At 41.2% G+C, this 249131-nt stretch overlaps 3 protein-coding genes and 1 non-coding gene across 8 annotated transcripts; 3 read left to right on the top strand and 1 right to left on the bottom strand.

Annotated features, from left to right (window-relative positions):
• The first annotated feature begins 30701 nt into the window (after positions 1-30701).
• FOXJ3 (forkhead box J3) lies at positions 30702-155105 on the top strand. 5 transcript variants are annotated; one of them, XM_069479803.1, is made up of 13 exons: positions 30702-30938; positions 51322-51382; positions 74877-75201; positions 88245-88319; positions 110313-110396; positions 125646-125747; positions 132579-132707; positions 135797-135971; positions 139539-139955; positions 143556-143657; positions 144848-145039; positions 149678-149708; positions 152107-155105. In XM_069479803.1, exons 2-13 carry the CDS (start codon positions 51339-51341, stop codon positions 152183-152185), a joined length of 1755 nt encoding a protein of 584 aa, XP_069335904.1. In that variant the 5' UTR covers positions 30702-30938; positions 51322-51338; the 3' UTR covers positions 152186-155105. The 5 variants fall into 5 exon arrangements, with proteins under 5 accessions (XP_069335904.1, XP_069335900.1, XP_069335902.1 ...); XM_069479799.1 differs by having other exon boundaries at positions 149601-149708; XM_069479800.1 differs by lacking the exon at positions 30702-30938 and adding an exon at positions 31399-31518 and having other exon boundaries at positions 149601-149708.
• An 11154-nt stretch (positions 155106-166259) lies between these two features.
• GUCA2A (guanylate cyclase activator 2A) lies at positions 166260-168061 on the top strand. Its single transcript, XM_069477788.1, has 3 exons — positions 166260-166368; positions 167342-167549; positions 167997-168061. Exons 1-3 carry the CDS (start codon positions 166294-166296, stop codon positions 168059-168061), a joined length of 348 nt encoding a protein of 115 aa, XP_069333889.1. The 5' UTR covers positions 166260-166293.
• A 6162-nt stretch (positions 168062-174223) lies between these two features.
• GUCA2B (guanylate cyclase activator 2B) lies at positions 174224-176440 on the bottom strand. The gene is made up of 3 exons (XM_069477787.1): positions 176340-176440; positions 175066-175252; positions 174224-174335 (listed from the first exon to the last, which is right to left on the bottom strand). Exons 1-3 carry the CDS (start codon positions 176427-176429, stop codon positions 174274-174276), a joined length of 339 nt encoding a protein of 112 aa, XP_069333888.1. The 5' UTR covers positions 176430-176440; the 3' UTR covers positions 174224-174273.
• Positions 176441-204359: 27919 nt separating this feature from the next.
• TRNAA-CGC (transfer RNA alanine (anticodon CGC)) lies at positions 204360-204431 on the top strand. The gene has a single exon. It is a non-coding gene; the product is annotated as a tRNA-Ala (tRNA).
• The last annotated feature ends 44700 nt before the right edge of the window (positions 204432-249131 follow it).

Genomic DNA, 249131 nt, shown 5'->3' with positions numbered 1-249131 from the left:
AAACCAGGTATGATAGGCTGGGCCTTGTAAAGTGCTGTGGTATAATTAGCAGCCTCACCAGACTCTCATGATTTGAGAGGGTCTGGGCAGACAAAACAGGAGATATCCTCCTTTCTAATGCCTGAGACTCCCCAGTAAACATCTCATATGTTCCCACCAGACAGCCCAGGCTTCACTTCATATTTCTGCTTGTTTCTACTCTTAATGTTCCATACTGACTACTCCTTGCTTTCTGCACAGAGCCCTGCTTGGTGGTTCCCTTACACTGCCACTTAACACTAAAATCACTTAGCTGGACCCCTGTTGGCCACTTTGCTGCTCAGGGCGCTGCTTGTGCTGACTTTCTTTCCTGGGTCTTCTCCCAGTGGTCTATTTGGAAAAGTGCCTGTGAGCTTCCCAGATACTCTGACAGGGACTAGTGCGTATGGTTGTATAATTATGAGCAGTTGTATAGCTTGTTCAGTGCATACGGGCCTCCCATGAGAGCACACATGGAGATTGAGGTCTGGTATGAAATCCAGCTCACTAAACTATACACCCGCCCTCATGTGTTCTCCAGGAAGAAGACGTGCATTTTCTATTAGCACAAGGGTACCAAACCATGTGCCAGGAGCTGTAACTGCCTCCAGGAGATGACTTTTAAAAATTCAGACAGAGGTTCCCTGTGGGCTGGCAGCAACACAGGTCTTGCTGTTTCCTCTGGAAGAATAGGGACAGCTCTCTCTCTTCTGCATGCCATTGTATCGCGGGGGGATGCTACCACCACAAACACTGGGAGAGCAGCTGGGGGCACAAGGCCACCCCACCTGTCTTAGTTTGGTCAGGCCACTATAATAAAATATCATAACCTGAATGGCTTATGAACAGCAGAAATTTATTTATCACAGTTCTGGAGGCTGAAAAGCCCATATTTGGTGTCTTATGAGGGTCTATTTCCTGGTTCATGTTTGACACCCTTTCACTGTGCCCTCACAAGCTGGAAGGCACAGTCTCTTTTATAAAGGCACTAATCCCATTCATGAGGGCTCTGATCTAATCACTTCTCAAAGGCCAGGCTTCCTAATACTATCACATTGGTGATTAGTGTCAGCATATGAATTCTGGGAAGACATAAACATTCAGACCATAGGAACAGCCCAGCATCCAAGTACAGCATCTTCCTAAGCCCTTCCAATATGTCAGACCAAAAATAAGCAAACTGTCACAAATGCAACAGAACTGTTCAAAGCCCACAAAATTCAGCCATGCAGATTGTAAAGCAAGTTGGGCTTTACGTTTTCCAAAATTGGCAACTCTTTAATGAAGACAGAAAGTAAACGCTAAGAAAAATGATGAGAACTATCTCATGGAGATGCCACCCATTACCACATCCAAGTATCCTACGTTCACATGTAATCACACAGTTGGGCTGTGATGGCTCTCAGGTATATCAAAGGTGGGCCTTTCAGTATTGCATGCAGCCTAAACCTGCTCCTCTCTCCTCCCCCAAACAGGTACAAGGCACCCACAGGGAGCAGCTGAGTCTGGGCAGGTTTAGGTAATAAGCTACCATGTTGGCCCCAGGGTCACCAGTCCTCCAGCCCTGGTGCTGGGTTTGGCACCACACCCCTTCCTTTGTGACGAACACTGTCATAGAATCTGGAGTCCTGCCCTGCAATTTGCCTCTGTCAGCCCTCCCTCTGCCTACTTATCCCCAGGTCCTCAGATATACCTATCTATGAATTGCGGATATGGTTTGAGTTCTTTTCCCAGAAGGCTCCTCAACAGTCAGACAAAACAGAGGGTGCAACAGAAATATGGAAGAGGTGCCATCTCACTATGCCCCAGCAATCTCCAAACCCCACTTTCATCCCAGTGGGGATTCCCTTCTACAGGAATAGAAGAGAATGTGGTCACTATTGTCACCTGATGTGTCCTCTAGAATGGTGACTCAGAGAAGTCAAAGGTGCCCAAGCACATGTGCACATTTCTCAGTCTGTGTCTCTTATATTGCTGCCCTATGACTTTATTTTTCTGTGAAACTGAAGAAGTAGGAGGGCTTCATAATCTGCCGTTGAGAGACATTCCCTTGTTTTCCTCTTATGTCACCCTCAGTAAGACTGGATCAGATAGGGTTCTAGCCAAAGACTGGACAAGGATAAGAAGGTGTGGAGGGGAGGTGCCCAGAGGTGGTCACTGAATATGTCAAAGAGGATTCACAGAACCTAATCCACAGACAGTGTGAGGACAGTGAGGGAGATGGCCCTAACCACAGGAGCTTAGATCTGACCGCTCAGATGAAAGAAAATAGAAAATTGTAAAGAAAAGATAATTATAAGCTGGGCGTGGTGGCAAGCACTGATAGTCCTACCTGCTTGGGAGGCTGAGGCAGGAGGGTTGCTTGAGCCTAGGAGTGTGAAGCTGTAGTATGCTATGATCACACCTGTGATGACACCATTGAACATCAGCCTGGGTAACTCCAGCCTGAGACCCTGTCCCTAAAATGTGTGTGTGTGTGTGTGTGTGTGCGTGTGTGTATATACACACACGCACACATACACATAGTTTCAACAATGTAAAACTACTTTGAATAATGGACTTTCACACTGATCTGCCAACTAAGAGTCAGTCCTGTACCTACTGATCTAAACCCTTGGTAAAAAGCAAAAGTTAGATGACTCACACCTATTGCTTGGAAAAATTATTAGTAATTGGCTCTGTCCTTTCTTGCCTTGGAAGCTGACAACATACAATCAGTATCTGGTATGTATTTTGTCATGTCTTGCTGAAGACTTCAGATTTTATTTTTTTAATCCTGAAGCCAGCTGAAGGCTCCTAGGAATGGTTGCTATTCAACCACATCAGATAATTTAGTTACATTCAGTAGAACAGAGTGTACTGTATAGACAATAGATTAAGTGTAATATATAAGAGGCAGCATGGGTAGTAGGGAAAAAAAACCACTGAACTAGGAGACCTCATTAGCCTTATCTGCAAAATGAAATATTTTAAATTAGATAAACCTCTAAGGCCAGCTCTAAAATTCCATAGTCTCGTTGGAAGTGTCACTAGGCTGTTCAAGAAACTCATAGACAAACGCCAGGAGCCAAGGGCAAATTAGCTGAATAAAGCCAAATACCAAGATGAAACAAGCCCAAGCTGGTGAAAGCCAGAGGTGTGTGCACTCGTTTTGTGGGAAGGTGTGTGGTGGCTGGGCACAGGGGCAATGACAGAGAGTGCTGGGAAGATAATTTAGACATAGGTTCACTAAATGTTCCTTTCAATCTGGGGTTGAGATACATCTAAACATTCCCTGTGACTTCTTTTTTTTGGGGGGGGTAGGAATGCTTGTTATCATATCTTTAGGGAAATATATCCTATCCCAAAAGACCTACTTACACAGTAAAGTTCTCTGCGGTGCTAGAGGCTGTGCACAACATAACAGACCAGTGGTAACACTAGCATGAAGGATTATGTTGTTGTAGCTATTCTGGATAGTTCTAAAATGTGGCCCAAAAGTTACTGGCTACCTCCTGCCCTTGTTTGATCTATGGTATTGTTCATTTTCATAAGATATGATCTGCATTTTGTTGATGGCATAGCTTAGATTCCAGATGCCCCATTAGTCTTCAAGGTAGGAGAGAGAGCCCTGGCTTATAGGAGATAAGGCTCAGTGTAGGTCTGAGCAATATACATCACATTTCCAGAGATTTCAGATAAGTCATATGAGACACTTAGGAAGTCTTTCCAAATGCCACCATTTCCAAGACATAGTCTCTGTCTATGTACCAAGATTTATGTCCCAATAAAAGAGTCTGGGAGTTGAGGCATCCTATTGTAATCGTTTACTTTCAGTTAAGATGAATATATCATGGTCTTGGCTTCCTTGGGGAAAATTTACCCCAAAGCTTAAGCATTCTGGGGTGATTGATAACACTTCTCTTTTCCATTCAAGTTCTGAACCAATTGATAAACAAGATAAAAGCTGTCATTTGGGTGATCATGGTCAACATCAGTAGTGGTAAGTCACATTGATAGTATATACCCTTGATATGATGCAATGAAAATGGCTCTTTATCTCTGTGGTCTTCCTTCCAAAGGCCCTAACCCCACTCTAATGATGAGTAAAACATTAGACAAATCTAGTTGAGGCATATCCTACAAAATACCTGACATTTTTCCTCAAAACTAACAAAGTCACTGTTAGGGTCAGGGGCTCATGATGCAGATGGAGAAAGAATTCTCAACACAAAGGTTAGCATAGAAAGAAGTAGGAAGTTTATTTTACTTTTCCCAAGAGAAAAAGAGGAAAGGACACAGCACGCAAGTGCAAGAAAGAACTGCTGGCTCCAAGGCCAAGCAGTTGGAGCTTTTTACTGGGAGCTTGTAAAGGGGTATAGAAAAATTTATTGCTGTAGACTGATTAGCAGGGGACAGCTGCGAGATATTAGAGTGTTCATTTTTTCCCTTTTTTTCTTCTCCTGGAGACTGGCTTATCAGTTTTCCCTGGAATGTGGTCTGGCTGGACTGGTCTGGTGAAGGTAAAGGAGGAGGATTCACACTTCCTTTCTGTCTGGTCAGCTCTTTTCAAATGCTGTAAAAACAGTCTCCACACGCAGTTAATTTTCAAAGATAGTGAGTTAAGACTCATGTGATTAATCTTAAAGGGAGAGAATGAAGGTCCCTACAGTTAAATCTTAGAGATAGTGAGTTTATTTCTCTCTGTTAGATAGTTTATTAACAAGGTCATCCTATCAGTCACCAAAAACAAGGTAAGTCTGAGAAAGTGTCACAGCTAAGAGGACTCCAAAATGACATATTCATTTCCATTATATTAGAGAACATGGCTTAGATGTGAGATTCAAATTGTTTTCTTAATTCTGAACCTCAGAGTTAGATGGACTTACCACTTGGTCAGAGAAAGCATGGAATTTCTGTAGGGTGCCTTCATAAGGGAAGGAAGGACGGTTATAAAACGCGCCACAAGGAGTATCAGAGCAGAGCGCCTGCTGACTGTGGGCAGACCCACTCCCCAAAGGAAGGAGATAGGAAGGGGCTCTGCTGTGCGTGCCCTGTTTCTCTTTCCAAACCTACCAGTCATATAAGTTATTGCACATCCCCAGCACTGTGTTAATAACGCTGCTCTGCCAAACCGAAGGGAGCTTTTGAACGAGAGGACACATTGCCCCACCCAGGCACCCTTCCCCATTAACAAAGTGCTAGACCTTTTCCTAGGCTCATAAAGAGGCCTAAAGTTTTAGCAATGAAGCAGCACATTTCTCCTTTTTCTAACCCACTCCTTGGGAGCAAACCAATTAAGCACTTATAATTCTAGGCAGAAACCTGTCTGTTAGAAGTGCAGTGGACAAAGAAGGAAATAGTGTGCTCATCTTGACTTCTTCCAACTCTGAGTCCCAGGGTACCTTCCTCCTTTGGGATGACCAGGACTGGCAAAGGGTATGGTGATGGTGACCCTTATTGAACAGTTATTTGGCTGCTGCTGGATTGCTGGATTCATATCCTAGGGATTTTTTTTTTTTTTTTTTTTTTTGAGACAAAGTTTCACTGTGTTGCCCTGGCTAGATTACAGTGGTGTCATCATAGCTCACTGCAGCTTCAAACTCCTGGGTTCAAGCGATCCTCCTGCCTCAGCCTCCCAAGTAGCTGGGACTACAGGTGTCAGCCACCATGACTACCTGATTTTTCTACTTTTTTTTTTTTTTTTTTTTTGTAGAGATAGGTCTTGCTCTTGCTCAGGCTAGTCTCAAACTCCTGGCCTCAAGAAATCCTCTCACCTTAGCCTCCCAGAGTGCTCATATCCTAGGAATTTTGTTCTAAGGAAAAACAGAGAGTAGAGTGGCTTCTTAGGACACCATCCAAAAATAAGGGATCAAAGGAAAACTGGGATATAAAATTAAGGACTCGCTTATTGTTCGTCCATTCTCCCCATGAATGCTACATCAGAAACCAGATTCATTTTTTTTGTTTTGTTTTGTTTTGTTTTGTTTTTTGAGACAGGGTCTCACTCTGTTGCTCAGCTGGAGGAATGCAGTGGTCTGATCAAGGCTCACTGTAACCTCAAACTCCTGGGCTCAGGGGATCTTCCTGCCTCAGCCTCCAAGTAGCTGGAACTACAGGCATGTGTCACCACACCTGGCTAATTTTTTTAAATTTTTTGTGGAGATGGGGTTTCGCTACGTTGCCTAAGCTGGTCTCCAACTCCTGGTCTCCTGCCTTGGCCTCCCAAAGTGCTAGGATTATAGGTATGAGCGACTGCACCCAGCCAATTCATTTTTTTAAAAAAAATTATATTTTGGAACAGTTTTAGATTTAGAAAAATTTAGGTTTTGCAAAGATAGTGAAGAAAGTTCCCAAACACCCCACACCCAGTTTTCTCTATTACCATCTTACATTAGTAAGGTACATTTGTTATAATTAATGAGCTAATATTGATACATTTTGATTAACTAAAGCCTATATCTTATTTAGATTTCCTTAGTTTTACCAAATGTATTTTTGCTGTTCCAGGATCTCATCCAGGATACCGCATTACGTATATTTGCCATGTTTTATTAGGCTCCTTTCGGCTGTGACACTTTTTCAGATTTACCTTGGTTTTGATGACTTTGATAGTTTTGAGGCAAATTGTCAGGTATTTTGTAGGATATTCCTTAATTGGATTTGTCTGATCTTTTTCTCATGATTAGGCTGGGGTTAGGGCCTTGGGAAGGAAGACCACAGAGGTAAAGAGCAATTTTCATCATATCATGTCTAGGGTATATGCTATCAACATGACTTATCACTACTAATGTTGACCTTGATCACCTAAGAGAGCACCTGTCAGGTTTCTTCATTCTAAAGTTACTCTTTTTCCTGCTTTCCATATTGTACTCTTTGGAAGAAAGTCTCTATATGCACAGCCCACACTAAGTAGTGAGGAGTTATTCCTACCTGCTTCAGGGGAGAGTATCTACATAAATTATTTTGAATTATTTTGCATAGTAGATTTCTCTCTTTCCCCCTATTTACCTATTATTTAATCACTTATTTATTTCACTCTGCAACTTCTGCTTCCATCCAATTGCCTGCTCCTATCTGCCAGAGAAGTGGGAAATGTAGTTTTTTATCTGGACATATCATTTTGAATTTGGAAGGAGAGAATCACACTGGGATTCTCATGGATATTTATTTTATACATTGGGTTGTAATATCAATGGATAATCCAACTTGCTTACTTTGTTGCTCAAATTGTTCCAGCTTTGGCCATTGGGAGCTCTGTTAGTTGGTCCCTGTTTCCCTTTGACATATCCCCATCATTAAGCTATTATGGTTTTTATTTTATTTTATTTATTTTGTTTTTTAGCATGTCCTTACTTTCTGGCACTGTAAGATGCTTCAGATTCATCTTGTATATTTCCTATCCTAATTCTAGGACCAGCCATTTCTCCAAGGACCAGAATCAGTCCTTGATTTGCATATTTACATCTAAAGCAAACTAATTAGAAAGCTGTAGGGGAAGTTGGGAATAGAATGGATGGAATATCCCCCCCACCCCACCCCACCACACTTCTTATTGATTCAATTATTTTACCTTGCTTGACTAAATAAAAGTTTGAAACTTGTATTCATTTCCTATTGTTGCTATAACAAATGACCACAAACTTCATGGCTTATAACAACACAAATTTATTATCTTATAATTCTGCAGGTCAGAAGCCTGGAAGTGGGTCTTTTGGGGCTAAAATCAAGTGTTGGCTGTTTCTTCTGGAGGCTGGAGGGCAGAATCTGTTCCTTGCCCTTTTCAACTTCTAAAGGCTATCTGCATTCCTTGGTTCCTGCTCTGCTTCCAGCAATGACATCACTCTGATCTCTGTTTTTATAGTCACATCTCCTTTCTCTCTCTCTCCAGCTTCCCTTTTCTATCTTTTAAGGACCCTTATTATCACATTGGGACTACTCAGATTATCCAAAATAATATCCCCATTTTAAGACCTTTAACTTAATGACATCTGCAAAATGCCCTTTGCCATGTAAGGTAACATATTCACAGGTTCTGGGGATTTGAATGTGTACATCTTGCGAGGGGCTAGGGGAAGAGTGATCATTCTATAACATCTACCACAGAACCCTAAAACCAGAAAGTGGCATCTGCTGATAAATCTCAGTCTTATTTACTTCCTTTATGTCACAGGACATTCTAAACCTAAGCATGTTCAATAGCCTCAAACAGTCATTTCTCCTTTTCCCAAAAGGAGGTAATAATAACAGTCTTATGTATTAATAATAAACCCTCCTCAAAAACTTACATTGCATTTTGATATTTTGACAAAAAAGTATCACAATTTTCCTCACTTATTCTAGTGATATTTTTCCCAGTAGCAATTTAGAACATGTAGGTTAAATAGTATATGTTGTTGATTTCCTACTCTAGTCAGCTGATTTCTAAACTTGAAAGGCTAAAACCTTTATCCAGGCTCATAGGATCATGATGGCTCTCAAAGCCTATTACTGTCTTCTAAGTCTTTTCCATCCTAAGAGTATTAGGCGTCATCAGGCAATCATGTAGATTAGAGAACTCGAGCTACGTGTCCCTTAGGCAGACTCAAAATATTAGACGTAAAGTTAAGTAATTGTAGATTTTTTTCCAAATGGAAAAAAAGTTACATTAATGAATAGAATGTTTTAAATTTCAAAAATATTCCCCATGAATTTTTCTCAACATTGGTACTTCCTTCTGCTTTTCTGTCAGTGCATGCTAGCTGACAACAAAAGAACTAAACAAGAAGCCCATTAATATTAATAGAAAATGTCAGAGACAGGAAATAACAAATCATGCCTAGCTTAATACCTCATGGTGTTTTCTATAATTTTATGTTGCATACATCTAATAGGGAAATATTTTGCTGGCCAAAATGCTTTATCACTTAAAGAATTCTAGATGTAACAAATAAATATCTTTCCCTAAATATGGTGGAGCCAGTTACTATTTCTTCATTGTATTGGAGATATTTTACAAAAAGATACTATCTCCACCTCATAAAAGACAAATTTACTCCTGGAAGTGCAAGAGTATGGGCTTTGGAGGTAGGTAAATCTGAGTATGAACATCTTACTAGTTGTGTATATCACTTAATTGAATAATTTGTAAGGAATTATATTTAGTTGTTTGTAAAAGATCAGAATTAAAGCAATTTAAATGTGAAAAAGGCTTATTTCTCCCTCCAAATAAAGAAGGGCAGAGGCAAGCAGTTCAGGATTGGTACGGTGGCGCCTTGATCATTAAGCATCCGGGTTCCTCCTTTCTGTGTGCTCCACCATCTGTGGCACACACCTCGGTGTTCGAGGTCACTTGTGGTCTGATATGGCTTTTGAAGTTGTAGCCGCCTCATCTGCCTTCCAAGCAGCAGGAAGGATGAAGGGAAGAAGGGCCCCTAAAGCTTTCCTGGAAGCCGTACTCACTTCCGGCTTTCCAAGAAGTGACTTCCGCTTACATGTAATTGGCTGCTCTTATCTGCAAGGGAAATGGGAAATGCAGATTTTTTATCCGGGCACATTGCTCAGAATTTGGGAGGAGAGAAAGACATTGGATTCTGTGGCAGAAATGCTTAAACCATCCCCGATATCCACAATTTCCTTCTTTTAGTAATACAATCACCACCGCATTCCACCACCAGTCTTAACCTTGACACATGGCAATTGAGACAGACGCTGCATTTTTCAGCCTCCCTTGCAGTTAGGTGTGGCCACGTGACTATGTTCTTTCTGGACAATAGCATGGGAACCGAAGCATTTGTGTGCAATTTCTTTAAAAAAGAAACTGCCTGTCCTCCATCCTCTCCTTCCTTCCCACAGGCTGGGACATGGATGTGTGGTGGTGAGTCAGCCTTTTCTGCATAGATGAGACCAACACCTTGGACGATGGTGGAGTGACCAGACAGAAGGTACTGTGTCCCTGGATAACTATGTGAGGTAGAACCACCTGCCACCCTGGATTTCTGCCTGCCTCTTCTGTATTCTGTAAGAGAGAAATACATGTCCACCTTGTTCAAGTCACTGTATTTTGGTATCCCTTTGTTATAGCAACTTAGCCTGTATGTGAATACAGCCAATTTCTGTGCCTCAATTTATTTTTCTGTAAAATGACAATGGAATTATGCACTCAGCTGGGCTGTTGCAAGAATTAGGCATGTAGGCCTTGGCTAGTATATGTAAAAGTTATTAGTAAAGGTTTCAAACCTATACTAACCACTTGGAGGAAATAGGTAACATCCTTCTTAACCAATATAATAGAGAAATATTATATGTGATTGGATCCTTGATTTAGTAGCAAAAGCATAAGAACAATAAACGTCTTGGATTTAAATTTAAGTTAGCTAGTTAAAGTGTTTGTATTATAGAAAATACCTCCTGATGCATTTTCTCCTAGGACTTTGGATTATTTCTTTGCACTGTTATTGACTCAAAGTAGGGGAGAGAAAATGCCATCTAGGAAGGAAAAGGGTGTGTGGGAGAGGAATTCCTGAGAGACAGGAAGGGAAAGTAGAAAGTTACTCTGATAACGTGGGAGGAGAGAGAGTGTCTGTGAGGCAGAAGAGTAGGAGGCAAGGAGCAAGTGATTTGGGGGAATAGATTTAGTGAAATCCCGAAACATGGCTGGTGCCCACTTCCCAGATTTTGTTTGGGAAGATGCAGATCTCTTAGAACATCCCTGTATTGTGTTTGGTGCCATGTTCATTATGAGCGAGTTAGCCGTGGCTGAGGGAGAGGTCTGAGAGGAGCCTCCTAGAATCCCACTACCACACCATGTTGAGGAGAAAGCAGTCAAGACTTCCTTGGATTCCTCTGGGGACAGATGTGCTAAGTGCTAAGGGGAACCACTTGGCTGCAGATGGTCTTGGGTTGCATGAGGAGCGTACAGAACGCAGGGACGGTACATCTCAGCAGTGGGCATCAGAATGATACCCAGAGATAAGGTAGAGCCAGCCTTCCCTCAGCCGACTTCAACAGTGGGACAAGGGACACCTCAGGGAAGGCCAGGAAACAGTGTATGTTCTTCCTCCTGCTTTCATGAGGGAGGAAAACATCCAGCAGGGAGTGTGAATGCTGAATTGACTAAATTCAATTTAAACTCATAGAGACTTAGACACAATTTAAAAATCTCCCCCTGCTATTAGCATGAATAGAGGTTTGAGTCTAAGATAGAATTCGCTACAGAAGGTAACAAATGTTACATCCTTTTGCACATCTGAGTCATAGTGTGCAAATTTCTATCCAGCTACATGACACTTAGAAGGTCTGTACGCAAAAAACCCACATGTATAGGTCAGTTTCATTTATGAACATAGATTCCAAGATATTAAATAAAACATTAGTGAATTTAATCCGTTAGAATAGTAAAAGAACAATACATCACGTCCAAGTATCATTTAGCCCACAAATGCAAATGTAATAGGATTTCAAATGGGAAATCTCAGCCAGAAACCCTAAGGCAGTAGATATTAGATAACAATGTTATCAGCAGACTATTCTGTAGGAATTTCAAAGTAGATAATCAAAAACCAGATTGCCCAATTCTCAACTCCCTCATCCTCAGGGCTGTGAAGGGTAGTTTGTGAAGAGGGCTTTTTTGGAGACAGCTATGCTGTGAGTGCTACTTCTCTTCCAATAAGCGGGGGTGGGAGGTGCTATCCCATTCTCCTCAAGTCAAGAGGGAACCGTTTCAAAGGGACCATCTGGACACCTTGACATGTAACTCCTCCAGGTACGGGGACACAGTGGACCATTGTCTGACTCATGCCTGGAATATGTGAAAGGCAGAGATGGACTGGCTAGTTGCTCCAGCTGCAGGAGTGAAGGTGGAATGATTAAACCAAGTGGCCTGCACTCCAAGAGCTTGTCAGGGTGGAAGTTTCTTTGGAAAGAGAGCTGGCTTGAACTCTTTTAAATCTTGCCCAAGAAGACTGCCTGGAACAGGGCTCCCAACAGAGTGCCCAGTTTAGAATGGACCACCAAAAACCAGAGGTTGAGATGAGAGCAGCCAATGAAAGGGAAATGGTATCGCCTGCATTATAGAAGGTACAAGAGAATGGTGCTACTAGGGGCTTCTGCAGAACCCACAAACGTGCCCCAAGAGAGAAATAGTCAGCTTTGAATATCTGCCAATCCCACAGAGCTTGAAATTATTTAACAAGAGTGTTTCCCAAACCTGAGAAAAATTTCTTACTTCACTCCTTCCCAAACCTGAGAGAGCCAGTATGTAAAAATTGAGATTAAACTAAATTCAAGGACCTCTTTTTTTTCAGTCTTACCATAACCTATCTTCTCAATCTTATCTCTCCCCTCTTCCTGTACCCTCCAGTAGAATAAATTTTCTGCTCTGTTCCCTGTCCATGTTTTGTTGCCTTTGCTTGCATTTTTTCCTCTGCCCAGGACGCTAACACCCCACCTCTTTGGTTCACTCAGTCCTTCAGAGAACCATCTGCACCTAGTCCAATGCATAGCAAGGAGGCCTTTAATATGTGTTAAGGGATCTTGGAATGACTACAGCAGAAGCCTTCTGATCCAATGTGATCAGGACCAGAAGTGAAATAATTCCATTAAAGCAGGGAATCATAAAATGTGATCTATACTTATTTTAAATATTGTATTTTAACTTCAAACATATTTATAGACATCCATTCACAGATCTTTTGATGTAAGGCAAGGTTGTTTCTTTGAGAATGATCCACTGATTGGAACGCCACATTGTCTTTCTTGATCAAGCCGCACTCACTATATGCATTTTTATGATTCTCCAATTTGATTTTCTTTAAAGTGGAGCAAGAACTTAAACACACCTGCAGAGAAATCTGTGTGTAGGACTTTAAATTACTTAAAATAATTTACCCACATTTTTACAGTTGTTTTGCCCACATTTATTTCAACAGTAGTTTTTGTTCTTGGTTTTATGTTTTGTTTTGTTTTTTAGTAATTCAGCCTTCATTGAGTCTTTCCAAAGCATTCCACTTAGTTAAAAAAAATAAATGTTGCAAACATGCAAAGAGAAAAACAGAATGGACACCTCTTCCCACACTCAGCTATATAGATGCTGACATTTTGCCACACTTGCTTCAGATTTTTCAAAAAGAAGTAAACATTACAGACAGAGGTGAAATCTCCTGCACACTCCATGCTGATTTCATTTTGATTTCTCTCTCCCATCCATAACAATTATCCAGTGTTTAGTTTTCCCAGATGTATTTTTATACTTATTACTTACGTGTGTCATAAATATATGGCTTTGTTTTATATATTTTAAATCTCTATATAAATGGTATCATGCTGTATGCCTTACTCTGCAACTATTTTTTTCTCTCATCATTATGTGTTTGAGATTTATCCTTGTTGATATATGTAGCTCTAGTTAATTCATTTAAATTGCTTGCAGAGTATTCTATTTCGTGAATATACTAAAACTTTTTTTATATAATTTTTCTCGTTGAACATCTGATTGTTTCCATTTTTTTCTATTACAAACAACACTGCAGTGATTATTCTTGTCTTTGTCTCCTTATATGCAATATGTGAGGGCTTCTCTAGCCTAGGAAATATAACAAGAAATGGAATTTCTGAGTCAAAGGGCAAGCACACCTTTACCCTCACAAGTATACCACCAAATTATTTTCTAATATGGTTGTAACAATCTACATTTGCACCAGAAGTGTTTGAAAGTTTATTGCTCCATATCTAACAGTCATGTTAGCATTCTTCAAAAATTTTTTCCAGTTAGATGGGTGTGAAATGGTATCCCAAGTGGTTGTATTTTGATTTGCCTAATCAATAGTGAGGTTCACCATCTCTTGATATGTTTATTGGTCATCTAGAAGTCCTTTTCTGGGAATTGCCTATTTCAGTCCTTTGCCCATGTTTCTGCTGTTTATCTTGTATTCTTGATTTGAAGTGTAATCCCAGGGCAGCAAGAGTGAGGGAAAAAGGGAAGTGAGGCATGGAAGAAAAGAAAGAAAATACAGGATACTCTGTTACCAAGCTGGCCACAGCTTCCCAAGGAAATCCAACCTGTGGCTTGGTCACCCAGGATATCTTCTGGACAGGTTTTGTGGAAGCACCACACCTCATAATAGTCCATCAGACAGAAGAGGAAGGGCAAATTTATCTGCAGACTCCCTTTCTCTCTGTTCTTGGTTGGAGTTTTCCCTGTGGGGAGTTAATTCACTTCTGGGTTGTGTTCACGGCTTCTCTGGGTAGCCAGTTGGCAAACTAGTCTCCAGAGCTGTTACATGGTACTTGATGCTTTATCTGAGCCTGACAGTGATGGGAAGAGCCTCTGCAAGTCCGCTAGGGTGGGACCTGGGAACCAGAGTCATGGTCTCTTGCTATACTGAGAGCAATGGAGCTCATGCCAAAGCCAGGCTCTTACTCTATGGGGAGATTGGGAAGTGTTAGGAGATGAAAGAATGTCAGTAGCCACTGGGGATCTCCAGGAGGCAGGTGTATTATTTGGATCCTTTACAACAACCAATTTGCTCAGTTATTGATTAGTTTGTTCTTTCCCTCTACACTTTTTTTGGGGGGGGTGACAGGGTCTCACCGTGTGAGCCAGGCTGGAGTGCAGTGGCCAGATCATAGATCACTGCATCCTTGAGCTCCTGGGCTCAAGTGGTCCTCCTGCCTCAGCCTTTTGAGTAGCTGGGACTACAGACATGTGCCACCACACCCAGTTAATTTTTTTATTTTTATTTTTTTAGAGATGGGGATCTCACTATGTTGCCCAGGCTGGTCTTTAACTCCTGGCCTCAAGTGATCCTCCTGCCTCAGCCTCCCGAGTTGCTGGGATTATAGGCGTGAGTAACTGCACCTGGCTATTTCTCTCTACATTTGTAATGCCACCTTTGAAATTATTGAGTCTGCATATACTCACGGGTCTCTTTCTATACTGCTCACCAATTTATCTGGGTACTCTTTTCTGTACTGTTCACCAATTTATCTATTCCTAAGCTAATGTCATACCATCTTAAATCCTATAACTTTCACATCAGCTGATATCTGGTGGGAGAGTCTTTCTATTTTGTTCTACATCTTCAAAATTGTCTTGTCCCTTTCTACTTCCAAATGAATTCTAAGATCAGATTGTTCAGTTCCATAAAAAGTCATACGTGGATTTTATTTAGAATTATATTGAACTTATGGAAAAATTTGGAAAGAATTTACATTTTATGATATTGAACATTCCAACTCATGAACCTGACAGATCTCTACATTTATTCAAGTATGTATATCTGTTCTTCAGTTTTGTAATTTTCCTCACAATGATCTTACACACTTTTTGTTGGATTGATTCCTAGTAATCTTATTATTTTCATCACTATTGTGAATGGGATCTTCATTCCTGTTATAGATTCCAATTATTTACTGATATTGAAAGGCTATTGATCTCTTCATATTGGTCTTGAATATGGCAAATTTGCTTAACTTCCCTATTAGCTTTTTTTTTTTTTTTTTTTTTTTTTTTTTTGAGACAGAATCTCACTCTGTTGCCCAGGCTAGAGTGAGTGCCGTGGCGTCAGCCTAGCTCACAGCAACCTCAAACTCCTGAGCTCAAGCGATCCTCCTGTCTCAGCCTCCCGAGTAGCTGGGACTACAGGCATGCGCCACTATGCCTGGCTAATTTTTTCTATATATATTTTTAGCTGTCCATATAATTTCTTTCTATTTTTAGTAGAGATGGGGTCTCGCTCTTGCTCAGGCTGGTCTCGAACTCCTGAGCTCAAATGATCCGCCCACCTCGGCCTCCCAGAGTGCTAGGATTACAGGCGTGAGCCACCGCGCCCGGCCCCTATTAGCTTTAATAGCAGAGAAAATAGATCTGTAGATTATTTTGGGATTTTGTATGTAATCAGTCATCTTATCTATATATAAGGACAATTATATGGCCTTCTAATCCAAGTTTTAAAGATTTTTAAAAATCATGAATGAGTGTTAAATTTTGTTGTTACCTTTTCTATATTTATTGAAATGATCATAGTTTTTCTCCTTTAATCTGTTAAAATGATATACTACCTCAGTAGATTCTAGGATGTCGTACTTCCTTGCATTTTTAGGATAATCAACTCAGTCTTTGTAGAAACAACTTTCATTCTTTTGATATTTACATTACGTTGATTTATATAGCTAAATTAAATTAGATGGTTTTAACTTCAACTACACATGGCATCAATAGGTTATAAGATAAAATACAACTGACTCTGGATAAGCATAAAACGCAAGTACACAAAAGCCCATTACCTATAAGGCTTCACCCTGACAGTTCTTTTAAGAGAGAAAGGAAAGTACCAGTTAAGTGGAAGTCAACTAAGAAAGTGTCCACTGTTTAAAGAAATTAGGGGTTGTCACAACAAGCACACTCTCTCTCTCAACATGAGTTGCCTCCATTTCTACTAAATTCAAGAAATAGTTATTGAGAAATTATTATACTATATGTTAAGTATCATGTTAGGCATCATGGCTAAACACTAAGGTGAAGCAAACAATTTTTATCTACAAAATATTTTCCATCCTAGTAGAGAGGTTAAGACCGAGTGCTTAAATATCTAATCATAACACAAAACAGAGTAAGACGGAGGTCCAAGGAAATACAAAAGTTACTATAGATTATGGAGGGAGAGTATAACTCAGGGAGAAGGGTGGTCAGGAAAGGAGTCTTAGAGAAGGTAGATTTTGCAGTGAACTATGAAGAAGTTTAGACCAATGATGTTCACACCAGCCAGCTCTTCTGACTGCTCCCTGTCTGTCAGCAATCCACTTTGAAAGCAATGAGAGCTACCCTCTAATCTGCTGTGACTATCATTTCTTTTCTTGTTGGCCTTGCGTATAGATTCTTCCTCTCTGCCCAGCCCTTCCAGAGGAGATGTCCATACTCTAATCCCTGGAATCTGTGACTATGTTATGTTACATGGCAAGGGAGAATTAAAATTAGAGATGAAGTTAGGGTTGTTGATCTTGAGATGGGGAGATGACCCTGGATCATCTGGATGGGCCAGTGCAATCACAGTCGTCCTTAGAATTGAAAGGAGGCAGGAGAGGCAGTGTCAGAGTGATGCAGCATGAGAAAGATGAGACTTTTGCTGGCTTTGAAGATAGAAGGGGGCCATGAGCCAAAGAATTCTGGCAGCCTCCAGAAGTTGGAAAAGTCAAGGAAACAGATTGTCTCCTAGAACCGCCAGAGGAATGCAGCCCTGCAACACCTTGTTTTTAGCCCAGTGGGACTCATTTCAGACTTCTGACCTCCAGAACTATAAGATAATATATTTGTGTTATTTTAAGCCATGAATTTTGTGGTCATTTGTTACAGCAGCAATAAGAACTAATATAGAGGTTTAAATAAAGCCGATCAGGATTGAAAAACAGGTTTTGGTCCCAGTGCAGTGGCTCACACCTGTAGTTTCAGCTACTCAGAAGGCTGAGGTGGGAGGATCTCTTGGGCCCAGGAGTTCAAGGCTGCAGTGAGCTATGATTGCACCATTGCAACCCATCCTAGGCAACAGAACAAGACCCTAAATCTAAAACAAAACAAAACAGAACAGGTTTTGAGGGAAAGCTCATAGTTTTGCTCACGTTGAGCTGAAGAGCTGATGGTTATCTGTGAAAGGCCAGTAGGCCATTGGAAATGTGGGTTTGAATCTCAGAAAAGAAGCTGGGATTTGGGACCTTAGAATCATTTCATAGAGGGTGTACTTGACATGTATAACATGGGTGAAATGGCTTTGGGGAAAACAATTAGAGTAGTGCTGTACAATAAAAACATAACACAAGCCATGAATGCAAGCCACGTATGCAATTTAAAATTTTCAGCAAACCTTAAAAACATAAGAAAAGAAACAGGTGAAATTAAATTTTAATTATATATTTTATCATACCAAACATGTAAATTATTATTACAACATGTAATCGATATAAAATTATTAAGATATTTTACATTTTTTATACAAAGTCTTTAAAATCCAGTATGCCTTTTACACTTACAACACATCTCAGTTCAGCACATCTATAATTAATTTCCAGGGCTCAATAGCTATCATGTGGCTAGTGGCTACTGTATTGGACAGTACAGTTTAGAGAAAGAGCAGACGCAAAGGGTACAGCCTTGAGAGACACCTGCATTTAGGAGACAGGAAGACGAAAATGAGCCAGTGAAGGTATAGACAGAGGTAGGATTATGCAATCAGGATAGTGCAATGTCTCAAAATCCAAAGGAATTTTACTTAGGGAAATGAAGGGGGGAATATCAAAGGTTCTCTTTCTTCTTTGCTCTGGCTCATTCAACTCCTACATTTGAGAGGTTTTCCCCTTGTCTGCCACGCAGCTCTACTCTACAAAGTCACTTTCATTTGTTCTGGCTTTAACAGTCTCCTATGTCTATCTGAACATAAATTTAGGGGCTCCAACATAGGTGGCTGGGGATAACATAGGGTGACTAAAGGAAAGAAGAAAGGAGCATTGAGGTGGTACGAGGTTGTTGGAGGATGTGATGATTTAGAACAGGTGCCTGGTGGGAGTAAGATGGAGATCATGTTACCATGACAACTGATTATTTCATTGGTCCAATGACCAGTTGCCATGGTGACAAAATCTTTCTGTCAGTGTGACATGGATCCCAAGGGAGAGAATGCTTGTGCAAAGGACCCTTTGCTCATGGTAAAGGTTTTATATTTGCAATGATTTCTTCATTTCTTGATGAAGCCTCCCCCAATCCACAGGAACTTCAATCAACATTAATGCCTCCCCTCCTCCTTACTGTTCATTTCTAGCAGTCATCACATGCAAAATGCACACATTTTCATTGTTCATGTTCTACATAAGTGTTTTCTTACCTGATATTCTTTAATTGTTTTAGTAATTTTTCTTTTTTTCCTGAACAGTTGTAATCCCATTGAAGGCAGGGATTATTCTTGTAATTCAGCTGTGTTTGCAAAGGACTGGGAGTTAGTGGAAAAAGGCAGACCCTTGGGAGCCAGACAAATCTGGATTACATACCACCTCTGCTTCTGTCATTTGCCAATTGTGTGGCTTTAGGTAAATCATTTCATCTTCTTGAAATTTAGTTTTCATCAGTAAAAAAGAGGGTAATGACACTTGTACTGTTGGGTTGTTCTAATGATTAGGGGTAACCTAGATAAAGTAGCTGACATATAGTAGGAACTCAATAAATGGTTCCAGTTATTAAAACATGATTCCCAGCCTAGTCCTGGATGCCATGATTAGTACTTAGTAATGACTGATGAACAATAAGATAATGATGAGAAATGATACCATGATAATAGTAGGACTAGAATTAATTTTAGTATTCCTTAAAGATAAGTTGTCCTATAGTGGCCCAACTATACAATTCTTATTTATTTTTTATTTTTTTAGGAAGTAACAAGTCTGGCAGCCAGAGATGACTTTTAATTTGTCCTAAAGCTGCTGAAGCAAAAACCATGATAAAACATTCTGCTTTTCTTTACAACCCCCAATGCAAAAAACAAAAACAAACTGTAGGAAAAAATGGTTTTGTACATGGGATGAAACAATATAAATTCAAAACTTACAGATAAGGGTTAGCTCTGTCACTCATCTCTTTAAAAAGATTATATGATTATTCAGTCAAAATCAACAGGGTATTGCTCTTGAAATGTTATCTATATGGATTTCTAAGTAGACTACAGGACTGTATACTGTCTTGGAATGTCCTCGGAAGGCTCTGTCATTAATCAGGTAACGGAGTAAACAACTATACAATTCTTAACTTGCAAACCAAGCTATGCTAATTGCAACTTCTTGGGAGGAAAAAAATTTATGCATTTAATTAAGAAAATGACAGGAGAGACAAGATTTTTCATGCCTCCTTGATGGAAGAGCATACTACCAATGAAGTAGTTATGCCAAAAAAAAATCATATATGAACCTGATCCAGCCTCTGTATCCAATTACTTATTTACAGAAAACACAGAGGGCAGAGGCACACATTAAACACCACCACAGGAATGCAATCAGCAAACTCCACTGTGGAAATACTACAGAAAAAATAGTATGGTTTCTTCACCAAACACATTACAAGAAAAAAAGAGGGAAAAGGATATTATAAAGTAAAAAAATATTTAAGGTACTTATCAACTTTTATTTTATCTTATTTGAGTTTTGATTAAAACAAACAAAATTTTTAAAAATTCATAAAGTAACTGGAAATTTAAACATGGACAGGATGGATCAAAGACATATCTTAATATATGACTTCAGAAATTCTCACTAATTTTTAGATAAGATAATAGTTTCATGATTATGTTTTCTTAAAATAAGAGTTCTTCTCTTTTGGAAGTATATTTTTAAAATATGTATGTTTTGATATAGTATGATGTCTGGAATTTGCTTCAAAGTAGCAGAAGGGGCAATGTGAGAGTGAGGGTAGGGATCTAGATGAAACAAATTGGCTGCTACTGAATAATTGTTGAAGCTGGATGATGGGTATATGAGGGCTCATTATATGACCTGTAATTTGCATATGTTTGAAGTTCTTCATAATGAAAAAATTGAAAAAGATTAAGGAATCACATATATGTATGTATGTATATATGGATTTATTGATTGTAGAAACAGGGTCTTGCTGTGTTGCCCAGGCTGGTCTCAAATTCCTGGCCTCAAACAGTCCTCCTGCCTTGGCTTCCCAAAGTGTCAGGATTACAGGGATGAGCCACTGCACCCAGCTGAGGAATCATATACTTAAAACATTAAGTGTATCTACTCAAGATCATATGCACAATAAAGACTTAGATGTAAGGAAGTACAGAATATTCCTTAGTATATTGTTGGAAAAATACCTTGTGATGGTTTAATGAATAAATTAATGTATATTCCCCCAGCTAGTTCTTCATAGTGAGGTTTCTACATTGTATGCACAAATGATATTTTTCTATTTCAAATTATAATTAGCATCATTCATAATGTCTTAGATTCCTTGAAAAACAGACTCTGAGAGGGAGTTTTGTGAACAAGAGGGTTTCTTTTTGGGGGTGCGCTTTTGTGATCAGCTCTATTCGGGGAGTGAAGTAAAGGAATGTACAGAGGAAGGAGTTGAATTGTAACACAGCTGCCATACATATCTCATCTGATCCCACCCCACCCAACCCCCAGGGATCTTGGGAGATGGAAGGTACTCTCTAAATATGCCCCACCTTGAAGAATGGAGCCAGGAATTTATAGTTGGGATCACCCTCCTTCCTATCTTACCTTGAACTCATTTTTCAAGGCTGAGTTCAAATGTTTCTGTACCTGCAAACTCTTCCTTCAAACACCCATCTCCAGTCAGATCAAATTCCTTCCTCCACTATCCTTCTTACATGGGGAATAGGAAGAGCTAACATTTATAGCATTTCTTATGTGCTAAGCACTGTACACATGCATGGTTTTAGTTAACTCAAAACACTCCTATGTAGTAGGGTCAGATGCTCTTCAACTTAGAATGGAGTTATGTCCCAATAAACCCATCATAAGCTGGAAAATATCGTTAAGTCAAAAATGTATTTAATACATCCAACCTACTGAATATCATAGGTTAGCCTAGCCTACCTTTAATGCAGTGGTCCTCAACCTTTTTAACATCAGGGAATGGTTTCATTGAAGACAATTTTTCCACAGACTGGGGGTGGGGGGATGGTTTTGGGATGATTTAAGTGCATTACATTTATTGTGCAGTCAAACCTCTCTGCTACTGATAATCTGTATTTGCAGCCGCTCCCCAGCGCTAGCATCACCGCCTCAGCTCCACCTCAGATCATCAGTCATTAGATTCTCATAAGAAGCACCCAACATAGATCCCTTGCATGCACAGTTTACAGTAGGGTTTGAACTCCTGTGACAATCTAAGGCTGCAGCTGATCTGACAGGAGTCTGACAGGAGGTGGAGCTTATGTGGTGATGCAAATGATGGGGAGTAGGTGTAAATACAGATGAATCTTCCCTGGCTGTCCTGCCAGCTGCTCACCTCCTGCTGTGTGGCCCGGTTCTTAACAGGCCAGGGACCAGTACCAGTCCATAGATGAGGGAGGTTGGGGACTGCAGCTTTAACATGCTCAGAGCGATTACATTAGCCTACAATTGGGCAAAATCATCTAACACAAAGCCTATTTCATAATTAAGTGTTGAATATCTCATGTAAGAGTATTGTACCACATATTGTTAGCCTGGGAAAAGATCAAAATTCAAAATTCAAAGTACGATTTGTACTTAATATGTATCATTTTTGCACCACCATAAAGTTTCAAAATTGTAGATTGAACCATCTTAAGTTGGGGACTGTCTTTGTCATTATTATCCCCATTTACAGATGAGGAAACTGAGGCTCAAAGAGATTAAGCAATTTGCCCAACTAAAGTCCTTGAGCTGGTGAGTGGCAGGGCTGGGATTTAAACCCAGGCTAGGGAACCCATACTCTCCAATCATTTTTATGCTATACTGCCCCCTAGCTACTGCTTTTATCTTTGTACTTCCAACCCTTAGCACAGTACCTAGCCCAGAGTTAGCATTTCATAAATGTTTACTCAATCAATGGATATTCATTTCAACAGCATTTCTAGAAAGTTTCATTTTAGAAACAGATCAAACCCAGATGCAATTTATAGACACAAAGGTGGCATATTTCATGGTAGCAAGGAAGAAGCCCCACTAAAAGAGTTCAACCTGAATATACTTAACATGGCAGAAAAAAAATTGGATGGGAACAGCAGGCATAGTTGGCCATAAATTATTAATAACTGCTAAATGGTTAAAAAGGGAAATATTGTACTTAGGTACTTAAACAGAAGCTTTGTGTTTGTGTGCACACATGCCTTTTGGCATCTCTTGCTTTGAGAGTCATTACAAAAAGAAACATCCACATTCATTCTACCATGCTAAATAATGGGAGCAAGCCATAGGTGAATCATGAATTCAGATTAAATGCAATGAAAAAGACTTCATGAGTCAGTAAGTATTCAAAATTATTGCTAAAAGGTGGAAGTAAGAAACTTTAAGGAAAGGTGAAAAATACAGGAATTACAAATAAGTTTCCATTATGTAGGAAAACAACTCTTCTCTATTTCTACTAAAACATCAGAATATGAGAAGACATATTTAGGTAGTCTGTGTGGGCTATTAGAAAGAGGAAGGATTTCAAAGTCATGAATTGAGGCTCAAGTCTTTATATTGTCATCCACTGGCAAAGTGACCTCAGTACCCTTTGCCTGTAAAATGGGGAAGATAACCTCCTACTTCTAGAATCATTATGGGGATTTATTAAGGTAAACTATTACTTCACTTTCCCACTCCTTGTTCCTGACAGAAGCCGTTGTTCCCTCCTCTGAACTTCTATAGACATTAACGTTTTACCAATTTTGTTTCATCTATCTCTCACACATTTTTTTCTGGGGTATTTCGAAGCAAATCCAAGATGTCATTGTGGTTCATCTTAAATACTCCAGTTGCAAGGGTTTCTGTTATTTATTTATTTATTTATTTTTGAGACAGAGTCTTGCTCTGTCTCCTAGGCGAGAGTGCAGTGGCGTCATCATAGCTCACTGCAACCTCAAACTCCTGGGCTCGAGACATCCTCCTGCCTCTCTGTTATTTATTTATTTATTTTTTACCAAAAGAAATCCTGATGTAATCTCCTGACCAAAAAATAAAGAATATTTTGTGCATATTATTTAGTTTAATGATTAGGGTTAACCTTAATTCACTGGGTAATTCTTAATTTTTCTGCTTTGCTTTAGCCTTTCAAATATTCTAATTATGTCCAACACTATTATACTTCAGAATTAAATGGATGTTATATTTGTAGTATCTTGACTTTTTTTGTTGTTGTTTTTGTTTTTTTTGTTTTGAGACAAGATCTCATTCTGTCACCCAAGCTGGTCTTGAACCCTTGACCTCAAGAGATCTTCTCCCTGGCCCTCCCCAAGTGCTAGGATTACAGGGATGAATCACCATGCCCAGCCTGCAGTATGTTAACTTTTTCGGTGAATGGTAGTAATACCAGGTTGAATATCTTCCTGGTTTTGAAGGACCGATCCACAAATTTGGAAAGTCCTAATACCCTTGCATCAAGGATATTCCATGGAAGGTTTTTCAATTACTATACTGTACTCTTTGGAAACGCTTGAAAAATGTTAAGCCCTATGGCCCTGCACCTATGTTTGTCTGCGTTCAACCTTCACCTACATGCTATCTTAACTTGGCCCCATTAAAAACGTGATACACTGTGCACTTCAAACTAGATTTCTCATTGCCAAGTCCTCTAGGCTCCCTGATGTTTTCCACTCTTTGTGATTCCTTCAGGGAGGTTTGTGTACCTTTATTGAAGGCCCTGCAGATTCTGATGTTCCAGATATTTTTCATTTATGTGGCATTTCATGTAAATGAGATCCACGTAAATCATAAAGCATTATATAAAAATTAGCTAATAATAATCCGTTAACCCAAGTTGGCAACACACCACAACATAGGAAGAGCTTTGGTGGGGAGTTAGAAGACTTGAGTTCTAGATTATTCTATAGCATTAGTTTGACAAAAAGTTATTAAAACTGGAGTCCCTGGTGGGTACCAGGTACAGAGATGGGTTGCTAGGTTTGGAAATAAATGAGCATGGTCCTCATCTCAAGACCAGGCACTGTTCTTTGTAAGTAAGGTAAATCTTAACATTCTTTTGTAAATTCTCTAGTTCCTGGGTATGACGTGGCCCATGGCACCTACCTTATAAAGGCTTGTTTGAGCCCACAGATCAAGACTGAGTTTCAAATCCTGCATTTTAAAGCCTTTCACTACATTACACCAATCAGCCCATTCCCTTATATCTTCTCATATGCCCCAGGCAACCTCTACCTGAGGATGACATCAGCAATCTGGATCACCAAAGAGAAAGATTCAGAAAGTGTCTGCATTAGTCAGTATAGAGTCTGTTATGCTACAGCAGCAACCCCCAGATCTCAGTGGCCCAATCAGCAAAGCCTGTTTTTCTCACTTATGCTGTGTCCTTCCCAGTCAGCTGTGGCTTTGCTGCACATTGTCTTCACTCTGGGACTGAGGCTGATGGATTAGCCTCTATCCCTGAATATTGCTGGTCATCAGGGCAGCGGGAAAGGAAAACATGGTGCAGCACATTGACTGAAAGCTTCCAGCTGGAAGTGGCTCATACTGCTGCTCACATTTCATTAGCTGATGCAAGTCACACAGCCAAGCCTGCTGTCAATGGGAAAGTACAATCCAATTCTGGAAGGCAAAGTAAATGTTTGGGAACAATTATATAGTCTTCCACAGAGTCCCTTTATTTGTGGTACTTGGATGTAAATACACCCTCTTGAAGTGGCTAGCACCCAGGAGATTACAATTCTAAAATCAATGTAATCAACCCCTGCTGGTTTAGAGAGTCTTTGAAGGTAGGCAGAACAGAGAGGGATTAGAATTAGACAGTTCTGGGTTCAGATCCTGGCTCTGTGACTCTCAAACTACTAAGCCTCTATTTCCTCAATCTCTCTCTCTCTCTCTCTTTGAGACATGGTCTTGCTTTGTCACCCAGGCTGGAGTTCAGTGGCATGATCATAGCTCACCTTGAACACCTGGCTCATGTGATCCTCCTACCTCAGCCTCCAGAGTAGCCGGGACTGCAGGTGCATGCCATCACACCTGGCTAAATTTTTTGTAGAGATGGTATCTCACTCTGTTGCCCAGGCTGGTCTTGAACTCCTGGCCTCAAGTGATCCTTCCGTCCCAGTCTCCCAAAGTACTGGTATTACAGATGTGAGCCACGGTGCCCAGTCTCTGTTTCCTCTTCTTTAAAATGGAGATGACTACGTTGTAGTTTTACTGTAAGGATTAAATGAAAACAGATGCAAAGGGTATCATGTTGCCTGGTACACAAGGAACATTCAATAAATATTAGCTATTCCTCCACAAATCTTCCTTCAGCATTGGGGTTTCTTGATGGTTCTTATTTAGCTCATTAGGCACGAAGGAAGCCAATAACTTCACAACTTGAAATTAAACAATTGTTTCTTAACTACTAAGTTTGCACCCAGAGTTTTAGGCTCCTTTGGGCTGCAAATCTTAGCTGCTTTTTCCTGCTAACCAGGTTCCTTTCATTCTATCATTTCAAAAGATACTGCTAACTAACTGGTAGAGAGATTTCCCCTGATCCCACTCTATTTGAACATCCTCTGACTCACTATTCCAAGCACCACCCAAGTTTCATTTGCACCATTGCTTACACATAATGTAAATACTTTATTTGCTCTACCCATTGGTTAATGTTTGCTCAGCTGTCTTGGTGCCTTTTTGTCTTTCATTATGGTTTTAATTAGCTCAGTTGATTCTGAGAGTGGAGGGAAGCCAAGGTTTGAGCCAGGTGGTTTCAAGAACATGGATGAGTTGAAGAAAAAAATATTTTAGGTTAATACCTTCTGCTGGGGGAAAATATTCTAAGCTACTCCTTTCTCCTGAGAATGTTAAGTAGTAGAGACTTTGGGAAGGATCACATGTTGCCAACTTGGAGTTGAAGTTAACACCAAGCTCCCAGAGGGCAGGAACAAAATTTAAGGATGATTTACATAGAGTGATGCAGTCTAGCACCATGAGTTAGTTAGTCCCATCAGCCGCGAGTATTTAACGACCACTTAGAAGGCTACAACTTCCATGGCCTCTACTTTTCTCATACTCACCCAACATCTTTGATTTTGCATAAGGTGTTCTCCTCTGCTCCAGATCTTCTTCTCCTATTCCCAGCCTTGTTCTGTCTCTACATGGTAAATTCCTATTAATTTATTAAGACTTAGGCTTAACCTCACCTTTTAAGGGTGAAGTTTTCCTTGGTTCCTGTGCCTGCACTCCCTCCCTGCCCCATCCAACCTGACAGAATTAAGCTTTGCTTCTTCTCTGTTTCCATGAAACAAGTACAAATTTCTACCAAATTGCACTGGGATTAGTTGTCTACATGTCTGCTTCTCTTTTATTCTCTTTTGACTTCTTGGTATTTAGCAGAGCACCTGGCATAGAGTAGGTGCTTGATAAATGATTATTGAATGTTGTTTATGTATGCATAGTGACAAACACTCAAATGTTGCCATTAAATAGCAGTCAGTGGTGCTGGCGCTGACAGCTTTCCAATGGCCTATGTGTAGCCTTTTTTCCCCATCTATACATGAATTATAAAGTATTATATAATACCCATGGTATCTGGAAGGCTCTTCAGAGTGGGAATGACAAGAGGGGTTCTCTCATGTTTTTCTCTCTCCCTCTTGCAGGTCTTGGCTCATTTTAAATTCATTTCTCATTTTCTGCTTTCCTCTTACAATAAGTACAGAGGGAGAAAAGGATCAGGTAAAGCTTTATTTGTCTAAGTGGCTGTGGATCATGTGAAGTGTTAAATACCCTGCTGTTGAAGCACTGCCAGTGCCAAATCAGGGTTTTTGTAGAGCTATTGCAGCCCAGCTCTGGGCTGTGTTTCTGTCAGGGAATTTATAATCCAGATGAACCTGGCAAAAGATTGCAAATGATACAGAACAATAAAACCTCTATCTTATTGCTATGATCAATTTGTATCTTTTAAGGATCTGTCCCCTGACTTTGATGCTATTTCCTCTTTGAGGGTTCTCTTGCCCTGCACCCTCAAGGCCTCCCAGCCCACTCCATCTCCCAAGTTAGTGAACTACTACTGTACTCTTTTCTGTGCCGACACTGGACCTGGTAAATAATAACAACAGCCGTCTTTGGGGGCCTTTATTTTTGGCAGTCTGTGCATAATCTCTTTTGCTAGGTAGCTATGAATTATTGTTTCCATGTTATAGGCATGGAAACAGAGACTAAGAGAAACTAAATAACTTGATGTAGGTACAAAAGAAGCAAGCTATGGAATATTAGATTTGAACGCAGCTCTGCCTTCCCATTCTGGGCTTTAAGCTCTTCTTCTTCATAACGTCCCAGAATCCCCCCTGCTGCTATGGCCATTATAGCTTCTTTATTTATTTATTTATTTATTTTTTGAAGGAGGATGCTCTTCCACCTTTTTTTTTTTTTTTAATTAAAAAATTTTTAGGCCAGGTGTGGTGGCTCACACCTGTAATCCTAGCACTTTGGGAGGCTGAGGTGGGAGGATCGCTTGATGCCAGGAGTTTGAGGCCAGCCTGAGCAAGAGTGAGACCCCATCTCCACAAAAAAATAGAAAAATTAGCCAGGTGTTGTGGCGAGAGCCTGTGGTCAAAGCTACTCTGGAGGCTGAGGCAGCAGGATTGCTTGAGCCCAGGAGTTTGAGGTTGCAGTCAGCTAGATGACACCACTGCACTCCAGCCTGGGTGACAAAGTGAGACCCTGTCTCAAAAAAAATTTTTTTTTAAATAAATTTTATCATGTATATTTAAGGTATACAACATGTTATGGGATATATATATATAGGTAGTAAAAAGGTTACCATAGTTAAGCAAATTAATATACCCATCATCTTACATAGTTACCCATTTTTGTTTGTTTTTGTGTTAAGAGCACCTAAAATCTACTCACTTAGCATGACTCCCATATGCAATACAATTTTATTGCTCCTCCACCTTTTGACACCCTGGGGCTTGTGCTTCTTTCCTTCTCAAAGGCTGCTGATACCCACCTCCCCACCCCATTCTGGCAGCTCTCCATCCCTGTGCTCTCTCCATCTCTATCCCCAACTAGCACAGAACAAGCACTTTTGGGAAGCACCTCAGAATGCCAGACAAGTGAAAGGTTAGGAGCTGCCTAAGACTTGTAGGAGGTGATGATGAATGGGAGCCGAAAATCTCCAGACTTGGAGCTAAGTCCACAGTCTTTCTACTCTTTTACTATACCATCTGGCTGACTCCACTCAAGTGCCTCTGAGAGATTCCTGGTTTGGGACTTTTATGACCTTGATTCCAGTCTCAAGTTAAAACCTGGTGGCTATTGGCCTCGATTTCTTCCTCTCACAAATGGGGATAATATCAGCTTTGCCCATCTCCTTAAATGCATGACCCAGACTGCTCTTTACTACCCTTCTGCCTATAGCTGCCCTCAGATGATAGTGGGTTTTGAGCCCTGAAAGCCTGGGGAAAAGGGTGTTAGTTATGTTATCGGGGATCTACCCAGTGGCCCAACAAAGAACTAGGAACTTCCAATTCCCCTGGCAACTTGGAGCTCTGGGAACTTCTACCCTCTCTAAGGAAAGCTGGCAAGTTTGCCCTCCTCTTCAGGATACTATCTTCCTTATCACAGTATATTGTAATTATCTAATCTATTTGCTTCCCTGTAGACTAGACTATAAGTTCTTAAAGTATAGAGACTGGGTCTTTTTTTATTTTTTTAGAGATGGTGAGCAGGGGATGGATGGGGTGTGCATCTTGCTATGTTGCCTAGTCTGGCCTTGAACTCCTGGGCTCAAGTGATTCTCTCGCCCCAGCCTCCCCTGTAGCTGGGAATCACAGGTGCATGCCACCATGCCCAGCTGAGCCTGTCCTATTTATCCTACTCACTGCTACCATCCTGGTTCAAGCCATCATCATGTACTTGGATAATGGAGCCTCTGACTTCCATTGTCCTCTCACCATCTGCTCTTAGCACAGCCCCAGGGTGATGTTTTGAAGGCATGAATAAGATCTTATCACTCCTCTGTTCAAAGCCCTGTAGTGGTTCTGTTTCAGCCAAGATCCTTACAGTTCCCGGCAAGATTACACTCTCTTAACCTCATCTCCCTATTCCACTGCCATTTGCTCACTCTGTTTTAACATTCTGGATTCCTCATTATTTCTAACACTTCCAGGAATGCTTTCACCTCAGGGCCTTGCCACTAGCTGTTCCCTCTGCCTGGGTTACTCTTCTCCAGACAACTGCATGGCTCACCCTCTCTCCTCTTTCAAGTCTTTGATTAAAGTCATTGTCTGAACTGGACTCACTCGCCCTGATGGCTCTATTTAAAATGGCAAGCCTCTTTCCTCCACTCTTCCTCACACCCCTTGCCCTGGTCTATTTTTTCCCACAGCACTCGATACTTTCTAACATACAACATAATTCTCTATGTTTATCATCTTTCGCCCCATACTAAAATAAAAGCTTCAAGAAAGAAAATTATTTTTTTCTCTTTCTTTTGTTCACTGAACTACTTTTTATTTTTTTAGAGATCTCAAGCACTAAAACAGTGTCTGGCAACCTTAGTAGTCATTGGCAAATATTTATTGAATGAATCTTCAGAGCCTTATCTAGATACAAAACATTTGATACTTTGAATCCCCAGTGCCTAGAAATACTTGACAAATAGTAGGTATTCAATGTTTGTTGAAAGAATTGGGTGCTAAGATCTTTAACGACCAGAGGATGTGGCTGCGTCAAAATACGTCTCAGGGCCATTCACTCATGCCACTCCTTTTCCTTTAATCCAGTCGACCTAGTATTCATCTAACAGACATCCGAGTATCCAAATATTGAGCACCTAATATGAATTCAAAAGCGTGTTTGGTGCTGTAGGGGAATGTATGAATACCGCGAATGAAACAATAGCAAATAGTACGCTGGAATGGAATTAAGTGTGAAATTACAGGGCAGATTATCAGTGCTAATAGGTTAGAGAAAAAAAATCAGTGAAGACTGACGTAGAAGTAAATTCCAAAGTTCACTAGTCCACCAAACTACCATTCTAAACGCTCCACCTACTGATAGCAGGACCATAACCTGGGCAGCTACCCTGAGAATCAGTGGGCTTGTAGAGTTCCAACTCCTTTGTTTTAAGGAGAAGGAAAGACTAGGCACGGAAAGGCCTCAGCAGAGATGGGTCTAGAATCCGGGACTCGTGAAGTTCTGAAAGGGTGTCCTGAAGGTCCAAGGCGCCTTTGTCGAGGCCTCTAGAATCTGCAGTGTGCCAGGTGGAAAAGGGGGTCCGGTTTCCTGGAGAGGCTAAAGTGCCTGTCACTACGGTGAGGTGGCAGAGGTTGGGGGGCGGGGAGGTCACGGGGCACCACTCCTCCGGAGCATGGGGGCCCTGGTATCCGTGGGCAGGGTCCAAGGCCATCGATCCCTGCCGTCCTCAACTTCGGGGCTGTCTCCGCCGCCCTCGCTCCCCAGAAGCCAGTCTGAGGCGCAAGGACCTCAAGTCGCTCGGAACCGCCGGCCGCTAGTTGACACGAGCTGCGCTCAGGCAGATCCCCGGGAGTCCCGGGGCACTACTTGTCCCAGCGGAGGGATCCCGCGCGCGTTGAAACGGACGTGACCGCGGAAGGCCGCGACGGCGCAGACGCCGGGCCGGTGGCGCAGCGACGTCGCAGGAGGCGGGGGCGGCGGCCGTGGGGGCGAGGGCGGGAGGGGGAGCGGGTCGGGAAGTAGTTCCGGGTGCACGGCCCCGGATGTTGGCTGCTCTCGCTGCCGCCGCCGCCGCTGTCGGCGCTGCTCGGGGCCTCGGCCGCTCGCACCAGGCGCCGTTGGGATCTTTCCCGGGGGGTGGAGACGCACGCAGCGGCCGGGGGCTCGGCCGGGCCGTCCCGGCCTGCGCAGCCTGAGGTAAGTGCCCGCGCTGAGGCGGTCCGGCCGGGGCGGCGGGCGGGGAGGCGGGGCTGGGGCATCTCCCGGGACAGAGGCAAGGGCTGTCCTCCGCGAGACGCCCTCTCCCTTCTCTCAGCCGCGGCTGCGCTGCGGGGTGGGTGGCGGGCGGGGCAGGGGGCCCCGGCCCAGCCTGGGGCCGGGCGGGTGGCGAGCGCTGGGTCCCTCCCTCCCCCGCGGCGCTTCTCCTCAGCTGCTGCTGCCCCTCAGCCGGGAAGCAGCGGCTCCGCGCCTCCGCGCGTCCCGCCCCTCCCCCAGGCGGGGCCCCGGGGAACCAGACGTGGACCCCGGGGGCTCCGAGTCCGAGGACAGCGACAGTCTCTTTCCCTCCGTGACCTGCCCCCTGGCCTGGGCTAGCCCCCTGGCACGATGCAGCTTCTTCCATTCAAGCTTGGGGGCGCTGTTCGGCTGGCAAGGCAGGCTGTAGCTCATGCCTCGGGGGTGCCCTTCGGGGTGAGGAGGCCCGTGCGAGGGGGCCTGCGTTCCCGCCCATCCTGTCGCTGTGTCCTTTGCTGGCATTAGGGCAAAGGCAGCCGTTCTATGCGTACGTGTTGCTGTCCTGTGTGTGTGTTGCATCCTGCCCACGTGGTAGGGTGTCCCCCCCCCACCTCCATTTTTGCAGCTAGTGAGGAGGGAGGTTAACGGGATGGTTGTTCCTCTGTGATTTCTTCCTAGTGGCGTGGAAGGTGTTATGGTCAGTTGTTTTGCCGAGGCTGACTGTTGGTTAGGTGGAAGAATCAAGAGTTGTACTCTGAAATTGAGACCAGCAGGGGACATAACAGGGCTTAGTTTCATTGACATCTTTTCTCCTTTCCCATTAGCTTCTCTTGCTCTTTTCTCTACTGCTTAATCCTAAAGAGAGAATAAGCACTTGCTACTGAGGCGTTCAGGTGTACAGTTTTCATTTCTCTGTTCTACTATTTGTGGTGTGATTGGCAAAGGTTTTTCTGTTCTGTGTTGGCACAGTCCACGTCTATGTTGTTCCTAGTTGGCTTCCTGAATGAGTTAGAGCCAGGGAATTAGAGATTGGTGGGCATCTTTTTTTTTTTTTTTTTTGTCTTTTCCCGACATTTATTTGTCTTTATTTTTTTCCCTTTTATTTTGTGAAAAAACATCCACGTCCTAGGAGTGTTAAATGCATAGCTGTTTTCTTGCAAGGCAGTGCTAGATAGTTTCACTTAGTAAGGTACTCAGTTTGTGGAAGCTCTTTTATTTCACTTTTCCTCTCTTTCTATGGAATACATTTGCACTGTCTGTTTCTTGAAACTAGCTTTGAAACATGTGTTTTGAGTATTTCTTTCTTTCCCTAATGTCTCTTCCAGGTCAGGGTTTCCATCTTCCTGTGTTTTGCTCTTTTGAGACCACAGATTGCTCCCTTGCAGGGAATAGGCTACAGTAAGCAGTGAGAGAAGCCTTTTATTCCTCCTAGTCTTAGCAAATATTTATAGAAACGCAGTAACTCCTGTCTGTTTTTCTGTCTGGTGGCATATATAGATGTATTTGAATTTTTTAGTTTTTTAGGTAAATATGAGGATTACCTTTTTTGGTTTTGTATCTCGGAGTTGAGGTGAATCTTCTTGGTTTTGTGCTACTGAAGTTGTTGAGGAGTTTCTCATATCTTAATGAGATATTTTTTGGGTGAGGCCAGGACACGTTTATTTTGGCCCTTTTTGGTTTATTAGTTTGGGTGAAATAAAAAATTTTACTGTCTTGAAGTCACTTTTTAGATTCCCAAATGGCCAGCATTGTAACTTTGTTTTCCACAGTTGTGCATTTTTTTGAGTATATTTTTGAAATTGTGTTTTTCCTTTTTGTCTGGTACAATTGTTAGTATATTCTTCTTTTCCTTCTTTGTAGAGTAAAAATACTTAAATTCATATTCTATCTGCTTTCATTATGCTAAGTATAGATGGTCCAGTGGAAAATAGAGAATGTCGTTCTGATACATTCTGAGGCATGTTTTCTTAGTAAGTCAGTCAGCATTTGTGTACTTCTGCAAAGTTCTGTGCTGTGTGTGAAGTAGTCTGTGTGAAGAGACACAAGGAATAAAATATGTGGTCTCTTTGAAAGCTTTAACTTCTGTTGAAAGAAGGAGAAACAACAAGTTCATCATTCATAATTACCAAACAACATCAGACTCCTGGTTGGGATAACAGTGCAACCAAGTTCAAAGGTATAGTGACATTTGAGAAAGATAGGAATTTCCAAAGGAGAAGAAGTGTATTCCAGAAGAGTGAAGGGGCATGTGCAAAGGCAGAGAAGTGGCAATGTACAAAAGATAGCAAGTTGTTTGAATCTGTACTGGTGAATAATAAATGAGCTTAAGATTGGTGAGGGGGTATTGGTGGAGGATCTTTCAAGGATAGAGAGTTTAGTTTGATAGGGTCACACAATGGGTTCTACAGAATGAGATGCATATTGTTCCTGAGGAAGGTTTTTCTATTAGCTGACTGTGCTGGGTGTGGGGAGACTGACTAGAATGCTTGTTGAAGAATTTTAGGACTAAGATGATGAGGGTCTGACATAAGATAGTGGCTAAAATAATAGCTGATATTTATTGAGTACTTACTGTACACCATTGTTCTAAGCTCTTTACATGTGTTTAACTCATTAAATCTTCATAAGAAGGTCTTAAAATCATGAAGGGACTTTGGCAAGTTACTTAACCTTATGCATTTTCGTATATAATGAGTAGTCAGACAAAATGTAGATTTTGCACTGATCAGAGCTATAGATGGTAGTAAAACACATATTAGTACATGTATTTTGGGAGGGAAGTAGTGTAATGGGGAAAGAACTTTGAGAGTTGGAACTTTGGGTCACAAAATAGGCCAATAGGTCATTCTGAGAACCAGGAAGTGCATTGGTGCCACAGAAACCAAGGACAGGAAGATTTTTTTGCAAGGTAGGATTGTTGACAGTATCAAATATGGTCTCCAAGTTCAGAAACAAGGACCATGATGAAAAGACTGTTGAACTAGATCAAAGAAGGTAATTTGTAGCCTTAGAATTTTGAAAGGGAGAATAAGAACAGATGCCAGATTTGTTTTTCACAGGATTTGTAGAGACATTCTGGTCTGGTGTGGTGATTCTTAATATTTTCTCTTAGTGCTTCCTTCAGTCTCATTCCCATGTCAGATCTACTCAAATATCAGAAAATTCACTATTTTTTCTTTGAAAAAGAAACAGACTTGTGTTCTAAAGCCAGTGATTTTATACTTTTAACAGTTCTCTCCTTAAACTTTTCTTCTTATTCTTTTAAAAAACATCTTTATTGAGATATAATTCACATACCATACAATGCACTCATTTAAAGTATACAATTCAGTGGTTTTTAGTGTATTCAGAGTTTTGCAAACATCACCACAATCATTTTTAGAACAGCATTTCAAAAAGAAACCTAGTACTCATTAGTAGCCACTCCCCATTTCCCGCTCTCACCCAGTCCTAGGCAACCACTTGTGTACCTCCTTTCTCTATAGATTTGCCTATTTTGGACATTTCATACAACATATAGTCTTTTTAGTCTGATTTCTTTCACTTAGTTTATGTTTCAAGGCTCGTCCATGTTGTAGCATGTGTCAGTGTTTCATTCCTTTTTATTGCCTAATAGTATTCCACTGTATGGATATACTATATTTTTATCCATTCATCAGTTGATGGACAATTTGAGTTTCTTACTCTTTTAAACCCTTCCCCATCTTTACACCCCCCGCCCCACACTGTGGCTTTTCCTTTATATTATAACCTCTGTTGTGCATTTTGCCAGGCATTAGGGATATAAAGATGAGTAAGACATCTTGAACATTCATATAATGTTTTAATGGTTTATGTACGTTTTCTCATATGTTATCTAATTTGATCTCACAATAACCCTGTGATGTAGGCAAAACATCTTTTAAGATGAACAATTTGAAGTTTAGGTGACTTGCCCACGATTGCACACTTAGGTCAGTGGTAGAGCAGATAGGTCTTCTTAGTTTGTGTTTGTGCTAGTGCCACTAATCTGTGCTGTTATTCTAACTTAAAGGATTTCTGTGTACATTCCTGGAGACTTAAAGAGACTGGGAAATCCACTTACTTGGGGAATCACTGATTTTTAATGGTTAACCTTTGAGACTTAAAATGAAGACTTTTCTCCCCAGATTCTGGTACTTGTTTGCTGTTTTAGACAAGTCAGTTGATATTTCTGCTTTTTCTTTTAGAACTTCAGTGGCATTAATAGGATGATAATAATGGTAGTGATAATAAAAATAGCTAACAATTTTTGAGGCCTTACTGTGGGCCTAAAAGTGTTCTAAATAAGTACTTTATGTTTTTTATTCAAATCTTCACAACAACATCTAAGATTTTATTATTTTATTATCATAGTTTTACAGATTTTATTGTTATCATAATTTTACAGATGAGGAAATAGGCACAGAGAGGCTAAGTAACTTGCCTAAGAATACATTGCTGGGAATGAAAAGAGCCAGGATTTGAACCCCTGCAGTCTGTTTTCAGAACTTACTAGCTCTTAATCACGACAGTGTTGTTTACTGTGTTATGAATTAATAAAGGGTAATATTTCAAGTAAGGGCATGACTAGAATATGAAGATTAGATTTTGAATATAGTTAAACAGCAAAGTTAACTTGACATCGCATCCGCATTTTTTTTAAAAATGGACCTGTCACTACACTGTACAAAGATACATGTTGTTTAGACATTCAGGTACATTTTTTTGTTTGTCACTGCTAATAGCCTCTCAATTCAGAAATTACATCATTTTCACTTCTTTTCATTGTTGGCTTTGTAGTCACTTAGCTTTCCACATTGCCAACATTCAGAAACCTTGGCCTGGAACAGATAAAGCCCAGTTTTACCTCTCTCTTCAGCCTTCCTTTAACCGTGACTTTTTGTTTTCCATTTTGAACAGTTAGCCTTTCAGTCTTGGAGATAATCTTTACCTCCTCCATCCCAAAACTCAGAAAACACCACAGTGGCATTTTATAACAACTGTCAAAAAATTTGACCATCTTAATTGACATAACTGGATTTTAGTGCACAAATAAGAACCAAAGCACAGTGTTTTGGTTAAAGAGATTGATTTATACTGAAATTGGAAGAGGCATCTGCTGTACACGATTTTTGATTTAATAGAATTTGTTATAACCAGATCAGCAGAGCATTATTATTGTGGGCCATCTGTTGGGATATGGAAATAGCTTTGTTATATGGAACCTGATGTTGTACTTATATGTATAACAGTGACATTCTACTTAAGTAACCTTTTGTAGTTAGGTACCTTTGGTTGCTATTCTATTTGACATATATATCAACTGATAACCTGAGAATGTGGTGTTTTTCAAAGTGGTTATTACTCTTCTATGGGATCAGGACAAAATAAAAGAAAGAAAAAGGAAATGAGACTCATGGTGTCAAACTTTAGTACTAACAAGATAAAATCGAGGGTAAATATGAATATATGATACAAGATAGTTAGTACCCTATTTAGTAAGAACTCTTAATTTGACGCCATTACTAGAGGCCTAGTTTCTAATAATAACTAAGCCACTTTGGTTGCTCCAAGAATTTTACCATAAATCTAAAGTGATTTCATTTTGGTATAATCAGACCTGTGTTACCATTCACTCTCTGACTTGTATCCTATCATCAATGGATGAAGTAGTCTGTAACAGACTCAGACTTACAGAGTGGGACTCAAACTTACAGAGTGCAATAAGAAGAACTGTTGTTAGAACAAAATCTTATGGAACTCTCTTCTTCTGAGTTGAATGCTAACAATTTGGGGATAAGGGAGTCCTTCATTGGGAATTTTTAGAGAGAATCTCCAGAAATTGCACATTGGCTATTTTTCATTATCTTCAAATCAATATAGAGAGGGTCATTGAAGAATTGACCACCTACTCCAGGATGACCCTGTGTCTGAAAGAGACTTTACCTAATAGACTGATTTCAGCTAAAATTTTCACCTGGAGTACAAAGCACAAAGCTGTCGTGAATTCTCCTGCTTAGATAGAGCCCTGCTCAGTGGTTATCAAGGAAATCAGATTGACCTTCTGATTGATTGGTAGACCATGGAGCTAATGTGACCTTGTTAAAAACCTTGGAAGTTGGAATCATATTTTCCTTAGGTTGAGACCTGATCTTAATTTGATACTATTAACAGGCCTTGTTTCTAATAATTACTGTGTGTTGAAACATAGATTTGTGAGAGGAATGGGGAGAGGGTGCAGAAAGACTGCATGAACTCACTAGTAACAGTTTCAAATTATTTGCTTATGAGAGATGGTATAATATGATGAAAGTAGGTTATTGTTAAGATTCTAGATTTTGTTTGGCGGGTACATGTGTGCTTATTAAATTATTAAAAATAACTTTAAAACGTTTCTATGGCTTGGCTGTAGAACATTGGGAAATTCATTATAGGCATAGCAGTCAAATATCCAGCAATCAGGAGCAGGTGTTTCATCTAAATGAAGATGGAGCAGACCGTGAAGGCAGGAGGTGAAGGATATATATGGCACTGGTTTCTGCTATTGTGGTTGGATCTGTGAGTCTATGGCACACTTTACCTGTCTACCCTGTGTAAGGAGCTATTGATGGTTTAGTCCCACCATGTATGTATACATGGGTAGCAATCACCGTCAGAAATGGCACCTTTGGATATCAGTGGAAGTCATGTTTTATGGTGTTTATTATAGGGGATGTGTATTTTCAAAAGACATTTGAATACTATGTTTTTCAAAAGCATTTTCTCTGATCTGTTGGATTTTGGAGCCTCACAACGGCCCATGATACAGGTAGGGAAAGTCATATTCCTATTGACAAATGGGGAGAATGAGATAAAAGCCAAGACAGTGTCACTCAGTTATTTAGTAGTGGAGTAGACACTAAAACCCAGACCTTGCATTCTCCTTCTTGTCTTGTACTCTTTTTAATAGAGGACTGACAATGTTTTGATGAGGAGCATACTTTGGATTTTTGAGGTAAAAATGCAAGATTATAGACCTCAAGGGACCTGGGCTACTTGGAACAGAACATATCATATGATAATATTGACTTAGGGGATACAAAACTAGTGGAAGCAACTTCTTCCTTTGTTAAATTTAGGTCCATTTCTAGTCATTGGAAACATTTTTAGTTGAATCTGCATTTTTGTCTTTGTAGAATTCTGGAGGTATGGAGGGGAGGGAAAGTAAAGGATTACTAAATAGCAGTTTTAGTCTTATTTTATGGGAGTACACATCTATAAAATTTAGACATTGAGAAATTATATCTGGAACCAGGAGGGTGCTTAGGTTACTACCACAGTGGGAAATCTATTGTTCCTTGCCTGGTAGGTAGGAAGAGTGATAGTATATAAAGAAGTTATAACTGCATAGAAAAAATGACTGGGAGAGAATGCATCACCATGGGTAATTTTAATTTTCTGCTTTGAACCTGTCTGTATTTTCTAAGTTCTCTACAGTGAGCATATATCATTTTTACAGCCAGAAAAAGAAACATACAATATATGATTTTTATGGTTCAAATGAAAATTTGGAAAAATGTAAATCTTAAAGACTTTTGAAGAGCAGTTTAAACACTTGATGCTATCAAAGTGTTTTGCTTTCAGTTATGTTAAATCAGTTTGATAAGTTATTTGATTATAATCTTATGGGTCAAGTTGTGAGTGTGTTAAGTGGTTTGAATTTTTCTTTGCATTAGAATTTGGTCATTTAGCTCTCCTTATCAAGAAATTAATTTTGGTCCTTCAGAATCATCCAAGGCCTTGAGTTTACTTACAGTAATTATTTATCAATAAATAAATAAATCTAGAAATAGCACTTTAATGTATCCTGCAGATTGATTTAAGTATCTCCTCATATGCTCCCATTCCCTGACAGGTTCCTGATAAAAACCACATTGTTAACACTTCTTTAAGGTACTGTTTTTCATCCAGGGACATTGGACTTACTCATTTCTCTCACTCATTTGCTTGCTCATTTATTCACCATCTGCTATGTCTTGGGCACTGTACTAAATACTTGGGACACATGTAAAAGGCAGGGTCCCTGCCAGTAAAGACTACAGTTTTTAGTTTGGGAGAGACATAAGAGAGATATCCTTAGCATCTGGAAGTATCCTGTCATTTCTTTTTTCTAGTTTTTAACTAGAAAGGCAAAATGATTAGCTTGTTTGTTTGAAGAACTTAATGTATTTAGGGGTGTGGATAGATGGCTTTAATAAGAGCTGATGGCTTCATAGTTATTTCTCTGACTGCAAAATATTGAAAATCATTGCTGTCTAAGATAATTTTATCTAAGGAGCATTGAGGTAGATGAACTAAGCATTCATATTTATATCAGGTTTGTTTTGGGAACATAATTTAAAAACGGTATATTGACTGTTATAGAATGAAGACAGTGTCTTTTATTTTCTATACTTAACAGTGTATATGAGACATAATAGACATCATTATATATTCATTATACAGTCATGTGCCTCATAACAACGTTTAAGTCAACTATGGGCCACATAATTATAAAGGGTAGTCCCACAGGATTATAATGGAGCTGGAAAATTCCTCTTGCCTAGTGACCATAGTTATAATGTTGTAGCACAATTACTTTATTTATTTATTTTTTTATCAATTTAGTGTAGCATAAGGGTAGAGTGTTTATAAAGTCTACAGTAGTGTACAGCAATGTCCTCCGTACATGCTTCCATTCCCTGACAGGTTTCTTATAGGAAAAACCAAATTGCTAACACTTCTTTAAGGTACTGTTTTTCATGTTCACTCACCACTGACTCGCCAAGAGTAGCTTCCAGTCCTATAAGCCCCATTCATGGTAAGTGCCCTATACAGGTATACTATTTTTATCTTTTATATAGTATTTTTACTATACCTTTTCTTTTTTTTTTTTTTTTTGAGACAGAGTCTCGCCCTGCTGCCCGGGCTAGAGTGAGTGCCGTGGCATCAGGCTAGCTCACAGCTACCTCAGACTCCTGGGCTTAAGCAATCCTCCTGCCTCAACCTCCCGAGTAGCTGGGACTACAGGCATGCACCACCATGCCTGGCTAATTTTTTCTGTATATAGTTTTAGTTGGCCAGATAATTTCTTTCTATTTTTAGTAAAGACGGGGTCTCGCTCTTGCTCAGGCTGGTCTTGAACTCCTGAGCTCCAGCGATCCGCCCGCCTCGGCTTCCCAGAGTGCTAGGATTACAGGCGTGAGCCACCACGCCCGGCCCTGTACCTTTTCTATGTTTACACATACAAATAGTTATCATTGTTTAGAACAGCCTACAGTATTCAGTACAGTAACATGCCTTACAGATTAGTAGCCTAGGAGCAATAGGCTGTACTATATAGCCTAGGTGTGTAGTAGGCTATACCTTTTAGGTTTGTGGAAGTACACTCCATGATGAAATTGCCTAATAATGCATTTCTCAGAAAGTATCTCCATTGTTAAGCGATGTGTGACTAGTAATAAATGAAAGGACATTTCATATTTAAATGTAATTTTAAGAATTTAAATATTGCTATACATAGATTGTATAAAAAATTACCTTTTGTCTAATATAATGAGATAAATAGTATTTCCTAGAATATTAAGAGTTAATCATTCAGGTCAGTGAAGTATCCCACTAAAACACTTGATACATAGTCATTTGGCTACTTTTAGAACATCTTTAGTCACTGATAGCTGTAAGGTAGCCTGTTTATTGTTAGCTGTAATTGAGGCAAAATTTGCTTCTAACTTCTCTTCGTAATTCTTCCCTGTGGAACATTAGAGAACTAGTCTTCCTTCTTTCACAAGATAACCCTTCAAATATTTGAAGGTGATTATTCAGCAAATATGTCTTGAGTACCAGCACATGCAGGACATTGTTTTGGGCATTGTGAAAGATCTACGGGTAATTAATAGGCATAGTCTGTTCATAAGAAATGGGTAAAGATAAAGAGCCATGGGTTTGCTGAGAAGAAAGAGTGTTTTTGCTTATGATCAAGAAAGCTTCATGGAGGAGAATAGTGTTTGAATTAAGATAGAGATGGGGCATTCTAGGCTGAGAGCATAATCAAAGAGATCAGGAAGCACAATGTAAGTTAGAGGAATAGAAAGAGACCCAGGTTAGTTGTTTCCTAAACTATCCTCCAAAGTCCAGAATATTAAGAGCATTCATTATTCTATCTTCATGTATTCCCAGCACCTGGAGGAGAGTTTGGCAAATATTTGGAGTTCAGTAAATACTTGTTGAATGAATGAATGAATGGTCACATTTGGGAGATACTGGACATCCTTTTCTTGGACATTTACAAAGCAGTTTAGAATATTGAATACTTTGATAAGTCCATCTCAAACTTCTTTGACTATGGAATGACCATTAACTTTTGAAATCTTCTGGGAGACATTTCTCTGGGTCTATATGGTAGAGGTGAGATGGAAGGCTGGGAAGTATTTTCTTCTCCAAGTGAAACACAGCAAGTTTCTTCAGTCATTCTACACTTGATAATTTGGTTTTTGTACTCCTCACCAGTCTGATAACCCTCCCTGTAAGCATTCTAGCTTGTGAGTGTTCTTAAAATGTGGTGCTCAAAACAGGACACAGTACTCCAGTTGTGAACTAATCAGTGAAGAGTACATGGTACTGTTACTGTCCTTTTCTGGATATTATTCTTCTAATGAAGACTAAGATTGTATTTTGTTTCTTTTTAGCAGCTGAGTCACTCTCTTGGCTCATATTCAGTTCTCATATTAATTTACAAGAAGTTCTTTGAGTAGATTCAGAGAGATTTCCTATTAGAGCTAACAAATGAATGCCCATTTTCTTCTGATTGAGTCTAGGCTGTTTTCTCAGAAGTACTAGTCATTCTTAGCTTCCTGAAATCTGAGAAAGAAAAGAAAAAGAATTAATTGTACATTTCTAGAGTTGAGCAACTAACACCAAAAGACTTTAGTCCAACTGCCCTTCTGAGTATACTCAAAAGTATGTAAAATATAATGAACCCTCCTTTACCCATCATTGAAATTCAGCAAATTAAGATAGTTGCCACATTGCCTCAATATATTTTAAAGAAAAAACCACATGCCATCATTGTATCTAACAAAATTGACAATATTTCTTAGGTATCAACTAATGTTAAGTTCATGATCAAATGTCCTAATTGTTTAAAAATGGCTTTTTATAGTTGATTTTTAATTGAATCAAGATCCAGACCAGGTACATACATTGCATTTGGTTATGTTTCTTAAATCTCTTAGCACAGCCCCATCACCCCCTGCCCCCCTTGTTGGCATAATTTGACTCTTTCTACTCCTTTGGCTCTTCATGTCTCTTTCTGTACCAAATTCTGTTACTGTTCCTTTTGAAATATCTAACAGATTTTTTTCTTCCTTCACAACAATTCAACAGGCATTTTGGAATATTATGTACAAAACATGTGCTAGGCATTGTGGGAGATACAGAGGTTAATTTGACATGTATCTGGTTCACTAGGAGCCAGCATTCCAGGGGTAGAGGCAGATGTTACAGAAACAATATGAAGTGGATTATTTGCCCTCCAGTGGGTCATGCCTTGATTATAATAGCCTTCCATTCCCCCCCCCCCCCCCCCCCGGAAAATGCTGTCAGTGGAATCTTCTTAATACATCACTTTAAACATGTACAGATCAGGAACCCACAGTTGATTCCCTCTTCAGTCAATCCAAACAACATAATGTTTTTGGCCTGTCACTCAGTTCTTCCACTGGCTCCCACCATTACCCAAAGTGAAACTCTTCCTCAAGGCAGAAAAATCTTTTTTTTTTTTTTTTAATAAGCTTATATTATGTAGAATTTTTATTTCTCCAACAAGATTATAAACATCTGGAGAGCAGAAATCATGTTTTCTTTTTCTGTATAATACTGAGAGCTTAATAAGTACTTTTGGAGAGTCCAGGCCTGTTCTTCCTGTCTACTACCCTCCTAGAATCAGCTGGAGCTTCTGCCAGTTAAATAGTCCAGATCTGAGTCTCTTACCTCAGAAGTCTCCTTAAAAATAGTCCGTTCACTGTGTCCATGGCAGACTGATTTTTGGTTGTATTTAGACTTGACTATCTCACTGTAGCACTTCAGGCAGCCATTACCTATTGAGCACGATTGGCAGTTGGTAGGTAAGCTTTCTGCTGTCCTTGTCCTAAACCAGTAGTTCCAGAATTAAACTGTGTATCAGAATCACCTGAGAGAATTTCTGATGAATAGATTTCCCGAGTTTCACTCTAGACTTCTAAATCAGGATTTCCAGGAGTAGGTGGTTTGTAGACTGACTTTGGGGACCAGGCAGATAATTTTTATTTGTTTAACACCTCTGGCAATGGAGACTTTATAGCTTCCTCTCTTTTCAGTTGTAGTACAGTATTTCATTCCTCTGACAACCAGTAAGTTCTGATAGGTTCAATTTACTTTTCAGCAGTGTGGTAAGATCTCTTGCTTTGAATTACACCAGGCAAAGCACATGAATCAAATGCCCAAGATAAAGATACAGGATCCAGTGAGGTGGCATCTTGGTTTTCTAAATATAACTGAACTAAAATTTAAAGCCTCAAAACCCGTCAGCCCTCCAAAAGCTTATTCCATCTTTGTTCAGTGAACACTTTAAAAGTTGTTTAAAATTAAAGAGTTCAACATTTTTGCAATGGATAATCTTTTGGATTTTTCATATTTCATGTGTATTCAATAAAGGTTAAACATGTGATTTAATTTCATATACCTCTGATTTTCTGTGAAAATAAATCTATACATTGGAAAAAAGTTCTTTATTAGACTATATGATATGATTTTGGGACCGAATATTGTGGTTAAGTTATTGAGCAAATTAGAGAGACTGAAGCTTCAGGATTATCCAGTGAGTTAATGACAGACCCAGAAATAGAATCTTGTGCTATTTGCTTGGGTTATGATTTAGTTTGAAGAGGGTGGCCTGTGATCTGTTTACATAAATTGCAGGAAGTAAGGTTTGGGGTTTGGAAGAAGTTAGAACTCTGTGATGTTTGGCCAGGAAGCACCCCTCCCGCATATTCACCACCTGTTTTATCAGCAGTAGTCCTAAAATATGGAGGGAAAAGAGGCAGTTCAGACTTAAACTTCCTACCCTTAAAACAGTCTTAAAAAGTTGAAGCTGATTGTTGATTAGCATGCCTATTTCATCTTCTTTTAGTCTTTTCCTGGCCCTGATCTTGTTTTAGGTGGCCATACTATAGCCTAAGTAGTTGATTTGTAGAAAGTGGTAGAGTGGTTTCCTTTAGGGTTTTTTTTTTTTTTTTTCAGGTGTATGAAACTTTTTAATGAGCCATACATGTATCTTCATTAAACATGTTTAATGAATAAACAGTATGGTTTGAAAATAGTGTAGGTCACCAGAAAATAAACTTGGCTGAATAGTTCAAGGGGTTATAGATTTGGAAATAATAGCTGTTACTAGCGTTGTTTTCTGGTGAAGTCATTACTTTTACCCTCCCTTTCCTGTTCCAGCTTTGGGGGTTGGGGATGGATCCTGTGGTACTAGTGGAGAAAGAAGCAGGAACATGATAGAATAAGAACATTTGTGTGTGGTGGTTCTGAACTTGCTTTCTTTTTCCCTAACAACTTTGTTAAGGTATAATTTGTATACCATACAATTCACCAATTTAAAGTGTAAAATTCAGTGTTTTTTAATAAATTCAGAGAGTTGTGCAACCATTGCTACAATCTAATTTTAGAACATTTCCCTCCCCGTCTAAAGGAAACTCCATACCCACTAGCAGTCAATCCCTGCCCCCCTCTTTTTTTTTTTTTTTTTTACCTCTCCTCCTCCGACTGCAAGCCCTTAGAAAACTACTAATCTAATTGTTCGTCTACAGTGTAATTACTAATATAAATTTTCCTATTTTGGATGTTTGATGTAAATGGAATCATACAATATGTAGTCTTTTGTGACTGGTTTCTTTCTCTTAGCATAATGTTTTCAAGGGTTGTACGTGTTGTAACATATATCATTCCTTTTTATTGTTGAACAGTATTCCATTGTGTGGATATAACACATTTATCCATTCATCAGTTGATGGGCATTTGGATTATTTCCACTTTCTTGTGATTATGATTTAATGCTGCTATGAACATCTTGTACAGATTTTTCTGTGGATGAGTGTTTTCCTTTCTTGGGTATTATACCCTAGGAGGGGAATTATTGGGCCATATGGTAACTCTTATGTTTAACTTTTTGACGAACTGCCAGACTGTTTCCCAAAGTAGCTGCATTATTTTACATTTCTGCTAGCAATGTATGAGAGTTTCAGTTTCTCCACATCTTTGCAACATTTGTTGTTATCTATCTTTTTGATTATAGCTCTCCTAGTGGGTGTGAAGTGGTATCTCATTTCAATTTGCATTTCCGTAGTAACTGATGATGCCAGACATTTTTTCATTGTTTATTGCACATTCATATATCTTCTTTGTAGAAATGTCTGTTCAAATCCTTGCCCATTTTTTAATTGGGTTGTCTTTTGGTTATTGAGTTATAAGAGTTCTGTATATGTTCTGAATACCTACATTACTCTTCTAACTGTGGATTGGTCCTAAATTGCTTGAGGTGGAGAGAAGTGATGGATACAAAGACTATATTAAGTAAAGATCTGGTGCGTTTTCAGTCAGATCTTATTTTAAGTTTTTTTTTTTTCTTTTTCCAGCTCTTAAAGAGTCTGGTTTATTCATTCATTGAATAAATGTGAGTGCTGGCTATATACCGGGTTTTGAGACTATAACAGAGAATGAAATGTAAAAATTCCTGCTTTCAGGGAGCTTACATTCTAGTGGGGGAGAAACAGACAGTAAATAAAAATCATGTCAGATAGTGACAAGAGTTATAAAGAATAGAGTATGATGAAAGTTCTTACATATTCTTCATCTTTCCTGAATTCTTAATCTATACCTCTTCGCCCTGACTTTATTGCACTTTCTACTTAATTTTACTTTATACAATTTTGGCTAAACATTTATTTTTCTCTTACTCCTGATTTTTAACCCCCTTGCACTCTAATTTTTGCCCTCACTATTCCACAGAACCACCCTATGTAGTATTAGTAATTATCTTCTATTAAAAGCCAATATTCTCTTTTCAGTTTATGTCCATTTTGATCTACAGTTAACACTGTTGTGTTTTTCCCCCTTAAGTGCTGCTATCTGCAGTACAATTTTCTCAAGTTTTTTTTTTTTTTTTTTTTAAAACTAGTTTCCCTTAATTATCTATTTGGACTCTCTTGTAATACTCCGTGGTGAATTGAGGATCCTCATGATTTTAATCACTTTCTGAAAGCAGGTGACTTCTTAGTTCAAGCTGCACTGCTGCCTTCAGGTTTATCTAGAGGAACTGGGATGAACAGCTGATTGCTACTCACTCAGCAAGATTCTTTTCCCTTTGCTCCTTCCATTTCTCCTATTCAGGCTGATTAAGACAAGGCTATTTCCATGACTGCTTTAATAACTACTGGTGACTAATAGTATAACAATTCACACTGCTTAGGTAAGTAACCTGAATCAAAGAAATTGTTCCTTCATAGATGTTAGTGAATTTTATACTTTCAAGTCTTTTTGAAAGATAGGGCTGAATTCAGATGTAAAAAAAGAAAAAAAAAAAAAGAAGGAATAGCCTCTTGACGTTTAGAGCTATAACATTTAAGAACACATTTTTAATTCTTACCTTTATCTGGTGTTGTGTTATGCCTTCATTCAAGCTATTGTCCTGGCACCTGAGGCATGAATTTTTCTTTTTTTAATGAAGGAGGAAATTAAGCCTCAGAGAACTTAATATATCCAGGGTGACGTAGTAACCATCAGAGTTGGGATTCCAGTCTAGGTCTGCAGACTCAAGGTCATGAATGTTGTAAGCATTCTTCCTCTGTGTAGGTGGGAGAGGAGAGAGGGCTCATGGGAATTACTTGGGAGCTTTTTCAAAATACTTGGTCCCATTTCACCCCCTGCCCCCAAATAATGCATTACTATATATATGTGTTAACTTGTTATAACAGCTGCTTCCTAAATGTGAATAATTTTTAACTGAGTTAATCTACACTTGAACACTGCTTATATTAAAATGAATTCCACCTTTTTCAGTTGGTAATGGAATGTAATACAGTAAACAGCTTATATTGGAGCATTCTCATTAGTGAATGAGTGGCTTTTATTAATACTAACCATATTCTGGTTGTATTATTCTACTCAAACTTTCTTGATGCATGTTGGTTTTCAAAGGATTTGGAGAAGATGCTTCTAGATGCTGTTGGCAACAAATTAAACCATATAAATTATGGACGTAATTGAATGAGTTAATATAATTGTTCAGTTATAGTTTGCACCACAGAGAGTGTGAGTTTGTAACTTGGTGGACACATTGAGATTTCCTGACTTCAGTGTGACCCTTAGCCTTCTTTTGTGAGATTCCCATGTTGCTGGTCAGTTGGCCTGGGTAGGGAGAAGATTGACATGTGTGTTCTTTCAGTCAGCGAGCCTGGGGTTCAGGATATCATTTAGGAGCAGTAGTTTAGATGAAAAATTGAGAAAACTGGAACTAAGGCATTGAGGCTAGCACCAATTTGAAAGATAACTAGGAGCTAAAATTGATAGTGAATGGTAACTGATAGGGGGTCCAATAAAGGTGTTGATACTTGGGCAACTCAATAGTATGAGATCATTTTCCGTTGTCTGAGTTCTGAACTGACCGAGAAATAAAATAAGAACCAACATTTGAAGAAACAAGATAGTACCTTTTTAAAAATTGCCTTTTTATTAAGATAAAATTCACATAGCATAAAGTTTACCGTTTTAAAGTGTACAATTCAGTTGTTTTTAATATATTCACAAGGTTGTGCGACCATCACCACTATCAGAACATTTTGATCACTCCAAAAAGAAACCTCTTAGCAGTTACTCCCCATCTGCCATCTTTCCCTTCCCCCATCTCCTGGCAACAACCAGTCTGCTTTCTAGATTTTCTGCTCTATAGATTTTCCTCTTCTGGACATTTTGTATAAATGGAATCATACAATATATGACTTTCTTTGTCTGACTTTTTCACTTAGTGTAAAGCTTTCAAGGTTCATCCATGTTTTATAGCACATAACAATACTTCATTCCTTTTTATGGCTGAATAATACCACATTGGATACTATATAGATATAACCACATTTTGTTTATCCATTCATCAGTTGATGGACATTTGGATTATTTCCACTTTTGGCTATTATGAATAATACTGCTGTGAACATTTGTGTGCAAGTTTTTGTAGGAACGTATAAATTCTCTTGGAGGTATATATGCCTATAAGTCAAATTGCTGGGTTTTTTGGTAACTCTGTTTAACTTTTGAAGTAGTTGCCTTTGTTTTTGATAAAACTGATATTGTAGAATGTGGCTTAGGTTTAAGAGCCAAATGAGTTGGCTAACTTCTCACAGCCCCTCATCCCCACCTGCCAATGGGACAGTTCATCCTAGAAGATGTTTGGATTAGCAGAGCAGACACACTCAGATTATTGTATTATAGAATCCTGGATGGAGAAGGAAGAAAAAGAGACTAAATCCCTGGTGCTCAGTCTTTTGTTAAGTTAGCCTTACCCACTAACCAAGTTAACTCTTTGGAGAGGAGTAGGCTAAGAGGCCAGGAGTGTTTAGAGAAGTCATTCTTCATAGAGACCAAGGGTTGGAAAGAAATGTTCTGCTCTAACACAAGGTAAGAGATAAATTAGAAACCTGAAAGCCATTCTTAGATGAAAAGGCTGTACCATTTTATCAAGATAGGATATATGTTAAGGAAAGATGATGAATTCAGTTTTAGACATGGCAGATTTGGGATTTCTAGAAGGAATATTTGGAGATCAGGAGATTGGTTCCTGATAGAGATGAAGATTTGAGGTTCATCTGCTTACAGGCAATTAAAGGACCAGGTAAATCATCCATAAGATAAGACAATAGAGAAAGATGGCTAGTGATCCTATGTCTGAACTCTGTGGTTTTGAATATGCTAACTGATGTTTATGCTGTATCTTGCTATGGGTGGCTGATTTCCTTCTGGGTTTTATGATTTTTAAAATTGTGAATTCATTTATTTTGGAAACTTAACCTGTGGAAATTTTTCAAGATCTAGATCAAAGGTAAGTTCCCCTAGAGAGAATTTGCATTTGCCTCTGTCAAGATTGAGTGGGGGACACTAGCATCCTAGGGTTGGTTACTCTAAAAAAAATTCTAGGCTTTTAAAATCATAATCTAGGGGAGGGTCAGCTTGTGGTTGTGAAGTGTCAGGGGAGACACTGCTGTCATATCCCTCCATCTCCTCACCAGCACTAAGTGCCCAGGTTCAAAAGCAGTTTTCCTGGCAGTTCTCTTGGTTAAGACCTGAACTTTGCCTCTTGTATCTTGGGTCACAAGAGATCTTAGAATTGCAAGCTAAATTCAAAGGATTTGGCAAAATGCCCTGAAAATGAAGGAAAGCTGATTTTAGTTTCGCGTACCTCTCTAGCCTCCCTCTTTCACTTAGTTTTTGGTCTCTGATCATACCTGATTTTCTGTCAGGTTTTTTTATTTATTTATAAAGATTTTAAAACATTTTGCTCAGCATTTTAGTTATTTTCAGTGGGCATAGTGATCAAGCCATCCATCCTGTTATTCTGGCAGAAATGGAAGTATCTGTCTTTTTTTTCAGTGTATATAGGGACAGTTAGATGCAGGGACTTTAGTCAGCCTCTAAATCAGTGGTTACAAACTTGGAGCAAAATCCAGTGTTTTGTTTAGCTCACATAGTAGTTAGAAAATAAAAAGAGATTTCAAATAAGATTTTGGATTTTTTGGTTCTTTTGAAAAAGTGGAAGTTCTTATAATACTGGGCCTGCAATACTCCTGCCTAGCAACAGTTGGCTAGAACTGGGAATAACCCTGATCCTTTTAGGCTAAACATGCTTTCTTTAGTTGCTCACAGTTTCCACCACTTGTGCAATGTATGCGTATGTATACTCTTATACCTATTTTAACTTATTTATTTTACCCCTAGGCATTTGTGGATCATCCTTGTGCCTAATGAAACTATTGGCACTCTCCCATGTGCCAGGTGGTAGTGCTAATAGACACTTTCACATTTGTTGGTTTATTTATTTAATTCTAACAACAAACCTGCAGTTTATCTCTGCTGAATAAATAAAGTTATATAGGTGGTATTATTCTCAAGTTACAGATGAAGAAACTGAGGTTCAGTGAGGTCATATAAATTCTTCACGGTCTCAATGGTGTCACAATTAGTATTTGAACCTAAAACCTAGAATTTGAATTCAAAGCTCCTTCTGTTTCATTGCTACTCTTAATTTTTTTTTTAAAGTTAAGAACTGTTTCTTTAGATGAAGTCTTAGTGAAGTCCAGTATGTAAAACCAATAAAGGTAGCGCTGCTTTGATTGAAGAGTAAATTGGTGGTGTGGGGGAGAATTATGTGGGAGTGGGAACCTGCGTGCTCAACTCTGTGGTAACTTATAAAGTCTCAGTTTCTTGGGATGTTTTTATAGTGCACCTATTTCTCTTATGCTTTCTGGTACGTATCTGTCTTCCTCAGGGTAATCCCTCTTATCACTCAGTAGCATTTTTCATTCATGTGGGTTTGTGTTCTGAAATGGTGATTCTTTTAGCATTCTATTTCTGTTTTTAGAGTGTTTTAATTAGAACTGCAGTGGGATTTATAATTTAATTTACTTTGGAGCATCTGATAACTAGGTCGTCTTTACTTTTCAGATTCTCTTTGTGGCCAGATGGGTTTGTATGGACAGGCTTGTCCATCTGTAACTTCCTTAAGGTGAGTGCTCTGTTTTTTTCTTTATTGGAACATGTAACGTTTTAAAAGTTAGGCTGGCCATGCCATGCCACTGTAAAATGAATTTCATTTTACAGTGAAATTCACTGTAAAAGTGAATTTCAAAGTGAGGTTCAGAATAAAATATTGTAGCTTGTTTTGTCAAGTAGTGCAGTTTGGTGGAGTAGAGTGTTATTTTTGCTTACTGAGATTTTTGTGGTAATGGGATCCAAAGATCTACTCTTAATCTCCATTTAGTGAACTAAGTGAATATAGTGAGATGATAATTTGTACATGAGAAAACATTATTTAAACTTCTTTGTTCTTGTTTTAAAAAAAACTAATCTGCTTTTTTGTTTTAATTGGAAAATAATAAATTTTGATTGCCTTTGTAGCAGATTATTAAATAAGACTAAAGATACCAATTTTAATTTCTTTCTAAAGGATGATATAAACATAATATCTAGATTACTCTCATTTACAATAGATAAAATGAGTGAAATGTAAAAAGTAGGAACTGAATTGTGTACAACCCAGTGGTTTCAGATTTTTGAAGTCATCAAATCTTTTTTACAAATCAAATCTTACATGAAGTCAAATAAATGAAGCAGATAAATGTGGGACTTTGTGCTTGCTTAGGCTTCTACCCTCAACACTGGCCCCTGAGGGATTATTGTGGTTCCGGGAGTGCAGGTTGAAAAATAACTTAAACCTGATCTGTTAATTGAAATCTTTCATATTAGAATATGTTGATGGCAGGACCTCCTAGTTACAAGTAGAGTTGTAGTAAACTGTATCATTTATTCATTCAGCATATTGAGCACCTAAACTGTTGTCAGATGCTATTCTAAATGCTAGGGCTATAGCACTGAACGTAACAGGTAAAAATCCTATAATCATGGAGTTTGCATTCTGGTGGAGGGACAATAAACAAGATAAGTAGAAGTATTTGTTAGATAGTGACAGTGATAAGGGCTAAGGAAAAAATAGAGAAGGGGAATAGGAAATACAATGGTATGTGTTACTTTAGACAGGCTAGACAGGTAAAGCTTCACTGAAAAGATGACATTTAAATGAAGTCCTGAAAGAGTGATGAAATGAGCCATGTATTGGGTATGTGGAAGTTGAGCATTCTAGGCAGAGGGAATACAGGAAGTGCTAAGGCAGAAGGCTGCCTCGTACTTTTGAGGAACAAGGAGGAGGTCACTGTGGCTAGAGCAGCGTAAATGATGAAGAGAGTCATAATTGCCCAGCTTTGGAGGGCAGGAGAGAGGAGGGATACAGAATTGCTAGAGCCATGAATGTGAAGTCAAGGAATCCTTAGGCTTGAGAGAAATTCTGGTTGTTTGGAATGCCACAAATGAACAATGAAGTTACCTTTTTAGTTTTTATGTACTTGAATTCTCACAGGTCAAGGCTGGCTATCCTCCTCCTCAGTAGAAAAGCTTTGCTCTGTGCCATCATGGCATTTCTTTCCACGAGAACGCATCATCTTATAATGGAAGTAGATGGAGAGATTGGTTTTCTACTTTGCTAGAGTCTCTCCCTACCCCCAAACAAGGGGGATACCTGTATAGGTCTGAAAAGAACTTTTTTTTTTTTTTTTTGAAAGACAGTCATTATTTCTTTAATCTCCAAACTTGCTCTGGAACAAATTTGACTTAATAGTGATTTCTGGTTAATATGATGGGAGGAGTCATTTTATCCTTTTTTTGAGTATTTAAAACTTTGTGTGTGGTCACATCAGGATATTTTTGCAGACTTTAATCTTTCTACTGATTAGACTTAAAGGTATTTTAGTTATGGGATATGCTGAAGCGATCATATATTAAGGTAATTGAAATTTTAAATCCCTTTATTTGAATATTTATGTTTAGGTTAACCCTGTATATGACATTGGGTTAGTAATAATATATGCCTAACTCCTTTGCTTGATAAAATTATAGAACTAATGATGAAAGAGAAGAGGTACCGTATTATGAATTATTTTATAATTTACTCACTGTGTTATAATTCCCTGTGCACAGTATTCTAGAATCAGAATTTATTGTGGATATAGCTACAAATCTAGCATTTAAGTCATAAACTAAGAAGCTCTGTGACATCTGAGTCATGATATTTATGCCTCTATAAACAAGGGACACCTTATATATGTCTTTTATTTGTGTAATATTCTCTGTGGCCCATCTCTGAAGCAGAGAATTCCTATTCTCAGTTGTATGTGTAAAAGACCATAGTCTGTCATTGATTTTTCTAAGTGGAAGCCAGTATTAATTTGCGACAAGGAAGGCAAGAAAAGAATGACTTTTTGGGGAGAGGGAGTGAGAGTAAAACTGGATTACTTAAAACCATGGCAAAGATTAGTTTACTTTCCCATAGGGTCTTCCCTAAACCAGAAATGGCCTCCTCCCATCTATACTACCCAGATATGAATAGAGCCAGAACTGTTTTTTTTTTTTTTTTTTTTTGAGATAGAGTCTCGCTCTGTTGCCCAGGCTAGAGTGCCGTGGCGTCAGCCTAGCTCACAGCAAACTCAAACTCCTGGGCTTAAGCGATCCTCCTGCCTCAGCCTCCCGAGTAGCTGGGACTACAGGCATGTGCCACCATGCCCAGCTAATTTTTTTTTTTTTTTTTTTTTTTTTTTTTTTTTTGAGACAGAGTCTCACTTTGTTGCCCAGGTTAGAGTGAGTGCCATGGCGTCAGCCTAGCTCACAGCAACCTCAAACTCCTGGGCTCAAGTGATCCTACTGCCTCAGCCTCCCGAGTAGCTAGGACTACAGGCATGCACCACCATGCCCGGCTAATTTTTTCTATATATATTTTAGTTGTCCATATAATTTCTTTCTATTTTTAGTAGAGACGGGGTCTCACTCTTGCTCAGGCTGGTCTCGAACTCCTGACCTTGAGCGATCCACCCGCCTCGGCCTCCCAGAGTGCTAGGATTACAGGCGTGAGCCACCACGCCCGGCCTAATTTTTTTTTTTTATATATATTTTTAGTTGGCCAGATAATTTCTTTCTATTTTTAGTAGAGACGAGGTCTCGCTCTTGCTCAGGCTGGTCTCGAACTCCTGACCTCGAGCGATCCACCCACGTTGGCCTCCCAGAGTGCTAGGATTACAGGCATGAGCCACGGCGCCCGGAAATCCACTGACAAACACTTCTTGTTTGTCCTACCTCTCTTGTATATGCTGCCTTGTATATACTTGTATGTACCACCTGTATATCTAGAAAGTGGCTAGCTTCAAGACAGGAACCATATGAGTTGGTGGAGAAGAACTGGACATATGGATGGGAAAGAGAAAATAGGTAAGCAGGTGGGAGTTTGTAGGCACAGTTATGAGTGGGAGTAGACAATCTACGTGTAAGTAAAGGTAGGGAGTAGGGTGAAAGTATGTGAAATATTTAAAATCTGTTGGGTAGGAGAGGGTAGTTAGTAAATGGATTAAAACTATCCCCCCCAATTCCCTTAAATATTTAGGGCAAACAAGTTAAGTATTATTTTCTATGGATGATATTGGGTCCTTGTTTAATCTGAATGTGTTAGGATTGTTTTTAAAATTATACCTACCATATTTTTATGATTAAAAAGTAATATATGTTTATTGCAGAAAATTTGGAAAGACAGAGATAGCCTTTGTTATAACTTCATATCACATACTTTAATAGCAGTAGATTATATGTGAATTAGAAAAAGGACATTTTTCGTAAAAGAATGGTTGCAAAAGATTTTGTAGTGATAGCTAAGTATACTGTTTAATTTTAACCAAACTGCTTTTGCTGACACTTTGCTCTTCTTTACTTGCTAGGATAGGTAGAATTGCATTTTAACAAAAGTTACTGTAACAACATCGTAATCTATATAATGAGATCGTTTTCTTTTATCAGTCAGGGTTCTTTCAGGAGAAACCATACCAGTTATTTGAGCAGATTTAGTACTTTAGACTTTAGTAGAGAGAATTGTTAACTAGATGTAAAGTTAACTAGGTAACAGAAAGGATAAAAATAAAACTTTAAGGTGTCATGATGGTAGATACAACAGGAATCAACTACCACGCATAGGGCTCAGGGACCAAAGGGAACAAGGGAAAAACTTAGAAACTTAAGAAGAGCAGCCCTGTTTATGAAACTTAGACCTCTGAGGAGAAGCTGCTGCATGGCCGGTGTCTGAACTTGGAAGAGCGTTCAACCTATGAGGCTGGAACCCAGACCTCTCAGGAGGCGTTACTGGTTGGTGCTAGCATCTCTGAATGGGGTATAATGAAGCTGGTTCTGCAAGTGTTGGAAACACTGGAATCACTTGCTGCTGTGGGAAGGACTTGCTCCTGTAAGGATGAAGAAGCCCTTCCTGGGGACATGCTGGTAGAAGGCCAAAGAATAGATAGAAAGATACTGGTGTCGTTTTCTTCTTCAGCCTTGCACTCAGTCCATCTTTAGAGCTCCCTCTTGTCAGAGCTTTATAGGAAGCCAGCTGGCAAGGCAGGAATGTGGTTTTGCAGAGTCCTAGCTCCAGCATCATAATGCAGAATAGGTGTGGGAATGCTGTAGTTTGGAGCTGAGGGGCAATAATTTAATAACAGACACACTTGTTCCAGCAGACTGCTGAGAAACATGGTATATAAAAATATGTTTTCTAAGATCTGTTTTATAGTCAGTGTTTATGTGATTTTAGTAGAGTACCTGCATATTGCTTAAAGAAAAACCCAATAAGTCTTATAAACAATGTGAAATTATATTAAAAATGTATATTAAGAGACACAAGTATTCTTTGCAGTCTGAATCTAATGCATTCATATCCTGAGTTTAGATAGTGAGAGTCTGGATAGTGAGGGATACCAGGCCATCCACATCTGTTCAATTCCTGAGTTTTGGATAGCAAGAGTAAGAGTTGAAATAGTGATGGCTACAGTTTCAGTCAAACAATAGAATCTTAAAAATTTAGCAGAATCTTTTTGATTCCTGAGTTTGGATAAAATGGATTTGAATCCTGAGGTGTACCCGTATTTTATTTCCAAGTACAGATTGGAGCAAAAGCTTACTGAAAAAGCAAAAGCTTTCCTTGAGTATTATGCTTTATGTAGACAAGTAAGTACATATGTATCATATGACATACTTCTTTTACATATTGTAGCAGTAGCCTTTTTGTAATTTGGTTTGGTGGAAGCAAAATAAAGTTGATATTCTTTGGGCTTGTTCAAATGGGACCTTTTCTGCATTTCTAAATTACCTGACATTTATTAAAGGATTGATTTTAGGATTCACATATGTATATAGCCTGGGATGCTGGGTTACAGTAGCACTTGAAGCAGTTTCTGGTGACAATACCACTTTCTACCTGAGATTGCTTCCTGTGACCTCTGACCTTTTTCAAAATTTATCCCATTTTCTTACTTGTTTTCCTTTTTGTTATGCTTCTTCTTTAAAGATGCCTTTTTATTATTGATCTAATCTGTCTGTTTAGGAAATGCTAGGGAACACATAGGGATATTTTAGTGCCAGAGAAACTCATGTGTTAGTGCCCCAGAGGAATTTCCTGTCCATCTGTTTCCCCTTTTCCCTTCTCTTGATATTGATGACCTTGTTGTTTAGAACTACCAGAAGAGGGTAGATTTATTTTAAGCCTTGTCGACTTGTTTCTAGTAGCAGGCTTGGTATTGATAAGGCAGCTCTCTTAGATAGTGTTAAAATCAGGTAAATGCAGGTTCAGATCTCCATTTGCCGCGTACTGGCCGTGTATTCTTGGGCAAGTTTGCTTTAATAGTCTTGTTAATGCTTAACTTCTCTGTTTTGTTAGGGTTCATGGGATTAAATATATACATAAGGTATCTGGTACATTTTCTCCTCTTTTCCATTTTCTAATAGTATAAAGCAAAGGGATTTATCATTTTTAGAATAAAAGAGGGAATGGGACAAATTTGTATCCTTTGCTGTCAGCTCAAGAACATGGGGTAGAAGAGGATTTCTTTTTCTCCTTTCTCTTTCCCCTTTGTCCTAAATTTTTAGATTTTATAGTATCTACCAATAGTATTCAGGTTTGCAGCTGGCCTTCAGGCTAAGGATGTTGCTGACATTTAATGTTATACATTTATTATATTTATAATTAACATAGTTAAGTTGTTATGCTTTTAGGTTTGCCCCACACAGTGGCAGAAATGGCTTTTGCATTATCATGTCATATGTATCATTATTATAATTTTTATTGAACTTTTTAAGAATTAGTAAAATCTTTATTAATTTACTTGTTTAGAAATGGCATGTTCTAATTATGAGTTATAAGAAAACCCTTAATTTGGCCATTACAAAAATGTTTTTAATAAATGTATTTTGAACTGTCTGATATGGTAGCTAGTACCCTCATGTGGCTATTTAAATTTAATCAAAATAGGTAAAATTAATTCAGTTCATTAGTCTCAGTGGTCACATTTTAAGTGCTCCCTAGCCACACATGGCTAGTGGCTGTCATATTGGACAGCACACAAACATTTCTATTGTTGGAGAAAGTTCTGTTGGATAGCATGGGTCCTAGATCATTCTAAATATAATTTAACCTTTGATGTAAGAACCTCCATTTCCAAACATCAGGTTTTGAGGAGTACCATTGACTATTTTTTGACTTAAGGACATATTATAGAAGTTACTTTGGTGATGGCATGTTGACTTTAGTAGCTAATATTTATAGTGTTCGTACTACTAGACTAGGCATTATTTAAGCACTTTAACTGTATTAAGTTCCCCCAGCAACTCTTACATCAGTACCAGTATTATCCTCATTTTACAAATGAGGAAACTGAGGAAGCTGAGGTAAAGTTAAGTAACTCAGGGACATGCAGCTAATTAGGGATAGAGTTGAGATTTATATATAGGCACTGCTCCAGTGCTGATAATCTTAACCATTAAACTGTACTGCCTCTTGGCTATCAGTATTTATTGTAATTTGAGCCTTTTCTTCAATGAAGGCTGCCAAACAAATATTCCATTTAATTGAAGTACTATTAAAAAATAAGCACAGGCCAGGCGTGGTGGCTCACACCTGTAATCCTAGCACTCTGGGAGGCCGAGGTGGGCGGATCGTTTGAGCTCAGGAGTTCGAGACCAGCCTGAGCAAGAGTGAGACTCCGTCTCTGCTAAAAATAGAAAGAAATTATATGGACAACTTAAAATATATATATAGGAAAAATTAGCCAGGCATGGTGGCGCATGCCTGTAGTCCTAGCTACTTGGGAGGCTGAGGCAGAAGGATTGCTTGAGCCAGGAGTCTGAGGTTGCTGTGAGCTAGGCTGATGCCACGGCACTCTAATCTGGGCAACAGAGTGAGACTCTGTCTCAAAAAAAACAAAACAAAACAAAAAAACGACCACAAAAGGGAAATATCAATGCAGGAGACTGGGCAAAAAAAAGTAAGAGAAAACCAGTGATTTAATTTTGAAATACTAAAATTGAAAAAAAATTTAAAAATCTTGTCTAAAACTGAAAAAAAATCTTGTTACAAAAGGTAGGTTTTTTTTTTTTTTTTTTTTTTTTTACATGAAGGTAGAGAAATTTGAGTTGTTAGGAATTCATACATGTGGGAAAAATCATATCACAGGTAATAGGGAATAAAAAGCATCACTGAATATACTGATGAGGTAAAAGAGGAGTTATATATAAAACCTGTGCCTACTGACAGTGCATATAGTACAAAATGATAACACTGAAATAAGAAGAAATTATATGATTTGATTCAGTAAGCTTATCTTAGTCAAGCTTTGCTTGGTTGTAAGCAAAGGAAACTAGCGCTGGATATTTCACACAAAAAAGAAAAGGAATTTACTGTATTTGGAGAACACTGGGGTATTTTACAGAACCCAAGGATAGCTGAGTCTCTTGAGGAAATGGAACTAGGAACTGATGAAGAGCTGTTAGAAACCTAGGCAGTGTTCTCTTTTCTGTTGCTTTTCTCTGAATCTGATTTATTTCTTCATTTCTACAGACAGCTTTCTTTGCCTTTCTCTTTTCTTTGTCTCTCAAGTTTATGGCTGCTTCATTCGGGACACCTGACCAGATGGTTTCAGTCCTAATTCTAGATTCCTGGGGAAGAAAATTGAGGTGAACAACTTGGGTCAGATATGAACCCTTGTTCAAATTCTTTAATTTGTTGTATTACTGGTACAGACAAGGTATTAGTACAACTTTGAGGGTCCTGGGGATGGAGGCAACTCTGAGAAAGGGAATTGTTGTGAGCTTGGCAAAACACTACAGACAGTGTCTGATATAAAGCAGCATGTGTCCAGTATTGGGTGAGAAGAGTTAGGATTTTAAGAGAGGATATTTTAGGATTCATACCCTTTCCTTATAGTCATGTGGGTAGTGAATGGGAGACTTGATTCCCACCTTCATAGCAGAACATTCAGAGTATCCTTACAATTATGGGCTTGAAATTGGACTACAGCTTCAATTCTATTCAAGCTGACAAATATATATTCAATATTTATTATTTGCTTACTAGCATTCAAGAGTCTCATAAGCAAAAAAGAAAAGGAAAACAAAAGGATTATTGTGTCCCATACTAGTGCTTACTTGAGAACCTAAGGGGGGTAGGTGCTTTGTGTGCGTCTCTGTTAAAGGTTAAGGATCTGAATGTGGATTTTAAGTACAGGAACCCATTTCTTCACAATTATATTAACACCCTCCCCATCCCTCACATATATTTTGAGTTTGCAGGATATATCTGCTGTGTTAAAAAGTACAGAGTGGGGGGAGGTATGGAAAGATGAGACTATATGAGCAAATAGAACCTGAGAAAAAAATAGTGCTTCTTACTATACTAGGTTATTAAGTATGAAATGTCCGATTTCCTTAAGTACAAAGTTTGACAGTTGATATCTCTTGATATTTCACTGTGATACTTCTTTTTTAATGTTTATTGTGAAGGTATATCCTCATTCTTTAAAACGCACAGTTTGGCTTGTGATTATCTTTCAAATTTTTTTTTTAGAGAAATTTTTGTGAAACCATGGATAAATCAAAAATTCATGTTATTTTCGAGTATGAGTTCTGTTATGGAACCAATGTAGTGCAGACAGCTTGAAAATCAGTGAAGTGTTTGGGAAGGATGTGGCTAACGAACGCACAGTATGTTGATGGTTTGAGAAGTTCTGTTCTGGTGATTTTAATCTTGAAAAGGAGCTACGTGGGTGACCTGAGACCAAGGTGGATAATGTAGTGGAAGTGAATCCATCTCAACCTATGCACAAATTAGCAAGGTTTGACGTTACTATTCCAACAATATTGGACCATTTGAAACAAATGGGCATGGTAAAAAGCTGGATAGATGGGCACCACATGAATTAAGTGAGTGTCAGAAGAGAAATCGTCTGGAAGCTTGCCTTTCTTTGCTGTCACAACATAAAAGTGAATGATTTCTACACCGTATTGTTACATGTGATGAAAAATGGATTCTTTTTGACAATCCCAAGTGTTTGGCACAATGTTGGGCAAAGATGAAGTACTGAAACACAGTCCAAAACCAAATATTCATCAGAAAAAGCTAATAGTGTCTGTTTGTTGGTCCAGTGCTGGTATTATCCACTACAGCTTCATGACACCTGGTTAGTCAATTACAGCAGATGTCTACTGCAACCAGTTGGACAAAATGATGAGAATGCTTGTGATTAAGCCTGAGATTGTTTGATAGAGATAGGCCAATCCTCTTGGAAGACAGTGCTTGACCACATATTGCACAAACAACACTGCTCAAACTACAGCAGCTGGACTTGGAAACTCTGTCATCACCATATTCACCAGGCCTTGCACCAGCTGACTACCACTTCTTCCAGGCTTTGGATCACTTCTTGGCAAGGAAAAATACTTCATTCTTAACAAGCTGTGGAAAACGCCTTTCGTGATTTCATTGCCACTTGCTCTCCAGGCTTCTTCGCTGCTGGTATAAGCACACTACTGTTAAGATGGCAAAACTGTGTGAATAGTTTAGGCACATACTTTGGCTAATTGTACTGCGTCTTGTTTGAAATATAATAAACTAAACTTTTGATTTGAATTGGACATTTCATATTTGATGACCTAATAGTATGGATAGGTCTACAGATGATTCAAGAAATAGAAAACCAAAAGTGGAAGCCCATTTAGTGTAATGAGAGGAGACTGGATTGGAAGCCATATTAAATGGAGATAATCATTCATGCTTTATCTTACAGCACAAATGTCATTATTTTTGGTATTGATATCAAGAAGAAAGCCACGGGGCTTAAAATAAATTCATGAAGGAGAATTATTACTGCTTTTCAAGTTGATTTTAGACATTTTAGTAGGTGTACAGTAGTGTTGATTGTGGTATTAATTTGTATTTACTGGGTGACTAATGATGTTGAGCACCTTTCATGCGCTTATTGGCGTTTGCATGTCTTTGTCTAAATCTGTTGTGCATTCTACAACTGGGTGTTTTGTCTTCTAATGATTTAGTTGTGTGAGTTCTCTAAATATCCTGGGTACAAGTTTTTTCTTAGAGCAAAAATGTTTTAAATTTTGTTAACATCCAACTTAACCAATTTTTTCTTTTATGGTTTTCTTTATGTCCTAAGAAATCCTAACCTACTTCAAGTTCCAAATATTTTTTTTTTTTTTATGTAGCTTTACTGAGATATAATTGACACAGTACAATTTGATAAGTCTGACAAATATATACACACATAAATCATTACCACATCAATACAGTGAGCATATCCATCATTCCCAAAAGTTACCTAGTATGCCTGTGTAATTCTTTCCTCCTGTCCCTCTTTTTGCAAGGTATCTACTGATCTGCTTTTCTGTCCTTTATATATTTGTTTGCATTTTGTAGAGTTTTATATAAATGAAATCATACAGTATGTATTCTTTTTTTGGTCTGGCTTCTTTTGCTCAGCATAATTATTTTGAGATTCATCAGTGTTGCTACATGCACCAGTAGTTCATTTTTATTCCATTGGATATATACACAACAATGTTTATCCATTCACCTGTTGATTAATATTTGGATTGTTTCCAGTTTTGGCTATTACAATAAAAATGCTGTGAACATTTGTGTATATATCTTTGCATAGATACATGGTTTATTTTGAGCAAATATCTAGGAGTGAAATGACTGGATCATAGGTAGTTGTATATTTAACTTTTTAAGAAACTGCCAAACTTTTCTAAAGCAGTTGTACCATTTTACATTCCCACCAGCAGTGTATGAGAGTTCCAGGTGCTCTATATTCTCATTAACACTTGGTATAGTCATTCGCTTAGTTTTAGCCATTCTGGTAGGTGTGTAGTGATATTTTGGAGTAGTTTTAATTTGCGTTTCCCTAATGACTAATGATGTGTTAAGCATCTTGTCTTGTGATTCTTTTTTTTTTCTTAATAACTTTTTTTTTTTGAGACAGAGTCTCACTCTTCTGACCTGGCTAGAGTGCCGTGGCATCAGCCTAGCTCACAGCAACCTCAAACTCCTGGGCTTAAGCAATCCTTCTGCCTCAGCCTCCCAAGTAGCTGGGACTACAAGCATGCGCCACCATGCCCGGCTAATTTTTTTTATATATATTTTTAGTTGTCCAGATAATTTCTTTCTATTTTTCAGTAGAGATGGGGGTCTCGCTCTTGCTCAGGCTGGTCTCGAACTCCTGATCTCGAGCGATCCTCCTGCCTCAACCTCCCTGGGTGCTAGGATGATAGGCGTGAGCCACCGCGCCCGGCCTGTGATTCTTTACTATTGTATGTTTTCTTTGTTGATGTATCTGTTCAGATCTTTTGCCCATTTAAAAAAATTTGGTTTGTTTTCTCATTGAGGTTTTTTTTTGTTTGTTTGTTTTTTGAGACAGAGTCTCACTCTGTTGCCCTGGCTAGAATGCCGTGTTGTCAGCCTAGCTCACAGCAACGTCAAACTTGGGCTTAAGAAATCCTTCTGCCTTGGCCGCCTGCGTAGTTGGGACTACAGGCATGCACCACCATGCCTGGCTAATTTTTTCTATATATTTTTTTAGTTGTCCAGTTAATTGCTTTCTATTTTTAGTAGAGATGGATCTCTCTCTTGCTCAGGCTGATCTCGAACTGATCTCGAGTGATCCTCCCACCTCGGCTTCCCAGAGTGCTAGGATTACAGGCGTGAGCCACCGCGCCTGGCCTAAAGTAAAATATTTTTAAGGCAGGAATTATACATATAGCATAAAAATAACTTTTTACCATCTTTATGATCCCTAAGTTTGTGTTCTGTTAATAAATGGAGTTCTCACTAAGACTATGGATTCTATGAATTCAGAACACAGTTTTATGAATCTAAGATTGAATATTTGTGGAGTGATTTTTGAGAGAATCTAGAGAAGAGCAATAAATGCATTGTGGTTCTTAAAACAGATCCTGTGAGAATTGTTGGAAAGGTTCTGGACTTTCAACTTAGACAAGAAGGGACCCAAATGGTGTTACTGTTGTAAAATATGTAAAGAGTCATTATGAAGAGAACCCCTTGTCTCATTTTCCAAGATAGAATTTAAGGAAATTTTCTTCTTTATAGCAAGGGAGCTTTAGATTAGCCTGTTAAAACTTTTTTTTTTTTTTAAACCACAATGAATTGTATGCCCTAGAACAGATTGAATATGTTGTGAACTTTTCTTCCCTTGAAGATCTTAAAGAGTATAAAATAATTAATAGTGGGACTTTACAAAATGACCTCATGAGGTTCTTTTTTCAGCTTTCATTTTATGATAGGTAGCTGTGAAATCACAGTTGTCTTTACCAGTGGCAGATTTCTCACTGAATCCCCAGAGTTTTAAGATAAGCCGTATTGTGAAAATGCTTAGAATTTTAGTGGTGAAAGAAAAGTGAAAGTTAAGAGTTTCCAAGAGGGACCTTCTGCTATTTGTGTGTTGAATTGTCTGTCCTAAACTATGATTCTTCCATCCCATATTTTTACTTCAAACCAATGAGGATTTATTTGGTTTATCTTTTAAAAAGGTCAGTGCTCATAAGAAGTTTAAAGGCTCAGTTATTCATACCTTGTTGGAAAGTAGTGTAATGCTGTCCATTTTTTTCCTAAATGGAGCAGAGATCAACTATTTGAAAAGGTGGGAGTTTTTATTGGAAGGGGAGAGCAAGTAATTTTAGAGTTTAAAATAGCAACGTTGGGGGCCAGTATTGGAGGTTTAGGGCAGTGCAAGAGGGGAGGAGAAAGGTAAAGAAGGTAATTAGAAATATGCTAGATACAAACTATAGACATTTTGTTAGGAGCAAGCAGGTCCTGCACAAGGCAACTGGAAACACTTATGTCTTTCTTTTCCTTGTAACATCCATTGTCTCTCTGCTATAAGATACCCAGCTGGGACTTTATACTCTTCGAACTATGGACTTAGAACTCCTTTGTAGAATAAATAGGATGTTGTGGGCTGTTTCGGGACTCATCATTGTAAGATCTTCTTTCTGTGGGAAAAGTGTGTTCTCAATTTTCTTATGCAATCTATAAACAAAGTTTTAAAATGATGCTTTTTGGATAACTTCTTTAGAGTAAATAATTAAATGAGGGGCTCATTTCCATTGAACTTGACAAATGATGATTCTGTGATTTAGGGTATGTGTGCCTAAAACCACTGAGTAGGAGGAGTGGCAGTCATTTAAAATTTAGAAAACCCTGAAGAGTATGAATTTGATAATGATATTATTACTAGCTAATACTTAATTGATTGCTTACTGTGTACTAGAAAGTATTAGTACTTTATATATATTAACTCATTTAATCCTTACAGCAGCTGTTTGGGTTGTGTGCTATTTTATCCTCATTTTACAGATGAGGAAACAAGAGTCATAAAGAGGTTAATTTCCTTGTTTAAGGTCACAAAGCTAAAGTGGGAAGAGCTTAGATTTCAATCCAGGCAGTCTTGCTCCAGAGCCTCTGTTCTTAATCACAAAGACATATCATTTCTTCTATAGACATTGACTTTGTTATTTTGCTGAAGTTGAACTAAGAATAGAAACTTGGATTTTGGTGGTATATGATAACTAATTTAGAAAAAGGGTAATGCCAACTATTTTTGTTTGGAAATAGCCTAAATCATAACTTCATTTACAAATCTAAAAAAAATTTATTTTTTTTTTACATTACATGGTAGTGTAAAGTCAGTCTGTAATAGATTATTTTATTTCTTCTTAGGTTTCTGCTGTAATCTGCTCCTTTGGCTACCCAAATATCCACATGTACCCTTCATCCCATATATAGAGTACTCTCTTGCCCGTTTCTCAAGGGAGACGACCCAGAGATTCTTCCATTTATTATATCTAGCTGAAAATGCAAGATTTCTGGGTACAGTCCCTTTCATCAGATCCTAGGATGGCTTCTTGTGGTTCGAAAACCTGTAAACCAAAGATAAGTTATCTGCACTCTACATTTCTAATATACAGTGGTAAAGGAATAGGATAACAACAATAAAAGCTGTTATTCACAAAAGGGGATAATGGGAAACTCCCAATAGTCACTAGTCAATAGAGATTATAAAATCCTGCTGGATAGGAGTGCTAGAGACTCCCTGACATTGTAGTAAGTTTCTTGATTCTGCTCTTTTGGGGAGATTTCCATTGTCCTCTGTGGCCCTCCAGGGAGTCTTACCTTGTCCAGTATTCTCTGTGGCCACATCTTAGATGACTGTTGATGAAGAGGCTCTTTCTGGGAAATGCACAGCTTTTACAGTTTACTTCTTGTTTATAAGCCTTGGGATTATTTTAGAAACGTGAGGGTTTTTTAGTCTAGACCCTTTCTCCCCCTCACCCTCCTATACAGTTACCTTAAAAAATTTATTTTCTAAACTTTTTGCTCCTTCAAGTAATTAGAGCCAAAGGACTTGCCCAGGCAGAATTTTTTAGTGTGAAGACTGCCCTTTGAGCTCTGCTTACCTCAGGGATTTCTTGTTTTGGTGCCATGGAATGTCTTAAACAGTCTGGTGAAGCCTATGGACCCTGTGGACATCAAGCCTGCGGACATAAGAATAGTGGTCCAAAGTTCATAAAATACTTAAGATTACAAGTAAACCAGTTAATTGTATTGAACTATAGTTATCAAAATATTAACTTTGTGACATAGTAATAAATGTGCTTTTAAATTAACACAGTAAACAAAAGATCTAGTGGCAAGTCTAAAAACTACCATAATTTTGAAGTAATTAAATTTAACACATTAACTGCCATGTGAGTTGTATTCAACTTATGCTAGTTTTGAGCCCAGGGCCTCTTGAAGCATGTGTAACTCATGAGTCTCTTCACCTTGGGAGCCTGAACTACTTTTCAAGTTGTATGTAACTCATGCACAAAAAACAATAAAAAATAAATTTTTCATTAAATTAGAAAGGGTTGTTTTGTTTTTTTGAAGTTTTTATTCTGTTTTTGTAATAAAACACTGTGGCCCCAAGGAAAAAAATTGTTTTTCTAGTGTGGCATTCAATGTTTTAAACAAAAATTTGAGATTTCTGCAACATTTGTTATACATTTGTTATAAATACATTTGTGAATTTTATTGGTGGCAAAGTCCCAGGTACAGTTAATGATACCATGATTTGTTGTTCTCTCTCCCAGTTAAAGGAAATGCTAAATTTCAGTTACAAGTTAGTGGAAATAAAGAATATATTTTCCCCTTTCAAAGTTTTCATTGATCTCTTTTAGATTCTCGGGTGAGACCATTTGAAACAATAGTTTTGATTGGAAAGACAACACCTTTACAAAGTTACCTTTGTGTGACAAGGCATCACTCTTCTTTACCCCTAAGGCTGCACTTTTGTAGCTGTACTGAACTGTTTCAGTTTGGACTTCTGAAGTAGTTGGTATTTTTTTCAGCCTTGCAAGACTTCAAATTATAGGACTCTTAGCTTAAATTGCAGGTCATAGGCAGGGAGTTACCTCCCTCAGCAAATCTGTATGTTGTCTATCTCTGCATGAAGCTCTAATGAGAATTTATTTCTCTTGAGGACTTTGTGTTAAGTGGCAAGAAAGAGCCAACACACGCCAACATTCTAAATTTTCCCTATATTTTTCTTTTTGCTTTAGCTGTAGTTGGTATATGGCTTGCTTTCCAAATTCCACAGATGACAGTTTGAGCAAATCCTTTGTCACTGGCTTTCCAACCTGCAATATTAGAGTTCATTAACTCATTAACTCCTGTTTAAGAGAGTGTCTTTATTTTAGGTTCTGTTACTTATACCTCCCCACTGTCATATCCCAAATTTTCTATTAAATATTTTAGGAATTGCATTGACCTGCTGATAAAGACGCTTTTATAGTAAACAATAAAAAGTCTGAAAGGTAGGTGTTAGGGTGGAAAGGCCAGTAGGTGCTCGTGGAGCGAGTGGAGAAAGATTTGTCACACAGAAATTAAAATATATAAAAGTAAAAAGAAGTATTTTATCCTTTTAAAGGATGGAGAGAGAGAGAGGAAGGGAAAGGGGAGGTGGGAAAGAAAACAGGGAGACGGCGTGGCATCCCAAAGAAAGAGAAGGGGGTGCCATCAGCGAGGCCAAGTGTATTGCTGCTTTTATGGGGACAAAGAGAAAAAATAGTGATGGCTGTCAGTTGATAACAAAAGTGGCATTAGATAACAAAAACTGCAAGGATGTCAAAGTCCAAGAGTTGGTTTCCTGCCTTTCCTTGGAGAAGGGATTATCGCAGGAGATGTGAGAGATTTATGTCTCTTTTCCATTCATTCAGGTTTTTCAGAAGTTGTACAAAAACAGAACTCCTGCAGGGTGCCTGTTAGTTAGACAACACGTAGGATTGATCTTTAACTGTTTGTTACTGGGGAAATTGTACGTTTAGGTATTTTCCTCTTATTTTTGCAAGGCTTCCCCTTTCAGTAGGCAGTCCAGGGATGGAATGGTAGCTTCACAAACTATTTCACACACAAAAAATGAGGGACCCAGCTGCTTTTTGTCTGCTCTCATCTCTCCTCCCTGTGTGGCTTCCATTCTCAAGATCACCTTATGATACAAGGTGACTGCTAGAGCAATAGCTATTGTTTCCACATTCCAGAGAGCAGAAGGACAAAAGGCACAATGCCATCCTGAATAAAACTGGGATTTATTCCCAAGGAAGAAGGTAATAATAGGTATTAGGGTGGCAGTTAGTGGTCTCTGCCAGAGCCCCTGCTTCTGGTTTCTTTGAGTGCTGAGACACTGTAATAGGAGAGATAGCACATATTGACCTCCAGGGATGCACGGGATCAAAAGCATCCAAGAATCACTGCTATGGTAGTTACAAGAATTTCTTCTGAGTTGTCAGTTACTCAATTTTTCATGTGCTGCCAGGTCTTAAGATGAAATGCCAAGTACCAGAAATGGAGTGGGAAGATTCAGTAATACTTGGGTCACAACGTCATTACCCTTACTATTCTTAATCCTTTTGTTTTCCTTCGTGTCTTCCTTTTACCTTCATTTAGGGAGCCAACAATATCTCCACCTATTTGGCCCCCTTTTTGGTACTGCTGCAACTTGAAAACTTTCTGAATAAGCGTTTGCTACTCTTTGGGATTTAGGAAAGTTGCAGAGGGAGGCCAAACAGTGTCCTAAAGTAGTTAAAAAGCATGCAGATGTTTTCTCCCTTTCTGCAGGTTGTCTGTTCACTCTGTTGATTATTTCTTTTGCTATGCAAAAACTTCATAATTTAATTGTACAATTTGTTTGTTTTTGTTACTTGTGCTTTTGAGGTCTTAGTCATGAATTCTTTGCCTAAACCAATGTCCAGAAGAGGTTTCCCTAGGTTTTCTTCTATTTTTTTATAGTTTCCGGTCTTGCATTCAAGTCTTTAATCCATCTTGAGTTGATTTTTGTATATGATGAGAGATAGGAATCCAGTTTCGTTCTGCATATGGCAATCCAATTTTCACAGCACCATTGAAAGCCCTGACTTCACCACATTGCTATATATCAATGTAGTAAAATTGTACTTGTACCCCATGAATATGTACAAATAATAAATAGGGGGAAAAAGCGTATATGAGATCATATTAGTGGCAATGTTTCATAAAGTGGGATTAGAACCCCCTCCCTTACCCCTATGTCATGATTTAGTTTTGAATTGTTATGTCTTGATGCTCCTTACCCTTTAATTTTATACAGAAAAAATACCTTATGGACTTTCATCCAATGAGTACCTTTACCTTATGCTGTTGAGTCTTCTCTTTTTTTCCCCTTCCTTTAGCTTCTTTTTTCCTTTTCTGGAGATAGAGTCTTTCTCTGTTGCCCGAGCATGAGGGCAGTGATGGCATCATCGCTCAACTGTAGCTTCAAATTTCTGGGCTCAAGTGATCCTCCTGCCTCAGCTTCCAGAACAGCTGGGACTACAGGTGTGCGCCACTACATCTGGATAATTATTCTATTTTTTTGTAGAGCCAGGGTCTCGCTATGTTGCTCAGGCTAGTCTTTTTTTTTTTTGAGACAGAGTCTTGCTCTGTTGCCCTGGGCTAGAGTGCCGTGGCGTCAGCCTAGCTCACAGCAACCTCAAACTCCTGGGCTCAAGCAATCCTATTGCCTCAGCCTCCCAAGTAGCTGGGACTACAGACATGCACCACCATGCCCGGCTAATTTTTTCTATATATTTTTAGCTGTCCAGATCATTTCTTTCTATTTTTAGTAGAGACGGGGTCTTGCTCTTGCTCAGGCTGGTCTCGAACTCCTGACCTCGAGGGATCCTCCCACCTTGGCCTCCCAGAGTGCTAGGATTACAGGCGTGAGCCACCGTGCCCGGCTGCTCAGGCTAGTCTTGAACCCCTGCCCTCAAGTTATCCTTCTGACTCAGCTTCTCTGAGTGCTAGAATTACATCCACCATGCGCGGCCCGTTTTAGCTTTTAAATGTGTTGTGGTTTTGCTTGTTTGGGGAGGAGTACACCCACACTTTCATTGGACAATCACTATTTCAGTCATGAAAGTTCCTTCTTTTAAGGAGATCAAAGTCTTGTGGGAGAGAGATAGATAAAGATAATTATGGTTTTGTATAAATCCTATGATAGAGGTATTTATATTCTATAGGAGCAAGGTCATGTTCAGTTTAGGAGATGGAGGATGGAAAGAGGGGATTGACCAGGCTTTCTGTAGGAGGAAGTGTTTGGTCTGAGTCTTGAAGCAAAAGTAGAAGCCAACCAGGCAGAGTGAGAAGTAAAGGACTTTCTAGAAAAGAAAGCTCTTATTCCTTATCCAATTACTATGTTATTTTTGAGATACTTGTACCTGGCTTGATATTATGTGGCATCAGAAGTACTAATGTATGGTCAGTATCCCTAATGGTGTGGGGAGAGGAGGTGAAAGTAGAAAGCTTAAATATGTGATGCAGTTATGTATATGAAGCCACATGTTAAATGCCTAACTGAGGTTATAATTGCTCTAGGAATTTAGGGAAGGATTAATACAAGATTAATAAAAGGTAAAGTAGTTGAAAATGAGGAGTTTAGGTTTAGTGTAATATGAGAAAGGAAGCCATCAAAAGTGTTTGGGCATGATGATATGAAAGCACTGCTGGTAGATTTCTCTTGGAGTGTATGCATGGACTGGAGATGATTAGCAGGGAGGGGTGGTGAGAGAGAAATCAGAGTCCAGAAGGCCAGCTAGGAAGCTTTTGGAATGAGGTGAGGTAATGAGGGCCTGACATTTCTTAACCAGATTTCCATAACCAGATTCCTCAGAGCCTCCCATGCTGTTTTTAAATTTATCACCATCTGTTCTCTTATACAAGTGGACCTCTGTCATCACCATTCCACTAATAGGTTTCTTTCTAAAGTTACTAGTGATCTGGCCAAATCTAATGGTCATCTTTTGTGTTCCCCACACTTAATGGAGAACCACTGCAGCCACCAGCCTAAGTACCAACAATGAAGGCACTTTTTGCTTTACTACCAAGAATACTGTATATAAAATTTAATAAATTGCAAACAAAACAGAAGCTCCACTTTCTTTAGAGTTTAAATTTGAGATATTTTATAGTGTACTTAAAATCTGCTCTAGCAGAACTAACCAATATAAGCACAATAATAGAATAATTTTTACACATGATGCCTTTGAAGACTAGGGACCTTCTTCTTTTCGGCTTATTTATATCTTAACTTTCTTCAAGACGTAGCTGAAGTTCTTCCCCCTCTACCCCTTAAGGCTGCAGTCCATGTTGTTTTCTCCCCTTTCTGAACCTGTATAGTGTCCAGAGCCCAGCTCACTTTCATTCAGTTTTTTTTTTTTTGAGACAGGGTTATGCTCTGTTGCCTCAGCTAGAGTGCAGTGGTATGATCATAGCTCACTGTAACCTCAGACTCCTGGGCTCAAGCTATCCTCTTGCCTCAGCCTCTTAAGTAGCTGGGACTACGTGACCCCCCCATACCCAGCTAATTTTTCTGTTTTTTGTATTTTTGTTTGCTATGTTGCCCAGGCTGGTATTGAACTCCTGGCCTCAAGTGATCCTCCTCTGTCCGCCTCCCAAAGTGCTAGGATTACAGGTGTGAGTCACTGCTCCTAGCCTTAGTTCTTTCTTATGTCTGACCTTCCTAATTGGACTATAGGTTCCTAGAGGACAGGAATTTTATCATACTTCTGTGTATGTGTCTGTGTGTGTGTGTGTGTATATATATACACACACTAGCGTAGTTCTGTGTACATGTGTAATTATAAATTCTTATTAAATATGTTATAATATGTAGTAAATACCTACTTATATATTTACATTATATAACTGAGACTCATAAAGTCTTATTACTGACACTGGTGGAAGGGAACAGAAGGTAAAGATGGTTCTTAGTAGGGGGCATCTGCAACAACAATTATATTCCAATTTGGATCATGCTCATATATATATAATATGTATATATATATTTATTTATTTTTTTTGAGACAGAGTCTCGCTCTGTTGCCCGGGCTACAGTGCCCTGGCATCAAGCTCACAGCAACCTCAAACTCCTGGGCTTAAGCAATCCTTCTGCCTCAGCCTCCCAAGTAGCTGGGACTACAGGCATGCACCACCATGCCTGGCTAACTTTTTTCTATATATATAATTTTAGCTGTCCAGATCATTTCTTTCTATTTTTAGTAGAGACGGGGTCTCGCTCTTGCTCAGGCTGGTCTCGAACTCCTGACCTTGAGGGATCCTCCCGCCTCGGCCTCCCAGAGTGCTAGTATTATAGGCGTGAGCCACCGTGCCCGGCCCATGTTCTTATATTAACTTTGAAAATGCATGTAACTAGCTGCTTTGGGAATTTGAACAAAATAAAGCTCTACGCAGTAGAGACTTGATTGAGGTAAATAGGATGACAGCATGGTATAATAATAGCCAATGTTTATTGAATGAAATGTGAATAATAATATCACCACCACCACCAGTAGCTAACATATATTGAGTACTTAATATTTACCTGACACTGATTTGAATATTTATATCAGTGAGGTAGGTACTACTTTAATTATCATCCTCATTTTATAGATGAGGTATGGTAGCAAAACTGCTGCATTGGGCATCAGGAAATCTGGGCTCTGGTTTTAGTTCTGGTAATTATTTATGTGAAATTGGGTGAACCTTAACTTCAGTTTTTCATCTTTATATTGAGGGGATTAGTCTCTAATCTCTAGGATGCTTTCCCTAGTCTTTTGACATTGTGTGATCTCTAAATTATCCTATCTTCTTATTCCACAAGTCCTTATAACTTACTTCATGCTGCAAACAGCATTTCTGCCTGAGATTGTAGAGTAGAATGGTAAGTTGTTTTGTTTTGTTTTTGTTTTTCAAGATCTCTGAAGGTGCTTTGTAGAGGAATTTAAAGTTTGGGTTTCAGAGGAATACGTGAAGTAGAGAGGGAGGGAATTTGAGAAAATGAGAAAAATAAAATTGTGGATCAACATATCTGAAAAACAAGACAATAAGACTCTGTTTACTGGCAATGCAGATAGAATCCTCATGGCCGTTTCCTGATTTTTAATTGCTTTTGCTTAATCTGGTTTACTTGACAATGTATTAGTACCCTCCCAAGATACTCCTAGACTAATGTCATTAACTAACACTCATTGAATGTTTCTTCTATGCATGTGTTATTACATTTAATTTTCAAAGTAATGTTTTAACTGTAGGTACTATTACTATTTCATTTTACAGATGAGAAAGCTAGGGTTTAGAGATAATTAACATTTTTACAATTCCACAGCTAGTAACTGCTAGAATCAGTGCTTGGAACTCTGGTCTTCCTGACTCCAAAGCCTGTGTTCTTTGTTAATTCTGTATTGCATTCCAGAAGTTCAGTTCCTATGCATGATACCCTAGGTTGCTTTTGGTCAGGAGCTATTTGGGATGAAGGGCTATATAGGATTTTCTTAGCTACAAATGTTTTCTTTTGATTGAGGTACTTTAATTTTTTTATTTTGTTGCCTTTCCCCTCTTTATTTTGATATTACTTAGTAGTCTTTTCATTCTTCTGTACTTTACTGTCAGGGTCACTATCCCTGCTGCTTTGATCCCAGGCTACAAGGATTTGAGGCCTCTGCTAAAGTTAGCAATTCCAGTGTGAAATGTCAACCTTTGTTTCTATATTCTTATCTTCAATTCTTAGAGCATCTTCCTCCCTTTCCTAGAATATATGTTAACCTGGCAGATTTAGTTTTCTTTCTTTGGGTGGTAATGGTCTGAATTTTTCAGCCTTGGAAAGAAATACATTACAGAATCCAAATCACTGGATGTTTGCCCAAGCCTGTCCTTGAGCTTTTAATGCTGCTTTTCTTGCTGACCGTTTATGTGACTTAGTATGTTATATTCTGTACTCACAGTTCTTTAATTAGTTTTTGTTAGCTTGTTCCTGGACTTGTTTTTAAAAAGGTTAACTGCTCGGTACTGCCTATTTTCCTTTTCTCTTGCTCATCAGTGTCCTTGACTTTGCATTCCTCTTTTCGGTCAACTCCCCCAGCTAGCTTGTCTCCTTGCTATTCTTGTCTGTGTTGCTTTACTCTTCTACCTCCCACCTGCTTGAACTCTACCTTCTTTCCTCCATGCAGATTCCTGTGCTTATTTCTCAATTGCTTCTCTGACCTCTTGCCTCCACCTTACTTTTGGTATTCTTTTGTTTGTATGACTCTCCTAAAATTTATGTAAAAGAAATGCCAGATGTATAGTCCTAAGTTTTTAAGGGCTCATGATGTGGGTGAGTAAAGAGTCGGAGTGCTAGTGGGGTTTTTCATACCAAGAGCCTGTTGCCTTATTAAAGTGATAGTCCTTTTTATAAAGATTGGCTTCACTTAGTGTGTATGTATTGTTCTGTATTTTAAACATTTTAAAACCAAGTTTGTTATGTTTTAGAGAGGAAAAAAATTAAGAAAAAAGATTGGAAATGTTGACTCCTTAAATAATTTGGTTTGCTCATTAACATACTCAATCTTTTTCCTCCAGATTTAACTCAGGCTTTCCCTCACTTTGGAACTCCTAGATTTGTGAATATTGGATATTTTGAGAAGCAGGGGTTCTTTCCTTGATATTGACTAAGGAGTCTATTTACCTTCAGGATGACATCTGAACTGGAGAGCAGCCTAACATCTATGGACTGGTTACCACAGCTCACCATGAGAGCAGCCATCCAAAAATCTGATGCTACTCAAAATGCACATGGAACAGGAATTTCTAAGAAGAATGCACTCCTTGACCCAAATACAACTCTGGACCAGGAAGAAGTCCAACAGCACAAAGATGGAAAACCTCCATACAGTTATGCCAGCCTCATTACATTTGCAATTAATAGCTCACCCAAAAAGAAAATGACTTTAAGTGAGATTTATCAGTGGATTTGTGATAACTTCCCATATTATAGAGAGGCTGGCAGTGGTTGGAAGGTAAGAATTTTATTTATTACTGTTATGCAGTAAGCAATGACAATATTGACTTCTGTTAAAATAAAGCTTGTGGAAACTCATATAATTGAAGATGAAATACTGATCACTAATTATTTTTAGGATGCCAAAAATGGAAATTAAATGTTTTAAATTGAGGTGAATAACTTTATTTTTGGTAGACTGTTAGTAGTTTGTTAGAGCTTTATTATATTATAGGACTGACATAGCATGAAGTAAGAGCAGAGGTAAGGTAGCATTCACTAGAAACCCTACCCACAGTTCAGGTAAGTTGATCGTGAGTCTAAGGTAAAAAAACAACATACTATTGTAACTAGTACTGTGTTCATCATCCAAGATTTTTTTTTTCCAAAATATTAAGGGAGTACAAATGTTTTTGATTACATGGACCACTTTTGTAATTCTTGAGTCATAGCTATAGGTGTGCCCGTCACCCAGATAGTGTTCATTGTACCCATTAGGTAGGTTTGTGCCCCTTCTCTCTCTCTTCCTCCCCCCTGCTTGATTTGCAGTGAGGTTTACTTTCCTCTGTGCACATTTGTACTCATTGGTTAGTTCCAGTTTAATAATAAGTATATGTGGTATTTGTTTTTCCATTTTTGAAATACTTCACTTAGGAGAATCGTCTCTAGTTCCATCCAAATTGTTGCAAAAGCATTAATTCATCCTTTTTTATGGCTGAGTAGTACTCCATGATGTACATATACCACATTTTATTAATCCACTCATGAATTGATGGGCACTTGGGTTGATTCCACATTTTTGCAATTGCCAAGTTTTTTTTTTAACCTTTATTTTGAAAGAATTTCAGATTTACACAAGAGTTGCAAAAGTAGTGTAAAAGATTCTGCTATATACTTTATCAGGTTCCTCTAATGTTAATATTTTATGTTACATATACAGTGTAACATATGGTACAATGATCAAAACTAATAAATTAATGTTGGTGCAATACTGTTGACTGAACCATTACTATTAACTACTGAGTAAATTGCAGACTTTGTTGAGATTTCATTAGTTTTCCCACTAATGTCCTCTTATGTCCCAGGATCTAATCCAGGGTCCCACATTTCATTTAGTTGTCATGTCTCCTCCGTCCCCTGCAATCTGTAAAGATTCCTTAGTCTTTTCTTGTTTTATATGACCCTTACAGTTGTGAAGAGTACTTGTCAGATATTTTGTAGAATTTCTCTCAGTGTGGATTTATCTGATGTTTTCTTATGATTAACTTGAGGTAATGCATTTTTGGGAAGCACAATACAGAGATGATGTGACCTTCTCTGCATATCATATCAGGGGATGCTTGATGTCAGTATGTCTTATTATTTAGGGGCATGATTCTTTGGTTAAGGGGATGTCTGCCAGTTTTCTCTACTGTAAAGTTACTATTTATCACTTGTAAATAATAAAATGTTTTGGGGGGATACTTTGAGGGTATGCAAATACAGTAAGTCCTCAGTTAATGTCATTGCTAGATTCTTAGAAACTACTACTTTAAGCAAAATGACATATAATGAAACCAATTTTTTTTTCCCCTCATCAACTTTATAATGAAGTGACATTCAGGTATGTGCTGTAACACTATTTCACTTAAAGTCACGGTTTCCAAAAACCAATCAAGGATGTTAAGTGAGGACTTACTGTACCTTGATCCTTCTTAAAATTTTGCTCATTAATTTTAGCATTCATTGGTAGGTCATAAGTATAGCAGTTTTTACTATTTCCTAATGGTGATTTTCTGATTTCATTCATTCATTCTACATTTATAAATTGGTAATCTTATGTAAAAAATTGTTCCTTTTTATGCTTTTTTTAATTCATTTATTTATAATAGTACACACTCAGATATTTATTTTATTCTTTGTGCTATTGTTGTCATTCAAATTGTTGCAGCTTTGGCCATTGGGAGCTGTCATATATTGGCCCTATTTTTTTTTTTTATTTGTTTAGCACTTTCTTGCTTTTTGGCATCACAAGATGTTCCAGGGTTATTTTGTACCTTTCTTGCCCCTGCCCTGGAATTAACCACTTCTTTAAGAAGTCTTTTGGCCGGGCGCGGTGGCTCACACCTGTAATCCTAGCACTCTGGGAGGCTGAGGCGGGCGGATCCTTTGAGCTCAGGAGTTCGAAACCAGCCTGAGCAAGAGCGAGACCCCGTCTCTACTAAAAAAAAAAAAAGAAAAAATAGAAATTAGCTGGACAACTAAAAATATATAGAAAAAAGTTAGCCAGGCATGGTGGCTCATGCCTGTAGTCCCAGCTACTTGGGAGGCTGAGGCAGAAGGATTGCTTGAGCCCAGGAGTTTGAGGTTGCTGTAAGCTAGGCTGATGCCACGGCACTCTAGCCAGGGTGACAGAGCGGGACTCTGCCTCAAAAAAAAAAAAAAAAGTAGTCTTTTGATATATCATCAAATTTGAGTCACCTAGCTAATTTATCTTATACAACAAATAATTCAGTTTACTTCTGTCTCTGTGCATATTATATTCATATTCTTACATAGGAATTACCCAATTGTGTGCCATGTCGGGGATGTGTGCATACATGTAGAAGAAGGGGATTTTTATAGGGCTTTAGGTCTATCATCAGATGGTAGTTACTCTTTAGTTTTTCATAAGGCTTCCTGCCTCAACACTTTTGTCTTTTTCATTTGACTAAATTTATTAGAGACATTTATTGATTGATTGTGCACTAATGATGTATCACGAGCTATGTCAGATAGTCAAGTATTTTAATTAAGAGAAAGGGAGTGTGCCTCATTGAACTTTTTATATCTCTTCCTTTCTTCCATGCCTTAGCACACAGTGCTTCTGTTTAGTAAGCTTCAATAAGTGTAGTTTGAATGAAAGCATGAATCCTAATCCCAGCTTTCCTTTCTTGCTTTATTTTTGCTAATTTCCTCTCATGTATTCTTTCTTCTTCTGTCCATTCCAGCCTACTAGTTCTCCCTGTAAGTAAGCACTTTGATTTCTTTCTAGCTTTTATTTTTCTCTTATTTCTCCTTGGAGTTTCTCTCTTTTGCCCTTTTTCAATTGGCATTACCTATATTTCATCTTCTGTGTTATTTCTCTTCTCCCTATAGAATTAATCTCTTAGGTGTTACCGTATGCTTCATTAATAGCATTATTGTGGAACTTAGAGATTTTTATTCAGAGATCTTGTTTCATTAGTTTTTGTTTCTGCACTCTAATACTGAAATAATTGCTTTTATTATTTTCTGTGTGCCAGGCATTATACTGAGTGCCTTACGCCATTGTCTCTTTAAGCTGCACAACAGCCTTATGAAGTAGATACTATTATTGTATAAATTTTAAAGATAAGAAAACTGAGGCTTAGATAAGTAACTTGCACAGTTTCTTAGCTAGAGAATGGGAGAGTCAAGATTTTGTACTAGGCTTGGTAGATTCGGAGATTTCAGTGCTCATGTTCTTAACCATTACATAGGGCCCGTAATTTTGCAAAAGCTGTATAAATATTTACTGAACTTAATTTGCCAAGATAAATTCTCTTAACTGGTGATTCAGTATGAGAAGTGATTGTTAACAGTATACTTTCATTAAAAGTCCACTTTAATAAAATATTTCAGTGGAGGAAATACATAGTAAGAGTTGACCCATGAATCAAAGCATCATTCTGTAAGCAAGTAGTCATGATCTATTTAAGCCATGTTTTCTGGCTTTACCACTGGGCACTGTAGACTCTTTTTGTTTAGATTTGGGATAAGGGAAGGCAAGAAAATTTTGATAAACTTGTTTTGGCCAAGGAAAAACATGGTGGCTAGGGAGTAGAAATGGCCAAAATTTGAATAAGTGGCTTAGTAAGCCTACCAGGGATTCATGGGTCTGTATCATTGGTTGTAAACCTAAATGCCTGCTGGTGCCAGACGGGTGACAAATGAGTAAAGCAAAAAAGATGCTGAACTGAAGACTGTGTATCTAATGTAAAATGAGCAGCTATGTTCTATTGAATTGTTGCTTTTTAGGACACATGGCAGATCTTCCAACTCCCTCTCCCCACTGCCCCTGTAAGAAAAAGCAAGAAATCTAGATTTTATATGTAATTTCCAAGTTTTTAAATGTTGTCAATTAAATCCAATTTTCTTAAACACTCTATAGGCCAAACATAAATCTATTGGCTGGGTTCAGCCTGTGGACTACTAATTTGGAATCTCTGGTCTAGATCATAGCCTCTTCTCTTCAGCTAATTTAGTCTTTCATTCATTAATTTGAAAAGAATTTGTTTGCTAACTCTTCTTGTGAAACAGTGTGCTAGGCTTTGGCAGCACTAAGAAGCTTAGCACAGGGCCCTGTGGGAGCTTACAGTCTTTATTAGATGAGGAGGATACATATAAACAAGTAATTATGATGCTATGTAAAAAGGTCTATGATAGAGAAATCTAGAGTGTTGTGCTATAAATAGTTGACTAATTGGGCACATCTAAAAGTGTTAAATGAAGCATTCACTTAATGAGAGTTTATGGAGAGTGTGATGATGTTCTAAAGTAAGTGATATAGAGAGTAAGTATATAAGGAAGGGGGGAATCATTAGACGACTATTGAGGGAAGTGGGAATTGAGCTGTATTTTGAAGAGGAGTAAGATTTGGGGAGGTGTTTTTAGGAGTTCTTAAGAAACACTTTGGTTATATAGGTTCCTGGTAGAGAGTTGGGATAGAGCGAGAATATGGAGATCCTATGATTATATGAATAACAAACTAAAGAGCTGGTCCAAATTTTAGGGAATAGTATATAAAGTTCAGTTGTTTTCCTCATTAACCTGTCGAACCCCAGCTTCTGATGAAGTCCACTTAAGAGTGCCAAATCCAGTCTGCTGATAATTTCTTGCTGATGGCCAGCCCAAGTCAGTGGTATGAAACTGCTTTAGAAGTAGTATAGTAATACAGTTTCAACTGGAAGATACATGGTTTAGATATAAAGAACAGAAGAGAGGTGGAGAGGGGGAAATGGGAATGGGTGGAGAAGGATGATGTTGCTCTTAGAACTAAAAGATCCCATCTGTTGCTGTAGGCAGGCTTAATATTTCCAGGGTTTGCTATTTCATACTTATTTTTTTAAAAAAACTTTCCTCCATCCAGTTTTAAAGTATTGAGTGCCTAGAACTTGTCATTGATCACTTTTAACTTTATTTTTGTAAACATAAAAATATTTTTTGAATATTTTTTGAAATGGAGATGTGGAAACTGGTTTATCTTCTTTGTACAGGTCTTTGCTTTCCTATTTTACTTCCTATTCACTCTCCTTAGATTTAGCGTACTCCCACAGTCTGCTGCTCACTATTTCTTCTTTAGGTATGGAGAGAGATGGGATAGGGGAAAATGGGAGGTCATTTAGAACTTGAGAAGTTAGCTTGTGTTGTTTGAAGGGAGGATTGGAGAAAGATTTTAAAGCAACTGTCACCACCTTTCTGGAAATGCAGTCAACAAAAGCCACCCAGATGAGAAAACGTTGCTATGGTTCCTTAAGGAGAATCAAAAAGAATTTTAATATTAAGTTAAAACTCCCTTTCATTTTGTGTCAGGGCATTGAAGGGATATTACATATTAAATATAACTCTTGAATAGTCCATAATTGAGTGATTTTGTATTCTGAACCAGAGGAAAAGAAATTTAAATTTTTGTGCTGTTCACTTTACTGAGGAAAGTTAACCTATTAAATTATTGAAGTTTAGGGTAATAAAAGAAGGAAAACTATAAAAGTGGTGTGGGGGGTATATTAAGCTAATTTTTATGTCAGTCAAAAAGAAATAATACATTATGTATTTGCTCATTGTTATAAAAAAGAAATTTAGGAATATAAACTAGAAATGTAATAAACATAACTACCTATAGGGGATGGATGGAACTGAGGTGGAAAGGATATAGAAGGAAATAAGATTTTGAGTATACATTTTTATATAGTTTTTATATAGACCTTTGAACCATGTACATGTTCTATATACTTAAAAAAAGAAAATCAAAAGGGATGAAAAAAGGACACCCCTTAAAACCAATTATGGGCAGAGTCAGATAAGCCTGTTACAATATCAGATTAATAACATAACCATACAAAAAAAAATAATTGAAGAAAACTTTGACCAGAGCATTCTGACTGTACACCTTCATGTGATAACATTCCAAGGCCAAAAAGAATTACAAAGAAATCATTAACTTAGTAGATTTGTCTTTGGTAGTAGAACTTCACTAGAGGCAGTTTCTACCTCCAAAAACCCAAAAAGAAAAGAAGTTGGGTGGGAAGAAGTTAGAAAGTTAGAAGCAATTCTAACACTGTTTTGTTTGCATGGTAGGATAGAACAAATGAGTAAATATATTGATTTTTTGGGGGGGTTGTGGTGGAGACCAGGACTCTCACAGTAGACTAAAGATACAAATAGGAATATAGTGGTTGATTGGATTGAAGGTAGCAATTTAAACTCAAGTTTAAAATAAAAATTAGTTAGAATGCTTTTAAAATTCAGACTCTTGGGTCACAACTCCAGAGATTTTGAATTAGTCATCTTGGATGGAACCTAGAAATCTGCATTAAAGTACATGTCAAGTGATTCTATTGCAGGTAAACTGTAGTGTTGAGAAACTGCTTTTGGGGATAGGATTTTCAAGGCCAATAAGTATTCCTTGATCAGTTATTTAAATAATCATCCCAATTATTTCTAACTCTCCACTTTCCCAGCTTTTTTTCTTGGGGTTATTGGACATAGGGACTACCTGAGCTATAAGGTCTGGAAATAAACTCTTTTCTTCATGGGGTGTTTGTGTATGTACACGTCTTGGCGTTTGTATCTCTGTGAGTGTTTTTAATTTCTAAATATGCTTTTGGTATTGTTTTCAGCAGTTCTATGGTTACCATATGGAATGCATTGTATTCTGGGTTTTGGGTTGATAGACAAAGTCCTTACCCTCCTGGGCCCTGTTTATATTTTGGTAGAGAATACACTGTGGAGAAGAAAGACCATTAAACAAATCATTGCAAGTGTGATGAGAAATCCACAGTGATAAAGTTTATTACAGTGGGACCTAACCTAATCTATGAATGTCAGAAAGGGCTTCCCTGAAGAACTGATGTATAATCCAAGAGTGAATTGACAGTTGAGTAGATTCATTTAGGTGAAGGGGATCAGCATGGCTGGGGGCAGTAATCTTTGCAGATGTAGCAACTTAAGGAAACCTAGAAAGAAAGAGAAAACATTGAAGGTGTTGAGTATAGATAGCAAGGTAGGGTTAGATTATGAAGAGTCTTTGGAGGCTTAAGAATTTTAGGTTTTATCCTAAGTGCAATGGGAAGTCATTGAAAGATTTTAAATAAAGGGGTGACATCAAATTTGTATTGTGAAGATACCACTGCCTACAGGGTGGGGAATGATGGGAGGGAGGCAGAGAGGGGAAGAGGAACACTAGTTAGGAAGCCATTGTACTAGTCTTGGTGATACTGGTGTCTTGGACTGACATAGTAACAGAAAAGGGTAGAGTAAAGTAGGTAGATCTAAGGTAGGCTTAGTAAGATTTGGTGATAGATTTGTTTTAGATGGTGAGGGAGAGGGAGGAGTTAAGGATGTCTCACAGGTTTCTGATTGGAGCAGTTATATGAGTAGTAATGTCTTTAAATTGATAATGGAAAACTGAAAGAAGATTACTTGAGGCATAAAAATTGAGTTTAGTTTTAAACATGTTGAGTTTGGGGGTTTTGGGAGATGTCCAGTTGATAGTTGGAAATACATGTTAGGAACTCAGGAGAGAAAGATCTATGCGATCTAGACAGATTTAAGTGTCACAGATGATCATTGAAGCAATGGCTGTAGATGAGATAGGCTGGGCAGCAAATGTAGAAATGAAAAAAGGACATGGCAGAACCTTGAAGATTTCCAGCATTTAAGCTTTTTTTTTTTTTTTTTTTTTTTTGAGACAGGATCTTGCTGTGTCACCCAAGCTGGAGTGCAGTGGCACCATCATAGCTCACTGCAACCTGTAACTCCTAGGCTCAAGTGATCTCTTACCTTAGCTTCTCAAGTAGCTGAGACTATAAGTGCACATATTTTTGTGGAAATGGGGGTCTCTCTATGTTGCTCAAGTTGGTCATAAACTCCTGGCCTCAAGCAGTCCTCCCACCTTGGCCTCCCAAAATGCTGGATTAGCTGGGATTACTGGCACACGCCACCGTGCTGGCCCATTTAAACTTTTTGTAGAGGAGGAAGACCATGTAGAGGGGTGCTCTTCCCTGAAATGATGAATTCCTGCTGAGCCATTAACAAAATAATAGTTATTTCATCTGACCATCTTGATTTGTTCCCCTTCCATCTTGAACTTTTTTTTTTGTTGTTGGAGACAAGAGTCTTAATCTGTCACCCTGATTAGAGTACAATGGCATCATCAGAGTTTACTGCAACCTCAAACTCCTGGGCTCTAGCAATCCTCCTGCCTCAGCCTCCCCAGTAGCTGGGACTAAAGGCATGCACCACCATGTCCAGCTAATTTTTCTATTTATTTGTAGATTGCGGTCTCGCTCTTGCTCAGGCTGGTCTGGAACTCCTGACCTCAAGCGATCCTCCCACTTCTGCCTCCCAGATGGCTAGGATTACATGAGTGAGCCACCACACCCAGCCCCATCTTGAACTTTTAAGATGGGTAGATGAACTCTAGTTTGGTGCTTCTTTCTTTTTTCCTGTGTTATTTTATATTTGGTTTGAGTATTTTTTATGATTTTTTTCTTCTTTTTTTTCTTTGAGACAGAGTCTTGCTCTGTTGCCCAGGGTACAGTGTGGTGGTTGTTATCATAGCTCACCGCAACTTTGAATTCCTGAGCTCAAGTGATCCTCCTGCCTCAGCCTCCTGAGTAGCTGGGACTACAGGTGCACGCCACCACACCTGGCTAATTTTTAAATTTTTTGTAGTGATGGGATCTTGGTATGTTGCCCAGGCTAGTTTTGAACTCTTGGCCTCAAGGGATCCTCCTGCTTTGCCTGCCAAAGTGCTAGGATTATAGTCATGGCTCACCAAGCCTGGCCCGATTTCCATTTATATGTATATGTACAATTATTAGTTATACCTCTTCCAAAATTTTTTTAGTGATTGCTCTAGGGTTTGCTATATACATCTGTCTTAGTTTGTTCCGGCTGCTTTAACAAAAAAAAAAAAAAAAACATAGACTGGTGGCCTACAAACAACAGAAATTTATTTCTCATAGTTCTGGGGTCTGGGAAGTTCAAGATCAAGATGTCAGCAGGTTTGGTTACTGATGAGGGCCCATTTCCTAGTACATATATGACCTTCTTCTCATTGTAACCTCACATGCTGAAATCGGCAAATGAACTCTGTGGAGCCTCTTTTCTAAGTACTTATCTCATTCATGAGGACATCCCTGATAACCTATTCACCTCCCAAAGGCTCTATCTTCAAATGTTACTGGGAATTACATTTCAATATGAATTTTGAGAGGACACATTCAGTCCATTGCAACATTTTTAACTTATTACACCATTAAACCATTAAAATATTAAACCATTTCTTGTATAGTATAAGAACTTTATAAACCAATCTTTTGAATTCCTTTGACCCATCCTTTATGCTGTTGTTATCATACAGTTTACTTTTACATATGTTACAAACCCTATAATGCTTATACTTGCTTTAGACAGTTATCTTTTAAAAACATTACAAATAAGAAAAAAATATTTGTAGAATTCACCTTCATTTTTACCATTTCTGGCATTCTTCATTTCTTTTTGCAAATGTAAGTTTTCATTTGGTTTTATTCTTCTGCTTGAAGAACTTCCTTATAATATTGTCAGCCAGCTGAAGTGAATTCTTTCAGCTTCTGTTTGTCTGAAAGTCTTTATTTTGTCTTCATTTTTGAGATACATTTTCACTGTGTATATAATTGACAGTTTTTTTTTTTTCTTTCACTCTTTTAAGATGTCACGGCATTGTCTTCTGGCTTGCATAGTTTTTGAGAAGTCCACTGTAATTGTTATCTTTATTCTTCTGTATGTGATCTTTCTGTTTTCTCTGGCTGCCTTCAAGCTGTTCTCTTCATTTTGGTTTTTAGCACTTATTAACTATAATGAATATAGGGGTGTGGATTTCAATTTATTCTGCTTGGTGTTTTCTGAAATTCTTGTATATGTGAATTGTCTTGCATTGTTTTTGGAAGATTCTTGACTTCTTCACACTTTTGTTATGCTCCATTCTCTCTCTTCATCTGGGACTTGAATTATATGTATTATTTCACAGTTCTTGGATGATTTGTTTTGTTTTTTTTAGTCTTTGTGTGCGTGCATGTGTTTGTCTCAGTTTGGGTAATTTCTGTTGATCTGTCCTTGAGTTTTCTGAGCCTTTCTCTAGTTGTGTCCAGTTTACTGATGAGCCTACGTGAGGATTTTTAAAATCTTTGATTGTGTTTTTTATTTCTGTTGTTTACATTTGTCTCTTTCTTATAGTTTCCACATCTCTGTTGAAATTCCCCATCCTTTTATGCAAGTTGTCCAGTTTTTTCTCCTAGATCTTGCAACATATTAGTCATAGATATTTTAAAGTTTTTGTCTAATATTTCTAATACCTGAGTCATCTCTCAGTTGGGTCTTGTTGATTATTTTATCTCTTGACAGTGGGTTTTTTCCTTATTTTTCTATGTCTTATAATTTTTGACAAAGTACCAGATAAATGTAAAGAAGAATTGTAAAGATTGAGGTAAATTGTATTTATACTTGTAAATAGACAAGTGTCTTTTTTCTCAGGCCATTCATGTTGGGGGTTGAGTCAGTCTGTCAGTAAGTTGAGCTGGATTTATTTGGTTTTTGTTACTGGTATCTTTATCCTTAGTACACCACAGACTTTACATTCCTCCTGCAATAGGCTCTGTTAACTTGTGCTTGGAGTGAGGGTTTAGGTGCTGTAGGATTTTTTTCATTTTTCCATGTCTTTAGATTTTAGTTGTCTCTGCCCGCCTTATTATAAATGAGGGTCTCCCTGAAAGCTCTTGCCCCTTCTCTGTCAGTAGACTGGTTTTGCTTGTTACTCACTGCTAGGCTTTTGGTAGAGGCAAGAGGTTTTCTCTGTTGTGTTGGTCCAGCCTCAGTCTTACATAGACCTTGAACTTAGGGGTGGGGCCTTTTCAGTGTTTCTTTCCCTCAGCCAAACTGTCTTGTGTCTGTAATTACTTTTAGGTGGGAGTTTCCTGCCCCCTCCTCGGTTATAGCAGACCTCTTCATGGTATCAGTGTGGGGTCCTAGACCCAAAATAGTTCCCTGCACTTCTCTCAGAGGTAAAGGGATTTTGCTTCTACCTTTCCTCTAGCAGCAGATCATCTTCACTTGTATCCTGGAAAAGGATTTTCTATCCCTCCCTAAAGGGAGAAGAGATTTGTTTCTTTTCTTCCTCCAGAAGCAGTGAATCTTTGTCAGAGTCCTATGGGTGAGAGGTTTTGCTTTGTAGCATGTATGGAAAGTTGGGGGCTTTGTCTCCCCTCTCCCTGCTACTACTTCCCTGTTAAGAGGGACTGTCTTTGGTCTCCTGCCCTATCCCCATTCTTTCTTAATGAGCACGTGATAAAGACCTATGGCGAAGGGCTTGAGAGTAAACAAGCTCTCAGTTGAACTTCTCTTGTGTCTGGGGCCCTTGGTGCACTAAACGGACAAACTGTCCCATGCTTGGCCTTTAAAATTTTAGCTACTTTCTTAACTGCTTGGATGAATGCCAGCTCTTTTTCCCATGCTCTGCCAAAGGTGAGACAGTTTGTGTGTCCCTTTTCTCCTTGAATAGCCTTGTCTCTCTTAGGAATGTGGTTTGCTTGGTTGTCTTGCAACCTGAGCTCTCTGATGTGACTCAAAAATAGTTTTTTGGTTTGTTTGTTTTAAGCTTACCTAGTGTTTTCTCATTGTTTGACATGGAGCATTATTCTATGTAGCTGTTTATATCCCAAACTAAGGTGGAATTCCCATTGATAGGTTTTAAATTTCTGCTTGGTAATAAGATAGGCTTGAATGTATGTTCTATGGTCATCTTTTGAAAACATTTTAAATTCCTATATTGTGACAGTGAGTGGGGGAAGCTTTAACATAGGCATTTTTGTTAGCCTTCTTCATTTTATATTAAAATGTAAAACAGACATTGTGCCAAAAAATGACCCCGGTAGGTACCATTCTTAAATGCAGTTGGACCACCACTGCCCTGTCCCCCTATCCTTCAAATACTGTCCATTTGGGAACAAACAGAATTATTTGGGAATAGACTTTGGAGAATTTAACTGAGAAGAAATGGACTTTGGAGTATTTTCTGTAAGAATTTTGGTACAGTCCTACTTACTTATGAGTAGATTTTCTGTTTTACAGACCCTCCAGGGCTCCAGGGGTACTTTCCTGCTACTCAAATTAGCTGTTCTTTCCTGCTACATTGAGGAATCTAGATTTTCTTCCTAGCCTTTTGTAGCTAGTATCTTTTCTTGTGGTTTTCTTTTTTTATGGATTGTGGTGAGAATCTAACTGGCTTCTGTATGCTTTTTGTAATACAGTAGTGGAGTTTTTTTTAACTTAAAAGTGGTAATACATGTGCCTTGCAGACCATTTGGACTTTGCAGAAAAATAAAAAGAAGAAAATAGTCATTACCCATAATTCCACATTACATAACATCTAACATTTTGCATTCTGGCTTATCTACAAGAATAAATAAATTAAAAAATATATACCATGATTAAAGTCATAACATGTACAGTTTTATATTTGACATTTAATATTACATCACAAGTATCTTCCTGCATCATTAAAAGGTCTTAAACATTTAAAATGCTACATATATTGCATTATTATGAAATTTACTAGAAATTCTTTTCTAAGAACTACTTCCCTTTGCAGCATTCATAATTTGAAAGTCAGAAAGGTTTAAATTTTGAAGGTCATTTTAAAAGCTTATTCTATTTGTAATTGTATTCTAATGCACAGAGCTATATAGGTTTCTGATTGTTTTTGAAGGTGGATTTTGGTTTTTGGATTCCATTGACCCTTTGGCTTTTCTTCTTTAATTCCAGAATTCTATACGACATAATCTGTCACTAAACAAGTGTTTCCTTAAAGTGCCTCGATCCAAGGATGACCCCGGAAAGGTAGGATTCATCTTCTTAAAACAGTTGTATTCTTCAGTATGTCTGTCATGTTTGGATTAAGAACTTGTTCAGTTAATTGATTAGGAACCTTTGTGAAATAGCAAGTTCCCCTTATCCCACTCCACCCTGGTTTAGTGGATATGCTCCAAGGACCAGCCAGTTAGGAAGTTAGGGAGAGCGAGCGAGCTAGCTTGCTTCCTTCCTTCCTTCTTTCCTTCCTTCCTTCCTTTTCTAAATAGACAGGAGTCTTGCTCTGTCTTCCAGGCTGAAGTGCAGTGGTGTGATGATAGCTCACTGTAACCTCAAACTCCTGGGCTCAGATGACCCTCCACCTTAGCTTCCTGAGTACCTGAGAGTACAGGCATGCACCACCATGCCTGGCTAATTAAAAAATTTTTTTTGTGTATAGAAACAGGGTCTTGCCATGTTGCCCAGGCTGGTCTCAAACTTCAGGGCTCAAGCTGTCCTCCTGCCTTGGCCTCACAGAGTGATGGGATCACAGGTGTCAGCCACACTACTCCTAGCCAAGAGCTTGCTTTTTAACCAGTGAGAAGTCAGCTAGTGTAGAGCTGGTCCTCTTTTGTAGTTTGCTGCTTTTAATCTAGTCTTTGATTGCCTTCTTAAGTGTTATGTATTAAATTAAATTTGATGTTTGATGCTTGTCAGGAACCACTATGAATTAGTTAATTATTACATATAAGGGATGGATCTGTGTGTATTGGCAACAAGTGCAAGTATTTTTACCCAGGAATAAAATTACTTCTCTGTTATTACCCCACTTTCTGAGTTACTATATTCTCTTCTTCACTCCGTTTATCTCCTGCCACCATTACATTTTTAGTGTTGTATCTACAGAGACTCCCCTCTTTTTTTGTTTTAATAACTATATCAACTACAATGTGGCCTGAACTTGGTACTAGTTGCTTGATTTCTAAAGCTCAGAATACTTGATTGTACCATACTTGCCAAAATAAGTTACTAGATTAGAACTTTGAGATAATATATGTTGGCAAGCATGTATTCTTTTTTGGGTGGTTAGGCTTCTTGTATTCTTCTTTAGGCTAGCTGTCCCTGGAAGAATCTTCCTAAAATGTAAGCCTAGGCTTGTAAACACCTTGCTTAAAAGTACTTCTCAGTGTCCTGGAGGTGTTTACTTTCTCTGTTATAAAATATCCTTTATTGTCTTTTTTTTGATCTACCTTTTCAGCTATGATTCACCTTATTCAAGACCCACTGTGAAGAACTACTGGAAGTTTCCCAAACATGCCATTCATGTGGTCTTACTGCACAAATGCCCTTACTTTACTTGTCTGTCTTTCAAGATTGAGCTGCAACATTACTTCTATGAGGCTTTTTTGTTTCCCTATATTTCCAACTGAGTTTGTTCCCCATTCTTTTGCATTCTTGTTACTTTATAACCATTTTCATCATTGCAGTAGTTCCTAATTGGTCTGTCACTGAGGTTGATCCATCCAGTTTATAGTAACTTTCATATAGTAGCCAGCAATCTTTCAAAAGTGTTAACCTAATCATGTAGTCTCTTTTTTTCCAAACTCTTTTAGGTTAAAGTCTAAATTTATGAGGATAGGGATCATGTGTATATTGTTCTCTGTATTAGCCTCAGTTGCTTGCACAGTGGTTGTTGGCACTGAGGAGACACCCATGTTGAATGAATGAATGTATTGTGTCCTCTGCTAGACTATTAACTTCTTGAGGTTAAAGATGAAAAGTTGTTCATTTGTATCTTAAAGCAGTCATTCTTAAGTAGTGAACGTTTCATAGAACTTTCTATGATCTGCTCCATCAAGTTGGTTCTCAGTAAGATTGAATAGATTATTATAATAGTCTTTTAAAATATTGTCTATATTTATAACTCTCTAAGATCCTGAATAGGAATTGGTGAAATTTTTCTTTCCTTTAAAGCAGGCTTATTATAAAAAAGAATTAGAATTTATGTATCCTTCATTACAATTTCCTGTATGACTGAGTGTACATGAATCATAGTAAAAAATGTTTTTAAAAGACTTCAGAGATTTATCTATTTTATTAGAGTTTTGTGGAGGTACTAATTATATTTTGTAAATATTTTGGTTCTGATTTGATTTTGAAATTAATTGGGAATTATTACAAAATTAAAACACACATACTTAACTATATTTAGGTACTAAATTTCAACCAATTGGAGACCCTTTAAAAAAACTTGTATTGTCAGGGGTTAATTTTCTTTTGTGCAAAAGTTAAAGTTTTTCTCCATCCTTAATTAACTAGTATATGGGGTAAGGCAAATGTGGAAAACATATGTTCCTCTTTGCAACTATTCTTTTTGAATCAGGATTCTCAATAATGTGCAACTAAAACAAAATAAAGAAATAAATCGAATCCTAAGAGGCTAATAAAAGCTTTCAGCTTTTACTATTAGTATCCAGTTTTAAAGTTTTGTATTTATCAGAACACTTCATTGTTCTCATTGATTTTGGTCATAATAAGTAAATATTATACATTTGATTTTATAAAATACATTTATAATAATAGAGTCATTTTTATTTTCAGTTTCAAAAATTAGGTACCCATTGTCTTTGTTGATTTTGGTCAGAAGTAGATGTAAATTTGATCTTATAACATTTATGTGACTAAAATCATTTTTATTTTTGATATCAGGATTACCTTTTGCTTAAAAAATGCAAAATTCCATTGCATTAAGCTTTGAAAAACCTCAGATCTAGCCCATTTTATAAAAGAGGAAACTAAGGCCAGTAGTTGAGGAGTGACTTGCTCAGGTTCAGTGTGGAATTAGAACCCAGGTGTATTGGCCAGACTAACTTGCCAGTCATAGAAACCCAATGCAAACTAACTTAAGGGGTAGGTACTTTAGGAAACTGGAGCCAGGTTCTTAAATTGTATCATCAGGAATGTCTCTTTCCATCCCTTAGTTCTACTAGCTCCTCTGATGGCTTCATTTTCAGCCCAATTAGTGGCAGAGATGGCCATCAGCAGCTTCTGGCTTTTATATTCTACCAGTTTAGTAACACTTAGCAGAAAGAGACTGCCTGGTGTTCACTCCCCAGCCCCCCAGTCATTTGGAATTAGAGCAAAAGTTTTAGAATGTATGCTGAGCAAGCAGAATACACTTGGTTTCCTAGTTCCTAGATCAGTGCTTTTTCCATTATATCAATCTTCCTTGAGAGGGAGGCCAGAATGTTAGTTAAGGTTTGGTACTTATGAATTGTTTTTTCTTTTTGTATTACAGTGTTTCCTGGCATTTGAGGAGCTTTTCCAAAACCACCCTCACCACAGTGGGAGAAAACCATTGAGTCAAGGTGGGGTGGGAGTAGATTTTGGTCTTGGGTATGGGGTGGACTTTAACCCCTTAGAATTTTGCTAGCTACTGCCATGACTCAGACAGGTCCAAGAGCTAGAAGTGGCTCATACAGCATCATCTTTCCTACATTTTCATGGTATAGCTTTCTGTTCATTGTTTTCCCAGAGAGGTGTGAAGACTAACCTCAACTTGAAGTATATTGTTGAATTACAGATGTTTTTATGTGACTGTTTATTCCTTACTCGATCGTTCATTTTCTAGAAGACTTTCTTATGAAAAGCCCTTAACATTTGATACCTTTCCATGTACATTGATGGTCTGGTACTCATTTTCTTCTTTGCTGTGACTAATTTCAAGCAGCCACATTGTTGCTTTCTTTAAAAAGAAACACGAAATAAAATTATATCTTGCATCTATAACTTTGCTGCTTTTTGGGGGGACAAATTTCTCTTTTTCTTCTCCCTTGATTACAACCCTTTCTATGTATGCATTTTGCAACATCTACTCTGTATGTATGCATTTTGTAGTTTATCTCCATTTAAAAGATCCTGTCTTTTATCTCTTCTCATTAGTTCTGTTTTCAGTATTTTTGATTGTTTTTTTAATCTAAATTTTTTTATAGAAATCTTTTTATGATGCAGTTCACACATGCTTCTTAATTATCAAAGGTAAATATTTTGCTCACATGATGGAAAAATTAATTCATTGGCTAAATTTAGTTTTAAAAAGTAGAATCCTCTTTCATCTTTTCTCAATGTTGTTTCCCTTTCTCCAGTTCAGAAAAACGATACTTGGACTTGAAAGGAACTAAAGGATTATAGAGGGTAGTTTTAACAATCGCATAAGTAATTAGCAGCAGACGGCTCTATTGGAACTGAGAAGATAGCTAGTAAATTTAAGACCACATGAAGGCCACTGGGGAGATAACTACAGTAAGAAAAGCGTTTTTTTGAGTGATTGTGGAGAACCTTTGTCTTGCCTGGGAATGGGAAATTGTAAAGGTACAGTGGCTGCAAAGATTGGGGTCTCCTGGTGTGTAAGGAAACAACCAACTCTCTGCTAGAGAAGTAACTTGTAAGTTCTGAGATTGTGATTTTTTTTTTTCCGTTTCTGTCCTCTAGCTTAGTATCCTTAGTGTAAGGGACTATAACATAGTTGACTGATTTCTGTCTTTTCAAACAGTATTTTTTTTTTTTTTTGCCATGTTAGTATTGTGCAGTGTTTATTTGTAAATTGTTATTCTCTGGTATCCCATTTTGGTCACTTTATTTTGAAAAGTTGTAGAAAAACCGGAGAGGTTTGAGAGAATGTAAAACATAACATTAAGTGATAAACAGTGTACCATAGATACATTTACCCTAGAGGAGGAAGATCAGGGTGTTATTTTCATACTAGTCGTAAAGCAGATGAATGATTTTTGTGGGGAAGAAGTTCACTGCTTATCTGCATCTTTGTACAAAACTAAACAGAAAGTAGAAGTGAAGGATAAGCAAGACTTTGGTTGGACAAAAATGACATCATATTTATGAAGTTAAAAAAAGTCACTGATGTAGGTTCCCAAGGAAGATTTTAGAGCTTGCCACTTCTGAAGCACTTGAATAGATGAAATTGCTAGCCTTTGTGGTTTTAACTCATGGTGGATAAGAACCCCAGTTGAAGGCTGGGAGGAGGACATGATCAAGTTTAGCTGAGGAACCAGTCAGAACAAACTTGGGGTAGAATCAGGAATTAAGGGAATTAAGTACTAACATGAGATCCAAGAGTGAAGAAATGGATTGGTACCATGAGTGATTATCAAGACAGAGGTAGATTATGAATGTGAGGCAGTCCATTAGACAAATCAAGGTTAAAAAGCTGGAATGTTCAGAGGGTTAGAAAGATTGAGGTAGATAGAGGTGAGGGTCTGATTCAGGGAGGTAGCACTGCACAAACAGAAAGAAGTGCCAGCCTAGGGCCCTGACTCGCTGTTGAGAGCACTGCTCTCACTGTTGGGAGTACTGTTCTCACTGTTGGTCAGAGCAGTGTAGTTGCAGCTGCCTTTTATTTACATGTGCTGTGTTCTCTGTTCTCTTCTTAAGGGTGGAAGAGAATATTTTGTTGTTTGCTTCTTCTTTCTTTTTCCAATTCTAAACTAAAAAAATAAAATTTAACTCTAGAAATTAAATTTTAAAAATTATATATGATAAAATTCACTCTTTGGTTTATGACTCTAGTAGTTTTAACAAATACATACAATGTAACCATCACTCTGATCAAGATATAAAACAATATAGTTAACCTCTACCTCTATCCTCAGACCCTGGCAACTACTGATCTGTTTTGTATCCCTATAATTTTGCCTTTTCCAGAATGTCATATAAATGAGACTCATATACTAGGTGGCCTTTTGAGTCTGGCTTCTTTCATTTAACATAATGCATTTAAGATCCTTCCATGTTGTTGTAGATATCGGCAGTTTTGTTCCATTTCATTGCATATATTCCATTATGTGGATTTACCACAATGTAATCAGCATTTGAAGGACATGTAGATTATTGCTCGTCCTGAGTTCATTTCTAATAACATAATAGTCATGTTAAGCTGCTTTATGAGTTATATTAAATATAGATGAACTGTCTGTTTCTTGGAAATTCATTGTGATATAGCGAAAGCTTATTTATCTCCTACTTTAAAAAAGTTTCTAAAAGAATTGGGTTAAGGCACTGATAATTTAAAAGCAAGATACATCTAACTGTAAATTCCTTAATGGGACACACTTTTTAAGTATCCTTAACATTTAGAGGAACTATTTATTATACTCAATATGCCAATTACATATTATTTTTAATTCATTGCTTAAGATTCCTTAATGATCTCTTTCCTGGGTAACGGCTTAATTTGATAATTAGTATATTTAAAAGTAATAAAAACCTGTATTTGTTCAAAAAGGATGTTGAGCTGGCATTGGAATAGTTACCCATACATTCATTCAGCCAACTAGTCAGCCAAGCAGCCTGCCTTTGAGTACCTACTGTGTGTTGGACCATTTGTAGTTTTCTTTTTGTGGTCTGAGTAGTTATTTAACCTATTGTCCCAACTAGAAACTTCTGAAAATGAAAGGACTGATTATTTTGAATTATGCTATGCCATGAGGCCAAACCAGGACTGAAACTGGGAAATATGGTTGCTTTATCTTTGGTGTACACAAATGGTGTGCCTTGAAAGGCTGAGCAGTTACTAGGAACAGCATCCTAAGATATTGGGGGAAAACAAAGAAACCTTTTGAAGTCGGAGGGCCAAATAGAAATTGGGAGAGAAAAAGAGATTAAGGCATGGTATGAAGCCAAGGAAGTTAGGGACAAAAGGGATTCAGTACTATGTCTGAAGCTCCTGAAATGGGTGTGCGTTGAGAGCTAAGGAAGAGTAGAGAGCAGTCTATGATGATTCACTTTACCAGTGTGCATATGCTTGACAATAGAGTTAAACATAACATTCATATATTAGCCTCTTGTGTCTGCTTATACTTAATCAGATAATAGCATTTTTATTAGGCCATTTTCAACCTGTGCACTCTTAAGAAGTGTGTGATAAAGCAGGGTACTTTGTGTTGACATAAAGTTTCAACTAGAAATAAAGTATAGAAATAATTAAAATGCATTTGAAGTGATATTTTATAATCATGGGGATAAAGACATTTAATTTGTTGGTTATTAACACATCTTCATTTCTTATGCATTTTCTGTATCTTGATTACCTTAATTTTCACAAAGTTTATCAATTATCAGTATTATTTGTTTGCTGTTCTATTTAAGAATGCTGCCTAATTTTCAGTTGGGTGCCATATTTTTCCCCTTTGGAATTAAACTTTGTTTTAGGCTATCTTTTTATCTTCTTTTCTGTTTCAGGATATCTTTAAGTTTACAGTTGATTCAGTTTGGAATATGTAGTGAGAGCTGTAGACTTCTAGTTTGTGATCTTTCTTTGGGATTTTACAGACTAAACCATTGCAGTCTTCTTTTTCAGAAGGGCATTAAACTTGTTCTACCAGAATTATTGATACGAGTTAAGAATGTCTGTATTTGTATATTGCTGTTTTACATGTATAATCTTGATCCTCAAAACAAGCCTGTGGTCAAGCCCCAGTCTTAGATAGTGATCTTTGAGTCCAGATTTCCTCATAAGTTCACATAAACTTCACATAATGGAACTTCACATCAGTGGAATCATTCAGCATATATACTCATTTATATCTGCTTCTTTCACTTGGCTAATGTCTGTGATACTGTTACATGTATCACTTGCTTGTTTCTTTTTATTGTTAAGTAGTATTCCATTGTTTGAATATACTAGTTTATACATTTATCTGTTGCCTTCGACATTTGGAGTGTTTTCAGTTTGGGGCTACTATAAAAAAACCTACTAGGAAATTCTTGTACAAGTTTACTATGGACTTATGCTTTCATTTCTCTTGAACAATAGAAGAATTGCTGGGTCAGAGGGTAGGTAGAAGATTATAAGAAACTCAAACCTTTCCCCAAAGTGGTTGTGCTATTTTACATCCCCACTAGCGATCTGTGAGAGTTCCAGTTGCTCCACATCCTAGTCAGCAGTTGATTATTGCTTATCTTTTTAACTTTAGCCATTCTACTGAGTGTGAAGTGGTTATCTCATCATGGTTTTAATTTGAATTTTCCTCATGTCCGTTGATACTGAGCATCTTTTCATGTGCTTACTGGTCATTTGTATGTCTTCTCTTCTGAAGGTTCTTTTATAAGTCTTTTACCTTTCTTTAGACAAAAATTGGTGGTTATTACTGAGTTGTAAGACTTTCTTTTTAAAAAAAAAATATGTTCTGAACACATATTTTTTCTTAGATTTATGTTGTCTAAATATTTTTTCAAACTCTGGTTTGCTTTTTTGTTTTCATAGTAGTGTTTTAAGAGTATAAGTTTTGAATTTTGATGAAGTCTGATATATCAATTTTTAATGTAATGGTTAGTGACTTTTGTCTGCTATCCAGGAAATCAACCAAGGTCATAAAGATTTCTCCTCTGTTTTCTTCTGTAAGTTATATAGTTTTAGATTTTACATGTAGGTCTATGACCCATTTCAAATTATTTATGTATGGTATATTTAACTTTCCTGATGAATTGTTCTTTTATCTTTATGAAGTATTCTTAATTTCTTAAAATACTTTTTGTCTTGAAGCCTACTTTGATACCAGTTTAGCCACTCCAGCTTCTTTTTTTTTTTTTTTTTGAGACAGAGTCTCACTCTGTTGCCCAGGCTAGAGTGAGTGCCGTGGCGTCAGCCTAGCTCACAGCAACTTCAAACTCCTGAGCTCAAGCGATCCTCCTGTCTCAGCCTCCCGAGTAGCTGGGACTACAGGCATGTGCCACCATGCCCAGCTAATTTTTTCTATATATATTTTTAGCTGTCCATATAATTTCTTTCTATTTTTTAGTAGAGGTGGGGTCTCGCTCTTGCTCAGGCTGGTCTCGAACTCCTGAGCTCAAACGATCCGCCCACCTTGGCCTCCCAGAGTGCTAGGATTACAGGCGTGAGCCACCGCGCCCGGCCCACTCCAGCTTCTTATGCAACTTCATGGTATATCTTTTTCCAGTATTTTGCTTTTTAGTCTGTAAATATCTTTGTATTTAAAGTTTGTCTCTTTTAAACAGCATGTAGGTAGCCACTGCCTTTTGCTTTTTAAATTGCCTAATGATCTCTGGCTTCTAATTAGAGCACTTAGTCTTTATATTTAGTATGATTATTGGTATGGTTTCTATTTTGTATGTGTGTGTGTGTTGCTTCATTTCTGCAACCTTTGGGATTAATCAAATAATTTATAGTATTCTATTTTATTACTTCTATTGACTTCTTAGCTGTGCTCTTTTAATTATTTTTTTAGTAGTCAGTCTAGATCTTAACAGTATTTACCATTAACTTAACCAAAGTCTGTTTGGAGGTGATATTATACCACCTTTCATTTTACACCTCTCACTTCATACCATCTACTATCTACTTCTTGCCATCTATTTCACAAATATAATTATCTTATATCAGAATAATTCCGTTTATCCACCTATCCCTTTCTTTGTGCTATTGTCATATCTTGTGCTTCTATTTACATCATAAATCCCACCTTAGGATTTGTGTTATTCACTTTAAACAGTTGTCTTTTAATGAAATTATGTTGAAGAAATATTTTGTTTGTTATTTACCTTTTCTCATGTTTTTTCCTGTAAATCCAAGTTTCCATCTGATCCTTTTTACTTTCAGCCTAACAACATCCATTGGCATTTCTTGTAATGCAGATCTGCAGGCAACAAATTTTGTATGCTTTTGTTTATCTGAAAAGGTCTTTAGTTTACCCCCAGAATATTTTTTCTTGATATGGAATCCTTATTTTGCAGGGTATTCCCACATTTCAGAGTTTTGAAGATGTTCCATTGTTTTTGGCTTCCATTATTTCTGATGAAAAGTCAGCTGTACGTAATGTGTGCTGTCGTTTGCCCACCTCTCACCCCTCTTTTTGGTGTCTTTCAAGATTTTTTCTATCTTTGGATATTCTCAGTTTGACTATGATGTGCTCTGCTATAGTTTTCTTTGTATTTATTCTGTTCAGGGTTTGCTCATCTAGTATCAGTAAAAAGAGGTTTTCATCCAAATTTGGGATATTGTCAGTTATTTCTTCAAAAATTTTTTGGCCTCATTTTTTCTCCTTTTCTATTAGAGTCCATTTAAAATAGGATTAGACTGTTTGACACTGTTTCACAAGTCCTTGAGGCTTTATTAATTTTTCTCTTTTTTCTTTTTGTTCCTCAGAATGGTTAATTTCTACTGATCTTCAAGATCTCTGACTCTTTGAGTCTATCCAATCTATTGTTAAGCACATCTGATGAACTTTTGATTTCAGTTACTGGACTTTTTAATTCTTGACTTTCCATTTGGTTCTTTTTGTGTATGTTCATAGATAATTGATGCAGTAGATTCAACTAATTGCTTTGATTCTGGAGCATTAGGGTTTCTGTGTAGTCTCTGACCAGTTCCTGGACATGAAACTTGCTCAGGAGACTGCTTCCCATGGGTTTTTATTAAAAGAAGATATAAAGTACTACCCTTATCTGTATAGTGTTTAGGAACCCCATGAACCTAATGTAATCTTTCATCTGATTTCTTACATCATCATTGATTTTTTAAGATCTTGGTTTTTAATATGAAACAAAAGTAATTAGAAGAATTGAGATTTTTTAAAAAGAATGAAATGATTATAGTGATAAATAACTTGGATTACTATGTCACTTCTAACTGGTCTCCTTCCTCTAATCTCTGCTTATCTTTTCTCTATTTTCTTTCTGCATTACTGCCTTAAGGTATGGCATACACACAAAAATACAAGCCTACTTCTGTTGCCCCATTTTCAACTCCAGGCCACAGGTGCATGCTCCTAAACGTTATATTCAAGCCATAATGTAGTATGTTTCTTGCATTTATGATCCGGTTTTATATCCTCATATTTTTGCCTATACTCTTCATTGTATCTAATGTAATTGTCTTTTTCCATCTTACTCATCCTTTAATGTCCAGCTCAAATGTCACCATTTCTTGAAAGGAAATAACCTTCCCTAATTTATCTACTTCAGCTTTTAAAAATTAATTGCTTCCTTCTTTTTACCCTCATGGCTCTTTGAGCATTTGAGCACTATTTTAGCTTCTGAATGATGTAGCTGACTGTACATTGATCTGTTGTACTCAATTGGGAGTTTTTTATTGATAAGAATTGAGTCTTTGATATTTTCATACCCCCTCATAGCACCTAGCATAGTGTCTCATATACAGTAGATGCTTAATACATGTTTATCACAAGAATGTCTTTTCCTAGTTAACTAAGAAGTCACTTGTTTTATTCTTCTCACACTTTTGTAATTGTACATTAATTTTTTTGCTATTTTAAATTAAGACTGATCTTTGGATGTTCTAGAAATTGTCACTTTGCTTCCTTTTACTCAGACCTTTTCTTTTGATCAATAGGTCAGGGGTCAGGACAACTTATTTTACTTCTTGACATTGATTAACATCTACTTTGAAATTGGGAGAATCTTTGGAGTTCTTATTCTTCAAGTAGGTGAATTGCTTGACTTTCTCTGACATTAGTGACTATTTCAGATAACTTTTATCACAGACTAAGATGGTCCAAACGAAAGCCAGGAATTAGGTAGAAATCAGGGGACTTGCGTTCTTTCTGGATAATACTTATGCTGACTGTGCTTTGTGACAAGTGACTTTTGACTGTATTGGATATACCCTTATTAGATCAGAGCTCCCTGAGTCCTTTTGTCCCCTAAATTAAAAAATATTTTTTATTGAAATATAACTTACACACCATAAAATTTACCATTTAAAAGTATATGATTCAGTAGTTTCACTGTATTTGCAAAGTTGTGCAGCCATCACCACTATCTAATTCCAGGACATTTTCATTTCATCACCTCAAGAGTCCCCTACCTTTTAATAGTCATGCCTCAACTCCTGTACCTCAAGCTCCTGGCAACCACTACATTATTTTCTGTCTTTATGAATTTGCCTGTTCTGGAGATTTTATATAAAATACTTATAAAATATGTGGCCTTTTGTGTTTAGCTTATTTCACTTAGCATAAGGTTTACAGGATCACCCATACTGCAGCATGTAATACTATCATATTCCATTCCTTTTTATGAGTGAATGATGCACTGTTGTATAAGTATGCTACAATTGTTTATCTGTTCATCCAGCTGGTGGACATTTAGGTTGTTTCCACTTTGGGCTATCATGAAAAATGCTACTGTGATCATTTGTGTACAAGTTTTAGTGTAGACTTAAAATTTTCATTTTTCTTGAGGGTATTTTCATTTCTCTAGGAACTTCTCTAGGAATGGAATTGCTGGGTTATATGTTTAATCTTTTGAGGAACTGCCAGACTATTTTTCAAAGCAGCTGTACTTTTTTACATTTCCACAATTATGAGGGTTGTAGTTTTCCACATCTTTGTCAACAATTTTTATAGCGTGTTTTTTAATATAGTTATCCTTGTGGGTGTGATTTTATTATGGTTTTGATTTTCATTGCCTTAATGGCAATTGATGTTGACCACATTTTGATGTGCTTGTGCATTTGTATGTCTTGTTTGGAGAAATGTCTATTCAGATTCTTTGCCCACTTTAAATTGGATTGTCTTTTTATTATTGAATTGTAGGAGTTTATTATATATTTTAGATACAAGTCCCTAACCACTTTTACATAATTTGAAAATATTTCCTTTAATTGTGTGGTGGATGTGTTTTTAGCTTTCTTTTTTAAAAAAAATTTGTATTGATATATAATATTTGTATGTTTTTATAGGGTACATGTGGTATTTTGTTACATGCATAGAATGTGTTAATGATCAAGTCAGGATATTTGGGGTATCCATCGCCTTGACTGTTTATCATTTCAAGGTGTTGGGAACATTTGAAGTCCTCTGTTCTAGCTATTTTGAAATATACAATACATTGTTACTAACTTTAGTCACTCTACTCTACTATTGAACTTTGGAATTTATTCCTTCTGTGTAACTGTATGTTTGTGCCCATTAACTAACCTTTCTTCATTCTTCCTCATCCACCACCCGTAAGCCTCTGGTAACATTCTGTTCTCTCTCTCCATGAGATCAACTTTTTTTAGCTTGTGCATATGAGTTGAGAACATGCGATACTTATACTTGTCTTTCTGTGCCTGGCTTATTTTGCTTAACATAATGACCTCCAGTTCCACCCATGTTAATGCAAATGACAGGATTTCCTTATTTATGGCCAAATAGTATTATGTCTATTTACCACATTTTCTTGATCCATTTATTTGTTGATGGACACTTGAGTTGATTCCATATCTTTGCTATTGTGAATAGTGTTGTAGTAAACATGGGGTGCAGGTATTCCTTTGATACAATGATTTCATTTCCTTTGCATAAATACCCAGTAGTGGGGTTGCTGAATTGTATGGTAGTTATATTTTTATTTTTTGAGAAATCAACATATTGTTTTTCATAATGGCTATACTAGTCTACATTTCCACCAACAGTGTATGAGAATTCCCTTTTCTCCACATCCTTGGCAGCGTTTGTTATTCTTTTTTTTGCATTTTTTTTTATTTCAGCATATTATGGGGTTACAAAAGTTTAGATTACGTATATTGCCCTTGCCCCCCCGCCCAGTCAGAGCTTCAAGCGTGTCCATCCCCCAGATAGTGTGCATTGCACTCACTATGTAGCATTTGTTATTTTTTTGTGTTTGTAATAACCATTCTAACTAGGGTAAGGTGATAGCTTAGTGTGGTTTTGATTTGCATTTCCCTCTTGATTAGTGATGCTGAACATTTTTTCATATAGTCTGGATAGTAGTTACTTGTTGGATGAGTAGTTTGAAGATATTTTCACCCAGTCATCAGGTTGTTTCTTCACACTGTTGATTGTTTCCTTTTCTGTGAAGAAACTTTTTAGTTTAATAAAGTCCCATTTGTCTATTTTTGGTTTTGTTGCCTGTGCTTTTGAGGTTTTAGTCATAAAATTTTTGCCTAGACTGATGTCCTGAAGTTTTTTCCCTGTTTTCTTCCAGTAGTTTTGGGTCTTAAGTTTAGATTTTTAACCATTTTGAATTGATTTTTGTATATGGTAAGACATAGAGGTCTAGTTTCATTCTTCTGTATATGGATATTCACTCTTCCCAGCACCTAATGTTAAAGTCTCCCCCTACCCACCAGTGTTCCAATACCATGCTGCTTTGGTTACTATAGTCTTGTAATTTATTTTATTTATTTATTTATTCATGTATGTATGTGTGTATGTATGTTTACCCAAGCTGGGGCTGGGTCGGATTTTACTTTATTTTATTTTGTTTATTTATTTATTTTTATTTCAGCATATTATGGGGGTACAAATGTTTAGGTTACATATATTCCCCTTGCCCCCCGCCCCCAGTCAGAGCTTCAAGCGTGTCCATCCTCCAGACAGTTTATTGCACTCATTTTGTATGTTTATACCCAACCCCTCCTCCCCCCTCCCATCCGCCCGACGCCCAATGAATGTTATTCCTATATGTGCACTGAAGTATTGATCAGTTAATACCAATTTGATGGTGAGTACATACAGTGCCTGTTTTTCCATTCTTGTGATACTTCACTTAGTAGAATGGGTTCCAGCTCTATCCAGGATAATACAAGAGGTGTTATATCACCATTGTTTTTTGTGGCTGAGTAGAACTCCATGGCATACATATACCACATTTAACTCATGTATTAATGGGCACTTAGGTTGTTTCCACATCTTTGCAATTGTGAATTGTGCTGCTATAAACATTCTAGTGCAGGTGTCTTTTTTATAGAATGTCTTTTGTTCTTTTGGGTAGGTGCCCAGTAATGAGATTGCTGGGTCAAATGGTAGTTCTACTTGTAGCTCTTTGTAATATATTTTAAAGTCAGGTAATGTGATGCCTCCAGCTTTGTGGCTTTTTTTGTTGTTGTTGTTGTTCAGGATTGCTTTGTTTATTCAGGCTCTTTTTTTGTTCCATACAAGTTTTAGGATTTTTTTTTTTCTATTTTTGTGAACAGTGACATTGGTATTTTGGTAGAGACTACATTGAATCTGTAGATTGCTTTGAGTAGTTTGGTCATTTTAACTATATCAATTCTTTTGATCCATGAGCATGGTGTGTCCTTCCATTTTTTGTGTCCTCTTCAGTTTCTTTTATCAGTATTTGGTAGTTTTCCTTGTACAGGTCTTTCACCTCCTTGGTTAAATTTATTTCTAGTATTGATGTCTTTTCCCAGCTAGTTCATTACTGGTGTATATAGAAACACGACTGCTTTTTGTATGTTGATTTTTATGTCCTGCAATATTACTGAATTTATTTATGAGATCCAAGAGTTTTTTGGTGGAGTCTTTCTGGTTTTCTAAATGTAAGGTCATGTCATCTGCAAACAGAGACAGTTTGACTGTGTCTTTTCCAATTTGGATGCCTTTTTATTTTTGTTGTTGAGATAGAGTCTCTCTCTCTGTTGCCCAGACTAGAGTGCAATGGTATCATCATAGTTCACTACAGCCTCAAACTCCTTGGTGCAAGCAATCCTCCTGCCTCAGCCTCTCAAGTAGCTAGGACTACAGGTGCATGCCACCACATCTGGCTAATTTTTCTATTTTTTTTGCAGAGACAGGATCTGGGTATGTTGCTCAGGCTAATCTCAAACTCCTCAGTGTAAGTGATTCTCCAGTCTCAGCCTCCCAAAGTATTGGGATTACAGGCATGAGAGACTATGCCTGGCCTGGATGCCTTTTCTTTCTTTCTCTTGCCTAATTGCTCAGGGTAGGACTTCCAGTGTTAAATAGGAGTGGCAAAAGGGCATCTTTGTCTTGTTACAGTTCTGAGAGGAAAGGCTTTCAGCTTTTCCTCCTTCAGTATGATGTTAGCTATTTGTCTCATATGACCTTTATTATGTTGATATGTGTTCCTTCTATGCCTAATTTGTTGAGAGTTTTTTATCATAAACATTTGGTCTATCTTGGAGAATGCTCCATGTGCTGATGAGAACATGTATTCTGCAGCTGTTGGATGTTCTGTAGATGTCTGTTAGGTCCATTTATTCTAAAGTATGGTTTAAATCCAATGTTACTTTATTGATTTACTGTCTAGGTGATCTTTTTAATACTGAGAGTGGGGTGTTAGAGTTTCCCAGCTATTACTGTATTGTAATCTATCTCTCCCTTCAGATCTAATAATATTTGCTTTATATATCTGTATGCTCCACTGTTGGGTATACATATATTTAGAATTTTTATATCCTCTTGGTGTACATTATATAATGACCTTCTTTGTCTCTTTTTAATGCTTTATTTTTTTTTAAGACATCTTGCTGTGTTGCCCAGGCTAGTCTTGAACTCTTTGGCTCAAGTGATCTTCCTACCTCAGCCTCCTGTCTTGTTACCTTTTTTGATTTTAAGTCTGTTTTATTTGATATAAACATAGCTACTCATGTCTGCTTTTGGTTTCTGTTTGTGTGGGATATCTTTTTTCATTTCTTTACTTTCAAGCCATATGTGTCTTTGCAGGTGAAGTGAGTTTCTTGTAGGCAGCATATAGCTGGGTCATTTTAAAAAAATCTATGCAGCCAGTCTCTATCTTTTAAGTGGAAGATTTAATCTTTTTACATTTAAGGTTATTATTGGTATGTGAGGACTTATTTCTGTCATTTTGTTAATTATTTTCTGGCTGTTTTTTGTATCGTTTGTTCCTTTCTTTCTCTCTTGTTAGTCACTGCAATTTGGTGCTTTTCTGTAGTGGTAACATTTGAATCCTTTCTCTTACTCATTTGTGTGTTTACTGTAGTGATTTTTATACTTTGGTGTGTTTTTATGGTGGTAGGTATCATTTATTCACTATTGTTATTGTATAGGTGTAGGACTCCTTTAAGCATTTCTTGCAGGGCTGGTGTAGTGGTGATGAATTCCCTCAGATTTTGCTTGTCTGGGAAAGACTTCATTTCTCCTTTATTTATGAAGGAAATTTTGCTGGGCATAGTATTCTTGACTCACAGCTGTGGCCCCACCCCCCACCCCCGCGCCACCCTTTAACTATATCATGCCATTTTCTCCTGACCTGTAAGGTTTCTACTGAGAAATCTGCTGTTACTGTGGTGGAATTTTCCTTATATGTGACTAGATGTTTTTCTCTTGTTAGTTTTAGATTTCTCTCTTTGTGACTTTTGACAGTTTGACCATAATGTGCAGTAGAGAAGACCTTTTTGGATTGTATATATTTGGGGATCTCTGAGCTTCCTGTATCTGGATGTCTAAATCTCTTGATAGACTTGGGAAGTTTTGAACTATTATTTAATTAAATAGGTTTTTTGTGCTTTTGATCTTCTCTTTATCTCTGGTACACCCAAAATGTGTATATTTGGTTCCTTTATGGTGTCCCACATATCATAAATTTTTTATTTTTTTGTGTGACTGAGTTATTTCAAAAGACCTGCCATCAAGTTCTGACAATTGTTTCTTCTGCTTGATCTAGTCTGTTGTGGAAGCTCTCAAATGAATTTTTTATTTCATTCATTGAATTCTTCACTTTTAGGATTTCTTTTTGGTTCTTTTTTTATGATATCTATCTCTGGTGAATTTCTCATTCATATCCTGGATTGTTTTTCTCATTTCTCAGTATTGTTTATCTGCATTCTCTTGTATCTCACCGAGCTACTTCTTCAGTGTTACTATTTTGAATTCTTTTTCTGGTATTTAATAAATTTCTTTGTCATTGAATATGTTGGTGGAAAATTACTGTTTCTTTGGTGATGACTTTTTTGGGGGAAGCTTTCAGTGTCTTGTGTTTTTAAGTTGATGTCTGTGCCTCTACTGTAACAGTTGCTTCTTCCAATTTTTGGGGTTGGTGTTCATAGGGAAAGAATTTTCCTGAGGATGTAGCTATGGTTTTAGTTGAGTAGGACACTTTACCTTTGATTCTGGGTACACACAGTAGTGTATTCTCCATATGATTTCTTTGGCTGTGAACAGCATGAGTGGTGTCTTTGATTTCCTCACTAACAGTCTGCAGGTGTTAGTGGAGGCTGTGGTGAGGTTTTGCTATGGATGGGGAAATGCCAGGTGAGTCATTTCTCAGGCCCCCATGGTGGCAATGGTGGGCTGAGCATGCCTGTCCTTGAGACCCTGGGCAGTGTATAAGGGCTCTGGTGTTACCAGGTCCAAATGGTCCAATTCTTGGGCCTCCAGGTGGCCTGCTTGGGTTCTGGCAATGGCAGTGATGGGCTTGGTGTCCTCAGTCCCCTGGGTAGCATGCTCGGCGTGGGTGATGGCAGTAGAGGTGGTGGGGCCTCATCTCTAAAAGGAAGAAAAAAATTAGCTGGCATGGTGGTGCTGCATGCCTATAGTCCCAGCTATTCAGGAGGCTGAGGAAGGAGGATTACTTGAGCCCAAGAGTTGGAGGCTGCAGTGAGCTATGATGACACCACTGCATTCTAGTCCAGGCAACAGAGCGGGACTCTGTCTTTAAAAAAAAAAAAAAAAATTAAGTATGACGTTTTTTCTTTGCCTATTATTCCCTTTCTTCTCACCATGTCTGACCACAACAATTCTTAAGCTAATGTTGGATTTAGCATTATATGGTGATTATTTATTTGCTTTTTATGTGCTAATCACTACACCAGCAAACAAAACAGATAAAAATCTATGCCCTTGAGGGAATGGTCTTATGGAAGAAGAATAACAATAAACAAAGAAAATACATAAATTGTTTAGAATGTTACACAATTATAAATGCTGTAGAAAAAAATATAAAGTAGGGTAAGGTTGAATCTATTGTGTATTGCAATTTTCAAGAGAGGGAGCAAGGCAGGATCATTGAGAAAGTGATATTGAGCAATGGCATGAAGGTGGTGAGAGAGTTCACCATGCAGATATCTTTTCTGTCTTCCTCCTCACATTTGAGGACTGAGACTTTCTTTTTTTTAATTTATATTTCTAGCGCTAGCATTGTGCCTGGTACATGTCAACCCTTGATGAATTGTCATTAACAGAAGGGTCGTTTACCTTTCTGGTATCTGCCTAAAGTTTGAGGAGTTTAGCCGTTTGATTTTTCAACATGTGTCATTTTCTCTGTTGTTGGATTAGATAATATTCACGATTATGTCCACCTATAGCTTGTTATCCTTGCATTCTCTTTTTGATAATAAACTTCACTAAAAATATTTTGTCTACTGTTATTGTCATTTGCCTTTTCTTGTTCAAAGTAGGGTGCAGCAAATGCTAAATGAAAGATAAATCTTTGTGATTGGGCAAATTATATATCTTTTCTAGGCATAACTGTCTTAAGTAGTTAAATAAAAGTTATAGTAGATTATTTTAAAGGTCCCATTCAGCTCTAAAATTTAGAATTTGATGAATATTTGTGTGCTTGCTGTTTCATAGAAGTTGTTGTTGAAAAAGAAGAATATTTTAAGATTAATACAAAATAATATGAGGTCAAATATTGTAGGAGGGAATATTTTCATTTTTATTTTGTTTAACCCTCAGTATCCTATTAGGGTCCATTGGACCCAATTTAATTTTTGAGTATCTATTTTAAGCAGTTCTGTTTTTAAAGATTAATATTTTATGCCTTTTTATCCTTTCTTGAGAGTCTTCCAAAGAACAAATATAAATTTTATATATTTTTTAAAAATTGAATAAAACTTACTTTATTTTACAATTCCTATATGGGACTCTTTTATAAATCTAAGATGCATTATGGGATCTTGGTGATCTTATTTTTCCTATATCTTGAAATGATTTCATCCTCCTAAGAATGATTTCATTGTTATTCATTAATTTTTCTCCACTGTGCCCAAACACTAAAATAATAAGAATGCAGAAGAATGATTGAATGACCTAGAATGATGATTCAATAATGAAATCATCACCATTATCTTTTTGTTTTCTTATTGTGTTGCCCAAAATATTATGTCATCTTTCAAGAAGGTATTAAAAAAGTATATAGATACCATCTTGTCTTTTTTTTTTTCTTTTGGCTTTCATTTAACATAATTGAGAATTTAGATTTTTTTTTTCTCATAATGACAAAGGAAAGAGAATTGACAGAGGATGATTACCAACATCAGTTAAATTTGAAGATGAATACAAAGAGACAGACAACAATACTATAGACTCTAATTGTGATGGTGAAGTTGAATAGATTAATTTTCTCAAACTCAAGAAATATTGAATTAATAATATATTTCTAAAAACAAAAAGATATGTGGTACTCTAATCTATTTAGTTGTCCAACAAGAAGGTTTTCATAATGCAGTATTTTCTGTCTAGAATCTGAATCATTCCATTTTGCTAGAAGAGCATGTCACCATATTTTTTTAATCTTTAATGATGTTCGTGTACCAGAATTTACTTGCTGTGCTTCATAAGTGGACAAATCCTGAAATCTGGTGTGTATACAAAAGTGCTTGCAGGGAAATAGATGATATAGAAATGAAGGGGTTAATTGGATTTATCATCTAGTTGGAATTTATAAATCTAAATTTGAAAAATGTTCTATGCAGTTATGGGGCAGGGATAACTATCCTTCAGCCAAATTAGGAGCCATCAAAAATTTCGTATGTATTGCATTTTGAAAATGTAAGTACAAGAACCAGAAATAATAATACTCTAGAATCTATTAGAGATGTATTCGAAATCTGGAATCAGTATTTGCAAGATAGATAAGTTTGTTTTAGTTTTATGCTTGACAGATGTGGGCAGTTAGTTGCACTGGAAACATGTTGACATTGTGCCTGGCATTGTGAATATAGAAGTGAATAAAATGTCCCTACCCTTAAGGAACTCATAGCATAGAAAGGGATACAGACCTGTAAACAGAATTGTAATGTTAAGTGCAATCAATGGTCTAAATATGTCAAAAATATAGAGATCTTGCAGAGGGAGAGAGTGATGAATTCTTGGGTATGGCAGAAAGATCAGAGGAATCCTTTAGATAATCTGAGGTAAATTTTGAGGGTAGAACATGAGTTTGTCAGTGTTAGGGTAGATATTACAGATGGTAAGATCAGCATGTAGGACAGGCACAGATGCGTGAAACAACATGGTATATTCAAGAAACTATAAACAGATAATTCACGTCAAGCATAAAGTATGAGGATTGATAGATGAGAGCTGTATTTTCCCTCATTGTTAAATGTTGCCTGAAAAAACAGCCAAGGAGGATTAATGAAATAGTAGAGGCAAAGACTAAATTTGAATACTATCACTGGGATTTATTGTAAAAGTAGGGTACACGTTGTATTTCTGTTTCTGAAATGCATATCTACCTCCTTTCCCTCTTTCCCTTTCTTGAACTCCCCCTTTATTTACCTCTTTCCCCAAATGTGGGTGTATTTAGAGAGAGAAGCAGGATGATTGAGGGAGATAGGAGCTAAGAATCAAGACCTTGGTTCTGCTCCTGGCTCTCATATCCTTGGTTGGGCAAGCCACTTCATCTTTCTGAGCTTTGGTCTCCTTGTCTGTATAATATGTGCAAACTATATGATCTATGCTTGTCAAAATAGATTTTTTTTTTTTTGGAGTCACAGTTTCTGAATGCCTGGAGCACAGTAGGTGCTCAATATGTATTTTTAAATAAATGGTGTGAGAACTTGTATCAAAAAGTAAAAGAGAATAGTTAAATTGTGACAGAGTAAGCAGTACAAGATTTATGTACAGGCCATTGCTTCTCAAGATGCACTTGTTATATAAAATGTGTTCAAGTGACATGCCACGGAACAGAAACTACAGTATCTTCAGCATAAAAATCTTTTACAGTTTAATATATGATGTAGTTATTCTGTGTGTTCAGTTGAGAATTATTACATATTAAAAATGTGGTTGATCATTTCTCTTTTAAATTGAACCGTGGCAGAAGTTCTTGGACTTGGGTTCTCCAGCTTATGATTGTTTTCTCTTTAATCTAGTTCTAAGTGGACTTTTTCCCCTCATATAAACTTTACTTTTCTCAGTTCAAAATTAGTGTTTCTTCTCATGTCGTATTTGCAAAATGTTTGCTTTTGGAGTAGAGGATTATAAAAATCCATTTTAATGTTATTGGGTTGCTGTAATATACTGTTAATAGAACTTACTTCTTTACCTTTAGGGATCCTATTGGGCAATAGATACCAATCCGAAGGAAGATGCGCTGCCTACTAGGCCAAAGAAGAGGGCGCGATCTGTAGAACGGGTAAGAGCTCTTTATTATAAATTTAGTCTGAATATGTTAGAAATATAGATTATAAAAATTCGTTTCCAGTATAGCAAGTATAACCATAATGAAGGTAAGATTTTATTTGTGTAGCAGTTTATACTTTTCAAAACATTTTTTATATCATTATTTTATTTGATCTTGAGTGAGGTGGGCAGTTCAGGAATTAAGTAAAAGATTTTGTCATAATTAGGGCATACCTATTGCCTGAAACTGAATCCAGCACTCTTGAGTTTTAATTTAGTACTCTGTCCTCTGCATCTACAACATTGAGGACTAGTTTGTATGACACAACTAGTGTCTTTTGTTCATGTGTAAACAGCATCAGAATTTTATGTAAAAAGTCAAAATATTTTACACATTTTTGACTTTTTAAAAAGAGACGAACCTTTGATGGAACAGAAAAGTCTTTCTACATTGCTAAAGAGAAGTGATTTTTAAAAATGCAAATAAGAACATCTTTATGTCCTAAATGAAAAATAAAGCCTGGTTGTTATCTCCAGCCTAATATTCTTAGCTCCATTGTGTGGAACACTTCCCTTTTCCCTCCATTTACGTGAACATAAGCACATGCTCTCTCTCCTGTTATTATAGTATTTCTTTCTGTTTTCTTAATTCTTGAGTTTATTAATGTCTTTTTCCTTTTAAAAATTTCTTTCATCTTCTTACCACTGTTTCTTCATCATATAATGGTCCTGAAAACCTGAAAAAATATTGAATAAAGTTTCAGTGTTTTTCAAGATATTGAAAAAATGTTGAATAAAGTGGTGAGATGGATGGATTCTTCTATAGGAGTCCTGTGTTTCTCTTCTGGCATTACCACTTACTAGTTCTTGTGACTTTTGGCAAGTTGTTAAATTTTTTGAGCTTCATTGTCCTCAGCTGTAAAAGTAAGAGGATTGCGGTCCTAACAGCATAATAACAACAATAATGGTAGTAGTAGTAGCAGCAATACTAATAATAGGAAATTATATTGAGTTTATGTGCCAGATGCTTTTTAAAGGATTTTATGCATATTTACTCATCTAATTTTTTTTAATAACTCAAAATGATGAAACTGCCGATGAACATGGATGTTAAATAAGTTGTCTGAGGTTACTAATAAGTACCAAAGCCAGAATTTGAACACAGGTGGTCTGCCTTCAGAGTCTGTGCTGTGTACAACTACACTGTTGTGCCACTAGTATTTGCTATGCTGAAGACTTCAACACTGAGTCAAATTTCTTTTCATATATGCATATTCTTTTGTCCTTGATTTAAAAAAAAATTCCCTACATTTAATTCAAACATATATAATTAAGTAACATAAATGTGATTATAAATGACAGAGCAAGTACTAAATAATTAATTTGTTAGACCAACTAAAGTGAGTCAAAACAGAGGCCTGGGAAGGCCTCCAGGAAGAGGAGTAAGACTTAGAATTTTGATGCAGAAGTGTAACTGCTTTTTGTGTAGAAAATAAAAAATAATTCCACTTGGAGAAAACAGCATGCGTGATTGACTGGTATGCAAGACGTACAGGTGAGCATAATTGATGATCCTTTTAACTATAGTGCCTGCGGGAGTTGGGGGAACTTACAGCCTTCTGATTTCAAGATTTTTTTTTTTTTAAGGCACCAAAGGAGGCCAAAAAAGCTTCGTCTTTCTCTGCCATGCCCCTTTTAATAAAAGGATGTCTTTTGTAAAATTTGAATTCAGTCAAAATGCAGTCAAGGATCCAGAAGGCCACAGGTTGCCCACCACTGTTTGGGCAGAAAACCTAAAAGCATAGGATCAAGGACTTTACTTTTATTTCACAACCTATAGTTTTGAGAAATGAATCAAAACAATTAAGAAAGATACTTACTCTTGACAAAATACCCATTGCAAGAGGAAGATGCTGAGTAGATGGAATTGTAATGGTAATGGCCTGGGGTACGGATATATACATGAATGAGAAGATTCTCTAGAAAACTAGCATGGTATCAGGTTTCTGAATACTGTATATACCCATAATTGTATGTAATATTATTATTTTTTCAGTTTACTCTGACAGATCTTTGTTCTGTAGATACTATGTACCAGACATGGTGCTAGGATGCTGAGGGGCATACCAAGAAGAATGAGATATGATAAGACACATAATTTTAGCACAAGGTAAAGTACAGAAGGTATTTTAAGAAAGATATAAAATATTGTGTACGGAGGAAGAGAGATTATTTCTTACTGGTACTATCTGAGAAGGCTTCATAGGTTATGTGACTTGGTTTTTAGGTGGAGATAGGCAGGGCAAGGTAGAGAGGACAGCATTCATTGAGCACATATTGAATGTTAAGTGTCTGTGGTGAGCAGGCACTGTTCTAGGTCCTGAGAAAACAGCAATGAATAAAACAGACATCTTCTGCTCTCGTGAAGTTTATATTCTGATGGAGGAGGGTGTTCAGGGAGGAGGAGGAGACATGAATAAACATAAGACAACAGGTCATGATTAAAGGTGTGGAATAGAGAAGCATTGGGATTTGGGAGGAAACACAGTAGTTCATTTTGTCTGGATAAGATTTTCCTTTTTGAAGTTAATTGGCATTATAAAAACTCACGCCAGTTATTGAGAGCGAGAGGTCAGAACGTACCTTTCATGTTCTGAGCACTGAGCTAAGTGTTGGGGGAACAGTTGTTAAACAATATAGACTCATACCCTCTGCTCATGAAGCTCTTACTTAAGCAGGGAAGATAAACTGATAGGTAGAATGACAGTACATTCCTCGTGTTTATTGTCTCAGCATAACTACTAGTTCCGCATTCATTCTCAAAATAGCATTTGGATGATAAATTATGTGGTCACTGTAAGGTAAGGGCCTTGAAAACTGTGGGGCCATATGGCAGAGAGGCATAACTTAGTCTAGGAGTCAGGAAAGGTTCCTTTGAAGAAGTGATGTTCAATAGAGGCCTGATAGGATAGATGAGTAGGATTGGGAGTGTGAAAACCTGGTGGTAAAAAAGAGTACCCCCAAAGTGCACGGTGTCCACAGGTCAGTATGGCTGAGCATGAAGTCCCAGAAAGGCAGTGATTTCTTTCTTTCTTTCTTTTTTTTTTTTTTTGAGACAGAGTTTCACTCTGTTGCCTGGGCTAGAGTGCTGTAGCATCAGCCTAGCTAACAGCAACCTCAAACTCCTGGGCTTAAGCGATCCTCCTGCCTCAGCCTCCCGAGTAGCTGGGACTACAGGCATGCACCACCATGCCCGGCTAATTTTTTCTATATATATTTTTAGTTGGCCAGATAATTTCTTTCTATTATTAGTAGAGACGGGATCTCGCTGTTGCTCAGGCTGGTCTCGAACTCCTGAGCTCAAGCGATCTGCCCGCCTCAGCCTCCCAGAGTGCTAGGATTACAGGCATGAGCCACCACGCCCGGCCCGGCAGTGATTTCTTATTTTTCACTTTTCCAGTCCTTATTAGTTTGTTTTTATATTAATTAATAAATAAATATTCTCTTTGACCTTTTTGCATTTTGCTTTTTAATTTGGCCTTGCTTGTTCATTTCAGCCAAAGGATATATTGTTTGCTTATTAATGAAAAGTACTCTTGTCCACTGGAAGCTGCTTAGGATAGAAAAAAGCAAAATTGGTTGGATATTATCTGTGGAGTGTTTTGAAGACTGGCAAGCAATTAAACTATTCCAAGGGAATTGGTGTCTAGGAGTAGAAGAGGGAAGACATGTCTTAGGTAATTCTTTGTTAAAGAAATGCCTTGAAACATGAGTGCTCCAGATCACCAGTGTAGTTTGTCTCTTTTATCATGTTAATAATCAGAATCATATTCTCTGTTCATTGTTTGATTTCCACCCTTCCCCCCTTTTAAATTAAATGTTGTGTCTTGGCTATTTTCTAATGTTATTCTTTGCTTATAGGAACCTATTATGCTAAAGCAGTGGTTCTCAATGTGTGAGGCTGTTTCAGGGAGTACATGCTTTCAAAACTATGTTCATAATGCTGAGATGTTCTTTGTCTTTTCAATTCATTATCTCACAAGTTTTCCAGGAGCTGCATGACCTGTGATTTTGCCATAGATTGAAGGCCATAGGCAGACATGATAATCCAGCTATCTTCTATAAGGCCAAACATTAAAGCAATTAAAAAATATATAAATTAAAGCCATTCTTCTCACTAACTTTTTTGTTTTGGAGAATATATTTTTCATATAAAATAATATTTTTTAACATATAGTGTTTATTATTGATTCTAAATGAATTAATAAATATTAAATATCTATTTTAATTTCTAATAGGTAAATATCAATAGATATAATAAATTATATAAATAAGAGCTCTTTGGGATCCTCAATATTTTTTAATAGTGCAAAGTGGTCCTGAGACCAAAAAGTTCAAGAACTATTGTGTTAAAGGAAAATTTTGTATCTATGCTAGACTTTTCTTTTGAGAAAAGAAAGTATGTCTGCCATGGTTTGTGTTTCCTCAGAAGTAGATAAGGAATTGAGCACAGGTAGTTTATCTCCTGGAGGCTTGATCCTTCGAAAGTGGGGCGAGACAGGTCAGGGTAAAAGTCAGTAAAGTGTGCATTATCAAAGCAGTTATCAGTGAACACCAAACAGCTCAGTCACACTGGGGACTCTGGGAGGCAGTTCAGAACTGTTGGGCAATGAGTGGGTTATTTATCCATCAACTCTTTTCCCTTGCTGAATGATGCTTCTAGGAATATTAGCTTTTCAGCACTTCTGACCTGCCCTGCACAAAGCCAAAGCATTAGATCCTAATCAGAAAAACCCTCAAGCAGGGAATTGCAAATTTGTTGTAAGCAGACTTGAGGTGTGTGGAAATGAATGCAGAGGAGAAATGGGAGGGTCTGACAGTGTTTGCCACATATGTTTTCTTTTTGTATTCTCTTGGTGGAATGTGTTTTCAGATCCTTTGTGTTCCTCTTATTTTTGTTTTTTCCTTCACAGCCTCCTGGATTTTCATAGCATTTGACCTGTTTCTTAAATTGGACTCCCAACCCAAAAATCCTTAAAAGACACCTTTTGTGTGTGTGTGTGTGTGTGTGTGTGTGTGCACGCGCGCGCAAGTTGTGTATGGGCACAACTGTTCCTCTTAAATTAGTAGACTGAAGGTGTATCTTTTAGAGTATATTGTCTTGTAAAATTGAAAGAATCTTTTCTGGTCACTGCTTAGTGTTTGCCTAAGTGCCACATTCAGAGTTAAAAAATATAAGTGACAAATTCAGCACTGTCATAGAAGAAGTTGAAATACTGAATGTGACTATTGCATATGGGTGGTGAGGTTAAATATTTACTGTGTTTCTATTAACATGCTTAGCATAAGGTAAGAGACTTTGAAAGAGTTATGAGTAGGAAATAATGTACCTGTTAGAAGTGTAAAATTTCTGGATATTTTAAAGCTGGCGGTGAGGATAGGGGCTTCCAGTGGTAGGAACTGAAAATTCTTAAAAAACCCCCCCAAAACCTAAACATTAGATTGTGTTATGTTTTAGCAACATTTAAGGATCTAAAGTTCCTCTGTTTTGTTTACTGTGTAAGAAGATAGTAAAATTATGAGCAAAGCCAAGTTATGTTATAAAGTTATGAGGTGTCATTTTTATTAAGTACAAGATTTAGGGGAAATGGTGTAGTAGTCCCCACTTATCCAAGGGGGTGGATACAGTCCAAGACTCCTAGTGGATGCCTGAAACTGGATAGTCTCGAACCCTATATATACTATGTTTTTTCCTATACATACATACCTGTGATAAAGTTTAGTTTATAAATTAGGCACAGTAAGATACTAACAACAATAACTAATAAAATAGAATGATAACTGCAACAGTCGATCTGATAACCAAGAAGGCTACTAAGAGACTAATGGGCTGGTAGTGTATACAGCATGGATATGATAGACAAAGGGATGACTCACATAGATGGTATGGGGGGTGGGATGGCACAAGATTTCATCATTCTACCCAGAATAACATTTTATATATATATAGTTTGTGCTAGTATATAAAAATGTAATTAATTTTTGTGTATTAATCTTATGTCCTATAATCTTGCTGGTTCTATAATAATAGTTGTTTGAAGATGCCTTGGGATTTTCTATATGTATAAACAATTATATCATCTGCAAATAGAGACAGTTTTCCTGTCCCTTTCCTTTCTCCTCCCTCCCCCTGTATCTGTATATTAATATTTGAAGTTGTGGCTGCATTTAGCTGATTCCCGGTCTTTTTTTTAGCCTCTGTGACAATCTCTGCCTTTTCACTGGATCATTTACCATTTAATGAAATCGTTAATATGGTTGATTTAGGTCTACATTTTGTTTTCTGTTTGACCTCTGTGGTTTTAGTTCATCTCTTTCCCCTCTTCCTGCCCTCTTTTAGATTTTTTGGATATATTTTAGTATTTCATTTTAATTTATCTATTAGCTTTTTAACTATTCTTCTTTATTTATATCTAGAGATTTCAGTATACATCCCTAACCTTTTGCAGTCTACTCAGAGTTACTACTGTACCACTTCACATAAAATGTAGAAATCTCCCAACCATATAGTGAGGGAAGGCATGTTTGCCCCTTCCTTCACTATTCCTCATAGTTGTAATACGTATTATGTAAGTATATGTTGTAAAAGTCAAAAACAGTGCTATAACTTTTGCCTTAAATAGTCATATGTGATTTTTTAAAACTTAAAAGGAAAACAATGATCTTTTATATTTACCTAGATGTGTACCATTTCTGGTGCTTTAATTCATTCCTCAAGGTCCAAGTTTTTTCTCTACTATATAGTAATTTCCCTTCTGCCTAAAGAACCTTCTTACAGTGCAGGTCACCTGGCAACAAATTCACTTAGTTTTTCTTTTTCTGAAAATGTCTTTATTTTACCTTCATTCTTGGAGAATATTTTCATTAGTTATACAGTCTAGGTTGGCAGTGTTTTTGCTTTTAGCACTTTGAAGATGTTCACTGCCTTATGACCTTCATCATTTCTGATGAGAAATCCGCAGTTTTTTCCCCAGTGGATGTTCCCCTGAATTGATATGTTGTTTTTCTCTGGCTTTTTTCTATCTTTGTCATCAAGAGTTTGATTATGATGTACTTAAGTATGGTTTTCTTTCAGTTTATCCTTATTGGGGCTCACTGAAATTCTTGAATTTGTAAATTTGTCTTTCACTGAATTTCCAAAGTTTTTAGTAATCATTTCTTCCATATTTTTTCTGCTGGTTTCTCTCTTTCTCGAAATCACAGGTATACATTAGACCTTTTTGAGATTGTCCCATAGCTTTCTGAGGCTCTGTTCTTTTTTTCATCAATTTTTTATTGTTGTTTTTTTCTAGATTGGATTTTTTTTTTTTTTTTTTTTTGAGACAGAGTCTTACTCTGTTGCCGGGCTAGAGTGAGTGCTGTGGCATCAGCCTAGCTCACAGTAACCTCAAACTCCTGTGCTTAAGCGATCCTCCTGCCTCAGCCTCCCGAGTAGCTGGGACTACAGGCATGCACCACCATGCCTGGCTAATTTTTTCTGTATATATTTTTAGTTGGCCAGATAATTTCTTTCTATTTTTAGTAGAGACAGGGTCTCACTCTTGCTCAGGCTGGTCTCGAACTCCTGACCTTGAGCGATCTACCTGCCTCGGCCTCCCAGAGTGCTAGGATTACAGGCGTGAGCCACCGTGCTCGGCCTTAGATTGGATATTGATCAGTGTTCACAGATTCTTTCCTCTTTCATCTCCATTTTAATAATAGGCCCATCTATTGATACTTTGGGGTTTTTTGGCTATTGTATTTTTTGGTTCTAAAATTTTGATTTTGTTCTTTTTGTACTTTTTATTTCTCTACTGAAATTTCTTTTATTATATTTTTATTCAAGTGTTTTTTATTTTATTTCACTGAGCCATAATTATAATATTAATAGTTAACTTTAAAATCCTTGTCTCATATTTCCAACAGTTCAGTCTTCTTGGAGTGGGCATCTGTAGTTTGCCTTTTCTCCTGAGAATGGGCTGCATTTTCCTGTTACTTGTATGTCAGGTGATTTTGGATTATATCCTAGACATTGTGAATGTTAAGTTTTTATAGACCTTGCTTCTCTAATAATCTTCTATAGAATATTGATATTTTAATTTTAGCTGGCAGTTAATTGTGTTACACTCAAACTGTAAGCTTGCTCTTTTACCTTCTGTGAGCAGTGGTTCCAATTTCAGTTTGATTTTTTAAGCCTCTGCTTTGATGCAAATCTGTATATGTGTGGTTCAGGGGTCAGCCTGATACTTTTGTGTTGTTTCATACTCGGGATTATGGGACCTTTTTCAACTTTATGCCCTATGGGATTCCCTTCTCTCTCTGGTGGCTGACTGTGTTAACTTTTCCCTGGCTCTTCCTGACAAAATGACAGCTTTCGCTGTCCATACTCTACACCTACTGCCCAACCTTGGGGCAAAGATGTAACAAAACAAGAAACCCAGTAACAGGCTGGTCTTTCCAAGTTTTGGCTTCTCTCCACAGTCTGCCAGTTATATTTACTCTTCAGATTCCTCGGGTAACTGTTTTTTCCTACCAAAATAGTTTGTAGTTGCTATCAGCATAAGATTGGTCTGTAACGGCATCACACTGCCATACTGGAAGTGAAACTTGAATGGGTATGATTTTGACATGGGTAAAAGGGAACTCCAGAAGGGACCTTTCACAGGGTCACTGGCAATGGTGCCTTCTGGTTAGATTCATTGATACTGTCTTTGCCCAGAATTTGGGTTTATGGATGCAGTAATAAGTTATCCAAATGTATTTTTTTTTAGTTTATTAACTTATGATTGCTAAAGCTGTGAATCTGACTGTGTGGGAATACAGTGCCTCATATCAAAGCTGTCACCTTTCTTATTAATCTCCATTGAGTATTCCTTTGTTTTTATTTTATTTTTTTGTTGACAAATAATAATTGTATGCATTTATGGCTATAGTGTGATCTTTTAATACATGTATACACTGTGCAATGATTAAATCAGGCTAATTAGTTACACCTCAAATATTTATCATTTATTTGTGGCGAGAACATTTAAAACCCTCTCTTGCCTATTTTGAAATATCCAATACATTATTATTAACTATAGTCAGCATGCTGTGCAATAGAGCACCAGAACCTATTCTTCCTCTCGAACTGAAACTTTGTACCCATTGTCTTCTCTTTCTCCATCTTCACCTTTGGTAACCAACCATTCCACTCTCTGTTTTGAGTTTGGCTTTTTTAGACTCCACATATAAGTGAGATCATACAGTAATTGTCTCTCTCTGCCTGGCTTATTTCATTGAACATAATGCCTTTTAGGCATTTATGTTGCCACAAATTATAGAACTTCCTAGGGTTTTTTGTTTGTTTGTTTTTTAAGGCTGAATAATATTCCATTGTATGTATATACCACATTTTTTTCATCCATTCATCCATTGATGATACTTAAGTTGTTTCTATATACTTGGCTATTGTGAATGATGCTGCAGTGAACATGGGAGTGCAGACATCTCTTCAACATACAGATTTTAATTTCTTTGGGTATATACCCAGTAGTGAGATTGCTGGATCATACGGTAAGTCTATTTTTAGTTTCTTGAGGAACCACCATCGTGTTTTCCAAAATGGCTGTATTACTTAAGTTGAAATACCACCAACAGTGTATAAGGGTTTCCTTTGCTCCACATCCTTGCTGACACTTACCTTTCATCTTTTTGATAATAACCAATCTAAAAGGTGTGAGGTAATAATACCTCATTATGATTTTAATTTGCATTTCTCTTATGACTAGAGATTCATATATCTCTTGGCCATTTGTATGTCTTCTTTTGAGAAATGTCTATTAGGTCCTTTGCCCATTCTTTTTATTTATTTATTTATTTATTTATTATTTTTAATATTTTGAGACAGGGTCTTGCTTTGTCCAGGTTGGAGTGCAGAGCCAGGATCATAGCTCACTGCAGCCTCAAACTCTTGGGCTCAAGCAATCCTCCTGCCTCAGCCTCTCAAGTAGCTGGGATTATAGGTACTTGCCACTGTGCCTGGCTAATTTTTTCCTTATTTTTTGTAGAGATAAAGGCTTGCTATGTTCCCCAGGCTGATCTCAAACTCCTGACCTCAAGTAATCTTCCTGCCTCAGCCTCCCAAAGTGCTGGGATTACACCTGTGAGCAACTATGCCCAGCTTCCTTCTTAAATATGGTTATTTATTTTCTTGTTATTGAGTCGATTGAGTTCTTAGTATATTTTGGATGCTAGTACCTTATCTCATGGATGGTATGTGTATATTTTCTCCCAATCTGTGGGTTATCGCTTCATTCTGTTGTTTCTTTTGCTGTGCAGAAGCTTTTTAGTTTGATGCAGTCTCATTTATCTATTTTTGCTTTTATTGCCTGTACTTTTGGGATCACATTCAAGAAATCACTGCCCAAACCAGTGTCAAGGGGCTTTTCCCCCATGTTTTCTTTTAGTAGTTTTATAGTTTCAAGTCTTATGTGTAAGTCTTTAATCCATTTTGAGTTGCTTCTTATATACGGGGTGAGATAAAGGTCCATTTTCATTCTTCCGTATGTGGCTATACAGTTTTCTCAGCACCAATTATTGTAGAGACTGTCTGTTCTCCATTGTATGTTCTTGGCACCTTTGCTGAAAATTAATTGACCTAAAATATGTGAATTTATTTTTGGGCTCTCTATACTATTTATTGGTCGATGTGTCAGTTTTTATACCAGTACCATGCTGTTTTGATTACTATAGCATTTTAACATATTTTGAAATCCTGTGGAGTGGTGCCTCCAACTTTGTTTTTTTGGGTCAAGATTGCTTTGGCTATTCAAAGTCTTTTGTGGTTCTATGTGAATTTTAGAAATTTTTTGTATTTTTGTGAAGGATGACATTGGAATTTTGATAGGGATGGCATTGAATCTATAGATCACTTTGGGTAGTATGGATATTTCGGCAATATTTATTTCAATCCATGAACATGGGACATCGTTCCATTTATTTGTGTTATTAGTTTCTTTAACCAATGTTTTATGGTTTTTAGCATACAGATATTTCACATTTTTGGTTAGATTTATTCCTAAGTATTTTTTTGATGCTCTTATAAGTGGGGTTGTTTTCTTAATTTCTTTTTTTAATAGTTCATTGCCGATGTATAGAAATACTACTGATTTTTATAAGTTGATCTTGTATTCTGCAACTTTACTGAATTTGTATATCAGTTCTGACAGTTTTTGGTGGCGTCTTTAGGATTTTCTATGTATAAGGTCATGTCATCAACAAACACAGGGAATTTCACTTCATCTTTTCCTATTTGGATACCTTTTACAGACAGTCCTGAACTTACGGTGGTTCTCCTTAGGAATTTTTGACTTTACAGTGTTGCAGAAGCAATATGCATTCAGTAGAAACTATACTTCAAATACCTGTACAACCATTCTGTTTTTCACTTTCAGTATAGTATTCAGTAAATTACATGAGATATTCAACACTTTGTTTTTTTTTTTTTTTTTTTGAGACAGAGTCTCACTCTGTTGCCCAGGCTAGAGTGAGTGCCGTGGCGTTAGCCTAGCTCACAGCAACCTCAAACTCCTGAGCTCAAGCGATCCTCCTGTCTCGGCCTCCCGAGTAGCTGGGACTACAGGCATGTGCCACCATGCCCGGCTAATTTTTTCTATATATATTTTTAGCTGTCCATATAATTTCTTTCTATTTTTAGTAGAGATGGGGTCTCGCTCTTGCTCAGGCTGGTCTCGAACTCCTGAGCTCAAACGATCCGCCCACCTCGGCCTCCCAGAGTGCTAGGATTACAGGCGTGAGCCACCGCGCCCGGCCAACACTTTGTTATAAAGTAAGCTTTGTGTTAGACGGCTTCGCCCATGTAAGTGTTCTGAGCACATACAAGGTAGGCTAGGCTAGGCTAGGCTAAGCTATGATGTTTGGTAGGTTAGGTGCATGAAATGTCTTTTCATCTTATAGTATTTTTAATTTATGACGGGTTTATTGGGACATAACCCAATCACTAGTCAAGGAACAATTTCTGCTGTTGTCTGATAGCTTTAGCTAGGCCTTTTAGTATTGTGTTGAATAGAAGTGGTGAGAGTGGGCGTTCTTGTCTTGTTCCTGATCTTGGATGAAAAGCTTTCAGCTTTTCACCACTGAGTATGATATTAGCTGTGGGCTTGTCATATGTGTCTTTAATTGTGTGAGGAATGTTGCTTCTATACCTAATTTATTGAGAGCTTTTATCATGAAAGGATGTTGAATTTATTAAATGCTTTTTCTACATCTATTGAGGTGATCATATGGTTTTTACCTTTCATTCTGTTAATATGGTGAATTACATTTATTGATACATGTATATTGAACCAAGCTTGCATCCTGGGGATAAATCCCACTTGATCATGGTGAATGATTCTTTTAATGTACTGTTGAACACGGCTTTGCAAGTATTTTGTTGAGGATGAGTATTTCTTTGTATCAGAAGATCTTTTGCATCAGTAGCATGTGTGTTCTAGTGGTCATCATAGTAGCAAGCATTTATTGTGTGTTTCAATTACCATGCAAAGTGCTTTATAGAAATCATTTCATTGGTGTCCTTAATAAACTCCAGAGGAAGTGGAATAATCCTGTTTTTAGGGATGAGGAAATAAGCAGAAGGGTTGAGTAAGTTCCATGAAATCACACAACACAGGCTTCCCCTCTTCCTACCAGTGGGTAAGAGTAAGGATTAGAGGCCAGGCACAATGGCTCGTAATCCTAGCACTCTGGGAGGCCGAGATGGGAGGATTGTTCAAGCTCAGGAGTTTGAGACTAGCCTGAGCAAAAGTGAGACCCTGTATACTAAAAATAGAAAAATTAGCCTGACGTCCTGGCACACACTTGTAGTCCCAGCCACTCAGGAGGCTGAGGCAAGAGGATGGCTTGAGCCCAGAAGTTTGAGGTTGCTATGAGCTAGGCTGACACTACGGCACTCTACCCGGGGTGACAGAGTGAGACTGTCTCAAGGGGAAAAAAAAGAGTAAGAATTAGTGAACCAGTAGTCAGAACTGAAATGACTGAGTTGAGTTAGGGAACCATTAGATTTGCAGCTTTCCAAAGTAATCCTCTGTGTTAATTTAGATAAAGCTAAGTTGGCTGGCACCAAAATTGAGGCATAGACAGAGTTGTTTTTGTAGCTCTTCCACTTCTATTTCTGAACCCCTTTTCCATTTTCACCTCATTGCCAATGTGTACCCAGCACCTAAGTGCTGGATTTTAGCTTGAAGTGGTAGCTGTGGTCTTGTCTTTTTTTTTTTTTTAATTTCAATCAGGATTCCTGTTCTCTAACCCTAGGTTGATTAGGTCATCCGATGAAAGAAATGCTGAGGGATTAAGTGATAGATTAATCTCAGAAATGTGTCTCAGTGAAATTGCTCTTTTGCCCATCTAGTAGGATCTTTTGAAAATGCATGTTCAATTAAGATCTATGTGGGACAAATATATTTTTGCCAGAGAAGAAATATATATGGAACTAGCATCATAGCCACAAATTATTGATGTTGCCCCTTCTTTAACTTTTATCATTGAAGTTGAACTTTTGAGGGCTTACCAAAGCAATAAAAACTATCTCTTGAGAGAGAGAGGTGAGTTGTCACAATGTATATATTCAAAATTCTAAATGCAGAAAACCTATATTGTTTTTGACACCCTGTTAACTCTATAAACAATGCATATGAAAATGTATTTAGGATATTGTTCAGTTCTAATATAGGAAGAAAAATAAAACTATAACTGACTGACAAGCACAGAAAGACAGGTATCACATGTTCTCACTTATATATGAGAACTATAAAAGTAGATCTCATGAAGATAGAGAGTAGATTGGTGGTTACCAGAGGCTAGGAAGAGTGAGTAGGGGGGGAGGGGGAATGAAGAGAGGTTGATTAGTGGGTACAGATATGCACTTAGAAAAAATAAGACCTGGTGTTTGATAGATCAGTAAGGTGATGGTAATTAACACTAATTGATTATGCATTTCAAAATAGCTAGAAGAAAATAATTTGAATGTTTTTAGCATAAAGAAAAGATAGATATTTAAGGTGAGGGGTCTCCTAATTACCCTGATTTAATTATATGAATATATGTAATTATCACATGTACCCCCAAAATATGTACACCTAATATGTATCAATAAAAAAATAAATGTCAATTAAAAAAATCTAGGCCAGGCGCGGTGGCTCACGCCTGTAATCCTAGCACTCTGGGAGGCTGAGGTGGGTGGATCATTTGAGCTCAGGAGTTTGAGACCAGCCTGAGCAAGAGCGAGACCCTGTCTCTACTAAAAAAATAGAAAGAAATTATATGGACATCTAAAAATATATATAGAAAAAATTAGCCGGGCATGGTGGCACATGCCTGTAGTCCCAGCTACTCAGGAGGCTGAGGCAGGAGGATCGCTTGAGCCCAGGAGTTTGAGGTTGCTGTGAGGCTGATGCCACTGCACTCTAGCCTGGGCAACAGAGTGAGACTCTGTCTCAAAAAAAAGAAAAAATCTATAACTGGGTTAAACTAGAGAGATTTATTTCTCTCTCAGGTAAAAATCCAAGCTGATAGGTGGATTAAAGGGATCAACAGCTGTGTTTACAAGGTCATTCAGATGTCCAGGTTCCTCCTAATCTTGTTTTTCCAGTATTTTCCTAGGGTATTACCTGCATCTTTATGGTTAAGCAAGATCACCACCACTATATCTGCCTTCTAGCCTGCAATAAGAGGGAAAGATCAAGTGGTGGGCAAACAAGTTCTTTCAAAGATGTGACCCAGAAGTTTCACACATTACTCTTCCTCATATCCCATTGTCCACACCTTAGTCACATGGCCACATCTAGCTGCAGTTGAATCTGGAAAGGTAGCCTGTAGCTCAGCAGCCATTGAGTAGATAACTGTAGAGTTCTGTTACTAAAAGGGAAAAAAGAAAAGTGGGTATTATGGGACTATAAACAGTTTCCACTACAGAAATTTATCTATAATTTTTGTCAAGTGCAGTCAATTAAAAGAGTTGCTGGGGAGTAGTCATACCAATGGACTTTGTGATATCAGGTCAATAGCATACTAAAATACAGTAGAAGAGATTTCAATAACAAGTTCGTTTTCAGAAACAGAGCACAAAACTGGATGTTGGAGAATTTGATGAAATCCCTTCAAACTGCATTAAAGTTGCTGGATATATAAGCTAATAATTATTTATTTTGTTCTTGTATTTTAGGCCTCAACTCCATATAGCATAGATTCAGATTCTTTGGGAATGGAGTGTATTATTTCGGGAAGTGCCTCTCCAACTCTGGCAATCAACACTGTGACTAACAAAGTAATTTTATTTTTTTAAACATTTTGAAATGTCATTGAGTAATACATTTAATTTGCCTTTATAGTAACAATAGAGTTCTATATGATCAAGTTTAAAGATGATGTAAATTTGACTACTTTATACATGGCAGCTTGAAAGCTGAATCCAGAGTGTTTTGAGGTATGCACAAATTAGAAGAAAATATTTCTTGGGGGAAATTGGAACATGCTTATTTATAAGCTCTGTACTAATTTAAATTCTTGACTCTGTCAGTTCCCATTGATAGAATTTCTGAGCTAACATTTTATGCAATCAGTTTGTTTTAAAGTTTTTGATTAGTCCTCCAAATATGTGGTTGAAAAAAGATTATCAGTTTCTGGGGAGTCAACAGACCAGTAAAATAAATAATTTGGTCAGCATTGTGGGGTTGATTGGAATGGTGGTCTACCTATTTTCATGATATTCAAGTCTAGGAACATACCCAGAAACAGTACATGATAGTCTGCTGCATTTTTTTTTTTTTTTTGATGTTCGAGTCAAACCTTTGTGACAAGTCAGTAGATACCTAGTGTGATACAGATGTCTCTTCATTACAAGGTAATTTCTTAATCTTTCATCATAAAACCTTAAAAAGGCTCTGGGAGGTTCACGAATTCAGTTTTGTGCCCCTGTTTCCTCCTGTACTATACTGTGAGAACTTCAAAGCCAAATATCCTTCATATTCATGCTCAGATTCAATCTTGTTCCCATTTTCTGCCTCTGGCTTTCAAAACCCTTTTTTCCTCTCTCCTTCTCTCAGGCTTTCACTCTCTCACTTCTCATGCACACACACAAGTACAAGCACATGCACCATTGCACTAATATAGTACTCACAGGATCCTTTTATTTGTAGAAAGGTAATGGATAAACATAAGACAGATTTTAATCAGAGTGACATAATCAGATTTCCAGTTTAGAAAGGAAACTGGCAGCTGAGGTTTAGAGTAATGATTTTTCCCACATAGCAAGCTGTGGAATGATTACATCACGGTCACTTAGAGAGGGAAGGAGTGTGTGTGTGTGTGTGTGTGTGTGTGTTTGTGTGTGTGTTTGGCGGTGGTGGTGGTTTTCGCAGGATTCCATTGCAGTCCTACCAAAATGAGTTACTCTATCCTGTGAATAGGGCCCAGAAATCTGTACTTTTAAAAGTTATTTCTAAAGGTGCCCAACTAGATAATAATTTCTGGTGAAGTAGAAGGGTGAGAATCAGAAATATCTAATACTACTCTTTGCAGTAGTCTAAGAGATGCTGGGGGCCTAAACATGGACAATTGTGGTTATTAGGAAACAGTTAGGAAACAGTAATGCTGGGACTTTATGAACAAATAATGTGGATGTCAAAGGAGCTGGAGTTTAGCTAGTATTAGACTAACCCTTCCACCTATTTGTATAAAACACTGGATACCTCACCCCCAGTAAAAACGAAGGGGGAGGTATTGAAGACTAAGATAATCAGAAGTTCAGGAGCCAAAATCCCAGAAAAACGGGAAACACATTGAGATAAGCTCTATAAATTTTCCTTTGGTACATTTCCCAATTACCAGTGCATGTCATAGGGGCTAAATAGAGCACAGTAGCTTAGAACAGTCAGTGATCTAGGGAGACAAAAACTGGAGTTTGGGGCTACCAAACAGCCAGGACTTGAAGAGCCAAGATCCTGAGGAATCTCAGAAGTGAGTTCAGCTTTTTATAAGGAATATCCACGTAAGGCATTTGCTAACACCTGACGGTTTATGCTGGGGCTGAGATATAAACAAACAAACTAAGTAGATTTTTCACTAGCCAGAATTCAGCAGTCTTACAGAATGGGGGAGACAAATATTATAGTTCATGGTCTTCAAAGGAGGACAGAGCCATGGCTTTCAGGTTGATACCTGAGAAGGATTTTGTTCTGTGAGTAAGAGCAAACCAAAATAGATCAGCCTCAACTGTTATTAGAGTGTGGTATTCTAATATTATTCTTGCCAGAAGAAAACTTTGGAGAAAGATAACGTCATCCAGAGCTTCTGTAATTTTCCAGGAATAAGGTGTAGCATTCAGTCAGCAGTTCCCATGCATGCCAAGAAATGGTACAAAATAATTAAATATTAAGGAGGAGGAGAATATAAGCAGAATATTGATTGTAAAATAACTATGATTAGTATGTTCAAGAAAATAGATGAGTTATAATTTACAAGAGTATAGGAATCTATATGGAAGAATTAAGAGGAAACTGTACAACTAAAAAAATGTAATAACAAATTAAGAATTCAATAGATGAGTTTAACAGCAGAATAGACATATCAGCAGAGAGATTTAATGAACTAGAAGATAGGTTAATAGAAAATAAGCAGATTGAAGCACAGAAGAAAAAAAGGATGCTTAAGAGAAAATTGGGACATATAGGAAAGGTCTAACAAAGTTATTCGTGTGCCAGAGGAGAGGAAAAAGGGAATAGAGACAAAGCAGTGTTTTAATTTTCAAAAATTTATGAAAGATAACATAACACAGATTTAAGAAGTTCTGAGAACCCCAGAAAGCATTAATAAAAAGAAAACGACATCGGGGAAATAAAAATCTAACTGCTAAAAAAACAAAGACAAAGAAAAAACTTAAAATCAGAGGAAAAAACCAGGCAACTTCAAAGGAACAGCAATGATGAAAACCAGACATCAGAATGAAATTTTTATAGTGCTGAAAGGAAGTACCTGCCAATCTATAGATAAAGAAAATTTCTGTAGAAAACAAAGATTAAGAAAGTGTATTTTTACCAAAACAAAATCTGAGAGAATACCAGCATTACAAAATTAAAAGGAATTAGTTTTCAGATAGAAGGAAAATTGTCCCATACAGGAAAGAATGGAGAACTCCAGAAGAGTATGTATGTCAGTATATCTAAATGTATATTGAGTTTGTATATTGAGTTTTTAAAGCAATAATAACAGTGTCATTATATAATACAGTGCCTTATAGTCTAAAATACATGTGCAAGTAAAATACATGACAGCATTAGTGCAAGGCAGAAGAAAATAAATGAAGTTCACTTCTTTGCATTCTGTGGAAATGGTAAAAATACTACATTAAGAATGGGCATGCTGAAATATCTGGTGCAGTGGTTCTTAATACTTCAGTGTACATTGTTGTCTGGAGGACTTGTTAAAACCCAGATGGCTGGGCCCCACTCTGAGAATTTGTGATTCAATAGGTCTGGATTAGGTTCTGAAAATTTATATTTCTAAGAGGTTCTCAGATGCTGCTCATGTTATTGATCAAAGTTCCACACCTATGAACCACTGCTCTAGATTACTAAAAGAATATATAAGTAGTCTGGAAAAATAATAAATCCTTGGTTTATCAAAAGTAGGCAAAAGGGAGAAAGAAAGGAACTAAGAAAAGATGGGAGCAGAGGAAAACAAAATAGTATTTAAAGTAATTACATTAGGAATTACATTGAATGTAAATATACTGAATATTCAACTTAAAAATAAAGATTATCAGATATGTTTTATTATGTTAAAAAGAGCGGTTTTTTTTTTTTTTTTTTTTTTTTTTTTGAGACAGAGTCTCACTCTGTTGCCTAGGCTAGAGTGAGTGCCATGGCGTCAGCCTAGCTCACAGCAACCTCAAACTCCTGAGCTCAAGGGATCCTCCTGCCTCAGCCTCCCGAGTAGCTGGGACTACAGGCATGCACCACCATGCCCGGCTAATTTTTTCTATATATATTTTTAGCTGTCCATATAATTTCTTTCTATTTTTAGTAGAGATGGGGTCTCGCTCTTGCTCAGGCTAGTCTCGAACTCCTGAGCTCAAACGATCCTCCCACCTTGGCCTCCCAGAGTGCTAGGATTACAGGCGTGAGCCACTGCGCCCGGCCTAAAAAGAGCGTTTTGATAAGAAGCAAACTAAATTTGTATATGCCTAATAACATAGCCTCAAAAGCTGACAGAACTGAAAAAAGAAATGGATAAATCCTCAATGTGGTGCTAGATTTTTAACCCGTCTCACTCTAACTCATAGAACAAGCAGACCAAATCAATACAACAAACAAAAAAATCCCATTAGAGAAGATCTGAATTAGAAAATTTGACACAATTGACATATATAGAATGCACCCAATAGTTGCAGAATATGTATTTTTAAGTACACATGGAATATTTATCAAATTAATCATACAATACTGATCTATGCTGGATCATAAAGGAAGTCTCAACAAGTTTCAGAAGACTGACATCATACAGAGTACATTTTCCAACACAGTGGAGCTAAGGTAAAAATAATAGTGAAAAGATAATCAGAAAATTCCCTCAAAATTTTCAAGTTAAGCAGTATAGATCTAAATAACCCATGGAGCAAAGAAGAATCATGATAGAAATTAGAAAATACTTTGAATTGATGAAAAAGTAAGTGTAACATATCAAAACCTGTGTAATGCAGTTAAACTGGTAGCCTTAATTACATGTACTAGGCTAGAACAAAGGTTGGATATTAATGATTTAAGCATCTAGAAAAAAGAGCGCAAAACAAATTTAAAGATGGAGGAGGAAGAAGGTAATAAAAATGAGAGAAGTCCATGAAATAGAAAGCACATATTCGATAGCAAAAGTCAACAAATGAGAAGCTGATTGTTTGTAAAGATTAATAAAGTCGATAAGGGACTTCTGCTTCCAGCTGTAGTAGAATAACTGGGTCTGGATTTACTCTGCTACTCGAAACAACTGAAAAAATGGACAAAATAAAACAATAGTTTTCAAGAAGTTGGACCTCAAGGAACTAAGGACAGTGATCCCTGAGAAATGGTGAACACAGATGAGCCCTACAATTTAGCTTTTAAGCAAAAAGTAGAATGTTGGAAAACTTATATCCGCCTAAGTGAGTCTGATAGCTTCTTAGTCTTTAAAAGGATTTTTCTAGTGAGATTGGTGGTAATAGTAACAAGTGTACTTTTTAATGGAGCAGAGGATGAAAAATTTGTTGATATGGTCTAAGATTCTACATTGCAACTAATTAAAGAGTTGCCACTTGTCATGTTTTGGTGTATTATCAAAGAAGACAGTTATCTGAAAAGTCTATTAAATATTCCTCCCTTTACCAAGTTTTCTTTATACCTCCACCCAAATAACGTATTGCAACAGATTGAATTCAGAAGTAGATGTGAGAATCTAGCTGTTTTCTATTAAGTTGGACATTGAGATTTATAAAAATGTAAAACTACTGCTATTCTCATTTTACGTATTGTGGGAAATTTTTTTAATGTTAACAAGTAATTGTTATTTTAAAATGAATAAATTTAAAAATTTTTGAGTTTCAATTTCTCATAGACCAATTATTGATATATAAACATAAACAAAAGCTCCTTGGCTCCTTAATTTTTAAGACAGAAAAGGAATCTGAGACCAAAGTTTGATAACTGCTATTCTATCCTTTGATCTGTGTGATTACATGTGTATGCCCATTTTGTAATAAATAAAATAATTTGTGCACTTTAACATACTTAATAAAAAGTTCATCCTTCCTCCAAATAAAACAAGGAGGAGTTGTCTAAGATAATGGAGAGTAGTTCTGGCTTGAGAGGTAGGTAACTGACAATGGACAGGAGAGAATGAGCAGCCACGTAAATGACCATGGAATGCTTATAATTTGTTGATGGTATTTTATATAATGTCTTTTTAATTATTCTTAGGAGTCCATAAGGTTGATTTTTATGAAATTTACACTGGAAGTATTTACGAGAAAAATCTTGGCCAGAGTTTTCTTTATTCATTCTTGTTTTCTCTTACACTCTTTCCCCTATGTATTTCCTAGACACTTATTTGTTCCTAGCTGATGTCAGTGTGGAACAGTTTAGTTTTGTCTGAAGTATAGAGGCATATATGCCTAGTTTTTGATGTATTCGGCCTCTTGACAAATGTTAGTAAGCATTGAGCATGATCCTTATTTCAGCACAGACGGATGATGAATTGGTTACTAAATTCAGCAAATACATATTAACTATATACTGAACAGATAGCACTATGTTGTTTGTGCTTGCTTATTGAGAACTCAAGGAGGTAACAGTCTAGTGGTAGACCATAAAGCCAAATGCATTAATTGTTATGATGAAAGTAGGAGCATACAAAGACAGTGGATAGTAGCATCTGAACAGAACCTTGAAGGATGGTTTTTCTGTTTTAAAAATACATTTTGTTTAAGTTTCTAATTAAAAATTGTGATGGTTATAGACAAACTTAAGCACTATAAAAATATACACTATCAAATGTAAAAGTCTCCAGGAGTCCCTAGCCCCTGCCAAATAACCATTGTTAATAGTTTGGCATACAGTCCACATCTAATGCACATATTAGCATATTACTTTTTAAAATTAGGTCATATATATGACTTTGTGAATGTGTTGGGCAATTAAGTCTCAAATTTTCAGTGTTGATGCCTGTGATTTTTTTGAAAACTAGTTTTTGATGCCTAAGATTTTGACAGAGCAGTTTTGCTTACAGCTTGATCAAAAATAAATTATGCATTATAGAAATATTTAATAGTGAAAATCTACTGTAATCCTCTTTTATTAAATGTTTATGGACTACTTATACCTGATAGTAAATTGAATTTATGTACCTCTGGACAGATATGTCCTTTAGTTTGAGAGTTTTGAGAAAATTATTTCATGGTGAACATGGAGTTAGTGATGAGGAGCACAGTATTAGGGTAAGCACCAAAGGAAAGATCACTGACATTATGTCTTACTGTCATATGCATGCTCAGTTGTATTTTTGTAGGGTTGCTTAAAAGTACTCTTTATAGTAAGACCTACTTACTCAGTTGTTGCTTTTCTTTTCATTCTAGGTAACATTGTACAACACTGATCAGGATGGTAGTGATAGCCCACGCAGTAGCCTTAACAACAGTCTCTCAGACCAGAGTTTGGCATCTGTTAACTTGAACAGTGTTGGAAGTGTGCATAGTTATACTCCGGTAAGTCTTGGTAAAATTGGTATCTTTGTTGAGTATTCGTTTAGTGCTTAAAACTCAACTAAGTATAATAGGAATGCAAATAAAAAATGAAGATGCATATTTCTCACTAATCAGTTCATTAACTTAGTAAGTAGATCAGGCTTAAGCAGAGCAGATTTTACCTTGATAGTGTTATAATTTGGTACATTCATTTTACTAAATTACATGTTTTGGTCTACTTTATTCTGTTCTGTGTCCAAGTGAAAAGCAATTGGGGCTGGGTGTGGTGGATCATGCCCATAATCACAGCACTTTGGGAGGCTGAAGCAGGAAGATTGTTTGAGACCAGCCTGGGCAACATAGTGAAACCCCATCTCTACAAAAAAAAAAAAAAAAAAGCCCGGTGTGCTGGTGCATGCTTGTAGTCCTAGCTATTCAGGAGGGCTGAGGTGGGAGGATCACTTGAGCCTGGGAGTTGGCGGTTACGATGAGCTATGGTTGTGCCATTGCATTCTAGTCTGGGTGACGGAGTGAGACTCTGGCTCCAAAAAAAAAAAAAAAAAAAGTATATGGGAAGATATGCATAAGTTATATGCAAATACTATGCCATTTTATATAAGGGACTTGAGCATCTGTGCATTTTGGTATCCTGGATGGGGGAATCTTTGTAACTAATCCCCTGTGGATACTGAGGGACGACTGTATCTAGACACATTATGGCAAATTTTAAAATTTCAGAAGTTAATCATCCATATAAATACTTTGGCAGAAGAAATAAGTTATATATAAAGAAACACAAATCAGACTTAATACTAAATGCCAGAAGATAATGGAGCACTTTATGCAGAGTTTTGAGGGAATAGATTTGAGATAGCAAATGTTATGCCCAGCCAAAGTTTTATTTGTGAAGACAAGAGAAAGACATTCTTTAATATGCAGAGGTTACAGAGTATCCTGCCCTGTTTTCATGTGTCCTTTCCCCCAGAAATTACTTAACTGATTAAGAGGTGAATCAAATTAAAGACTCAGTAATGATAAAGTCATGGTATAAAAAGACTAGTTGGAGTGTTGAAGCAAACTAAACAGAGATTTAATGATTTTTAAGTTGCTTTTTAAAATAATTTAAATGTTAGAAATCTTGACCAAAAGAAGTTAAAGAACAGAGTACAATATCACAAAATATAATAAAAGGGAAAATTAAAGAAGCACTTAAAGAACTAGGTGACAGTAAGTACGAACATGTTCATTATGCCAATAAATGTAAGCTTAAACTCCCTTGTTTAAAGCTTGGGCCGGGCATAGTGTCTTGTGCTTGTAATCCTGGCACTTTGCGGAGGCTGAGGTAGGCGGATTGCTTGAGGCCTGGAGTTCAAGACTAGCCTGAGCAAGAGTGAGACCCTGTCTCTACAAAAAATAGAAAAATTAGCAGGATGTGATGGCACATGCCTGTAGTCCCAGCTACTTGGGAGGCTGAGGCAGGGGGATCACTTGAGCCCAGGCATTCGAGACTGCGATGAGCTCTGATGGCACCACTGCATTCCAGCAAGGATGACAGAGGAAGACCCTGTCTCAAATAAATAGATAGATAGGTAAGATAAGATAGATAGACATTGTAGACTGCTATTTTCATATAATAACAAGATGTCAAGCGGTCAAGCAGTCCTTAAGCAACAGTGCAGTGGCAGCTGCTGGTTGAGTTTGTCACATATTCATAGATAGAGCCTGTAGGGCCACAGTGAACCCATGTGGATTGACATAGTTTTATTACTTATGCAGACTGTATAAGCCGAGCAGCATGGGGTTAGCTTCCTGCATCCCACGCATGGCAATACCAAGACAGAGGACCAGATGACAGACTACATGAGTAATGGGTTACTTTGTAATGAAAGAATAAATTCCATACTGCAGCTAAGCAGTTTTATAACCTGCAGCTGTACCCTAAGGAATAAGGCAGAAAGTTCCATGCCTCACTTAGCCAGGGAGGTAGATGAGAAACTGTTTCTTAGCAACCTCCGGCAAGATAGAAAGGCGTATAAGAAACTACCCCATGGCCACTATCTGCAAGATAGGGAAGGCACATGAGAATTTGCTCCTTATAAAACAACTTGCCATCCCATGTTTCAGGGGAATCACGGGATGTTCCACCAAGGCTTAGGTCATCCTGCCATGGAGCTTTGCCTATATGGCCTTTGTGGTGACATAGAATGTTACTAGGGTGCCAACAGTGGAGCCATTCCCCTATGTAAAATTCATATTTTTTCATGTTATTGTATACTCCTTATGAGCATCATTTTGAATGGCTACAAACATTTCTAGTGAGTGTTCATGGCTTAATTTTTCAAAACATTAAGCAAATGGTAATTTACCACCCTTTCATGTAATTGTTAAGAAATTCAGCTGATCATTTTTTATTTATTGTATTTCTGGTTGTGTTGCCTTGAAAGATAATTTTTATTTTTAAGATGTTTTTGGTGCTTTTTTCCCCCCTTGCATAGCTTGAAGCCCTGATCTGTTTTGTCTTCCTCAGAATCTCCTTTGTTTTTTACCTCTTCATTTCTCATTTCTCTTCAATTCATTTAAAAAAAATTTCCATAAAAATGATGAGTTAGGCTTATTTAAGCTCCTTGTTGCTTTGCACAGTGCCACACATCTGATTCATGGTACTCACATTATTTGAGTTTATATACTTAAAGATTAATTGAATAAATGAAAGAAATTCTAGTAGCTTCATAGTATAGTGGAGTTTGAGATGAAATTGCTTCTATAGAAATCAAGATGAAGTTTCTGCAGAAACTCTGAGGATTCCAAACCTAATTCATCGCTTATTTGTATAATTGTCATTTAACTTCTTTGAACTATTTCCCCTCTTCTGTGAAATGTGGAGGTTAGATTAGTATTTCTGTAGTTCTTTAAGATCCAAGTTAAAAATTTTGCTGTCTGTCCTTTCTTTATGTGTAGCCAACTTACCAGAGGATGGGAAAGCCTAAAACAGAAAAATTATTTCCTTTGGCTTCCAATGTTGGCACTAATGTTTTCAGTTATATATTTTATGTAATAAACAAATTATAATATATAGCCACTGAATTAGTTGTGTTTTCTTTTAATGTTAGGTGACAAACCATCCAGAACCAGTCTCTCAATCATTAACTCCTCAGCAGCAGCCACAGTACAACCTTCCAGAACGAGACAAGCAACTTCTTTTCTCAGAATATAATTTTGAAGATCTTAGTGCCTCATTTCGGAGCCTTTATAAATCAGTTTTTGAGCAGTCACTTAGTCAACAAGGTGAGTTTTTTTATAGCTTTTCTATAACATAGATTTTTATTGAAAAAAGGTTTTAAAATTACTTTTACACACTGTTACACACTTTTATACACTGTTATACTTTTTTAATCTTATTATCATCATGCTGTTACCATCATAATTAGAATTGGATGATTATATTATGCCCCATGCCTTTACTACATTGTGTATATATTCATATCATAGTTCAGAAATAGAAGATAAATTTCATCTTGCATACCTATTCTACTTGGTTATTAGTGGTGTCCTGGAGCATTGTGTTGGAGAATTTTGACACTGCATCTATGCTATGTGGGAAAGACTGCCATGATTAATTAGCCATGTTTGGCATGTGAAATATTTGAGTAGCAAATGTTGCACTACAAGAATAGATGTACCTTGCATTTATTCTGACTGTTATTAGCAAAGATAATAGCTACTGGAATGTGGTAGCACCAAATTTGTGATTGTGTGTGTGGCACTTACACGTGGACACGTAAACTAGTGGTAAGCTCTGGGTCATTGTTTTACACACATGCTTAAATCAGACTTTAATACTAAAAGTGGTATTAGTTGAGATGCAGTATTGCATCTCAGCCAAATGCTACATTGTTACTATAATGTGTTCATGTCCCATTAGCTGCTGCTTTAATTTTAATCAGAGTCCTGTGATAAGATCAAAATGTCACATTATGTTTTCCCCACAGAACACTGGTCAGAAATTGTGGGGAATTCTCTTGAAGCATTCCGTAGTTAGTTATTTGGCAGATTAAGTATTTATACCCCATATTTTATTCCTTTCCTGCTGCTATAACAAAACGCCTGAGAATGGGTAATTTATAAACAACAGAAATTTATTTTTCACAGTTCTGGAGGTTGGGAAGTCCAAGATCAACGAGCTGGTAGATTTGGTGTCTGGCAAGGGCCCGTTCCTCATAGATGATGCCTTCAAGCTGTGTTCTCATATGGAGCCGAACACTGCGTCCTCACATGGCAGAAGAGATGGCAGGGCAAAAGGGACTAGCTAGTTCCCTTGAGCCCTTAATCCCTAATGACCTCCTAAAGGGCTTACCTCTTAATACCATCACCTTGTGGTTTAATTTCCAACATACGAATTTTGGAGGGATGCATACATTCAAACCATAGCACCCCAACTCAAAGAGTTTACCTGCTCACAGCAATGAGCAAAATAGACAAAAATTCCTGTCCTTACACAGTTTGCATTTAATACTTGTCAGCTCTGAAAGTTAATAGTGTATACTAATGTTATTTATATTGATGAATATTGATAATATGTACATGAAGTGGCTTTTTCTGGTTAGTTTGGAAGTTTAAAGTAAGATTCATATATTTTCTCAAATTTTGTCTTAAATTTTCTATCTACAAAAGTATGAAAGGAACTAATAGAAGACTTGGCTAAGGAAGTACAACCTTGATGATCATAATAGAAAAATACTGGCTTTAAATAACAATGGTGACAATTTTTGAAGCCCATGAGTCAGTTTCATCACACTACCACAAAAAATAGCATTGGTAGGAATTCTGTGTTCTAGCCTAGGTTCTACCATAAAGTCAACTGAGTTAACTTCACCTCTCTGGACCTCAGTGTCCCCATTTGTACAATAAAGATGATTAGAATAGATCAGTAGTTTTTCAAATTGTTCTCTTCAGAGCCCTTGGGTTTTATAAAGGTATTTTATTTTATGTTATGTTATTTATCTTTTTTAAGAGACGGGTATCTCTCTGTTGCCCAGGCTGGAGTACAGTGGCATCATCATAGCTCATTGCAGCCTCCAACTCCTGGGCTGTCCTCCTGCCTGAGCCTCCCAAGTAGCTAGGTCTATAGGCACACACCACCACACCTGGCTAATTTTAAAATTTTTTATACAGATGGGGGTCTCACCATGTTGCCTAGGCTGGTCTCGAGCACTTGGCCTCAAGCAATCCTCCTGCCTTGACTTCCCAAAGTGCTGGGATTGCAGGTGTGAGCCAGTATGTCTGGCAATTTTATTTTATTTAAAAATAATTTGATATTAAAAATGTTGGTACAAATCATATATTGTTTCCCTCTTAAAATGCTAGGTTTTGGGCCGGGGTGCAGTGGCTCAGGCCTGTAATCCCAACACTTTGGGAGGCCAAGGTGGATGGATCACTTGAGGCCAGGAGTTCAAGACCAGCCTGGGCAACATGGCAAGACCCCATCTCTACAAAAAATAACAAAACCCAGCCAGTTATGATAGTGCATGCAGGTAATCCCAGCTACTCTGGAGGCTGAGGCAGGTGGATTGCTTGAGGCTGAGAGTTGGAGGTTACAGTAAGGTGTGATCATACCACTGCACTCCAGTCTGGGCAGTGGAGTGAGACCTTGTCTCGCCAAAAAACAAAACAAAACAAACAAACAAAACCACAAAAACTAGAATTTTATTGGAAATAGATAATGCGATTACTGCTTTCTTTCATCTTACTGTAATTACCCTATAGATTCCCTATAAATGACAGTTTTCCAGGGCCAAGGCAAGAACTGTTACTAATTCTTCTACCTGTAAAAACTTAAGGTTATCCTACAGTGTACTCAAATACATTTTTACTATTAATGACAAATACGAGAATAATTTTATCTTTTTTGCAAAGTTTGTTTTATTGACTGGCACTGTCTTGTGGGGTTTTCTTTTTCATTTAATAAAATTTTTTAACATTAGGCACTTCTGGCCTAATCACTGTCATAGCGTCTAACATTTACTGAGCTCATCCTGCATTTTACACTTGCATTATGGCATTTAATCCTCACAATGACTCTGTGAAGTAAGTGCTGTTATCCAGCCCATTTATACTTGAGGTAATTGTAGCTTAGTGTGTAAGTGGCAGTGCAGAGACTATAATCTCCTACTTGCTGATACTATAAAGTTTGCACTTTTAACCCCTAAACTGTATATGCATTAAGAATGTTCCATAAGAGTAATACAAAAGAATAGTGGAGATGGATGCCTTGTTTTGCTTAGTCTTAAGGATCCTAGCCACTTTGGCCTTAAAGTTTTTGGAGTAGTCAATGATAAGAGATCAGAAATAACTGGGCTTTATTTCTCCCCTCTTCTTCTGTCAAAGCCTTGGTCTTCATTGCCTATAGAGAACCATCCTGAGTGTGACCCAACACCTTTTTCACTTTTTTCCTACCGTTTACTTATCTTTCAGTACTCAATTCAGTTGTTGTCTGTTTAAGGAAGGCTTCTTTATATCTCGATCCCCTTCTAGCTGAACAGGCAAGGAACAAAGTTTCCATAATCTTCTGTATACTTTGCTTTAGTACTTATATTTTTGGACATAATCTTGTTAAATGTCTGTCTCCTCCACTGGACCATGTGCTATTTGAGAGCAGGGGATAATGTTTCTGACTCTCCTCAGGAACCTCAGAGCCCAGTGTATAGTGGATGTTCCATAAACACTTGTTAAACTGAACCATGTTGCTTCTTGACAACATATGCTTTTGCTCTGTAAATAATTTTGCAAATGTTTGCCATAAAATACAACTGAAATCTGACCATAAATGATCTTACTCTCTCTGGCTGTTTTTAGGTTTGATGAACATCCCTTCTGAATCTTCCCAGCAGTCCCACACTTCGTGTTCCTATCAGCACTCTCCTAGCAGTACAGTGAGCTCTCACCCACACAGCAACCAAAGCAACCTGTCCAACAGTCATGGCAGTGGCCTCAACACCACAGGCAGTAATTCGGTTGCACAAGTCTCACTATCCCACCCCCAGATGCACACACAGCCGTCTCCACATCCACCCCATCGACCGCATGGTTTACCACAGCATCCACAGCGTCCCCAGCACCCAGCACCGCACCCACAGCAACACAGCCAGCTCCAGTCTCCTCACCCCCAGCACCCCTCTCCACATCAACACATACAGCACCATCCGAACCATCAGCATCAGACGTTAACACATCAGGCACCCCCACCCCCACAACAGGTATCCTGTAATTCTGGTAAGTTTTTGTCTCCTCCTGGCCTGTGTTTGGCTAACTATGAATTAGGGTCTTGGGGCTCATGTAATATTTACTACCAAAACCTATTTTCTGTCTCCTTTTGTGCTTCCTTGCTCTAATCCTATAGTTGTAATTCATTTTTAATCCACAGAGTGACCTGGAGATTTTCTTGATGAAAATTTATTGTGGCAACATAGGCAAACTCAGCAACCCTTGCAGGTTTTGGTTTTAACTCGCTTTGTGCTTCTGCCCTTTGGAAGTGTTTTTGTGAGCATTTTAAAGGAGAGTGGAGTACACCGTCTGTCTGCATTCTCTTGTGATGCAGTGTGGTATAGGAGAAAGAGCATAGTTTTATGTTGGAAAAGACCTATATTTGAATCCTCATTATGGCTCTTACGATCTTGGGCAAATTATTTAACTTCTTTTAGCCTGTTATTTTCTCATCTGTATAAATGGAACTAAAATACTGTGGTATACAGTGTTAGGATCATATTGAGAATACAAATATGAAATGCCTAGACTAGTGCTTTGTATTTAAGTATTCATGAATATTCCCTATCTTTTTTCCTTTGCTTATTCCTGCCAAGTATTTCATCTCAGAATGATAGATTGCAAAGGAAGAAAATGTTCTTCATATCCTGCTAAAAAAAAAAAAAAAAATCTGTTGCTCTTAAGATAGATCTTGATGGTTTCCGGTGAGGTGCTTAACTGACATTGCTTGCAGGCCAGTCTTTGCACTATGGAACTCTAAGTTGGTGCCATGGACTTTAAAACTACAAAATGAATGGGGCTCCTTAGAGTGGTACAAAATACAAGTCCTTCCCTCGGCTTGCCTGGCTGTCCACTTACCAACCATGTCACTGATGAAACTTTTATCCTGGAGGGAAGATTTCTAAATACTAAACAGTGCTAGTTGTTATTCACCAATTAAAAATTGATGGTTGTTTCAGGCACTTAGACTGTTGTCAAGGAAACGAGCTTTAGATAGTGCATACTGTCTCTTATATTGTGACTTTAAAAGTTTTATAAACTTAAATTTTTCTGGAGCTGTTTCGTTATTTATTAAATGGAAAACATAATGTAAGTTTGGGGGAGAATTAAATGAGATAACATATAAAAATGCATAGATGTGTACCTGGAATTTAGTAAGTTTTTGATAAGGGTTAATGTCATACCCCCCCTCTTTCTCATAATTACTCATGAAGTTATTTGAATTAAAATTTTAAATTAAAGCTGTCTTTATAGTATTTTTTTCATACTGTTTGTGTTGTTTTACCAGAACAACAAAATTTAATGCATATCTTGAAAATAAACAGATATTTAAATTTTTTGTTTAACAATTGATTTTATTTTCTTGGTTACAATTTCTAAGTAGGTTCTAGAATTAAACTGAAAATTATATATAGTTCCTGCCTTGATGGAATATTTCCTAAACATTTTGAAATGATTTTTAGAGGTATGCCTAGGTAAAAGTTACATAATAATAGAGTTTAAATTCTTTTAGTATTAATTCAGTCACTGCTGCCTCCCTTTAAATGGCAATATGTTCTTCAGAAATTTAAGCCTATTAATATGATTTTGGGAATTGACTTATTAACAGGGTGTCAGTATAAGTCTGTGATGCTCTGGTCATACCTTTCTTTTCCTTAAGTCTAATGATTTCCAGGGGAGAAAGAAGTATATTTAGAGCTGAAAATAATCCATGATGTGCCCTTATTGGTCTGTTTCACAAATGGTAGCTTTCCAGAGAAGGAAAATAGACTTCTACCTTGGGAAGTTAGGAATAATCATTGTGGTTATAATAATAATTCATCTTTGTGAATTATACACTTATTTATTGACACTAAGCAGGTTGTCTTTAACTGGGAAAAATGGAGGGAACAGGGAAGGAATGGAAGGAATAGAAGTTTGAGTGCCTGTTATATACTAGGCAATTTAGATATTTTATCTCATTATCCTCCCAAATCAAGTATAAATTATCACATTTTATAGATAGGAAAAGTACAGCTCAAAGAACTTGAGCAATTTGCTCAAGATCACTCTAATAAGTGGTAGAACTGAGATTTATATCCTGACTTTGAAGCTTGTAACACCAGTTATTCTAAAAGGACTAAAATTAGCAGACACTAACTGAGTAGGTAGGATTTATTCACCTACTCTCTGCAGTTTGCTTTATTTTTGTTGGCCAAGTAAGCATTTATTAACGGAGCCTCCTTACACTCCTACCTGCCCCCAACAACAACAAAAAATTAGTTGTGACGAGAGTGCCCTAGTTCCTTGGCATAATTCCATGTACTACCCTGGGCCTTTGACTACCTGAGTTGTGTTTACCTCAGGAGATCTAGATTCTAATACTGCTTTGACTATTTTGTTACCTAAAATATGATTAAGGTGACCTTAGTCATATAATTTGAACCTTAGTTTCCTTATCTATGAAGTTCTTCCTGTACTAGAGGATCTGAGTCTGGTAGACTTGCATGTTTGTGGCTTGTTTGGGGCATTGGTTTGACATCCATCCCCCTACCCCCAACAAATTTCTTCCTAAATTGTGAGTTGGTTGAGGGCAGGGTCATTTTGTCTCTAGTTAAGTTTTTATTTAAAAAACCTACAATTGGCAGACTTTTATAAATCAAGTAGCCAGTAGTTGATACAGCTGAGAGTTATCTGCGATGTAGCAAAAACCCCTTTTTTTACTTTTTACCTTCATCCATCCAGGGGTGATCCTACAAACAGCAACTTGGCAGCATTTGCTGAATAGAGGATTTTCTTCCTCCATTCAGCGCTGTCTCATTGAGGGCAACTCTTGCCCTGTGGCCCCTGACTGGTGACCACTTTGCTTATATACAGACTGTGGAAATCTTAAATTCTGATGATGATGTCACATCAGATGATACCATTCCTGACTAGAAATTCCCTGACCCGGATTCATCAATATTTCTTACAGATGTCTCAGCCCTCTTCTTCACTACTTTGGCAGGAGGTCTGTGTTAAATTTCTCTCTTCTAAGGTTGCCTTCTAAGGGGCATCCTTGTAAGGAGCATCTTATTATATGATCTAATTTACATCCCTTAATTTAGTGCATTAAATTATACTGTGCATTGCTTCTAAATGTGAACTTGTCTCTATAATTTATGAAGAGCATGTCTTTTAAGGTCATAAGACAGGAAAATGAACTTTGTATAGGGGGAAATATACTGATTTGCATGACTTTTCCTGCCTGCTCATTTATTTGTACTATACAAATGTAAATAGCAGTATCAGTTTGACATTATTAGGTGATGTGGCAATTTGCAAGCTGCTAGACAAGAGGTTATAGAAGACCTGGACTCAAGGCTTAGGTTCATCAGGGTGACCTTGCTAAGTTATACCACCTCTCTGGGTTCAGTTTCTTTTATTTGTAATATGGAGAGAAATAATACCCTTCTGCCTGTCTCAGAGAAGATTGCCCCAACACATGATATACTTGGTACTACTTCCCCTGTAAGGCTGGACAAGGATCAGCCAATGTCAGGAATCAGGCCAGCTCATTGTCTTCCCTTAACATACATTTCACCCTTTCATGAGCCAAGAATTAAAGTACTGTCACTGTTATTTTTACAGGTGTTTCAAATGATTGGTATGCAACACTTGATATGCTAAAAGAAAGTTGTCGAATTGCCAGCAGTGTTAATTGGTCAGATGTAGACCTTTCACAGTTTCAAGGTGAGTATTGGTTCCTTTTGACATATAACCAGATACACAATGATCCTCTTTTCTCTGGTAGATAAGTTTCTTTGTAGAAATAAACATATCGTTACGTAGTTTCTTTTGGAGTTGGTAGGATGCTTAGAAACATAGTTTGCGGAGTAATGCTGTAGGTAGCTCTAGAGCTCAGGTGAGACTTCTTGTAGGAGGAGGCTGCGCTGCTTGTGGAAGCCTAGATGGAGGTGCCCACATTGACCCTGCATGGTGGTTGGCATTTTCTCCTGAGCCCCTTGGTTGGCATCTTTCTCCCCGATCCGGGGATGAGGGCTGGTTTAGGAAAGTAGCTAGAAATGTTTGAGGTGGCCTCCCCTAAACTAAATCCAAGTATTTGTCTACTATTATTTCTCTCTCTGGGCCTCAGTAACAACCACCACCACCACTCACCACTCCACACCCGTGTTCCGTGGCCCTTTCGACTTTCTGCTTTGGTGCAGAGTTGGGGCAGTGGTTATGGGTTGGGGGGGCCAGAGGAGTGATTAAACTCTTGTGGTTTCAGAGTCAGAGGGCTTTACCTTTAACTGGCTGTGAGGCCTCCCAGTTTGAAAATTGATCTTTTGTTAAACATGCTTCCCTACTAGGATGGAATTAAGATGGTGCTTTTACCCTCTGGGCTGGCCTGGGCTGCCAGGGCAGGGTGCCACAGCCTCCAGCAATTCTTTGCATCTTTTCTGCCCTCTGTTCTGAGTCCCCAAATCTCTGTACCCATCTCCTTCCCAATCTGCCCCTCTGTCACCACCCTCTTGACCTGTGGGGGTTGAGTGAGTAGTAGGTGCTAAGTCCTGAGCCTGCTTTCTCTACAGGTCACCCTGTCCCACTCTACCCTGCTGCACCTCTGCCTCCTAAAAACAAACAAACAACTGCCCCCCCTCAAACCCCCAACACTTTGTAAAACTCCTAATAAAGAGTTTTGGCCAGTTGACATCGCAGAGGGTCACAGACAAGAGTTCTGAAAGAAATTTGGCCACATTTAAAAGAATTAAGCTTTGAATAATTTTAAAACATCATTCTTCATTGCATGGGCAAAATCACTACTGTAATTCAGAATGAGCCAGTGAAAATTGTGAGGGCTGAAAAAAATTACATCTTGCTATTTTCCTTGCAGTATTCGCAGAATTATACTAACTATGTTTCTAATGCTTTCCTCATAGGTCTGATGGAGAGTATGAGACAGGCAGATCTCAAGAACTGGTCTTTAGATCAGGTTCAGTTTGCTGATCTCTGTTCTTCTCTTAATCAGTTCTTTACACAAACTGGCCTTATTCACTCACAGAGTAATGTTCAGCAAAATGTTTGTCATGGTGCCATGCATCCAACCAAACCTTCCCAACACATTGGAACAGGTATATGCTTAGTTATCATCTTGATTTTCTCTTTTCTCTTTCATATGAAATTTAGTAACTGTCTGAGGCAACTTGATATGTCAGTTATGGTGACAGTGATCCATTTACATCTTATTTATTTGTAAGAAATGAATGAAAGCAAATAATTTATGGTGTCACTTAGAAAAATTGACATAGACTGTTTTTCTGTTGTGATTTATATGATTGTTTTATTATTTACAACCAACTTCCCTTTGTGATCTTTAACCTTTTATTAAGTTACCAAACAACAATTTAATGTCTTAAAGATATTTATGTTTTTATAAGGACATAGGAAGTTATATCAGCTTAAATTTGTAGATTTGAAACGGAAATCAAAATGTATTGTCTGTCTTCTAAGAATGCTAAACAAAATTCAACAAAGTTCAAAGTTTACTTGAAGAGTAGACATATGGTAAATAGTCTCACTGATATTTTATGTAGACCCAAAATATTTGCTGTGTATTTTTTATCTCACTTTCTTTCTCTACTCTTTACCCTTGTAGCCATGTCTTCTACTCTGATTGCAGTGCCCGCATTTTTCTGTAGGAATTTCATATCCAAGTTATTTCTCTCTTCATTTTAATTCCTTGCCTTCTCTTATCTCCAAGTGTACTACTTTACTGTGTGTCTCTTCTCTATCCTGAGTGGCTTCCTTTAACCATTATCCTATCTTACTTCATATCTTTTGTCCACCTGCATTCTCAAGATCATCAGTCTGGCTGTGAATCTCTTTTCGTGAAATCTTAATTTCAATTTTGTGACCTAAACCTAAGAAAGCTCTGTTGTGTACCTTTTGTTTGGTCTTGGAACTTGGTAGTTTGGTCATGGAAAAAGCACTGTCCATCTGCTGTTGTCCCTGTCAGAGTGGCCAAGTACCCCTTCTAGATTCTCTATGGACTGAGAGCCTGAGTTATTTTCTTAAAGCTCTTTGTTCCTAGACGTCTATGGTCATTTGACCTTGATTATTTGGTTCTGGTGTTCTGTGATTCTGTTAATTTTTCTGTCCTCTTTCCTTTATATTGCCAGGGCCCTCCTTCTCTCAAGGGTTCCCACAACTGCCTTCTCAGGGTACTCTAGTCACAGCCTATCAAAGGTAGAAGAACTATAGTTTTTCTTTAGTGTTTATTCAACTCTTCCAACTTTCACTGTTCCCTTTCATCCTTTCCTTCTGACTTAAAGGCACTTGAGCCAGGCCTGGCCTGCCAAGCCACGCCTCTGACAACACAATTCTGTTGCTCCATGTGTCCATCACCTCATGCCCACTGATGTCTGTTTACAGATATTCAGATTATTTCTTACATGTCCACCCTGCTGCTGCTTGTTTTAAGTTCCTTTTTCTGTCATTCTTTTTTTCTCTTTCTTACATCCTTATACATTAAATCCATTCAGATATCTCACTTCCCTCATCTCTACACCCCAGTAATTCTTTGCCACATTTTCTTAGAAATGTAGTACAAGAGGGGACTTCAGAGAGCTGTTAATTTTATCCTTTTATTTAACAGTTAAGGAAATTGTGATACAGGAAAGAAAGTATCTTGCCCAAAATTATAAAGTTTATTTGGGTACAGGTGTTGACTCCCAGTATATAGCCTCTCCATATCCTTCAAACCTTTCCTGTCATTCTTATTTCTAAGGCTCCCTCGTTTTGGCGAACACCTCTTTGAGCTCCTTAGAGCCTCCAGAAATTAGTGGTGTAGTATGTTAGTGTGGAAGAGGGAAGGAGAGAAGGATGTTACAGAACATAATCTCTCACCTGTGATTTTACTCTCTCACAGATAAAATCATTTTACCTGTGTTTACAATTTAAGTCTTCTAGCTATGCTATTCTTATTTGATGTTCTCTTTAAAGGTCTTTAAATATAGGTAGGTGTGCATTCACTCAGCAGACATTTATACCATTTCTGTGCCTGGCTATGTATTGGGCATTAGGAATAGACTAATGACTCTAGAATAGCCCCTGTCTCAAAGAGCTCACAGCCTGATGGGTGAGACAGGTCCATCAAGAAGTACAGTATATTGAGGGCTACACTTCTACCTTCTACCAGAGGGTGTAAGCGCAAGGAGAATTCAGAGATAGGAGCTTAATCCTCATTATTTATGACCCTGTCTCCTGCCCCGCCTTCCTCCACCCCCATGCTCTAATACTGCCAGTCTCTCTGCTGTTTTTCAAATATACTGGGTGGCACGCACCACTTACCCAGGCCGTGTACTTGCAGTTTCCTCTGTCTGGAGTGGTCTTTTCCCAGATGGACCCATGATGCATATCTTCATCTCTTTCAAGTTTTGTTTCTCAAAAAATACCTGCTCAAAGGATGCCTTCCTTGACCATCCTATATACCCAAAGCCCAGCACTCATTGTCTCCTTCCTTTGCTTTATTTTTCTCCATAGCGTGTTAACATGCTATTTAAATTACTTTCTTTGCTCCTGTCCTGCCTCCCCAAGAATATGTGCCAAAAAAGCAGAGAGTTTGTTTTTTCATTGCTAGATCCCTGGTACATAGAGCTATATTCCTCATACATAAATACTTATTGGATGAAGAGAGTCTGCTTTCAATAAATAAATTGTATGATTAGGTTTTTAATTCTCATGACTATATTTTAAATGTTATAGGATCTCAAAAACCTTTGGAAACTGCACTGGAAGCTAATTTCTTGCATAGGAAGTCCAAGCAGCCACTCTCAGACTTTATATTGAGAACATGGGGAAAAAATGAGAACTAATAGGAATTTCTGTATGAAAATAAAACTGCTAGGAATGTGACAGAATTTCAAAGAGTTAAGTCTTTTTAATGTAGATATCTGTTTATTCCTGTAATCCTTCTCTAATTCCTACCCCCTCTTCCTTTAAAAGGTAAGAATTACTAAGCCATAAAAGAGAAATGAAAAAAGAAATATAAAAAAAGATTAATCCCCAATAAAAGTCAGTTATATCTTTTGATTGTGACTTGAACTCTAAGGTTGTGTAGAATGAAAGTTGAGATTTTGTAGGAAAGAGGCTGGGAAGTTGTTGGTGTATCAGTGACCATATTACTCTGAATGTTATGGCCCCTCCGGCCTGGTGTAGTCTTTTGGAAGTGCACTAGCCATGCATGCGGAGGCCCATCAGCACATGGGGACAGGATTGTTATCCCCACAAGAATATTAGAGCAGTAGCTTAGTACAACTTTTCTCCTCTCTTTTCTTCCTAAATCATCAATATGGTTAGTTGGTCAAAGAGTTCAGTTCTGACTGTAAACTTTACTATAAAAAGGCATGTTATCTTGGGAGGCTGTGACTGGGGGTCAGAAGTCTTGGCTTCTGTGCGTGGTTCTGTCTCATTTCCTCTCTGGTCTTATTTCCCTGTCTACATGGACAGAGGGAGGGTTGGAGTAGATCATCTCTGAGGCCAGCTCAAGTCTGGACCAGTCTGGCTTTCCATGAGCAGGTGAAAACTTGGAAGGGACCAAGTACAGAATGTCCTGACTTCAAAGGGGAAGATTTTTCTTCCTGTTCTAAGTTTCCTCTGGGAAAATGGTTGCTGTGTTTTAGTTTTATTACAGTATTGCTAGAATTCAAGTGTAATCTGTGCAAAAAACTAGAAAACCTTAGAGTAATAGCCTTTCCAAAATCCCAGATGTTCCTTACAATTTGAACCAGTTTTACGGTCCTTCCCCATGAGTTATTGGGGCAGTGGTCATGATGTTTTTTTCTTCCCTATTTTACATTATGATGCAACATAATTGACATTTTAGAGGTGTTGGAATTGATGGCTCCTGTTAATAAATACTAAGGACCTTCTGGGTTTTTTGTTTTTTTTTTTTAACAAAGGAAAGCCCATCAGACTAATATTAAGGACCTTCTGAAATACCATTTGAATGAGATCTGTGTTTCCCACCTCCTCACTACAAAATAATACATTTTTAATCACCTTTGCTTGGTGTAGCTCTTTTACCTTGTACAGATCTCTACTGTTACTTTGTGCCTCCCAGTCACTTTGTTAATCATCGAGGGCCCACGTGGTTAGACCTGCTTTGAGGGTGAGAAAATCAGGGCAATAGAGAAATAGATGATGTAGAAAGAGCCCATGAGTTAGGAGATCTGGATTCTAGTCCTCACCCTGTCAAACTAATGTGTCTTTGGGCAAGTCAGGTTAGCCTTTCTGAATTTCAGTTGCATCATCTGTAAAATGGGGATAATAATTCCTGTCTTGCCTTCCTTGTGGGCTTCATGAGAGGATCCGATGAAGTAATGGATATGAAAATACTTTTGAACTTAGCGAGGTATATGACAACAATAGTAGACATGCTGTGAGCTTACACTTAGTGGCAGCACCAGAATTAGTACCAGTGTGCTCACAGTCAGCCTGGCACTCTGTGCAAGAGGCCAGCACCACATTTTGGCAGAGTTTTAGTGTCTGAAGGTATAATTTTTCCTTCCTTCTTTCTCCTCAGCGTACATGCTTAATTTACTTTTAGATAACAATTCTGTTAAGATTTTAATGTTCAACTTGTTTTGCTTATGGTAACATATTTTCCCTCTCTCTGCTTTTTAATCTGATTAGGAAATTTGTACATAGATTCTAGGCAAAATCTCCCTCCTTCAGTGATGCCACCCCCTGGTTATCCTCATATCCCACAGGCACTCAGCACTCCAGGAACAACTATGGCAGGTAACTATGTGTGTCCGTGTGTGTGTGTATGTGTGTGTGTGTTGCAGTTGGTATACAGAATTTAATATGAAAAACTTCATCTGTCCCAACAATGAATGAGGCTACCTCAGGAAGGAGAGAACTAACTCCCTGTTAAGGGTGTCTGGGGTGCAGAATCTGGACAGCCACTTGATACCAGTTCTGAGTGAAGGGATTCAAGCATTAGTTGGTATTTAGACTGTAGGACCTGAAGTCCCTTTTAGCCCAGGATGCTCTTATTCTAATTATTGTGCTACCTTTCTAAGAGGTCTAGGGACATAGAGCTGTCTTAAGGTCTTAGGTATTTTTGAGGATATTTGACTTTGATAGGACTTTTTAAGGAACCTACTTTGATTAGCTTCTGTAGATTCTGCTCCATTCATTCTATTGGAGTTCTCCCAGCTATAGTTTCCAGGGAAGTACCTTATAGAGGAGGTAAGTTTTGGGAGTTACTACTTCATATACTTTACCCCTAGGTTCCTAAATGTAAGATAAGTTGCATTTAGCCAGGGGAATAGGGCATATTGTTAGAGTTGGAAAAGGGTCTTAGGGGGATCACCTATGTGAGGAAATGGAGGCTCAGAAGGAGAGATATCTTGCTCAGGTCACCCAGTTTGGAAAGTAGGTAAAGCAAGACTCGAACTCTAGTGTCTGTATTCAAAGTCCATTGTTTTTCTCACATACCACACAACCCTTTACTTGGGCTGAGGAAAAGACAAAAAGAAATGGGGGGGTGGGTGTGAGTTTAAAACTCTGAAAGAACTGTGTGCAGACAGTAGTGAAGGAGGGGTTAGGACCAAGTGGCATGTCCATTGCTAAAGGGGAAGGAATGTAACCTGTTGTGAGTGCTCACTAGTAATTTGTAGGTAGCCCGGTAAGTTAAGACTCGGGAGCCAGATTGCCAGCATTTGAATCCTGGCGCTTTGCCACTTTAATGGCTGTGTGATGTTGGGCAAGCTGCCTAACCCTCCTACCTCAGCTTCCCTGTCTATAAAAGGGGACAAATAATACTACCTGACACCTAGGACTGTTGGGATTATATGTAAATCATATAAATTAGCGCCTGACCCACAGTATGAAATTTGTAAGTTTTTGTTAAATAAATCAAAGAAATACTGCATTTCTGTCATACTGTGATATACCAAAAACCTTAGCATTTTATAAAATTGTATAATAAAATATTTTAGGGCTTATGAGAAAAATAATATTAGCAGCAGACTACTTGAAATTTTGTGATCAGAGTACTAACAAAACAATAATAATCCAGTAAAAAATTCCACAACATTTAAAAGGATATGCTTCATTCCTAATAAAAGAATGAATTCTACAAGTAAATATCAGTCTCTAAAAAAAAGTGAAGTTGACTTAGAAGGGGGTCTGTCAAGATAAGGAGACATGGGCATAATGCATCAAAATTGGGGGGCACAGGCTGGACACAGTGTCTCACGCCTGTAATCCCAGTGCTTTGGGAGGACAAGGTGGGAGGATCACTTGAGCCCAGGAGTTTGAGACCAACCTGGCAACATAGTGAGACCCATTTCTACAAAAAATAATAAAACAATTAGCTAGGTTGGGGTGGCAGCTGCCTGTAGTCCTAGGGGAGGCTGAGGTGGGAGGATCCCTTGAGCCCAGGAGTTCAAGGTTGCGTTGAGGTGTGATCAGGCCACTGCACTCCAGCCTGGGTGACAGAGTGAGACCCTGTCTCATTAATTAATTAATTAATTAATTAATAATGAAAGGAAGGAGGGAAGAAAGGAAAAAGCTGTCGGGGAGCACAAACAGCACATAGCCAAACTGATGCAAGAAGAAGAGCATGGGGAGGGTGTGCATTGTGCACTCAGCTGTGTTTCTCCATGGTTTACTGTGTTCCCTGTGTTGGTGTTCTCACTTGCTGTTACTTGGTGGCACAGAAATTAACTTGCTAGGGAAAATTCAGTATGACCCTGTGTGACTTCTTTGGGATACTGCCATCATTCTCCTGTTTACCATTCTTATGTGAGCCAGTTCATGTTATTGAAACATGTATTGGAGCAGAACAGACTGACAGAGAAATGGTTGCATCAGCACTTTTCTTATGCCTTCCTCACTGCAGCCTGGTATGGAAGAGAGTGTGGGTTTTGGAGTCAAGTGAACTGACTTGACTTTGCCCTCTACGCGATATGTGACTTTGGATAACTTGCTCATTCTCTTAAAGCCTATCTCCATCTCCCTTACCTATAAAATGAGGATCATAAGAGGCACTTGCTTGAAGGCTTATGGGTGGATTAGTGAGATAATGTGTGCTCAGTGCCTGGCACATAGGAAGTGCTCAGTAGGGGTTGGTTTATTCTTCCTTTCTGTTGTACTCAAGTCACTACTAACACTGCCTCCTTCCTCCCAGGCCATCACGGAGCCATGAACCAGCAGCACATGATGCCTTCCCAAGCCTTCCAGATGCGGCGTTCCCTGCCTCCAGATGACATCCAAGATGACTTTGATTGGGATTCAATTGTGTAGGGCTTATTTCTGCAAGGCATCAAACCCCAATGTTACCTTTCTGTGCAGTGAAGGGAAAGGGTTAAGAGAATCCAGTTGAGAAAACAAACTTGCTAATCACTTTACCAATGTTATCAAAATTTCTTTTGAAGACAATCAAAAAGATTTTAGCTGGATAACCTACTGCTTTTATCTGATCCAAACAAGTACTACATGTTTGTCTCCCTGCCAGCTGCCCTATGTAGCTCCTAACTGTTGTGTGATTTGGACGGCTTTTTGCATATTTGTGTCAGTTTGATGTTAACCACAAGTGCCAGACTGATTTTTCAGACAGAGCCTATTTTGCTGCAAGCAGTTTATAGATACATATGTGTAAATATATGTACAAAAATTACTGAAAGGCTTCGATTTTTCTAATTGGATTATTATGTCTTGAAAAGAAAGTTTTTGTCAGTTTTTATTCCTTGTTAGGCTATTTTCTGCAGGATGCTTTTAACCCATGTAGGGAACTGAATGGAAATAGATTTTTCCAAAGCCCAGTTCCCCTTATTTAATCTTTCTCAGAAATGTGGGTAATGAGTTCTACCCAGTAAGTCAAGGAACCCAGAGTTTGAAACTCTCCAAACAATCCAAAGGGGCATGTTGTTCCTGAGCAGCATAGAGAACTGACCAAATTTATTTTGATGCTTGGGGGATTATAGAGTATATGTTGTACCTTGTCAATGTCTGTTTTTCTAAATCTGCATTATAACAGCTCTAAAATTTGTTGATGGATTAGAAGCTGGGTCTTGCTTGGCTCTTTAAACAAATCAATGCTTCCATGTTCTCTTATGTATTTATTATTCAAAAGTGTCATTTTAATATTTATTGCTACCTTATGTGAATGCTCAGCTCCTATTGGGTTCATTAAGGAGAAATGTGTCTGAAAGCACAGAATTACTTTTCTTGATAAGAGTTTACAGACAAGACAATCAGAGGGTTATTGTGTCATTCTCTGTCATCACACCTTTTACCATGTGAGTATACTTCTGTATCTTAGCATTCCTGTTGATTGAGACTTATTATTTAAATAGGATTTTGTGGAATTTGAATCAGATTCCATTTGGGCAACAGAACAGCAGGGCAGTGTTTATAAAGCAAGTTTCCCCACTCATTCTTTTCATGTAGGTAGCACTTAAAGGAGGATAGAGCCACACGTGGATTTTATCGGCTTCAGTCTTCATTGCAGATATTATGTGGTCTGTTGTTTCTGTTGTCCTGTGTGTCTGTGTATGCATGACATTTGGTCACTCTCTTTGAAATGGAGCTCGCCTTTTAGGGGTTTTTATTAAAAGTTGTTTGTTTTGTTTCATATATCACAGTTACTTTGCATGGATTGATTGTCTTAGTTTTATAATAAAACTAGAAGAAATGAGATGCTTTTTAATGAATAGAATTTGAATTGGTTTAGACAGAAAATTCTATCAATTCTAATGGGGAGATATGTTACATCAAATCAAGGAGTAATAACTGCTCACTGGTTGCTTTGTAGCATCTCTGGTCTCTGTCAGCCATGCTAAATCACTTTAATTAGCCTTAGTGATTCTATGGTTGAGTACTCTCTACTTGAACTAAACAAACATCTTTTTGTGCGTGTGCACGCACATGTGTGCATGCGCGTGCGCGTGTGTGTGTGTGTGCAAGAGATAGTGTGAATGTGTGTTTGTGAGTGTGTATTTTTTTTAATGGAGTGTTGCCTTGAATGAATCACTGGGAAGCCAGCCATGGTTAAGGGCTGGTGAGGTTGGGGAGAAAGGAAGAGCTTTATGTTTCTCTGTTGTTTGGATCCTACTTGGCATGAAAAAGGAAGCTCAGTTCCAGCCCCTTGGATCAACGAAAATCAGAGGATTCTGGAAAGGCAGCCAACTGGCCCCTCTTAGAAGGATCAGAGGCAAGATGAGATGGCAGCTTGCAGAGTGAAAACTTGAAAAAAAGGGGGCAATTTTCAATAGTCTGCTCAAGTCACTGTTTTCTAGACACCAAAATAGCTGTTTTGAAACTATTTAAATTGCTTGGGTAGCAATGTGCACTTTAAACAATTTGGATATTGCAATGCGGTCTCTTATACTGAGTGATTTGGGTAGAGCCACTGATGATGATTTTACAAATTGTATGAAGCTAATTTCCCATTTGGCAATCATTTACCGATTTGCAGTGATCAATATTTTTATGAGAATTTAAACTTACCAAGAGTGACCCTGGAGGCAAAGCCTTCACCCAGACCCATCCTACTCTCCTGTGATCCAGGTGGCCCAGGAGCCCGGGACAGGCCTGTTCTGTGGGCCCTGGCCAGACAGGGCTGCCTGGTGAGGTGCAGAGAGTTCCTCTAGTGGCCATTTCACTTGGTAGTTATTAATGCAGAGCAAATTCTGTCTTGGGCTTAAATTCACTCAAGACTTTTGGGGGAAAGAATAATAAATGCATGTAATCAAATGGGGGCACTCTGTCCAGGAGAATAATCCGACTGGCATTTGTGGCAGTTTTTGAAATGTAAATGTATTCATGTGTGTGCTTGTAAATACATGTCTCTCAGATGTCCTTTGAAGTGGGAGGGAATCAATCCGGGGATAATTTCAAATGGAATAGAGTATTTTGATATTGTTCATTCAGAGGGTGATGTGTACATATCTATATTGTATATATGTGATGAAAATGCATTAGCTTTTTGTGTAAACACAACCTGCTCTCCGTACTGCTGTTGGACAGTCAGTGTTTTAATGTTTCTACAGTTTTGCTATTGCACGATTTCATATTTTGCCTCTATGATGAACGGCACCCATTCTTTGTAACTGTTTAGTGCTGTAAAGAAATATTCCAAGTGTCATTAGGATTGTTGCTGCCAGAACTGATATGCATGAATGGCACTTAAAATAAAAATACTATGTTAACTCTATTTATCACACTGATTGGTCTGTGTCATTCGCTGCAATTGAAGGAGTAGGACTGGAGCCTAGTCTAGATGCAGAAACCCCACAACCAGGACCCCTGAGCCCTTGCGGTCTCGGAGATTGTGTCCTATGCATTGCTGCCTCAGACTGTAATTGCTGCCAGTTATTGGGCACCTCACTAGCTCTGTGAACTTGGGGAAGTTACTTCAGTTCACCGAGCGTCATTCTCCGTGCCTATGCAATGAGGATAACACCTGCCTCCCAGAGTTACAGTGGGATTACGGAAACCAGCATCTCGAACACATTAACTGCCATGTGAGCGGTATTTAACTCATGCTAGTTTTGGGCCCAGGGCCTCGTGAAGCATGGCACATCTCTTCACCTCGGGAGCCACGTGAACTACTTGTCAGGTTGCATATAACTCACAGAAAACAGTAAAAAATGACAAATTTTTCATTAAATTAGAAAGGATCATTCTGTTTTTGAAGTTTTTATTCTATTTTTGTAATAAAACACTGTGGCCCCAAGGAAAAAATTTTTTCTTCTAGTGTGGCAGTCAATGTGTTAAACATTTAGAACAGCACCTGGGACATAAAGCGTACTGGTTCTCAGTAGGTAGCAGGTGCTGCGCTAAGTAGATGTTGTAGTCCTCATTTTACAGGCATGGGAACAGCTGAGATAGAGGTATAGTGACTAGATCCTTTGGTTGGTAGGTGACAGCTGAGGTTTGAGTTCAGGTCATTTGCTCCAAGCGTCATGTTCTTTTACACGATCTTCTCTTCCCCTACCCTTGTCCCCGGTCTTGTCCCCAGCACTGCCTTCCCAGAGAGCTATTTCCAAAAGGTTAAAGTGGACCTTTTTTTTTTTTTTTTTTTAATTGCTAAGCACATACTCTGTAAAGCCCTCCCATGAGAAATCCAGAGATAAAGAAACTACTGTTCCTGCTGTTAGGGGGCACAGACTTGCCCAGGACAGGTAGCAAATCTCAGCCCAGAGAAACTGCCCAGAGAGGCTACTCTGAATGTATGCCCAGGCGAGGCAAGATGCTAGGCATTGGGGCAGTGGTTTCTTAGCAAAGCTTTCTTAGGAAAGCCTTGGCATGGGTATGGGCTATTAAGTTGAATCTTCAAAGGGCCCTAGACAGACAGGAGGAGATATTTCCATTTTTATCTCTCTCTTCTCTCCCTCTCTCCATGTGACATGCCTGCTCCCCCTCTGCCTTTTCCCTTGATTGGAAGCTGCTTGAAGCCCTCACTGGAAGCAGATGCTGGTGCTATGCTTCTCGTAAAGTCTGCAGAACTGTGAGCCAAATAAACCTCATTTCTTTATAAGTTACCCAGCCTCATACTCCTTTATAGGAATATAAAATGGACTAACACTAACGCAAAATGGACTAACACGTCTGTTTATGACAATTTTACAGATAGGGAAACAGGCTCAGAAAGGTTAACTTGCCTAAACTCTCACAGCTAGTAGAGGATCTGGGATAATTCAGTCTAGGCCCGACTTCAGAGCTCATTTCCTTTTACCCCACTGTTTTCTAAAAAGAGGAATTTTCCCAAAGCCAGGGATAGTGATCGTCCACCCACTGTGTGTGTCCTTTGAAGGGAGGGCTGTGCTTTACGCCCATCATAGTTAAGTTTTGGTCATTAACGGTGTCTCTAAAGGACTGTAGTGGGGGCATAGTCAGATGGTCACCTTTTGCTGATTCAGATACTGTTGAACTGCACTTCTGCTGATCAAATGAAAAAAGTAAGATCATTAAGATGCATGTTTAAGTCTCAAGGCTGTAATGTGTCACAGTGTGCGAAGTGCTGCTTTTCATAGATGGGACCCTCATCAGCTGGGTAAAGCAGTCAAGGAGAAACCATGGAAGCATCAGTTTTCATTCATTGAAGGCTTGACTGCATCCAAATGCCCTGCAATCACAGAGCTATCCTAAAAGCTTCAAGCTAGAAAGCACCTTAGGAATCATCTAATACAACCCCTGCATTTTGTTGTTGAGAACATCGGGACCCAGAGAGGGAAGCAACTTGTTCAAAGTCACAGCTAGTTAGAGAATTTGAGGAAGGGGAATGAAGAATGTCATTCACCTGGCAGCAATTTAAAATCCCTACACACGTTGTCTTATGTGAGCTACACAATAACTTGATGATGTAGTACTGTTAGTGCTTCATTTTACAAAAGAGGAAACAGCTTTGGAGAGGTAAGGCACAATGGAGTTGCATCATGAGTGCATTCAGTCAAAGTATGCAAATTCATGCACATTTGGCCAAAAAGGAAGAAGGGAAATTTTAAATAATGTTATAGTGGAGTATCCATTTGTGATGGACATGTGCCCCTGAGTAAGTGTGAGATGGAAGATTCGAATCTGAGATTATAACTGGTATTTGCTTCCAGGTACCTCTCTGCTTGAGCATCTCCTCACTGAGTATGATTCCAGCAGATAAAGATAACACGTGTTTTGTACAAAATTGCCCTTGGGTTCAAGCCAGCTGCTTCATCTGGCACTCAAAGATGATAACCAAGAACTAGAAAAACTGGCCATGTTGGGCTTATTGAGACATGTTTGTCCACAAAGTGGTGCCTTCCCAAAGGATGATTTTCAAGTAATTTTGAACTTAGCTTCCTGCGCTCCTCCCCTGATATCTATGACTAGTCAACATGTGCAAAACACGAACTTGGTAATTGGCTGCAACAGAACCAGAGTTCAACCCCAGATCAGGGCTGCCTTCAACCCCCAACTCTCCTGCAGTGCCCGTAAGCAACACTGACCCCGCAAGAGGAGCATTGGACAGCCACCCTCTATTAAGTACTTGTTACTTAATATTACTTACCCCAACCAAGCACTTGACAGAGATTATCCTGTTTACTCTCCAAGACAACTGTGTGTGGCAGATAGCGTTATCATCAACTTGCCCGAGTCATGCAGCCTAGAAATGAAGGAATAAGAGTAATAGCGGCAGTAAGAGCTGGGCTTCAAACCTAGGCTGTCCAGCTCCAACATCTTCACTACGCTGTGCTGTCTCGGGTCCTGAGCACTGTCCCCTGAGCCCAGAGAATGAGGCCCTTAGAACAAAGCGGAAGCCGCGCGGCAGTGAGGCTGCAGTGAGCACATGTGGCCACCAGAGGGCGCGGCTGCCGGCTGTGTCTTTCCTGTTTCAGGTCTCCTCTACCCTTGGGCTGTGCTCCTTTCTCTGCGGCCCCAGAGCTGGGTGGCAGGGATTCGAGCAGCCAACCCTTAGAATCTGGGCCCCTCTTTTCCCATGACAGCTTGCTGGAGAAGGCCAAGGGGTCAACACCGCTGCTCTTTGGTGGGGCCCACTCCAGAGCTGCCTCTGAGCCTGCCGCCCGATCCCAGCCCTCCCGGTGCCTACTGCTCCCCGCCTCCAAGGTTAGCGTGGGGGGAGGCTGCCCCACCATCAGCCTCAAACTCTGAGTCCCCTGAGGCTGTTTCTTTCTCTTCTGTGGCCGGCTAAGGCCGGGCACTGGCATTGTTTCGGCAGGTGCGGAGAGGGCAGCGGTCACTGGGCGTCTACCCTTGCCCTCCCAGCCCTGCCCCTGAGCCCAAGCAGCCCTTGTTGTCTCTGCACACTCATACACTGGCTCCGCGACCATCACAAACATTATGATTATTGCCACCATTTGCCAGGTCCCTGCCCGGCACTTGACAGCCGTTATCTGAGTTAGCACACCCAACTGCCTTGTGAGGCCGGTGTCATTACCTTTTACTGCTGGCCATTGCCACTCAGAGAAGTGAAGCGATTTGCTCAAGGCCACAGCCTGTGAGGGACGTTGGCGGGAGGATGGGAACCCAGCTGTGCCTTGGTCACACCTGCTCTTCCCGTGAGGCTCTTCCACAACACTTCCCAGTTGCCCTTGACCTTCCTCGGGTCACCCCACCCTACCCCAGAGCCAGGCCTGGGCTGACGTCCCTGAGGGTGAACACGCCCCTTTCACACTGCAGCCCCCAGAGATCAGAGAGGCAACTTCCCGTCCCAGACAATGGCAATAAAGACATCTGAGGACACTTCTCACCCTTCCCATGCCCGAGTGACGTCCACAGGCAGAGGCCTTCCTGGAACAGTCCTCTGGTTCCGTGTGAGCACGTCTGCGTGCATAAGCTTGTGTGACTGTGCACGTGTGTGCGTGAGACCATATGTGAGCACAAGACCTTGTGTGTGTGTGCTTGTGTGATCGTGTGTCTGTGGCTGCGGGTGTGACGTGTCGCCCGTGTGACTGGGACTGGGACTTTGTGTATCTGTGTGTGCTCATGATCTGCAGACAGGAGACAGAGAGATGGCTCCTCACTCAAATTTGGTGACTTAGCAACTCCCCCTCTGCCCCCCAAGCACACATGTCCTGGGAGACTCTTGCCTGGGATTGACCCAAGATCACAGACACTGTCAGGGTTAGGCCCTGCGAGGTTGATACAGATGAAGTCTTCCCTCTTCTTATCACATCCCTGCCTTGTCCTTGTCACCTACTCCTCCCTAGTCTATCCCTCTGGACTGGCCCCAGGTATGTACCTCTCCTGCCCCCGGGAGCCCTGTCCTGCCCATGTGAGGCTTCCTGCCACATCAGAGGCTGCTCCTTGGCGCATAGCTCAGCCGTGGTTGGCTGTGTTCCCTGCAGGTCCCAAAGGCTGGCAAAGTATTTGAAGCCATGGGAAGAATGCAGACTCTGTAGTCAGAAGGACTTAGAATTCTGTTTGGGCAAGACTCTGCCCTCTCTGAGCCTCAGTTTGCTCATCTGTGAAGTGGGGATGAACACCTTACCTCAAAGTGTTGTTGAGACCATCAGCGGGAAGGTAGGTGGAGAGCAGCCAGCACGGGCCCTGGCACATACTGGTCCCAAGGAGCGATCTTCCCTGTCTCCCTCACTCCCTCTCCTCCATCCATTGCCAAGTTGCCAAGACAGCTGATTCTCCTCCCACGCCATCCTCCAATCCACCCTTTGCCCTCCTGGAGCACTGCCCAGGTGGAATGCACCCCTTCTCTCCTGGCCTAGTGCAGCCACCACGTCCAGGCAGTCCACGTCAACACCCACGCCATGGTGCTCTTTCTGAATCACAGCTCTTATCGTGGCCTCCCCTGCTCTGAAACCTCCATGGCTCCCACAGTCACTGGGTTAAGGGCAAAACCCCTTAGCCTAGTATTTAAAGCCACCTTCTCTGGGCTGCTCACCCACAGCCCGCTCATAACACCCTCTGCTTCCACCCACCCCACCCACCTTGCCTCTGCCTCACAGTTCCCGGCTCCAAGGGGCCAGAACTTCCCACTGGTCAAGGCCTACTTCACATGCCACGTCATCTGACACGCACTCTCTGACCTGGCCCCAGGAGGACCTGCAGCTCCAGGCTTGTTCCTCTCCCGCAGGGCTCCCAGTATGCTCCCTGCAGAGCCCCAGGGAGCCCGTGCCACGTCCTGCCCTCCATCTGGCCTGTGGGCTCTGGGGGGTCCTCTCTGTGGGGCACATGTGCTCCTTGCCTTGAGGACAGGGAAGGTTGTGGGAGGTTGTCTTGGTGGCCAATGCCCAGAGCAGGCTTGGGGCTGGGGGTGAGGCGGCAGCTGCTGTCCCGCTGGGTAGGGAGCAGATGGTGAATGCGGCCAGGCCGCGGGGGTGTGAGATGACACTGCTAAGCAAACAGCCAGACACACCCTCCGTCCACTCCCCAGCTGTACCCCTGGAGCATCAAGGGACAGCGCCGGCCCACCTGGGGCCTGGGGGTGGGAGGGATCCCTCCACCCAAGCCTGGACTTGGGCTTAAGCCAATAGGCTTCCAATCCCAACTCAGCCATCCACTTTCTCCGGGACATTGAGCACTGTCCTGGGAGCCTCAGTTTCCTCCACTGTAAGATAGGCTTCATTGACCTACCTCACACGGTCTGGCTCAGTAGCCACTCCTTTCTTCTTCCCTTTCCCTAGATGGCGAAAAAGGATGGGAGTTTGGGGCCAGGAAGACAGTGCTGGAGGTATGGGATGAACTGAATAGAAGTTCAGGCTTTTCTTTGGGATTTGAGAGAACTGGGTTCTGTTTTGGAATCTGTAGCTATGTGACTACAGCTGTCCCCAAGTCCACCTGGCAATGAGTCTGAAATATTGCGCTTTCCTCTAGGCTGAGGCAGCCTCATGCTTGTGTCCACACTTATGCTCTCTGTTGGCCGGGTGCCCTTGTGCAGTTCACAACACATACAACCAAACACAGCAGCCCTGTATGCACCCTTGGGAAAGTTATGGTTTCTTTACCTCTCTGAGCTCCCAAGCTTCGGTTTATCCATCTATAAAATGGGGCTATACAGTTATTTCTTACACATTCCCGGAGCTGTTAGGAGGGTCACTTGCATTGTAATGTCTCAGGCAGTTCTAGATTCTCTTAGGAACCAGAGATTTTTATACCCTCCAAGGCACGTTTACAAGCAGGATAGGAAGGCTGTGAAATGTGAGCCACACCCCTTTCAAGGTTACACAGATTGGTATTGAAGTCTCTAGGCCCCCACCTGGGCCCTGTTCCAGGCCTTCCTGCTGAGGTCAGCTTGGGCCTCGGGCCTGCAGGAAGTGGACCCAACTTTAATGCGCACACGGGAGCCACAGTGAGGTCACCTCAACGCAAGCGTTAAGCTACCTCTTGGCCAAAAGGGGTCGCATCAGTGCCCTCACAGAGACCAGAGGGCTGTCCCAACAGCAGGGCAGAGCTGGCAGTGGGGTGAGGGTGGCTGGGCTTTCGGGGGGAACGTCCGTTTTCCACACTCGTAAAGCGCTTAGCCCCGAGCGTGCCCAGAGTGAGGCTTGGTACGTGTTAGCTGCCGCCGTTAATGGGATGACTGTCACAAACACTACCGCATAGACTCGGTGGCCCCACTCCGTGCCAGGCCTTGTGGAGTCCTGGGGCCTCAACCAGTACTTCCAGCAGCGCACGGGGACAGTCGGCAGGACGATCGGCAGGGCGGTCGGCAGGGCGGCCGGCAGGACAGGTTTTGTGACGGGAAAGCTGCCGGGGCTGGGGGAGCACGGAGGAGGGGACACGGTCTTAACCCAGGCTTGCTGGGGCTGGGGTTGGTCAGGAAAGGTCGCTAGAAAATCCACATCTTGCAGTGGAGCCGTTACTGCTTCCACTGTCCAGACGCAGACGCTGAGGCTCAGAAAGGTCCCGCAGCTTTTCAGCGACGAAGCTGGGTTCGAGCACAGGCTGCCTGGCCCCAAAGCCCGAGCTCGTTGGCCTGCGACACCCCAGGCTTGGCCCCCACTGCCTGGCCCACTTCCTTGGCGGGGGCTCAGCAGGGGCCTATGGTGAAGGGAGGGGAGGCTGCCTTTCCTCTGACGGCCGGCAGCCGCCGAGGGGTTTCCAGGGGCAGCCAGGTGGTCGAGGTGGGGTGGCCTGGAAAAATGCCAGGAGCAATAGTTTGCCAGAAGAGGTGGTCCTGGGAGAGGGGAGCCCAAAGAGCCTGAGACGCCCCTCCCACCCACATGGGAACTATGAGGGGCTGGGGGTGCTGGGACCGAGGCCTGGGGACTGGGTGTGGGCCCGGGGCCCAGGAAGCTTGGCGTCCTGGGAGGACCCCACGACCCAGCTTCCAGCAGCTTCAGGGCAGGCTGCTGAGGTCCCGTATACCTGGAGAGGACGGAGGGGTCTGAACTCACGTCTGGGCCCCAGTCGGGCAGGAGGCTTGGCAGGACAAGGGGAGGGGAGTCGGTTCCCATTTCCCAGGGTAGACGTCAGAGGCAGGGTTGGGCAGGGCAGGACACAAAGGGCCAAGGCCTAGGAGCCACTTCCTCTTTCCCACTGCCTGGAGTGACGTCACTCCCGGGCTCCCACCCTTGCCCTACATCAGGAAGTAGTTTACAGCAGCACAATTCGCAACCGCAAAGATGTGGAAACAACCCAAGTGCCCATCAGTACATGAGAGGATTAACAAAATGCGGTATATGTATACGGTGGAGTACTACTCAGCCATAAAAACGTGATGAACTTCCTATTGTGTTACCCCGGATGGAGCTGGAGCCCGTTCTTCTAAGTGAAGCATCACAAGAATGGAAAAACAAGCACCACATGCACTCACCATTAAATTGGTACTAATCGATCGACACTAATGTGCACGTATGGAAGTGACATTCCTAGGGTGTCGGGCGGCGGGGGGGGAGGGGTAAATCCACACCTAACGGATGCGGTGTGCACTGGGGGGTGGGCACACTTGTCAGGCGGTGCAAAGGCAATGTATGTAACCAAAGCATTTGTACCCCCGTAATACTCTGAAATTTAAAAAAAATTAATTTAAAAGGAAAAAAAAAAAAAAAAGCCCTGGCCAGGAGCTGCAGGAGAAAGAGGCTTTGGGGACCAAAGCTCCCGCCCCCCTTAGCCTCAACCCTGCTGCACCTTAAGAAGGGAAAGACGAAAAAACCAAAGTGGGTCAGGAAAGGGGCTCCTTCAGCCTAGCGGCCCCACCCGACCCCATCCTTAATGCTAAGTCATATCCCAACCCAGCTTTAGCCTCACACTTAATTAAGCCCAGCCCCAACCCCAGTCATAAACCCAGCCCCAACCTCACCTCCAGCTTCCACTGCAAATCAGCTGCAACCCTAGTCCTGCCAAGGAGCAGCCCCAGCCCAGACCAGCCTCCAGGCAATGAAGTCTCCAGTAACCCAGTCCCACCTGCACCAAACCCAGCTCTGGCCTCAGCTCCACGCCCTCCTTGGCCTGAATCTGAACCTGGACCCCTGCTTAAGCCTCACTTAAATTCCCACCCCCACCTGCTGCTTCAGCCTTGTCCTGATTTAAACCACCGCGTGCTGTAACCTTCTGTGGGTCTTAACCCAGCTCCAGCCCCGCCAGACGCGGCCGCACTCCTGGGCTTCTCCGTCCCAGGCTCCACAACTTCCACCTGAATTGTTCCTCTAGCTTCCCCTCGGCCCCACTCCACCTGCCCCCTGCTCCTTTCCTGAGTGCCCCTGCCCCATGTGGCTTCTCCAGCCCCTTCCTGTCCCTGCCTTCCGCTGCCACCCCCAGCCTGCACCCAGCCAACTGGGCCACCATGTGACGGAATGCGCTGCATGCAGACCTCGGCAGGCACTTGTGCACACACAGGCACACACATACACACACCTCAGTGTGCGCAGACACACACACCTCGGTGTAGACACAAACTCACACCCCTCAGCATACACACACCTTAGTGTACAAAGACACACACATACCTCGGTATACACACACACACTCAATGTGCACACACACCTTAACGTATATACACATACCTCAGCATACACACACGTGCACACACACATCTCAGTGTGTATATACACACACCTTGGTGCATACACATACACACACCTCAGCAGACACACACACCTGTTAACATACACACACACCTGTTAACATACACACACACCCAGAAAGGGGAGGAAAGTCTGGCCTGGCTCTGAGCACCGGCCTAGGTGGCGCAGGCTGTGCTCCCTCCAGCTGCTCCTCAGTGTTGACTGTCCCCACCCAGGGATCCTCGCCCTCCGCCTGCCCGAGCCGTCCTGCCATCCAGCCAGGTTTGCAGAGCAGAAAGATGGAGGTCCCAGGGCTACTGTTTCTCCAGTGTACTGGGGACCCCACTCACAACAGAGCACAGTGAACACACCGGGCGGGGGGCACGGTCCTAACGGGAGCCAGAGGGGCACAGGCACACACCAAGCAATCTCCCCACCCCCCAGACAGGATCTGTGGATCCTGGGCCAGGGAGCCGGGCGGGGGGAGCTCATTCCAGGACACTCTGAGGCCACAGGACAGACAGGACAGCCGGACCAGCACAGGATGAGGACACGCTGTGGGTCAGACAGGCAGGGGGTCACCAGGGGGACCAGGAGCAGCTGTTGCTGCTGCTAAAAGTAGTAGCAGAATGGCCCTCTGCTGCGCGCCTTCTGTGTGCCAGGCATCGAGCATTTTAAAAACCTTGCTTAATCCTCAAAACAATAATACCTACCCAAAGAGGTAGGTATCACATCAATCTCCACAGAGGACATAAGGGACAATGAGACTCGGAGAAGGGAAGACATTTGTCCAAGTTCACGCACATCACAACTGGGCAGTAGGTGGGATTTGAACCTAGGCCTGAGGATGGCAGAGCCAAGGCCTTCCTTAAAGTCACAGAAGCCAAGCCTGGCACCTGGTCTGCAGCCTCAGCTCTGCCGTTTGAATCTACCTCAACCCATCCCTGCCGCCCAGGCTGAATTATTCACATTTCCCCGAATATTCCACGTCTGTCTCGCCTCCTGGCTGTCCTGAGAGCGACACCCTTGGCATGAGATGGCCTTCTACAACAGCTCCTTCCCTGAGAAAATGTCCACCCATTCTCCAGGACTCAGTGCTGGCATGACCCCCTTAGGGAAACCTCCTGAACTACCCTGCCCAGGGTGTGTGAGGTGGCCCCTCCATACTCCCCTCCCCCAGAGCCGCCCTGTCCCCTCCCACCCTAACCACCCAGAGTGGCCACCGGTCTGGGTCTGGGCCTCCCTCCTCAAGGGCAGGGTCTGCGTGCCCACCCAGCACAGGGCTGGTCCAGAACAGTCACCCAGAACAAGTGTACATGGTTGGTGAATGAATGCAAGACCCAGTCCAGGCCGGGTGCGGTGGCTCACGCCTGTAATCCTAGCACTCTGGGAGGCCAAGGTGGGCGGATCGTTTGAGCTCAGGAGTTCGAGATCAGCCTGAGCAAGAGCGAGACCCCATCTCTACTAAAAATAGAAAGAAATTATATGGACAGCTAAAAATATATATAGAAAAAATTAGCCGGGCATGGTGGTGCATGCCTGTAGTCCCAGCTACTCGGGAGGCTGAGACAGGAGGATCGCTTGAGCTCAGGAGTTTGAGGTTGCTGTGAGCTAGGCTGACGCCACGGCACTCACTCTAGCCTGGGCAACAGAGTGAGACTCTGTCTCAAAAAAAAAAAAAAAAAAAAAAAGACCCAGTCCAGCCGTGAGTCAAAGTGGGTCCCCAGGGAGGGGCTGGCCCCCGCCAGGCTCTTATCTCCCAAGGCTGTCTTGAACCTTATCTGATGAGACCTGACAGGTGAGCAGATGAGAGTGACAGGGGCTCCAGGTTACTCAGTAACCCTGCTCTCTTTAAAAGTCCCACTGTTTCCCCCTGGCATCCAGAACCGGCCACCCTCTGTCCTGGTACCACTGCCATGAACACCTTCCTGCTCTCCATGCTCTGCCTCCTCGGGGCCTGGGCCGCCCTGGCAGAGGGGGTCACTGTGCAGGTGAGTCCTCCATGCCTCCCTCAGCCCATCCGGCTTACTGCCTCCAGTGCCCAGGGCCTGTCCCCTGAGAGAGCACCCTCTCTTTGGGGTTGGAGTGGGGGTGTGTTTCTGAGGCTTGGCCTTCATCAGGGACCCCCTTCTCAGTCCTGACACACACGCCTTTCCCTTCAAATTTGGAGAAGAAAGAACTCCAGGTAGAGAGAAGAGAACCTTTGGGAAAGGTGGGCGGTGGCCAATTTCCTGAGGGCCTGCCATGTGCTAGCTCTTCCCCAAGTACCTTGCTGCAGCCCCACCATCACCCTGGGAGGAAGGGATTATTGGTTCCATTTTACAGAAGAGGAAAACTGAGCCTCGCGAAGGTTCCATAACAGCTGGGAAGTGAAGGAGCTAGGTTTAAATCCAGCCCTTACTTCTCTGTTCTGTGCTCAGCCAGAGCATCCGTCTGGCTCCCAGGAACCGCGTGGCCATCCTGGAGGTCCTGACGGGTGCGCGCACCCACTGCCGAGGCGGAGGCCAGGCTGGCACTCAGCAGGGGCCCTGCTGTCTATCACAGCCATATCCTTGGGGCCTTTTATTGCTTCTCAAACAAAAACCAGGCGGCAGGCCGGAGCTGGGGCCCAGTGATCAGCCAGAACCGTTCTGGGCGGGGGGAGACAACCCAGGTGTGGCCACGTGGAGCTGTGATGCCTGGGTGCTGGTGCCCGCGCCTCTCCCTGAAAATCAGCACGTTGGCTCCTGCTCACTAGGCATCTAGCGTGTCCCCGGCGCGTCACACCCATTTTCTCCATTCCTCAGGGAGCATGCAGAACCTGCGGCTTCCAGCGCGCCCAGGGTCACGGAGCAAAGCCAGGGTGGGAGGCCTGAGCTCTGCCCTCACGCTGCCCCGCGGGGGAGCTGCTGGTTCCCGAATGCCCGGGAACACGGCCAGGAAGCAGGCTGCAGCCTGGCCCTCGCTCTGGCCTGTCTCTTTCAGGATGGAGATTTCTCCTTTTCTCTGGAGTCAGTGAAGAAGCTCAAAGGCCTCCGGGAGCCCCAGGAGCTCAGGAGTGGGAAATTCTGGAAGCTTACATCCACGCCTGGTGAATCTGTGGTTCCCGTTCTCTGTAGCAACCTGGAGTTTCCAGAAGAACTCAAGCCTCTCTGCGAGGAGCCAAACGCCCAGGAGATCCTTGAGAGGATGGGTGAGCAGCCTCCTCTCTGATTGGCGGGGCTTGAAGAAGACTGTGCTCTGATTGGTAGGATTCTGAGGAGGGGCTCGGCTCTGAGTGGTCAGACTAGAGAGCTTGGCTCTGATTGGTGGGTCTATTGAGCACTCTACTTCAAATAATTCTAAATTGTAACCGGTGAGGCTTAGGAACGGCTTCACTCTGACTGGTGGGTGGTAGCACTGCGCCTGGTTTATCTGGTCTTAGCTGTGTCTCCTTTCTGGGTAGGATCTCCGCTCTGATTGGCTTGAGCTGTCCTTGTGCCCTGGTTTGGGGTGAAAAGCCCAAGTGGGTGGGACAGGACAGACCTGCTGGGATTCTCCTGGGGGCTGAGTGGCAGACGTCCAGGCTCTGGTTCAAGGGAGGCAGGAGGAGATGGGGGAGGGGAAGCTGGCTCTCACGAGGCCCATCTCTCTTGTCCAGAGGCCATCGCTGCGGACCCGAGCACATGTGAGATCTGTGCCTACGCTGCCTGTACCGGATGCTAGGGCGGCTTGCTTGCTGCCTTCTTCCCCTTCCCCGCAGGGAAGCCCGCCCTTCTGGTGGAGGTGCCGCCTACTATACTCCCACTCACAGAAGCTCAGCCCTACCCTAGCCCAGAACGAAGGAGTGAAGAGAGAGCAGCTGGGAGTGGGGGGGCTAGGTGACTGGAGACCCAACGCCCTGACATTGACCTTTGCAAGATGCATTGCCACCCTCAGCTAATAAATCAGATTCCAGAGTACTAGTGTTGCCTTCCTTTCTTCCTTCACCCATCAGTCTGCCCTGGGAAGCTTGGGATTTAGTATGCTGAGTGGAAGGACCCCAATCCCCCTGCTAAGAATGGGATCATGGCATGGAGGGAACCTGAACCTCCGGACCACCAGTGGGGGGTGGGGGGAGGCTTTGCTTTTCTTTGGCATCTGGTGGGATTACCAAAGTCACTAAGCCACGTGTGAGCACAAGAGCCTGTCTGAGCTGTTTAGGACAACCAACACATACACGACCCACCAGGAGATTGGTGCCAAGCTCCTGGGTATTCAAGGTGCCTCAGGATCTGGCTGCCACTGACTGACCACGCCTGCATGGCCTCCTGCCCTCCCCCATGACCCCATCCCAAACCACACCTCTTGCCATTTCCTCTGCACTCCTCCTCCTCCCACACTCCTGGCCAGAAACTCCCACTCAGGCTCCAAGGCTTTGCTCCATGGCCTCTGCTCAAGACATCTTCCTGATCTCCCCAGGGAGAGTCTTAGTGTTCCTGAGGCAGGCGATTAGGATAAGGGAACACAGGTGGCACAGAACAATGCGAACAAAATTAGGGTTACCGATCAATGAAAACAAAAGCTATTGTTGAGCTGCGATTGTACCCATTGTAGATACACCTTGCTTGCCAGGGTTTGGGGAAAGTCCCATGGGAGGCGCCTGAGCAGATGGAGGGCAAGAATGTCCTCAAATGACTCTGAATTCATTATCCCATCATTACCATAAATTAGCATTGCAGCTTCACCCCCTCCCCCCCCAGTGGGTTTTGGAAGCCATGACACATCTGGGTCTAAACAAATAAAGTAAAAAGCTCCCCTGCCCCACAGATGGGAGGAGATAACATTTTCATTGGCCAGGGAGATGGCAACACAAGAATGAGGAAGTCAGAAGAAAGAAAAAGAGAGACTCAGTAAGACCCCAGGGCCACTGTCTGCTGGGATGTGTGCCCACTCTTACCCCTCATTTGGAGTGTACTATCACCTGATCTTTCTTGACACTCTCCTCCATGTCTGGAGGTGTACTTGCTTAATAAACTTCTTTCACTTTGCTTTGCTGCTTTGGTGTTTGGTTTCAATTGTTTGTCTCCAAGCACAAGAACCGAGGATGATCACTCACTAGTAACATTCCCACTCTGTCCTAGGTGCTCTCTGGGCTCTTTGATCATCCTCACCCTTTGCACAACTCTGGCCATCTTATTGTTGTAATGGCCTCTGTGCCTGGGGAAGCCTCTCTGACCCCCAAAGCTGGTGAGGTCCACCCACATGGATGATAGCATGAGGATATAACATGGGCAGGGCAAAAGCAAGGGCTATGTGGTCCTGGCCCTGGCTTCAGCCACAGGCACTATGTAATGTTAGGAAAGTCAGCTTCCTTATTTGTGCCTCAGTCTCCCCCTCTGTAAATTGGGGCACCAATACTTTCTGCCTCCCTGGCTGGATGAAATAATGCCTGTAAAGCCCTCAGTTCAGGCCTGACACAAACATAAAAGGAATTCAATAAACAATAAACAAACCAGACAAAGGGGGACTAGCGTCAGGCTTAGAATGGTTCAGACAGGGTTGAGGAGGTAAGGCATGGAAGTAAGCCCAATGAGCAAGGGCAGAGGCAAGGAGGAGCGAGGAGGCAGCCAGGGTCCTTGTTGAAGGGGGGGTGGAGGTAGGGGTGGTGGCGGAGGGGAAGTGCCACAGAGGGATTCAGGCAGGATTTCCTGGGCTTCGGAATTCAAAGGGTAAGGTCTCTTCTGGCTGAGATCTGGGAAGGCTTTGTGAAAGGGGAGAAGGGAGTGAATTTGCATTGGGTGGATAGAATTTGAAAACCATTGTGGAAGTAGGGAGAAAGAGGGTATTGCAGAAGGTGGAGATGCTACATGTACACGCAGAGGGACTGGAATGGTTCAGTCAGGACAGTGTGGAGCCTGGGAAATAGGACTGAGTTTGAGCCTGACTGTGTTATTCACAAGCTGTGCGTCCTTTTCTGAGACTTGGTTTTCTCATCTGAAAGTGGGGATAACAGATCCAGCACCCCAGGGTTGCTAGGGGATTTGATGAGATGTGTGGTGGAGTAAAGGGCAGAGTCAGGTTTCACGCCCATAGAGTCTGGCTCCGGAGTTAGGACATTATTTATTTATTTATTTATTTTTGTCTTGTTTGTTTTTTGAGACAGAGTCTTGCTCTGTTGCCCAGGCTAGAGTGCAGTGGTATCATCATAGCTTACTGCAACCTCAAACTCCTGGACTCAAGAGATCCTCCTGTCTCAGCCTCCTGAGTAGCTGGGACTATAGACATGCACCACTGTGCCTGGCTAATCTCTCTATTTTTAGTAGAGACAGGGTCTCACTCTTGATCAGGCTGGTCTCAGACTCCTGAGGTCAAGCAGTCCTCCTGCTTCAGCCTCCTAGATTGCTAGGATTATAGGCGTGAGCCACCACACCCAGCCCAGAGTTAGGATATTAAATTTCAATGACATTTTTCATAGAAATAGAAAAAACAATCCTAAAATTCATATAGAGCCACAAAAGACCTCAAATAGCCAAAACAATCTTAAGCAAAAAAGAACAAAGCTAGAGGTATCATATTACCTGACCTCAAAATCTACTACAAAGCTGTTGTAATCAAAGAGCATGGCATTAGCACAAAAATAGACATGGAGACCAATGGAATGGAACTGAATAAAAAGAGATCAGAAATAAATCTACACATTTACAGTCAACTGACCTTTGGCAAAAGTGCCAAGAGTGCACAATGGAGAAAGGACAGTCTCTTTAATAAATGGTGTTGGGGCATGCAGAAGAATGAATTTAGACACTTATCTCACCTCATATACAAAAATAAAATCAAAATGGATTAAAGACTTAAACTTAAGACCTGAAATTGTAAAACTGCCAGAAGAAGCTGGGTGTGGTGGTGCACACCTATAGTCCCAGCTACTTGGGAAGCTGAAGTGGGAAGATCACTGGAGCCCAGGAGTTCAAGGCCAGCTGGGACAACATAGTGAGACTCCACCTCAAAAACAAAGACAAACTACTAGAAAAAAACACAGGAGGAAATCTTGACATCGGTCTTGGCAAAAAATTTCTTGCATATGACCCCAAAAGCACAGGCAACCAAAACAAAAATAGAGAAAAGGGATTGCATCAAACTCAAAAGCTTCTGCATGGCTGAGGAAACAATCGACAGAATGAAAACAGCCCCTGGAATGAGAGAAAATATTTTAAACTATACATTTGATAAGGGGTTAATGTCTGAAATATATAAGGAAATTATTAGCAAGAAAACAAGTTACTCCATTAAAAAACGGGCAAAGGACCTGAATAAACATTTCTCAAAGGAAGACATACAAAGGACCAACATCACTAGTGAGGAGGGAATTGCAAATTAAAACCATGATGAGGTATCACCTCACACCTATTAAGAATGACTTTTATCAATAAACAAAAGATGCCAAGCAAAATGGCACCCACCTATAATTCCAGCTACTCAGGAGGCTGAGGTGGGAAGACCACTTAAGCCCAGAGTTTGAGACAAGACTGGTCAACACAGTCAAAGCCCACCTCAAAAACATTAATTAATTAATTGCCAACAAAAGATAACAAGGGTTGGAGAGGATATGGAGAAAAGGGAATGCTTGCACACTGCTGGTGGGAATGTAAATTAGTACAGCCATTATGGGAAACAGTATGAAGTTTCCTCAGAAAATTAAAAATAGAATTACCATACGATCCAGCAATCCCACTACTGGGTATATATCCAAAGAAATGATATGAGTATGTCAAAGAGATATGTACACTCCCATGTTTATTTTAACACTATTCACAATAACCAAGATAAGGAATTAACCTAGTGTCTATCAACAAAGGCATGGCTAACAAAAATGTGGTATATGTGCACAATGAAATACCATTCAGCCTGAAGAAAGAAGAAAATCCTGTTGTCTGTGACAAAATGGATAAAACTGGAGGAAATAAGCCAGACACAGAAAGACAAATACTGCAGGATCTCACTTAAATGGGAAATCTAAAAAAAAAATATCTAATTCATAGAAGCAGAAAGTAGAATAGTGGTTACCAGGGGCTGGGATGGGGAGGAAATGGGAAGAAAGGAGAAAGAAGGAGAAGGAAGAGGAGAAGGGGGAGGGGGAGGGAAGGGGAGAGGGGGGCGGGGGCAGGGGGAGGGAAGGGGAGGGGGAGGGAAGGGGGAGGGAAGGGAGGGGGAAGGAAGGGTGAGGGGTGAGGGAGGGGAGGAGGAGGAGGGGACTCCACTGGGCCCATAGGGAGCACTTTGTCAAAGCCGCTACTGTCACTATTTCTGTGTAGCGGCACATCCTTGCACCTGGCACATGGTAGGGGCTCAGTCCGTGGCTGTTCCTATTGCCATCTCCACGAGGAAGGCGGGCGGCCGGCGTAGCTGTAGGAGCAATGGGAGATGAGTCCAGGTGGTGCATGGGCTGCAGTTAAACATGAGGGGTGGCACAGAGGAGCCACAGAAGGGTAAGGGTCACCGTCAGAGCGGTGCTGGGGTATTCCTCTGGCATGGTGGGCATAGAACACCCACAGAACACAGGGCCAGGAAGGGAGCTGTGGCCTCACTGAGGGTGGTGCAATAAGGGCCCCGGCGAGTGATGATCGAGGGGTGAGAAGTGGGCCCAGACAGCCACAGGAGGCACCGCAAGGGCCCCCAGCCAGCCTGGCCTGGGGGTGAGAGTGAGGAAGCATCTGGAGCCAGGAGACTGCAGGACTCCTGAGCAGAACGGGGCAGTCAGGGAGGGCAGCCGTCTGGGGCACCCACGGTGGCCTTGGGGGGCTGAGTTCAGGCGGCGCAGCCCCTTTGGCCCCAGCTTTCCTCCTGCCTGGCTGCCTGGGACCAAGGCAGAGGAGGAGCCCTGTCTGGAAAGGCCCTGCTCCTGGGAATTCCCGGCATGGCTCCCGGCCCGAGTTCAGCCCCCGAGGATGGCGGCGAGGCTGCAGTGGCTGCACCATTGTCTGTTAGACGGCACTGGCCCAGCCCAGCAACATGGAAGGGCAGGGACATGGTGGTCAGAGCATGGACTCTGGTCTGGACGTCCCGGGAGGCAGCCTGCTTTGCCACTTCGCTCAATCTGTGATCGTGGGCTAGTGATGTGTCTCTCTCTGACTGTCCTCACGGGTAGAGTGGATATGGCCACGGTGATGGTGTCTACTTCCTCAGATGGTTGTGAGGACTCTATGAGTTACTACGTGGTGTTTGCAATAGTGTCTAAGATATAGCAAATATTTAATGTTGACTGTTACTATTATCATTAATATTCCTCAGGATGGAGAGAAAGAGGAAGGGACTCCCACTGGAGCTGACCAGATGGCCCCGGGGGGCTGGGAGGAGGGGGCTCAGGGAGTGAGGATGAGGCCCGAGGCAGAGTCAGCCCCGATGATGGCCTGGGAGGGGGCTCAGGGGAGCCTTCCCTCATGCACCCCTCCAGTCCCACCTCCTGCCCAGCCCAAGCCCACGCCCAGGTCAGGAGCACAGACGCTCTTGCTCTGAAGCCGGGGAGGCCTTGAGCTCTGCAGTCCCGGGCACCTCACTCCCGCCCTGAGCCTGGGCTCCCTCCAGTATGAAATGGGGTCTAAGAAATCGACTCCTCGGGCCTTGGAAACTTCAGGGAAATTCCCGCCTGGTATTTTCAGTCTAACCTTTCCCCTCAGCCCACCCAGCAGCCCCAGAAGCTCCACCCGTGGCTCCTGGAGATGGACAGATGGACACCTAGACTCTGCTCGGGGAGTAGAATCTTTATTCAGGAGTGTGGCTGACTCTCCTCCACCGCGTGTCCGATCCGGATGCAGACCCACTGCCCAGGCCCAGGCAGGGTGGTGATGACCCCGCTGGCCGGGAGCCCTGCCTGAGCGTGTACGGGGGTGGCAGGCTGCCGTTGCAGTGCGCTGAGGGGGCAAGGTGTCCAGGGTGGGCTCAGGGCACTGAGGACCATCTCAGAAGCAGCCGGTACAGGCAATGTTCACGCACAGCTCACACTCGTCATTAGCGATGCTCTCTGGGTGGGGAGAAAGCCGGTCAGCTGAACCCCAGACACCTGTGGCTCCAGGGGCGCTGCTGGACAGGTGGCCGAGAAGGCCCGGGCAGGGGTGAGTGGTGTCTTGCTCACAGACTGGGAGCATGAAACGCTGGAGGCCGAGTGAGAGGCTCAGGTTCAAGTCCCAGGCACTCTCCCAGCAGGAAGTGAGACTGGGCAAGTCAGTCACCCTCTCTGTGCTGGAGTTTTCTTGTCCGCTAAATGGACAGCATCAACCTGACAGGGACGCTGCAGGGACAGAATTCAGGCGATGGGACAGACACAGGGCCCAGCACACAGTAGGTGCTCAGTAAATGCTAGCTCGTCGCTCCGTTCTCCTGCCCTACTCTGCTTCACGCCCCTGGTTCCGGCTATCTCCCCCTCTCGGAAGCCTTCCAGACCTGTTCCACCTGGACATGAGCCGTCTCTGTCTCCCCCTGTTCCACGTCGCCGTTGTCTGCTGGGTCTGCCCCATGCCCCCTTCCCTCCCATCTGTGAAGCCCTTGAGGGACTTCCCTGGACTGAGGGGATCTGGGCAGGTCTGCCTTGCAGTGCCCAAATCAGGAAGTCCTGGTGGGGACAGGCTGAGTTCCTTCACTCTCTCTGTCCTCAGCCTCCGGGCGCTTAGCAGAAGCAACCGGGGGTGAGCGGCTGGGCTGTGGGCAGAGACCCACCAGGGGCGGGAAGTTCTGCAGGGGACAGGGGTGCTCACTTAAGGCCGTGAAAATGCTGGCAGCATCCTGGGAGGCGCAGACAGGCTGGAGGTCCGAGGGCAGGGCCAGCTCGTGGCACACGGCAGGCAGGAGGCTCTGGGTCTGCAGGCGGGGGCTGGGCGTCCACTGCTGCTCCAGCTCACTCAGCTTCTTCACAGATTCCAGCTGCACCTTGAAGCCTTGGTACTAGGGGGAGGCGAGAGGAGATGGGAGGGAATCAAGATCTGGCCAGGGGCAGGCACTGCCATGAGACCCAGGGTTCCTGGGGCCCTTCCTCATCCTCATGGAGAGACCAGGCCACACTGGAAGGAGCAGCTAGGGGGTGGGAGGTGGTGTCTGGTCTCCCCCTACCCTACACCCCTGGCACCCCACCGTGCCACAGAGCTGGCAGAGGAAGAAGAAGCAAGGCAGTGGAGCACAGTGGGTCAGGCATGGCGTTAGAGACAGGCAGACCCCGGTTCAAACACCCCAGCTCCCTCCTCTGGCATGGCCTGTAGGGGCCTGGTGCCAGCACACACTCGCTGAACTAGGTGCTGTCCCCTGGGCTGACATGGCGAGGTGATAGCAGCCCCAAGCTGGCCGGGCCCCAAGGCCAGGGTTGTAGGAGGAGGCTGAGTCTCCTGCACCCTTCCTGGGACCCAAGGAGGCCCTGCCTAGAGTCAGGGATGCCACACGCAGGGCCACAGATGTCTCTGCTGTGCTCAGCATCCTGCCACATGGCAGGCAGGCCCTGCTTCCAGGACTCTTTCCAGCCTCACAGGCGCCTGGAAGGGCACCCGACCCCCTCGCTGTCTTCTCCCAGGGCCTTTGCACATGCCATGGCCTCTGTGCCTGGCACCCTCCTGCTCACCCTGCAATGTCAGCTCAAGGGTTACCTGCCAGGGAAATTGTTCTGGTAACTGTCCCCATCCACCCATCTAGGGGTGAATGTAGACATCTGTGGGAGCATCAGAGGGCTCTCCCTCCCCTTCTGGGCTCCTCCAGGGCAGGGTCCATGTCTTGTGCCACACTCTGACCTCTGTGACAGCACAGGCCTTTGAGGATGGCAGGGCTGAGTAACAGCGCTTTGCTATTGTCAGCACCATCATCACTGCCATCGACGCCAGCTGCCCCACCCGCCAGCTGGCTCGGTCCCAGGGTGGTGGTGGGTGTCGGGCTGAGCCCTGGGCCCGGTGCTGCCCCGTACCCTACGAATTCCCAGCGCACCCCCTCCAGCCTAGCCAACCACCACGGGGACCTTCAGGTGAAGGGCCAGCTGGCCAGAGGGGCTCACCTCGATGCTGACTGACTGTGTGCCCTGCAGCAGCACCAGGAGGACCACAGCCGCCCCCAGCAAGAGCCTCCACACAGCTCTGCTGCCCATGTCGCTCCCTGCGTTCCCGCCGCGCCGTCCCCTGGCTCCTGCCGCTTCCCCCGCTAGCAGCTCTTTATAGACCAGGCTCCCGAATCTCGGTCACTCATTAACCAGCCAGTGGGGTGGGGTTGACAGCGGCTGGCTCTCTGACAAGCCCAGGGCTGGTTCCCAGGAGGGGGTTAGGGGGGTGAGGGCAGGGAGCCCGAGCGCGGGAACCTGGTACGCGCACGTCGTCAGTGCCTGCCTAGCGCCAGGCTCTGTGCTGGGGCCGTGGGCCACAGCGCTTTCCTTCCGCACACGTGAGTGCAGTGATAGGGAGACCACGTCACGGACAGGGAAAGTGAAGCTCAAGAGGTAAAGTGACTTGCCCCGGGTCACGGAGCTAGTCCGTGGCAGAGCAGGGGCTCCAGCCAGTGTCTTTGGCCCCGGTCAGCCCCCGGTTCTTTCTCTGGGTGAAGGATGCAGACGGACAGGCTGGCCCAGGGCAAGGTGGGCGGACACGGCTGATCCCACTGCCCCAGGACCCACATCTCTCCCACCCCTCCCCCCAGTTCTATTTAAGGACCATCCTTCTGACCCGCCCTTGCCCAGGCCTTCACCCTGCCTCTGCGTGCCACCTCCCACCTGTGCCCAGGTGCCCTCAAGCCACATTCCATCCATCTCATGGTCTGCACCTTTCAGAAGCCAATAGCCTAACCCAGCACGGGGGAAAGAGCCCTGGCCTTGGAGACAGATTGACCTGGGTTCCAATCCTAGTCCTACTTTAGTGGTGTAACCTTGGGGAAGTCACACCAACTCTGACTGAGGCTTCGTTTTCTCTTCCATCAAATGGGCACTATAGAGCCCGTTGCACGAGGTTGCTGTGAGGGGTGGGTGGCGCGGCCTACCTGAGCATGCCTGCATCCCCTGGGTAATCCATCTGCAGCAGGCACCCCGGGCAGTGCATAACCCACTGCCTTCTAGGCAATGCGTAACCAGAGGTTATGAGACGAGGACAAAGTCTCCAAGGGCAATATCACCCGCCAGACCAGGCAGCTATAAACAGTGCCCGTGCCAGAGCTCAGCTCTGCCAGACTCAGGTTCTGGCATGTGGCAGGCTCCCCAAGCATGCCATTGACTTGAGGCTCTGCTTGCCCGTCTTGGCATTTAAGGTGGAACGCCAACTTGGTAGCTAAAATCTGATGCCACCTTGTTCCCTTACACCAACCCTACTGGCACACGCTGGATCCCATCTCATGTTTTTTTTTTTTTTAATTTATTTTATTTTTTATTTTTTATTTAAAACCGGATCTCATCTCATGTTTTTTTTTTTTTTTTTTTTTAATTTCTTATTTATTTATTTATTTTTTAAGGCTGGCCAAGTGAAGCAGTGGGAGTGGAGAAGGAACAAAGGAATCTGTGACTGGTTGTGATCAGTTAGTTGTAAACACCACTGCACTCGGACCAACCCATCTCCTGTTTTTGCTGTGTGCCACCTGCGTGAAGTGCCCATCTTCCCCTTTCTTATCTTGGACTGAAATGGAAAAAAAGCTCATGTGAACTTTGGAATCCAGACTGCAGCCTTTACTCTTTAGAGTATGAAGAAATTAATGGACTCTTACATGCTTTCTCATCTGTAAAATGAAAATAATCATCAGACAGTAATAGCTCTCATTTCTTGAATACTATGTGCTGGGCACAAGGCAGTCTTACAAGCATAACCCCACTGAATCTTGTAGCTAGGTCTTATTCTACAGATGAGTAGCCCGAGGCCCAATGAGGCACCAAGGTTGTTGTCACTGCAGGAGTGAAAGAGGTGAGCAGGTTTTCTATCTGGAATTCTTGCTCCTGCTTAGCCTGCGGTGTTATACAGAAAAAGGAACCCAGGCCTTGGAGGCAAGGACAGCTGGGCTCAAACCCAGACTCCAGCACTTACCAGCTGTGTGACCTAGGGTACATTGCTCAGCTTCTCTGAGCCCCATTTCTTAATCAGTCAGAGGAGAAATAAATAAACAATCTCATAGGGGTTGTGTTAGGTAAAATACAACCTGTGAGTTTCCCTGTCCCCAGACTGACCGTTTCCCCAGCATGTGCCTGGCCCATGGGGACATTCAGTAGAGGGTGATTTCCCCGCCTCTCTGCCATAGAACACCCCTGACAAGCCCCATCTCTGAAACTACAGCTAGAACACTTCTGATCTCTGACTTATGCAGGCTGGACTTGGTTCTATGCCTTTCTCTCCAGAGCTGGGTTTGATCAACTGTAGACCTTGGGCAAGTGACACCACCTCTGTGATCTGTTTCTCTTTTGTAAAAATGTGAGCAGTCTCCAGCGTTTGAAGTTGTCGTGAGGCTGCCTGATACCCCAATCCATGCTCTTTCCACCAGAGGAAGCCCACCCCCATCAGCCCCATATCTAGGGGACAAGGAGAGATCCTGTGGGGGTTGGAGGCCCCTTGGCCATGGTGTCCTTCCCTCCTCTGCCCCCAGCTCCTCCAGCCAGAGCACATTGTGTGTCAGTGTCAGTCTTCCCTGGGAACCAGGTGTGACTTCCCTATCTGCCTAATGTGACTCAAATTCATTTTCCCAATCCACCGCCTCCTAATCTCTTCATGAATGACCCACCATCCATCAAAACCAACTTGGTCACAGACACAAATCCTCACTACCACCCTATGAGCCTACGAGCCTTGACGTGGTATTATCAAAGCACTTCCTTCTTTATGGACGTGGGAAGTGGCTGTCGTGCCAGCCTGGACCGACTCAGGGCAGGTGACAGTTTTCCCATGTGCATGTTTGGGCTTCTCTCTCCACACCGAGTCTCTGCCTAGCGCCTGCCCGTGACACTCCCTGCCCATGGAGCCCGTGACACTCCCTGCCCCGTTTCCTCAGCAGCATTTGTCACTGCTGATCTCTCCATCTTTCTTAGAATAAAGTACGTTCTCCACTTGGCTTCTGGGACACATGCTCTCCAGATTCTCTGCCAATCTCGTTGGCCCCATCTTCTCAGTTTCCTTTGTTGTTTTTTTCTTCTCTTCCTGACCTTGAGATATTAGATTGCCCCAGGGACACTGGGCTCAGTCCTTGGAAGTCTTTCCTCTGTCCATAATCACACCCTTGGTGATCTTAGCTGGTCTCAAGGATTTTAATGCCATCAATACCCTGGCCTCTCCCCTCGGTGCCAGTCCCATTAATTTATGCCTCCTCAGCACCAGTTGATGGTACCACCATTTGCCCAGTTGCTCAGGTCAAAAATCTGGGAATTATCATTGGTATCTCTCTTTGTTTTACTTGCCAAATTCAATTCATTAACAAATCCAGTTGGCTCTATCTTCAAACTCTTTCTAGGCTCCAACCGTGTCTCCTAATCTCCGCTGCTACTCCCAAGTTCCAGGCTCTCATGGTCACACGGATTACTGCAACAGCCTTGCATTAGGCAGAGTTCTCCAGAGAAACAGAACCAACAGGAGATCACACGTCTTATTCTATAATATTACCTATCTATCTGTCATCTATATGGATTTATTTTAAGGAACTGGCTCACGTGATTGTGGGGGCTGGCAAGTCTGAGATCTTTAGGGATGTTTGGCAGGTTGGGAATTCAGGTAGAGTCGATGTTACAGTCTGGAGTCTGAGATCTGCAGGGCAGGCAGCAGGTGGGAAGCTCAAGCTTTCTGTGTTGCCATCTTGAGGCAGAATCGCTTCCTTGGAAGACCTCAGGCTTTGCTCTTAAGGCCTTCAGCTGATCGGATGGGAAGCCCACACACACAGTACGCAGGATAATCTGCCTTCATCAAAGTCTACGATTAGAAGTGTTAATCATGTTGAAAAAAGTATTTTCACAGCCACACATCTAGCCTGGTATTTGACCAAACTACTGTGCACCATAGCCTGGCCAAGTTGACATACAGAATTAACCATGGCAAGTATCCAAATAGATCTCACTGTACCAGCTCTTGCCCCTCTTCAGATTTTTGTCCATGCAGCAGCCAGGGGGCAGGGGGTCCTATTAAAATCTAAGTCAGATTATTTTCCTCCCCTGCGCAAACCTACTAATGGCTTCCCACTTCCCTTAGGGTAAAACCCAATGGCTTCTGCCTACAACAGCCTTTTGATACCCCTTTTTGTCTTTGGCCTCAACTCCAGAAACTCCCCGGGTTCCAGCCACACCAGCTTCCTCGTGTCCCCCAAACATGCCAAAGCTGATTTGCCTTGGGGCCTTTGCTCTTCATCCACATACTGATGTCACTCACCCCTCACTTCACCCAGGTCTCTGCTCAAATTCCACTTCCTCAGAGATCTTTCCAGATCATCCCACCACAGAGAGCTTCCTCCATCACTCCTAATTCTCTTAACTTGCTTTCTTGTAGCACCTGTCTCATATATACAATTCATTTCTTGCATCTTTCTCTCTATTACAAGGTAGGTTCTATTAGAATAAGGAATTTGCCTGTTTTGTTCTTCCAAAACAATACCTGGCATATAATTGGTGCTCAACAAATACTTGATGACTTGAATAAATGGGTATGATTCAAATATCTGTCCCACCAAACACTAGGTGTTTAGCCTTGGCCAATTTCCTATTCTCTGAGCCTTAATCCCCTCATCTAGCATCTTCCTGGCATATGGTGGGTGTTCAAAAAAATGTTTGTTATTTTTATGGTTGTGAAAACATTTGTTTGTTGAGAAATGGAATCCTTTCTGTGTCTTGTGTGCGTAGAAACCCTGGAGCATTCAGTAATTTAATCAACAAATATTTACTGATAGCCTATTATGTGCGAGCAGAAGGGATACAGAAACTAACAAAAACAGATAGAGCCACTGCCCACAAAGCAGTATGGCGGCTTGGATGCGGGTGGGTGTAGAGATGGTGTGAACGGGTTGGATTTTAGAGAGCCTTTGAGGGCAGAACTCACTGGATTTTCTGTGCACTTGGTTATAAAGGGTGGATAAAGAGAGGAGACCAGGACAACTCCAAGGTTGTTCCAGGTGAAATGGTACTGCCATTTACTGAGATGGGATGCAGGAGTGAGCATGCCAGGTAAGGGTATCAAGAGTATAGTTTGAACATGTCAGGTGTGAGATGGCTGTTTGACATCTGAGTAGAGAAGAGGGCCACAGATAGAGGTGTTGTGGTCATCAAGTGTACGTGGTACTTAGAGTCCTGAAAGTGGATCGAGGGACTGACAGGAGTCAGAGGTCCCTGGCTGAGCGCTAAGGCGCTGCAACACCTGGAGGTGAGGCAGAGCAGGAAGGGCCAGCAGAGCTGGTGGAGAAGGAGCAGCCAATGGAGACCACAAAGAGACTTGTGTCTTTGAAGCCAAAGGAAGAAAGTGTTTCAGGAGCAAGAACATGCTCACTTGGGTCAAACATCGTGGTTGGTGCTAGTAAAGTGAAGACTGAGAATTGTCCCTGGATTTGACAGCATGGAAGTCACTGGTGACCTTGATAAAACCAATTCCAAGAGTGGCAAGGAGGAAAGTCTGATTGGAATGGGTCCAAGAAAGGATAGGTGGACAGAAAGTGGAGCCAAAACTCTAAGCTATCACTTTAATCAAAGAATAAAACAGAGATGACAAGTTTAAAGAAGGATTAGGATATTGGGTCCAACACATGAACTGAGTTGATCTGGAAGACCCAGTAGGGGGAGCTGTATGAAGCAAAGTGTGGTGGATTTCTCAGCAGTTCCCCAAAGAAATCTTGGCTTTTTCTCTGGAGAGGTGGGTGACCTCATGAATGGTTCTATTTTTGCTATGGCCACCAGGAAACTCAGAACCTAATTTTTGCCCCAACATTGGTAACTACACTGAATCTCATTCAGTCTGTTTTCCCCTTTGACTCATTTCCCCATTCTACCCATATTGTACTGGTCTTGTTACACACGCACACGTGACCCTCTTCAGGTTTGCTTATAGTATTCTCTAGCAGCAGTGCCTTTATGGACTGCTGCTGGGAACAGGTATTTAACACAAATGTGAACCAGGGCTGCCCCCTGGTGATGGGAAGGGGGCACTGCAGGCAGGGAAGGCATAAGTAATCCGTTCTCTCGGGAGGGGTGAGCGGACATCTGTACTCTCTGATTTGAGAGGTGATGGACAGCCTCTCTGTTCCCATGTCTGGGGTCCTACCAACATGACCATGACGGTCGCCGTTAGTGATGCTCCTCGGAGGTTCCGGGAGGGGCAATGTGTGGAAAAGTCTCTGCTGATGCCTGTGTCCTGTGGTCTCCTGAGAGCAGATGCCAAAGTGACCAAGAAGGCTGAAGTGGAAAGGAGAGGGAAGAAACAGCTCAGGCCACAGTGGGACCTGGCACAGAAATCGGGTCTCGGGGGCAGCTGAGGGGCAGCCTGGAGCAGAGGAGAACTGCAACTGGGTTGGCACACGCGGGCCCCAGGCACCGATTTTGCCTGGGCAGGGCTGTCCTGTTAGGAGGAGGTGATGTGTGCCTCTGAGCCCGGCTGCTGCAGACATTTCCGGCTTCCTCCCCCACGGTCAAATGGCAGATGTGACAAGAGTGTGCGTGTGTGTTTCTGAGGGCTTGTATCTGAACAAGCATGTGTGTAGGTGCCCAAACAGGTGTGAGAATGTGTATGGGAACATGTGTGTGTCTGTATGTGAGAGAGTGTGATTATGAGTGTATGAGTGTGTGTGTGCACACGTGTGCAGGTGAACATGGTGTGTATTCACACATGTATGAGAATGGTGTGTTGGTGTGTGGGAGCATGTGCACATGGGAACGGTTTTTGTGTCTCTGTGTGTATCTGTATGTGCAAGAGTGTGGGTATGTGTGTACATGAGTGTGTGGATGTGTGGACGTGTGTGAGCACGTGTGAGCATGCGTGCGCGTAGACGTGTGAGAGTCCTGTACAGGAGTGTGTGTGGTTGTTGGGGTCTGTGTGTGAGTGTGCGGACGTGCGGGTGTGTGAGCATGCGCGGGTGCTGGGAGGGAGGCCACAGCGCTGGGCGGGGGAAGGGCTGAGAGGTGGGACGCAGGCAGCCTCGCGGTCCGGCCGGGGAGGAGCCTCCCGGTGGGCGAGGCGGGGGGCACGGGGGCAAGGCCTTCCCAGCGCTGCCTTGAAGGCGGGATTCACGGAGGACCCCGGAAGGCGTCCAGCCCACGCAGCCCGGATGAGAAAGTCCTCCCTTCGCCACTCCCCCATCTCTCTCCAGCGGCTGCCCGGATACTGTGGCTTTGGAGTCGAGGTCCCACTAGTGTGGGGTCTTGGCGAGACGTTCGCTTCCCCGAGCGCCAGTTTCCCCAGTGGTGAGATGGAAGAAACATACCTCAGCTGCGAAATGGGGATGGCAGGGAGGACGGGACGAGAGCACAGCAGTGCCGGCAAGTGTCGCCGGGAGGCTGTGACATGCCAGGCCCTGATCCGAGGGCTGTACAGGGACTAACATGTGGACTCCTCACACAGCCCTAGGCGGTACGGAACTCCCCTCTTTTTACAGAGGAGAGCACCAGGGCACAGAGACGTCTGCCAACTTGCCTGAGAACACACAGCTTCTCCGTGGCAGAGCTCCTCAGCTGGTGTCATGATCACTACACACCTGGCCTGTATGAGCAGTAAGTAGATACAAAGCTCTCCTCTCAGTGCTGGGCACTTTAGACCCTCAGGAGGTATCCTCTTGTCCCTTCTGTCCTCTGAATGTCCCTTCTAGAGGTTAAAGGAACAATTGAGGGAAAGAATGAGTTTTTCATAAACTCCATGAACACTGCCCCATAGAAGGCCCTGGATTCTTGGAATCCTGAGCTCTCAAAGAAATGGCAGGGATGTTGGTCTATGTGATTATACCACCACCACCGGTAATAAGAACAATGTATCGAGGGCATGTACATGGTTAGGTGTAACGTTTCGGCCAACTGACCAACATTATTGGGCTCCAGGTCACGCTGGGCACCAGGACTCAGAACTGGATATGGCAGTCCCTGCCTGCAGAGGGCTGTGGTTGAGGAATACAGATGGGGACAGTGTAGACGAGGCCAGTGGGAAGCTCAGGAGGTGGTGGGAGTAGGAGGAGGTGCCACCTTCAGAAAGGCAGTGGGGGAGCTCGGGACGGACCCCTCCGGCCCTTTGCTGACATCTCCTGCCTGGGCCACCTCCCCTCGGCGTGGATCCTGCTCCAGCATCCTGTTTCCAGGAAGCCAGCCCTGCCCGTGGCCCTTCCCACTTTCCTCTTCTGGGGAATCCTGCGGCCTTGGGCCCCCACCATGGTACGGAGCACTTGCTATTCTTCGTTGCTTCTGTTTTTGGTGCAAGGGACCCACCTCCATGGCGAGACCACATGCTCCAGAGGGTGCAGCCTCAATTTCACATTCCTCAGAGACCTCACATGGCCCAAAGGCTCCAGTGCCTAAGTGGCCCTGCCCGAGATCGGGACACGCTGCATCTTTGCTGACGCTCGAGTCTGGGGGTCCTTTGTTTGCGGCACCCAGGCTGAACTGCCGAGGAGATCCTAACTGCTGAGTCAGGGGCCCCGTTTGCCAAGCAGGATTGAGTTTCATTAAGTGGGGATGAAACACAAATCCCCCACAGCATTCATCGGATTGGTGTCCAAGGCGCAGCTGCCATTTATGTTTTCAAATTTGCAGTTGGGGATCATTGTGAAACTTGATTGCTCTGTCTTGGGGACTTCTTAAAGTCCAACTCCACAATAAAGCCAATCAGACTGAACCATCAAATGTCAAATAGGAGCTAATGAACCATTCACAGGCTTGGGAGAGAAATCAGGCAATCTCTTATTTCAGGATTATCCCTTCCAAATATTAAATCTGAACTGTAAGCAGAATTTTCTATAATTGCATCCCCCTCCTCACGGGTGTGGGGGATCATTGGCATTCACTTCGTGTCTCTGCTTTCTGGAGGGAAGCTTGACAAGCCGACCCATGGCTTTCCAGAGGCACCGTTCGGAGAGGGAGGCAGGGCGGAGGCTGCTGGGATTCTCCCTGCCCTGTGGGCTGGGCGTGCCAAGTGCCTGCTGGAAGCGTCCCCATGGCAGGTGGGAGAGGTGACTCTGCAGCAGGAGAGGGGGATCCCCTTGCATAAGTCCCACCAGGTACTCGGATGTGGCCTCGGGAGGGCGTGTGGAGCTTAGGGACAATGTGCCGCGTCCATTCTCTCTCTCTATCTGCTCTATTAGAATCTGCAAAGGCGAGCATCTTTGCAGCAGCCCCATAGCTGATGCCAGAGCACATGTGCTATTCTCTGGTGCCCCTTTGACAGGGCTGGTGGATGATGTGAGTTTTGATGGTGGGTTTGCCGTCACTTCTGCTAGGGACAGAGCTGTGATGCAGAAAGATTTTACTCTGATCCTCGTTCCCTTAGGAATATAGGGTAGCACGGTCACGGGTCTCTCCCCATGGCAGAGATGGATAGTTGTCCATCAAAGTGCACTCTCCCCTTCCACGCTGAAGAGTCGTGGCTGGAAAGCAGCTGTCTGGCCAGGGACCAGCAGCTCGGCTTGGCCATATGACTCGTTGTCATCAGTGGGCATGTGAGAGGAAGTGATGGGTGGCACTTGTAGTTCAAGACTCTTAAGGGGGGGCTGTGCCTCTTCCATCCTCAGTCCCCTCTTACTGATTGGTTTCAGACGATGTCAGTGCTCTTCAGGATGGCAGCATCATGAGTGCGAAGGAGCCAGGGTCTCTGGATCCACACATTTGGGATGGGGACCGTGGTAGATAAAGTGCGTGACACGGTTCCCCAGCTCATCCCTCCCTGTACCTGTGTCTGTTGTCGTGTGAACTCGGAGCCCCTCCCATAAAGGGGGAATACACTGGCCAAAGAAATGGAGGTGGAAGTGAAGGTGTGTTGGTTCCAAGCCTAAGTCATAAACAACCCTGCATGTTTCTGCCTGTTTCTTGCACCTCTGCCATCTCCATATGCACATTCCTGACCCTTCTGCTGAAGACACAAAGACCAATGACGGAGCCAAGCCACTCCAGCTGTGCACCTTAGACCTGCCTTCAGCCAGCAGCCCACGGTGCGTGAGCGGGCCCAGCGAGATCAGCAGAGCTGTTTGGCCGAGCCCTGTTTGACCCCAGATGCCTGAGCAATAGACACTATTGCTGTGTGCCACCGGAGTTTTGTGGTTGTTTGTTATGCGGCACTAGGACAATAGATAACTGATACAGCAGTCAACCAGCCGGGAATGAATCTAAGCCTTGGACTCATGTGAGTGAGAGAAATAGTTCCACTCTGATCGAACGGTGGTGCGTTTGGAGTTGATTTGCAATAGCAGTTTAACTGACCCCGATTACAATGCCCTACGGTTTCTATGGCTCCTTCATTGCTTCAAGATAAAGGGCAGAAAAGTCTGGCTTCTGAATGCCACCCAGCTCCATCCAGCATGTCTCTCTCCTTTCTTTCTATGTGGCAGGCCTGTAATGCCACACCGACAAGTGGGTAAGCAAGGCCCAGAGGCAGAAGACCCCCGAGACCTCAGGAATGGCACACTCCCCTGGTCAGCACACTTTCTCCTGGGAGGAAAGTCCATGTGGATCGATGGCTTAGAGCCTGTGTTTGGGGCCAGAGGGACCCCAGTCCGAATTCCAGCCTAGCCCCTCCCTAACCATGCCAGGTCTCATCTCAGTTTCCTCAAATGTAAAATGCACTGGATGGCTCCCAAGTCCTCAGATGCTGCAGAAGTCTCCAGCATTATGCCCTTAGCTCATGCTCTTCCCTGTGCCTAGAACTCCCCCGCCCCACATAGCATAGCTAACTTTCAGCTGAATGTCCCTCCTTCTAGCAAGCTTACCCCAACTCTAGGAGGTCAGTCCCCTGACAATACAGTCCCAAATTCCTCTGCCTTCCTGTGGCACTCGGGGCCTTTGAGATTCCCAGCCCAGGTATGTCTTCCCAGCCCACTGTGAGGGCAGGAACCCTGTCTGATGTGCGCATGGCCTGTCCCTGCCATCGGTCATGTACCCGGCACCCTGTGCATGCTCAGTGAGCATTTCTGGAATAGATGGGCCAGCGGAGGTGACATTTCTGGAGAAGGTGTACTCAGCCTTCTGAACACCTCTGAGCTTGTGAGGACACAGCAGGTACCTGCTTCTCCTCCAAACACACCGTCCAGCTGTTTGTTCATTTCCCCTCAATCTTCCTCCTGAGCTCATGCTCCCCAGTGGCCGTGGAGTGAGGCAGAGCAGACTCTGTGGCCTGTCTGCCTGGGCCCACATCCTGGCTCCCTCCCTACCGACTGTGACACCTTGGACAAGGTTCTCCATTCCTCTCTGCCTCGGTTTCCTCATCTGTAAAATGGGAATGACGAGGGTATCCTCACAAGGCCGCTCTGAGGAATGAAGCGCTAATATCTATGGAGCACATACACATGGCCTCACATATAGTGAAGGCTCTGAAAGCATCAGCCGTCACTACTCAAGGTTAAGGACGCAAGATCATTACTCAAGATTAAGGACTGCATTTCATTCATTCTTGTATCCCCCAAATGTCTAACCCAGTACTGGCAAAAAGAATGTGCTCAATAAATGCTTAATCTCTTATTTTTATTTTTATCTATGTGTTGCAGTCCAGGGATCTCTCATTTTATGTCAGATCTACCGCTGTTACGCTGTGGATTCGCGGGGAATGGTTTGGGCAGCTCGGGCGCTTTCTGCCCACATGGTGCGCAGCTCTGGGCGGAGCAGGCTGGCGTCAGCTCAACCCAGGTGCTTCTCTCTGGCTTCCCTCTTCCTCAGATCATTTTCTTTATGCGTCTCGGGACGCCATCTCAGCTCGCAGAGTGCCTAATATGCTCACTATTAATTCTCTTGGCAAGAAGCTTGCCCTTAATTTGTTTGTTTACCACCATGCCAACTGCGTGCTGGGTAACGCTGTAGACTCTTCTGGGTTTGCCATGGTAACATTCGTGAGGCATCCCTTTTTGAACAGCGCCCATTCCCCTGCTGTCTACAGCATCACCTTTCCGTAGCTTCACAAGCATGTGGCTAAAGGAACAGCTCCACGGTTTTTAAAAGGCCCAGAGAACGTGCAGCAAGCGCCTCTCCTCTTTCCCTCTGTGCTCTGTGGCGGGTCCCTAACTCCACACCCACAAGGCGGAAGACCCCCCGCGACCTCAGGAATGGCACACTCCCCTGGTCAGCGCACTTTCTCCTGGGAGGAAAGTCCATGTGGATCGATGGCTTAGAGCCTGGGTTTGGGGCCAGAGGGATCCCGGTCTGAATTCCAGCCCCACCGCTCCCTAGCCATGCCGGGTCCCTGTTTCCTCATCTGTAAAATGGGGATAATAGTGCCCGTATCTCCTTCTGCAGCTTGTTCCGCCAGGTCAGCCAGGAAGCACACTTTGCCCAGGACTGGCAGAAGAGATAAACAAATGTTAATCAAAACTGAAACAAAACAATCAGGACTATGGATATTTTGCCCCAAGGTGGTGTATTTGTTCTGCATGGAAATCCTTAGTGTGAAATAATGTTAATAACGCTAGGCTAATACCAAGTGCCAGACATGGTTGTAAGAGGTTTAGATGTGTTAACTAATTTAATTCCTTCATCAGCCCTATAGAGTAGGTATCGTTATCATAATCTTCATTTTACAGATGGAACCGAGGCACGGAGAGTTCACTTGTGGAAAGCTCCAGCCTCCATCTGGATGCAGATGCTCAGCAAGGGGCAGTCTGGTTTGGGAGAAGAGGACCCATCTTAACATCTAACATCTAGCAGAGCTGCCCTAATGTGTCCCCTGGCATCTGGGAAACCACCTCACAGTAAGGTGAGTATTTTTTTTTTTTTAAATTAAAAATTAAGAACTCTTGTTCTTCAAAGCTGCTGTTAAGAGCGTGAGAAAGGCCGGGCGTGGTGGCTCACGCCTGTAATCCTAGCACTCTGGGAGGCTGAGGTGGGCGGATCGCTTGAGGTCAGGAGTTCAAGACCAGCCTGAGCAAGAACGAGACTCGTCTCTACTAAAAATAGAAAGAAATTAGCTGGACAACTAAAACTATATAGAAAAAATTAGCCGGGCATGGTGGCGCGTGCCTGTAGTTCCAGCTACTTGGGAGACTGAGGCAGGAGGATCGCTTGAGCCCAGGGGTTTGAGGTTGCTGTGAGCTAGGCTGACGCCATGGCACTCACTCTAGCCCGGGCAACAAAGTGAGACTCTGTCTCAAAAAAAAAAAAAAAAAAAAAGCATGAGAAGGCAAGCAGCAGGCTGGGAGAAAAATGTTTGCTAATCACATATCTGATAGAGGATTTGTATGCAGAATACATAAAGAACTCTCAAAAGGCAACAATAAGAAAACAAATAATCAAAAATATTTTTAAAAAATGAGCAAATGATTTGAGTGGACACTTCAGCGAAGAAGATAAAAGGATGGCAAATAAGCTCCTGGCGAGCACATCCGTCCTCACGGTCTTAATGCAATGAAGCCACGTGGAGACACCACACGCCCTCGAGAACAGTCTAGATTAAAAAGACCACCTGCACTATGCATTGGCGAGGATGTGGAGCAGCCGGAACTCTCGAGGGCTGCCATTAAGAACATACAATGGGACACCACTTTGGGAAACAGTTTGGAAATTTCTTAAAAAGTTAAGTTTACGCCTACCCTGTGATCCCAGCCATTCCTGGGTAAATCCTCCTCCGTTTCCATCCAGAGAAGTGGAAGCAACGTCGTCCACACCGAGACTTGCACAGGCATGTTCATGGTGGCCTCATTGTGCCAGCCCAGCAGGTGAACGGGTAAGCAAATTTTGGTGTGTGCATGCAATGGGCTACCACTCAGTAACACGAAAGAACATGCAATAACATGGATGAAACTCAGAATAGTTATGATGAGTGAAAAAAGCAGACAAAAAAGGAGTATAGCTCTATGATTCCATGTATATGAAGTTCTGTAAATGCAAACCCATCCACATGACAGAAAGCAGCCTGGTGGTTGCGAGGGTGGGGGAAGGAAGGGAGGGACTCCCAAGGGGCTCTGGGAAGTGTTAGGAGTGAGGGATACGTGTCCCATCCTGATCGTGGTGACGGTGTCACAGGTATACACCCTTGTCCAAACTTACCAAGTTGTGTGCTTTAACTATCTTCAGCGTTGCTACGTCAATTATACCTCAATAAAGCTGTAAAAAACAAAAGTCATGTACGAAGAGTGAGGCGTTGGCGGCTCTTAGACGTCCAAGGTGGTTCAACTCAGGGACCCTCTAGGTCGCTGCCTACTAAAAAGTTATTTTTTTAAATGAAATCTTCCATGCGGGCCAGGCCCTGTACTGGAAATGTGCACTTTGTTTTCTCAGGACCTGGGAAGAGCCTGTGTAAGCAGATATCCCCCAAAAGGACGTGAGTGGGGGGTGTCTGCTCAGAGGGCACGTGGGGAGAGATTGGGGAAATCCCTTCAAATCTCAGTCCGGTTTTCTGATTTACAAATGTGTTGTTCCGGCCCTTTTAGAAGCGAGCTGTGTTCCCTCAACCTCCTCCAGCAAGGAGGGCGTTGAAGGGTAAATGTGTTTCAGTGATGCTGTCCAGTAGCCACGCCAGCCTCCCTCCCTGGCCCGAGCTGAGGGAGGGAAGGGGCGTGAGGCAGGCAGAGCGCTGGCGGTGTCTCCGCCCCAGGCTGGGTGGCACTTCGTTCTCCAGCTCCCCGGGAAGCCAGGCTGTCTCCTGCCCAGGCAGACTGGGCTGACAGGGCCAGGCTGACGATGCGCTTGTTCACGGTCTGGTGCACTCGCTCTTCTTGCGCAAACTCAAGTGGAGATTTTTAATGATGCTCAGAGATGGTTTTCAATGGAAATAACGACTAAATCCCACCCCCCAGCCTCTTGGTGTGTGTGTGTGGTGGATGGGGGTGGAGGATACAGACCCAAGGCCAAGGCCATTTGGTTGCCTGCCCCACTCCAGGAGGCAAATGTGGAATGCCCCCGGCCCCCTCCCCCTCCTGGCTTGACCGTCCCTCGGGAAGGACCCGTCTGCTGGACTGACGGGTAAAGACAGGCTCAGCGTGGAGTAGGCTGTGAGTCTGTAACCAGCGCAGCTGACAGTGTAGACGACAGAAGGAACAGGGCCCAGGAGGCAGGAGGGAGTGAGTGACCGAGCAGTGAGCGTGCCTGCGTCCGCGAGCTCCTCCAACCTGGGCCTCTTTGGTCGAATCATCCTTCACTGTGAGGATGCTTAGCAGCATCCCTGGCCTCTGCCCACTAGATGCCAGTGGCCTGTCCCACCCCTCACTTCATGATCGTGACAATCGAAACTGTTTCCTGATGTTGCCAGATGACCCGTGGGGGAGAAATCACCCCTGGCTGAGAGTCCCCGACTGACTGCTTTTGACCTCAGTTGCATCATCAGCCAAATGACCCCACTTGACCTCCTTGGGGACAAGAGACTGGACTGGGCCTGCGCTGCTCAGTGCAACAGCCGCAAGCCACGTGTGACCCTGGGACGTGGAGTGTGGCTGGTTGGAACTGACACGTGCTGTCAGTGCAAAACACAGGCTGGAATTGGAATTCTTGGTATGATAAAGTAAAATATCTTACTGACAACTTTCTTATTGATTATGTGTTGAAATAATATTTCCGATATATTGGGTTAAATAAATTACACTATGAAAATTAATTTTGTCCAGGTGCAGTGGCTCATGCCTGTAATCCCAGCACTTTGGGAGGCTGAGGCAGGAGTATCGCTTGAGGCCAGGAGTTCAAGACCAGCCTGGGCACCATAGAGAGACCCCCGTCTCTACAAAAATATTACCTGGTGTGGTGGCATGTGTCTGCAGTCCCAGCTACTCAGGAGGCTGAGGCAGGAGGATCACTTGAGCCCAGGAGTTTGAGGTTGCTGTGAGCTATGATGACGCCACCACACTCTAGCCTTGGTGACAGAGCGAGACCCTGTCTCAAAGAAAAAAAAACTAATTTCACCTGCTCCTTTTACTTTTTAAATGTGGCTGTTAGAAGATGTAAGATGACTTCTGTGGCTCACCTGGTATTTCATTAGACAGCACTGGTATCCAGAGGGGACAAAGGCCAATTCAGTAATCACTGGCTCAGTGGGGTGGCACGCTGACAGGGACGTGTGGGCTGCAGGGTGGACAAGGGTGGCTCACCTGAGGAAGCGATGCTATGGTGAAGCTGTGAAGAAGCAGGAAAAGGAGGAGAGGAGGGGGCAGGAGGAGGAGACAGCTAATGCACAGCGCTGCGGTGGCAGGGAGCAGGCGTGTCTGAGCCACACACAGGGGCCACACAGTGGAGTGCAGGGTCCAGGGGGGCCGGCAGGGAACAGACCACACAGGGCTGGGTCGGCCTGGTTGAGGGGTTGGTCTCCATCCTAAAAGTAGTAGGAGGCCATTGAAAGGATTTTCAGCAGTGGGGTGACACGATCAGATTTGCATTTTAAAAGGCTCTCTCTGTCTTTATCTCCCCTCCTGAGAGTCCTAGTGGGCCCTGGAATGAGACTGCTGGGTCCACATCACAGCCCTGTCACTTGCTAACTCTGTGACCTTGGGCAAGGAACTTGAACTCTCAGTGCCTCAGTTTCCACATCTGTAAAATGGGGATGATGCTGATGACAGCATTTACCTCATAGGGTTGTTGTGATGACTAATGGGTTATTACGTGAAGGACACTTAGAACAGGCTGGACACACGGTCACCACCCCGCGTTGTTTAATATTAAGTTCCTGAGGGAGGAGACTCTGTCTTAAAAACCGTGGCTTTCCTCATTCTGTGTGCACACACAAATGTGAGTTGAAAAGATGTGTTTTTGTTTTTGTTTTTTTTTAAAATGTGTTTCTTTTTTTCCGTTAGACTCTCTCCTCTCCCAGGAGGAAGTCCCAGCCTGGTTAGTGTCCTTGCCGTCTGTTCCATGGAGGACAGAAAAGAAGGAGTTGGGGGCACTCAGGGGACACACAAGTCCACCTTCTCTCTGACAGCAGGATTCCTTACAGTTTTTTTTCCCAATGATGCTTCCTTTTAAAGCCTGTCTGGATGAAGAGGTGCTATCGCAGCAGGAGGCAGAGAAAATGAACTTCCCTCAGCTCTTGTCTATCGGAGGCCCCTGCGCTGGGGACAAGGCAGGAGAGGGCACAGCTTTCACAGCTTCGTGCACGTATTTGGAGACGCCCTTGATTGTTCAGTGTTGGACCACATTCCTAGAACCCAGCAGTGCCTCCCAGGAGGGTGACTGCTGGAAGCCAAGACTGGTCGGTCCAGGATATGTTGCAAAGTGCCCAAGAGTTCACAGCAACTTTGGTGGTGTGACATGTATGCACAGAGCTCAAAATCTTGATAATCTATCTAGTGCTGAACTGGGTAAATAAAACCAAGTACTTCTGCAGCGCTGCATGTTAATCCAGCTAGAAGTGTCCTAACAGTGCTTACCCAGGGGCCTGACGAGCCAGCGGTGGACAGGTTTGGGTGCCCATCCATTGAGCTTGTCTCCTGGGAGGATAACGCTCATGCTTTGCATACCAGGGGCGGGGGAGGAAAGGCTCCTGTCAGCTGTGAGCCAGGGAGCCCTGGGCTCACCCATTCATCTTCCTGCTCTCTACATAATTGAGTACTGAATTTGGTCCAGGCTTTCTTAGAAACATTGCTCACCCTGTGATAAACCTTTGGCACCTAATATTTGAGGGGTTCCAAGGGACTCTGGATCAACTCCATTCACTCTAAAATATAGCTTGGGAGCAGCGCGATTCGGTGTGCTGTTGTGGCTCCAGACATCTCATCCCTCTATGCCAGTTTCCCAGGTAGAATGAAGGGGCTGTGAACACGCCGTCTTCCTGCCTGCCCTCTTGTCAGGGAAGAACTTTTCCAGAAGTCCCCTACAAATGTCTGCTTGAGTCCTATTGGCCAGAACTGTGTCACAGGTCCGCCCCCAGAGCAGTCACTGGCATAGGATTGCCATGATTGGCATAGGCCAGCCAGGATTCCTCTCCTAGGGCCGGGCTCTGGGCTTTGGTGGCAGAGAAGAGGTGGAGCAGGAGCTGTGCTGTTGGGTAGAGCCTTTATCCTAGGAGCCTTAGGGATTCATTGTAGGGCTTTAGGCAGGAGAGTGACATGATCAGATTTGTGTGTTTAAAAGACACTTTGGCAGGAGAGTGGAGAATGGGTTGAAAGGAGGAAGTGGGGAGCCCAGTTCCAAGCTGTCCAAGCTTGAATCGCAGTGAGTAAAGTCAGCTAGGATTCCATTTCATATGCCATGAGTACTTTTTTTTTCGGGCTTTAATACGCTGCAGAATAACGCTTTGAAAAACCTCCTGATATATTTTCCCTTCTTAGTAATTTGCCCTTTGCTTCCTTGCAGCCCTATAAAGCTGGACTGGGAGACCGAGCTCTGCCCCAGGGAAAGGCGGGAGAATACCTCCTAAAACAAAGAACACATTGCGAGATCCAAGATAGACTTTTAAACCAATAGACAGACAAGAGTCTAGAACAGAGGCTGGCAAACTGTGGCACGTGGGCCAAATCCTGTGGCTGTTTCGGTAAACAAGGTTCTCCTGGAAACAGCCACGTTCATTTGTCTGTGTACTGGCCGTGCTGCTTTTGCACAACAGAGGAGTTGAGTAGTTGTGACAGGGACCGGATGGCCTGCGAAGTGCAAAATATTTATTATCTGGCCCTTTACAAAAGGAGAAAAAGAGTTTGTTAACCTTAAGTAGAAAGGCAGACTTTGGAGAGAGGAGGGCTCTTGGAGCATCTGAAGCTGCATTTTGACATATTAAATCCAATGCTCAGAGGTGTCACTGTAGAGGAGGGAGGACCAGGATGCATCGCAAGGGAAGGTTTTGCCACGCAGGACTGGGGAGAGCCTTCTAGCGCCAAGGCGGGCAAGGCCCAGGTGGGGTTTGGATGAGAGTGTCCTGACTCCCCTTCAGAGTCAGAACTCCACCTGCATCCTGGGCATAGCTGGGGGAACCTCCAGGCACCCGGAAGCGGCTTGTGTGTGGCCTGGCGCTGCCCCGGGGTGGCTCCCTGAGGCAGGGCAGCAATGGCTGGGGGAGACCCCTCAGGAAGGTGGACCCGGGCCCACCACTCTAGTCTCTGCTTGGACAACTATGACATGTCAAGAAGGCCTTCCCTGACCCCTCAGCCCACTCCACTAAGTCAGCCCCTTATATGCTTACGGAGAACTCACTTCCCTTTTCATAACACTCATGATACCTGGACTTATCCATTCAGTATCTGTGTAGCCTACCAGACAGTTAGCTGTCTGAGACAGGCACTGTAACTTGTTTGTGGCTTTACGCTAAGCACCGAACCCAGTGGTAGCACTAAGTGAATGTGCAGCGAAGGAATGAATGAGTGACTCTAGAGACCCCTCCCTCGTTTATCCCTGCCTGGCGTTTTATTATCTAACAGCTGTTGGCACCATCATTATGAAAGGCAGGATCCCCGCTGCAGAGAGGAGATGAGAAAACTGTTCGGCTTTGTGGCTGCATTTGTAGGCAGCACTCAGAAACCACAGAAGGCCCTAGAGCTAAGATGTATTCTTGACATCTAAGTGTCTACACTGACATACATCCATTAGCGGTCTCTCCGGTAGATGTTGCTGGTGTCTGCAGGGAGCAAAGGCTTTCCCACACCGGTTTCTAAGTTGGAGAGGTGAAGCCAATTGGCCACCATTTAACTGAACCAATCGCCTTGAGGTCAGACAGCTGCGCAAATGCTGCAGGAGGGGTGGTCTGGCTGACGTGCCCTTGGACAAAGAGAAGTGGGTGCGGGTGGGGCCAGACAATTCAAATAATTTTGTGACTTTATGCATGTACGTTATACCTCAGTAATAAGTTAAAACGTGAAAAAGAGAACCAAAATAATCTCCAAAAACTTCTACCCAAATCAATCATACAAATAAAAGGCAGCGTTTGTTTCATGCCCAACAAGGGCCCGGTGCTCTGCTCAGCACCTGACAGGCATTTTCTTGTTTCAGCCTGACAACAACCCTGTGAGACATTGATCATTCGTTCACTGAAAAGCTGCTTAATGAGCACCTCCCCACACCAGGCATTGTGAAGCCCTGAGATTCAGACTGTTCCAGCCGGGTCCCTGCCTGCGTGGAGCTCACGTTCCAGTGCACAGGTATCATTATCAGCCCCAATTTATAATCTGAAAATACTAAGTTCTGGAAAGTCCAGCCATTTGGCTGTATCCTGCGTCTAGTAATTGATCAGGCTGGGATTCAGTTCCAGATGTCTCTGATGCCGAAGCTCCTAACCACGGCTCTGTGCTGCTTTTTCGGTGCTGATATCCCAAAAGCCCGTGCGGTTGACCCTCTATACGGGCTGAGGAGTTGTTTGCTACATTGTTAGACAGGCAGATCCTTTTTGTTTATTTATCTTTGGAGCAGAAAATGCTGCTATAATTGGAAAAATGGGAAAGAGGGTAGATTAAGTTCTCCGGTAACGCCATGCGGACTCCCCTCTGTGTCCTGCGTCCTTCTCAGGCAGGAGTGTCCGCGGCAGCCCCAGGCCCCCAGGAGGGCCATCCCGAGAGTGTCGGCCGACCTCTGTCCTGGGCTCTGGCAAACACTGGGACTGTGCCCCAGCTTGGCCATGTGCCTTTCCCTGAACTGTTCACAAGGCCAAAGGTATGAATATTCTTTTTATAATTTTATTTATTCTTTGAACATGTGACATATGTTTACATGGCACAAAATTCAGGAAGTTCAAAAAAAGTCTTAAGAAAAAGGAGCTCTTCTCACCCTGTCCTGCAGCCACCCGTTCCCTTCCTGGAGCTCTTTGTGTAAGTAGTCGGAAAACATCCTACGACAAAAGGAATGGAGATGACCTCTATCTGCTAATCAGGGTCACGTGATTAATAGATAAAGATGGAGAGACTTGCCCACAAGGCTCCTAAGACTCTAGACCTGTGCTGCCAAAGTGGGAGGGGATCCCAAGATACCCCCAGTTCAGGCTGAAGCCAGCTTTCCAAGAGCCACCTTCCGTTCCATTAAGCCTGCATTCCAGAGCCTCCAAAAAGCCAGGCCAGGGACTGGGAAGAGTGGTCCCCACAGGAAATGAGCACATCGGTGCTCTGGGCTCTTACGATGTGGTTTACTAAAAGCCCACCTTAGAGTTGGTGCTCAGACAAGACTGTCCCTGGTTGGGCACAAGACCCAGGAATGCTGTGGCCACTCTAAAGCTCTCTGCCAGCACCAGGCCTCCTCTCTCTCTGTGGCCTCTCTTGGTGTCTGTTCCTCTTTAACAAATGACTTTCAAAACACCTTGGTTCCCTCCTATCCGGTTCCTAGGCAGGTAAGAGACATTTGAAATGTTGAGTTATTGGTTTTAATAGAAAGCCAGTGTCATCCGTCTTTTGATTCTTAGGTGATAGAAAACACGGATTGATGCTGTTCACCATTCATAATAAGCCATCGTCTGGGAGTGGGTGGGCTGGCGTGCATTCCGTCCGCTCCCGACGGGGGTGGATTTAGCACTACAGCCAGGCCTGTTTGACAGGACAGAGCGATTAATACTTATATAATGTCTTCTGAACTGGTCTCTTTCCTCACTCCAATAGGCCCAAGGATGTGTGTTATTAATAGAAATGGGTACCTTGACCATCCTTTAGACATCATACACAGTATTTTAACTCCAGCGTATAATGAAATAAGAGATTTATTCAAGGTCATCAAGTTGGCATGCTGTTTTGTTTTATCTTTTATTTAAGTGGATGTTTTTCTTTGCATTGAAGTATTCTGTTGCCAAAGACCATTTGGCTCTGTTTCCATGCCCGCATCCAATTCTCTAGACTCTCGCTAACCCAGACCCTATTTGAGCAAAGCATATGCACATTGGCATTCTGTGGGAACTGGGGTCAGAGCAAAAGTTGCCCATTTCTTTCGAGTGTCAATACTCCAAACGCTCTCCAGATTGCCGGCCTGGGGCTGCACGCTACTGGCAAATCAGTGTCAGAGTCGGCACGCAGCAGGAGCAGGTGACAGGTTGAACACTACCTAGTCTGGCGTTCACCAGGCAAGAACCAACATCTAAGATCAGAACTGTTCTGACGCTGGCTGGAGACATGTGGCTCTTGCAGGGTTGGCTGGAGAGTGTTGGCCGGGGGTGGAGGATGGAATGCAGTGTGCTGGGTTAAGAACTGAGGAACACAAAGATGCCTGTGGTCCCATGTGGGAGATTCTACCATCGAGGATAGAGATATTCATTCATTCCAGAAATGTTTTTTGCACACCTACTATGTGCCAGGCACTGGGGAAACAGAGAGAGTGAGATGCGGGCCTTGTTTGCGTGTAGCCCATAACTTGATGAGGACACAGACACGTGAGCAAGGAACTGTAGTCCCAAATGAGAAGCGAATGCCAAGTGTTCTTGGGAGAACAAAGGTGGGCACGGAAGATCAGAAATAGCTTCATGGAGGAGGTGGCAGAAGCTTTGAAAGATGGAATTTTTTAGGCACCTGAGATGGGAAGGACATTGGGTGGAGGTGGCTGGGAGGGAAAAGAAGAGAGTGACAGTAAATAGGAATGTTTAGGGAATAAGGAAATGATGATAACACAGCGAACACCGACGTGGCACTGTCAGGTGCTGTTCTTAGGTTTTAGGCGTATGGGCTCACTTGACCCTCACAGCAACCTTATGTCCACGATCACACCGTTTGGTAGGAGCAGAGCTGGGATTCAAACCTGGGGCAGGCTGGCTCGGGCTTGGGCTTCACCACTACCAGGCTCTGTCACCCGAGTGCATGGCGGGGCATCGAGGAAGCTGGGCTAAGAAAGATCTGACATGTAGGTTAGAGCTGGCTGGTGAAGAGGTTCGTCTGCCGCCTCTGGGAGCTGAGACTGTCCCCTGCAGGCAGAGAAGGATGCTGTGTGGGAGAGCTTGCAACCAGATCTCTGTTTTGGAAGAAATCTCCTTGGCAGCTGTGATAACGGACTAGCAGCAGAAGAACCTGAAGGTTGGCTTGAGGCTACTGCAATTGTTCAGGCCAGACCTGGGGAGACCTGCAGGGCAGGACAAGAGGGGAAAGATGTAGGAACTATTTTAGGAGTAAAATGGGCAAGATTAAGGGAGCAATTGGATAATAGGGGATGATAGGAATTATCAATGGCTGATGCTTGGAGCCTGGGTGCCTTTTGCAGCTGCCGGCTCTGAATCACTGCTCTGGGCTGCTGGAACATGGGGACAACCTTCATCCATTGAGATGCTGCTACACCCCCTGCTGGCCCCAGAGGAAGGTCACATTCCCCCTACGAGGCTGTCCCAGTGTGGATACGGGCCCATCCCTTAATTTCCTTCAGTACTGCAGACACCAGGCTGTAGGGAGAACAGAGGAGCAGAAGTTTGGATGTATTAATAACACAGAGGGATCACAGTGAAGAATTAACCATGCCCTCTCTCAGGGGGTCGGAAGCTCCTTCCTCCTGCAGAGCCTGCTACACCCAGATCTTCTTTTCCCCAACTCCTGGGATCCCGAATCCCCTACTGCCCCCACTCAATAAAGCAAAAATTTAGTTTGCCTCTTACAACCTCTGCATCCCAGGAAGAAAACCTTTTGGCATTTTCTGGCAGTGCAGTTATCTCTTCGTTGCTTAAACCTCTCCCTCTAGACTAATTTCTCAGCCTCACCTTTGCATCCTCAAGTGGCTCGTTAAAGCATTTTCCCAAACAAAAGATCAGGCTTCTCCCAAAGATGAATTTTGCTGCCACCCCTAGAATGCAGAAACAGCTGCAGGCATCTTTGAAAACTGCAACGTTTTCATTCCTCCCATAATATTAAATATCGCAAAAAGGCCAAAACCGGAGACCATTAGATTTATCTAGCATCTCGTTGAATGAATATTTATTGAGGGAGAATTTTCACCTCTAGTAATAGAGGGTCAACGCTATGGGTAAGGACAACAAGAAAAGTTCGACATATTAAAAAATGGTCTGTTGTCTCTGAGAGCTAACCCAGCCTTTACTCAAATGCGGCTCAGCTTCAGTAATCTCAGTGGCCTGGAAAATCTCAATTCTTGCTACTGATTAAGATGATCTTGGATTGCTAGTGCCCTCCAAGACGCCTGGCAAAAGCAAACATAAATCTTCTCTAGTGGAAGATATGATCTTCTGAGGCCTCAAGTTATGCCTATGAACAATTTTTCTACTACAAAATCTGATATCAAATCAAAGTAAATCAGGCATTTGAGTAAATATGATAATATAATTGACATCCATCAGAGAAAACAGATAACAGAAACACAGTGGCTCAGATATTAGAGTTATCAGACACAGATTTGAGATAGTTGTTGGGTGCAGACGCTTGTGTGGGGCACGGGGGATTAAATAGTGAACAAACAAAACGTGATTCCTGCTCTTATCATGTTTTTATAGTCTTCCTGGGGAGACTGATATTAATCAAATAAGTCATCCTCTGGTAGGTTGATTGCAAATACAGGCCCAGTTCTCCACCTGCCTCTCACCCTTCCTGCATCTGCATCCTTTGTAATGTGACTTTGTAGCTCTCCCAACGACAGGTGAAGTCTGTTTCCCACTCCTTGAATCTGAGCTAGCTTTGAACTTGCTTTGGCCAACAGAATGTGGCAAAAGTGATGGTGTGTCAGTTCTGAGCCCAGATCTCCAAAGGCCTTGTTTTGCCCATCTGCAGGTTCTCTTGGAATGCTGGCACTGAGAACAAGTCTGGGCTATTCTGTTGGAGAAAGAGAGATTGTCCTAGCCCAGGCCCCAGACTTGAGAGTGTCCAGCCAAGACCAGCATGTCTGCCCTGCTGGCCTGCAGCTCACTCCATACGCATGAGTGAGTCCCACCAAGCCCAGCTCAGGTAAGCAGGACTATCCAATGGGCCGTGCCACTTAGGTTTGGCGATGGTTGTTATGCAGCATTATTGTGGCAAAGCTGACTGACACACGTACAGATGAGTAACTGACCAGAACAATGAAAAAGAAGGTTCAGTGCTCTCTGAGTGTTTAGCAGGAGAACCTGATTGAGTCCAGGGATTAAGGACAGGCTGCTTTGAGGAACTGATGCTCAAAGTGAGACTGAGGATGAAGATCGTTGAATGAGCAAAAAAGAGGACAGAGAACTCCAAGTGGAGAGAACAGCCTGTGCAGACCTGGAACAGGGAGGCGGTGTGGACATTTCAAGGCACTGAAGGAAGTCAGTGGAGCAGGTGGAGGCAATATGAGGAGGCCTGGGATGAAGTTCAGAGGGGAGACAGGAAACAGACCACGGAGGGCCCTGCCTTGAGTTCTTGTGTTATCAAATATGGGCGGTATCTTTTGATTCTCCTTTTTGTAAGATGAGGATATTAGAATCTGTACTCTTCCCTTCTCTCTTCTTCCTTCTCCCTTACCCCTAGTTCTGTATATACTCTGCCTTTTATAATATATTATCAAGGTCAATGACGTTTATGTTAAGTTCTGCAACTATAACATCCATGCTTTAGCGGCTAGGTTGATTCTAGAAATGAAAGACCAACAAACTGTTTACATTATTAAGACTGTTTACATTATTATGACAAAGACCTTGTTCCCTGCACAGCCAAAAGGTGAAAATGATTTTCATTTTCTCACCTGAATTAAAATTTAAAAAAATTGCCTTTCTTTTTCCTTTATCCTTTAAAACTATTAATAATATCAGATATTCTATTGAAAAAAATTTTTCCCTAGAGCGTTCCTTTCTAGGACCTCAGTTCTCCTACTTCAATCTAGACTGGTTGTTCTGATATCACCCTGGAACTTCTTTTTACTGCATTCATGGGTTACATCACTATTTCCAGAAACCGATGTTTCTTCTTTCTTGGTTTACTTCTTGCCTTGCTAACGCACATCTTCAAAAAGCTTCCCTAGAAAGGGTATGTGGAAGGTAACTTTTTTCGTCCATGAATGTCTGAAAATATTATACATTTGACAAATAACTTGTCTAACTGTAACTATCTACATTTAAGATAATTATCTCAGCATTTTGAAGGCATTGTTCTATTATAGTCTGTCATCCAGACTTGCTGCCGTGAAGTCTGATGTCCTTCATTTTATTTTCCTTAGCATAGTATTTGTGAAATATAACACAAATGCAGCAAAAGGCATAAAAGTATGAAACTCATTAATTTATCACAAAGAAAACTGTGTAACTACTGGCCTGGTCAAAAAATAAAAAATTGCCAGCTCCCTCTCCTCTCCCCCAACCACTGTATCTCTTCCCAATTACTACTCCTTCTCTATCCCCAAAGGTAACTATTATCCTGACTTTTATGGTAATCACATCTTTGCTTTTATTTATAACTTTACCACCCAACCTCATATTCCTAAGTCCTGCAGTTTAGTTTTGCCTATTTTAAAAACTTATGTATATGGCAAAAAGAATGTATTCTTTTGGGCATAGCTTCTTTAATTCAATGTTATGTTTGTGAGTTTTTCCATCCTTTTGTGTGTAGCCATAGTGCATTCATTTTTCATTACTGTGTAATGTTCTGTGCAATGTTTGAATCTACCCCAATGTATTTATCCACTCTGTTGTTAACGGATATTTAGGTTGTTTCCAGTTTTTGGTCATTAAAGCCAAAGCTGCCGGGAACCTTTTCAACACATCTCGTGGTGCAACCATATGTACTTTCTGTTGGGTATACATCTAGCAGGAGTGGGATTGTTGGGTTGTAGGCCAGGTAATGGCATCTCACTGTAGTTTTAATTTGTATTTTCCTGATTATCAGTGACATTGAACATCTTTTCATATGCAATTGCCCATTTCTTTTTCTTCTTTTGTGATATGCCTGTTCAATTCTTTTGTCTGTATTTCTATTTCATTGTTTGTCTCAATATTCTATTTTTCTCATTGATTTGTAAATGTTCTGGATGCAAGCCCTTTGTCAGTTATATTGTTGCAAATATCTTTTCCCCCTGTGGCTTCCCTTTTTACTCTCTTAATGGTGTCTTTTGAGGAAGAGATATTCTTAAAATGAATGTAGTGAAATTATATTTTTTCTTTATGGTTAGTGCCTTTTATGTCTTATTTATGAAGATTTTTCTCTACTCCAATATTGTAAAGCTATCCTCCTATATTATCTTCTTAAAGTTTCATTGTTGCCATTCACATTTAGATCTACAATCTACCTGGAATTCATATTTATATATGGTATGAGGTAGGGATCAAATCTGGTTATTTTTCTATATGAATATCCAATTAACTCAGTATTATTTATTTAAAAATGTTTCTTTCTTAAATTCTCTGCAGTATCACCTTTATCATTAATCAATTACCTGCACACAGACACACACATGCCTATTTCTGGACTCTCTAATTATCTCTCATAATTATCTCATAATTATCATGCTCTCATAATTATCATATTATTATAATAAATCCTGATACCTCATACAGCAAGTTCTCGTCCCTTGTTCTTCTTTAAGAATAACATAGCTACTTTTGGCCCCTGACATTTCCAAATAATTTTTAGAATTATCTTGTTACACAATTAACCCACTGGTATTTTTATTGGAATTACAATAAATCTGTAGATCAGTTTGGTGCTAATTGACATCTTAAAAAAATCTAGTTGTCTATCCAGGTACATGGTATATCTATGAATCATCTATTTCTGTGTAACAAACAGTCTTAAAACTTACTGGCTTAAAATAACAATATATTATTTCTCATGGTTCTGTGGGTTGGCTGAGCAATTCCTCTCCTGGTTTCACCTGGGCTCACCCACGTGTCTGCATTCGGTTAGAGTTTTGCCTGGGTTGGAAGGTCCAGCTTGGCCTCACTCATATACTTGGCAGTTGGTGCAGGCTGTCAGCTGGGGTCCTTGGTTCTCCTGCACGTGGCCTCTTATCCCCTGTAGGCCAGCACAGTTGCTTGTTTGTTTTTTAACATGGAAATCTGAGTAGTATTTCAAGAGTTCAAAAGTGGTTTCTTGTGGCCTTTACTCTGAAATTCACACAACATCATTCCTACCACATTCTATTTGTCAAAGAAAATCACAAATCCACCCAGATTCAAAGGGTAGAGAAATAGAGTCTACCTCTTAATGGGAGGAGCTTTAAAGAATTCACATAATAAGGGTTGGGGATGTAGCTCAGTGGTAGAGCACATGCTTCGCATGTATGAGGCCCCGGGTTCAATCCCCGGCATCTCCAAGTTGTTTTATCAGCCTAATACAATTCATAGCCAGGCATGGTGGCTCACACCTGTAATCCTAGCACTCTGGAAGGCCGAGACGGGCGGATCACTTGAGCTCAGGAGTTCGAGACCAGCCTGAGCAAGAGCAAGACCCCGTCTCTACTAAAAATAGAAAGAAATTATATGGACAGCTAAAAATATATATAGAAAAAATTAGCTGGGCATGGTGGTGCATGCCTGTAGTCCCAGCTACTCGGGAGGCTGAGGCAGAAGGATTGCTTGAGCCCAGGAGTTTGAGGTTGCTGTGAGCTAGGCTGACGCCACGGCACTCTAGCCCAGGCAACAGACTGAGACTCTTTCTTAAAAAAAAAAAAAAAAAAAAAAAAAAAAAAAGAATTTCCGTAATATTTAATAATCCATATAATTTGTTAATTTAAATCTTTAATTTTCTATTTATAGTTTTCAGTGTAGGAGATGTGCACGTTTGTTAGATTTATTTCTAGGTATCTGATGTTTTTTGGTATTATCATAAGCATTATCTTTTTTCTTTTTCAAACAACTTTGTTGTAGTATAATTTACAGTGAAATGCACCATTTTAGGTGTACAGTTTGATAGGTTTGGACAAATGTTTACATCTATGTAACCACCACCACAATTAAGTTAAAAGCATTTTCGTCACCCCCAAATATCCTTCAGTTCCTTCTACCCCTGGCCTCAGGTAACCACTAATCTGTTTTCCATTCCTATAGATTAGTTTTGTCTTTCTGGAACTTCATATAAATGGAATAATACAGTGTCTACTCTTTTGTCTCTATCTTTTTTGCTTGGTACAATGTTTTTGACATTCATTCTTTTTGTTGTATATATCAGTAGTTTATTACTTTTTTTTTTTTTTTTTTTTGAGACAGGGTCTCACTCTGTTGCCCAGGCTAGAGTGCAGTGGCATCATTGTAGCTTACTGCAACCTCAAACTCCTGGGCTCAAGTGATCCTCCTGACTCAGCCTCCTGAGTAGCTGGGACTACAGGTACATGCCACTGCACCTGGCTAATTTTTCTATTTTTAGTAGAGATGGGTCTCACTCTTGTTTAAGGTGGTCTTGAACTCCTGAGGTCAAGCGATCTTCCTGCCTCAGCATGGGCAGAGATTGGCAAACTTTTTCTGTAAAGGACCGTACAATAAATACTTGAGGCTCTTCTCTGTTACTTCTCCTTTTCCTTCTTCTCTTTCTCCTCCTATATTTTTCTAACAGCACTTTAAACATATTAAAACTATTTTTAGCTGTGGGTCTTACAAAACAGGCTATGGGCTGGGTCTGGCCTGTGGGCCACAGTTCACTTACTTTTGGCTCACTCTTCCGTCCTCTAGCAAAGAGATCTGTGCTTCTTTCAGGTGTCCAGGGGCATTATTTTTAGTCTGAGACTATTTTAATTAAATTTATGGCTTATTTTTTTATTGGACTACTTAGGCGATGTGAATTAGGGCTTCCTGCCCATGAAAGTAGTTTACTTTGGTTCACGCTAACTCTGAGGAAGTAGCACTTTGAGAGCCCGCCAGGTATGTGGAGGGTCTCCTGTTAGACATCCCACTTTAAGTGCGCTGTGATGGCTGAGCTCTTGCCTTCAAAACTGTAAAAACCAGAGTTCAAATTCTCCAGGATTTGGAAATGCCTTAGGGCAACATTAATTGCAGTCCTTTACATACTTCCTAGGTTCCTGCTTTTCCTCCAGGGTAGCCAGATAATTTCTTACTTTTCTTGTTGGCTCTTCAATGCTTTTAGGGAGTTTTCAGAGTTTTTTACGCTTTATCTTTGGCTGTTTCTAGCAGAATAGTAGTCCAAATAACCCAGCCTGCTATCATGGAAACAGAAGTGTCGGATGAAAAAATTCTGTTTTCTTCTAAAAAATATATCAAATGTCCTTTATGGAAAGAATGACCATCTGGGAGGCTATTTAAATTTGTTTTGTTCAGTTATGTTAGTAAGTCTTAGTGGTAAATGAAACATCATATTATTAGGAAAGCAGAGTACAGTAAATGAATGCCCATTTGAAAATAATCAATGTGAACTTATAAAAAAATATTTTTTCAAGATCTGTTAATAAAAGTGGCCAAATATTAGCAGAAATACCTTTACCCATCAAGAAATCTCAATCTAGCATCCAGATTTTGGTCCTTAGTATCATTCTCTACTTAAAGACCTAGGAAAATTCAGAATGATTCTGGGAAAGTTTATCTTCCACAAGCAAGAATAATTTCAAATGCATTTGGGCTGAAAGGACTTAAAGAAGCTCTGATTCAACAAGTTATGACAATTGAGCATAAAGAGTACAACCGAGTATTATGAATGTAATTATTAATATTTAGAATAAATTAAGTAATATAGAAGTCCATAAGTTCCTAAAGATAAAAGTAAATGTACAAAAAGTAGTTGTAATACAAAAAGAAGGGAATGATATAATAGGATATGCCTAATTTTCATTACTTTAAATTAGTCTTAAATAGAAGACTCTTGAGTTTTTGGTGGTTTTAAAACATACGTTGGGTTATAAAGCAAACACATTTAGTGTTTTAATAGTATAAGCAAGAAAGAAGAAACACACATATGTAAATGAGCCAAGAATCCTGGAAAAAAATAAGAATGGTAGTAAGAACAAGAAGGACTATTTGATATCACCTGGTAACAAGAGGTCAGAAATCATTCTGCGTCAGTGGTCACCTATGACAGGTCCAAAGTGAGTTCCCAGATGATAAATTAGCCAAGTCTCCCAAAGAGGAGAAATACACAGACTCAATCTCTCCTGTAGATGTTCTTACTAATTATAATGAGATTCTGACAAGGCCCACTTAAAATTTCAGTACTACTAATGGAGTAGGTCAATAGATCACAAGGACATTCAATTAATTAGGTAATTCTGAACTTGTGAAACTTAGAGCGCATCATATCTGGGAAAGATACCAGATGTCAAAAATCTAAATTTTACATGAGTCCCATTGATGTAATGAGTGAAATTTTAGTATATGGGAGGCTCAGGCCAGTGGGTGGGGGCTCCAGCTTGAATCTCCTCGCACTGTGTAATCAGGTCCTGTGTCTCAACCAAGAGCGAAGAGGTTGACACCCCAGATCTTGCAAATTTAGCTTCTCAGTGACAGCATTTGTTTCCTCCTCTAAGTCCAATAGGATGACTATAACTCAAAGAACGTATAGATCAGCTCTGCCCAAAAAATCATCCGCAATGGGGGAAATGTTCTATATCTGTGCTGTCCATATGGTAGCCACCAGCAACAGGAAGCTATTGAGCTAGTGGGGACTGAATTTTAAATTAAAGTTAATTAATTTAAGTTTAAATAGCCATTTGTGGCTATTGGCTCCTGTACTGAACAGAGCAGGTTTATATCTTATCTGGTAAAATTACTATAATCCTAGGAGGTAACCCTAGAACAGGAGAAAAACAAGAATAACAATAAATAAAAGGATAAGAATAGAGATAATTAAGAAATAAATTTAAATCAATGGCATTAGTATGTTTGAAAATAGTTTTAACGTAACAGTAATAATCACATTTTAAACTATTGTGATTTTGGGGGGTGTTTAAGGTATTTAAGAGAATCTGATATGAAAGTTATGATCTTAAACACTCAGAAGACTGATTAGGTTAGAAATCAATTTTTGAGTGCTTGTGGGAACCTAATTTGATAAATCCATCAATTGTGATATATATTTTGTATACATTTTGTGTGACTGAGAGGAATGCTAATGGTTTTCATGTTCAAAAAGATGCTAAGTGGCCAGGCATGGTGACTCACACCTATAATCCTAGCACTTTGGGAGGCTGAGGTGGGAGGATTGCTTGAGGTCAGGAATTTGAAGCCAACCTGAGCAGGAGGGAGACCCCGTTTCCACTAAAATAAAAAAAATTAGCCAGGCTCCATGGCGCATGCCTGTAGTCCCAGCTACTCGGGAGGCTGAGACAGGAGGATCGCTTGAGCCCAGGAGTTTGAGGTTGCTGTGAGCAATGATGATGCCACTGCACTCTACCCAGGGCAACAGAGTGAGACTCTGTCTCAAGGGGGAAAAAAAAAGATGCTAAGTACTTACTAAAATTATAAAGATCGATAACCTGGATATTAAACAAGGTTCAGGCAGTAGTGAGTGTTCCTCTCTGTGCACAAAAGCCTCTGGGACGAGTTTTTTTCTTTGGATTTTCCTACACAGACTCTTTACAATTTATGTTTCTCAATAAAAATGTGCTTTGCTGTAAGAAAACTCAGGATAAGGCCCTGTGCCCTGACCACCCTGCACAGTTGTATTCATGGATTATACATTTCTTCAGGAAGGTCCATGGTTTCCAAAGAGACAAAATGCTTTTATTGTCTCTACTTAGCTTCCATAAGTGTGTGCAGTGCGCCCCTGGTGGGCCACCCAGCCCTGTCCACGTGCGGCTCATCCTGCAAGGAAGTTCTGCCGAATACTCAGTTGCTGACATCAAGACCGCAGCTCCAGCTGGCAGGTTGGAGGAGAGCTCAGGAGTGGGGACCCTGAAGCCAGACAGGTGTCATTTGTGTACCAGCCCTACTACTTAAATCTTGACCTAAAGCAAGTGATATTGTGCTTGGTGATGATGATAAAAATACTACTTTAGTGGGTTTTGTTAGGATTAAATGAGCTAGTTAATGTAAAGCACTTGGCGTTATTATTAATTTCTCAAATATTCAAATTCCATGTACTCAGCGAATCAGCTCAAATCCCCCCTCCACCCACAAGGATCATCCTTGTGGCCCTTTATTGTCTGATTATCTGACTTACTCAAAATGAATAAGTTTCCAGTTTTCACTCACTCCATCCTCGTTCCTCACCCCTTCAACTCTGTTCTTTTTTTTTTTTTTTTAAGCACCATAGTAATTTTGAACTGTCAATATTTTTGCAAATTATTTTATTGGAATGTTTGCTAAGCCCACCATTCCCTACTTTCAGTGACTGGAGCTGTTGCCCGGTCTGTTCCCTCTCTGCACTTTTTTTTCATGCCTCTTTATCTGTCCTCGAACCCTAGCACCTGCTCCGTGAGCTCATGCTCAGAGAAAACAAGCTGTCAGATTTTCTGTGAGCTCCTGGCACCACCTCCAGCACCTTCCAGCATCTGTACCCTCGTGCTCTGCCACTCCTCCCCTTGCCGTGGATGAAGCATTTGTGCTCCTGTCCGTGGCCAACGTGTCCACGGGAGCAATGGGCCCAGCCCCCATCCAGCCAGACACTCCTGGCTCCTTCGTTGGTCTCCTCTTTCCTGCTCCATCATTCCCGTCTTCACGCGAACATGCTGGGATTTCTCCTTTCTCTGATTCCCTTTACTCCAAAACTCCTTAAAGAGTTGCGTAGCATATTGTCTCCACTTCTTCTTCTCCCCTGATCTCTTCAACCCTCTCCACCCTTTCAGGGACATTGCTCTCTCCAAGGTCATCAATGACCCCCACATCGCCACATCCAAAGGTTAATTTTCAGTCCTCATCTTACTTGACCCTTTAGTACGATTTGACACAGCTGGTCTCTCCCTTCTGAAGCCCTTTTCCCATTGGCTTCCAGGACACCCCAATGTCCATATGTCCCACTAGCACCCATCCTCACTCTCTTTCACTCGTGTCTCTGTACCCCCCCGCCCCCAGCCTCTAAATGTTGGGTGCCCCAGGGCTCAGTCCTTGGAGCTTTTCTCCTTTCTTCACCCATTCACCTGGTGAGCTCACCCAGTAGTTTTTTTTTTTTTTTTTTTTTTGAGACAGAGTCTCACTCTGTTGCCCAGGCTAGAGTGAGTGCCGTGGCGTCAGCCTAGCTCACAGCAACCTCAAACTCCTGAGCTCAAGCGATCCTCCTGTCTCAGCCTCCCGAGTAGCTGGGACTACAGGCATGCACCACCATGCCCGGCTAATTTTTTCTATATATATTTTTTAGCTGTCCATATAATTTCTTTCTATTTTTAGTAGAGATGGGGTCTCGCTCTTGCTCAGGCTGGTCTCGAACCCCTGAGCTCAAACGATCCACCCACCTCGGCCTCCCAGAGTGCTAGGATTACAGGCGTGAGCCACCGCGCCCGGCCTCACCCAGTAGTTTTAAATGTCACCTATATGCTGACAACTCCCAAGTCTTACCTCTCACCCACCCCACTCCCTCATAGGCTCAACTTCCTACTGGACGTTTCCACTTGGACGTCTCTTCAACGTCTCAAATGTAAAATGTCCCGCATGAGCTCTTCCTCTCTCCCCTGGAACTTTCTCTTTCTCCCCTCAGTAAACGCTTGCTCCGTCCTTTGTCCTTTCCGTTGCTCAGGCCTAAACCTTGGGGTTACTGTTGCCCCTCACTGTCTCACACCTCACATCTAATCCTGTAGCAAAGCCTGTTGTCTCCACCTGCAAAACATGCCCAGAACCTGACCCCTCCTCACCACCCCCGGCTCCCACTCTGATCTAACCGCCACTGTCTCTCAGGGGAGTTCTTGCCGGAGCCTGGTCTCCCCGGTTCCACCCTTGTTCCTGGCACAGAAGCTAGGGCGACTCAGTTAAAAAAAAAATGAACTCAGATCCCACCATTCCTCTGCTCAAAACCCTCCAGTGCTCCTGTCTCGCTCAGAGTGAAAGCCAAAGTCAAAGCCAAAGTTCTATGGTGGCCCGTGCAGCCCTGCACAGGCTGGTCCCTGCTACCTCCGGATCTCATCTGCTGCTTGTCCCCTGAGCCCGGCTCCAACACCCTGGCCTCCCTGCAGCTGGGCACCTCCGTCCTGGGGCTGGCCTCTCTGACCAGTCGCTCCAGCTGTCCTCTTTGTTCCCTCTGCTCTACCGCATTGGCTGGCTTCTTGGCTATTTCTTCAACGTGCCCGGCTCGCTCACCTTGGGGGCTGTGCGCTGGCTCTTCTCACATGACTACTTCTTTACATTTCCAGGTTTGAGTTTCGGTGAGGCTTTATGTGACTCTTGCATTTAAAATTAGAATGTTCATCTGCTGATACTTTCTGTTTTCCCTTAGTGCATTCTTTTCTCGTTGTCCATTTCCCCCAACTCTCATCCCTGCTAGAATGTAAGCTTCATGAGGGTCAGGGTTTTAAAAATACTTGCATGTTTTAAAAATAATGATTTCTAACACCTAGGCACATAGTAGGTGCTCAAAATTAAAATACCCATTGACTAGATGAATGAATGAAATTAGCTGGGTTTGATTAGCTCTTGTGAAATGTAAGACTTCCTTGGAATACAATTATTTTCAATTAGTTTGCTAAAATTCACAGTTTTAAAAGCTGTTTTTAGTATTTGATATTATTCATGCTCCTTTTTTGACACGATCTTGTATAATAGAAAAGGATCACATTTTTGAGAGATAAAAGGCTGAAAAGAAACATTCTTTTAATGTTAAGGCGATGAAATGTGTTCCTCCTGCTCCAAGTCCTGTATTAGATTGCAAATTGTTTCAAGGGAAGAATCATGAAATTAATATTTCATTTGGATGTCTGAAGCTGGCTACAGTAGCATAAACATTTTTTGTAGCTTGAATACATTGCGGTGAGTTAAAGCTTTCTCACAGCAGGGAATGTTAACCAAAGCTTTAAGGGGAGAACAGTCAGTGGTGTGGAGTTGCTGAAGCTCGGGGGAGGAGACATGCTAGAGCTCTTCGGGATTCGGAACCTGTGTTTGTGTAAGTGCCCAGGGCAGGGCCTCTGTGGGGAGGGTCCCCTTTCATACACGGCAAAACTGAGGTTCGACAAGGTAAGTCGCTCGTCAAAGTCATTCCCCTACTGAGTGGAAGAATCAAGATTTGAGCGCAGGTCTGAGCTTCTCCCAGGAGACTTATACTTGCCCCCCCCCCCCCCAGCCTTTTATAGACAGGAAACTGAGGCCTGGAGAGGAGGAAAGACTTGTCCAGGGTGAGAGGAAATAGCAAAGGTGGCGGTCTCCCTCTGCCTGCTGCCCCCTCTCGGCCAACTGTCAGAGCTTCCCTTTCATCCAGCTTCCAGAATGGCCTGAAGTTTTTATTGCTTTGCATGTGTTCGAATGTGATACATTATCATTAGAATATTGCAGAAATGCTTTCTGTAACAAGTGAAAGTTCCCCGTAATTCCCCCCTAGAGAAAGCTGCCATGATGAATTTGAAATAGTCTTCCAGAATTTTTTGCCCTAAACACACACACACACACACACACACTCACAGTTACACAGTTTTGTAACTTGCTATTTGCACTTCACAGTTTTTTTGGGGGGAATCTTTTTATGTCAATGAATGGTACAACCTCATTCTAACTGTTGAATAATATTCCATATATGGATGAACTATATACTATACTTTAATTCACTTTTAATGGACACTTAGGTTGATTCTTTAGGATACATTTCTATAAATTGCCCTTCAAAGTTTGGTACCAATTTTTATTTTCACCAACATGTAGATAGAGCCCATTTCCTCGCATTTTCACCAATAATGTGTATTACAAGTTTGCCTTCCAGTGGAAAGAGAATCATTGCCCCAGGATCAGCCTGTGGTCAGGCGAGTTAGGGGGTTCCCCAGCTTAGCAGGAACGCTGGAACGTGACGGGCAGCACATTTGAGAGAGAAGATGAGAGGACTACGGACCAAGCTGGCCCATCACCTGGTCTTAGCAGAAGGCACTCCAGTTCTAGATTCTGCTCACAAAGCAACTCATGTCTCTCTCTTGCTTAAAACCATCCTCCTGTTGCTTTTATCTAAAGACAGATTCCTTAGCAGGGTGTCCAAGGCTGTGGTGTGGCCTCTGTCCCTCCATCCTTAACTTGCGCTATGCTCTGGCCATGTGGTCCACCGCTCTGTTTCTCAAATGAGTGCGCTGGGGCAGGTTTTGCTGCCTTCCAGTCCCAGCCGCAGCCCAGCACAGTTAAGGGCTCCTCCTTCTGTACTTCTCACTGCCCCTCTGGGTGTCAGGAACACCACCCTGTGTTGGGGAGTTTATGAGCACCCTGGGGTGTTGACCAAAGGGCAGCTCCAAAGACGCTCAGCACTACTTTGGGGTCCAGGAGTGTCACTTTTCTGGTCCATCATGGGTGACCTGCAGACAACTGTCAATGAAAGGTCCTCTCCAGAAAGCCTGGGTGGCCCCTCTCGGTGCCCAGGGAAGGGTGGGGTTGATCTCGTCTCCTGTCTCCAGTCCACGGCAAAGGCTTACGTTCCATCCTGCATCCTTTCCCTTTGGAGTCTCGAGACACTTTTTTCCTCCCAAGAAAACCCAACTCTTGCAAATCCACAACTTTGGCTTTCAGAACTGCTGTTTCTGACACAGGGGTTCAACACAGGAGCTTATTTTAAGAAGCTGAAAAATGGAGCATAAACTATTCCTGTTTTTGCATTTCTGATATAAAAATCCTAATTATCTTTGCAGCAACCAGGATGTTTCTGGCTGATTTTTGAAAACCATTATAGGTAAAGAAATACGGAAAAGAACAGGAAAAAGACGGTCATGTCTAGATATTCCCTTGTGATAGGGCACATTCCCTCTTACCACAGAACCTTTGCACATGCTCTGGCTTCTGGCCTGATCACTTCTCTTTCCCCTCTGCATTATGATGCTCCTGAGCTCCTCTCAGATCTCAGCTCAGTGATCACTTCCTCAGGAAAGCAGACCCTGCCTCTCCTCCAGTTCTGTGACCTCTTAGCACCGTATACTCCCCCTTCTTAACATTTATCACAGTTATACTTTTACATTTCTTTCATGCTTTGGCGATTAAATGCCTGTCTCCCCACTAGACTGTGAGCTCCAGGAGGATGAGGACGAAGTCTCCTTTGTCTTCCTATTTATCCCAGCATCTAGCCAATGCCTGGTTTATAGTAGGCACTTGATATAAGAAAGAAAGAATAGATGAATAATAAGGTAGCACAAACTTTAACTGGGTGACACCCAGTGGTTGTGCTGGAGCTGGCTCATACCTACTTGTGAGAGCTGACTGTCTACCTCTTTGTCCAACTCTGCATTCAGCAATGTCATGGCAGCTTGAGATCAGCCATCATTTACACCACGGAAATTGGCAAATGCCATAAGCCAGACCTCCACTTTCCCCTCCCCTATCTGTTGTCAAACATTTACAACTCACCACTGGGTACATCTGATTTCCCAACGTTTTTCTCCTTACCCTCTATATATTCACTTCCACACTTTTGACATGATGTTATATAATCTTAATGTATCTGTGGTCCATTCTTTGCCAAATTTTCTAACTCTACTAGTTAGCATGCATTCTTATTCTATGTGGGTGTGTAATATAAAATCAACAGGAATTGAAATGTGTGATATTTAAATGACTGCCATAATAGAACCTAAGGATTTTGCTGCAGATCATTTCACCAGAATCTGTTAAGATTCCAGGAAGCACAAAGGCAGAAGGCAATCTTTACAGTTTCCTTCACTGAGGAACTGCAGATGCACCAGAGAAAATGCATCTATGTGCAGCACGATGACATGGGAGAGGCAGCAAACGGGGACACATGAGGTCTCCACTCTGTGCTTCCTTCCACCGCATTCCACCATGTAAGGGCTGGGCAGCTCTGCAAAAACACCCAGTTTCTCTGGTTCTGTTTCTTCAAGTGAAACATGATAGGGTGGAGTTTAATGATTCAGTTACAGGCTTTCCTGAAGAAGGCGTGGGTGAGGTTCACCACACAGCCACCTGGTAGAGAAAAACTGACGAATTTGAGCTATGACAACTCATGTCGGTGGCAGTTTGTTTATTTCTGTTTTTATCAACTTTTCAGTCATTGGGAAGTGCATTTTGTCCTTTCAGAGGAGGGGTCCATCTTGGATTTACTTTTTGTGACTTACTGGTGTTTTAGTGAATACAGGACAAGGTTACAATATAGTTATTACTGAGGAAAGGGTCTTAGGGCATGGAGGTAGAGTGAGGGAGATCAAAAAACCGAAAGCTTACTGTAGTTAGCTTTTGAAGAGATGTGCTCATTCTACTAAGATCAGCATTACCCACCACATGTGGCCACTGCCACAGTCGGGGATTACTTCCAGGGTCTACCTTATGTTAGATCATGTGTGGGATATACTGACCCCAGTGAAAACTTATTATTGGTCTCAAAGCAACATAGCAGACAACTCTGCCTGCCAACAGTCACAGTATATTCTGTGATGCTAGCAAAGCATTTGCCTTGATAAGTTTAGGGGAGAAGATTCTACATTGCTTAGGAAATAGAGATTTAAGAGATATCATTAATTTTTTAAATTATCCATCTTTCTAAATATACATGATCTTTGAAAGACCTTATGTCTTACAGCAAACATCTTTGCCTCATGAGCATTAGCTCATGGAAATCCTGGGAGACATATTAAAAAAGAATACTCTCTTAGTCTATGTTCTGTTGCTATAGGAGGATGCCACAGACTGGGTAATTTATAACAAAAAAAGTTTATTTGGCTCACAGCTCTGGAGTCTGGGAAGTCCAAGAGCATGGCGCCTGCATCAGGGAGGGCTTTCTTGCTGTGTCACAACATGGTGGAGACGTCACATGGGGAGACGGCAAGAGTGTGTCAGCTCTGGTCTCTTTCTCTCCTTATAAAGCCACCAGTCCTATCATGGGGGCTGCACCCTGATGACCTTATCTTATCCTAACTACCTCCCAAAGGCCCTGCCTCCAGGGGATTTAGTGTCCAACACATGAAATTTGGGGGACACATTCAAACCATAGCAAATACAGATGACACATGAAAAGCCTTTCTCATGACCTTCATAATCCCTTGGTCACTGGGTAATGTGGAGGGATGTGGAAGTCTATAATTATAAGGGGCAAAGTCACATGGGCTGACATTCATAAGTGAGGCAAGCCCTTATATGTTCTCCCTGAAGATGATCATCTAGTTCCTCCTTAAATACTTCCAGCAAACTCACCATGTTACAAGGCAGCCTGCACATTATCAGAAAATATCGTAGAGAGCTGAAATTCACCTCCCAATAATTTGCACCAACTTTGTAACTGCTATCACTCACCCAGCCCTGATTTTCCTCTTAGGCTTTAATAAAATACCCTTTTTCCAACTCACCCTGAATGCTTGCTCCAGCACAAGCTCTTCTTGGCATTTACCTTCAAGAGCTGTGACTTAGAACCATTTGGGCTTCAGAAGAATCCATGCTACTTTCCCCAGATTCTGTGCGTTCTTCTATCACAGCTGGTGTGTCTGGTGGGTGAGTAGACCTACAATTTAGAAGAATCATCTTACAACGACTTAGTGCACCAACATATAGGGTTGTTATTGTTGTCGTTCTCCCCTGACTCTCCCCACCCACTTTTCTTAGGAGCCATATGAATGGCCACAAGGTAGATAGGAGACTTGTTGTGTTGGTCATGGTCTATTGAATCTCTGACTTCTTAAAAAGTACATAGCTCTGAGAAGTCATACTCAGATAAGTTCTACAAGAATTTTTAGGCTGCATAAAGCACAATGATTGCTGTGCTGAAAATTCTGGATGCAGTTTTCTCATTCTTCTCTGGTCTTGGTGCAGCACGGGACAGTATCTGGGACACAGGTCATTCCTAGGAGTACTGCAAGTGCATAAAAGTAGCTTCTCCCCACTGCACCCCCGACCCCTGTGCATGGCCAGAACACTTATAATCAACCAGTAAACATGTAGTGAGATAAGGTCTGGCTCTCCAGGAACTTAAACCCAGGTGGGAAGAAAGGTGGCAGGACTTCTGGGGAAAAAACCCAATGTAAGTGTATTTGAAACTGTCTTCCAAAATTCCCACCTCTATTAGTCAGGATACAAGTTTGGGGGCTGCAATAAAGAGAGCTCAAAATATAGCAGCTTAGAAAAGGAAGGTTTTTTCTTTCTTATGCAAAAATATGAGTAGATGGCCCAGAGCGAGTGACGATTCTGGAGTGTTGGGGGTCTGAGATGTCCTACTTCTCTGCCATCCTCAGCGTTCAGATTTCCTGTCATCCTCCACAATGCTGCTCCAGGTTCGCCTGTTGCACTCACAGCCTCGCTGGCACAGGCTCTCCTGCATCCCATAGTCTATCCAGCCCTTCCCCTTTAAGAGCACGGTGGAAATCACACACTCCTTCCACACTTAGACCTGGCCAGGTATGGGGCCGAAATTTAGTCACATGGCTACAAGCCCCCAGCTTCAGAAGACTCTGGGGAATGTCCCTTCAGCTGAGAGAACACATGCCTGGCTAAAAAGCGTATTGGCGTGGCAGAATGGGGAACCGGATGAAGGGGGAGAACTAGCAGTCTCTGTTCTATAACTGACTTAACAACAGCACCAGAGCAAAACCACCAGTTTGAGTTACTAATATTAAAGAGTGACTTCATCCAATATCGGTGAATTGTGGGAAAACTGCTCCCTTGCTATACTGTTGTCAGGAGTGTAAATTGTTGTTTAAGCTTCTTAGAGGGAAATTCGGCAGCATCTGTTGTTCTGTAAGATGGGCACGACCCAGCAATTGCACGTCTAGAAATTTATCCTGCAGAAGCGTTGTACAACATGCTTGGATATTTATCTATGAGGACCTTTGTGGAAATGTTGTCAGTGACAGCAAATGACCAGAAAGTCTTTAAATATCCATCAAGAGGGAGCAAGTTGAAAAAATTATGGTGCATGTATATAATGAAATATTATATAATTATTGAAAAGAATAAAGTAGATCAATATGTACTGATGCAGAATATGTCCAAGGCATACTAAGTTAAAAAAAAAAAACAAGTTTGAGAACAATATATATGAAAGGGTTCCATTTTTGCAGGTAAAATACGTATGTACATGTTTGCATGTGTGCCCACGTATGTTTGTATATACATAGAAAAATGTGAAAGGATGCACTTTGCACCATTGACTGTAATTCCAGGCCATGGAATTGGCAGAAGGTGGGTGGAGCAGTTTTTACATTTTACTTTATATATATGTCTATAATTCTTGGATTTATTATGAGTGTTCATCATAATAAATTTTGTAGTAAAATATACAGATGTGAAGGAAAACTGATTGAAAATAATAAGGCAGTGAAATGCCATTGCAGGAAATGTAACTAAGTGCAAAAAATTGGGGATATCTCAGAACGCTGCAGGAGTTAGAGGGAAGGGAGATCAATCAGCCTTGCAGAGGTAGAGGGAGACTGTGTGCAGGAGCAAAGAGAGCAGAACTATATATTAATAGAAGGAACAGAATATACGATTCTGTGCACCATTTGATCCTAATGGGGTCTGTGTGTGGGCATCTATCTGTATCTACACAGATAAACGCATAGAAATATATAGGAAACTGGTACCCAAAAATGTTATTAGCAGTGTTTCTCTCTTGTGTGAGATATGTGTTTTAATTTTCTTTCTTTATATTTGTCAGTATTTTCCAACTGTTCTTTGAGAGCATTTTTGGTTTTATGGTTTTTTTTAAGCCAAAAGATTTAAAATAGAAGAATGGGGGATGTTGATATAGGTGGGAAAGGATGAAAGGCCATTCCGCGGGTGGGGCAGGCAGATGGGTGGACGGGTGAGACTTTCTTGGGTGACTTCCAAGCGGAGGTCAGGACACCACTTTGCCGTCCTTCTCTCAAGTCCCCGGGATGGGGGCCGGGGGCGGCGGAGGGGATCAGGACTTATCAGGCACCTGCTGTGGGCCAATCCCTGAGCCAGGTGCTTTGCCTCTTAACTCACTGAATCCTCAGAATGTTCCTGCCCCCAAGGGACATGATTATCTCCAGGATGAGGTAGGAGTTATAGGAAGGCATATTTAAGCTTGTTGTGAGGGCAACAGCCTGTTAAATTGGAAGTTTAAAGTGATGCACCAAGATGCATTTCACAGTGAGGGGCCAGTCCAAGATTTTCATTTTCAAAGGTGATATTAAAAAATTGGCTCAGTGATGCTTAATGCCCCCACTCAAATCAAGGGCACTAAAAACCCAGATTATGTAACCATCGATGGAGCAGCCTTTCAGAGAAAGCTGTAGATGTGCTCCACGTCCCCTGTCCCCAAGAGGAAAGGGAGACCAAAGGGGAGATGGCAGTGGTGTACCAGACGGTGTGGTAGGAATGGTCTGTCCCAGCAAGGAGGAGTATTTTATCTCAGACACTGTTTAGCATCACCAGAGTATGTTGATAATAAAATCAGGCCAACATTTGGTTGGCTTTATTATGATATTTAGTCTCTACAGCACTGGCCCGCCCTCCTGCCCCCACCCAGGGCAGAATGCTCCCATCACCCCCACCTTAGGATGCTGCCAGAGGCGGTAATACTCCATTTTCCTCAAGTCAAGAGAGAAGTGTTATTCTCTCTTTTTTCTCTGTGATAAAAGAAACTTAATTTATGCTCCTGCAGTTTGAGGGGTAAGGACAGGGGCCTGGGGTCTGATTCCCATTCAAGAACTCCGAAGGGGAAGGGACGGGCTGGCCGGCAGCTGATGGATGAGTGGAGAGAGGAGGATGTGTTGGGAGAGTCCTAAACCCCAGGTCAGGGCAAAGGATGGTGAAGTGTTTTGCAAAGACTGGCTTTGGGTCTTGGGTGGAATCACAGTAAGTCCCATCTGAGAAGGCTGCTGGAGGAACAAACACACATTGGGGATGCTTGACCCCCACTGAGGTCACTCAGTGAAGGGTGGGTGGCCATCCCTGAAGGGATCACAGAAGCACCCATGGAAGGAAGGTTCAGCCTTAAACACCTGCCAGATGCAGAGAGCCCAAAGCCAGCAAGACCAGTGCACAGTGTCTGGCATAAACCGCATAGTCTGTAAATAGTCTTTGGATGAATAAATACATATTAATCAAGCTGGGTGAGCTGACCTGTGAAGGGGTGAGTTTCCTGTAACGAGGAGAATGGAAGCAGGTGGTCCTGGAGGTGGACTTGCAGAGGGTCCTGCTTCGCCTGGAAGATTGGCCAGGTGGTGTCTCCGTTTCCTTCTTGTCTGCTGTTTCCATGGTTTTAAGCTGTGGCATGGTTTCCCTGCCTCACCAGTAAAGAGTTAACATCAAAAGCCAGGCTCAGTCCAGGTTTGAGAAAAGGTATGCTTTTTTGCTTCTGCTTTTGATTTTTTACCAAAGATGAAATTATTGAGCAAAGTGCGAATCTCTATGCTCAGTATTTACATATATTATCTCTTATCTTGGAAACAAACCTGAAAAGCAGGTATTATTTTTAATCCTTCACCTCAGAGACTTTAAGTAATTTACCCAAGGCCACTACCCAAGCTAACAAGTCTCCAAGATGGGATTCAAATGCAGATTTTTTTCTTTTTAAAGAAGATGAGGAGTGGGTTATGTTATGTGATAATCTTTCCTTGTTAGTGGGGTGAGAAGCTTTCTCAGGCTTGTAGGCTAAAAATTTCAGATGGTTTGGGGGAAATTCATGTGCAGTTGTAGGATTAAAGGAGGCAAGAGGCCATATACACTCAGCGTGCTTTGGGGCCAAGGAGAGCAAAGGTGTGGAAGGACCCCAGTCTGGAGCCCCTTACCTGCCTGTGCAGGTGGCAGTGGGGCTCCCTGACAGCAGCAGAGTTGGGACGGAGACCCTAAGCCCACAGTGTGTATTTGGATCTCTGTGGGTTTTGAGGAGCTGGTCAGTGGGTTTTCCCTAGACCCAAGAATGCACATCAGTGGATACCAGAGTCACACTGGTGGGACGGACTTAGCCTGAAGATGCCACTGTAGTCAGATGCATCTACTTCAGTTTTTCAAGCTTTGTAGTTGCAGTATCACATGTATACCACATGGAAGAGGACAAGTCATAGTGTTCAGTTCAGTGGCTTCTCTCAAAGTGAATACTCCTGTGTGGCCACCATTCAGGTCAAGAAACAGAACACTGTGACCACCCCAGACCCCTGACTCCTTGTGCCAGTCCCGAATCCCTCACCCCAAAGGCAACTACTACTCAGCTTTCTAACACCATAGAAAGCTTTGTCTGGCTTTGAAATTCAAATAAATGGAATCACGCAGTCTGTGTTTCTTTTGTGTCTGACATCTTAGGTTGAGCATTATGTCTGTAAGATTTATTTATGCTGTTGCATATATTAATAGTTTGCTCTTTTTCATTGTATATTATTCCATTGTAGGACTTTATCACAGTTTATTTATTCTATTATTAATAGACACTTGATTTTCTCCAATTTGGGGTGATGACAAATAGTGATGCTATAGATATTCTTGTATATGTCTTTTGTGCACATATGTACATATTTCTCTTGAGTATACACCTGGGAATGGGATTACCGGGTCCTAGCATATGCATATGTTCAACGTTGCCAGATACTGCTAAATGATTTTCTAAAGTGATCACACCAATTTACACAACCACCAGCAGCATAGGAGAGTTCTAGTTGCTTCAAATATTTTCCAATATGTAGTGATGTCAGTCCTTTTAATTTTAGCTATACTGATGAGCATATAGGGATAACTCATTGTGGGTTAATTTAAATTTCTCAGATGCCTAAAACAGTTGAACATCTTCTTATAGGTTTATTGGGGCCACTTGATTGTTCTCACTTGTGAAGTGCCTATTGAAGTCTCTTGCCCATTTTTCTGTTAATGTTGTCAGTCTTTTTATTTTTCTTATTAATTTGTAGAAATTCTTAAGATATGGACGTGAGCTCTTTATCAGTTCTGTTTTGTAAATATCTCCCACTCTGCAGCTTCCATTTTCATTCTTTTAATGGCATCTTTTGAGGAATGAAAGTTACTAATTTTAATATAGTCCAATTTATCAATCTTTTGGTTATAATGATCTTTTCCTAAGCTGTTTTCTAGGAAGACAGTCTTCTCTCTACTGGGTGGCAGTGGCACCTTTGTCTTAAATCTATTGTCCATACACATGTGAGTCTGTCTCTGGATGCTTTGTATTTGGTCTATTGTCTATGCTTTTCCCAGGGCCACACTGTCATAATTACCATACCTGTATAGTAAGTCTCAACATCTGATAGTGGAAGTCCTTTATCTCTGCTCTTGTTCTTCAAAAATGCCTTGACTTTGCATTTTCATAAAAATTTTAGTCTACTTGTCAATTTCCACCAAGATCAAAACCAGCTGGGTATTTTATTGGGGAGGGTAGACATGTTAACAATATTGAATCTTCTAATCATGAACATATTATATTCCTCCATTTATTTGTGTCTTTAATTTCTTGCAGCAATATTTTTTACATTTTAAGGTTGAGGTACTACACATCTGTTTTGGATTTAGTTAGTTCTATGTTAATTTGTTTTGTGATGCTGTTGTAAATAGTATTATTTCTAACATTTTCTTTTCTTTTTTAATTTAAAAATATTAAGGGCTTAAAAATGTTTTATATTGCATGGATCACTTTTGTAATGCCAGAGTCCTGGCTAAAGGTATTCACATTACTCAAATAATGTTCATAGTACCTGTTAATTAGGTTTTTGACCCCTACCCGCCTGTCCCCTCCCTCCTGCTTGATTTCCACTGAGTTTCCACTGTGCACATGTGTGCTCAACAGTTCTGATTTAACAGTGAGTACTGTGGTGTTTTTCCATTCTTGAGACACTTCACTTACAAGAATAGTCTCCAGTTCCATCCAGATTGTTGCAAGAGGTATTAATTCACCTTTTTAATGGCTGAGTAGTACTCCATGATATACATATACCACATTTTATTAATCCACTCATGGATTGATGGGCACTTGGGTTGTTTCCACATCTTTGCAATTATGAATTGTGCTGCTGTAAACATTCGAGTGTCTTTTTTTGCAGAATGCCTTTTTTTCCTTTGCGTAAATACCCAGTAGGGGGATTGCTGGATCAAATGGTAGTTCTACTTTTAGTTCTTTAAGGTTTTTGATGAGAGAGAGAGAGAAAGCAGGAGGGTGGGGACGGAGAGAGAGACAGAAATAAACTTCCCCCAATTTTCTAATTGTTCTCAGAGGGTTGAATCTAAACATGCTAGTCCGCTATTACTACAGCTTAATATTCTAAAGTGTCTCCCTATATCTCCCACTTATTTTTAGATTCCTAGTTCAGTGTTTCACAATATGTCCCAGCTGTTTGACACTGATGAACTTGGCCCGGAGTCATCAAAAGGGGCCAAGAGACTTCTGAAGTCACGTTGGGTTTCTGGACACACTGGATTCTTTCATGTCCATGAGACTATGGGAAACACTGGATTCACAGAAGCAGATGTGTGGATATCTTTGTGTCCTGTCACTGCCACTTTATGTATTTTTCTTAGGAAAAAATAAGGGTCAGTAGTCATAAGCACTATGTTATCCACACTGCAAGATGAAGTAGGGAGTGTCCTACAGGGAGCCATCTGAAAGACACCAAACAGCCCTCTGAGCCACTGATCTATTAATACCCATATGGAAATCTATCAATGGAGATTCAGACTTTAATGATCACCAATGGCCCACATAGTTTTCTATAGGCCTGTTCATTACTATATTACTTATAATTGGAAAAATGAAAACAATGTAAAGCTACCATGATATGGGATCATTAAATAAATCATGGTATATCCATGTAATATAGGGGTTGACAAACTAGGGCCTGGTTTTGTACCACTCATGAACTAAGAATGGTTTTTATGTATTTAAATGGTTGGGAAAAAACCAAAAGAAAATAACAGTTCACAACATGAAAATTATATGAAACTCAAATTATGTTGTCCTTAAATAACATTTTATTGGGGTACAGCTATGTTCACTCATTACATACATAATGTCTGTGGTTTCTTTCATGCTATGATGGTAGAGCTGAGTTATTGTGACAGAGATTATATGGCTGGCAAAGATTAAAATATTTCCTATCTGGCTTCTATCAGAAAATTGGATGTAATTTGCAGCCATTTAAAATGATGTCTTATGCAGGAACACTCATACACTGCTGGTGGGACTGCAAACTAGTGCAACCTCTGTGGAAAGCAATATGGAGATACTTTAAACAGATACAAGTAGACCTATCATTTGATCCAGCAATCCCATTACTGGGCATCTACCCAAAAAAACAAAAGACATTCTATAACAAAGACATCTGCACCCGAATGTTTATAGCAGCACAATTCACAATTGCGAAGATGTGGAAACAACCCAAGTGCCCATCGATACATGAGTGGATTAATAAAATGTGGTGTATGTATACCATGGAGTACTACTCAGCTATAAGAAATAATGGTGATATAGCACCTCTTGTATTTTCCTGGATAGAGCTGGAACCCATTCTACTAAGTGAAGTATCCCAAGAATGGAAAAATAAGCACCACATGTACTCACCATCAAATTGGTTTCACTGATCATCACCTAAAAGCACATTTAGAAATAACATTGATCGGGTGTCAGGCAGATGTGGGGGGGGAGGGGATGGGTGTATACATACATAATGAGTGCGATGCACACTGTCTAGGGGATGGACACGTTTGAAGCTCTGACTTGGGGTGGGGGGGCAAGGGCAATATACGTAACCTAAACTTTTGTACCCCCACAATATGCTGAAATAAGAATAAAAAAAAATAAAATGATGTCTTATGTAGCCACTTAAAATGATCCTGTAAAAAAGTATTTAATAATAGGAGAAAATGTTCCAAATAGATTAAGTGAAAAAAATTAAGCCACAAAATATTATTACATTATAATTCCATTTTTTTGCAGTAATCATATATTATATATCTATATATGCTCAAGAAAAAAAATAGCCCAGAAGAACATGTTAATGGGGATCAGTAAGTGGTGATAGAATTATGGGTGCTATTTTCTTTCAGGGTGAATTTTATAATCTTTTTTGGGCTTCTCTGTACTTTCTAAATGTTCTCAATTGAACATTACTTTTGTAATACAAAATAACCATTAAAAGTGTTATTTTTCTTTAATTCAACCAGAATGTATTCATTTGGGTTAAGACTCTATCTTCAGTATAGCCCGTTATTGCAACCCTTTTCCAGCCTGTGACACCTCGGTAGAGCACTAGTCTATCAGATAACTAATTGCCACCTGGGAAAGACGGACGTGGGTCAGAGTGGTCCTAAGAGAACTGGGCAGGACAGGTTGGTTTTGACGAAGAGAGTGGAAAGGGCAATCAGGACCAGGGGGTGTGACTGTAGAGACAGGGCTGCGCTTGACCCTGGCAAGGTCTGAGCAGGTAGAAATCAGGATAAGGCGGTGGGAAGGGGGTAGGTGGGAGGGGAGGAGGAAGGACATTACAATTTTGTTTAGGGCCAGTCATCATCGTCAGTGCACATCCAGAAGTGCGGGGGTCTGAGGTTTGTATAATTTAGAATTTAGGGTGCCTTCTTTAGGAAAAATGACGTGAAATTACAAATGCAAAATTAAGTCCAAGTATTTTCTTAGGAGGAAAAAGAAGTCACAACAAATCACTGGGTCCAGGAGCTCTATGGGCCTTTCTTCAGGTACCTTTTAGGCAATTGACCAGAAACACCTATGATGGTTCCTGATTGCTACCTGGCTTCCCCTGCCCCTAGGAACTCCTTGCCACTCCCAGTACCTCCCTGCTCTCCCAGGGATTTACGTAAGCAGGGGGCTCTGAGATTTAGGTCTCATTAGCTTCCTGGTAACTCGGCTTCTGCTGATGGTCTTTCTCATTTCCAGTCTTTTCAAGCTTTCTTCTTATTAATTCTTAGACTCCTGGGTGCTGAAACTATAGGATGGTGATTTTTCTTTGAATTGATTTAGGTTTTTTTTTTTTTTTTCCTTGAGGAAGTGTCTTGCTTTGTTGCCAGGGCTAGAGTGTAGCAATGTCATCATAGCTCACTGCAACCTCAAACTCCTAGGCTCAAGTGATCCTGCCTTACCTGCCAGTCTGGGACTACAGGGGTGTGCCACCACACCCAGCTAATTTTTCTAGTTTTAGTAAAGACAGGGTCTTGCTGTTGCTCAGATTGATCTTGAACTCCTGGCCCCAAGCCATCCTCCCGCCTTGGCCTCCCAAAGTGCTAGGATTACAGATGTGAGCCACCGCACCGGCCTCAAGGCTTCAAGGTTGTAGGCTGCTCCTACACCAGCTGCTCTGTTCTCTTAAAGTGGAGTCTTTGGCACCTTTCCTGCTTTACTGGAAGGAGGGAAACTGAAGCTAGCATTTTCTAGAGAGGAGGTCAATAAGTCTGCCTGAAATCAAGACTCTGGAAAATATGTAAATTTTACTAATTCATTTTCCCCTTGCTGATGTAATTATGGGTAATTCAAAATTTATTGCAAGTGTCAAATCTTGATTTCGCAAGTGGAGAAATTGTTGGTTAAAGGGTCACAGAGATAGTCTCAGATTTTTAGTTTATATTTAAGTAAAATATGTAGCTGAGCATTCCAAGTTCTCAGGGTAAGTGTCAGTGGAAAATATATTTCCCAGAGTGGCAAACTTTCATTTGTTATTTTTTTAATCTGAGAAATTCAACATGCATAGCAAACATTTATTACTTAAACCTCATGTCACTGATGTGGAGAAGGTTCAGCAAACATTATCTTTTTGCACAGTTGGAAAAAATGGAAGCATGACGAGGCTGCAGGGATCTACGTGAGGTTTATCCAGTGAAGCTAAGATATCAGGGACAGGCCTGCCAGCCTTTTCTTCTTCTCTCCTCCCTGCTGACTTGCTCAGGAGAGAAAGCATGAGAGTGATTATGTAACCAGCTCCTTTGCCCAGTTAAGTCAGGACTTCTGGAGAACTCCTGCCCTTGCTTTTCCTGGATTGGTAAATTTAGTAGCACTCTTTTGGTTGTGAGGAACTGGAATCCAGTCGAATGAGCACAACCGGGAAGTGGGGACTTCATTATAAAAAAAAAAAAATCAAGGAGTGTCTTATGGAACCCCAGAGTGAGAATGCAGCCACTTCAGGAAAAACTGAAACCAGGAGCTGGAAAGGGTCCGGGCTCGCCCCTTCACTCCATCACTTTCAGCTATAGGCGGAGACTAGTCTGCTGGGTTTCTCAGTGCCAATCAGAGAGAATCTGATTGTCCCAGGGACAGGCGCCCAGCCCTGGTCCAACCATATGCACAGAGTCACGTGGTACAAACATGGCTGCCAGCAGCCTGCCTGGGTGAATCGGAGGTAGTTCCAAAAGAAAGGGAAGGAGCGTATTAGCAGTTGGACAAATCACCCCAAAAATATCTATTTTAGGTAGAAATTTAATGAGAGCATTAAAACACCCATTAAAGGATGCCTTGGGGAACTCAGTCTTCACATTTATTTTTTATTAATTAAAGAACAACAATTTATTTCTCTCAGTTCTGGAGACTGGAAGAGACAGCAGGGTCAGTGGGTAAGGGGCTTCTCCCTGGGTTGCAGGTGGCTGCCTTCACGTGTCCGCACATGATCTTTCCTTGGTGCAGACGGTGAACAGAGAGCAAGCTCTTTAGTGTTTCTTCCTAGTTTTTTATTTCAAAATATTTATAGGGTACAAATGTTTTTGTTATGTGGATACCTTGTATAAAGCTTATATCAGGGCTTTCAGTGTACCTATCATCAGAATAGTGTTCGCTGTACCTGATAGGTAAGATTTTACCCCTCACCCGCTCCTACCTTCCCCGCTTCTTATTTTCCAGTGTCCTTGACATCTCTTTGTGTCCAAGGTTTAGCTCCCAGTCATTAGAGAGTACATATGGTTTTTGTTTTTCCATTCCTGAGATACCTCACTTAGGATAATGGTCTCCAGTTCCATCCAGGTTGCTGCAAAAGACATTATTTCATTCCTTTTTATAGCTGAGTAGTACTCCATGGTATATATATATATACCACATTTCCTTTATCCACTCATGAATTGGTGGGCACTTAAGTTGATTCCACGTCTTTGCAATTGTGAATTATGTTGCGATAAACATTTGAGTGTAGGTGTCTTTTTGATAAAATCTTAGTCTTTACTTTAATCAAAATATCACTGCAGGGGACTTCTCATCTCTGGTACGGCATGTAGGGAATGTGGAAGTTGCCACTGTGTCCTAACAACAAATAAAAAGTTGAACAAACAGAAAAATCAACAACTCTTCTTAAATCTGTCAGAGAAAGGGGTCATTATAATTAAAGTCAACCTTTTAGGAAAAAAGCAATCACTGGGATATGGTGATTATTGTTACAGAATTCCGACTAGAGTCCAAGGCTAGAGCAAACCACTGGATGCTGTCAAACATCGCCACGAGGCGTTGGGAACATTGGGGAAGTAATTTGTTGAAAGGTTCATGCTCTATAATGTGGAAATCCCAGTTCTGAACTAATTCAAAATACATAGACTACATTTTCATGAAAATTTTTGTCCTGGCTTTTAGTTTATATAAACAAAAAATGGAAAGTAACCTAAATGTCCAAAAAATAGGAGAAAGGTTAAATAAATAATCATAGAACGACTAGATGGACTATCATGTGGCCATTTTAAAGGGAAGGTTAGGAAGACTGCATAGCAATATTGGCTTAAAAGAATAAAGCAGGCTACAAAATTATGTGTGCACATTGGTTACAACTGCACTAAAACATAAGAATAAAAGGCCAGTGAGAAATCCACTTAAATCTTAACAGTTGACTATATGAGTTTTGCGGAGGAGGAGGACTTTTTGAGTTATTAAAAAATTCTATTGCTCAAATTTTCTATAACTGTATTAAATTACTTCTATACTTTCTAAGAAGAGAGACTCAATTAAGAAAATAGATTTCTGATGAGATTATAAAGAAATTCACCCTTGTGAGCCCTTTATCTGGGAGTTGTCCAGGTTTAAGTAACATGAATGAGGTGACAGTACAGGTTTTCATAGCAACAGTATCTTTTGAAAGCAAAGAATATCTGAAAGCAGATAATACTGGAAAGATTTTTGTTTGTCGTGTTTTGTTTTCTCAAGGTATTAATTCAGAATTAATTCAACTGAAACAATAGTGTAATCTACAAATAAACAGGAAGGGGAAGACGACAGAGTTAACAGTGATAATGAAGTACAGAGCAGTATGAGGAATAGCAGCAAATACCTGTGTACCCTGAATCTAGCTCTGTCAAAACCTAACATGTCCAATTTTGTTTATGATAAAAAATTAAACCTTTAATGAGAATGTCCTCCTTATTCCATTTTCCTCTTTTCCTTGCCCAGAGATAATCAACATCATAATTTTTTTGTCATTCCCATGCATATTTTTGTATTATTACTACATTTGTATATATCCATAAATAATAAACAGCATAATTTGCAAGTTTTCACACTTACTGCCAATGATGACATCCTGTATACATCATTGTGCAACTGGTTTTTGGATTCAGCATTACATTTTAAGATTTATCCACGTGGACACATGAAGCTTTAGTTTAAGTATCTACCTGTTGTAGAGAGCAGACCACTGAATGAACATGCCACAATTTATCCTTTCTCCTGTATATTTAGGTGGTTTTCATTGCCATGCTGCAATGAATGTTCTTCTCTGCTTGCACACATGTGTGAGAGTTCCTCTGCAGTGCACACTGTTCTTAGAAAGTAGAATCACTGGGTCACAGAGTAGCTTACCTTCAACTTTATTAGGTAAGGCCAAATTATTCTCCCAAATGGTTGTACCAATTTATACTTCCATAAACAGTATGTGGGCACTCTTGTAGCTGTAAGATGTCTCCAGTACTTAGTGTTATCAAAATTTTAAATTTTGACAATCTGATGTTGTGAAATGTTATGTAATTTGCAACTTTCTGATTCCCAATATGCTCAAATATTTTCTCATTGTTTTATGGTTCATTCAAATTTGCTCTTCTTTTGTGAATTGTCTGTTTATGTACTTTGCTCATTTTCCTATTGTGCTGTGCTTTTTTGTATCAAATTACAGAAGTTCTGTGTGAATTTTAGACACTAATCCTTTGTTATTTGTATGTATCACAAGTGTTTCCTCTCTGTACCTTGTCTTTAATTTTGTTTTTGATAACTTTTGTTGGATGTAAGTTAATTTGAATGACTAATTGTTTACATTATGGTTAGTTCTTTTTCCTTCTCATTTAAGAAATTTTATTTTTCAGGGAACTCTTTCTTTATAATCATAAAGATATTCTATATTTTCTTTTGAAATCTTAAAGTTTAAAATTTTTATATTAAATCCCTAATCTACCTGGGATTTATTTTATTTTTATTTATTTATTTTTTTTGAGACAGAGTCTCGCTCTGTTGCCCGGGCTAGAGTGCCATGGCATCAGCCTAGCTCACAGCAACCTCAAACTCCTGGGCTCAAGCAATCCTACTGCCTCAGCCTCTCAAGTAGCTGGGACTACAGGCATGCGCCACCATGCCTGGCTAATTTTTATATATATATATATATATATATATATATATATATATTTTTTAGTTGTCCAGCTAATTGCTTTCTATTTTTTTAGTAGAGATGGGGTCTTGCTCTTGCTCAGGCTGGTCTCAAACTCCTGAGCTCAAATGATCCGCCCGCCTCAGCCTCCCAGAAAGCTAGGATTACAGGTGTGAGCCATCGTGCCCGGCCTCCTGGGCTTTATTTTATATAATGTGACTTAAGCATTGAATTTTAATTTTTCATTTTGGATACGTAACAGTATAAATTGTTAAGCCGCCCATCCTTTCTGCACTGATTATGATGGTGCCTCTGTCATGTACTATGTTTTCATACTGGTCTGTTTCTGTACTCCTTACAGATGGATGTATTTGTCCATCTCTAAGCCAGTTCCATCCACATTGTCTATTATGGTTTGAGATAAACCTAGCTATCTGGTAGGCAAGTTCCCCAACCTTCTTGTTTTTCAAAACTATTTCAGTTATTTAAGTCTCTTTGCTTTTCCAAATGAAGTTCAGGGTCAGCTTCTCCTGTTGTGATTTTGACTGGTCAATTTTAGGTTATTTTGGAGAGAATTGCCACCTCCACCATATCAAGTCTTCGTCATCTTTGAACATGCTGTATCTCTCCATTTATTCTGGTCTTCCTTCATGCCTTGCCACCGTGTTTTGTAATGATCTCTGTAAAGGCTATACACATATTTTGTTAGATTTATTTTGAGGTGCTTTATGTTTTTGTTGCTATAATGAATGATAACTTTTTTCCTATTACATGTTTTAATTAATTATTCCTGGTATTTAGGAAAGCTATTCGTGCGTGTTATTCCTGTGTTCAGAACTTTGTTGCCCTCTTCGTAGCGCTGAAAGTTTGTCTGTAGATTCTCTTAGATTATGTAGGCAGATGCTAAATCAGCTGCAGTTTGTTACAGTCAAACTTTCAAATTCATATACCTCTCATTCCTTTCACCCCCATTTTACATCGACTTTGATCTTCAACACAATGTGAAATAGAAGTATTGATAGCAAGCATTCTTGCTTGTTTCTAACTTTATTGGGAAGACTTCTGTGGTTTCTCTATCGTGTATGCTATTTACTTTGGGTTGAAAAGAATGTATAACTTTTACTTGTTGGTTGCACAGCTGTATGTATTTGCAAGATCAGTGTTTTGTAAGCCATAGGCCACAAACCATTATTGGGTTGTGAAATCAATTTAGTTTGCTGTAACTCACATTTTTTTAAAAAGGGAATCAAATAAATAGTATTAAAATGCACGACTCATATTAAAAATGAAGGTAGTTTGGTAAATATCTATCACCTATCTATCTAAAGCACACATGCATTGCTATATTGGGTTTCGATATATTTCTTAAAGAGGCCACATTTTTTAAGAGTTTACAAAATTCTATATTATATCATAGTTTTAAATTTTGTTCTTCAAATTTACTATAGTCTTACTAATTTTTTGCCTGCTTTATCTATCATTTTTGGAGTGAACTGTTTGAAAACTATTGGACTCTAGTTATGAATTTATCCATTTTCCCTTTAATTCTGTATATTTTGCTTAATATATTTTAAAGTTATATTTTTAGATGCATGTAATTATATTCATGATTTTTATATCTTCCAGGTAGATTGTTTTCTATTATTGTTATTTAATTCTCCTCTTAATGGCATTAGCTTTTTGATTTTTTCATTAAAGTAACATCACCTCACTAGCTTTATTTGGCTTAGAATATATCTGATGTAACTTTTTCTATTTCTTTACTTTCTTCTTACTTGGATTTGTTTTAGGTATGTATCATTTATTCAGCAAACAGCTAGATTTTAAAATTCAATCTAATATGTTAATCTCTGTTTTGAAATAGATACATTTAGTTCAATTATGTTTATTATAATTACTGATGAACTTTAGTGTGTTTTCTCTTTATTGACATTTTCTTGTGTTTTCTCTAGTCCTTTTTGGCTTTGTATTAGGTTGGTAAATTATTTTAAAAATACATCTTTTATTTTTTCCTCTGTTGCTTGTTCATCTATTCTTTTAGTGGTTTTCTTATAGTTTTAACATATCCTATGTGAGTTATAAGTATTCTAACAAATATATTTTTATTTAGCACTTCTATCCTTCTAAACACAGAATTTTATCATGCATAGTCAATATTTAATCAAACCTATAAACATATTCAACTAATTTTTATCATTTTTCCATTGTTTCTTCTATCCTTGACCTTTGCTGTAGTTTTGTATTTTTTTTTAGTGAAGTACATCCTTTGCTAAATGTGCCAATGTGGATCTTTAGGTGGGGGACTCATTTAGTCTTCATGTTTCTGAAAATGTCTTTTTTTGGCCTCACTCTTAAATAATAATTTAGCAGGATATAAAATTTAAGGTTGACAGGTGTTTTCCCTTAGTATTTCAAGGATATTACTACATTATCTTCTGGCCACAATTGTTGCTAAAAATAATTCCACTGATAGCATAATGGTTCCTTTTGGGTATTTTGTCTTTTCTCTCTGGTAGCTTCTACGAGTTTCTTTCTATCACTGATGATCTGCACTTTCACTGTGATGGGTCATGCTTCGTCTACAGTGTCTTTTCCATCAGAGGACACATGTCTTCTGCAGTTGTAAAAATTCTCAGCTCTAATCTCTTCAAATATTGCTTCTCATCATTCCCTCATTCTCGTCTTTTGGAATATCTACCAGATATTCATTGGAGCGTCCATGATCCAGTGGATCTTCCAGTCTGTTAACCACTGGATTAAAAATCATCTATTTGTCCCTCTGGACTAAGTTCTGTGTGTATGTCTCACAACTATTTCCCAATTTACTACTCTCTTTGGATCTAATCTAGAGTTTAGCTTGTCTTTTGAGATTTTATTTTGGTAACCATATTTTTAGTTCCAATATGTATTTGATTTTTCTTATTACCCTCCTGATTTTGTTTCATTTATGTCTGCTTTGTGTTTCATGATTTCTCAGTGACTATTAATGGATACAATGCCTTAATTTATACCTTTGAACATTCTAGACGTACTTATTTTAACATCTTTGTAAGACTGCTTCAAAGATAAAAAAATTTGAATCTGTTGACGGTATCTCCATAATGCTTTCCACAGGGGTTGCACTAGTTTGCAGTCCCACCAGCAGTGCATGAGTGTTCCTGTCTCTCCGCATCCACGCCAACAACACGGGAGGCGGGGGGGGGGGGTGCGAGGAGGGGATGGGTATATACCTACATGATGAGTGCAATGCGCACTGTCTGGGGAATGGACATGCCTGGAGCTTTGACTTAGGGGGATAGGCGGTACATGGGCAATGTATGTAACCTGAATTTTTGTACCCCCCATAGTAAGCTGAAATTAAAAAAAAAAAGAAAGAAAAAAAAATGATCCCAATAAAAAGATAAAAAATTAATTTTATCTCTAGGCATTTCACGCTTCTGTTAATGATTTTGATGATTTTCTAGGCTATCTTCTTTAGTATTTGATTTCTTCATTCATTATGGTAGCTACATTTTGAATGTGAGTTTGTGTGTGTGTGCATGCATGGTCGTACGTGTCTAATATTTTTCTCAGATCCTATTTGTCTAGTAGTTTTAGGGGTTTCCATTTGCCTCCAGCTGACCCTTTCCCAGGCTCCTAGTGCAGCACCAGGTGGAATTTGTGCTGCAGTAATATTGGGGCTATCACAGATCAAGTCATGGGGCAGTAGGTATCTGGCTCAGTTCCTGGCCAGGAAGTTGTATCTACAGCTTGCTTTCCTAAGCCAAGAATCTTCTGTAAAACTGTAATCTCAGGAAGTGAGTTGATAATTGCTGTATCTTAATAGACTTCTTTCTGTAGAGAAGGGAGCCCCGTCCCAGCCTCTGGCGTCAGGCAGTGAGCCTGGTTCGGATCCACTATTGTGCATGAAGCACTTTTAGTTCCCATTACATGGCAGGAGCCAAGGTTGGAACTGTCACTGTATGCTCACAGACCTGGAACATAACCGACCTGTGGCTTCAAACCCACTCACCACTTTCTGATTCCTTTCCAGTCCTGGTCAATGGAGATGTTCATCTTCCCCCCTCCTCTTTTCTTATATCAGCCATTGCAATGTGTTTGGAGTGAAGCAGGTGGATCAAAGCATTCATCTTTGGTGGTTCAGTCCAATCTACATTGTAAAGTTTTTCATTTTGTTTGGAAACCAAATTAATTTTTGTTTCTGGAAGCCACATGTTATAACTAAGTAACTCTATATTGAAAGTAATGTTTTTTTACTAAAATAATTTTACTTGTACTTATTATAGAAAAGAATTTTCCAAAATGTATAAGCATTTTTATTGTGTTACTGAAACTAAGGCAACTTAAAAGTCTGTTTTTTTTGGTTTCTAGGAAGGGTTTCTGTGCCCTTCCTAGGACATGGCATTTCCCCCGGCAAAACCGTCTCAAAAACTTTATGATTCAACTGCAGGACTGGATGGAAAAAGTGCACGATCCATTTGTCAGTGGAAGTCAGCCTGATGCAGTGGCTAAGAGGTTTCGGAATCCTTAAAAATTACTCCATCCTGGCTGTAAGTCTCACCCAGTTCCCCTGATTACTAGTTGTATAGCTTCAGGCAGGTCACACAACTTTTTAAGCCTCATTTTCCCCATCTTTAATGTGGTGGTAAATACAGAAATTGATAGGATTGTTTGAGGGTTAAGTGACATAATTTTTCTGAAGTAAATACACACAGCACCAGTAAGTGGCATACAGTAAGTGCTCAATAAATGTGGGCCATTATTATTGCCATGATTAAAATCATTGAGTATGTGTGTCAGTTAGCTTTGATAACTAAGATAACCAAATCACGATGATGACACGACACAACTGGAAAGTTCATCTGAAAAAACAAATTCACTCTTTTACAATGTGTATCACGTGTAGTCCAAACAGTGAAAACCACATCAATCTGAATGATGAAGTTATATCAAACCACAGTAAGGTGTTTTATGAAGAAAATTTGATTTGCTTGAGTTTTCCATACTAGTAATTTTAATCAAATTGGCCCCAGCCTCCAGTGGCCAAAATATCACCTTCAAGTTTTCAATAGCTATGAATCAAAAATCTTGCTGGGAGAGAATATTAAGTTCCTGCCTTCCTCGCCACTAAAAAGTTAGATTTTCAACGTTATTCTACTCTTCTGTTTTTCTCAGTAGTTGCTATTAACGAAGAGGTGGTTTGTTTCTTCCTTTTTGAGTTTAAAAAATATCCCAGCAAACTAAAGGATGATCTCAATCTGAGAAGAATAGCTCAACTATGCCGTGATGCAATGGCTATAAATATTGTCCTATTAGACCAGGGCTCAGTGGCATAAGTGGCCCAGTTTAACAATTAAAGCTAACCTGCTTGATCCCCTGGGCTTATAAAACCAAGAACCCCGGGACTCAGTTCAATCCCTGGGGACTCAACTTTAAAGGCACCTTATTTAACTTGCTTTTAAAAATAGTGCACCAAAATTTTCGTGTGTTTTACTTGGCAGACGTGCTGATGGGCTGGGGGGTGGGGTTGTCTGCCTGGTTTAGCAGCGGCGCGACACCTTGCGTTAATGGGTAGAGGGAGGAAGTGTGCCAACATGAGCATTGATGCATGCGGGAAAGCTTGTCTTTCATGCACAGGGCAATGAGACATCTGGAGGGGAAAGGAGAGGTCACGAGCAGGGTTTCTGCTGAGGAGAGAAAAAGACTGTCTCTGGGGCTGAATTCACACCATATTTGGAACAAGTGTCAATGTTGGAACATATGACACCTCTTTCTTTGGGAGCTGGACAGAAGCCTAGACTTTAAAGACACATTCACAGGCTCTGGGTTAACCTTTAACATGGGCCAGCATGGTTAGCAGGTCACTGTTCCTTGGGCCTTCAAGGGGAACCCCACCGATGAGTAGGTATCGCCACGTTGGAAGACTCAGCAGCTCTCCCCTCTGTGTCCTGATGTTCGGAGGGGCTGTGCCAAGTACCGCACTAAATGGGAGACTGAGGACTTATCAGCTTTCTGGCCTTGTTATTGCCAAGGAAGAACAGCAAGAGAAAACAGAGGGGAGCCAAGGATCGAAACTTGGAGAACTAGGGATATTATATTAGTTTGTACATGTGCAAACCGAATCGTTTTATATGGGCTAGTATTCCTATCCTTGATACCTTTGCTCAGACTCTTTTCTACCTTTGAATTCCCTTCTGCTGTTTCTAAAGGTCTGAGTTCTTCTGGAATCTCACACAGAAGTAATCTCTCTCAACACGGTATCTCTCTTTATTGGTATTGATCACTCCCTACTTCTTACTGTAGTTATTTGCACACGCATACACTGTATGTGTTTTAAGGTCAGTGTTTTCTGGTAGCTAGAAAACTCAGCTTTCTACTGTTGTGGTCCATATCCTCACTCAGCTTCCTGAAGATGAAGGTGATGGTCACAGTGAGGAGGAGGAAGATGATGAAGATCACGAGGATGATGGCAGTACATCAGAGTAGAGCAAGGATAACTTTGCAAGCAGAGTGTCCTTGGTTTGAACTTAACTCTGCCATTTGCTAATTGTGGAGCACTTGTTAAGTTCCTCGACTTAGCTGAGCAAAGTTATTTTGAGAATTAAATAAATTAACCTACATTTATATGTGCTCTATTCTAGAGCACACAGTAGATGCTCCAAAAATATTAAATTCTGTTTTTGACTCTGCCTCCCCCTTACTCAGTCAGTGACGGTTCTTCGTGTGTAAAGACTTTCCGTCTCCAATATAGTAGTCAGGTTTCGGTGATGGGCACCCAGCTTAAGCAAATAAAACAACAGAACTTTTTGCCCAAATGCTGTGATCAGAGCCTAGTTTTCCTCTCTTCATTCCTGGGTTCTGCTTCCTCTGTGGTTTTTCAGTTCTTAGGTGGGCTCTGCCCATCCTGGATGCTCCAGCCAGTGTCCCAGAATTTCATCCAGTTTGGTTTCACTGGCCTGGCCTCAGTCAAATGCCCAACCCTGATTAATTGCTGTGGCCTGGGGGAAGGGATGCTCTGAGTGGCAGAGTTGGGGGGTCTTGTATTTTCTCTGAACCGAGGGTAAGAACAGCCCCACCCAATCCCCATGGACCAAGGGAAGGGAAGAGGTATCTCCCCAGGGAAAATCTGGGGGCGGTGACCAGCAGAAGGTGACCGGTGGCAGGCAGGCGAAACCAACAGATGCCAATCATCTACATGACTGCAGTGAAGCTAGACTTGCCTGGGGCAACTCCTCTTCTGCTCCGTGGAGTTTCTAAAAGCTTTGCGGGGACATGTAGAGGCCTCTATGCCCCAGTGGTTCTGGGCTTCTTTATTCCATTCCCAGAGCTCTGGAGTTCTGGGAGGATGAGGGGGAAGGGCCCAGTGAGCTAAGTGAGGTGTTGGGAGCATGGCATTTCTCTCCGTGTCCTAGAAGGAAAGAGACGGCACCCTCAAAGAGGTTGAACATGAGGACTGCTTACATGGATGTGGGCAGGGTTGGTGGACAAGGGGCAGTGAAGCTCCAAGGTGCTGGTGAGAAGCAGGGAGGAGGAGGAGGAGGATTTCCAGAGTCCTGTGAGAGGTGACTTGTAGAAGAGCCTCCTGGACAGAGTGGTGGCGTCAGAGGGGCAGAGCCACTGCCCGACCCATGGCAAGGCAGGAGGGAGTGGTGGAGCAGATCGCCCAGCCTCTCTCTACTCCCACCCTCCATTCCCGAGCTGGCGCTTGCCATTGGCCAGACCAGCCAAGAGCCAGAGGCAAGGGAGCCAGGTGGTAGAGTCCACAGAGCAAGGCAAGCAGGGTAGAGAGAGGACGCAGCCATCCAGGTCCCACTGTTCTGCAAGGTTGCTGTCTGGGAGGAGAGAGTAGTGTGTCAGACACCTGGCTCATGATTAGCGCAGTTGGGGGAAGGCGGTGTTTAGTCAGCGTCTGGCTAAATTCTGATTTATTCTCTTTGCTTTTGGAAATGTAATAATCTTTCCATCAAAGCTCCATCTATCTGCCAAAATAATGCATGTCCTTTTGTACAAATGAAAGAATTACTGCTATTATGCAAACACTGAAAGGGTACCACATTTGCATGCAGAGGGGAAAAAAGAAAATCCTATTTGCAATAAAATTAATTATACCAATGTGGCAAAGAGACACATGAGTATCCATTTAACACTTGGACAGGAGCAGAACTAACTTTCCCTGCCAACCCCGATGAAATAATGGAAGCCAAAAAGAAAATACTCTGAAAATAGAGGCCTGCACAGAATAAACAGGAATTGGGAATTTCTGGCCATTTTAAGACTTCCCCCCTCAATAGAAACAAAAGATTGAAATAAAGGTTTTTACAAATTACTAATCATGAATATTAATGTTCTATAGCTGATGCCCGAACCAAGTTCCTCATTAAAATGGCCTTTCGGCAGAGAAATGTTCGCATGCGGGGTTTGGAGCGGGCGTGAGGCTGTGTGGAGAATATGCTTTGCATCTGAAACCAGAAGGAAGGTGGATGTGTTAGGTTTAGAACCTGTCAGATGTTTATTATATTGTTTGATCATCTGGAAATAGGAGCTTCGAAAAGAAGGCAAAAGAATCACTTATTCTGGAGAAGAGGGAGTTGAAGTGTCAGCAGAGGGGCATTCAGTTCATAAAATGTTCCCCTGACCCGCTGGTGTCTCATGTTATATCAACACCGCTGGTTTGCTTGTCTGTCTGCCTCAATCAGATGGACAGCGCCCAGGGGACAGGCACTGTGTCCGAGGGCTTATTGTCCTCTGTACCTCCAGTGCTTAGCACAGAGTAGGCACCGAAGAAATGTTGAATTGAGAAAAGTGGTAATGAATGAACCACAGAATTGTAGAGCCCAAAGTAGCCTCAGAAACCACCAATTTCAATGGTTATGAAAGAATAGATGTGCTTGGGTTGGGGTTTTGGGCAGTTGCGGTTGGGGAAGGATAAGGAAGACGAGATGCACCTGAGGGAGAGTTTTGGAAACACACCTCCCCCCAAATCCACCTGCCACTCCAGCCCCACAGCTCCTGTGGGACATCGGGACCCAGTGGGAGTGGACATTGTGTTTTGGAAAGCTCAGTTAGGTGACTCCCTCCCCAGCCCCGCTGAGAACCGCCTGTCCAACACCCAGGCACCCTTCCAACCCTTCCTGCTCACAGGGCTCAGCTCAGCACCTGCCACAAAACAGGTGCCACCAAGAGTTGCTGAGTGAATGACTGTCACAGAGGAGACTGCTCTGAAGAAGTAGTAATAATTTGCCCACGGCCGCACACAGCAAGATCATGAAGAGTCATCACAGGGGAAATGTTGGCCAACATTTTCCAACAACTGCCCTTCCACCCCCAAGGTCAGGGTAAAAGTTGAGAGCTTTCATTTGTGAATGAGGATGTAGGTCAGGACTTTTCTGGAGATGGGATGTCCTTAGACAGGGACCTGCCCTCGGAATAAGCATGGGATTCCCTTGCTCCATCCTCCACTGAAGTATTAAAATGTGAGGGACACTCATCTTTCTAGGTTGATTAAGATTAGATGCAGCCTTTGTGGAGGCAAAAAGTAGACTAGAACTAAAAGCTTCCAAATACCAACAATCACACCACAATCTCCACTTGAAAATTACATGACTACCATTGAATGGAGTGGAGTGGCTGAAAGAAATGACAGCACTATCTCATCATTTCTTGGTCTGTAAAACTGATTGTAAGTTCAGTTTATTTATTTGAAGATCTATATAGTTTTGGTGGTATCGTGTATCATTAAAAGCATGGATTCTGTGGCTGTACTAAACACCACTGAATTGTATACTTTAAGGTGGCTAAAATGGTAAATTTCATGTTATGTGAATTTTAAAACACACGTACACGCGCGCACACACACGTAAGGTGGTTTGGATTCTGGAGCCAGATAGTTTGAGTTTGAATACTAGTTCTGCCACCTACTAGCTGTGTGACTTTGGCAAATTATCTAACCCCTCTCTGCCTCTGTTTCTTCATCTGTAAAATGGGATAATAGCATTTACTTTGTGAGGTTATTGTAAGGATGAAATGACCTAATATATGTAAAACTCTTAGAACAGTGACATGCAGTAAGTACTAGTCTAGTGTGAGCTCTCAGCATTATTTTTGCAGATGACACACTCCGTGGGGGGATGAGGCTGGTGTTAACTTCTGTTGCTTGTCTACAAGGCTATGCATTATTTAATAGAGGAAGTAAAGACTGACAATTGAAGTTGTCTTAGTTGTATGATACTGAGTCAGATGGAGCCTCTTTGTGGGAAAGAATAGTTTGTTTTCCCAGGCACAGCGCTAATATAAATTATTTCTTTTGCATCCCTGAATCATAGAATCTTAGTGGAAAAGGGCTCACAGTCCATCTCTGCTTGAATGGAGAAGAAACGGACTTGCTTAAGGTTGCACAACTAGCTGTGGCCTGGTCTTCTAATTGCTAGAGCAGTGCTCTTTCTGCCATCACCATAGTTACAATAATTCAATGCATGCAAATGCATTTCATTTTCACATCTTCAATGTTTAAAGTGAAATACACACATACACAAGGATCAAGGTGCAGATAGTATTTCAATTTTTCAAGAAATCATAGGCATTTAATTGGAATGCACCATGTTTTCTGTTTTGAAGGGAGGTGGTTAAGGCTGCATCCATGTAATAGGCTTCCTAGCTAAAAGTAACAGAAACAAGCTCTGGCTAACTTGAGCAGTCAAAGAATTTATTGGAAGGATACTAGGTAGCTTGAGAATTGAAGGGAGGCTGGTGAACCAGGCTTGGAAAATAACCAGAACAAGAGGTCAGGCAGCAGCTGCCACAGCCAAGGTCACCCCTCAGGATCGTTCTGGTAAAGATGCTGCCAGGCACTGCCGCCCTGGACATTTAATGCCAAAGCCCTAGACCTTGCATGACGCTGCTGCCAGTGGACTCTCATCCTCGGCGGCTCAGCTGTGTCGTGCAGTGTCTCAACTGGTCTCCTCTGTGTCTTTGCATCACTCTTCCCGATTCCAAGTCCCAGAAGGAGTATCCCATTAGCTGGGCTCAGTCAGCTGTCTGAGATCCAGTGTGATTGGCAGGTGGGGTGTGGGGCAGGGCATGGAGAGAAGGTTCCTACCTATAACCAAGATTTATAAAGGAGGACCCCTCCCATTTGGATTCTCCTTGCATAGGAAGGTGTTAGAATGCTGGGCAAGTAAAAGTAAAGAAATGAACAAAAACAATCAAAAATCCACAAGAATCAGGAGAATCCAGAGCCGCGTACAGCCCAGAGGCCTGCCCTGGCCCCTCTCTGGAGTCAGCATCCTCCACCCCGCCTGCTCTCTCCTCCCTCTCTCCCTTCCACACCCCCTCCCCATGCAGGAGGGAACAGATGCTCCAAGAAGGACTACAAGGTCAAACACTCTTTCACAGCTCTGTTTGCTTCCGTTGCTGCCAGAGTCACCCCATAACCCCTGAGTGTCTTTTCACTCCAATTAAAATAAAATCCAACTGCTTACCTATTTTTTATTGTGATAAAATTCACATAACATAAAATTCCACCATGTTAGCTATTTTAGAGTACACAATTCAGTGGCATTTAGTACACTCACAGTGTTGGGCGAGCATCACCACTATCTCATTCCAGAACATTCCCATCACCCCAAAATGAAACCTCATACCCATTAAGCAGTCACTCTCCATTCCTGCCCCCCACAAGCCCCAGGAAACTATTAGTTTACATTCTGTCTCTATGGATTTGCCTCTTCTGGAAATTTCATATAAATGAAATCATACAATACATAACCGCCTCACTATAATTCCTACTCCTCCCTCTGCTGCAGGTTCTCCACGACCTGTCTCCCCCCCACCTCAGCACAGGATGCAGGGAGGACCAGCACTGGTTACCAACCCTTTCCTGATGAGTTCGATGGATCTGAAAAACCATCGGAAAGCCAGTAAGAATCCTCTGGAGAGCCAGGAAGTGGCAGGATGTCTCCGTATGATGAACCACACAGGACAGGAGCGGGCCGCCTGGGAGGCGAGGGTCAGGCTGGTGGAAAGCTTCTTAGTTGAGTTACATTGGGGCATCAGTGGACCTGGATGGGGCAGGGAACAATTCAAAACAGGCCAGGCCGTCCTACCAGCCTCTGGGTGTTGCCTCTTTCCCCCACTCTCCCCTCCACCATTGAGGGAGAACGCCTGGGGAAGAGCAGCACCTGAAGTTCAGGTACAAGGTGGTTTTCTGAAGCACAGCGTTGCCCAGTGGGGAACATGCAGCAAACCGGTATATTTAAGCCCAGATTATAGAGCCAAAGGATCTCCTTTCTCTCCACACTGCACCCCAACCCACCCTCCCGGAAACTTAACCAGCAAGAGCGCAAGTTAGGGCTATGCTGGCAGCCAAGATTGTTATCTTAGTTAGGACAATGTTAAAATAACATAACAAGGAGACCCCCAAATAGCATAGCTTAAAGACCACAGAGATGCATTTCTCTCATACACAATAACTTCAAAACGAGTGCTTCAGCCTGGCTGGCAGCTCTGCTCAATATCGTCATCAAGGGTAAAGACTGGCAGCGTCTCTGTCATCTGCAACCCAGAGTGTCCGTAGTGAAGGTTCAGCAGGCCAGCTGGGATATGACACCTCGTGAAGCGTAAGCTCACCTGTAGGATATAGCATATGCTTTAAACCAGCAGTCAGTATCTGGTCTGCCGCCTTCATAGCAAGAACACAGGGGCTAGGAACCAAAGGGAAGGACAAGAAGTGGCCCTTCTCCTACAGCTACTACTCCCCTTAACAGAACTTCCGCTTTCCACCTGCATGATCTTGAGCTTGACAGGTTTGGGGTGTTGATTCCTAAGGGAGGAATGTTCCCACCAAGGAACACAGTGGTGGTTCTGATGAATTGGAAGCTGAGCCTGTCCTTGACCGTTTTGGGACTCCTCATGCCACTGCATCAACGGGAAGAGGAGGAGATCACTACCCTGCGATCAAGGGGAAACTGGGTTGCTGCTATGCGATAGGGCCAGCAAGGCTGCGTTAGAAACCCAGGGGATTCCTGAGGCTACTTCTTAGAACTCCCATGTCCGATAATAAGGGTGAGTGGAAAACTGGCCACTCCATGTAGGGAGGACTTTTAAGGGCTCAGGTATTTGGGGTTGAAGGTTGGGTCTCCCTACCTGCTCGAGACAAGGTGATAAGGCTTTGTAGGGATAAGGTGAGGATAAAATGGAAGGAGGCTGTGATTATTTGCTCCGGCCTTATAAAGGACTACACAGAAGAGAAGACTACAGCAACCATCCTTATTTTAGGCTGATTCTCTCTCCCCCCTTTCCATACTACTTTACATGAAGAGTACTGATGGTAGCCAACCTTAAACTTTAGGTTCCAGGAGGGAGTACACTTGAAATGACATCACCAGTAATAATATAGTGGCTGATGACACTTGTGTCTCCCTGTGTTTGGGATGAGAGTTTCATTATTTAAAAATGAGGGGCAAAAATGGAAGCTGGATGGCAAAGGGGGTGGACTAGAGTGATAATTCTTCATTTATGCTGCCATATCCATTCTGCACCCTTGTCTGCCTTAGTTCTTTCCCTGGGAGGCCGATCCCTGTAGACTACATCATCTGGCCTCCTTTGCGAGTAGGTTTTCTGCCTGGGTCAGCTCGTGATAGGCACTTGCAGGGGATGGGAGAGCAGAAAGCAAGAGACATCAAGGTACTTTTCCCTACTGCCCCCACCTTGAAGCTACCCCTGTGGCAGAGGCTGAATCTTGGCCTGACTGCAGCTCCTACAGGAGCCCCTCCTCCACGCTTCCCGCTTCCCTCTTTCCTCTGCTTGTCTCTTCATTTTTCGGGGCGATAATGGTTTTCTGCTGTTCTTGGTATCTGGGTGTCTCCCCACCCTTGCCCACACCTCTGTAAGGGATCCCCGCAGTGAGATCTCTTCCTTTGAGTTACATGGAGTGAGCTTTGTTTCCTGATGGGACCTGACTGATGGAGTGTCCCTCTCCTCCCCCGACTCCCAAGCTCCTCGAGAATAGGAACATTGTCCTAGTCATCTCTGTATGCAAAGGTTATCTGGCCCTAAAATGTTAAAGGAATCAGTCAAAACTGTACTGAAGATCTGTCTTTTTCCATGAATCTTGCAAAGCCAGGTCAAAGAGTAAACTTAACTGGCAGCGTGCTTTTAATTTCTAACTATTTCCGGAAAAGAAACCAGGATTCTTTCCATATCATCTCTTCCTGAGGTTCCCAGTGCCTCCAGGTATGGCCCCAGTGTCCCAGTGCAATACCTGCCAGGGACCTAGATAACGCTTTTTCAAATTAGGACGTTGATTACAATTACATGTCCAAATGCATTATTTTAAAAGGGCTATGTATCCAGGAAACCTTTCACACATAATCGCAAGTGCAGTGTATCAAACAGTTTGCTCAAACCACCTTCAGGCTTCTGAGGTGCTTAATCCCTTTTATTAAGTGTCTCTGTTCCACTAAATAACCATCCCTGGTCTTCTTCCTCTAGGCCCTGTTGCTGCAGATAAACTAATCTGTGCTGTGGAGTTGCCTGGTTACTATATCACCACTTCTAACTGATGGAAGGCGGTCAGTGCCAGCAACACAGACATGAGGGCAAGCTGGCAAGTTAAATATACGGGGGTCAGATCTGGGGAGAGAGAGAAGGCAAAGGGGAGTGCTTAGGGCACACCCAGGTCAAAGTGTTTGGGTAGAAGAGGTCAGAATCTGAACCAGGGGCCCAAGGCCAGAAAGCACCAGCAAGAATGGGACCTGCTGTTGAATCCAAAGTCTTCTAACACAGGGCCACCTCACATGCTTCCTTCCCAGACTGCTGTCCCCTATCCCCGACTATTCTCAGAGTGTAGGAACATGTGGCTGAAGTATGGGGGTGGAGATCATGGCAACTTCTAGTACAGGCCAAAGATTAAGATTTCTGTTTGCACTTCTAGTCTCAGTTTTCTTTTGTTGGGTTAAACTAGACAGTCTTACTTTCCTTAGTGCTTACTGGTAAAAGAAAACACACTTAGGCCAGGTGCAGTGGCCAACACTCTGGGAGGCCAAGACGGGAGGATCGCTCGAGGTCAGGAGTTCGAGACCAGCCTGAGCAAGAGCGAGACCCTGTCTCTACTAAAAATAGAAAGAAATTAGCTGGACAACTAAAAATATATAGAAAATATTAGCTGGGCATGATGGCACATGCCTGTAGTCCCAGCTACTCAGGAGGCTGAGGCAGGAGGATCACTTGAGCCCAGGAGTTTGAGGTTGCTGTGAGCTAGGTTGATGTCGTGGCACTCACTCAAGCCTGGGCAACAGAGTGAGACTCTGTCTCAGAAAAAAAAAAAAAAAAAGAAAAGAAAGAAAACACACTTACATTTTTGTGAGTATATTTACCCTTCAGGGACTTATGGGATGTGAGAACTGGCAGAATCCTTAGAGGTTATCCACATTAGTTTTATTTTATTTTTGAAACAATGGAGGCCCAGAGAGATTAAGTGTTACTGTTAGGACTATTTATGTTATAGACTAAAAACTAAATTCTAGCAAGAAAGGGAATTGATTGGTTCATATAACTGAAGAGTACAGAGGTCTGTCAGCTTCAGGTATGGCTTGATCTAGCTGCTTACTGCTCAACAATGTGATCAAGGCTCTGATTTTTTTTTATTTTCCCATTCTGCCCTCCTTAGTATTCCTCTACTGCCTAGTAATCTATTCTCTATCTTTGTGGTCACATGTGACTGCATTAATTCTAGATGTTCTTTCACTGATAGGCGCTACAGCAGGCAGAGGAATCTTTTGTTTGTCAGAAGCCCTTGCAAGTGTTGTCTCAAATCTCTTTGCTTTGACTGGGTTTCATGACTGCCCTTGAACTAACTTCTGTAGCCAGGGGGATGGAATAGAACAACAACTTTAAGATAATCAGGCCCAACTCTTGGAGTTGGAGATCAGGTAAAAAACAGCAAGAGCACCTAGGTCAGAAAGGAGAAGAAGTGCTTTCCCAAATAAAGTATGGGGTTCTAATGGTGGGCTAATGAAAGAATGGATACTGGGAAAGTGACAGCAGGTGTCCAAGGACAATGACTTACTCAAGGTCAAAGAGCTGCTCATGGCTGACCTGGGGCTAACTCAGTTCTCCTCACTCAACATCAGCATATGTATGGTTACATTCCACTTAAGGTACATGTTTCACGGTAGACATCCAAATGGATTTGCTTACATTCTGTTTCTACTTCAGCTATGATTAAAAATATGTACAAACACATACCCTGCCATTTAGTCACAGTAAGGAAGACAATTGTCTGAGTTACTTAATTTTGCATCTTCATTAAAGCATGAAGGCTTTCAGAAGAAATTGAGTAGATTTTAGAGAATGAGAGCTATCATTTAAATAAGTGTCCTTCAGTCTTACTGGGGTTTTGGCAGTGTTCTGGAATGTTTTTCAGAACCGGAATAAAGTTTTTGGGCAACCTGTAGGAGATGCCTGAAGCCTGGATTTTGGCTTTTCATCTCTCTGGCCAAAATGCCTGCTAATGTCCCTCACTGAGATCCCTTTTTCTTACTCAGGAATTACTGATGCAAAGAAGAAAAGAAGGGCCCTGGGTACCTGTCACGTGCCCGGTGCTGTGCTAAGCACTGGGGATACAGAGAACAAGGACACAGACCTTGAGGAGCTCTAAGTTTGGTGGGAGGTGCAGACAAGTAAAATACCACGACAATGAGCGCAATAGTAGGTAGAAGAATAAAGTGCCTTGAGAACACAGAGAAAGGCAGAACATTGGGAGCAGGAAAGAGCTAGGGAAGGCTTTCTGCAGTTAGTTGGGTAGGAACAGCAAGGAATTCTACAGAGAGGACTCATGAGAACCCAGGCCAGGCTTGAAACCTCACAGCAAGTTTACATAAAACCCCAAATAATTCAGAAGGGTGGTGATGTAAGAGCAAGGAAGGGAGGAGAGAGATAAGGTACTGAGAGGCAGGCAGGAGCGGGGTCATGGAGGGTCTTGGGGCTTGTGTTATGGAATCTGGAGTCTATTCTATAGGTGACAGGATGCCACTAAGGAGTTTTAAGTAAGGGCACGGTATGGTTTGTGTCTATCTGACATATTTCTGTATCAGATTCTATGGTTGCAGAGAATTCTAGTTAAGTTCGACAGAGGAATGCATTGGAGAGATATGGGATCATTCAGAAAATCTAAAGTACCTAGGCTCTGAAAGGAGGTCCAGGAGAGAAATAGCAGGAATCAACTAAAAGTCTCCTCAGTTGAGTAGTATTAGGTCCAACCACTTCCAGCCTTTGTTGCTCTACTTAGGATTCAAATTCCAGATAAAAGATGTCATATTGCCCCAGCTTGGAGGCACACCAATTCTGGGCCAGGTAAAGTCAGCATCTTGATTGGCCATCTCCCCAAGCCTCTATCTCATGGGGGAGGGTGAGTTTCTAAAGCAAAATTAGGGTGTTGTTACTATAAGAAAAAGGAACACTAGTATGCCAGCCAAAGCTATGGGTGTCCACTTTAACACCTGTTTGCAAACTAGATTTTAAGGGGACAAAACACAAAGGGAATTAAAAGGCAAAAGATGATTGCTTTTTAATTGGACTACGGCTGTGGTGGTAGGAATAAAGAACTGTGGGCTTTAAGAACATCTATGAGATAAAAATTGGTGATTGATTTTAGAAGAAGGAAGAGGGCAGAATCAAGGATGATTTCCAGTTACCGGCATGGGGTTATAGACACCACTACAGGAGAGAAGACAGAGGAGGGGGAGGGGAGATGACAAATTGCTTACAGCACACACCCAGTTTGAGAAACCTGTGTGATATCAGATGGTGGTTAGAATTTGGAGCACAGTAACTGAACCCATGTGCATAAATGATATAACTTAGGAAGGATTCTGGAAGGAGCCACAGAGAACATCAACATCTAAAATAGGCTTGCCAAGAAAAGAAAGTCAAAAGATGGAAAAAACAGAGAGGAGGAGAACTAGGAATGTTCAGGGTCACAGAAAACTGCAGGATAAAGTTTCAAGGAGCGAGCAGATTTGAGCTCTGGTGCAGGCAGAAGCCACATTCTAGGAAGCTAATGTATAAATGGGAGATGGAAGTGGCAGTAAAAACATGTAGGCCACCCTTGCGAGAATCTCGGATGAGAAGGACTGGTTAACTGCATGGCAGTTGGAGAGGGTACAGTTGGAGGGGGTACAGTGTCAAGGGAGTTAGGGGTTTTTTGGTCTTTTTGTTTGTTTGTTTAAATTAAAATATTCACATACCATAAAATTCACTCCTTTAGTGTACAATCCAGTGGTTTTTAGTATATTCACAAAGTTGTGCAATCATCACTATTTAATTCCAGAACATTTTCTTCACCCCCAAAACAAACTCTGTAGCCATTAAACAGTCACTCCTCATTCTCCCCTCCTCCTAGCCCCTGGCAACCACTATCTACTTTCTGTCTCTATGGATTTGCCCATTCTGGATATTTCATGCAAATGGAATCATACACTATGTGGGTTTTTGTGACTGGCTTCTTTCATTTAGCATGTTTTCAAGGTTCATCCACGT

Source organism: Eulemur rufifrons, chromosome 8 (genome assembly GCF_041146395.1).
Source record: "Eulemur rufifrons isolate Redbay chromosome 8, OSU_ERuf_1, whole genome shotgun sequence".
NCBI classification, from domain to species: Eukaryota; Metazoa; Chordata; class Mammalia; order Primates; family Lemuridae; genus Eulemur; species Eulemur rufifrons.
Note: the sequence above shows the minus strand (reverse complement) of the source record. Positions and strands in the feature narration are given on the sequence as shown.

Excerpts from the sequence above, each read along its gene's own strand:
- GUCA2A (XM_069477788.1), top strand. The coding sequence starts at position 166,294 with ATGAACACCTTCCTGCTCTCCATGCTCTGCCTCCTCGGGGCCTGGGCC. Across the intron at positions 166,369-167,341 it reads CAGAGGGGGTCACTGTGCAG|GATGGAGATTTCTCCTTTTC; the intron begins GTGAGTCCTCCA and ends TGTCTCTTTCAG. Across the intron at positions 167,550-167,996 it reads GGAGATCCTTGAGAGGATGG|AGGCCATCGCTGCGGACCCG; the intron begins GTGAGCAGCCTC and ends TCTCTTGTCCAG.
- GUCA2B (XM_069477787.1), bottom strand. The coding sequence starts at position 176,429 with ATGGGCAGCAGAGCTGTGTGGAGGCTCTTGCTGGGGGCGGCTGTGGTC. Across the intron at positions 175,253-176,339 it reads CACAGTCAGTCAGCATCGAG|TACCAAGGCTTCAAGGTGCA; the intron begins GTGAGCCCCTCT and ends GCCTCCCCCTAG. Across the intron at positions 174,336-175,065 it reads CAGCATTTTCACGGCCTTAA|AGAGCATCGCTAATGACGAG; the intron begins GTGAGCACCCCT and ends CTCCCCACCCAG.
- FOXJ3 (XM_069479799.1), top strand. The coding sequence starts at position 51,339 with ATGGGTTTGTATGGACAGGCTTGTCCATCTGTAACTTCCTTAAG. Across the intron at positions 132,708-135,796 it reads GTGTGCATAGTTATACTCCG|GTGACAAACCATCCAGAACC; the intron begins GTAAGTCTTGGT and ends TTTTAATGTTAG. Across the intron at positions 143,658-144,847 it reads AGACCTTTCACAGTTTCAAG|GTCTGATGGAGAGTATGAGA; the intron begins GTGAGTATTGGT and ends CTTTCCTCATAG.